We start from the raw sequence: 249,571 nt of genomic DNA on the forward strand, positions 1-249,571 counted from the left end.
GAGAGTGTATTTGCTTGCCAGTGTGTATGTATGCATGTACAGACTTGTTTCTGCTTGCTTTATTCTTGCAGCCTGTGTGTGTGTGTGTGTGTGTGTGTGTAGGGTGAGGACAGGAAGGGAAGCCCCGGTCTAAACGCTCTGCCCATATGGCAAATGTAATGAGGAGCCGTATTCAGAGGTACGTTCTCTGACCCTGCCACCCTCGCTATCCTCTTCTCTTCCTCCCCAGGGACACGTCCATGAATAATGCATGGATCAATTATTACTTCTAACATGTTGCTGTATTTCCTCCAGAGCACCGTGAACACAGGCGAGATTGCAGCAGGGTGCCCAGCAATCTGCTTTTATGTGGTCAGTTGGAAGACTTGCCATTAGAATTTAACCATCGGGGGGAAACGTTCTACTGAGCATTTATCACCCTCGACAGATTTGTGCTTTACTGTTGTGGTTTACCTTTATCGAAAGTTGCAGAGGTTTGCCGCAGGTGAGGGTCTGATACAACCATGACTCATAGCCTCTCTGATGCTCAAACTAGTTCTGGCGTGCTTGTGTTATTGGGTGTGTAAAATGCTGTCATATCACACGTATTTGTGACGTAATTTAGTGTAATTTTTTCTGCTGCCAGTATACTTAGAGTACGTATTTACTTTCGTTTTTACGTTGATCAGTGACTTTCTTGAGCTGAAATAGCTCTATGTCTGTCAGTGATGAGTGGCCTTTATTCACGAACAATTTTGTAGTTATTTCCATCAGATTCACAGTAGTACGCAAATAGTTTTGTTTTTACCCTCATTCTTGTACTGATGGATCAGAATGAGGGAGCGCGTGCTGCTCGCTGACAGTAATTTGCATAATACTTGCCGAAACCATGTCCATATAAGGACTTGCTGTACTACATCACCTGTCTCTCCCGCCCGCTCCCTCCCTCGCGCGCACTCTCGCTCAAGAGCATGCGCAGAAAGACCTTCGAACAAAGTGTGCCATTCTCAAAACCGGTTAAAGCGCAATGAAGAGTTTTATATTGGCCTACGTTTTGTCTTGTCATTTTTTTAGTAACTCAGAAATAATTAATACTTCAACAGAGTCACTTGACTTAGTTATTCCTTATCCAATAGCCTGTTTTTTTTAATGTCTTAAGAAATGGCTTGTTTTAAAGGCCACGTGCATTTTTTTTTTTGCATATGGTTTCAGTTGGTTTAAAATATTTTTGTAAATAATTAAAAAAAAACTTTGACATATGATTTGCAAAAGTTGAAATAACACAATTTAACTATTGTTGAGATTGTGACAATTAACCTGTGACCACAAGAAAACAATACAGAAAAAAATTACATTGTGTTTTCTAAAACTTCTAAGTTTTTAGTGTTCATCCTGCAGAGAAATGATCACTGTGCAACTATATTTTATGATTTATGCTGAACATTTGAAGTCTTCCCTCTTTCCTTGTTTAACCCACATGCTGTCATTCTCTCAGATAAGCAATGTGCCTTAGAAATATTTCTGAATATTCTTGCAGCAGGAGTTCTGATCTAGAATTAGTTTCTAAGATTACTTTTAGTTAAACAGCAGAGGGATCTGAATTGTGTTTCGGCCTCCCACGCTGAAATTCAGACCCTGTTCTGCATGTAATTTTCTCATATTAATCCATCAACTGCCAGCTAATCCTCAAATATATAGAAGCTTGTTTTAAGAGTTTGTTGGGTCTGTAAAGGCATTCAAGATAATTATCTCGGCTTGCTTGAAGGGTCTGGAAGATGATCTACGATTTTATAACGAGTCTGCATGCAAGAGCGAGAGTGGGCTGTGGTTTATATTTCACCCTGCGGTATTAATTTTGTTCCTCATCTGATTAGTGAGACTTCCTGTAATGCAGTGATATAATGCAGATGTTCGTAGGTGGCCAGTGAGAGGATTAGTCAAGGTCTGGTGACATAAAAGGGGAAAGTTTAATAAATACTGCATACAGTGAGTGTTTTTGTGTGTGAATGTGTTGTCTGTGTGCAGTGTGCCAATGCTAAGTGAAGGGAGCAGAGGTTGTCTGTCACTTGTCACCTGGCTGCTCACCTGTGAGTACCTGCAGCTGTCTGTGCCATCTGTTTTCTACATGAAATTATGCATGGTAATGTTCTAAACCAGGGGCAGTGAACACTTAAAAGCACACATTTTACACAACATAGTCCATCACACATCTTACAATAATACAAATATAACTGTTTATTCAATAATATGTAATAATAAGACACACCCCTCCCTCCTCCCAGCCCAGAGATGTATAATTGCTCTAGAAATGTACACAGGATGGCAAGTTGGAGGTCAGGAGAGGGTGCTAAGGAGATCCTGTGCTCTGTAACGGGGAGTCCTTTCCTAGTATTTCCAAAGTGGGATGCATGCAGTAGAGTCTTAGTACTCTCCCAGGTGTGTCGGCTTTCAGAGCAGTATGTCCGCCATGCTGGTTAAGGGCGCAGGGGATAGCCAGCTGACCCCAGCTGTTAGTCTATGGTCAGCCTTCTTCGAGTCTCCGTGTAGGTCTCCATGCTGTTTCATAGGGCAGGTGTGTGTAGCTCCGCCTCCAGCGGCTGTCAGCCTGTTCCTGCATTCGCTGTAAGATTGAGGGCGGGGCTTATGCAGGAAGCCATGTTCCGTTTGGCAGTTAGTGCCACACTCAGGCAAACCCTGGCTAGTGGAAGACTTTGCTTTTTGGAAGACGAGAAGATTGGGGACAAATGGACTGGCTTGTTTTCTTCTGCGTTTCATTTGGAAGACCTGATTAGAAAAGGTGCATTGGCTTTCTGGTTTCAGTTTGAGTAGGTTTTTTTTTTGTTTGTTTTTTTGTTTTTTGCTTAAAACTTGCAAATCATGTGTGGGTGAAGAGGTCTCGTCCAATTAGTTGGACAAAAAGTCCAATTAGTTAGTCCATTAATGACACAGCTTTAAGAAAGAAACATTTAAAAAGGAGAAAAGAACATATAAAAACAAGTTTGCACAAGGGAAAATATGGCAGAAAAAGAAAAACGAATCAAACAAAGGTTTGATTTTTAGGTTCATATACATATTTTCCACTAAATATAAAAGCAAATTTCAAGGAAGTACCCATCAGTTCTTCAAAATGACATTATCACTGTGGGTAAAATGGCCATCAGTTGCTTCCGTTAATATCACAATTTAATAAAAACAAATACAAAAAGAAACTCAAATCTGTACATGTCCACAGTCCTTATGGCTCACAGCAGTTTTGGCAAGACCAGGCAGTCCATCTCCCCAAAAGCACCCATTTACAGTACTTTCATCATTTTTTGATTGCATTTAATATTACTTTTTAATCATTCTTTGATTTATATACACATATTTTTTCTCTTTTACTCCTCTGAGATAGATAGTATGAAATCAATTTTTTCTTCACAAAAATACAGCATGAAATTTTTATAAGTGTTCCCTTGATCGTTTCACTCTTTTTGCATGCTTCAATTGAGGGCAAATGAAACAGAGGGTGGACTCAATGTGTCCTTGAGAACTTGCCCTGATTTAAAAGAGAGCGCGAGAGTCAGGAGAGATCTGAGACCATAATACTAGAAACTTCACAACAAAACCAGGTCTGGACCGAAGAAAAAGAGCGAGATCATGCAAGCAAGGCCCATTAGACAATACCAAAATTGGGTTTACGATCTGAATGTCACTTTATCTCCATGTTGTCTCCTCCTCTGCCGCTTTCTCGCCGACCGGATAAAGTCCCACACACACAAAAAAAACTTCTCAGTTCATCGTCTGCTAATGTCCTCGGGTTCCTCGGTTGCACAGGGAAATTATTGCTCACAGCGCTGGGCTATTGCTCTCCAGTTTGGCTTTTATTGAGTCAATCGATCGTTACTTCGCTCTATCTCTCTCTCTCTCTCTCTCTCTCTCCCTCTCTCTCTCTCGCTCACACACACACACACACAGAGCTGGAGGGAAGGTTAATAGCCACTGGACACACAGGAGAGGGTTTGGGGAGATTGCTCAGGAAATGGAGCGTGACTTTGGAGCACACATGAGGGGGCGTGTGCGCGCCGCATTCGTCCTTGTGTTCTCAACGTCTCCGTCAGGCCAGGTAACTACATCGCACGCGTGCGCATAAACGTTCCCCTCCCCCCATCCTCAAAGGACCCTGTTCCTCACTTTCCACTCAATCAGCAAGAATTCATTCAGTGTCTAATTCACAGAACAGGATCTTGCTCTCATCTTTAGCACCAAAGCACACACTCTCCTTCAAGAATCCAACTTAATGATCTTCTGGTTTTGCTCCTCATAATCTAATGCCTCTAAAGCTGTCTTCCTCTCCACCAGCTAACTTCAATCACTGAGCTACCCTCAGGACTTTAAGAGTGTCTCGCAGCCAGCGAAACCTCTTCATTTCAAATCTCGTCTCGCATAACCAAACTTTCTCCAGACTTTCTCATGCTACACATTACAATTCCTTTTAAAGGAATGTTCCAGGTTCAATACAAGTTAAAGTCAATCTACCGCACTTGTGGCATAATGGTGATTAACACAAAAATTCATTTCCTTCTGTCCCTCCTTTTTCAAAAAAAAAAAAAAAAAGCAGCAAAAATCTGGATTACATTGAGGTAATTCACTACAGTGAAAATGAAGATAGCAAATTAACTTAAACGCTAACATGCTAACTGTTTTAATAGAATACCCACAAGACATAAAAATGTGCATGTTAACATGATTTTATCATAATCTTTAAAAAAAACAAAGCCTTACTAACCCTTTTGGTATAAAGGTATATGACAATGAAACAGCTATAAATCCTTTAAAAATTAACCCTATTCATTTCCATTGTAAATTCATCACTGTAACCCGATTTTTTTTTTTTTTTTTAAAGAAAATTAGTATAAATACATTTCCATTGTAATCAACACAATACCTAAATGCTGTCAATTAAGCTTAACTTGTATTGAACCTGGAATATTCCTGTAACATTCAACTTGGCCACTTCAACTTTCATTGAGACACATACACGTACCATGCTTCAACATGCTAAAAACGTTCTGCAACATGCGCAAACCCTCACTGACATCCGCTATACGTTCTTCCAACTTTCTGTTGCATTTTCCTAAATATCTTTCCTTTGATTTAATAATCTTCCTTAAAGATTCATTCATTTTATTTTTTATTTTTTTATTTTTTTTTAATTTTTGCTGTCCAGGTGTTCAGGACACCAGCTCAAGAACATTGAGATGACCATGCAAACACACATATGAAACAACAAATTACCTTTTTCACAAAGATCAACAGCAAAACCAAACTTGTGAACCTTTCACATTCAGGTCGCACCTTCCATATTTGCACCAGTTGCTATTGGCCCACAAATGATTGATGTCATAATCACAGAGCAGGTCTCTTCCCTTCTGAAGGACAAAAGAGCACCATCTGTAAGATGGTTGACCAACTCTACTCAAACACACACATTGCAAACAATTTACAGAGTGTGGTGTGTGTGTGGACCGGTAAGATGCCTGTGGAATTACAAAGAGGTCCTGGATGTCACAGCACTTCCTCTTGGTTATGTGTCAATTATGAATCCTGGAGAAGGTCATCAGTCAACATCTCCAGGCAGATTAAAATGCCCAGACTCGACTGAACCATTAAAATGATCAACTGTGGTGTGTGAGCCAATGCATTTAAACATGTGTGCCCAGGCTGCCACACGCACACACAAATAAATAATGGAAGCAGATGTTCATTTCGCATCATTCTGTCTCTTTCACACTCTAATACACACGTATAAATGCGCACAAACACCGCGTCATTGATCGGCTCGCCACAATTTAAATTTGCATATTAAAATTTCTCAACCGAGCTGCTTGAATGAGCCGTACGTTCTCGGGAAAAGGAGTAAATAATTCAAGCAATCATGGCTGGACTCCATGTAATCCTCTGTATGAATTCCATCAAAGAACTATCAAACAACTGCCCCGAATAATCTGCACTCGTTTGCCAATGATACGGATGCTGCTCCGAGCCCACTGGCCATTAAACATTAATAGAGTTGTCACAAGAGAATTTAGTTGTTTTTTTCCTTTTTTTGGATCTTACAGCCTGCAGGTGTAGCCGCAATTAAACCAAAAACAGATGCGTTTGGGTTTGTGGATTCAATCTAAACTCATTATCACCGACATCAGGTTGTTTTTGAGAATATCACTGGAAGTAAATGGAACTACAGAGTTTTGTTTAATTTTAAAAGCTGCCCGATCACAAATTCTGGACGATACCATTAGTTTCCCTCTCAGCGGCCCAGAGGAAATCAATCTACACCTGCTGACCAGTAGAACTGGATCCTCCTTGAATGGTCCAATAAAATGAATTTTACTGTACTCCTTCTGATATAGTTCTGATTGGCACAGAGCAGCCGTTGGCAAAGTGATGGCAGGAAAAAATGAACCAGCGAGGGTCTCATCTGCTGGAATCATTATGATGATATTAGATAATAACATCTCTCTCTCTCTCTCTCTCTCTCTCTCTCTCTCTCTTGCTCTCGTTCTCACATCCAAACTCTTTGTTCAAACAAAAAAAGAAACCGTAGGGAAAGAAAAGTCAATTGAATTCTTCAGTTAGGATGGATATTGTTTGCATTTTTCGTATGTCACTGTGATAGAACTCAAGTAGGGCATGTGGGGACAGAAACATGTTTTGCAGGGGATTACAGGATCATATGGTGGGTCAGGTGTCATGCCGGGTCAGTGGAAATATATACGAGCTGGTTCGACTGAGAGAGGCAGGGATTCTCCTCTCATTGCTGAGAGCCAGGCGCTGCTGTCTGATCTCGCCCCATTTAAAAGCAAGCAGCCGCTCTTACAGCTCTTCCTGCCCCCATTGCATGAAGGAAAATGGAGTTCTCATTTTCAATGTAGTCCCTCACCCTCCCTGTGTGTGCCCCCTGTGCTATGAAGCATCAGCTCTGGGGGCCTCTTTCCTGCCGTTCTGGTGGGAGGGGGAGTCTGAAGTCTTTACGGTTTTGCGAGGAGGACTCTGCTCTGCTACAAGCTCATGCAGTGAAGGTTCCTTGTACATGGCCACTGAGGGAACGAGAAGAACAAAGACACACTGATGTTATTTAAAGCAACAACAGAGGAACTAAAATAAGTTATAGTTTCATGAATAGTGCAATAGTGAAAATGTAAAGCTTCAAGAGTCTGCAACTAAAAAACTCATGCTGGTTGACTTCTATGAATATTGGGAGGGCCATTAGCTGATTATTATCTGATCTAAACTATTACAAACTGGATATTAGCTGGTCTATGCTGGTGCATGCTGGTTATTAGCTGGTCCAGGCAGGTTATTAACTGCTTTAAAATGGTTATTGGCTGGTTTAATCTGGTGAAAACTGGTTATTAAGTGATGTAAGGTGGATATTATCTGGTCTAAACATGCAAGCTGTTTATTGTCTGGTCTAAGCAAGTACAAACTGGTCTATGCTAGTGTAAACTATTAGATGGCCCAAACAGGTTATTAACTGCTCTAAACTGGTTGTTAATCTGGTGCAAGATGGTTATTAGCTGATCTAAAATATTAATTAGCTGTTGCAAGCTGCTTATTAGTTGGTCTAAGCTGGTTATTATCTGGTCTAAGCTAGTGCAAACTGATTATTAGCTGGTCTACGCTCATGCAAGAAGGTTATTAACTGCTCTAAACTGGTTATTGGTTGGTTTCAGATGGTGCAAGCTGGTTATTAGATCATCTAAAATGGTTATTAGCTGGTGCAGACTGGGTGGTCTAAGATGGTCTTTAGCTAGTGTAAACTGTTTATTAGATGGTTGAAGCTGGTTACTAGCTGGTGGTTACTGTTGTAAACTTGTTAGTGGCTGGTTTAATCTGGTGCCAACTGGTTATTACCTGGTTTATGCTAGTGCAAGATGGTTATTAGGTGGTGTAAGCTGTTTTATTAGCTGGTGTAGTGTTTTTTAGCTAGTCCAAGGTGGCCATTAGCTGGTCTAAACCGGTTATTATCTGGTCTAAGTTAGTGCAAGTTTGATATTAGCTGGTCTATGCTAGAGCAAGCTGGATATTAGTCATTAGTCAGTGCAAGCAGGATATTGATTATTTTTATAGAAGGTTGATTATTTGTTGTTTGACCAGCCACCATGTTTAACCATCTTAGCTTGTTATTGATGGTCCAAAATGGTCTACTAGCATATCACCTGCTTAATGACAAGCTTAAACCCCTACTAGAATGTTCTTTAGCACTTTATGCTAGATTTTCCATCATGAAATGTCATTCTTTGCTAATCTATATTCTGCATCTGAATATGTCTCAAGTTTATTTAAAACCTGATCTGACCTTCGATGACTTTAGGTAGGAAGTGTGCAGCCGCTTTGGTCTTCTTTACACGGTTGCCCTTCATTACTTGGCCGTCACGGTTGATGCCAATGTACCACGAGCGTCCCGACTGGCTTTGGCGGTACAGCATGGAGGAGTACGTCACATAGTAGTTCTCAAACACACTCTCTTTGAATTTGCACTCGGGGTTGAAATGCTCCTGCCAAAGAATGAAAAACACAAATATGCTAATAAGCACAGAGATTTGAAATGCATGCACATACGTGTGTGAACGCAAAAGATGACAAAGTTAGCATGTTGCAAACAGAAATAACATAATGCCATATTTTTATAGAGAGGTAGGGGAAATCTCATCATGGAGTTTCTTTGAAAGCAATGTTCTCCAGAGAGCCGGAGGTAGATTATGCTACTCATCAACTGCGCATTCATTTGCATGACTGATGAACTTAACACTATCCCCAAAGGTACTCTGAGAGTAGGGAAGCGGTGAGCTCCACTCAACATACGTACCAGCATGCAAATGTAAACATGCTAACTTGAAAGCAGAACCCACATATCTACAGATACTCAAAATGTCACAACCTGAGATGAAGAAAAACACACTCCACTTTCAACCTAAAACTTTAATTTAGCTCGTTCCGAACATAACCTCACTGTTCCCATTTATCTCCCTTTTGCTAAGAGCCCTTCCCACTAATCCAAGATGCTGTAGCCGGGTGACTGTAACTAGGAGCGACATGTATACATCTCTCTTAGTCTTCGTCAGGGTCCTTGCCCTGTCAGAGAGCAGACCCAATCAGCAGGATTGATTTACTGAGGGTAGCCAAGCAGAAACAGCTGACTGAAGCCTTTCGGCAAGCCACCGGAGACTGAGAAATTCGGACTGAGTGAGTGAAAGAGAAACGGGGAAGATGCTGGGCTCTGGAAGGGGATGAAAGGGTTACAGGGAGTTTTTCTTCCCCAATATTAAGCAGCTTGAGTGAAAACTAGCAAATACAACCAAATTTCTGCCTGTCTGCTTTTAGTCTATGCAACACACAGGATTTGTCTTCATCAGCTCTCTTGTTCTTTTTCTTTCACTCATTTTATCCATCCCACCCTCCATCTCCCTCTCTCCTGGCCTATGCATCAAACTAAGCAGCTTTTGCCTCACGTATTTGATGTCCTCAGAATCTCACAGACGGAGGAAATCAATAGATGATCAGCCTCATGGAATACTAATAACAATCTAATCATGTGAATTGAGTCACCATGGCCACAGTGAAGGACATCGTCACCCCCAACCTCACATTTTCAAGTTCAATCTTCCAATATATGACCCCAAATGGGGCTTTCGCATTGGATAGTTATAGGAACTTAGTTAGAAAAACTAGCCACCAGGGGTGTACCCCGAGAACTAAATGTTCCCCTAGGGCCAGTAGGAACTCTGAAGTGGCGTAACTCGACCGACAGTGACATCATTTAAGCACAGCATTCAACAATGTCAGAAATTGGAGAACATAGGACACCGTGATCGGAGCTGTGTTTTTGTTTTGTGTCGTGGGATTCGTGATAACGGAGATGGAATGTAGACATATAAGTTATGCGATGGAAAGAGCAAAAAGGAGGGCTAAGAGACGAAATATCCTTCCACAATTTGCGGTGCTACATAACATCAAGGCTGAGAAAAGAACACAACGCCACAGACAAAGGTGACAGGTAAATGCCGTTAACATTAGCTTTCTGTATGTTTCTGTTTGTTCGTGGAGTTATTAGTGTGCGTTTACACAGCTTTTGTAAAAAAAAAAAAAAAAAAAAAGGTGCTGTTTCGTATGGAATGCGTTCGACCAATCAACATACATGTATATCACTTGTAGTTCCTACTGTTCTGGTTTAGACCCTACTCTGAAGTCGGAGCTAATTTGGTTCCACCAAAAGGTGTTCCTGTATGACTAAAATCATTCCCAGTTAGTGCGGTACAAACACGCCAAAAACTGGGTACTTCCGCCATTAGTTCTAGGAACTATGAAAAGGTTTCCCTGGTGCAAAGGTCCCAAAAGTCGACTTTTTTGACCTACTACACAACATGCATCACATCACAGTATGTGGTACTATATGAAAAACTTGATCTCTATCCTCTGACTCCATCTCCCAGGAGTTCAGGTCTTAAAGTTAACCTAAGTTAACTAAAGATTTTGGTTTTTAAACATTTTGATGCCAAAAACCTCCAAATATGATGGTCTCCTTAGGATGGACCCCCTTCCTAAAATATAAATTCAGCTATATATATTTTTACATATAAATATTCATTAATACAGTAGCAGAAAAATATTAATTGTGATATTTTAAAGACAACAAAATTAAATAATGGTTTCCAAAATAATCAATTGGCTTTTATATTTCCATAGATTAAGCACATTGTTATTATTAATATTCTTTAAAAATAGTTACTTTTTATTAAGCATATCTGAGATGAACACAAAGAGATATAAATATAAATCTATAATCGAAAATAATTCAAAATACATATGAAATCTATATGATTAGAAAGAAATTACTAAAAACTAGTGCTATCAATGCAATAATCACAACTAATCTCATGATTTCTGAGCAGTCTTTAGAAAGGAATAGTTTTTAATAGTAATATTATCAGATTTGGAAAAGAAATAAATTTATATAATATTTCATTTATATCTTATGCACATATTATCATTAACAGCCCTAAAGATACATTTTATAACATATTTTTTCATCTTAAATATTTTATGGTCTCCCTAGCACCTTCTGGCGCCCCCTGGACGTCCACGGACCCATAAGCCGCTGACCTAGATGACCAGCTCCTATCTGTGCGTGTGAGAGTTTGCATTGAGTAGCCGTGATTACGGGCTTAAATAAAAAGCTAATCCATTTGCTCTGACTCTTGAAGGAGTTAGACAGCCTCCTTCAGTTTGCGTGTCTGGTGGAAAGGGTTGGAATGACATGTGGAGAAAAAGGTAATATCCAGCCTGCGTGTGGAGAATCCCGACGACAATGCCAAGATCTTTATTATGCAGAGCAGCACTCTGACCTTCCCCTTGCCCCACCCCCTTTCATCCCCTTCTCCTCCTCCTCGCTGCCTCCCTCCATTTCTCTTCTTTTGCATGCAAGTGTCTGACTGAATCTGTTTCACTTGGTCATAAAAAAAAAAAAAGAAAATCTGAAAGCATGCTCCCTTCTCTGTAAATTCTCTGATGACGTCAGTTTGACGGCTTGGGTGGAACATCTTTAACCACTTCAAGCTAGAGATGGTGAGGCGGTGCCCTAAAATTAAGCTCCACCCTCATTTTTTTCCTCATTTAATATTCCATTTTACAATATGTCACAATACTAAAGTAAAGTCGGTCACATTTTCCACTTCACATGGACTTTAACAATGAGAAGTTTTTTTTTTTTGTTTGTTTGTTTGTTTTTTTACCACTCAGCTACATAGAAATGTATATGAATTATGGAATTTTAGGCATATACAGACACATGTATTATGACAATTTATTCTACTGTAAAAATATGAAATCGCTTTTATATTTTCTTATTATTTCTTCAGAATTTCTTAACTTTTCAAATGTGTGTACTTTAAGCTTATGACAAAGCAAACTATAAAAATTAAAATTCTGATGGTGACAGATTTGTTATACATATATTTAATTTACATATATTTTTGTCCAAAATATATTTTTAAATATATTTAGTATTATAAATTATTCTGAATGTCAAACTATATGATTTTGCATTACACCACTGACTCATAATAAAACCAAACGCATCCTTAATATGTGTTAAATGACTAAAATGGCAAATATATTAAAATATAATTAAGTTCGAAGAATGTTTTTGTAACTGTTTATATATATATATATATATATATATATATATATATATATACACATATATATGTATATATATGTGCATACATAATACAGAAATAAAATTTTTTTAAAAAAAAAGCAAAATACAAGGTTTGTGTAAATGAATTTGATCATTATTATTTAATATAATTCATTAAAATTATTAATGTGTGGATACCTAAATAAGAAGTTAGTACTTTATATGTAAATATTGTTTTCTTTAATTTGAAATTCAAATTCTATAAACACAGTCAATAATATGGCGTGACTAATTTATCGAATTCAGCAAAATATTTATTTTTCCGATTTAACTTTAATAATAAATACGTTAATAACGCGATATGTGAAGGCCAAGTATGGTAACCCATACTCAGAATTTGTCCTCTGCATTTAACCCATCCAAAGTTAAAGGATTAGTCCACTTTTAAATACACTTTTCCTGATAAATTTCCTCACCCCCATGTCATCCAAGATGTTCATGTCTTTCTTTCGTCAGTCGAAAAGAAATGAAGGTTTTTGAGGAAAACATTCCAGGATTTTTCTCCTTACAGTGGATTTCAATGGCTACCAACAGATTGAAGGTCAAAATTACAGTTTCAGTGCAGCTTCAAGGGCTTTAAACGATACCGGATGAGTAATAAGGGTCTTATCTAGCGAATCAATCGGTCATTTCCGAAAAAATACAACCGTTTATGCTTTATAAACAAAATATCGCCTGCCTTGAACGTACTTTCCGCTTCCGCATTCTTCATAACGCTTACGCTGAATGTTCTACGCCTTCCCTATTCTACTTACGGAACGAACGCGGCGCCAGTTTCGTTTTTTTCCATAACTTGAATAGGGAAGGCGTAGGACATTCAGCGTAAGCGTTATGAAGAATGCGGAAGCGGAAAGTACGTTCAAGGCGATATTTTGTTTATAAAGCATAAACGGTTGTATTTCTTTCGAAAATGACCGATCGATTCGCTAGATAAGACCCTTATTACTCATCTGGTATCGTTTAAAGCCCTTGAAGCTGCACTGAAACTGTAATTTTGACCTTCAACCTGTTGGTAGCCATTGAAATCCACTGTAAGGAGAATAATCCTGGAATGTTTTCCTCAAAAACCTTCATTTCTTTTCGACTGACGAAAGAAAGACATGAACATCTTGGATGACATGGGGGTGAGTAAATTTATCAGGAAAAGTGTATTTAAAAGTGGACTAATCCTTTAATGCACACACATTAGGAGTAGAGAGTAGGGAACACACATACACAGCAAACCGTGGACACACACACTCTGAGCAGTCGGCAGCCATTGTGCTGTGGCACCCGGCGAGCGATTTGGGGTTATATGCATTGCTTTGGTGCCTTCCTCAGTCAAACCTGCAACCTTCGGGTAACCAGTCTGTCTCTCTAATCATTAGGCCATGACTAATGTGACACCATATACAGTTTTGGACAGTCTATAGACTAATTTATGCAGACACATGGCAAGAAAGTGTTTAATGTACCAATGACAGTTAAACAGGGATTAATTAAGAAGGTTTGGTGTCACTTACATCATATGATATGAAAATTTACCATGAACTTATAAATTGAAGAAACCCTCTTCACCTTCTAATGTCCTTCAGACTCAGAGATATCATTGCTTTTTCTTGCTTAAAAAAACAAAACAAAAAACAATTTCTTCATGCAGGCTGTTCAAATATGTACCACATGTTATCCATTTCTTAAAACAATATATATTTCAGATAGCTACAGTACTGACTTGGAAATGTACTATAAAATGTTGCTTGATTTTTTTTAAGCTTAAAAATTATGAATAATTTTATTGTTTTCTTGAATTTATTAAAGTGTGAACTACAGATACTAGCAAACATGCAGACTCAACAAAACATGTATCCAACACACTCCTCAGCCACCATGGGACCTGATATGACGTCCCACTTCAAGACATTTTGCAAGCTTCTTCTCACAGCTCTTGGTTCAGAGAGCATGAAATTGACAGACGGAGGGTGTGGGATCCAACTACTGTGCTGTTTCTATCTCTCGTCGAAGTGGAGTTAATGACCTTGTTACTGCCACATGGCAAACTCAGAAACACTTTACTTGGGGGCAGTTTACAGCGCTCACTCAAGTGCTACAAAGAGCAATCTGCAATGTTCCACAAGGCCTGTCGCACCTTTAATGCCCATCACAACAATAACTAAAAGAGGATGAAAAATTTAACAGTGACGTAAAACTGCCAACGACAAGAAAAGCATACAATACGGCACTTTTTAAACTCGCTTTAATGCCCGTAAGAGACATACAACAAGCTTTTTGCAAAGTTTTGCAGTAGAGCAGCTTTGAAATTTTCTTGAAATTTTGAGACCAACGTGACCTCTGTGTCCATTAGATTCTCAGCAGGAAGTTCTGGAAACGTAACACAATGCTGGAGACACGGTTGAATAATTGATATCAATTATGCTATTTCAAAGACACATGCATTATTCAGTGAAACTTTGTATTAGTCCCAAATCCATGACTACAGCTATAGGCGTTACACCAAGACAGGAAGTAGACAGAGAAATATGCCCTTCATCTCAAGATCATGCGAAACACATGAAACAAGCATCTCGGCCACAAAGGAACACTGGGAAAGCAAAGTTACAACTATAGCTATAAATGAGTGCCATACTTCCTGCGAGTGGAGAAGGCCTATGGCACTGGCGGAGAACGGAAAAAGAAAGAGGGGAACTGGATAGCCAGCAGCTAATGAAATATACGCATGCTGTAAAAAAGTGTTGTATTTGCAAAATATTTGCTTTTAGTATCTAATTAAGTCAGAAAAGACAGGTACTTTTAAATGGACATCAATAAAACGCTGCAGGATGACGTAATTTTGTAGGCCAACCTGTAAGTTAGCATCACCCTGATTCCCTTGACAAAAAGCCAATAGGATTTTTCCATTGGCTTATTGCATAAAGTAAGGTCTGTGACCAACAAAAGTCAGTGATTCTTACACTTTTGATCATCATGATAATCTTCACAAATTAACACTTTTATGAATTTTAAAGCCTAAATACTATCAACAAAAATAAAAAGCTAAATGTAGGCTATAAACGAGCTACACCGCAGTCGCATTACTTCAACATCATCATCACTAAGCTTCCGACAACTCTTTCAGTCTTTATTTTTAAACATTTTCCCTGAAACTTTGCATTTGAATATTTTGCAAGAGCGCAATTATAAACATTATGAGGCTGTGAAAGCGGACTAGTGAGTAGATGAGTTTACCTGTTTGGCTGATGACGTTTAATGTCCTCGACAACGTCTGTAGTCCCATTTAGCCACTTGTTAACAACGACCTTTTTCAAGACAAGTAAAAGTTTAAAAAAAAAAAATCACAAGGGGGTATTAATACTATGTATTTTATGTTGCAGAATAAAACATGAAAATATCTTGAGCTTTTGTTAACAATGGACTTTATTTCAATCATTTATCCAAAAATCCATTCGAAAAACCCACTGATTTTGGGACGGTGGAACCGGAAGTACTAAAATGCAAACCCATTTTCAGGTTTTGGCTGACAAAATGACATCATCCCTGCAGCACTCTATAGAGAAAAAGTCTCAATCTGCTCCCTTGTTCAGTAGTCATGGCATTGATCAGGGTGTCGGCCATTTTAAGGGCTGTCTCAATCGCAAAATCCTTCCAGTTCACTGAAACCTTTGCTCCCTAAAAAGTCCCACAATGCACCACGATGCTCACTATGTTCCCTTAACGTAAGTTCTAAAGAGTGAAACATAATCACATGAGCCAACTCATTGCACATAATGACACGTGATAGATGTTTTTTAAAATACAAACCATTATTTAATTATAAGTCAGCATAAGCATACATCACTAGACATAATGAACATAATCTAGCTAACATAATTTTTTTATGGCTGAAATGATGCATCATATATATGGAACAAGCAAAGTATTTATCATAATGTACTTTAAATAACATTAAAAAAATAATGTCTGAAAGATATCAGTTCTGCTGTTGTTTATAAATACCAGTAGTGATGTTGTACAGTTGTCAAGTCGATGTCAGTGTCCAAATGTGTAGTGAGCCAGGGTCCTTACAGTCCTTACCAGTGGCCAAGTTTGTGTATACAATATAATGTTTCCCGACATAGGCAGTGTGGGAGTTGATTGAGACGCACCCGTAAATAGGTGCATTAACGGTATTCACCAGCAGGGGTTAACTGGACCATGCTAACCAAGCTAAATCATGACGTTTCCTCTCTGGATTTGATGCTGTCTGACCGAAAGTGGCCCCTACAGTGCTGTAATATCTGTCTGAATATGTGATGTGGAGCCAGTCTCGTCCATGATCATATCTCAACATAAAGCTCCTTAATGGGGCTTACGTTTCATGGGCAAGTGTTTGTGTATGTGTTTTTTTATACCCAATATGTTTTTGCCTCAGTTAATCCTTGCACTTCAATGCATGTGTGTACATATGTGTAATGTGTCTTCCCACTTATACATATATGTGTGGGAAGACACATTCACTGTTGTAAGTTTGTGTGTTCGGCAGATGTTCAGTGACATACAACATTACATACAGTGGGTACGGAAAGTATTCAGACCCCCTTAAATTTTTCACTCTTTGTTATATTGCAGCCATTTGCTAAAATCATTTAAGTTCATTTTTTTTCCTCATTAATGTACACACAGCACCCCATATTGACAGAAAAACACAGAATTGTTGACATTTTTGCAGATTTATTAAAAAAGAAAAACTGAAATATCACATGGTCCTAAGTATTCAGACCCTTTGCTGTGACACTCATATATTTAACTCAGCTGCTGTCCATTTCTTCTGATCATCCTTGAGATGGTTCTACACCTTCATTTGAGTCCAGCTGTGTTTGATTATACTGATTAGACTTGATTAGGAAAGCCACACACCTGTCTATATAAGACCTTACAGCTCACAGTGCATGTCAGAGCAAATGAGAATCATGAGGTCAAAGGAACTGCCTGAAGAGCTCAGAGACAGAATTGTGGCAAGGCACAGATCTGGCCAAGGTTACAAAAAATTTCTGCTGCACTTAAGGTTCCTAAGAGCACAGTGGCCTCCATAATAATTGAAGACGTTTGGGACGACCAGAATCCTTCCTAGAGCTGGCCGTCCGGCCAAACTGAGCTATCGGGGGAGAAGTGCCTTGGTGAGAGAGGTAAAGAAGAACCCAAAGATCACTTTGGCTAAGCTCCAGAGATGAAGTCGGGAGATGGGAGAAAGTTGTAGAAAGTCAACCATCACTGCAGCCCTCCACCAGCCGGGGCTTTATGGCAGAGTGGCCCGACAGAAGCCTCTCCTCAGTGCAAGACACATGAAAGCCCGCATGGAGTTTGCTAAGATGGTGAGAAATAAGATTCTCTGGTCTAATGAGACCAAGATAGAACTTTTTTGCCTTAATTCTAAGCGGTATGTGTGGAGAAAACCAGGCACTGCTCATCACCTGTCCAATACAGTCCCAACAGTGAAGCATGGTGGTGGCAGCATCATGCTGTGGGGGTGTTTTTCAGCTGCAGGGACAGGACGACTGGTTGCAATCGAGGGAAAGATGAATGCAGCCAAGTACAGGGATATCCTGGACGAAAACCTTCTCCAGAGTGCTCAGGACCTCAGACTGGGCCGAAGGAAGGTAATTCCAACAAGACAATGACCCTAAGCACACAGCTAAAATAACGAAGGAGTGGCTTCACAACAACTCCGTGACTGTTCTTGAATGGCCCAGCCAGAGCCCTGACTTAAACCCAATTGAGCATCTCTGGAGAGACCTAAAAATGGCTGTCCACCAACGTTTACCATCCAACCTGACAGAACTGGAGAGGATCTGCAAGGAGGAATGGCAGAGGATCCCCAAATAAAATCCAGGTGTGAAAAACTCCCAAAAAGACTCATGGCTGTATTAGATCAAAAGGGTGCTTCTACTAAATACTGAGCAAAGGGTCTGAATACTTGTGATATTTCAGTTTTTCTTTTTTAATAAATCTGTAAAAATGTCAACAATTCTGTGTTTTTCTGTCAATATGGGGTGCTGTGTGTACATTAATGAGGAAAAAAAATGAACTTAATTGATTTTAGCAAATGGCTGCAATATAACAAAGAGTGAAAAATTTAAGGGGGTCTGAATACTTTCCGTACCCACTGTAAGTCTATAAAGCTTGCAGGGCTACATTAGGAAACATCAATGGATGGATGAAACGAATGCAGGCAAGGTCAAAATCCATTTACGCTCTGCCTATGGTGACGTTTACTGATGGTTATGCAGCTGACGAGTTTGGGCGGGACTATTTCAGACCGCTGATGGCATTTGTGTTTGTTTTGAGTGATGAATGGAGGGTCCCTGTCAATAATAATTATGTTATGGATGGCATCTCCTGTTGTAATGAACGATCTGGAACAGGGCTGTCGATGGGGGGACAACCATGAAGTACTACTAACAAGCATGGGGCAAAGAAAATGGATCTCATTTTTATTCATATGTAAAGTGTGGAGCACATCAAAGTACTGACGGCATCTAAACACTTCAAATGCTTACGACTCTATTAAGGCTCAATGATTAATTGAATAGGTTGTTTATATTGTATTTATAATAAATGAGATTAATTAAATATGTTTAAAAACCATGACATTGATTTTTTCAACCCATTGACCTAATTTGACTTCATGTTTTCATTGTTGTGTGATGTTGAAAGATTGATCAGAACTGACGTGACACCAATGCATGTTCAATTTCCAGGCTATTTAGAATAGCATATTCTGCAGTATATAGCATGTATGCACAGTATATGCATTTTCTGAATGCACAGATTGCCTGGATGAACTAGATTTTTTTAAATGTACAGTATAAAAACCATCAAACGCAGCATGAGATAGTGTATCCCACTGTGCAGTGCACTTGACTTGACCTTTTCATTTCCAGTGTGATAAATGAAGACAAATCTGCTGTTAGTGACTCATTATTTGACTGCCACGGAGTACAGGCATTTTTTTTTTTTTTGCAGAAAACTGGATTAAAAATACAAAATATATCCATTTTAATACAAGACATGCAGTGTTTTATAATGTACTGAACTACAGTTTATTATCATGGAATGAAAGTGTTCATTCTCAGTATTTTGAAGTCTTTAAAGGGTTAGTTCACCCAAAAATGAAAATTCTGTCATTAATTACTCACCCTCATGTCGTTCTACACCTGTAAGACCTTCCTTCATCTTCAGAACACAAATTAAGGTATTTTTTGATGGAATTAGATGGCTCAGTGAGGCCTCTATTGCCAGCAAGTTAATTTACACTGTAAGTTCCCAGAAAGGTACTAAAAAAATTTTAAAACAGTTCGTGGGACTACAGTGGTTCTATCTTAATATTATAAAGCGACGAGAATACTTTTTGTGCAGCAAAAAAAAAACAAAATAACTTTTCAACAATATCTAGTGATGGCCAATTTCAAAGCACTGCTTCGAATCTTTTGTTTCAAACTGCCAAACTGCTGAAATCTCGTGACTTTGGTGCTCTGAATCACTGATTCGAAACAAAAGATTCGAAGCAGTGTTTTGAAATCGGATTTAATCAAAAATATCTTAATTTGTGTTCTGAAGATGAACGAAGGTCTTATGGGTGTAGAACGACATGAGGGTGATAGAACGATTTTTGGGTGAAATGACCCTTTAAGTGGCCTCCTCAGTCCCCTGACCTTAAAGAGATGAAAATTGTGTCATCTCTTAATCACCCTTATGATGTTCCAGTCCTGTATGAGTTTCTTTCTTCTTCTGAACACAAAAGAAGATATTTTAAAGAATGTTGGTAATCAAACAGTTGAAGATAGCCATTGACTTCCATAGCAGGAAAAAAAAAATACTATGGAAGTCAATGGCTACCGTCAACTGTCTGGTTACCAACATTCTTTTAAAATTTCTTCTTTTGTGTTCAACAGAAGAAACTCATACAGGTTTGGAACAACATGAGGGTGAGTAAATGATGACAATTTTTTATTTTAATTTTTGAGTGAACTAGCCCTTTGGGAAATTATAAACCTCAATGGACTAGGTGCACAAGATGGCGCCGGTGAGCTGCAGCGATGCGATGCGCATGGTTACTTCCGCTAGTGCCCTTCTGGTCATAGCGATGCTTGCATTTGGTGCTGGAAGAAACTTAAAAATGAAACTTGGCTAGATATTATAGATTTTTTTTTAATTAAAGAGAAGATGGTGGTCTATCAGAGATGAAAGAAATCTTTGTTATATTATTGTGTAACATTACCTCTGTGTGGAAATTCAATGAGATACATGGAGATACGCGATCTTTGATCTTTCTCCTGTTGATTATGCGGTTAAGGCTCAGCAGTGATCCACGGATCTCTTTATCCACACAAAACACTCAAGTATGTAATGTATCTCCTGATTTTGTTCTGACAGCTGGGGGACTAAATGGCTCAAAAACTGCTTTCTCTTTCTGCGTGGAACAACACTGGACCATCATGAAGATCTAATGTTTGCTATTGTCAACCGAAGCATCAATCCTCATCAGAGATAAATAAACGTGGGAATATGATATGGATGGAATTTTCAGTGTTTGTATATCCACTGTGTGTTTCTATTAATTACTGCATTTATTTAGTTCAAGTGAGACGAGTAAAGAGCATCTGTTGCATAAATGTGTCTCGTCTAAGCAACAGAAAACGTATTTTACTACGGGTAAAAAAAACTTAGGCTAACGTTACCTATATTAAACTGTTTGTGCTACAGTTAAAAATGTAAATTAATCGCAATCTTTTCACAGCCCTTCGTAAAGTGAAAATAAATGCTCAGAATTGATAAATATGGAAATAAATTTATCACAGGGCAAACGTGTGAATGTGCACAATGCATTTTATTCAGACAACTCTAATGGTAGTTGTATATTTACAGGCATATTGTAATTGTATATGCGTATGCACCATGAGTTTGTTAATCTATTCTAACCCATGCATGCATTTAAATGCCACTGGCTCATGTGATTGTAATATCTTAGTTGTTTTTAAGTGATATAACAGATTCTATAAACAACTATAAGAGATAATTTTCGGCTTTCCCCGGCACTCTGCACCGGCATAAAGCGAAACCGGAAGTGTATATGTGTACACTCACTGATCGAAAATCCAAAATGGCGCCCGGGCGCAACTAGTCCATTGTGATGAGTCATGCAGGTCTTCCAATGAAGCTCAACTTTGGGAAGAATTTAAGGAGGATTGGAAAGAAGTTGAACATGACACATGCGCCAAGTCTAGTGAGCCAATACCCAGGAGAATGGCTGCTGCAATAAAAAACAAGCCAGAACCAACAAAATATTACCAACTGATTACATTGTAGTCAATTTATGCTTTATTTCCTGTGAGCTTTTTGTTTTTATATGCCTTTTTGCATAATGCAATAAAACCCATATTTAATTATATGCTGGAGTTTGCCTTTCTCACCAAATAATTTTGTCATTTTAATACCTTAACCAAGTTTAGTGTACTCTTCTTCCCAGTATAACATACTCATCATATTTTGATTGTTTAATAGAACCAGAAGCATCATTAAAAGCAAATATTGTGCAAATATCCCCTCCGGACATCACTTTTGGCCACTACTGTATATGTTTTGAACACATTCACTCTGAAAGAAACCAGAAATTTTAGCTCTAAGTCAGAGGACATGGGAAGATTAGTATGTCTCTAAAATGTATATACAAGATATCATACATATTAGTGTCTATCAACACATTCAAATATACCAACGAATACTAATGAGATCACCTTGGGCAAAGACAGAGGCCACATAATAACAAGATTCTCAACTGAAGGGTACTAGGGTTCATAAGGGGCTTCTGAGAAATGGAGGCAGCTTAAAATGCCGCAGAGGGTTTATGGGGATGAACAGCTACAATCTGCAGTTCATTACCTGCAAGGGGGAAGGAGAAGATTACTGAATCACTTACACTTCTGTCTCTCTCTATCTCTCTCTCCCTCTCAGTCCCTCGTCAACTTGTGAGGGAATGCTGGGAATGAGGTGTGTTTGGAAGCAATTGCATGTGTTTTTAGTTTGGATTCATATCGGTATGTTTCTGGTTTCTCATTTACCTTTACAAACCACATTTCTCTCTTTGAGTCTGCAGTATGACAGGTGTGATTGCATCTCAGTGACGGAAGCATTCTGAATCTCAATACCATCTGTAGAGGAGAGAGTCTATAGAAACCATTTATCAAACTTGAGATAAAGGCAACACAACACACACTATACACATCTTGTCTGAGGTCACACAATCACACACACCCACACATGCACCTATTGTGCTCAGACAATGCTATTATACTGTAAGTTAACTGGTAGAAACTTTTTTTGAAGCGAGTAGTTTTAAATCGAAGCTTGTGTCGTCTGAATAATGGCTGATCATGGCAACAGGCCCATAACTATTTCTGTCAGGAACCTTACAACTGTGTCAGCGCCTCCCACTCCCCATATCTTTCCTGTGTTCTCTTTCTCACCCTCTCGCTCAGCCCAGGAGGGTTTTTCCAGAGCATACTGTCTATAAAATGGGTCAGGACGGGACCAGGCTCTATTTTTATCAGGAAACCATTTTCATAACTCCACAACAGGTATCTCACAGACCTCGATGCCCACACAACCCCCCTACTGTAGACCAAAAGCGTGGAGATTCCCTCAGTAGTCCATTCCCCATCGCTCTCCAGGGCTACACAAGTGCTGCCTGGATAGTTAAAGATGCAGAACAATGAAGGCTGCTGGAACGTTTTCAGCTTAGAGCTGATCACTGTACGGTTGGAAATCAATGGAATAGTTAAACCAGAAATGTAAACTCTGTGATCTTTTACCCATTCTCATGTTATTACAAACAATCTTTCTTTCTTTCATAGAAAAAAACAAAACAAAAAAAAAAAACAAGATAAGTTTCAAAGCAGCTTTCCATATGAAAATTGGTGGTGTTTTATAACGTCCAATAAAATCAACTAATATAACATCATATGGGTAAGATTATGCTTTTTTTTTTCTTACCATCCACCAAAGAGAAGCTCATGTAAAATACCCTCTTGTGTTCAGTGGAAGAAAGCAAATATAATATACACTATATTGCCAAAAATATTGGGACACCCCTCCAAATCAGTGAATTCAGGTGTTCCAATCACTTCCATGGCCAAAGGTGTATAAAATCAAGCACCTAGGCATGCAGACTACTTCTACAAACATTTGTGAAAGAATGGGTCACTCTTAGGAGCTCTGTGAATTCAACCGTGATAGGTTTGCCACCTGTGCAATAAGTCCATTCGTGAAATTTCCTCACTACTAAATACGGTCAACTGTTAGTGGTATCATAAAAAAGCGGAAGCAATTTGGAACAACAGCAACTCAGCCACAAAGTGGTAGGCCATGTAAAATCACTGAGCGGTGTCAGCGCATGCTGAGGTGCGCAGTGCGCAGAAGTCGCCAACTTTCTGCAGAGTCAATAGCTACAGACCTCCAAACTTAATGTGGCCTTCAGATTAGCTCAAGAACAGTGCATAGAGAGCTTCATGGAATGGGTTTCCATGGCCGAGCAGCTGCATCCAAGCCTTACATCACCAATGCAAATGCAATGCAAAGCGTCGGATGCAGTGGTGTAAAGCACGCCGTCACTGGACTCTAGAGCAGTGGAGACGTGTTCTCTGGAGTGACGAATCACGCTTCTCTGTCTGGCAATCCGATGGACAAGTCTGGGTTTGGCGGTTGCCAGGAGAACGGTACTTGCCTGACTGCATTGTGCCAAGTGTAAAGTTTGGTGGAGGGGGGATTATGGTGTGGGGTTGTTTTTCAGGGGTTGGGCTTGGCCCCTTAGTTCCAGTGAAAGGAACTCTTAACTCCCTCGGGTCGGCGGTCACGCCGGCGATACCACCTCGGTTTATTTCTTACCAGTGTGAAAGAGACTCAAAATACTCTGTCAATGTTGCACATACAATTAAGAGTTATACACCATTTTAATCTGTGGAATATCTTCTTTTATTTGTGTACACTCAGAGTAAAAACAAAATGTTGTGCTTTTGTAAAATAAAGAAAACTAACATGATGCGTGATCTCTCGTCTCCCTCTGAAGGAAGTCCAATCTGATAGTTCTCAGCAAATGAACTGTAACTTAGTGAATACTAATGACACAAAAATTAGACTTATGTCTAAAAAAAAGTTGAGATGTCAGGTTTTAAATCGTGTAAGTCAAATCGAAAACAAAAAATCTGTGTTTATGTAATCTGTATGAAAAGAGACACATGTCAGACCTCCGTGATTCAGCTCATTATCCACTAATGCGGCCACACCCACGGAGCAAGCGCTATTCAGATGCAAATTCAGAGGCAATACTTGTATGCATTGTCTCAATCGTGTATTTATTGTCTTGAAAAGTGTTTATCTGTATATTAAAGCCATGGTTAGCGACCTCTGGAAGACATGCCGTTAGTTCCTGGAATGTCCTGTTCTTCTTTAGATGAATTTGTGGACTAAATGTGCACAGAGTTCCCTCCGGCTGCAAGTATGAATAGGTTGTTTGCACATGACGTCACAGCAGCAGCGCGAATGAGTCTGGAGGGCAGGGAGTGATGTTTCTATATAGGAATCCTATCAAAAACTCAAAATTTGCATGTTTTGCGTTGTTTATGGTTGCTCAAATCAATAAAATCGAGAACCCAGAAGGCGTTTATATCGTTTACATAACTTATACCGTTTTTTATAACTTATTTCGTTTTTTAATTTTAAAAGTTGTCGCCTTTGCGTCTGCTGATACTTAACGTAAATGAATATGGATGCTTGATTACCTTTTTGACTTGGTTAAATATTCACATTCATGCTATCGTTTGCAGGGAGGAGAAGATATTTTATCCTATTTAATTATAATTTGGTATTTTCACTTCAGTTTTGTAGTATGTTCACAATGTTGATCTGGTTACCATGAGAACAGTGTCACGGGCTGCAGCTTCAGCCATCGTATGGTAGAAAATGTCTAAATAAAATAAATGTGTTCAACAAGCTGACAGAAGTCGATCAATTTATTTGTTGGAAGCGTGTAAATGTAACTAGTTTAAATGTTGTTTTTGTAAATATTCACTTTCCCATATGACCATGGAGGAGAATCGGAGGGTCACGTTCAGGACACAGACACGCTGTATTTTTGTATTTATTTCAACCAATGACAACCAAAATCAAACCCATAGAAGCTCGTGAACAGTTCTGAAGTGGCTGTGTGCAAGTTATAATCATTCACAAGCCGAGTGATCATACTCTACAACATAATGTTAATTATTACACAAAAACCAAATACAAAACTCAGCAAAGTATGTGATTATTTTGAGTGAAAGGCAGTGGGTTTATTTAGTGACATTAATACATTTGCTAGTCGTCTTCCCTCACCTTCTCAACCAAGGCGAAAATGTATTACCGTCCTTTTTTTCCACGAACGATATCGTGAGTTCCTATTACAATTCCCGATTCAGCATAAATGACCTACAATGGCGACATTTTTCACAATCACGACAGAAAATCAAAATACTGCTCTAACTTCACTAGTAGAAAGGCAGCGCGATATAAACAAACACAGACTAGAACTGAACACGGCGTGAGGGCAGCTTCACATCCTCTATATCTGTCTCCTCGATGGCAGGAAAGTCTTTTAATTCAGCGGAAAAGTCGCTCCTCTTCATAGCATAAGGATCGCGTCCAACATATGTTGTGATTTTCTGTTTATACCTTTCTAAACCAGCAAAGAAAGGACTTTTCCCAATCTCTTCCATTCTAATTTTCACTGCTTGCCCTCCACCGGAATTTCGCGCGTTACCAGAACCATGTGATTGCAAACAACCTATTGAAAACACAGTATCCAGCGCTCATAGTGATGACAATAAATATTGAATAAATATCACTCCTCTGTATAGAAAATTGACATAAACATGAGAATCCATCAATATTTCTCCAAATGTGCATGCTTTTAAGCTAAAAGGCTATATGAAATGCCATAGAGGTAACATAATTGTTCAGACACTTTGCATCACAGAAATACATTATATTTTAAAGTATATAATAGAATACCATTATTTTAAATTGTAATAATATTTCACAGTATTGCTGTTTTTTCTGTATGTTTGATATACACCATGATGAGCTTGAGACATGATCACAGAGGTTTTTGAGCCATTTTTTCACAGCTTACCTGACAGAAAGGCCTCATTATTATGCAAGTCATTACAGCTCATTATTATGCGATTCTTTTGTCTTGCAAACAATGCTTCAGAAAGCATCGGAGCACAATGAATCAGCGTATCAAATCTGCTGTTCAGAGCACTAAAGTCATGTGATTTCAGCCGTTGGCAGTTTGACACACGATCTGAATCATGATTCAATACACTGATTCATTTATGCTCCGAAGCTTCCTGAAGCAGTGTTTTGAAATCAGCCATCACTAAATAAGTCGTTATTTTGTTTTTTTGGCGCACCAAAAATATTCTTGTCACTTTATAATATTAATATTGAACCACTGTACTCACTTGAACTGATTTAGATGTTTTTAGTACATTAATGAATCTTGAGAGAGGAAATGTCATTGCTCCCTATGTAAGCCTCACGGAACCATCGTATTTCAACTAAAAAATCTTAATTTGTGTTCCGAAGATTAACGAAGGTTTTACGGGTGTGGAACGGCATGAGGGTGAGTAATAAATGACAGAATTTTCATTTTTGGGTGAACTAACCCTTTAAGGCCACCTAATATAAAGTGGGACCAAAAAAAATATGCATATATTATGATAAATTATAATAAATTAAATAACTTATAAATAAATCATATTATATATACATATTTACAGGTTTTATTTAGCCTGGAATGTTCCTTTTTTATTAAACCCAACAAATTAAACAAATTAAATCTTATCAATCTTAAATCTCATAAATCACTATCAATCTATCTCTAATTAAATTAGGGGATGCAAATAACTATCATGGACAATTTTCATCAGATATTGAAGATAAGGGCTTCCAAATGTTATTTTGGCAGTTAAAAGTATTAATATATAAAAAGTAAGGTTACATTACCATAAAACATCTGTTCCGTATGCGCCATCCAACGTAAAATACTAAATAGAAAAAGGAGATTACTTTGAGATAGGCATGAATAGTCTAACTCTCACAACATTTGTATTTTATAGACGTGCCATATTCAAAAGTAAATGACAATGGCATATTGTCATAATTGCAAATTTAGTGGATTTTAACCTTTTAAATCATGCAGCTGAATTGCCGCTTCCAGATTTGACGGTGCATTTTAAACCTTAATGGTCATTACAGGCTTTGCACCAAACACTGGATGAGGACATGAAGAATGTCTGCCCAAGGGGATGTATGAAATCCATTATATGGCAGAAGAGCACAATCCCTGAGGCAGCTCGTCTAATTTACGTGGGCTTATTACAATGAGATACTTATAGAGCTTGACAATATAGTGGCATATTATGAATGACCTTCTCTTTAGCTGCAGTGAGGAGAGGAGGGGAGGGGAACGGGAGCATGCGGAGGAGAAAAAAGCTCCGGGGAATGAGGTGTTTCCCCATTGGCTGTGTCCTCCGAGCCTCTGAGCCTCTCTCACACATTTGTCTGTTCCGTTACACGCGCTTTCTCTAAGCCGATGGTTATCATACACACACTTGCACTCGCATTTAAATCCTCACGTACGCTTAAACAATCTTATGTGCACACTGGTGATATAACAAAACCCAGTAATAATTTCCAGCATCCAGATGCCAGTTAAGCAGCATTGTAAACATAGATATCATTCCCAAATTAATCTGCTTACATAACCCCCCTGACATTGATTAAAATACACAATTTTACCCAGAATTCCATGTAATGTTCTCTGATTCGACTGCAAGCAAAAATAATGTTTGTTTGAGTGCCAAAGACTGGAATAGGGCACAGAGAGGACAAATTCAGATGGTTATGGTAGCACGGAAAGGACAAATCTATTAAGGACGAGTCCAAATGAAAGGAAATGGTGAAAATGACAAGGACAGGACAGACAGACCAGACCTAAGACATAAAAAGGGGAGGGGAGATGGACAGTTTTAGGATAGCAACACAGGGCAGGATGTCCCAAAGCTTGGAACGCATCGGTAAGCTACACAGGCACTGAATTAGAGTCAGTTGCCTTTGAACCAAATGCCGCTCTCCACTTCTGAGAAGAAAATCCCCTCATTTCTCAGTTCACAGAGAGGCAGGAGACAAAAGCTCTCTCATCCCCGCATTCTAATCGGCAGCTCTGGGATGCACACTCACACACACATATACACAGCTTAACAAACACACACTCAATATCTCTCTCTGAGAGCTGTCTCATCAAGCTCTCTGTTCTCTTTATCCTGCTCTAGCCGTGACACAGTCTAAATATCTGCTCCACCTTGCCTGCTAATGCTGCTGCTTTCCACTCTACTCCATATCAAGCACAATTTGGGTAATTGGTCACACTGCATGGGCTAATCCTTTGTTATTGTTTTTATTTTTATGGGAAAGACTGACCTTTGGGATGGCACAGCACATATGCCATAGGGTATCTGGTACATTTAAAAGAGGATTCGAAATTTTAGAACCACAAGAAATTCTCAAATCCTCTAAGAATATATAACTCTGTTTATGCTGTTGCTTTTCAAGTGAGGTTAATCTTTTTTAAATGTTTTGTGGCTAAATACACTACCGTTCAAAACTGTTCTGGTATTTTTTCTGGTATTAAAGTTTTTTGTTTTTTTTAAGAAAAACAAATGAACCCTTTTATTCAGTAAGGATGCATTAATAAACAGTTAAAAATGACAGTAAAGCCACTTATAATGTTAGAAAAGATTTCCATTTTAAATGAACACTGTTCTTTCAATTTATCTTCTATTTTATGAACTTTAGATTTATCAAAGAACCCTGAAAAATGTTATAATTTTCCACAAAAATAAATTACATATTAATATGTATTAAAATAGAAATAGAAATATTTCACAATATTACTGTTTTGTTGGTAAGCATAAGAGACTTCTTTTAAAATTTTGTTTTTTAAAAATCATACAGACCTCAAGCTTTTGAACGGTAGTCTATCTATACAGAACTGCATATTGAACCATTTTATTTGGTGTTGTGAAATTAGAGCTCCTAAATCTGAAAAAAAGGGGGGAAAAAAGATCACAGTCATGAAGATTTTGATGCCTGGGGTGTCCAATTCAGATACTGGAGGGTTGCCTCAAACCTGCTCCAACACACCAACCTGAATGTCTCTAGTCTTCCTAAAGATCTTGATTACCTGGTTTAGTTGTGTTTAATTAGTATTTGAGGTACACTCTGCAGGATAGTGGCCCTGCAGGAAGAGGATTGGACCCCCTTGATATAACCAGAAAGGTTCAGCACCATGGAGAGCAACCTAGAAATTCAGCACCATGGAGAGAGTCCAAAATCTTCAGCGCAAGGCCCACAATGGGTAACTTCACGCCATAAACAAAGCCTGACGTTTTCAGCACCAAAGAAAGAGTCTGCGTCGTCCTAATTACGCCATCTTCTTTCATACCAGTTTGTTTGGCCAAACTCTTTATTATGAGGAGATTAATTAAACTGTCTGCATAATTATTTATGTCTCTAAAAGCTGCACATCGTCAATTATCTGTGAATCATTATTGTGGAGACACATGGAGGGCACCGGCATAATTATTCTAATTATGATAATCATCAATCCTTAAAAGAGCATTTAGTCACTTACAGAAGTGTAGAGATATCCCTCGCTGTTCATGCCCAGGTAGAAACCAGTCTTCGCTCCCTGAATCGCCACTATCCGCAGACCCACAGGAATCAAGTTGAACTGTGCTGTGGGATGAAATCAAAAGAAATTCATACTCAGAGAAATAGATAAAATACTTGAAGAAGAATAGCAAACAGTGCCAGGTGTCAGAGAAAATGGAATACTCAAGTTGAAAACTGGTTGGCTGCTTTTTGATGTCAATCAAACTGCCTCGAGTCAAAAGTCTGGCTTTGCAAGACTAGGGACAACATGACATAGGATGAAACAGGATAACAGAGATGAAGATGAGAACGACACATAAGAGAGGATGTAAAACTGACAGGGATGGCAAAGATAATGGCATGAGGTGGGGGAAGGTATCCAGGAGGGACTATCTGTCCTACGTCTGTTGTCCTTGATAGAAAGATGGATTGTATTTGATATGGATAATACAAGGAACATCACACAGTTAATGCTTCTGAGAGATAGAAGAAGATAAAAACGTGCAAAATAAATGGCAATGAGAGGGAGGAAAAGACAGAGAGACATGCCCTCAGACTGAGGAACACTGGGTAAATATTTTCGCAATTAGTCTTCAGTGAGATTTCCTGCCTGAGTTTGACAGATATATGATAGTATGTAATTGCTGTCGGACATTATTGTAACGATTTAGCACCATCAAATTCACCTCACTGGGCGTGAAGTGTTTAGGATTCATGTCAGACCGCCCTGTCACAACGTTCATGGGATGCTGCAGTAGTATGGTTATTTAATATGTGCGACAGTCATTTCAATAGACAAGCGTGACATGTAAGCTAGTCCTTGACAACCCAGGCAGGAATGTGCTACACTAGCGCACACTGACAACTGCCATCCCAATAAAATACTTCTCAATCCATTACACACACACAACTCCGAGAGTCACGTAAGGCACATAGAGTCACATAAGGTACAAGAGCTCATGACACATCACATTTTCTCTCCTTACTGTCTATTTCTCTTCGTGAACAGCATGCTATGGTGACTCAACATAAAAAAAGATTGTACCATTGAGACCTCAGGTTGAACCTGTACAAAAGAATTAACTTCCAGAAATGGAATACCAAGTTCTTGGGTTAACTCCAGAATACATGCATATTCTGTACTGTTAAAAATAAATATTCTTCAATGGTTCTTTGCAGAAACTTAAGGTGCATCCACACTGATTTAATTGAATTAGTTCGCCATACTGAAATACAGGCAAATCATCTGACTTCCTCTGTCTGCACTCCAACTGGTAGCCATTGAATCTTTAAAAAAAAAAAAAAGAAAAAAAGGCAGTTGTGGCCTAATGGTTAGAGAGTCGAACTTGTAACCTGAAGGTCATGGGTTCAAGTCTCAGTACTTGCAGGAAATGTTGGTGGGGGGAGTGAATGAACTCTTCCACTCTCATTACACACAACTGAGGTGCCCTTGAGCAAGGCACCTAACCTCCAAACTCTGCTCAACTTGCATTGCCAACGTTTGCTTGTGAGCCTCAAAAAGGCAACTCTAATTAAAAATGAATGACTTCTGAGAAACCATTTAACCATTAATCTATATTACTTTATTCTACAACTAAAAATCAATCTTTTAAAATGCTACAAGTAAATGTGGGCACCACAACATGTACAGTATAAAAAATAGGTATTCATTTTGAGATTTGCTAAAGATTACACACTCTTAGGAAATAAGTTTCTAGAACAGGGGTGTACAAACCTACCTCTCGAGGGCCACTGTCCAGCAAAGTTTAGCTCCAACTTACCTCAACACATCCACCTGGAAGTTTGGAGAATGTCTAATAAGACCTTGATTAGGTGCTTCAGGAGTGTTTAGTTGGGGTTGGAGCTAAACTCTGCAGGACAGTGGCACCCCAGAAGCAGGTGTGCAATACTGACAAAAATAAATATCTTGATTTTTCTTATTTTGTTTATAACAATAATTAGACAATATTTAGCTTTTTTTTAAAGTTGCATCTGATGTGGCATTTAGATGTATTTACACAGACTGTTTAAACACATTTACACTGAAATTACAATTGTGTTAACACTCTGAGGTCTGAAAACGCGCCGGCGCGTTTTGCAGGTTTTTTTTTCACATTGCAGCAAAACAGACTTAAAATACTCCGTCATTTTTTGTCATAGAGACATAAGTAATATATCAATTGAAACTATAGAATGTCTTCTTTTATTTGTATACACTCAGAGTAAAAACACAATGTTGTGCTTTTTGTAAAATAAAGAAAACTAACATGATGCGCGATTTCTCCTCTCCCTCTGAACGAAGTCCAATCTGATAGTTCTCAGAAAATGAACTGTAACTTAGTGAATACTAATCACAGAAAAATTAAACTTATGTCTAAAAAACCGTTAAGATGTCAGGTTTGAAATCATGTAAGTCAAATTGAAAACAAACCTTCTGTGTTTATGTAATCTGTATGAAAACAGAGCCATGTCAGAAGTCCGTGATTCAGCTCATTATCTGCTAATGCGGCCACGCCCACGGAGCCAGCGCTATTCAGACGCAAATTCAGAGGCAATACATGCATTCATCGTCTCAATCGTGTATTATTGTCTTGAAAAGTGTTTATCTGGATGTAAAAGTCATGGTTAGGGAACTCTTTTTTTGTTTTTTTGTCATTTTTGGACAAACCACATAAATCAAAGTATAACATGACATCAAAAATATTGATTCTGATGTTTACATTCAATTTTGTGATTATAAATTCTTCCAAATCAGACCAAAATTTTTTTGTGTACACACAAAATAAATGAAAAATAGTCTCCCTATTTGATTGGCAAAAGACACAGGACTCTTCTATGTTTATTTTAAATCTCCTTAGCGTATCTTTAACAGGATAAATTTGATGTAAAATTTTAAATGAAACTTCTTTTATTTTATTATTAATACAGTATTTATAAATAGTAGTATTAGCCTTTTCCCAATTTAAATCACCCATGGTTGAATACCAAAAAAACTTTGCAGCAGGTGGAACTGAGCACGAAATTTGATTTCTAATATATTTATTGGTGTATTCTTTCTTTGTAATGTCTGTATCTCCAATAAAAATTCTACTAAATTCAGCACTAATATCTGTGAATGATATGTGTTTTAGAATTTGAAGTGAACCTGTAGGGATTGCATCAAATACAATTGCGTATTCTTTTGGTTTCTGAAGAAATTCTGAATATGACATAAGAAAACCATCTTTGTTCAGTAACTGTCCTACCAACAGAATTCCTCTATCAAACCATGGTTGACAAAACAGAGACTTCTTTTTATAAAGGATTTCTTTGTTATTCCAGATAAAGTATCTATGTGGACTAAAGTTATGTTTATAGATCAATATCCAAGATAGAAGGGCTTGTTTATGGTTAGGGAGCTCTAGAAGACATGCAGTTAGTTCCTGTTTTCTTTTCTTCTATAGATGAAGTTTAGATGAGTTTTTGTTTCTTTAGCGCCCTCCGGCTGCAGTATGAATTGGAAACTCCATTCATGGAATAGCCTCTTCTTCTTTTAGATGAATTTGTGGACTAAAAATGCACAGAGAGCGCCCTCCGACTTCAAGGATGAATTGAAAACACCAGCGCCATAGTAATGACAATGAATATTAAATATATATAACTCCTCTGTATAGAAAATTGACATAAGCATATGAGAATCCAATATTTCTCCAAATGTGCATGCTTTTAAACTAAAAGCCTATATTCAGACTCTTTGCATCACAGAAATACATTATATTTTAAAGTATAATATAAAACCATTACTTTATATTGTAATAATATTTTTCTGTATGTTTCATATATCATGATGAGCTTGAGACATCACAGAAGGTTTTTTTCACAGCCTACCTGACTGAAATGCCTCATTAATATGCAAGTCATTTCAGCTCATTACTATCCAATTCTTTTGTCTTCTCAGGTGAGAATGGCCCATTTTTCAGTGGTGATTCACGCCTCCATGCATACTGTGTTTCTTGGCAAAAAGTGTCTTACAAAAACTAAATCAATATATTGTTTTATATGAAGGAGTAGGCAGCATAATTTTTACATAATTTTGAAGCAAAAACTCTAGTTTACAACCTCCAATACCCTAAAGTATTATAAACACAGATTTACTATACTTTTTTTGGCCTTATTTCAGTGACTTAAGTTTTTTGTTTTTTCAGTAACCACGCATAAACATTATTCCTTCAAAAACACAAACATGTACATACATGTTCCTCACATATTATTGTAGCCTAGTTTGTGCTGAATACAGTGTAATGACACTTTTGTCATTTATATGTTTATGAACAACTGAAAAAAGCACAAATGTCAGGGCATGTCAAAACTTCTCCAGGCCCCAAATCAGCCTCAGACTCCAGAGGGTTAATAATCTTATGAGATTTTAAAAACAAAATATTGAATATTACATATTGAGATATTAGTTATTTTTAAAAAAATTAAATATGAAAATAAAACTGGAGGTAGATGTCAGAAAGTCCCTGTCTTAATGAGTGAGTCATTGAATCATTCATTCAAATGATTTGTTCAAAACAGCAAATTCATTCAGAAAGGAAGCAAGTGACTTCCTGCGTCCGAAATCAAAGGCTTCAGTACAGCAAAAGAGTAGTATGTCTGAATACATAGTATTTGAAAAATAGTAGGCGAAAAGTACCCGGTTGACCTACTTTGAGAAACTGGAGTCCGCATTTGATGGACACTTGTGAGGCCACGGTAGAGAATTTATTGCTGCATCCAAATTAAGACGCTGCATCCTTTGAAAGCAGCATTCGAAGGCCGAATGCATCACAGCAGTGCAACGAAAGCTGTCCCAATACAAAGTCGTCCTTTTCCTGTGCCGTGAAGGATAGAACGAGTGGATCCTTTGAAGCCAGGCCTATCCCAAGATTCATAGAGCACCAATGATGACTGGATATTTTTTTTTTAGAGAAAATGGTGGATTATGCTTTTAATACATCTTGATATAAAAGCATAGACTTTCAAAGCCTGCTATTGTTTGGTTTTTGCAACGTGAGTGCCATACTAAATAATGCTAGCTCGGACATCGTTAAAACAACTATTACCATATTATCAGAAAAGGTGAATAAGTGAATAATTTCCAGACATCTGATTAAAATACACAACATGGCCAAGAATATGTGAAAATCCTCTTCTAATTATCGGGTTTGGCCTTAATTCCAGTCAAGACAAATATTCATGCCATAGCATGTGATCTTCAATTCAGCTGAGTGTGAATCCCCAGACTTGTACCAGTGACCATGGGCTAAATGTTATACACCTGGCCTTAGGCCTGACATAGGGGACATATGGCAACACTGGCTCTCAGATTAATTACAACAGACAGACAGACAGAACATGTACGTGAGGAGACTGTAAGACAGAGGAAATTAATGACATGAACATCAAAAGTTCATTTTATGTCTGTCTAGCGGTCGCAGGTACGGACACACACAGACACAACTCAATAATTTCTACAACTGACCAACCAGAGGTCACACTGCGCCTGTCAGGTGTGAGTAACGAGTGAAAAAGAACACACACTTACAGAAGCAGCTGTTCTCGTCCCTTGTGCCGTCCATGGTGCCATCCGGCAGCATCTGCAGGTAGTAGCCATGCTGGCTGTACAGACGGGTGACGATGCCTTTTAGCTGTGGCTCTGCAGAGAGAAAACACAATCACAGACACACAATGTTAGTCTGGGGAGTAAACATCACAGTTTGCGGTCTGCGACTTCAGGTCCAGAAAGGTATTAAAGACATTGTTAAAACAGTTCATGTGACTACTGTGGTTCAACCGTAATGTTTTGAAGCAAGAATACTTTTTGTGAGGCAAAACAAAACAAAAAAAACGACTATATATAACAATTTGAACTACCGTCTTATGCAGTTGACGTAGTAAATGCAGGCTTCAGTGTTTATGCCCGAACGCCGGCTCAGTATTGGCCGACGCTGTACACGTGAGCAGCACGACCCATGCGTGTGATGCTGATGCAGGAGCCGGCCAATAATGAGTCAGTGTTCGGATGCAAAAAGTTATTTTTGTTTTGTTTTTGCGCACAAAGAGTATTATTGTCGATTCATAACATTAAGGTTGAACCACTGTAGTCACGTTGACTATTTTAACAATGTCTGCTACATTTCTGGACCTCAAAAGGTGCCTATGTGTGGTTTAGAAACTCAATCTTAAATCTTAATTTGTGCTCCGAAGATGAACGAAGATCTTACGAGTTTGGGACGACATGAGGGTAAGTAATTAATGACAGAAATTTGATTTTGAACTAACCCTTAACAACTGTGGTTACTCTGGTAGGACACCTTGAAGGGAACCAATTTCATACATCCACTAAAAATTACCTTGGGACCAGTTGGTTAAAAGTAATTGCAAAAATGTCCTGGAAAAGTTAGCTATGAGAAGATTAGCTTGCAGTTGCAGATACCATTTGGTTATCTAATGCAATGAAATTCCTACAGTTAATGTGGTTCACATGTCACAAAATACTTTTTTGGGTCACTGTTTGTACAAGTTAACTATATCTTTCATCTACAATGACTAATTCGGTGGCTCATAACTGGTTTTTGTTTCATTTTATATTGGACATCAAATTAAACAAAAAGGTCCTTAAAATCAATCATTATAACTTAACCTATTAATGTTATCAAGAGCTGCATAAGCCCGCTATGGGGAAGGATTAACAAGACATGAACATGACAAAAAAAAAGAAAAAAAAAAAGAGGCAAATTTGGTTACTAAATGTCTCTCGGCAGGACAAACCAACAATGTTTATTCTTTCTGCAAGTGAACTTTAATGTATTTTGGTTCATATTTTCTTTTACCTTTTGCAATTTTATGCATGGTTTTGAAGGGTTGTGTCAAGCAACCTGTCCATTTTGACATCTGCCTAACTTGACTAGCTGCTACCATGATGAATTCCTGCCAGAATATTTTGATTGGATGCTCAGCTTTTGATGTCAACAACAAAAGATACAGGAAGCATTTTATGCTTCTTTTTTAAAAGGTCACAAGTCTTTTTATTGTGCTGTGCTAATTATTAAGCACTTATACAGTAAGGGTTTTTGCACATGGCATTGTTTTTTCCCCCGCTGTCCGTGATACCAGTAGACCTGCAACCCATTTTTCAGCCACGACCCACCAGTTGAGAAGCACTGACTAATTTAGCATCAATATCCAGAGCACAGCTGTTCCTTATGCACATGAAGATGCCTCCAAATTACCTGAAGGGTCAGATAAGAATAGGCCACCTTTCACAGGCCTCACATATGGTGCAGATTATGCATTAGTCATGAACATTTAGTATGCATAACTCACTTGACATTTACACTTTCTCATGTAACTGCTTGAAGACAATGTTTGCTCTCTCATTCCCTGTGACCATTTTACCATGAACGTTTCACAGTCCATCCTATAGCATTGTATTCACTTTAGCCTCATCTTTATTTTTTAGAAAAGCTTTGGTCAATACAGAACTTTCGGAAATAAAATGCGCATGCTACTCTATAAAAGATTTATTCCCATTGCACGTTTATTTATGAGACTAGAGGAGAAGAACAGAAGCTGAATGTTTTATTAGCACAGTCCCTCCAGCCTACTTTGTTCATTTTTGAAACAAGAGAAAGGAAAGCTAAACATAAAATCGCTTGTAAACAGACTGAAGTTCCAAAAAATGTGTAGATGTAGTAAATGTAGTGATAAAATGTAGTAAGAACAGTTTTTGGGACAAGCGGATTCGTTCCCCACAGTGAAATTCAAATGAAAGAAATCTCTCAAGGAAGAAAAGTGATTATCTGGATGGGAATAGGCTGGCTTGTTATGAGTTTCCACTGCGAAGGATATTAGTTAAAGGTTTGTATTGTATAAATGTCAAGCCGGTGGGTCAAAAAGACAATCTGTCTCAAATTCACATGCTTCATCATGTCAGACTCAAAATGAACTGAGAACTGCTTTGTTGTAATTAATGGTTAATCGGGCGATCTAATCACAAGTTGATATGAAGAACTTTTTCCGCTACACGTCCTGCACATTGAGTGCGAGTTTATGAGTGCGTGTATGTGTGGCCTTTTACTTTTCTTTGCTGTCATGACACCTTTAGCAATGCAGAGGACTGTGGTGGAATCTGCTGAACTTTTCCCAAGACCCAGTAAAAGCTTGTATTGATTTCACCCACGCAAATCCTGATAAAAATTCCACTGACACAAAGAGGTTGCAAAGCTCAGGTTTGTGTGTATCTGATTGTGTGTTAGTTTTGCTGCTGCAGGTTTATCTCTAGTCTGAGATCAGCAAGAAGTGAGTGTTGGTAGGAATAGGACATTTTTCTGCTTTCAAGTACACATGAGAAGCTCCTACTTCCGAGGTGAGCAGTCGGGTGTATTGGGTGTTTCTTCGACTATAAGCACTTTGGACCCTGTAAACATAAAAACCTCTTAAAACACACTTTTAACACTTTCACTGTTTTAACTGTCAACTAAAATGACCAGTAGTCTAAATACATGCAAAAAACATGCAAGTTATAAACATTTCCACAACAGTGTCATTTTTTCACATTATGTACTGTACCACAGTCCTCTGCATTGCTAAAGGTGTTGTGACAGCAAATATTCTTTTAGTAAAAATGTCCTTTTAATTATTTTTTTTTATTTGCATAACCTGATTGTAAATGACAAAAAATATTCTGCTAAGTGATATTTAACTTAATTTTACTTCATCATGTCTCATATTGCATCTTAAGCTGCTCTTCACTGACACTGTCATCTCCTTAGTAACAAAGTGAAAGTTCACTATAGCTTTAAAAAAAAAAAAAAAAAAAAAAAAAAACCTTTATTTAGGGGCAACATTTTTTATTATGATGGAAATGTTGCCAAAAGTGAGGTTGAAATAATAAAAAAAGATACAAATAATTTTCACAAACTACAAATTAAAATGGTTAATTAATCTATTTGTTTAGATCATCATTTTTTCTTTTTTTAATTATTAATTTTGTTTTTCTGATGTATTTTTATATGATATAATAATCTACATATTAAAGGCATGTGTGACCTTCATAATGTGACCTTCATAAAACAAAAAGAAAAAAATCTGTTAAAGACTGTTAGTTTTATTAAATGACAACCCCTGGGGCATAAAAGTGCTTGAAATTTAATATATGTCACACATTTAAGTTGGGAACAAAAAATACAAAGCATGTTTTGTAGGTGTTTGACTTGAAGCGGCACTGTGCACACTGATCAGTGTATGACACCAAATTTCCGCAAGAGCAATAAGAGAGCAGACGGCTCTGTGTGTTTTCGAATTGCTCTCATAGTACTTTAATCTCATACACCGATCGGTCTGCACAATGCAGCTTAAGGTCAAATACACCTTTTCTGTTGTATCTGTGAATAACCAATCTAAATTATTTATGCACATTATCTAGCAGATAATTAATGATAAAGCAAGTCATTAGCTTTACATCAGACAATAAGTTCTGTCATAACAAATATTACTGAAATACACTGCAATAAAATGAATTTGCAATTTGCAAAACCATTTGGAACAAAATACTGCAGAGCTGCTTTCCACCCTCTTTTATGTGAACGCCCCTTTCAACATCACATCTTCACAATTCTAAGTTCGCTTGGTCATTTCCAACTCATTTCTTTCAGTCTCTTAGTCTTTCTCCCCATCTCTCCTTTAATAATTACCCATGTGGCATAATAATATGATGGATTACCCAACCAAAAAAAGGGGGAGCATGTGATTATTTGCCAGGCGAGGTGGGGGAAGGGATGCATTTCACATAATTTCATTAGAGAAGATGGCTCTATACGTATTGGACAGGCATAAAGTACACACAGCCTCATTTGACAGCTGAAGCATGACAGGGTTAATCAGAATCTCAGCTGTCCTCCATTGAAACGGCGACACTGATGATTCACTTTAGAGTATCAGCGTAACTGACAAGTTGCGAACATCATCCCACGCTACTGTTAAACAGCGGGAAACTGCGGCTATCACGGCTCTTCATCACCACATCCAAAAAACAGCATGACACAGCAAAGTGACTGAAAACACACATACACACACATGCCAACATGGTGTTTAACAGCATTTAATAAAGCATGACATTATGTACTCATTTAGTTCTGTGTAAAAACACAAGTAACTGGTGGGTTGCTCTCAGTATATAGTGATATATAGTGTATATAGTGTATTTGGATTTGTGTAGTCTCACCCCAGCTAACACATTGTAAAAAAGAATTGTGGGTTTAACCTAAAGGTTTAATCCACTTTTAAATAAACTTTTCCTGATAATTTACTCACCCCCATGTCATCCAAGATGTTCATGTCTTTATTTCCTTGGTCGAAAAGAAATTAAGGTTTTTGATGAAAACATTCCAGGATTATTCTCCATATAGCGGATTTCAATGCACACCAAACGGTTGAAGGTCAAAATTACAGTTTCAGTGCAGCTTCAAAGGGCTTTAAACGATACCAGATAAGGAATAATGGTCTTATCTAACGAAACGATCATTTTCGAAAAAAAATACAACTGTTTATGCTTTATAAACACAAAATATCGCCTTGAACATATTTCCGGTTTCGCATTCTTCAAAACGCTTAAGCTAAATGTCATACGCCTAAGGCCTTTATGCTCGTGACATCACTGTCGACCGTTATGACTGCGCTCACGCCCACTGAGTGGCACAAAGACTGAGTGGCAGCATTGGTTTTCAGCGTGAATGCCGCGAAAAACACACAAAACACATCCAAAACAGGAATGAGCTTTGTGATTGACTGTACAAATAGCTTTAACACAAAACATGAGGTATATATTTAAAGACTGCGGAAAGCTACAGAAAAAAGAAGCAAATGAATCACTGAAATTCACAGAAACAACTCGACTCCAGCAGAGAAACATGGATTTGCAGTTATCATTTTGTGTCGAATTATTGGATTTTGAGGTAAAATCATACCGTATATATTGTATTATTATATATTGTGTTGACAACTCATGAATTAAATATTTACCATTTTATATTCTGCATAATTGGGTGTTTTTAAATAAACAACACTGAGAAAAACTATAGGCTACTATAAAACTATATATGTTTTAGGGCTGGACAATATGATGATATAACATTGATATAAGTGATTACGCAGATTTAAACTTACCTATATTGTTGTTAGGATAAAATATTCACAGGCAGATTTTCTTTGTGTTGCCCTGGCATCGAAATCAGGCACATACAAAAATGTCAGGAAACACGATTCCTGGCTGCATGTCAATATCCATGGATTTCGTTTATTTGACAAGTTGTAAGAAACACTTTCGAGCCCAACATTTTGTGTAATCGTTTGTTTTCCTCACGTTTTCGCAATTTCCCCTATTAAATCCAGTCATGCAGCAGGTTCTTTTGCCACTCAGTCCAGCCGAGGGAGTGCGTTCTGGCGGGAAAGTGACGTCGATGCATACCCTCTATTCTACTTAGCGTTCGGAACGAACGCAGCGGCAGTTTCGTTTTTTTTTTTTTTCGTAAGTAGAATAGGAAAGACGTATGATATTTAGCATAAGCGTTTTGAAGAATGCGAAACCGAAAGTATGTTCAAGGCGATATTTTGTTCATGGAAGTTTTTTTTTTCTGAAATGTTTTAGTTGGTTTTAGTAGTTTAGTTAAATGTTACTACTTCTTTCAGAATGTTCAAACAACATTCAAAAGTAACATTCCCATAATATTTGCAAAATGATGGAAAGTTCCCTTAACGTTTGTCAAGAAAAAACATATATAAAACCCTCAAAAAACTGAATGTTCATAGAACATTAAGAAGTATAACTTAAAGGTGCTACATAGGATCTTTTCGTCGACTGAGAAACCAAAGACTGTTACTGAGTTTTTGAAATGAGCGCATGCGTAAGAACAACCCCCCTCCTTCACAGCTCATTTCCAGGGAACACCTCCTAAAACTCGTGCACGAGTATTGGAACACGAGTGTTTACCACTGGCATTCGCTGTGTCGTGTTAGTGGATTCATTATGTCGGACTCACTGCAGGTAACTCATAATCTGCAGTTGTTACTCCTGTCTCCTGACAAAAACATTGCATGCGGCGCCTGTGGAGTGTGGAAAGTTACTGGAGCGCGCAGCCGCGCACTTCTCTCACAAGGAACGTCATGGCAGTGATTGACAAGCCAGAGGGCCAATCCGCGCACGTCTCTCACAAGGAACCACACCCGTAAGACCTTCGTTAATCTTCAGAACACAAATTAAGATATTTTAGTTGAAATCCGATAGCTCAGAATTTTCATTTTTGGGTGAACTAACCCTTTAAGGCCCTACCTCATGCACAGATGATGTATATTAATATTATTCCTTTCAGTGCACCTAATAAATAGTCTTTTATCAGTTAGTAAAGACAGTTTCAAGTAATATTGCAAAAATGTATAAAACAAAACATCCTCTGTTGCACCTTTAATGGGAGCATTAGCAGAATGTTTTTAGAACATTATTATTTTTTGTTAGCTGGGATGACATTTACTCTCATATGATTGGCTAACCAGACCTCCTTGGTGTATACAGAGAATCGTATGTGTTTTTACATATTGAATTTTTAATTAAATGAGATTGAAAATGAGTGATACTAATAAAAAGGAAAAAAGAAGAGAAAAAAAGAATTGAAATGTGAAATGTGCTGGGAGCTGGATTATAGAGAACTGTATGAGAAAGAGATTCCCCTCTGTGTAAAAATCTTAAGAGAGAGAAAATGAGAAAAGAAAGAAAGCGACCGCTCTGGTTTCCCCCCAGAGTGCTGTTTATCCGGCGGTGGTGAGGTGTGTGTGGGGAGTGGTAGTGTGCAGTGTCCAGTTCCAGGCTGTTACAGATGGTAATTTTGTCAGAAATCACTGAGCTGCTGCCAACTCCACGCTGGAGATACAGCAAGTGACGGTTGGTGTGCTGTGCCGAATTCTGCCTGTGAGGACCAGCCACCAGCTTTTATTCTCTCTCACTTATTCAGACTCGCATGCACTGGATCAAATACTGTTTGCAAGGATTTAGCAAACCGACAGGAAGCTGCTACTGGAGAAATAAATGTTTGAATTCTGTTTATGTTGGATTTATTTTATCTGTCATTATTTGTCTTTCAGCTTCTAATCTCTACGCAGTAATTTCACAGTTCCAAAACCATACGATTTCCTTTCTTCCATGGAACAAAAAGGAGAAATTTTGAAAAATGCTCTTTTCCATTACAAAGGCAGTGTGTTAAAGGATTAGTTCACTTTCAAATGAAAATGACCTCTAGCTTTACTCACCCTCAACCCATCCTAGGTGTATATGACTTTCTTCTTTCTGATAAATACAATTGGAGATATATTAATAAATATCCTGATGCATCCAAGCTTTATAATGACAGTGAGCGATACCAACGAGTATGAGCTGAAGAAAGTGCTTCCATCTACATCCATCCATCCATCCATCATAAACGTACTTCACATGGCTCCAGGGTGTTAATCAAGTTTACACATTACATTTGTGTAAATAAATATCCATATTTAACAAGTTAAGTAAAATATCTAGCATCCACCAGACCACCTTCCGTATTCAGCTAACAAAGAGAGTGTAAACTGGCGTCACATCAGTTAAGCTTTTACTGTAAGTTGAATAGGGAAGGCGTAGGATGTAAAGTAAGCTTTTTGAACTGCAAGAGTTTTACGCTTTTTTTAAGTTGAATACGGAAAGAGGTCTGGCGAAAGATAGATATTAGATAGATAAAGCTCGGATGAATCAGGATATTTATTAATATATCTCTGATTGTGTTCATCAGAAAGAAGAAAGTCATATACGCCTTGGATGGCTTGAGGGTGAGTAAAGCTTAGGGTCATTTTCATTTGAAAGTGAACTAATTCTTTAATGCTTCCAGGGATGCAAATGCCCCATAAAAAAATAATTAAGGGCAACCATAAGTATTTCATATTCCAAGTCTTCTGAAGCTATATGATTCATTCATAAATATAGGACTGATACAAATCGCAACAGTTAACAGATCACTCAAGGGCAAATCAGTGAATAAAAGACTTCAATTTTGGTATAGCCTAATCCTCAAAAAACTGTTTATTGAATGTATCAAATAAGTATTGGAATATAGCACACGAGTCACTTCTTTTATACATTAAAGGTGTCCTTTTTTAAGCTTGAAATACTCAGCCCCAATTCATTTTAACAACAAAGAAAAGAAAACTGATACATTTCTTTAAAATTTCTGTTGGAAGTTCCATCGAAGAAAAATTCAAACGGGTTTAGATTTGGAACAACATGAATTTTTACTTTTAAGTGAACTATTTCTTTAAGTAGAAGGCAGTAAGTTTAAGTGCGTGTTCCATATGCTAGGCATTATATTGCATTTTGTGTAACAGACAGTGCACTTTATCCTGTTACACAATGCTGTGTTAATCTACTGCATTAGTGCATACATGTTCCCCATCAGGGATTTATCTTTGTCTGTTTATCCCTCCCTTTAATAGTATTATATGTTAGACACATTATACTGCTTTTAAACTGTAGTTCAAACTACCTCTTTGCTAAGAGTTACTAAAGTCTTAACTAAAGCGTTACTGACCTATCCCACTTTTTATGTAATTTTATGTACTGTATAGCCAATGTTTTGGATAGCTAAACAGTATTTTACATGAATTATCCAAAGTATGGTAACGTTGTAGAACTGCAGTTCATTTAGTGAATCGTTCAAAGAGACCTCACGAGTCACTTGAACTTGAGCGGTTCGAATCAACACTCACTGAACTGCTACAGAAGCATCACGTACATGTGGAAATAAAGTAAGTTTCGTGTACTTACAGTTTTGTGTTTCAGAAGTCCAGTAGTTGTAAGTTTTATAATTAAGAGCCCGAATCAACATGTGTCAAGTGTTGGTGTCATTTTCGAGAATCAAACTAACCACACCTCCACGTAGGCTACTTCCCTACGCCAGTAATATCGGGCGTTTGTTTTCTTTGGAGGGTAGTCTATACGATATTTTTAATGTAAGGAATTAAGATATTGTCTATTGAAAGAAATCTAGCATTTTGGAAAAATACATACCTATGTATTTGCTCTCGTATCATTTATGTATTTTACAGTTTCATCATTCCTTTGAAAGACGCCAGGCACGATTTTATGTCAATAAACGAGACGTTAATTTGACACTGTGTAATGTCGTATTTCTAAACGTCCCGGTTTTGTACAATACCTCGTTATTACTTTACTTGTCAAGAGCAGATCCATATTGATTTTCTTTGCATTCAAACGAACACTTCTAGAACATTCAGGTGAGTTACCTCGATACCTTAGCCTCCCATTAACATCATAACAACAAACCTCATAAACGCGGTATTTCACTCCTCTGAAGAGTCCAGAGCCATTCTTTTATTTTATGTGAACAATTCTTTTAATGGTTTTAATGTTATTGCTTGAGCTGTAAAATAAAACTTGCTGAAGCAGTCACAGGTGTCCATGAAGTTAAAGTCTTCTTTTTACTTTTACAAACTGCATCTGCAGCTCACAAGCTACACATCTTTCAGTTCATAAATAAATGCCTCAATATTGTTTTTATATAAAACGTACAAAATGTTTGTCTTATCAGTGGTTTTGTTCTATCTAATATCTCTCACTTTCTGCAGTTTTAGAAATATTTGGCTTGCCATCTGACACAGAAATGGCCTACAAGGAATAATCAGTGACAAAAGTGGGCACCGGCACAGACATCTTTGGTGACCTGCTGCAGCTCTGTAAGCTTTTTTAAAGACACATTTCCCAATGCTGGTCCTGGAGCACCCTAACACTGCACATTTTTCATAAGCTTATGATTAGAGCTTATTTATTTATAAAGATATCATAACTTTATATGAAACCTATATATTTACTGTTATATTATTTATTGATTCAGTACCTTATCTTATATGCAAGATTGAACAGAATGATGCTTTTTGGAGGTTACCAGGACTCTCTTGCAAAAGTGGAAATTTCTTGAGACTGCAAGATACCAAGGATATGACTAGTAGGCTATATAATGATTGAGGCAAGGAAAACCTTTTCATGCTTTTATTTATTTTATTTTCATGTCCTTTATCTGTTTAGGTTGAAACTTATCTTGCTGCCATTTCTTACTCCAATCACAAAAGGTCACAATAGGACAGCAAAAACTGGTTCTCCTCAGGCATTTGTTGACATTTCTGAAGGTATTTTTCAGTTGTTCAAAGTGTCATTTTTTATTGTAAAAGAAAGACTTTCTTTATTTGTTCATCCTGCAAAAAAAAAAAAAAAAAAAAAACCTAAATATATATATTTTGCCAATGCTGTTTTACCTTTCATTACAGGTTGGTACAAACATGCAGACCTTTGTGTCTAGTGTTAACACTTTACAACATTTCCTTCTCCGCATTAGGGACTGCAAATCGAGTATCCAGAATCTCTACATCATCGTGGACAAGAAGGCATTTAAAAGTGTCTTTGACATTGATGAACTCTTCAAAGCTCACTTTGTATTCAGCACATCATACAGTGAAGCACTTTACAGTTGCACCACAGCAGACATCAAGAATAAAGGAACTGAGAGGTACGTTTATGATGGTTATTGATTGGTCGGGAATGATAATTTAATGTTGCAGTGTTTAAAACTTAAACAATTTCATCATATCCTCTGTGCGAACAAGAGGAGAGTTTTTTACTCTCAATCATTGGTAATTAAAATAGCTTTTTCACTTGTTAAAACATTTGCTTTTGTCTTTTTTCTTGGGATATAAACTTTGAGGTTATCACACAGGCTGTGTGGATTATGACTAGTTTTATTTCTAGCTCAATATACTACATTGAATAGCTATTCCCTCTTATAGTGTTACATTTACACTGAGCCACAGGAAAAAAATAGAAAGATTTACACTATTCCTATTCCACACTTATTGGAGATCAAATTTAGCACCATGTTGGGTTTTTTTTTAACTCTATTTGGGAGTGAATTTAGTAACACTTTTAGAGGTCTCTATAGAGATTGTTACAATACAAACTCTGATAGAGTTAACACTCCTGGTTCTGCAGTTTGTGATTATCAAATGAGGCTTTACTGTTCTAAGCATTTGCCTGATTCACTGTCTCATCCATTTTAAATCGTTACTGTGTAACTTTTTCTTAAGAAAAACTGTCTTCTTCATGATTCTGCTTTTTGTAGTCTGTAAACATGGGAAGATTAAAGGATAAATAAAGGTGGAATTGATAGAATAGGAAAGTCATGTGAGAGGTGTGGCAAGGCAAGCTACTGCATTATGATCATGAAGATCATAAAAAAAAACATCCTTTTTTCATTTTTTATAGCATGCAAATTGCACAGGACTAGGAATGTGTATTTAAAAAGTGAATAGAGTCATTTATTTATTTTATTTGCTTTCTTTATGCAAGATTTTCCATATTCTAGCAGAGAAGTGTTGTAGATGTCACATTATCAATATTGTTTGTGCCATTTTTTTGACCTGCAAAAAAGTGCAATTTTTCTCTTTCTATCTCGACACCCAGCTTCCAGTGATCCCGTTTCACCCCTAGCTCTGTCTAATTTAATCTCATGCATCGATGACTTTTAATTAATATGATTGGCTAAGGAATTCTTGTACTGTTACATGGTATTTTTCTGACTTTCTAAGGTTGACAGACGCTAGGGAAATAAACAGTAAACATACATGCAACATACAAACCAACAATCCTCTCTAAACCAGCAATCCTCGCTATACAACCAGCCCCACTGGGAGAAGAATTAAGCAATGTTAATGATATTAGTGAAGCATTGATATTCCCTACACTAGCTACAGTGATACAAACACAGTACTGCTAATTATGTTCCTGCTGGTGCTTTTCGGCTTTGTCTCTTGCTAATCTTTTGCCCACTTGTGTTATCACACACACACACACTATAATGCAGACTTTTTTTGTAAGGAGGGGGATGTCCTCTTTAGCCGGCTTGCTGTATTGATATGGCTGTTTACTTAAAATGTGGCAGTGCTCAGTGCAGCTTCTCAACGTCAGACAGAAATTGCAATAAGCAAGACGAAGACTCCATGTGTTCATTCAATTATGTGTGTGTGGTTTGATCAGTCACACAGTAGCAGAGCCAGAAGTCGCACCCTATTTTCCTTCTGGTGTTCACTGGATCGATAGAGGTTAACTGTCAAGTGCCCTTTTGTGTAAGGGCATGGAATGTGTATTTGTGGGTGTTTTTGTGTGTATGTGTACGAGAGTTTCTGGGACAGAGTGTCTGGTACAGTGTGATGTGCTGCCTTATAGCTGTGAGATGCCGGCTTACCCCGTAATGATAAGAGAGTGCAGAGTAATTACAGGCGCTGCTTCAGTGAGCAGCCAAGGGCATCTGTGACTCCCCTCCCTGACTAAGGCCAAACTACCAGGGCTTCCCTCAACCTTTATTAGGACTCCCCACCAGTCCCCTCTCTCTCTCTGCTGTCTCTCGGTCTGCATCTCTCAGCATTTTTTCCGCTCTTATCTTTCTCATGTTTCTTCTTTTCTCCCTCTTTATTTCTTCCTCTTTCACCAGATCTTCCCTCTTGGCCTGTTCTCTTTCTTATTTTACTCCATTTCTTATATCTTCTATTGCAGGGGTTTTCAATGTCTTGAGCTGTAGGCCCCCTCACAAACTTCCTTTCAGTTTTCACAAGGGATGCCAAAGAATCATATGCCTATATGAGGATGGTAAACAATTGCAGTTGACCAAATTGACTTAGTTTAACTGTAATAAAATCTAAAAAAAGAAAAACGTCTGCTGTGGATATGCGCATTTAAATGCGATCAAATCATGTTATTTGAAATGCTTGTATGCACTGCAGTTTTCTATTTGCTTCTTTAATTCAGTTGGCTGCTGTTTAGGTTTGCTTTAGTTTTTAAGTGCACAAAAGCAAGCAATTTTTTGGCATGTTTTTCTTTCAAAAAATACCCAAATTTGTTTGATATTTCATTTCACTTTCTCCTTAGAAATGAAAGCTTTATTAGTTTTCCCCTTTTGAATGGGGATAAAGATGACTGAAACACAGAATTTGCACAAAAAATGAAAGTTAATTTAGCTGAAAACCAAAAATAAAGTTTATATATTGCTATTGTAGCATAATTTGGTCATGGTGAAGTGTGTCCACTCTGCTGAGATGTTGACCTGTTGTAGATTGTCCATGATGTTTGCACAAAATGTTGCAGCCTTCCAAATGTTTTTCAGCCTAAATAGAAAATTATTTTTTCTTGTTTTTATTTTCGGTGCATTAGTAATTTTAAGTTTTCTTTGAATTAGGGCTCTGTGATTAATCATAATTGATTTTTCATTTGCAATTTTGGCTTCCAACAATTATGAAAACAAGATAATCAACGTAAAAAGGGCGCCCATCCTTTCCTTCACATTTGTGTGCTTTCGTTCCTTCCTAAGCCAAACTTAACATCCAAATCAGCCAAATAAGTGAGTGTTGTAAAATGCAGTCGACTGTTGCTAAACTGCTTGATATTAAACAGTGTTATTAAAAGCACATTAAGCTGCTAAAAAGAGACAATGTTCCCTAGGCAGTTTACTGCATGCGCTCCGAATGCACAAGCAAAGTATCCTGTGGGCTTCGGATGTGCACCTAAACAGTCAAATAGCCTACACACAAATATGTTGAAATGCTGTTTTGGTAAGTATACTTGTAAACACAGTCAGTTATGTCTTAAATTAATGTAAACAGTTGAGAAAGAAAACATGTGTATAACAGTATATTGGATCCGTGCAGCTTTTAAAGTGACAGCAGCTTAATAAATCTGCTGCAGTCATTATTGTTAATCAAACAAAAAAAGACAATAAAATCATGAATACTTAATCATTGTATACAGGATTACTCTATATTTAATGTACAGTACAGTTCAAAAGTTTGGAACCACTAAGATTTTTAATGTTTTTAAAAGAAGTTTCGTCTGCTCACCAAGGCTACATTTATTTAATTAAAAATACAGTAAAAACAGTGATATTGTGAAATATTATTACAATTTAAAATAACTGTTTTCTATTTGAATATATTTCACAAAGTAATTTATTCCTGTGATGACAAAGCTGAATTTTCAGCATCATTACTCCAGTCTTCAGTGTCACATGATCCTTCAGAAATCATTCTAATATGCTGATCTGCTGCTCAAGAAACATTTAATGTGTACAATTGTACAAAATATTTGTGTACAATATTTTTTTTCAGGATTATTTGATGAATAGAAAGTTCAAAAGAACAGTGTTTATCTGAAATCTAATCTTTTGTAACATTATAAATGTCTTTACTGCCACTTTTGATTGATTTAATGCATCCTTGCTGAAGTATTCATTTCTTTAATTTCTTTTCAAAAAAATAAAAATAAAAATTCTTACTGACACCAAACTTTTGAACGGTAGTGTATAATGCTGCAGAAGCTTTGTATTTCAGATAAATGCTGTTCTTTTGAACTTTCTATTCATCAAGGAATCCTGAAAAAAAGTACACAACTGTTTTCAACATTGAAAATAATAATAAATGTTTATTGAGCAGCAAATCAGCATATTAGAATGATTTCTGAAGGATCATGTGACACTGAAGACTGGAGTAACGATGCTGAAAATTCAGCTTTGCATCACAGGAATAAATTACTTTGTCAAATATATTTAAATAGTACACAGTTATTTTAAATTGTAATACTATTTCACAATATTACTGTTTTTTACTGTATTTTTAATTAAATAAATGTAGCCTTGGTGAGCAGACGAAACTTCTTTTAAAAACATTAAAAATCTTAGTGGTTCCAAACTTTTGGACTGTACTGTATACATCAGTGTTTGTTTTTAACATTTGATTACTTTATTTAATTTCTGTTGTAGGCTATTACTAATCTGAATACCACTGTTAATACATCTTCCTGAAAAACCTAAAGCACTGTTTATTTCATTTGTATTTTTGTTCTGTTGAATTTTTTGTCAGTTTTGTTTGTAATTAGTTTATTTGTTCTTACTGTTTTGAGGACATTTCACTTACATTAACATAGTATTAGTTTTTGCTGAAGTATCGATAATTGTGAAATTTCACTTAAGTTAGTTAAATCTTGAAATAAGACTTTGATCATATCGCCCACCGATAAACATGTAAATAATCATGATTTCAATATTGACCAAAATAATTGTGATTATGATTTTTAGCCATAAAGTGCTACTTTGAACACATTTTAGAAACCCTATACTCAACCCTAAACATTAACTACCCATCAAATCATAGGAAAATAAGAATTCCCGAACCTTAATACTAAAATCTGATTGCTTGATCATAATGTTGTTCAAGGTCCAGCAAGATTATTGATCTAGAAACATTTTACTTTTTGAAATCCATGTGAAAATATATCCTTATGTTCTTCCCATCTTCATCATCTCTTTTCTTTCTTTAGTTCTTAAACCTTTGCTCTCAACCAAATCGGGTCTTTTTATTTCCATCTGTATGTTAGATTCACTGTGTGAAGTTTCAGCAAAAGTGAAAATGGCAGGAATAAGTAAACTAGGCACCAATGTGACTTGCTCTAGAATACATCCTCTAAGGCTTTTCAAAAACAATTACATTTCTAATGCCATGTTTCTATCACAAGACCCAACTGGGTGAACATTACTGAGTGTTTATGGATATTAATCTTTTGCAGGTCAATAATCCAGTCAGACTGTTCTGTCTTGTATGTTTGACATGACCTTGTCAGCATCATTGTGTGACCTCAAGGGACCCGTCCCCTGAGATGACAGCCGTGTCAGATTCAATCATCGTTTATTGTGAATTGACAAAGTGAGAGATTGAAAGTATAGATAAATGCTGACTAGCGAGCTTTAAAATACTGTAGAGCAAGCTGCTGAATGTAAAAAATCTGAATGAAAGGTGGTTTTACATGCTGGTTTGGTTTCTGTACTTGTGGTGGATGTTATATGTAACTATAAGCAATCTGACTCTCTGGGATGACAGCCCAAAAGTAATGGAGCCTTGCCCAATCATGACGTCAACACCAGGCACTTAAGTGCTCAGAAATTACTGAGGTAAATGTCTACCTTTTCTGTCTGCTCCTCCTTATCCTCTGCCCCTTCTACACAGACACACACACGCACACCCTCAACACACACTCCTTTTGTGTGTCTCCCTCTTGTTAGAGGTCAAACTCAATCTGTCCTTGTCAGGTTTAATCAAAGTATCCACAAATTCAATTTCAGCTGCTGTGTGAGAGAGGCTATTAAGGCATTCTTTGTCATTCGCAATGTCATTAGGCAGTGAGAAGAGAGGGCATGGGGGTGTTTCCGATTCTGAGGCATTTACTCATCGTTTTAGGGTAAATAAAGCTCAAGTGCTCTCTGTCAATACCTAAAGGTGCCAGAATTCCATTACATGATCTGTGAGACATGAACGGTAACATTAAGACTCTAAAAAACAATGCAACAGTCAGGTTCATTAACCCTTTGATGCATAACATGGGTCAAAAATGACCCGGCTGAGTTTTTATTTTCTATATCTTTGCAAGAAATTAATTTCATCATTCAGTATTCCAGGTATTCCTCAATTAACTTGTTTTTGATCATAACAAATCCTCATTTTAATTTTTTCTTTCTTACTTTTTTAATAAAAATCATTTTTGTATCACTACCCTTGGGTCAAAAATGACCCGTATTCATTTCCTATGTAATTTCAATAACGGTTGAGTGTTTCTTTGCTGAATCTTTAAAAGAAATGTATTTTATCATTCATTTATTCCAGGTATTCCTTAAATATCTTGTTTTTGATTGACAAAAATCATTATGTTCATTTTTTCTTTCTTACTTTATAAACAAACGCAGTTTTTGTTTGTCTACATCAATTTTACACACATGGGTCAAAAATGACCCGTATTCATTTCCTATGGTATTTCAGTCAAGACTGAGTGTTTATTTGCTGAATCTTTGAAATAAATTTATTTTGTCATTTATTTATTCCAGGTATTCCTTAAATATCTTGTTTTTGATTTTCTACAAATAATTATGTTTATTTTTTTCTTTCTTACTTTATAAACAAACACAGTTTCTACATCAATTTTACACACATGGGTCAAAAATGACCCATATAGAAATCTTTAATATTTGCACATTTTTGCAAGTAGGAACATATTTACTGCAGACAACTGTTCATCTGCCACACATTTCACATCTTAACAAGGCTACTTTTGGATATTTGATGGATGTACGTCTTATTATATTTAATATATTAGGCTATATATTTCATAATTTTTAATTTTTTTTGTCATAAATCAATGCAATTGGTCACCCTTTAAGTCTGTCAGTGTTCCTGAAAAGTAACAGTTTTGGACATATACAACATGGGTCTAAAGTGACCTGAATGAGTTATTTTCTATATTGCATATATTACAATAAATTAATTTCATCATTCATTATTCCATCTATTACTCAATAACCAAATCCTTATTTTAATTTTTCCTTTCTTTTTGAATGGAAAAATTGTTTTGTTTTTTTTGCGTGTGTCATTACCATTCGAAAGGCCAATGTATACTTCACTTTTGTATGATCAGCATACAGATTTTTGTAACTTTTTTATAATTTCCGCCGGATTTCTGTAACTGTGTATGTGCAACCTGCACATACACATTTAAATTGCGTTTGTGCGCAAAGTATACTTTCAGCTTTTTTTACAGTGATGTCATAATCCACCTCAGTTCTGTTGAGGACCACTAACACTCTAGATAAAGAAAATCAAAAGCACTGTTGATCGATTCACTTATTATATATTTTCACTGTTGGACAGAAACCTTGTTCAAAACTGTTACATTTCAGGAACACTGATAGATGTAAAAAGTGACCAGTAGCATTGGTTTATGACAAAAAATACAAATTCTGAAATATAATATATAGTCTATTATATGAAATATAATATGACTTTCATCCATCAAATATACAAAAGCAGCCATGTTGAGAGAGTTGAAATGTGTGGTGGATGAATAGTTGTCTGCAGTAAATATGTTCCTACTTGTGAAAATTTGCAAAGGTTTCTATATGGGTCATTTTTGACCCATGTGTGTAAAATTGATGTAGAAATACAAAAGCTGTGTTTGTTTATAAAAAAAGAAAGAAAAAATAAAAACAATGATTTGTTAAAATCAAAAACAAGATATTTAAGGAATACCTGGAATAAATAAATGATAAAAATACATTTCTTTCAAAGATTCAGTGAATAAACACTCAGTCATGACTGAAATACCATAGGAAATGAATACGGGTCATTTTTGACCCATGTGTATAAAATTGATGTAGACAAACAAAAACTGTGTTTGTTTATAAAGTAAGAAAGAAAAAATGAACATAATGATTTTTGTCAATCAAAAACAAGATATTTAAGGAATACCTGGGATAAATGAATGATAAAATACATTTCTTTTAAAGATTCAGCAAAGAAACACTCAACCGTTATTGAAATTATATAGGAAATGAATACGGGTCATTTTTGACCCATGTTATGCATTAGAAGGGGTTTTCATAGCTTGTGCATCAAAGGGTTAAAGGCATAATTCACCCAAAAATAAAAATTCTGTCATCAATTACTAACCCTCAAGTTGTTCCAAACCTGTATGAATTTCTTTCTTCTGCTGAACACAAGAAGATATTTAGAAGAATGTTGGTAACCAAACAGTTGATGGGCCCCATTGACTTCTGTAGTATTTTTTTTTTCCATTCTATGGAAGTCAAAGGGGGCCATCAACTGTTTGATTACCCATATTCTTCTAAATATCTTCTTTTGTGTTCAGCAGAAGAAAGAAATTCATACAGGTTTGGAACATCCTGAGGGCAAGAATGATTACAGACTTTTCATTTTTGGATGAACTATCTCTTTAAGTACACAGTCTTGTACCTTTTGATTTGAAGCAAAAAAGTATTTGAAAACCAGACAAAAATGCAAAGTATGTAATGTTATGATTCACCTCATTGCTGGTTGGTCTTGTTCATGGCTTGTAACGCTTAAACAAAGGAATTAATAGAAAAATTATTTCCAGAACCAGTGCTGCTGAAAAAGTGAATGGGCACTGTTGCATAGTGATGGGGAGTTGACTCCAAAAGAAGTAAGAAAATGTATCATGCTATAAGGATGTTTATTGCAACACAAGAGATAAGTACTTATTTTAAAAAAAAACTGCAGGAGTGTTCTTGTTCCTCAGTTTGGATTAGTTTTTCTTATCTCCTGGCCTTTTTAGGATTCTGTATTTAAATATAGAAAGATGATTCACTCCTATTACTTGTGAATGGGAGAAATTGCAATGCGCAATATGGTGGAATACATCCCGCCTTTTATCTAAAAGAGCCAATCGCATCATTGCATCACTGCAGCTGAGACTTGCGCTTAGGACTGCACATGCACATTGGCTGGTCCAGCCTGAAAAAATAAGCTTTTTTTAATGCTATTTGAGTATAAGAAACAACATTTATGGGACAGTTCATGTCAGATTTTGTTGCAGATTTGAAATATGTTTTTTAATTGTGAGTTCGGCAAGCTTTTTTTGAGATTTCAGGATTCCCCCATTCAAATAGATAGGACTTGGTCTTGGATGCCAGAAATAGCTGCCCGGAGGCGTTGTAAATGTTGTAACAGCGTTGTAACAGACTTCCCTTGAAAGGGACTTTGTCACTACTCATGTGCCTGTTGCATTATGTGTATTGTCATTCTGCAATCAGAATAAGTAATATAATTTGTAGTACTGTAATAAATATACTGTGATATTACAAATGTACCAACTTTATTTAAAACCTGAAGATTGTAGAGACTTGACAAAATCCTCTGAAATGAGGAAAAAGCATAGCTTACATTTTGTTTGTATGCACAAACTGTTTTTACAGTGTTGTTTCCTTCTTGAAACTGCTGCTTATACACTGTCTGGCTTGAAAAGTTACTTTTTCCACAAGGCTCCTTTGGTGACAACAGGCTGTTCCATAACCAAAAAGCTCCATAAAAATAAAGCATTCTTTATTCTCGTATATTACTAAGCTCTGCTCCCCCCACTAATTTTAGATTTTTGCCCCAAATACCAAATTCCACATTGCAAAGGTACATTTCTGTATTTCATCCCATTTTTTTAGCCTCATTTCCATTTTAGTGACTTTTTTTATATAGAACATCAATGATGAATATGATATGTGAATTTGCTCCACCATGAATTCACTCATACTAATCACAGGCTAGTGGCATTTATCTCAGTGCTGCCTTCTCTCTGATCTCTTTCAGACAAATTTAGTCCTAATCTGATCTCTTCCAAACTGATGGAACTTTTCTTCAATCCGTTAAGTCCAGCACTCCAACCCAGAGGCGGCACATATACGCAGCACTGAAATAAACCTTCAAAACAAAAGCATCAATCCCTTCAGCTTTAATTATCTTTTCATCTGGAATTAAATTCTTGATAGATTATGAAACCCTTCCCAATCTTTGGTTGTGTAACGGCATAAGCTGATGTTTGTATGTTTGGCGTCCTCGATATCAACAAAAGAGTCTGGGAAACTCGCTTGGCTGCTGTTGCAGCCGCAAAACTAATCGGATATTCATTTCATACAGATGGTAGTGAGCAGTGATTGCTGCAGCTGAGATTTGTCAGGATTGGTGCTCTCAGGACAGCTGAATGGGAAGATGTTTTTGATGTTGTTAGTGGTCGGTCGTTGTATATCTTACACTCAACAAAAAGTGTGTTTTACCCATATTTTGAATAACACATTGCATTGTGTTGTGTTTTAGGGTTAAATGAAATGTCTGTAGGAAATTACCAGTACCTTTTACATTTTTCTATGGATTTTTTTTTCTTCCATGTATGTCTAGACATATGTCAAGTGTTTCTTACAGTGTATGTCAGCACTCAGAGTCTAAAATATGATTTACTCGACATGACCCATCTGAGACCTGTCAAATAAAGAATGCAATTATTCAATTAATAGAGCTTGTAAGGGAAACTCAAACCTTTTAATTCATTTTGAAAGGCCGCTATAGCAGAGAATAGAACAGATTAATGCTGTTAGCTCAGAAAATGCCTCAGTTAATGTTAGCACAAATAAAACGTGTGTGGTAGAGGCCATTAGTTACCTGTGGGTTTTCTTTCCTGCCACATTATTAGACTCTTTCAAATGGTAAATCATATATCGTCCCACTGGCCCTGACAAATGTATCAGTAGTGTTAACCATTCAGTATTATGATGACTTGATGTCTTTCATTTCTGTCATATTTACTTTTCCAATATCTTGATTCACTTCTGCCTCTAGGATTGTCCAGAAGGAGCGGCAACCACACAGTAGATCTTTTGTCCATTTGTTGACTAACAAACTCAATAATGAACTACAACTTAATGCAATAATTATTTGAACAAGTGCTGTGTGTGAGCTCAGAGAGAGAGAACAAACGAAATTCTGTTTAATTGACTGTACCAGCAGTTTGATAATCAATACTGTTCCTACTGGTTACATCCCTTATTAGGTTTCTTGTACGTTATTTCTAAGAGAATATTATTTGAACATTTACACAGAATACAGTTAAAACTTAAATTATGTTAATATCTTATGTAAATGATGGAAGATGGAATATTATGAAACAAGACATGTATTGCAAACGAAATTATAGCAGGTGAATTTTTCTTTAGGTAAACAGCCTTTTTCTAGTAATATTGCATGTATTCTAATCATGAAAGGATGTAGCTGTAATATAGCTTAGAAAAGGTTCATATGCAATTTTGTTACACAATGTGTAAGTCTTGTGGCTGTACTTTCAGGGGTTTTGTTGCGTTCATCTATATGCAATGTCTTGCCCCATAGACTTCCATTGTAAGTGTGTTAATGTAAACACAACATTTGTTGTGACAAACTGAGGAATAAAATTGTTTTCTGTGGTAATCAATAGCATGTTCATAGAGCTTATGTGAGCTTGAACCCTCACATAAGCCCATTTTAAGTTACAGTTAATAGACCTTTTATATATTTTATATTATATAATGTATTTTGAGTGTATTCTTATATTTTAACAAACAAAAATGAACAAAACCTTCATGCAGTGAACGTACAGGCTGCCCATTTTAATTTAACATACAACTGTAAACCCGAATAAGTTGGCAAAACTAAAAAAAATCGAGGCAATCAGTTGCCTCAATTTTTGAGTTTTGAAATTCAAAGTTTAAGTTAGCAGAACTGCCAGAGTTTTATTTTGTACTACTCATACATTTTAATTGTTCTTAACTTGAAATTAACATTTAACTTAAAATTATCACGTAACCCCAGTGTTAACATTTTTATTAATGTAAAATTAGCAAGCTATAACAAGCTAATTCAGAAAATGTTAACTTGCTAAATTGCTAACATGTTAACATTAGGATGGTACAACATTAGTTGGAGTACAACAATATAAAGCATTTAACATAATTGCTGTCAAACCAAGCCGCATGCACCATTGTCACCATGATGGTAACTCTCCAAAACCCACATTAATAGAAACTCTTCTAAATTAGCAAAACATTTATCACTACTAAATCTCCCACTTAATATTAATCTTGCACAAAAAAAAAAATATATATAATACTTAATTTTAGCATTTACTCTCCCTTTCGAGTGCCATGGGCAAAGCATGCTGAGAAATAGACTTAAGAACTTAAGTTCATCTAAATTAAAAGAAATAAGTTAATAAAACTCAAAACTATTGAACAGTTTAGTTTACTTAAATCAGTTCTGTGAGCTTGAAAGAAAATGAAAGTGCTTAATACTCATAACAGTACATTTGACTTAGCTAATTTGTTTAATTTAAGTTTGTCCTACTCAAAGCAATTAATTATTTTGAGCGTTAGGGTTTACAGTGTACTCTTCCAGAACTTTTGCTTAATCATCAGTGATTTTCTCTCTTCCTCTGAATTCCCTATGCATGCCCTTCTGTCATTCTGACTTACTTTTTGTCTTTCCACCTATCTCTCCTTCTTTTTCTCCTTTCCTCCCTCTCCTCATCCTCTTCCATCTCTCCTTTACTTCCTTCCTCTCCGCATTACTATCTCTTCCCCCCTCTCTCACTTTCACTCACTCTTTCTTTCTGACCCCTGGCACTCTCAGTACTCGGATGAGAGGCTACCTAACACTGTGCAGTGTGATCAGGTGTTGTTGAGTAAGCAAGATAGACAGCCCATCTTCAGCGGTCAGCTTAATGCTGTCCTCCTCCAGTGCTACGTCCTCGTCCCCTGAGCGACTCCTTTAGACTGAACCCATCGAGCAGAACTGCTGCATTCCCCTTGCTACACATCTGCAGATCTTCTCTCTCTCTCTCTTTTTTTTTTTTTTACTTTTAATTATTTTTTTTTTGTTAGTAATTTTGAAGGTGAAAAATTAACTTTACTTTCAGCTACAGTAGCTGGTTACTAGCCACTCTGATGCTTTACCATCCATTTTAACTCTAATAGGCACCCAGTATTTAGTACAAATCACTAAATTAACACAACATTAACATACTCTTTAAAACAAAACATATAAATTGATTGCACCCTGAATATTTCCTAAGATCTAATCAGAATGTATACATGAACAAGTGAACTACATTGTGACAGCTTTTTTTTCCCCAAGCCACTCTGAGCCATCTTAAATGTTTCCCACCAGAATGGGTTGACAAGCTAAAATCAGCTAAAAAAAAATTAAATAAATAAGATTGGCCAGTGGCAGGTGTTATTTTCCCACCTTAATGATGTGAGAGCACTGGAACTCTAAGGCTATGTTTACACAGCAGCAGAAAATGGTTATCTGTCAGTTGTCACTTTTAGAGTGATTAAATATGGTTATATTCACAGTTTGTTTATTAACGACGGTGACAAACAACTTTCTTTAACCAAATTGACTCCAGTACAATTTCAGAACTGATTTTTGAGAGTGAGTTTGATTAGTCTGTGCTGTGATCTGAACTTCATTGGGCATCTAGCTGTCCGTCACACCATAGACTTTCAAGCTTTCCTGTAGCTCAGTGGATAGAGCGTGGCACTAGCAATGCCAAGGTCATGGGTTCGATCCCAGGGATTGCACATACTCAGATACAAATGTATAGTATAATGCAATGTAAGTCGCTTTGGATAAAAGCGTCTGCCAAATGCATAAATGTAAATGTAAATGTAGACTACGATATTCTCCTTGCTCCATATGCTTGCTATGTGAGGTTCTGGTAACTCACAATGATGGAGATATAAGCAGAATCTCATTCAAAGGTTTTGCTCCAGGCACTGTTATTCACTGTTGTCTTATTAAAAATAAAGCATTCAAAGCTTCTGTCAGATAATTAGGATTTGACAGGGGAACTTGTGCCTTATTTTGAAAGACATGATAATTGTGGTAAGAATATCTGGTGATAGGAAAGGTGCCATCTTTGATATTTACTTTAGTCACTGTCACCATGATTTCAGGTGTAGAAAATTGGCTTGACTTTGGTTATTCATTCATATAGACCGTATTCAGTCCACTTCTGTAAGCTCTTCTATGTTAAAGGAAAATTCGAGAGTATCCTATGTGAGGGGTTTTCTCGCTCCTTTACTGATAGTAATTGGTTCTCTCTCATGCTGTCTCTCTCCTTCTCTATAAGGAGATTTGTTGTTGAATAAAGCCAAACACTCCAGAGAACCCAAGTGCTCCATAAAACTGTAAAGGTGTAAAACAGCCTCTGCTATTAAGAGAGTAGTGTGTGTGTGTGTGTGTGTGTGTGTGTGTGGTTTACGTTTCTATACCATCTCCACCTTGCGTGAAATTGGGCACTGGGCAAACGGAGAGGGTGATCATTGATTAATCAGTATACGTTAATGAGCTGCATCGATCGAGAGACCAGTAGACTCAGCGCCGACCTCCGATGGTGTGAGACCGCGACGCCATTTTAGAGTAGCAAGGGAACCCATCCTAAGCCAGTGACTCAGAGAGACAGGTGTGCGTGAGACAGATGTTAAGGGTGTTGCGGGTACAGCAGAGGCTTGACATTGTTATGATGGATGTATACGGATCACTGACCTGACAATGCAGCAGTGATCCCATGATCCCACACTGCTGTGGCTAGGTGATGCCCACTAATTTGTCAATTTTTGGCTGCTTCAGTTCACCCTGAGCGATATGGATTGAATTTTGAAGCACAACTATGAAACGTCATAGCATGAGTCATTTAGAAGGACTTCCCTGCTGAAAAGACCAACATATGTTGTGTTTTGGATGTTGATGTGCTGCTTATTAATTATCTTAACCAGCAATATATCATTTGTCAATTAGCTTCACCAGCTAGTTGCTTTTTTTCTGCCAGCTGTTTTTAGATTCAACATCTACCAGCAGGGGCTAACAAGGCCATATTAACCATCCAGACCTTGACCTCTGGAGGTAGACCAGCACTAAATCATCACTAACTAGAATAAACTCGTCTAGACCAGCATCAGGATTAGACAGTATAATGAAAGACCCGCACTAGAAGATTATATTGCTAATGCAATGCAATGCAATATTATATGTAGTTGCCTGAGCCAGTTTTTGTGTGTGTTTGCATGTGCGAAAATATATTTGCATTTCAGTATGTCCCTAAACCACATTATGCTAACGGTGCTGGAGCGTAATGTGATAATGTTTTCAGTAGATATCAAAGGAATGTAAATATTACAGAATATGGTCCCAGGAGTAGGACGGGCTATCAGCGTTACTTCAGTACTATAAAAGTACATGCACACACTCTCTCTTTCACATTCATTTCTGTTAATACCCATATTTTTTTTCTGATGATTGCAGTGTGGCGAGTTTGATTTTCATTGGTGAGAGAGGCGGATAAAGAGGCAGATTAATATCCCTGACTATAATCATTTTCGTTTACATACAAAACACCCACTCTCTCTCACTCTCAAACACTCACACTCTCACTCACTGCCTTATCTCTTTATTCTTTCTCTCTTTTGTCTTGTTTTTACGTTGACAGTTCTTTTATTCAGTATGTAGTTTAGGCTATGGCATCGATTTAAAAATGTCATAAGCATTTAGTTCCCATCTTTACCCAAAAACATTACAAAACTCACAACCAATGGCAGTGTCACAGAACAGAGATGTCTTTGTTTCAATAAAAATACTAGTCAGAGTTGTGGACATTGGTGTTTTGAATTTTTGCCCTGTAGGTTGACATAACAATCGCAGAGATTCTGTCTCAGTATCAGTGCTGTAATCAGAGAGCATGCTGTTTTTTCTGTTTGGCCATTGGCAAGGTTACTGGAACTAAAACATGGCCGGAGTCCAACTTCCAATCTCATTGCACTACTGAGTAACAATCTTTTATGGAACACAATTGAAATTAGATATTAATATGCAGACATGCTTGCCCATGTGTGAACATAGAAGATATGAGGTAGTAATTAGCATCCTAAGGGCAGGTCTTAATGCAACCCAGAATAGCCTGTGCATATGGGACGCTTTGAAAGACTGTAAATCACACCTTATAAAGGGCTTGCCTCTTCCGGCTCTGTTCATGTCATAAAATAGTAGTCAAACCCCTTCTTCCCTTATAAAAGTCTGAATAAATCCCATAATGCTGCAACTTCATGAGCTTAATGTTTCTCTCCTTTATGTGACCTGTGAAACACTGCTTCACAGAGACAACTGTATTTCAGACCGGACTGTATTTCAGCGTTGTATCCTTACATTTGTACCACAGCCAGTTTGAGCTTGAGTGTGACTGTGAAGTGGCAACAGAGAAGCCAAGAAGAATGCCATTTGTTTGCAACTTTAGTTTAAAACTTTTTTTCATTCTGCTCTTTTGGTACTTCAAGAAAGCAGTTACCTTTCGTATTTTCAGTTGGTGGATTTGGTTTCACAAATTTAAAGTGGTTAAAATAGGAAGTTACAGATAAACCTACCTGGTCTTTTGTCTGTTCTTCCTCTTCGGCCGCCACATAATCGTACTTTTGATATGAGAACGAGAATTTGTTTCTGGCAAAGGGACTTGTTGCTCTTGGGGCACGGCTTGCGTTTGTTGGCTATCGGCCGGTTGGCCTGGTCGTCCTTGACTGCCCGTTTTTGTCTGATGAGAGAACTGGCAAGAGCTGCCATCTTCCCCCCCCCTCTCACCTTTGGGAGGGGGGTCTCTGTTTGCTTTAGAGACCCTCTCTGGATGCACTTGTCTTTTCACCAGCAACACAAAGAGATAAAACTCAGGGGTCAAGCCTCGCGTGGAGAGCCAAGAATTCAGGTAGGTTCCTCACGTGTCCGTGTGTTTCCCTCCAGTAAGGGAAGAGGTTAAGTTCTGGTCCACTCACAACCTGTCCATGGTTTGTCCTTCATTATGTTTGTTTCGATAAATACATATTGACACCGCAACAAATCCTTAAAACGTAAATCGACGTCGTCACATTTCCACAAAAAGATACAAAAAGAGGCTGACAAAGTCATCGTTGCGACATTGCCGACATATTTGCCCACCCCCCCCCCCTTCTCTCCTCTCCCTTCCCCTCCCCTTGTGTCTTGTTCCTGAAGACGAAAACACTGACAAAGCTAAAGTTTAGCACACAGAAACGATGAGCTTTCTCACCCACACACGGCTGGTCCTTGCAGAAAGTTCTTCACTCATCAGCAGCAGAATTATTCAGCTTAAATCAGGAACAGATCCTGTCAGAAATGGGCAGATGGTCAGCCTGCGGTCCCTATGGCTAACTTTAGTTGTGCTGTGGAAAAAAATAATCTGGAGCGGTAATCCAGCTCTCCCACGTCCAGAGGCACTTCTGCTTCAGCTGCTGGGACGGACAAAGCCCTGAGTCGCAGGACGGGAGCCGGCAAAAGAAGAATGGACTCTGAGAAATTTCCCTTCTGCCTCTTCTGGCACGCACTATCTCTCCCCACAGCCCTACATTACCCCCCCCCACCACCCCAAAGCCAGCGAGCGTGTGTGTATGTGGGTGTGTGCGCAAATCCAGCGGCTACCACCAGTAAAGGTGACATTCATGAGAGAACAAGTGAGGGAGGGAGAGCGAGAGCGATCGAGTGAGGGAAAAAGAGCGAGTGAGTGTAAAAGAGAGTGAGAGAAGAACAAGAATGATGAATGAGAACAATGGAGGAGAGAAAACAGAAAGATGAAGGGAGAGAAAAAGAGGAGGGTGAGAGAGAGTTAACACTACTGTTCTTCCTTCAGTCTGCCGTGTCTGTCCTTGATGGGTAGAGTGGAGGAGGGAGAGGGAGAGAGAGAGAGAGAGAGCTTGAGGTGCCAATGGTGACAGTTTTCAGTCACCTCAGGAAGAACATCGCAGTCGTGCGTTCTGAGTCAGTTATCACTGCCAAATTCACACACTCGCACACACATTTATCCCCCTCTCCCGTCTCTCTCTCTCTCTCTGATACACACATCCTCGTGTACACAATCACTTTTAGGGGATTAGGATTGTACCACTTTTATTGGTTTAGCGTTCAGATTCTTGCGGTCCTTGTGCTGGGAGTGCTTCACGTTTGCTTTAGGTGTAAGACTAACGCAAACAGAAAGACTTCCTCTGTCTTATCTTTTTCTCTTATCCTCTTTTTTTTCTCATTTACTTTATTGCTCTGGATTCTTCATCTAAAAGCTCTTTTTCCCTCCCTCAGTGTCCCCCCTCCTCCTTCTCATTCTTCTTTCTGACATCACTGCAGTTTTGCTTTATCTCAGTGTATTTTCCAGTCTCTTGGCACTCTGCAAATACAGCATGTGAAATGAGCGGGACCTGAGGGGCGGTTTGCTTAAAGAGACAGACAGGCACTGAGCATGTGTGTCAGGATGGGTGGCTGTCTCTCATTAATAGTGACACAGACAGGTAGAGACAAAAATAGTCTTTGCTCTGCCATGCCCTCGTCCACAAACAAACATGCTTGATTTTGTTGGTCCAGGAACAAGGATTCCTATTAATCATTTTAGGGTTATGGTTATGGCTGGGGTTAGGGACTATCTGATTGTAGCAGTAGTTTGTGCAAAGATGTAACCAAATATTTGAGATTTGGCTGACCAATAGTGGTTCAACGGATCACTAAACTCACGGTTCGCATCATATTATGGTTTTTGAGTCACGGATCGGATCATTTTTCGGATGAGCAAGAAAAAAAAATATTTGGGGGATGGGGGTAACTTTGCTTTTCATTTATTACTTAAAGCACACTTTAAGTAGTCTGATACCACACCAAAACTACTAGCCTAACTAATGAAGTTCAGATATTATTAAAGGTAAGTGAACAGTCAGTAAAAATTACACGAATTAAAGGCATTAAAATATAGCCTAACAAAGTTACAAATAAAGTATGGTCTAACTGTAGTATTCATTTCAGGTACAGAAACGTAATAATTAAATGAAAAATAACATTATGTTCATTGTATAAATTTAATATAGATTAATCTTTGTTAAAGCTGTGTTTTGTTGTTTAACATTAATGACAAAGACAACAGCAAGGCTGCTGTCACTTTAAGATAGAATGCACAAATCCACAATAATGATACACATTCTTTTACTGTTCTCTTTCTCGAGACATAACCGACTGTATTTACGAGAATACTTGCCGAGTCTGGTATTTTAACCTAATTTTATGTGTGTATATGTCCATCCAAGTGCAAGTAGACGCTAAAGAGGAATCCATTCAAAGTTTGTGCGCCTCTCTCTCTCTCTCTGTGTTTGCTTTCCGAATTAAAGTGTTAGTTCACCCAAAAATGAAAATTCTGTCTTTAATTACTCACCCTCATGTCGTTTCACACCCGTAAGACCTTCGTTCATCTTCGGAACACAAATAAAGATATTTTTTCATAAAATCTGATGGCTTAGTGAGGCCTGCATTGCCAGCAAGACAATTAACACTTTCAATGCCCAGAAAGCTACTAAAGAGATATTTAAAACAGTTCATGTGACTACAGTGGTTCAACCTTAATGTTATGAAGCGACGAGAATACTTTTTCAGAGCGGCAAAGTCACATGATTTCAGTAAACAAGGCTTTGTTACTTGATAAGTGTTTCGAAATTTCAGTGGTTCACCACTGAGGGGCGTGACTTTGGCAGTTTGATACGCTCTCCGAACCACTGAATCGAAACAAAAGATTCGTAAAGCTTCGAAGCTTCATGAAGCAGTGTTTTGAAATCACCCATCACTAGATATTGTCATAAAGAGGAAGAGGGCCATAAAAATTATTCTCGTCGCATTAAGGTTGAACCACTGTAGTCACTTGAACTGTTTTAAATACGTCTTTAGTAGATTTTATGAAAAATATCTTAATTTGTGTTCCGAAGATGAACGAAGGTCTTACATGAGAGTGAGTAATTAATGACAGAATTTTCATTTTTGGGTGAACTAACCCTTTAAATTCTCTTTTGTCTTTTCTAGCGCTGGAATGATTTAAAATCTGATGATTGTGTAAACTAGCAAGACAAAACACGTGCAAATTATAAACTTTCAGTCTATGGTGGTTAAACTTGAAATAATCTGCAAATCACATCCATGCTGAACTGGTCCGTACGGATCACGGATCAACAATGATCCGTTTAACCCCTACTGAACAAATGTGAATGTTTAAGAATCTGCCTATAAAAACCCCATCTTGATAACCATTAATCTAAAAATATCTCAATGTCTCAATCCAGGAATGTTGTCCCAAGACCAAAGATGTTGATCTAGTAGGGACACATCTGTCTTCAAAAAAAAGTGTCTTGTTCTCTAACAAAAATAAAGATTGCACACAGAAATATGTGAACGTATCATCATAAAGAACTAGAGATGATTCATGAGGAACAACCCCTGACCATGATCTCTAAGCCAAACTGCTCTGTGATTATCATTGATTGTATGGATATGCAGTGCTAAGAAGTTTAAATTGTGCCTGGTGTAATTGAATCTGTCTTGGCTGTTTATCTTGTAGAGATAGCAAGATGCTTCCACAACATAAAAATTTGCAGCTTTTCAGTGCAACCTCAATAAATCAGCTATTCAAGGGGCCAGTCAATCAATCAAATTTTATTTGGCAACCTCACAGAAATCTGCTGTGGAAGCATCTAGAAAGTACCGACTTGATTTACCTTCGGTTCAGAAATGACGTTGCCTCAACAGACAAGGTCACAATCCGTCAACTGCTGATTGTCAGAAGACAACCAAAGTTCCTGGTCCTTAACAAGGGGGATAAAATGGGGATGATTTAATTAGTATTTTCCAAAAAGCCTTGTAGCCACATCTCAGAGTCAGTAGCTCTCTAAAGGAGCCAGTGCAATCTCATCTCAGGACAGAGGAAACGTCAACTATTTTAAATTCCTATTTTACAAAGAATTGGCCATAAGCCAGTTGCCATTTGATTTGTCAGTGCAGATACATAAGCACAGCAGCCAAGTCAGATAATTTTACTGAAAAGTTAATGTATGGAACTTTCTAGAGTTGTGTTCCTCTGTTGCACAAAGATAGTTCACAGAATATTTGTGTTCCCATTACTTACTACTGATATAACAGGATATTGAATAAATGCTTGGATAGCAGGTTAGTTAAAAAAGTATCCTGCTAAAGTATGTGATTTTTTTATTTTTTTATTTGATTGCACATTTTCACTTCATGATCACCACATCATTTTCTAAGCAATTCACAATGAAATAATTGTGATTTTTATTTTGCTTGAAAGGATCTATTTAGTTAGAATACATTGTTCAACGAGTTTCAGAAAGTCAGTTCAAAAATCAGCCTCTGTCCCTATTCACTTTTATTGTATTGACAAGCAAAGGCTGCTTTTCACAAAAGCATCATGAGCTAAGTTGATCGTAGAGAACATCGGTTGCAGTGGTCTCCCGATCAACTTGTGCAAAATTTTAGGAAATGCAGCCCAGAACATTCTTCACCTTTTTTCTTCTTTTGTTTGCTTTTCTCCTAAAGGGATTAAGAAAATAATATTGTACCATCCTAGGAGTCCAGTAAATGTTTTTAGGTTTATTTTGCAGATTTAAGACTAGTTTCTGTCATGGCAGAGGGTGTGTTTAACCTTCCCCTGCTTTCCCAACCAATTACTTTCCACAAAGGTCTCCCTGACCTCCCTGACAAACACGGACAACCCTCCTCTCCTGTTTCCCCATGTGTCTGCAAGGCTCAGCCCAACCTAGCTGGCCCAGTTCTGTCTTTATGTCTCTCCCAGTACCTTGTCTCTCTTTCTGTCTGTCTCATCTCCTCTCTTGTTCTATCTTTCTCTCTCTACTCTATTCATCATTGCCCAAACTGATGACAGGAGGTATTCTTCCATAATCCCAACTTCCATTATGTAAGCATGCACAATATCTCTTGCAATGTTTTTCCAGTTTCAGAAATGATTTTTAGAATTTGCATGACCTCTGGGTCAGGATCTCATTAGAGAAGGAGGGTGGGGGATATGCTTTTCATTTTCAAAAGCAGGATATGCAATTATTATTTACACAGACAAGCTTGTAATGAGGCTTGAGTCCTAAATGTGCTTCACTGACTTAAATATTAGTGAGGTTTGTGTGGATTTTTGTAAGCAGGTGAGCACGTCTGAGCAATTCCATTCAAATTAATGTTTTAATGCGTGTCCACGTGTGACTTGTAAATCATACTCGTTCCTTGACTTTTTAGTTGATGGTGGTTTAAGTCTCAGTTCGGCGTATGTGAACACAAATTTGAAATTCATCCATCACATTTGACTGAACTCTTTCAAGAGGACTTGACTATAAGGAGCATTTTTTTTTTGAATGGGTGAAGATCTGTCTTGAAAACATATCTCTCTCACTTCTTGCGTGCATTGGCCCCCAGACCCCTAATTAGAGACTGATGATGAATTCATAGTCATTCAGTCACTGAAGGTGATGAATCACCAAAACGCTGTTGCATGCTGATTAACTTCAAAAATCATGCTGGACTTCCATTATTTCAAAAGTGTTCCTCAAGTGGACTGCAGAGAGGCCATGTATTGTCAATTTTGATTTCATAGTGACTGTAATATAGATGTTACAACATGAAGCATGTTTTTTAACGTAATTACAAAACATTTTTATGGTGTAACTATTGTATTTTGGTGATAATATGATACATTTTTGTAAGAGGTCAAGAAAACAGTATTACATTCTTCGTCCCACTCTTAAGGTTTCCACACAGAGATTCACAACTTCAGCTGCAATTTCAACCGATGGACCCGGGCCTAAGAACTGCTAACTGTGGCGGCCCTGACTACTGCCATTTTGTATTTATGTTATTATTATGTTATTGGTTACAGGGCTTGAATTTCAGCACGGGTATTGCGCATATTTTTACTCATTCCTGCAAGTTCACTCTTATAATGTGGCAAATTCCTTCAAATATTTATTCACGATAGCTTGTGGGTTGAATGAGCAACTCAAGCGTTTTTAATCCATTCAGAACTCTCGTGCTCTCTGATAGATGGTATGTGCTCACTTGTATAAAGCCACCTGTCAAACTGGTCTCTGCTTATTTTCACGGTTTATAAATGCAGCCTGATGTCTTAAGCGAACGTAAACAGTTGAGGAAGAGGGCAATCCGGGCGATGTCATCTTGTTCCCTCCGGATGAGGACCTCCACACATTGTTCAACATACTAAAGGTGTTTCTGGCTTTGCTGAGATGCTTCTTGATGTTGCTGCTTGCTCCTCCGTCGCGTCGAATGGTGCTGCCTAGGTAAATAAACTCCTCAGTTGTGGGTAGATATGTTCCTTCTACTTGGACTGGTGAGGGGTTGGGGGGTATTCAGTGTCATCATCTCTGTTTTCTTCTTACTGATCTTGAAGCCTATTTGCTGTGCATAGGTGCTAAGAAGACATCTTTTCTCCTGCGTGTGCTGGTGGGTATGTAAAAGCAGTGCTAGGCTGCCAGCAAAGTCAAGATCTTCCAGTGTTGAGAAGAGAGTCCATCTGATGATGTCTCTTGGTGGTTCTTTGTTTTTCTGTCGCATCACCCAGTCGATGGTCATGTTGAAGAGCATTGCTGACATTACACATCCTTGTCTGACTCCTGTCTTCACCTCGAAACTGCAATTGCTGTTAGAAGGATGATCTGTTGTGGCTGAGATTATTTCTCCTCCATGAGTTTCATCTTCATGGCTCTCCTGTTTTCGATGGCTTTCCAGGTGTCTGCTGTAATCCACTCTCTTCTATTCTTTAGTTTTGTTCCCAGGCATGCTTTATTGGTTTCAAAGTACACTGCTTTGACTTGCTCCCATTTGTTGTTGACTTCATCTGGGTCTGGCTGTTTGAAGTCCATATTGCCACCAGAGTAGGGCTGGACGATTATGGCCTAAAATCAAAACCTCGATTAATTGAACATTTTACCTCGATTACGATTAATGAACGATTATTTTATTTCTAATATTTTTTTTTTTTTTTTTTTTTTTTTTTTTTTTTTGCCCTCATAGTTCACTGACAAGGTTTGTACTGTAAATAGCCTATGATTGACTATTAAGGTGGGATATTTTTTTTCCTGTTGAAAGAGTGATCTGACATCATAGCTCACTATCAGCAGTTATTTTATCTATGGTTTTTAACATTTCCTACAGGTTTCTGCTCGTTGTAAATCAGATAAAGATAAATTAGCACAGTACCAGTAGTGATTGCGTGTGTGAATTAGTCATACCGTCTCTCTATTAATTGTGAAGCTGTGGGTTGTAAATAGTTCCTTCAAAAGTAGAAAAAATAGATGCTATAACTTTTGAGTTTCTAAGCTATTTTAGTGATAAATCACAGGACAGCGCTGATAACAAGTTTCTGCGTTCCTCTGTGTGCGCGCGATCTTCACGTTTTGCGCAGCTGTTTGTATGAGTGCTCGTGCCACATGCAGCTGCGCAAGCGCGGCATAGATATATGTATAATACATATATATATCTATGCGAGCGTGGTAGCTCGATATAATAATACACATCCGATCGCCTAATCGCTTAAATGTCCAAACCATAAAACAAATACAACTGACAAAGTTTAGTCAAGACGCAAGGCTCACCGCTCGCGCGCCATCACTATGTGTTGAACCGGCGTTCACCTCCGTGTTTTGCTTTTATGCCACTGACTGGACTGGGCGGAGTCACGTGGCTACACACGCAGTTATGTTTTTAAGGGGGAAGTATTAACAGGATTAAAAAACCGAAATAACCGACATGGGAAAATTACGTCGGTTAGAGGTTCTGAATTTCGGTTTCGATTACTTTTCGATTAATCGTCCAGCCCTACACCAGAGCCTGGAATCTGTTTTTCCGCTGTAAAATAAAGCGTTCTTCACTCTTGGATAGATTCTCACCTAGATTCTCCACATCAAACTGTTGGCGTTCTGCTCTTTTTTTTTTTTTTTTTTTTTTTTTTTTTGCCTAATTCTCCTCAGTTTCAGTGCTGCTATGACCAGATGGTGGTTGCTGCCAACATCAGCTCCCCTCTTCACTCTGACTTCCAGGAGCAATCGTCTCCACATTCCATTTATCATCAGGTGGTCTATCTGGTTCCTGTCTCTGCCATTTGGGGAGCACCAGGTCATTTGTTGTACAGAATTTGAACAGTCTTCTCATATGTGCCGCATCCTTCTCTTCTCATGGCCCTGTCATAGTTTTTGTTGTCATTACCAACCTTAGCATTGAAGTCCCGCATCACAATCTTCAAATCATGTTATGGTGTGTCTTCTAACTCAGCTTGTAATTGGTCATAAAAAATATCCTTTATTTCTTTATCACTGTCGTTTGTTGGAGCATAACACTGGGTGATAGTGGTATTGATATGCCTTCCTCTTGTTCTAATCTTCATGAAACTGCTGTTGATAGGCTTGTACTCCATCAAACATTTTTCTCTTCTTCTCTTCAGGATAATGTCTACTCCCTCATGATGTTGTTTGTCATCCCTTCCTGAGTACAGTACTCTCTCTCCTGTGTTGGTTTTGTGTCTGTCTGATCCTTTCCATCTACTCTCACTGACACCAAGGATGTGTAGATTGTAGCGTCTCATCTCTGATGTAGCTTCAGCCAGTTTTCTGGTTTCAAACATGGTTTGCACATTCCAGAATCCTATCCTGGTCTTGTATTTGGCATTCAGGTCTTCCATCCTCCCTTCAGTGGCTTCCTTTCGGCTTTCTTCACTGGCATTCTTTTGAGTATCTTTCGAGACTCTGAAAGCCCATCACACACAGACATTTTGATTCTCTTTGTTGCTGTTCCGCAACAAAGCTTTTTTTTAAAGAGACTGGGTTGTTAGCCCTGTGCCCAACCCCTAACCTGGAAAGTCAGTGGATCAATTTGAGGGTGAGTAAATGATGAGAAAATTTTCATTTTTGGGTGAACTATCCCTTTAAAACAAGCCTCTTTGTCTCAACTCATGAATATAAGAATTGTAACCCCATTTAAAAACATAAAGACATTGAATGAGCAAATAACATATACTCCCCCCTCAAATTAAAAAATTTGGCACCAAATTCTCTGTTATAAACCATAGATATCAGATCAGGCAGTGCTGACGTGGAAACCAGGAGAAACAACTCCCATGAACAAACAAGTTGAAAGCTTTTCAGTTCACAAATTACCAACATTCACCATGGATTTAATGTAGTAACTAATTACTTATTAACTAGTAACTGTAACTAGGGATGTCCAGATCCGATCACATGATCGGAAATCGGGCCCGATCACGTGATTTCAGACTCGATCGGAATCGGACGTTACCTCCCGATCAGGACTCGGATATATATGTATTAGGGGTGCAACGGTTCTCAGTAAAAAATCAAACCGTACGGTTCTCCACTTACGGTTCGGTACGCACTTGCACCGCGGTCCATCTCTATTGGTTAATATGGTTTGTTTAAAATAGCAACGTGGAAAACAGACAGACAGAGTTCAAATAATGTATGTTTCAATCGATCGATGCGCAAAACGTTACAACAACGATAATCAGAAAGCGTGGACAAAACAGTCACTCTTTGTAAACTGTTACCTGCGAGTGCCGTATGCTCTAATGTCCAGTCATTTACGCCGTCATCACCCGGGTGTTGATACAGGTGAGACCTGAACAGCACACGTTGCTATCTGTGTTTAAACTAACTCATTTAAGCCTTGCTGATTTAAACCTTCAAGAACAAGACGCGAAAGAGAACTCACACGCGCTGTGAGAAGATTTGTGTGCGCTCATCCGAAGCGCGCACACGCTTATTTCAGTCAGCGCGCAAATACTGAGTTCTCTTTCAAGTCTTGCGCTTCAGCGGACAAATTCATACAAAAATTATGTCAACATGCCCGTCTTAGGGAGTATCATAGGAAACATAGTCGGTTATGTCTTAAGTGAACGTATATTAGTCGAGAAAGACAGCGCATGTGTAAGAGTATATGTACTGGATCGTGCATGTCTTATAGGGAAAAAAAACTATTCCTGCTGCCTGTTTTTAATGTTAAATCAAACAACAAATAACAAAGAAATCACTCACTGCTCTTGACTGAATAGTTTTTGTAACTTCAATAATGATTAATCTTTATTTATTTTATACAATAAAGATAATATGCAGTGCTATTTTATATTTGATTACTTTATCCATTTTCTGTACTTGAAAACCACTATTTTCTGTTTCAAACTTTCACATAGCATCTTTTGGTTATAAAAACAATAAAAATTCAAATCTACATTTTGATTTTAAAAAGTTTATTATAAACACGTATTATTTTTCCCCCAAAATGCAATAAATCCATGACACTTTTTTAGTCTAAACTTTGCCAATATTTATCTTATATACAGGCATTGTACTAAAAATACATTCAGCCGTCGCTCCCAAAATGAATTCAACGGGTCATCTTGTTAATGTTATAAATTAATTGTCATTACCGATTAAAGAGTATCTGGCGCCACCGCACGGTTAAATAAACACATTTGCCGAGTACATTGGTATTAAAAACGGCTTTTTAAAAAAGCCTTCAATGTTTACAGTGGGTGGAATGGTGCGCTGTGATTGGTTGAGCGGATATATCACATTCTGCAGAAAAAGCAGACTGTTGTTTGTCGCGTTTTGGAAAGAAAGGGAGAAAACATGACAGAATAACAAGAGGGTTATCGCATTTTGCGCAAAATTAATAAATGACTTTTCAATACCGACCAGATACAATACTGATTTTGGCGGAAACACTTTTTTTGAAAATGGCGTTTATCGCGTTTTGGAACCAAACTCTTCAGATGTTGTTGCGAGGGGAATGGGAAATTCTGGTTTTGATTAAATGTTACAAGGGCACATGAATTTAAAACATGATTTCTGAAGAAAAATAATTTATGATGACCACTGCAGTATTCCATAAAATATAAGAATTGTCCATTTTGATTTCATGCTGACTTTAGGCTATATGAACCTCTCACAGATGTATTGGTGAAAGTAGCCCTTGAGCTGGTAGTTTGAGAGACTTGCTTTAAAGTGCACAGTGTAACTCATCCAACATATCTGTCTAACAGTTTCACTTTGTTCCTTTCTTCTTTTTTGTCTCAGAGCTGTATGATATCTCTTGATCTGTTTGTCTGTCTCAGTTGCGCTACTTTATTTGGGTACCTTAGATACTGAAACATCACAGAAATGTTGAGTTACAACACAGCACTGTGTTATCACACCACCTTCCCTCTATTTCTCTCTTACACACACAAACACTGACATTCAAAACACACACATCTCCACCCACGGGACTTAACTGGTTCTTCCTCTCTTCTATCTCCATCAGTATTTTGCTGAGGCTGTTTGGAGGGGATAAAAGATTTCTCTCTGTAGATGTACCCTGATAACAGAGATATCATATATGCTAAAGAAGGCGAAGAGCTAAGCCTTTTCCTCATCTATAAGATTAACAGTCAAATCGATCTTTTATATTTACTTTTTTCATTTTCTTCTTTTAAATTCCCCTAGGAAATTTAAATGGACAAAATATGAAAGTCTGAACAGGGCTCCACACTAATATTTGAGAGCAGTGGTACCGGTCCCACTAAGTTCTACATGTTAGCGCCAGCACCTGATTTGGTAGCGCTGAGGGGGGAGGGGGGATTGTTAATCATAAAGGCTATATACTCATAAAATTACTATTGTTTTGCATTAATAAGCGCACTTACTAATAATATTATGTTTATTTCTAGGAAATGCACATTTGAAGATAAAGCACTGAGCTTGAGCTGAGATGCAGATAAAATAACTTAACAACAACCTAATTTTTATGGGGGAAAATTTTTAACATTCTACTCTTATTAAGTGTACCATTGTTCGTCTATAGTATCATACTGAACTGACAGACAGCTTCAGTGATTATAAAAGGAGCTCTCTTTACTTGCTTTGGGTAAACAAACAAATAATGAATTTGGTCATCACATTAAAAATAACATTTAAACTTGATAATATTTAGAGCTTTGAAGTGCTGGAAAAAGTGTCAAGCACTTGAAAGTCCTTGAAAAGTGCTTGAATTTCACTCTCAAAAGATTGTATTCCCTGAAATGAATGATGTAAAAACCTTTCTGCCACAATACCATGGTTACAGTTAGGGATGTCCCGATCACGTTTTTTTGCCCTCGAGTCCGAGTCCGAGTCATTTGATTTTGAGTATCTACCAATACCGAGTCCCGATCCGATACTTCTATAATACATGGAAAAGAATAAAGAAGAGCGAAAAAACAGATCCAGGATCCAGGAACAGTGCTTTTCAGGTTTTTCAGGTATCTAACAGTGGTTTTCATTTTGCCACTTTCTTGGTAACGAAAACACCTTTTTACTCAAATTAATCAAAATGGAGTTATTGCGTTTTGGAACCAGACTCTTCATCTCTTCTTTTATCGTGTAAGAGAACGCAGTAACTACAGTTTTTATTTTTATTTTATTTTTATTTTTTTGCATGTGTTTGGGTGAAATTGAGTTATGAGCTAATCAGGTCTCTTAGACTATGCATTTTGTGACATACTGGTTTGGCTCGATGCTCAAGTTCATAGAAAATAATATTTGAAAATTAATGTCTTGAAAATAATCGATTGATTGATTTTGACTGACCCGTGGACCCTAGATAATTTGAGATTGTGATGCTTGGCTTAAAGTGTAGGCATGCAGGCTGCATAATGTTTTAGAAACCTTTAGTCATCACAGAACAATTTATAATTGTAACAGCAAGTGAAAGTTTTGTGGCATCTTCCCATGGTTGTCCAATAATTCATCATCAGTATGAAAGTGTCTTTTAAAAATATCTGTAATTTGTCATCAGAGAGCATCAGATGACAAAACAGACACTTGCTATATTGGGCATTATGACAGCTGTTATGTTTATGATACGTTTATTGCTTGTCTGTAGAAATGGTTCAATCAGACATCCAATAAATCAGTTTCCTCCTCTGTAGAAAGAGCTGAGGTTTCTCTTAAAGTCATTCTTCTACTCTCTCTTCTGTTTGCTCAGAGTGTGCTGTGATGAATAGGCCTTCTGGGTTGCTTCAATTGTAATATAAAGACTTATAATGGAAAACAGTGAGAATTTCTGTTTTGTGTTTCAACAATATAGACTTAGATCTTCACATTGAATTTAGTAGCATGTAAACTAGGTATCTTCTAAAAAAAAAAAAAAAAAAAAAAAAAAAAAAAAAAAGAAGAGCAAATTGTTTGGTTGGTTTACATATCAGTCAGGCAGTCTCTTCCTGTCTGCCGTTTCTTGGCCAGAGTATGTTGGAAGGTGAAGTTTGCTTAATTGATCCTAGCCAACAAAAAAAATTGATTCTTTGTCACTTGTCAGTCTCTTCAGAGTCTTTTCACATTAAGTCATCTGCATTCATTTATTTCTTTCTTCTTGCATTTTAATTAACCATTAAAGGATTAGTTCACTTTCAAATGAATATTAGCCCAAGCTTTACTCTCCCTCAAGCCATAATAGGTGTATTTGACTTTCTTCTTTCTGATGAACACAATCAAAGATATTTTGATAAATATCCTGATGCATCCGAGCTTTATAATGGAAGTGGACAGGGGTCACTATATGAGCTGAAGAAAGTGCTTCCGTCTACATCCATCCATCATAAACGTGTACTCCACACGGCTCCGGGGGGTTAATAAAGGCCTTCTGAAGTGAAGCGATGCATTTGTGTAAAAAAAAATAACCATATTTAAAAAGTTATAAAGTAAAATATCTAGCTTCCACCAGACCGCCTTCCGTATTCAAGTTACGAAGAAAGTGTAAACTAGCATTGCATCAGTTACACTTTTTCTGTAAATTGAATAGGGAAGGCGTCGGATGTAGCGTAAGCTTTTTGAACTTCAAGAGTTTTACACTTTCTTCGTACGTTGATTACAGAATGTGGTCTGGTGGAATCTAGATATTTTACTTCATAACTTGTTAAAAATTGATATATATTTTTTTTTACACAAATGCATCGTTTCGCTTCAGAAGGCCTTTATTAACCCCCGGAGCTGTGTGGTGTACAAGTTTATGATGGATGGATGTAGATGGAAGCACTTTCTTCAGCTCATATAGTGACCCCTGTTCACTGCCATTATAAAGCTCGGATGCGCCAAGATATTTAATAATATTTCTCCAATTGTTTTCATCAGAAAGAAGAGAGTCATATACACCTAGGATGGCTTGAGGGTGAGTAAACCTTGGGCTAATTTTCATTTGAAAGTGAACTAATCCTTTAAGAGTGAATGGTATTATTATACCTTGATATATCTTACAGGTTCCCCCTGAAACTATAGTGTTCCTGTTCTTGTGAAATGTGTTCCTATAGCTCAACTGGTAGAGCATGAGGCTAGCAATGCCAAGGTCACTGTTTCAATTCCCAGTTAACACTCATATTGATAAAATGTATACCTTGAATACACTGTAAGTCACTTTGGATAAAAACGTCTGCCAAATGCTTGAATGTAAATTAAGGTGAATGGAGACAGGCAGTTATATAAATGTGTTTCTTAGATCCCCCTCCCCCTAGAACACTAAGCTAGGGATAAAAAAAACATCTTTGTTTAAAAGCATTAACAACACACACACTCAAGCATGACACGAGCTGGATTGAAGAATGTGAAAGTGGCGGGGAATCCAGACTATTGTGAGTCTGGTCAGCATTATCATAGGAGATTAATCTTCACAATAGCGCGGCGCATCAGATTGTTCATGGGAGTGCGGATGTAATTTGTCGTGATTGTGCTGGGCCTTAGCTGTAATGTGGTTTTAGACGAGAAGTTCACATCTGTCTAATCGAGTACAAGCATGACTAAATGCCACTTGTAAACACTGCCATGGTGCTCAGCTATTAATAGACGTAGGATGTTCTCAAACAGTCTAAAACTATCCGCCATTTGCTGAATGTCAACCACCCCCAATTTATGCTTTATTTTTTGTTTAATTAAAACATTTCAAGGGCATTATGTAAAGGCATTAGCCTGGCAGAATGCAGAGCCATATTTAAGTGAGATTGTTCAGAAGCAAATGATGCCATAGCAATACAAGGTCTATACAGACAGTAAAAAGAAAGTTTTAATGGAAATTCTAAAGGACAAAGCATTATGATAGAGATACTGTGTGGAAAAAATATTCTGCACAGACTGTGACAAAACTGTACTTGTGTGGTTATTTTTTAAAGCTGATTCTAGTGAAAAAGCAGAATTTAAACTTTTTATTATAAGGCTTTTCACACTGCACTTAACCCCTAGTTATCTTCGTTCTACACACCACTTTTAACCCCGGGTAAAGGAACGCTTCACGCTTGTAACGTTTAAGCAGGGTTAGCACCAATTTTTACCCAGGGTTATGAAACCCTGCTTCGGATCAGGGTTAGCACCGGTTTTGAGGTGTTAACCCCTGCATTGCGGTGCCAAACTTGTACAATGTGAAACGATGCGGTGTTAAGGGCCCTGATATACTTACGGCAAAGTTTTTTTCATTATTCGTTTAGGGGTAAAATGAAGTTCGAAATACGTGAGCAGCGATATACTGTTATCGCACATCTGACGCCTCCCACACTTCTGAGCGACGTTTAGATGAATATGTAAATATGTGCGGTGCGCTTTCTTGTCAATAACAAAATAAACACATAACAAAATTGAGAAAACAACAAGCATTTTAATAAAGCATAAAAAAAGCATCTGATCATAACAATGTGGATGTTTGCACGAGCTCTGCAATACGGCACACTAGTAAAGTAATGTCATGTTTATTTATATAACACTTTATACTGTAGATTGCTTAAAATCAATCAGCTTTACCGTATTAAACATGAAAAACAGTGTGAGTGTCTCATTTCATCAGAAGTATAACCAGGGCCGGTTCTAGACATTTGGAGGCCTTAGGCAAAATTTATGTTGGAGGCCCCTGATAACTTTTCTTCCCTCTTTAATATTTTTATATTGTAATAATTTTACTGTTACTCTCCAAATTAATGTAGAAACAACTTAAAGCAACAACTTAAAAAAAAAATTAAATGAATAAATGTATCCCTAAATAAATGTATCCATATATATTAGACAGGTAGGAAATATATAGTAATTGAATAAATATATCAAACACTTTATGCAGTCTTCACTGCATAAATTATGAATTAAACATAAGCTTTATTAAAGCAATTGTCTCTATTGCCTTTGTTCTTTGATGAACATTAATCACAGCAACTGGTTTATTAGGCTGTTGTTACTTTAAGAGCTGCTGCTGCCGAACATGATGCGGATCTGACGTGCATCTCATTTTCTTACAACTCTTTAAGTTCATTTAAGACGTTACTTAACTCTTTTAAGACTACTCTTATGAAGATACCCGACAAAACAGGCATAATTCTGTGTGTTATTGTTTGTTCAAGAGTGAAAGGGAACTTGATATTGGTGCGCATCTTTCTGTCTTTTCTTTTCTGTAAGTCGTGTGTCAAAGGCAGTGCATGTAATTAAAAAAGTAATTAGTTATAGTTAGTTACTTCTCACAAATAGTAACGGAATTAATAACTGAGTTACATTATTATAAAAGTAACTAATCACCAGGGAAAGTAACTATTGTTTTACTCTTTAAAAAAAAAAAAAAAAAAAAGTCAAATAACTTGGATGCCCCCAATATTAAATATGTTAAATAAATGAAATGGACATGAAATTTCTCTTTACTGTACTATACGTGTTGGTAGCCATTAAAGAAAATGTATTTAGTTTAATATTTATGTTTAAATAGGCCTATTATAATGTTATTTTTAAATTTAATCTGTTTGATTATGAAAAGTGAACAGCATGAGTAAGATAGAATACATCATAAGATGCGCAATATATCGAGAGACATGGAGTGGGTCAGACATGATTTTGACCACTTCATTAAGTTATGTTTTGTAGAAAGCCTTTCTTTAAAGTGAATTTCGTTTTGTATAAATTGTATCTTAATTTTAATCAATGTTTAATCAACCAATTGCCTGGATTTACTAAATAAGAAGCAAATATAGCAGACAATATAATAATGACATGGAGGCACAGGCGCGATCACTTGCACGTGAACTGGAGCGCGTCTTATAGGCTAAATGAACCGAAACTCAGCGTATAGGCTGCTTGCCTCACAGACATGAGAAATATATCTATAGAAAGCTTGAAATGTCTACTTTTAAACAAAATAATTCAAAACTAAAAGAAATTGGCTCTCTGATGATCATCCTAATGAAATGTGCATTCTCTCTCTAGGCACGTCCACGGAGATGATGAGAGTCAGCAATGTCAACCTCATCTTCGCAGCCGACACTGATTCAGAAAACATTAGTTTATTAATAAACAATTAAAATGTCTCCTTCCCGTTTTTTGTCACTTTCATAACCATAACCTTTGCCGGCTTTTTATGGCAAGCTTTATTTAGCATTTTGCTTTGCATCATCCACAGGATGTGTTGGTTTTGGCGAGTAGCCTACATCGGACCCACTCTGACAAGGCAACATTAATTGGTTCGACATTAAGTGACAATTCAACTATATCCAATGAGCAAAGAAGCTAGTATTTTGCTCCCCTCTTGACTGGTGGACTAGCGTCCAGGGGATGTTGAGGTTATGGAGGCCCCTCCTCAAAACCCGAGGCCCTAGGCAATTGCCTGCTCTGCCTATAGGTAGCACCGGCCCTAAGTATAACTTATAAGTATAACTCGTGGATCACTACTGACCTCCACGTATTGAACAGGTGAAATGAAGCGGAAAAGATTTCCACGTGAAAGAAGGCGGGGCCTCCATGCACCCCTACTACGTAATCACCATGGACCAATGGTAGTAAAAAAGTGTTTACCAGCCTTACCAAGCTGTTTCGAACTCCAAACAAAGTTCATTTTGGCCTGATTTTGCCTAGATGCTTAGAAACAGACAACCAATCGCATGCCTCATATTCACATGCTTTAGACAGTCACGGAAATTCCTCGCATTGTAAATTCAACGTTTGAAAGGAAATATGTCAAATGCTGAGAGAAAACGCAACAATTTGAGTGAAGGTCATTCTTACTTTTATAGTCTGAAATGTCCATTCAGTATAAACTCGATAGTACAGCTGGCGATACGAGGATGCACATGGCTATGGCTTTTATGTAAACAGATTGCATGCTGCGTTCATCCAGTCAACGGCAAATATGCAAATAAGAACATTAATCCAGGGTTTAGGAATGTACAGTGTGAAACGTCATCTTACAAATACCCAGGATTAGTTGTTAACTCCTGGTAAATTGTGAAGTGTGACGTAAAGCAAGATAACCCAGGATTCCGTTTACCCGGGGTTTAGAATAACCCTGGGTTACCTATTTAAACTGTGAAAAGCCCTATAGTTGCACTCTTCTCATATGGTTGACTAATGATTCATCTTTTAAGTTCTGTAGCTGAAAAGTGAAAGATTTGGGAATCTTTAATGAGTTTTTAAAATGATCTGTGTTTGTGTTTTAAATCATTTTATCACTTTTAAATGCTCTTTTAATCATCCTGTTATATTCTTATTTGCTCATACAATATTGTGCATTCTTTGTATTAATTTTTTACATTCTTAATGATTTTAGTATTAGTACATTCTTTACTGTAGAGAACAGTGATGTCTCGTCATAAAGTTTCATTAATTTCTCATGGCACAGGGAGACTTTCTCTGCTGAAGTGTCTATTAGCCTCAAGGTTAGCTGATAAGTAGTTGGACACTGAAGTCTTTGTTTTGTGTTTTCTATAAAGTGGGTGTTTTGAGATTATGTTGAGTATTGTGAGCTCCGGAGCATCTCTGAAAGCACTTTTCTCATAATAAAGAAGCTTTGCATCATCACACTCTGTTTGAAAATTAGACATAAATACAGAGGAAATACAAGTTTTTTTTTCATGACAACAGACGGAAAGTTAAAAGAAGAGCCGTAATGAGGAAAGGACTTGTATGCCCAGTGTTGTGTAAATTCACAGGAAGCTCTAGCCTGAATCCCCAGAGTGAGGTTAGAAAACCTGATACTCATTTATTCTCTCTGGCATTCATTTATTCGCTCTTTTTCTTTGATTCTGCAGTCTCTCTCTCCATCTCTATCGCTCTCACTCCTGGCAGTTTTTTTTTACTCTGACTCAAGCATGAATAATTCAAAATGACTGGGCAAATTCACCTGGCGTCTCAATTATCACTTATGTTTTTCCTCTGGTGTCTTTTCTGCTTAACCACTGCTCTTGCTTTCTCTACCACTGCTTCTTGTGGGGTGATTCAGTCATCATTGTTCCCTGACCCCCTCATATCGTCCCAAGCTACCTCAGTCATCTATGAGTCAGTACAAGATAAGCAGTACTTCACTTTCTCGTCTATTTAAACTCTGACAGCTTCAGCGTCTGGTCTCTTTTCCCCAGTCATCCCACGCATCTCTGGACGCCCACACCAGCACTCTGCAGACACTCTGAAACTCAAAGGTGAAAAATAAACAGCCACAACACAGAATAAACTACAGATGTACAGTACCTGTTCAGAACAACGAAACAGAACATTGCTTGATATCTGAAAACAATAGTTTGACAATAATGTAATAGTAATATAAATAATATAAAAGTAATATTTACTTAAGGTTAAACACCAGGGGAAAAAAGTCAATTACTGGTAATTAGCATTTGTGCAGAGTAAGAGTTTTGCAATAGAATAGTTGCTACAGTGCCAGTGAAAATGTCACATTCAGTATTTATCGGTGCTGTGGAAGCTTCTTTGAAAATGTTGCTTTCCAAGCTGATACTAGTAATTTAAAAACAGTTAGGCTTCAAGCATCTAATACAATACAGCTAACTGCATTGCAGCTATTTAAGGGAGCAATATAATTTTGAAAATATAACTTTCGGATTATGTAATTTACCTTCGGAGGAGTTTTATCTGGCACAAACGCAAGGAGGATCTTAATGTAGTCAAAATGATGACACAGTTGCAAAATCTGTAGTTAACTGCAAAAACAATGCATGTTGAAAATGAAACCCGAGGTTTGTGATGCTTTTTTTTTGTTTCCAACAGATTTGTGGCAGCAATTCTTTTGGAACACTTTAAGTTTTACTTTGTAATGAGTTTTGGTTTTAGTATCGGCCAATCCCGATCAGATACCAGCACTGTTTTTTTTAATCAATGTAGAATTTCTCTACCTCTCTGTGGAAGTGATAATCACTCTTTTATCTGTTAAACAATCTAGACTACATTATAAAGGAAAAATAACAAATAAAAAATATATAATCATAATCTATGATAATAAATATATTATAAACTAGGTTAGTGGATAATCCAGTAACAAAAAGTTATTCTAGAAAAATCATGTGTGCATAATAATTTTATAAAAAACTAAACATTTGTTGAAATATGCAAATAAGGACATTAACCCACAGTTTAGGAATGTACAGTGTGAAACATCAGCTTATGAATACCCAGGATTAATTGTTACCCCCGGATAAATTATGAATAATGTGAAACCTGAAGCAAGATGACCCAGTATTCCGTTTACCCAGGGTTTAGAATGACCCAGGGTTAACTATTTCAAGTGTGAAAATCCGTAATGTGTTACTTTTCATTTCTTTAAAGGTGCCCTAGATTATGTTTTTAAAAGATGTAATATAAGTCTAAGGTGTCCCCTGAATGTGTCTGTGAAGTTTCAGCTCAAAATACCCCATAGATTTTTTTTAATAAATTTTTTTAACTGCCTATTTTGGGGCATCATTATAAACGCGCCGATTTTATGCTGCAGCCCCTTTAAATCCCGTGCTCTCTGCCCCCAGAGCTCGCGCTTGCCTTAAACAGTGCCTTAACAAAGTTTACACAGCTAATATAACCCTCAAAATGGATCTTTACAAAGTGTTCGTCATGCATGCGGCATGTATGCGTCGGATTATGTGAGTATTGTATACTGTTATATTGTTTACTTCTGATTTTGAATGAGTTTGATAGTGCTCCTTGGCTAACGGCTAATGCTACACTGTTGGAGAAATTTATAAAGAATGAATTGTGTTTATGCATTATACAGACTGCAAGTGTTTAAAAATGAAAATAGCGACGGCTCTCTTGTCTCCGTGAATACAGTAATAAACGATGGTAACTTTAACCACATTTAACAGTACATTAGCAACATGCTAACGAAACATTTAGAAAGACAGTTTACAAATATCACTAAAAATATCATGTTATCATGGATCATGTCAGTTATTATTGCTCATTCTGCCATTTTTCACTATTGTTCTTGCTTGCTCACCTAGTCTGATGATTTGGTTGTGCACATCCAGACGTTAATACTGGGGCTGGCATATGCAAATATTGGGGGCGTGCACCCCGACTGTTACGTAACAGTCGGTGTTATGTTGAGATTCACCTGTTCTTCTGAGGTCTTTTAAACAAATGAGATTTATATAAGAAGGAGGAAACAATGGAGTTTGAGACTCAATGCATGTCATTTCCATGTACTGAACTCTTTTATTTAACAATGCCAAGATAAATTCAATTTTTCATTCGAGGGCACCTTTAATTATTTCTGAAATTTACTAGCAATGTCTGAGTGAAAACAGTTTCAAAGTACATCTCTAGTGTGTATTTATGGTTACATTTGTAAGGATAGCATGGCAGAGAAATAAAACACCAATAGGGTTTTAATAGGGTTCAAATTAAACCCAATGCCTGGCATGCTGGGTCAAACAGATGCCGCCCAACATCAGATGGGTACAACATCCTATAATCTCTCATTCAGCTTCAGTGGGATTCTGTTGCTCGTGGTGCCTGGATTATGAGGCTCTCAAGTGTTGTAATGATTCACTTTTGATCCTGGGTGCAGAGGTGAAATGAATTCCAGACAGACTAACAGTCAGTTTGCAGACTTTGTGTGAACGTAATCTGTGTAAGTGTCTAGGCTGATCTGAGCTGTCTATTAAACTGTTTGCAGAAAGCCCTGCGTTTCATAAACAATATCCCTTCCATCTCCTTGTTAACAGGACTATTACATAACCTGCCATAAACGTAATGTGAATAGAGTGTCCAAGTGAGTCACAAAACAGTGAGGATCCTGCAAGGTCGCCATGACGGTACAGATCCGGTGCAGAATCATTTGCCAAGATCCTGGAATTTAATACTGTCGTTTACTCCGCAAGCGTAAAGGCTATTAAATAATTTCAAGTTTGAGAAATTAATCTTACGTTGCACAACATTTGACAGCTGCCTCATCGTTTTGCTCCTGTGGGCTCAGATTTCCAGTTTAGAAGGCAATTTACTTGTGACTTATATTATGGAAATCAAGGTATTTTACATGATAAGGTCCAATGCTTAAGTTCAAAGATTGGTACAGAAAGAAATATGCCAATTTTCTGTCAAAAGATCACTCAAGATTACAGAACAAAGGCAGAATGTCCATTTTCAGCTGGAGTTTCTCTTTAAGGCTAGATGCTTTCCTTAATTGCTCCTTTTGCCCTTCACGTGTTGTGCCTGATATCTGATCACCTCTCAGATCCATTAGAGAACACCCACCTCCCTCTGTCACAGTCTATGAAAGAAAGAACACCCCTCATACACATCAGGACAGCCACTGCCAAACAGACGTACCAGCAGGGCCTGTGAATATAGATTCTAATATGAGATATTCAGATTCGATTGAAAAAATGCAAATAAGTCCCCAGATACTTAGAGCTCCACAAGAGTGCGTGGGTGAGAGATAGCTGCCACACTGCGGTAACCGAGAGAGAGAAAGAGATTTTCTCAAGGGCTTTTACTGGATGATTCTCCATCCTCCCCCTGTCTAAGTCACTTCCTGTTACCTGTGTATGAAGCCCTTATAGACATGATGAGGTGATTCAGTCTGTCAACCCCCCACAATCTCCTGTCTCATCTGCTCAACACCAGCCAAAGTGTGTATAAATCATTACAACACTTCACATCCAAAGCCAGACATGGACACGTGCTGAGGACACATTTCTGTCTGTGTCCTCAAAGTACTCATTGGTTCGGCCTATGTGTGTATGAGACATGTCAGACTTTAAAACTGGTTATTTTTGCTCACTGATTAATTTGAAGTCCTGTTCATTTTCTTATAGAATGTTAGAGTCCTTTTAAATATAGTTTTTATCATATTTTAGGGATGTCCAGATCCGATCACGTGATCGGAAATCAGGCCCGATCACGTGGTTGCAGACTCGATCGGAATCGGCCGTTACCTCCCGATCAGGACTCGGATATATATGTATATATATTCTCATTATTTTTAACACATCTATAGTTATGCGGTGGCACAGAGTTAGGCCTGTTTCACACTGCAAGCATAAGCGGCGCGTGAGCAGTGCATATTTTTTCAGCATGCATGTTAACCAACGGATGCATTCACACAGGCAGCAGGAGCGTCGCGCAGCAATGCCGCGATCGTCTCGGCACCGAGTCTATCCCTGTGTCTCAATCATCTCAATCAGCTCCCTAGCTCCCTAGGTCGTGAATCAAGTAATGAAAGTGAATGTGGCTGATACCCTGATCAGTGCCCTGACTACTGAACCAGGGAGCTGATTGAGACACACGCTGCGCTGCTGACGCTCAATTAAAGTGAAAGCACACTTTTGATGGAGAAAATAAATATAATTTCACACAACAAAGTGTTCAAAATGCACAGAATAAGCATGTCTAATGTGTTTTAACAAGAATTTGAGTATGACACAAAAGAAAATTAAGAATCAAAAATTAGTACTGGAGATTTACCCATTTAAACTTGTTTTTATTTATTCAGTTTTGGTTAAAGTATGGTGTATTATAAAAATCTAAAGTAAACTAGCCAGAAAATATGATATATATAAAAATTATTTTAGTTATTACACAGAATCAGCATACCCGAATCAAACCAAATATATTTGTTTTTATAATAGACTTTTTATATTTACTGTTGCACTAAAGTGAAGTGAAGTGAAGAATTTATGTTATTTATTACTTGATTGTTCAAGCTACCTCACAGAAGTGCTCTGTTTGTTAACAGAGTTGTTGAATGTTAAAATAAGGTGAATTAAATAAAAAAATAAGGAACATCCTGGATCTGTTTTTTTGCTCTTCTTTATTCTTTTTTTATGTATTATAGAAGTATCGGATCGGGACTCGGTATCGGTAGATACTCAAAATCAAATGACTCGGACTCGGACTCGAGGGCAAAAAAAACCTGATCGGGACATCCCTATCATATTTAGTCAACCTTGTTTTGTTTTTATTTAGTCGAATAATGTCCATTTTAGTCTTGTTTTAGTTAATGAAAACCTATATCTTCTTCATGCTGCATAATGATTAAACTGGTAATAATGATTATTTTGCTCAAATTATAATTGCAATGTGGGTAACACTTTATAATAACTCACACTATGAAGCATTAGTTAAGCATTAGTTAAGCACTAGTAAATAGTCAATTCATCATTTATAAAACATTAATAGACATTAGTAAGCCATTTATAAATACAGCTATAAATGCTTTATTCTTGATTTATAAGCATATCTATAATGAGTTTAATAATTGTATTTTCATACTTTATTATTAATCAATTTATCATTTCTAAATTATGTATTACATTATTCACAAACCAAAATTTAGGAGTTGTCAGTGGTTCATAAGATCATTTAGGAAGTGTAAGTAAATGATTAATAAAATATTTAAATGTACATTTATGCATCTTATTATTTAGACATATAGTATTAGTTACTTAGTGTGTTAAATGCTTTATTAACACATATTCCTAGTGTCAAAACTACCTCGATACTAACTTTAAAACATTAGTGAACAGCAGTGCAGAAGATCACTGAACCTTTAAATAAATAGTCCTCACTTTAGATGAGCTCACAAAAATAGTAAACTGACCACTTCTAAATGTTTTATAATTACCCGAATTAATCATGAATTGCAGTAGGAATACATGTTAATAAAGCATTTATTAACACACTAACTACTACTATATGTCTAAATAATAAGATGTATAAATGAATGTTTAAATAGTTTATTAATCATTTACTTACACTTCCTAAACGATCTTATGAACCACTGACAACTCCTAAATATCTGGTTTGTAAATAATGTAATACTTAATTTAAAAATGATAAATTGATTATTAATAAATTATGAAAATACAATTATTAAACACATTATAGATATGCTTATAAATCAAGAATAAAGCATTTATAGCTGTATTTATAAACTACTTACTAATGTCTATTAATGCTTTATAAGTGATGAATTAACTATTTACTAATGCTTAACTAATGCTTCATAGCGTGCAGTTATTATAAAGTGTTACCGCAATGGGTAACGTGCTCTGGGTCTGTGTTCATCAATTTTGTTATATGGACTCCATTTCCCACAATTCCCCATCTAGGAACTGATCACACACTCTCACCTGTTTCTCATCAGTGACACTTTATAGACCTTATGCGCCAGAGAAACAAGTGCGCCGCCATCTTTATAATATTTTCTTTGAACATCCATTTTTGCGGTAGCTCTGTATATTTCTATGTCATTGCTGGAACATACAAACCGGAAGTCAAAAGAGAACAAGCGCAGCGCTGAAAAGGGGCGGGGCTACATAAGGTCTATAAGCTGCACTCAAACACACACACACATTGCTGAGTATTGTTTAGCCTTTTGTTCGCATTCCATTTGATCCTTGTTCTGCCTTGCCTAGCCTGTGTTTTTGACCCTGGACCGATTCCTTCTTTTATGATCATTTACTGCCTGCCTTGACCATTGCCTGTGTTTTTTGGATTACTCTTTGTCTTGCCTTTCCTGTTACTGTTTGCTGGTGTTTGACCTACTGCCTGTTCGACTAAGCTCTTTTTGTTAATCAAGCTTGCACGTGGATCCACAACTCTGCTGTCATGCTTCCGTTCGTTGCACAATGATTTTTGTCATTTGAGAAATTTAATTTTACATTTCATCAGAATTATTGCACTTTCACCTATAAGCACAAATCAAGAGAATGTCAACTCATATGCATGTTTTATTTTATTTTATCTATTTTCCTGATTTATTGTAGGCTATTTGTCATATAATTTAACATACTCCCTTGTCTACATTATGAAAATGGGTAAAACAAGAAACCTCTCTCAAAAATGAAAGAAGTAGAATTCCTAATAGTAATTCCAATAATTCCAAAAACATTATATTAATGTTTTTCTACTCAAACAGCAGCAAACAAGTCTTTGTATTGCCACACAGATGTTGCGTAAGTGCATTTATTCAGCAACCACAATCGCAAACAATATAGTCGAGATCCATGTTTGGATTTATTACAGTTCATCACTTGATCACAGATGTAGTCGCAGCAAACAGTGCAAGCGGCTCGTGAAGGAACACAGACTTGCTGAATGACACTTTTATTTAGTGGAATATCTCAATGGAGATCGCTAGACTCCAGCTTACATCTTGTCTTAGTCATGGGGAAAAAAGCTTGTCGACTAGCATTTATGAATATTATGAATAATGACTTACATTTCAGTCTTTTCATTAAACAAAGCTATTGTATGGCTCCAGAGGACCTGGCATATAGTGATGTTATGAAGCTTTATGGTGTTCCCCACACTCACCCAACATTTCACTTTCATTTTAGGTAGGAGAAGACTCTTTTCATGCTCCACAAAAGAAAAAGTCATCAGTTTGGAACAACATCTAAGTGATAATAGATTTTGGGTGAAATATAAATTTAACAAATACTATTAGAACTGTTGTTCATTTAAGTATAAATAATAAAGAACCTTTTCATAGTTCCTAGAACTATTAGCTGAAGTACCCGGATTTTGCCGTGTTCACACCGCAGAAACTAGGAACGATTTTAGTTCTAGGAACTCCTTTTGGGGGAAAACTAAATTAGCTCCTACTTCAGAGTAGGGTCTAAACCAGCTCTATAGGAACTACCAGTGACGTAAGTGTACATTGATTGGTCAAATGCATGTAAAACACTGGCACCCAGCATTTTTAAAAAGCTGTGTAAACATATTTACCTCACAAACATGGAAAACAGTGATACCAGCATTTACCTGTTGTCTACAGGGTTGTGTTCTTTTCTCCACCTCGATACTGAAAGTTGTCATTGGAGATTTCGTCTCTTAACCCCACTTTTTTCTCTTTCAGTCATGTAGATTATGCGTTTACATTCCATTCTCTATTATCACGAAACTCACACACACAACAAACAGCTCCGATCGCGGCATCCTCCATTCACTGTTTTTTAGCGTTTGTAAATGCCGCGCTTAAAGACGCCTCTGTCGGCCGCTTCGCAGTTTCTTCGCAGTTTTCCAGTGCGAATTCAACCAGGAACATGGCCTGGGGGAGAAATTAGTTCTCGGGGAACTATCCTAGTGGCTAGTTCCTAGAACTATCCGGTGTGAAAGCCCCTAATAAATCCAAGTTCCATGACAATTTCTAAAAATTTGTATGCACGTACAGTAGTTTTTTTAGACGTACTATGGTGGTATCATGGTATTTTGTGATGCTTTGGAGTATCATGCAGAAACCATAGTACAAGAATTTGGTTAACAATTGTTTTTCCAAAGTGTCATGAAATTACCCTGGTGCCACTAGTGCCACCATTTGTGTGTGTCTGTGTGTGTGTTTGTCTGTGTCTGTGTGTGAGTGCGCGCATGTTTTTGTGATTTATGAGGACACAAATTTGTATAATAGCATAGGTATTACACTGGTATTATGACGGAAACATGAAATATGAGGACATTTCATGAGTCCTCATATTTAAAATAGCTTTAAAAACATACTAAACAATGTAAGAATGCAGAATGTTTTCTGTGATGGGTAGGTTTAGGAGTAGGGGTAGTGTAGGGGGATAGAATGTATAGTTTGTACAGTATAAAAACCATTACGTCTATGGAATGTCCTCACTTTGATAGCAAAACAAACCTGTGTGTGTGTGTGTGTGTGTGGTAGTGTTAAAGAATTAAGTGTTATTGTTTACTATAGTGAGACTGGGTAATGCTATTAATGACACGGTTACCAATTTTGGTAATTGTAATGCTTTAAAGAGAAATTTTTATTTAACAAGAGATATCAAAGAAAGAAAATCTTTGGTACTTCCAAAACAGCTATTTTTGCCGTTGTTGGCTTAATATTTTCCTCTTCCTTCAACACAATCTCACGCAGCATACTCTAAAGCCTATATATAAGCTCTGCTGCCCACATTTATCTGTACCCAGTGGCACAGCTGTGTGAGTTCTCACACCAGTGCGGCAAGTGTACCCTCCAAAGGGAACACATCTTGCCAAACGCAATGTCTCAGAGCCATAGAGGAGAGACCACTGAACTAGAGTGATGGGAAATAGATTTTTCTGCTTCTGCCAGAATGGTGAATTCTTCATCTCATGCTGTGAAGCACTAAGGGAAAGTAGAGAAAGGGAAAGGATGGCTGAGGGACAAGTGCCATCTTAAAGAGAGCAAGTGGAAGAAAGGAAAAAAGAAAGAGACAGGAATATCCTGACAAATCATAATCCAGTTTCATCCAACGTTGCCCAAGCAATTTTACTTCAAAGCTTTAGAGGGCTGGCCAATTACTGCATATCCCTGCATTTCCTTTGGATGTGAGAGAAATATATAATTTAAGAAATTTTAATTAACATCTCTCATCTGCTTATGAAGGCAAGGAGGAGAATAAATGCCAGTCACTTCTGCCCAGCTTTAAGACACAGTATATCTCACACACACAAGTGCTCCTTCATTTTTAGGCCAATTACAGAGAGACTGAAGTCTCTGAATTCAAGCCAAACCCTTTCAGAAAAACGAATATAAGGCTGAGGGAACAGAAAAGGCGACAGTAGCAGAGTCCTAAATGAAAGATGAGGTAAGAGAGAGAAAACAAGAGAAGGAAAGAGAGAGTGTTGGGAGTGTTGTAACAACATTGGTTTGACCAATTATAAGTGAACTACAGGGGTGAATTCACTAAATTGCTAAATTTAAAATGTTTAAAATGACTTTGTTGGGTGTGGAGATAGAAGATGGAAATTAAGTAAATTTGATCACAAAAAAATAATAAACAAATTTGAATATCCAGCTCTTTGGGCCCTATCATACACCTGGCGCAGTGCGGGGCCAGGTGTGGCGCAAGTGTTTTTTGCTAGTTTCAGCCCGATGTAGTTATCATTTTCATGTCCTGCGCCACGTTGTTTAAGTAGCAAATGCATTTGTGCCCATTTGTGCACCCATGGGTGTGCTGGTCTGAAAACGAGGTGTGTTCAGGCGCATTGTTGACGCATTACTATTTTGAGACAACTGAAATAGACTGTGCGATTGACCAACTGAAACCTGGTCTAAAGTCAATGGCACAATATTTGTTTTCTTATTTAAAGAGCGCGATAGTAATGCGTGCCTATATTCGGGTGCACAACACCTGTACACTGCTTTTTACACACACTGGGACACGCAGCAGCTCACCAACATGCCAAATATAAAAAATAAAAGGATTACAATGTAAAAGATTATTATTGTGTGCATAAAGATAAAAATGCTTTGGAATCCGGCTTTTCCCGTAGATGGTCTGCTTACGTGCTTTAACCTTATGCACGAGCAGATCCGTTTCCTTGCTAGAGAAGCCTTTAGTTTTTCCACTTACAAATTCCTCCATGTAAATAGCAAATCCGCAATGGTTGCAATCCGCAACGAGTGCAACTGGCTTTTAAAGGGAATGGGAGATGAGACGTTGATTGGTTTATTGCACGTTATGCCAAAAACACACCCATTACTCATTAAGAGAATAGAGACAAGCCTTTTAGACCATGCGCCGGGCATGCCGACCATTTTTCCCGTCCTTAAAGTAGCAAAAGTGGATTCGGACACACCCTAAGCACACTTGCGCCATGCGCTTTAGACCATGCGCATAGATCGTTAAAATAGGGCCCTTTGTGTGTTACAAAAAATTCCAATATTGGAGGAATACACTGTTTGTAGTTGACATTTATTTAAACAGTGTAGTGGTGAGTTGTCTAAATGACTTTAATTTGTGGCATAAAAATATGGTAATGTCATATAAAAGTTTGTGACTCGTTTTACAAAAACAGAAAGCAGTTACAGACATTGAAACAATGTCACAACACGCACTGGTTTCCCCTATCCCACTCGATTATTGCGTTTATTTGCTCAGTAAATCCCCATCACCCTTCTTCCCTCCAATATGTACAGTAGCTGCAACATCCTTCATGTGTTGCCCCAGAAACTATTAATACTTTTACTCTGTTAATGAAGATAAATGCACAAGACTAACAATGCTCCAAAGAGAGAGGGAGAGAGACAGCATGATAGTTGCAAAAAAGAGAGGAGAGAAAGAGAGGGGCAAATTAGGGTGGATAGAAAACAAGGACGGAGTGAAAGATGGATGAATTACATTAGAAGCAAAAGGGGGAACACTGGCTGGCTCTGTGAAAAACACCTTGATAAACAGGCTGTGAACACCCCCACCCCTCAGCAAGGTGTCCTCCTAACGATTCCCATCCTGCACCTGCTGAGAGAACCTGAGTCATACTTACACACCACTGCAGCTGGTGCGCAGAGAGAAAACCGCACAGCATAGGGTTTTGCCTTGCTGTAAAACACCCACTATACCTGTTCAATAAAAACATGGCATTTTATTGTAATATTTTAAATTATTTATTTATTTTTTGTCAGAATGGTGTAACAGACTAAAGCTTGAATGAAGACTGTATGGGTTAAATGTTTAGTAAAGAGCACTGCTGCTTTTATTGAAAGCATTAGACTGGGCGTCTGGTTATCTGCTGGGTCACAATAAATATGCACCTGTTTTTGCTGCACAAAATAAATTAAAAATAATTTTGAAGGTGCATATTTCATGAGAAGGATCTGAACAGGCTACACTGTAAGTTATGTATTTATTTATTTAAAAAAAGTTATCAATTTACCGTTTTAGAAAACAAAAGTTATGGTTACCTCAAAGGGTTCACCCAAAAATGAAAATTTACTCACCCTCAAGCCATCCTAAGTGTATATGACTATCTTCTTTCAGATGAACACAATCAGAGATATGTTCAAAAATATCCTTGCTCTCCAAAGATTTATAATGGTAGTGAATCTAAGCCAAAAATAAATGCACCCATCCATCATAAATATAATTCATACGTTCCCAGGGGGTTAACAAAGGCCTTCTGAAGTGAGGCGATGGGTTTTTGTAAGAAAAATATCCATATTTAAAACTTTATCATTTAAAGGTGCCATTGAATGGAAAATTGAATTTACCTTGGCATAGTTGAATAACAAGAGTTCAGTACATGGAAATGACATACAGTGAGTCTCAAACACCATTGTTTCCTCCTTCTTATATAAATCTCATTTGTTTAAAAGACCTCCGAGGAACAGGTGAATCTCAACATAACACAGACTGTTACGTAACAGTCGGGATCATTAATATGTATGCCCCCAATATTTGCATATGCCAGCTCATGTTCAAGGCATTAGACAAGCCAGTATTAACGTCTGGATCTGTGCACAGCTGAATCATCAGACTAGGTAAGCAAGCAAAAACAATAGCGAAAAATGGCAGATGGAGCAATAATAACTGACATGATCCATGATATCATGATATTTTTAGTGATATTTGTAAATTGTCTTTCTAAATGTTTCGTTAGCATGTTGCTAATGTACTGTTAACTGTGGTTAAAGTTACCATCGTTTATTACTGTATTCACAGAGACAAGAGAGCTGTCGCTATTTTCATTTTTAAACACTTGCAGTCTGTATAATTCATAAACACAACTTCATTCTTTATAAATCTCTCCAACAGTGTGTAATGTTAGCTTTAGCCCGTTAGCCACGGAGCACTATCAAACTCGTTCAGAATCAAATGTAAACATCCAAATAAATACTATACTCACATGATCTGATGTACGCATACAGTATGCATGACGAACACTTTGTAAAGATCCATTTTGAGGGTTATATTAGCTGTGTGAACTTTGTTTATGCTGTTTAAGGCAAGCACGAGCTCCGGGGGCGGGGAGCATGAGGAATTAAAGGGGCTGCAGCCTGAATCGGTGCATTTCTAATTATGCCCCAAAATAGGCAGTTAAAAAAATTTATTAAAAAAAAAATCTATGGGGTATTTTGAGCTGAAACTTCACAGACACATTCAGGGGACACCTTAGACTTATATTACATCTTGTAAAAAAACGTTCGATGGCACCTTTAAAATTACTAGCTCCCGCCAGACAACCCTGTGCATACTGTGCAAGTCGAATTGTGCCAAATGAGTAACCCGAGATATATTTAAAAATATCCTGGCTCTCCAAAGAGCTCATTTGGCACAAGTCGACTTGCGCAGTATGCATACGGTCGTCTGGCGGGAGCTAGTTATTTTAGATTATAAAGTTTTAAATATGGATATTTTCCTTACAAAAACCCATTGCCTCACTTCAGAAGGCCTTTATTAACCCCTGGGGTCGTATGAATTACATTTATGATGCATGGATGCATTTATTTTTGGCTTAGAAACAGGCCCCCGATTCACTACCATTATAAATCTTTGGAGAGAAAGGATATTTTTTAATTAAATTTTTTACACCTTGGATGGCTTGCGGGTGAGTAAATCATGGGATAATTTTCATATTTGGGTGAACTATCCCTTTACGGCCATCAAATTTTTTTTTTCTTTTTTTTTTTTTTCTTTGTTTTTACATTTTCTGAAGCAAATGTGAGCAGTGTTTACCATAAGCCTACATTGCTGTGGGGGTTTGTTTTGTCCATACAATGAATGTCAAAGAGTCCAGTGTGGTTTTGGGCCCAACTGACTTTCACTGCATTATAAAAACAGTTCAAATATTGTGTTCTGCACAAGAGGAAAGTAAGAGAGGTTTGGGACTATCCTAGTCTGATTACTCAGAAAAGTAATTGAATGCCTCTTCTCAACAAGCCGCATGATTGTAGGTATCATGCACCAAATTGCTAACCCTAAGTATGAGCAATAGTAGTAGTACTTGCTTTGGCAAGAATCAATAAATAGTTTGCCTATAAACATGGTTTTTATAGAGTGACAGAAAAACTTATCTTGCATTATATCTATACATCTTGAGAGAAACTCGCATATATCAAGTGAGTGTCTGAGAGACTATCCGTTTTGACTGTTTATTCCATCCTGTCTGTGATTGATGGCCGTTCTGAATTCTCTTTGGGAATTTTTATCACTCTGCACCAAATATGTGGAGGCCATTTTAAACATCAGGCATGGTGTGATTGTAGAAAGAGAGAGGTGGAAGTAATTCCCCACACTGGAGACTAGGAGCACCAAAAACGGCATAGTGACAGTGAGTCAAGTTTTTTGAGTTTTGTTAATTCTAACTGAGCTGAATTTATTTAACTTTTAAAGCAAGGAAATGTTAATGATTTCATGAAATCTAAATTATTGTACAAGCCGAATTCCAGAAATGTTGGGATGTCTTTTACATTTGAATAAAATGAAAACTAAGACTTTCAAATCACATGAGCCAATATTTTATTCACAATAGAAAATAGATAACATAACAAATGTTTAAACTGAGAAATTTTACACTTTTATCGATGTGACGAGCAGGGCGGGGCGGGTCTCGTGTCTCTCACGGAGGAACTCCGGAAGCATAAAAGGAGGAGTTGACGACAGTGAAGGCTGAGAGAGGACCAGGCCTGGATTTTATGTTATGATTTGTTATGTTTCTGTCAGCATTTGTTTTGTATTTGTTTATTTTGTATTAATGTTTTTTTTAAACGTTCGCTGGTTCCCGCCTCCTTCTTCCCATATCTACGAACTGTGTTACAATCCACTAAATGAGCTCATTTCAAAATTGATGCCTGCTACAGGTCTCAAAAAAGTTGAGCACGGGGGCAACAAGAGGCTGAAAAAGCAAGAAATTTTGAAAAGATACAGCTGGGAGAACATATAGCAACTAATTATGTTAATTGATATCAGGTTTGTAACATGAGTAGCTATAAAAGAGATGTCTTAGAGAGGCAGAGTCTCTCAGAAGTAAAGATGGCAAGAGCTGTGAAAGAGTGCGTAAAAAGATTGTGGAATACTTTAAAAACTATTTTCCTCAACGTCAAATTACAAAGGCTTTGCAAATCTCATCATCTACAGTGCATAACATAAACAAAAGATTCAGAGAAACTGGAGAAATCTCTGTGCGTAAGGGACAAGGCCGAAGACCTTTATTGGATGCCCGTGGTCTTCAGGCCCTCAGACGACACTGCATCACTTATCGGCATGATTGTGTCAATGACATTACTAAATGGGCCCAGGAATACTTCCAGAAACCACTGTCGGTAAACACAATCCGCCGTGCCTTCTGCAGATGCCAACTAAAGCTCTGTCATGCAAAAAGGAAGCCATATGTGAACATGGTCCAGAAGCGCCGTCATGTCCTGTGGGCCAAGGCTCATTTAAAATGGAGTCCAAATTTGATATTCTTGTTGGAATTCATGGACGCCGTGTCCTCCGGGCTAAAGAGAAGGGAGACCTTCCAGCGTGTTATCAGCGTTCAGTTCAAAAGCCAGTATCTGTGATGGTATGGGGGTGCATAAGTGCATACGGTATGGGCAGCTTGCATGTTTTGGAAGGCACTATGAATGCTGAAAGGTATATAAAGGTTTTAGAGCAACATATGCTCCCCTCCATACGACATCTATTTCAGGGAAGGCCTTGTGTATTTCAACAGGACAATGCAAAATCACATACTGCAGCTATTACAACAGCATGGCTTCATCGTAGAAGAGTCTGGGTGCTGAATTGGCCTGTCTGCAGTCCAGATCTTTCACCTATAGAGAAAAATATGTCAAAGACGACCACAAACTCTTCAGCAGCTGGAAACCTATATCAGGCAAGAATGGGACCAAATTCCAACACCAAAACTCCAGAAACTCATAACCTCGATGTCCTGACATCTTCAAACTGTTTTGAAAAGAAGAGATGGTACACCATGGTAAACATGCCCCCATCCCAACTATTTTGAGACCTGTAGCAGGCATCAAATTTGAAAGAAGCTCATTTTGTGCATACAATTGTAAACTTTCTCATTTTAAACATTTATGTTATCTATGTTCTATTGTGAATAAAATAATGGCTCATGTGATTTGAAAGTCTTTTAGTTTTCATTTTATTAAAATTTAAAAAACGTCCCAACATTTTGGGAATTCGGGTTGTAATACATTTTAATTTGTAATTAGTAGTATTGCTGGAATTACACTACATAGCTAAAGTGATGAAACCAGACTTAAGGCCTGTACACACCGGGACGAATATTGCGCACGCTTATTGCCAGCATTTTTCGAGACGATTTTTGTGTTCATACCAAAGTGATTTTCACTGGCGATGCGCAGAGCACTTCCTGACAGTAGTGCAAACATATTTATGATATTAAAAAAGTTAAAAAAGATAAAAATACAGATATAAAATGGCATATATGGCATATACATGACATGAGGAGATGGTAGTCAGAAACGGTAGTGTAAATAAGTCACAATGACAGTAGTGCAAGTGAACGGTAGTGCAAATAAACATATTTATGAAATAGACATTCTCAACTATATTTCTTGAATGTAAAAGAAAAGAAAAAAAAAACAGTGAAAATACATAAATAATACACATCTATTGGTGTGGCCAAGAACTGGCAGAGCACCCATAGCATGCATCTCAATCAGCATCAATGTGATCTTTCCATGTTAACATATTATCGATCATTACACCTAAATACTTATAAGTTTAACTTGCCTGATTTTACTATTATGGATAAAACAGGCATTGTATGAGTATCCAATGTAGACCCAAATATAATCTTTTTTTTTTTTTTTTGAGTGTGTGGATTAAGTGATGTTGTGTAAGAGATGATTGTTGCAAACATGGAAAATACTGTGATGCAAGAAAAATTTCAGACATGTTCTGACAATAAAGTATCATAAAGTATCATATCAGCTCCCTAGTTCAGTAGCCAGGACACTGATCAGGGAGTCGGCCACATTCATTTACACGGTATACTGATACATGACCTAGGAAGCTAGGGAGCTGATTGAGGCTCATGGATAGTTTGTAGGGGTCTTTCTCATCTACTTACTTCCTCTTCATTGTTTTGGTATCAATGTGTGCTCGGTAAGACCATTTTGTGCTTGAGTGCCACCAAGTCGTGTTTTACTGTAACTTCAGCAGGTCCATGCACGTGAACAAAAGCGGCATTCTCATTGGTCGGCCAGTTTTTAACGCGGTGCATCAAACCAAAAAAAAGAAGAACCTGAGGCGTTTTATTTATTTATTTATTTTTTTTTAAATGATGCTTTTACACCTGCCGTTTTTTGTGTTGGTGTGCACATTCACATTGGTGCCCTTTGTTTAGTCACGAGGTGTTAAACGTTGGAGATAATCACGCGCAATATTCTTCCCGGTGTGTACAGGCCTTTAAGTTGAGGCAGAATTAGAGACTAAGCTGACTCTCTAGTGGTGTTTTGGGACTGTGGTGACACTTAATGTTTTGACAGCATGGTAACTGAAACATTGGTTGGTTACATAACCAGGACAGGCTGGTGGATCTGGAATGTCAGTGGGGACCACTCCCATCACATTCCAGGAAACCCTGTGTATTTAATCTGCTTATCCTCAGCAGATTTGTGCCATGTGCTTCTGTGTGTGTTTTTGTGTGAGTGCATCATGTTTGTCCTAGCCGTTCCTCCAAACTGTAAACATCCTCTATCCTGTCAATTCTCTCATCTCTTTGTTTTGCATCTTTAAATATTTCCAGTATGCACTGTGTATAGATCATTTAGCCCTGCTGTTAATTATTTTTTATAATTTTTAGTTGTGTTAATACCATTGACCTTACTCCAGAACAAGGTTATTATAGTTTTGCATTTTTCATTAGTTTTTATTTTTATTTCATTTTGACTTTTTGTTTTCAAATTCAGTTTAGTTTTAATTCGTTTTTAAAGTGGGTTTGCTAGTTTAGTTTAGTTTTTATTTTTTGAAAATGCTTAGTTTTAGTTTAGTTTTTATTAGTTTTAGTGTTAGTTTTAGTCTTTTTTTGTAATTTGGGTTATTTGTCAGGGGCAAGATTCAAAAAGGTCAGAAAAAGTATTGTGTAATAATAACTCAACAAAAACATCATACAATTTTAGAAAATATTCATTAAAAAATAAAACCAGTACATAAAATGTACATATGGGCACAAATATGTAAACAGTCTCAACACTCTGAAGTAAGTGCAAAATGTGTAAGTGACGTGTGCCAGTAAAAAACCTAAAGAGCCAACAGACTAAAGAAGACATACATGAACCGCATGTAGCCTATTCAACCCATTTTTAAGCCACAACAAGACATTTCTGTCAGATTGTCAGGGAGCTCAATCTGAGAAAAGAACATGACAAATAACAAAAAAAGTGGGTGTGTGTGACACCTTCACAAAATTGCCCAAAAAATCTACCAAAAATCTACACATCTTCTATACAGAATTCACACCCTATACAAATACCACAGCTGTACAATTTTCACACCCTATAACAGTTAATAAATTTACAAAAGCCTACTAGTCTGGATTGAAGCAGCAAACATTCAGTGTAAAGGCCAATTCACACCGCACCGACAAACACCAACAAACTCGTCTGTTCATGTTTAATCGGCGTTAGTTTGGTAGTCTGAGCATCCAACAAACGGCAACCAACTCTGACGTAATCTGACCTGACTACGAACCGTTGCCATGACGATGAGGCAAGTTCCCTGCAAAGACAGCTGTTTGATCGCGCCCGCGCCTCACGCACACACAACAAAGCAGCGGAAATGTGACATCGCAGCTTGTTCGTTATAAAAAATAAATACAGTTAAAAAAAAATGAAAACATACAAAAGGTACAATAGTCCATAGTGCAATCCTTGCCATTCAGCAAGAGCACGTTAAGAGAGGTAACGTTAACCACAATGAGCAACGCAGGTTTACCTTCAGTGACACTAAAACTCTATAAACTTGATTTTTTTCTCACAGTAATTTTCATTTTGGGTGAACTATGCAAACACATTTGGATTGAAGCAGCAAACATTCAATGTAAGAGTAAACAAATGACATTATTTAATATTTGAATCACAGCTTATATAGTGTTTTGACATCGACAACCCAAGTGCATTTTACCTCAAACTTGCGACTAGTTAACTTGCTATAGTAGCAATCGCTTCTCGCGTCGACATAACACGCTGACAAAGTTATATTCAGAATTAAAAATATTTTTATACCACTTTTTAATGTGTGTTTGTGTAAAGGTGTTCACGAGATACCAACCTTTAGCGAACTTGCTTTCAAAGTCGAACACTCGTTCTCATGGAGACGCGGCGTGCACGGAGGGGAGGGGCTGTGTGTGTGTGTGTGTGTGTGTGTGCGCGCGCGTGTATGTGAGAGACGCAGGGAAAGGAAATGCAGCTGAACGTTATTTGCTCTATGAAAGACATTGATAAAGACGAAAACTAAGGACATTTAATCTATAATTTTATTTTATTTTAGTTAGTTTTGCCAAACACACGTTACAGTTTTAGTTAGTTATCGTTTTTTTGTAATGCCTCGTTTTTATTTTATTTCAGTTAACGACAATGTTTTTTCCCACCTAGTTTTCGTTTTTTCGTTCGTTTTCGTTAACGATTATAACCTTGCTCCAGAACTGCTAGCTGCATTTAAAGCTGCAGTAGGTAACTTTTGTAAAAATTTATTTTTTACATATTTGTTAAACCTGTCATTATGTCCTGACAGTAGAATATGAGACAGATAATCTGTGAAAAAATCAAGCTCCTCTGGCTCCTCCCAGTGGTCCTATTGCCATTTGCAGAAATACACTGCTCCCGGTAAGAAACAACCAATCAGAGCCAGGAGGAGTGTCTTAGCAGTGTCAATTAAGCTCGCGTGCGCACTGATCACACCCCTCTCATGCACAGCGTGTACAGCCGTTCAAATTCAAGATTACCGGTGTGCCGCAGCTTTGCTTATCAAAAAATCCAAACTGCCAATTCCTCGAGTGGCACCTGCTCATAAAATAAAGACGGGTAAACGGAAAAAGACAGATGACGATGATAAAAAAGCCAAAAAGAAAGAATTAGATAGAGCCCGAAATAAAACGAGGGTAAATATCGGAGCGGCTTTTCCGAGGTGGAGGGAGCTACGTGTCCTGAAAGGATTAAAAACCGATGCAGAGTTAGCCACATTTTTGCTTGACAAGTAAGTATCCCTGCTTGATTTGTTTCATTTTTTAAGAACTACACAACTAAGATAATTTCAAAACAGGCCTGCCCGTCCCCTGCCTGATGCTCCGCGCACACCACGGCTTCCTCTTCTCCCCGCCCGTTGACTCCTCGAAGTCGCTGTGGGTGTGGATTCCTCGTCGGAGCCCATTGACTCGGTGTCAAAACTCTAGCTGCATAACATACAGATAAAATGTCACGCACTCTGCAAAGCAACTATTGAAACCTACTAATTCACTGGCTTGTCATGTTGCTGAAATAATGTACTAGCAAACCTTATTTAGCATTACATATCGATAGAATAATTACTTGCATACTGTAACGTTAGTTACCGTTATATTATCTTACTAGCTATTTATTACTTATAGAAATAGTGCAACGTCATATAGTTACATTACATGTATTGCAAAATACGTAATGTTTTGAGGACCAAGTTTGCGGTCAAAGTATGGGCAGGCCATAGTCATTGTAAATCATATTGTTGATGTTTCGTCCATACCAGTGAATGTGCCATAACTGTTTATCCGCCGTCATCGGTGGCCCTGCTTGCTTACTAGCCTGCGCGTTCACGGCAGGCTCCGTTGTGATGGGGGAGGAGCTGTGGAGGGAGGGCTATAGCGCAGCAGAGAGCAAGGGGGAGTGACCTGTGAGTTGTGCTTGTTCAAATTTTCAGGCTAAGTCAACGTTTTCTAAAAACTCCCTACTGCAGCTTTAAATGCACCAGAATAATTGATAAATAATTTTGGAATATGGTCACATTCTAGTTATGCGTGATGTGTCATGTAAGCCAACTGCCATAGCTAGATTATGCCAATATTCTGATTTTCTTGAAAACTGACATATGCCTATATATATATATATATATATATATATATATATATATATATATATATATATATATATATATATATATATATATATATATATATAAATGTATGTCCATGTAACACCTTGAATGGACACTATAACAATGTTTATTTTTATGTGTGCATGTTCATACACAAGTAATTCTGGGTGCTAAGTCAAGTTACACTGTAAAAAAACAAAAACTTGTAAACAGCTTTGGGGACCACTTTATTCTTTCTTTACCCGTAAAAGGTGCGTATTAAAGGATTAGTCCACTTTTAAATAAAAATTTCCTGATAATTTATTCACCCCCATGTCATCCAAAGATGTTCATGTCTTTCTTTCTTCAGTCGAAAAGAAATTAAGGTTTTTGATGAAAACAGTCCAGGATTTCTCTCCATATAATGAACTTCAATGGAGCCCAAACGGTTGAAGGTCAAAATTACAGTTAACAGCGATCCCAGATGAGAAATAAGGGTCTTATCTAGAGAAACCTTTGCTCATTTTCTAAAAAAAATTATACATTTTATACGTTTTAACCATAAATGCCCATCTTGAACTAGCTCTCTTCTTCTTCTCTATTAGAATTCCAGCAGTGTAGACACTTCTAAGTGTATTACTGCCCTCCACAGGTCAAAGTTAAAACTAAATTGTCATATACAATATTCTAGTGCAAGTATATAACAATTAGTTCAAACTTTAACCTGTGGAGGGCAGTAATACACTTAGCAGCATCTACACTGCCGGAATTCTAATAGAGAAGAAGAAGAAGAGAGCTAGTTAAAGATGAGCATTTATTGTTAAAACTTATGTCATTTTTTATTTTATTTTTTTTTAGAAAATGAGTGATAGTTCCTCTAGATAAGACCCTTATTCCTCGTCTGGGATCGCGTAGAACGTTTTGAAGCTGCAACGAAACTGTAATTTTGACTTCCAACCATGTGGGCTCCATTGAAGTTCACTATATGGAGAAAAATCCCTTAATTTCTTTTCGACTGAAGAAAGAAAGACATGAACATCTTGGATGGCATAGGGGTGAGTAAATTATCAGGACATTTTAATTTGAAAGTGATCTAATCCTTTAAGGGGCAGTCACACTACACTTCTCGTTCCACTGACCTTCATTTATACGTATATGAATGATGCAGACTGGGAACGCAAGCTCGTGAAGAAGTTTCGCATTTTGCCGCATTCCAAAGTTCAGGTTTGGTGGACTCTGATCAATTCGAATTCAAATCACGTGGAGGTGTTTGACTAACTGAAGACTGATATCAAAGCGTGACCTCTTGGCTAAATTAAAGTGAGTTAAAAGACTTTAAAGTGAATATTGAAATCATGATTACTTAACACGATTATTGGTGGGTGATATGGTTAAAGTCTTATTTTATGATACGTGTCAATTTCATAATTTCATAATTTCATAACTATTATCGAAAACTAATATTAGGTTAACTAATGTAAGTAAACAGTCAGCAATACAATAAGAACAAAGAAACAAATTACAAACAAAACTGACAAATAAATACAAAAGAACAAAAATACAAATTAAATAAACTGGTGCTTTAGGTTTTTCAGGAAGATGTAATAACAGTGGTATTCAGATAAGTAGAAGCCTAAAACAGAAAAGTAATCAAATGTAAAATAACACTGCTCTATAAATTAAATATAGACTAATCCTAATTACAACTACAAACGTTTTCCATTCAAGAGCAGTGAGCGATTTTATCTTTGTCTTTTGTTGTTTGATTGACATTAATGACAGACTGCAGTAGGTTTATTAGGCTGCTGTCACTTTAAGAGCTGCACGGATCCAAAATACTATTACACTTGTGTTTTCTTTCTCAACTGTTTACATTTACTTAATACATAATCGACTGGGTTTATGAGGATACTCGCCAAAACAGCATTTCAGCATTTTTGTGCGTAGGCTATTTGACCGTTTAGGTATCCAAAGCCCATAGTATACTTTGCTTATGCGTGTTCCATCCCATCTCTGAGCACATGGTCAAAAAGCTGCCTAGGGAGCAGTATCTCTTTTACGGCTTAATAACACTGTTTAATATCAAGCACATCCTGCGGTTTGGCAACAGTAGACTACATTTTACAACACTCACTTATTTGGCAGATTTGGATGATAACTTGTTTTCATAATCATTGGAAACCAAAATCGAAAATCAATTCTGATTAATCACACAGCCCTACATTGCACATCACCTAATTTCTCAGAGTCTGAAAATAGTTCTTTTGAAGATTCACTGTCTCTAAACCCCTTTCTGTGAGCCTGCTCTGCTCTGATTCTGCTCTGGCCCAGTCTGATGTGATTGGTCTACCGCTTCCAGCACTTTTCAGAAACAAAACACCTATTACCATATCTGAATTTCAGCTCCGGAGGCTTCCCCAGTGCTTAATCCACAGTGATACAAACAGTAACAATGGTGTTGTTTTTTCCCGTTATCAATTCCAGTGCGATTCCTCAACCTTTTGAAGTGCACGCAAAGTGGATTTGCAGTGCTGAAAACAGCGTCTTCACGACATGTCAGCAACATGAATCAGACTCTTCCAGGCCTCAGCTACAACTAGTGTTTGAGAGTCAAAGTAGATGTTATCAAAGAATATTAAAAAAGTCAAAGAATATAAAAAAGACGCAGCAGAGTGTGAGGTCATATAACGACCTTTGCAGAATCCGTAGTGAGTCTAGTGTGACCGTGGCTTTAGTTCCTTAGAGTAGGAACCTATGAAACTTTTAGAGATAAATAACAAGTTACAAATATGTTTCTTTGAGGATTCTGCCCCATGTGACAAAATATTGTACCCCTACAGGTACAAAATTTGTACATATTGAGGGTATTGAAAACAAGAAATGAGTGAAAGCACCTCATAGCATACATTTATTATGTGCTCTTGTCAAGGGCGATTAGTTGATTAATGTGTATAACTACTAAAACTATTTAATAATGACAGGAGTAAGCTTCTCCAGGATTTCCACAAGAGAATAGCAGTGAATACATGTTTACAAGGATGTTCCAATGGCTGTGGAACATGTAAACCTCTTTTTTGGGATAGAGGCTTTACTAGAATATGGGTAATCACAAAAATGATGTGCATGTAAACATGGTCAATATAAGAAGCAAGAGAAGGGAGTGTTAGAGGAGGTGGAAGAATGGAGTACAGGAGGTGCCGAATGGTATGCATCTGGCCCTGAGGTGGAGTGAGCAGGGCCTGGTTTGTGCTGATTGTGTGAAATAACATCCCACATCCACACATATTAGAAAGAGAGAGAGAGACAGAAAGAGAGGGGATGGGATGGGATGGATGGAAAAGCCAGTCCAGACCAGATCAAAGCTTCCAGAGCCATCAGGACCAGAGCGCAGACACACAGTCTCAACCATGTCCTTAAGGAGAGCAACTCCATCCCCAATCTTTCTCACACGCTCTCTCGCTCTCCACTTCCTTACTCTCCCTTCTCTCAGCCTCACTCCTGATAGTTTTACTCAAAGCGTGACTATCTCCCGCAAACAGAGCTTCCAATGGATTAGGACAGAGAGAGAGAGAGAGACAGAATAACAGAGAAAGTAAACGAGAGGTATAGATGTACAGGGCGCTTTGAAATGCAACATGCTGCTGCTGCCCTCTGGTGACTCTTATTTCAGCATCACAGCTGAGCGGCATCTGCATAAATCAACGAGATGGATGACACAACGTGTCGTTCATTTGATTTAGATTATTCTTTTTTTTAATGATTCATCAGTGACTCTAATCATCGGGACTCTTGGGGCCGACAGATTCTCTGATGGGTTCCGAATTGGTTGATTTAGCAGGTGTGACGGGCATCTGGTGCACTATCTAAGGAGATGGCACTGATGTGCAGTAATTAGAAAGCCTGTGATTTCTCCTGCGAGTTCCATCAGCATTTGTATTCCCTCACTTTATGCTGCTGCCACTGAGGTGGGAGAGAATGACAGGCCTCGGGGACACTAATCAGGAAACGAGGGAAAGTGACTTACTGGAATTTGTGTAAATCTGTGTGTGTGTGTGTGTGTGTGTGTGTGTGTGTTACCGACTGTCATAATAAAGTTGCACCTGTATGTAAAGGAGATTTGCTGAAAGGTGTTTTCTCTAATCAAAATGAATGTGATAATTAATTGCCGAATGAAAATGTTGTGAAACTGCAGTTCATTCCACACCCAGTCTTTCCTTACCAGAGCCTGAGGCTCCTAATTAAAACCTTGTTATTAAAAAAAAAGACATTCTGTCTCCTGCCAGCCCATTAGAAAGACCCTGCTGTCTGTCCAAACTCAGATTGAGGTCACATGTACTCCCTCAGTTCACAACAAATGAATTCTGTTTTAAAAAATCTGACTAGGTTTCCCAGCAGAGCCTCCCAAATGAAGATACAGCTGTTATATGGTGTGGTTGTCAGTAACAAAATTATTGACTCAAGAAAAGACTGCAGTATCATCATTTTTCTCTAATATTTCCAGCATGCTCTGCATTTCGATCATTTAGCTCTGCTGTTAATCGTTTTAAAGCTTGACCTGATTTGTGCCTAAACTGTTTAATCTCTGTCACATACTAAGACATATAGTTATTGCCCTCAGCTGCAAAGCCATCAGTTCCCCTTCAGAGCTGCTAAAGAGGGATTCTCACTGACTGCATTTACATGCTTAAGAATATCCCATTTATTTTCAGACTGTGTTTATATTCTGATTATGTACAGTATGTCATGTAAACCCATTAAACCATTTGGCATACCCGGACTATGCCAAAATCTTGGCTTCTCATATTCTGAATAAGACTGTTAATCAGAACATGTAAATAATTTATATATATATATTCCTTTTTTTGTATTTATTTTAGAATATCTACTGTAAACGAATGTTAATTTATATCTGTACACAGTAAAATCCCCAGAGTTAAATCAACTCTGCTCAGAGTACATATGGTCCCTCTCTAAATAGTGTTAAAGTAACACTGAACCAGAGTTAAAGTTAATGAGATAATTAAGCAATTAATGTGTCTGTGACCAAAGTCAGTTGTAGTTCTTGTGTTTCTCTTTTCTTCATTGATTCTGCTTGTTCACAGCAGGTGTTCATCACTAATGCTCACTCATCACTTAATTAATTGCTTAATTATCTCATTAACTTTCCCTCTGCTTCAGTGTTATTTTAACACTGTATAGAGAGGGACCATATGTACTCTGAGCAGAGTTGATTTAACTCTTGAGATTTTGCTGTGTAGGTGTTACAGTAGTTGTTACAGTAGTCGAGTTGGCAAAAGTTGAACTGAAGAGGAGTTTCAATTTGTGTTCATTTTAAATTTCAGATCTGATGCAGTAAACAGTCTTAGCATTAAATTGACAGTTACCAAATTCAACACAAAAGTGTAGCAGACCAAGAGCAACTCAGCTGTTTGAGAGTTGTGTATGTGCCATTGCATTGTGTTTTTGCCATTACATTGTTTCTAGCATTGACAGACTTTTCTTGTCCAGAGGGACATGAATATCTGAAACTGATGCAGAATCAGAGTTTCAATACTGTTTAAAAGACCATCTATTTAAGTGAAAGAAGAAAGAGACGAGAAAGTGTAAGCCCTACAGGGCTTCTCAGCTTGGATTTAAATCCTTTAACGAGATTTCTCTTATCTGGTTACTGTCTTGGTTATGGAAAGTGTTTGATCGTGCTTGTGTGTCTGTGAGTATGTGTGCCTATGCATTAGGATTCATAATGCATTAATGATTTGGTTCCGAGATGTGTGTGCAGCATACATTCCTCTGATTTAGATTTAGAGTTTAATTTATTTCATTCTCTCATGTGTTTTATTTTATTTAATATACTTTAATTATACTTTTACACAAATTGTTGTTTGTGTGTACATCTTATTTCTATGCGAGAACCTTATTTATTTACAACATATAATCACCAGGGTTTGTATATATCCACTGACCTGGGTTTTCACAGCCTCTGATAAATCCTCTCTCATATTTGTTATGGCAATTAAACTGCAAAGTGATAGAGGAGAGAGAGAGGGTGAGAGTGAGTGAGTGAGAAAAGGAAAGAAAAGGCAGAATGGGAAATGAGGTGAATGTCCCCACTGAGTGAATCTCCTTTTTCTCCCCTTTGAGAAAAAAGCCTCACCATTTGCAGGAAAAGATCCTAAGAGGCTTACAGCTGTCATTCAAGTGATATTGAGAGAAAAAGGGAATTAGACACAGAGAGAGGGGGAATGACGAGTTTGAAGACAGTGAAAAAAAGGGGGAAGAGAATTTGCGTGGGAGGGAAAGATCTGAGAAGTGGAGCACTCCGCAAGATCTGCGAAACAGCGCCACCCTCAGGTATAGTTAAATTCGAACTACTCGAACCTCACGTTTCAAACAAATATGGCTTGCCTTCTAAAGTGTAACGCAAAAGACGATATTTATCCAAATGTTCACACTGCTTTTTTTCATACAATGAAAGCATAGCTTCAGATGACCTCAAATAAAGTTCTTGGATTGTATGGACTTTTTATGTGATGCTTTAATGATGCTTTTTAATGATTTTTTTTTTTTCTTTTTGGAGCTTCACGGCCCCTGACCATCATCCACATTTGCAAAAGAGCAGAGGAAAAAAATAACAAATTTGGAATGACATGCTGGTGAGTAATGAAATTTATATTTTGTAGTGTACTGTTCCTTTAAATTATACAGAGATTGTTTGTTGTTTGACTCACTCTCCTCTTATAACCCCAAGCTATGGAGAACACACACACACACACACACACACACACACACACACACACACACACACTGAGCCCCCTATGGTGTGATGTGGAGCAAGACCTTCAATTGACTAAAAAATCAATCTAGCACATATATTAAATGTAATGAGTGAGGGAGGGCAGATAAACAACTTTCTCATTCATTATAAATGATTATATTTTTCATTTTCTGGGCTGTTGTTAAGCTAGTATATTTTGCCATCATTCTACCCCTCTTAAGTCTCTTTGAACTTTTTTTTTCTTTGGATATGAGGCCATAACTCTTTGAACATATAAGATGACAGTGCTTTTCTCTTATCTGTCATGCATATATGTATATAAGTATAACTTGCACCCTGTCTGGTGTCACATTCAAAGTCATAAAGAGCACTGAGTTCATAATTGGAATTCTAGTGATTTTGAGACATTTGAGAAATAGGATCTATGTCTTTGTTTGTATCTTGTGTAAACAAACAGTAGGCCTGTCTGTGGTGGTTTAAGCAGTTAACAAATGCTTGTGTGGGTGTAGAATTGATTCTAAAAGCATTTGGTATGACAATTGTATCTGTTTTGTGATAATGATGAGTAGTAATCCCAAATCAATTAAACTATGTTCTTCCCTCTGGCCATAAGATCATTTAAAGGCAAGCGATAAACAGGCAAAACAAGAAGAGAGGAGTTTTGTGTCAAACTGAAGGGGTTTACTTTGCGATGATAACCAGCTGGCTACATTATTTGCTTCTTATTAATAGCCCATTAGTGTTGCAAATGATTAGCTTTGCAACAAGACAATCACTTATTACAATATTTATTAATAATCTACAGTTGAAATCCGATGGCTCCGTGAGGCCTCCATAGGGAGCAATGACATTTCCTCTCTCAAGATCCATAAAGGTACTAAAAACATATTTAAATCAGTTCATGTGAGTACAGTGGTTCAATATTAATATTATAAAGCGACAAGAATATTTTTGGAGCGCCAAAAAAATAAAATAACGACTTATTTAGTGATGGCCGATTTCAAAACACTGCTTCAGGAAGATTCGGAGCATAAATGAATCAGTGTATCGAATCATGATTCAGATCGCGTGTCAAACTGCCAACGGCTGAAATCACGTGACTTTGGCGCTCAGAACAGCAGATTCGATACACTGATTCATTGTGCTCCGATGCTTCCTGAAGCAGCGTTTTGAATCGGCCATCACTAAATGAGTTGTTATTTTGTTTTTTTGGCGCACCAAAAATATTCTCGTCGCTTTATAATATTAATATTGAACCACTGTGCTCACATGAACCGATTTAAATATGTTTTTAGTACCTTTATGGATCTTGAGAGAGGAAGTGTCATTGCTCCCTATGGAGCCCTCACGGAGCCATCGGATTTCAACTAAAATATCTTAATTTGTGTTCCGAAGGTCTTACGGGTGTGGAACGGCATGAGGGTAAGTAATAAATTACAGAATTTTCATTTTTGGGTGAACTAACCCTTTAATTACGACTCCTAAAGTTCTAGCATCAATCAAATGTTTTAAGGTGCTTTGTCATAGCAACCGCTTTAAGTCGCAAGATGGCGACAATGAGTTATTCTAACATGCATTGATGTGAAAGAGGTCGAAATAGTGAAATATTGCGCTTAGTCTGTATAAAAGAGTATTTGACTGATCAGTGTCACAGTTGTCCACAGTTGTATTCCAGACAGCAATAACTATATTATTTTCTGGAATAACTGGTTATTCATTATTTGTTTATTAACAACTGATTAGTATTATGATTATTTATATTATTATATTTTATATTATCTCTCTCTTTTTTTTTTTCCCCACAGTCCAAAGAAAGTAATACAGGTTTAAAACGAGCATGAGTAAATAGATGTTCCTTCCGTTTGATAATTGAGACCATGTTTTTAAATATAATTTTATTAATATATAGTTAGATTCCTGTCAACTTTGATGAACCACATCAGTATTATGATAGCCTGTAATATTCACTAGAGGGCGACATTTAATCATATGCGTTCTAGTTTTGTTGTCCAAATGGGTCTCATATCGCCTCTGTTAGGACTAGTTTGTAATCCAAGCTAAGACAAACTTTTACAAGTACAGCATTTCAGCCTTCATCTGCAAAAAAAGTCACGCACACAGGTGCATTTCTAATAAATATTTGTAAATATTCTATCAGTTGTGTGTGTTGGAGCATGTACTGTATATATGTGTGGGGGTGGAGTGGGGAATGAAAGGAACAGACATTATAATTAGTTGATCTGGGTATTTATTATTGGTTTCAGCACTAGAGCCTGTAAGTCTTTTTTTCTGTGTGTGTGTGTAAATAAATAATAATTTAATTATACCCTGATTTATAAAGAATAAATCATATTTTTACTCTAGGCTATGGTAGATTGTCATTTAAAAATATGACAAATATGATATAACCATGATTTTTGATTAAGTGCAGCATAGTAATATCATAGACGTGTATCATGGTTTCTATCATGATATTTGTTAGTGTTTTAGAGAACCATGTACATACTATGGTGCATGAATTCAGTTATAATTCATTCCCATAGTATAGCCTATATCACTGATATTACATTACTATGGTATACTACAATACATTGTGGTACCACCTTTCTGAATTTCTCTCACACAGACCTAGATACCATTTGATCAAGTCCTGACCAGTAGTTTACTTGTAGCAACAGTGCATCTGTCACGTCACAGTGAGCTCATGATGCAAGATGAAAAGAGGACTGTTTCACTTTGACGTTTTTCCTTACGTCATGCCGATGCAGATCCTCAAGGCGGGAGAAATGTTTTACCATAGAGGCGCATTTGGAGGGTTCATGTGAATTCATGTCCCAATCACGTTGATTAATTAATTAGAGCTGGATGAGAGTACTTAAAGCAGCAGCACAGAATGTAAATTCAGTACAGACAAAGCGTCAGTATGTGAAAACGTGAACATAAGGGATGCTACAGCCACCGGAGGTAGTGCTAAGAATTGCAATCAATCTGCAGTAGCTGTTAAATGTGTGTGAGTGTGGCAAGCTGTTTAAACATTTATTCCTTAAAACATGTGTCTAACTCTGCTGCTGGAGGGCCACTGTCCTGCAGAGTGTAGCTTTAACCAGCTCTAAATCACCTGCCTGGAAGTTTCTCGTTATCCTGAAGACCTTGATTATCTGGTTCAGATTTGTTTAATTACAGTTGGCGTTAAACTCTGCAAGGACAGTGGCTCTCCAGGAACTGAGTTTGACACCCTGCCTTAAAACTTACTAGTGTCTGTTTTTGGTAACACTTTATTTTAAGGTGGCATAGTTACATTGTACTTACTCAAATAAGTACTGAGTAATATTAACATGTACTTACTATAGAGTTACAGTTAGGGTTAGGGTTTGATGTTTAGGGTTAGTTACCTGTAACTTAGCATAATTTACTGTTATTACATAGTACATGTAGTAACGTGTAATAAGTCACCTTAAAATAAAGTGTTACCCTGTTTTTACATTACTTGTACTTATTGCCTACTTACTAGTAAATAATCTAATAATGCCTTGTATCTTTCTTTTTCAGTTTAATTATTAATTAGAGACTAGTACTTGTTCATTTGCTACTAGTCACAATCCCAGAAGTGACAAGTAACCACTAGCAATCTTTGATATGTTTTACCTGTTTTACTTGAAAACAGGTACCAGTTTTTATCATGCAATAAAAAGGGGCTGAAAAAGAAAGATTTTTGTTGTTGTTGTTGTTGTTGCAATTTTACATTTTACAATTTTAAAAAAGTTTACATTCAGCAGCTGGAAATATTGACGTTACCTGTTGGGCAAAAAGATGACAAGAACAAATGTAACTTGTGGCATTATTTTACTCTAGCATTACTTGGCTTGCCCATCCATATCCCTTTGATCCCAATATATACATTATACCCACCTATTATCAAAATTCTTTCTAAACAACAAAACAAAGCATTTTCTTACGACAATCCATGAATTTTTTATGACAACATATCACGAAATATAATCATATCTGGGAAACAGTTGTCTGGCTATCACCAGACCAAGCTCAATTTAAAATTGAACATTGGTCTGGGGAGTCTGTATGTATTTTCTACTGCACACGAGGCGTGATCAACGACCATTATTCACGCAATTGGATAGTCCTTCAACCAATCAGATCAACGATCCGGGTGACGTACTTTGCAGAGCGACGCGAAAACTCCAGACAGGTTTAGTTTGTATTGGTTTGTAGCATTGATCAGCGGTTTGCAGAAGCAGCAATGGCATCGAGCGATTTTTGCAGGTTGTGCAAAAAAAAAAAAAAAAAAAAACATGAAAGTGAGTGGTATTTACACCCAATGGAGCGATGTGTTTGCTAAACTAGAGAAGTCATTCAGCATCGTCGAGAGGTTAAAAGGAATTGGATTGACGGTCGTGCTTGCCGTCGCTTCTCTATCGTCATCGTGTTATACCCGCCAATAGCGAGCAAGGTGGATAAGCCAGTCTGTGATTGGTTCCTGCAAAAGTGTAACAGAAGCAGTAGAAATGAATGTACGGGTTTCCAGACTGAGTTGCCGGGCGAAATCAAATCGCCGGCAGATCAGGCTGGGTTTAACCAGTCTAGGGAAACAGGTGAATTATAGCTCCAATTAGCATAAGGCTGCACATGACAATTTATAGGCTACTTCGATTTTACTCTAAACTCACTGTAAACCACTATTGACTTTGTAATAATTTAACATTGTAACATTATTAACATTGTAACATAAATTGTAATTTAACAATGTAACATTTCTCATGTAAAAATCCTTTATTCTTATAAAAATAGCCCAAATCACATGAAAATCACATACAAATCATATGCTGTTATATTTGTATGTTTATTAGCTTCATGTTTCGTGTAGAAACATTTCTCTGGGTTAGTATGGACAGAAAATAACACAGAAATTTGAAACTTTGTCCTCAGAAGAACCAGAGCGGGTTATAAACATGTAATATGAGTAATAACAGTGATCTCTGACATGAAAACACAGGGAGACTGCGCTGGAAGCCACTAATATGCTCACACGATCGCATAATTCAGTGGAAAATGAAAAACTAAATTTGGAAACACTTTTTGTAGAGAAAAAGGGCTTTAATGCAAAAAAATGTGGTGTTACATGACAGAATTAGCCTATGCAGCGCCCGCGTTCGTGGTGTTGCTCCTCTTAAAGCACCTTTTCTCTGTAGTTCAAGGGCACATTAAATATATCTATCTATCTATCTATCTATCTCTCTCTCTCTCTCTCTCTCTCTATATATATATATATATATATATATATATATATATATATATATATGTATATATATATATGTGTGTGTGTGTGTATTACAGTGTATAAATTCAGTATAGGCAGTTGTTGCTACCATTTTCAAAATGATAAGTTAATGATAAGTTAATCAGAAAAATAATACAACTGCTTTAAAAAAAAAAATACAACTTTATGAATACTGCTTGATGATCATGTTTAAAGAGTCTTTATAACAAAGTTAAAAAAGTAAGTTGAATACGGAAGGCGTAGGATGTAGTTTTGAACTGCAAGGCATTACACTTTTTTCATAAGTTGAATACAGAAGGCGGTCTGGTGGAAGCTAGATATTTTACTTTATAACCTGTAAATATGGATATTTTTCTTACACAAATGCAACGCTTCACTTCAGAAGGCATTTATTAACACCCCCGGAGCTGTGTGGAGTACGTTTATGATAGATGGATGCACTTTTTTAAACTTTGTACTCGTTGTTCCGTTCACTGCCATTGGATTGCGTCAGGATATTTATTAATACAGCTCCGATTGTGTTCATCAGAAAGAAGAAAGTCGTATACACCTAGGATGGCTTGAGGGTGAGTAAATATGGTGGTAATTTTCATTTTAAAGTGAACTAAACCTTTAAGACGGCATCAGTTAAGCAATAGACCATTTTAAAATGTTAAAGCATAACTAAGTAACTTTTTTTACCTTCATAAATAGTTTTCTAAGTCCTTACGATGGTTAATTGACTTGTAGTGGTGTGTTTGAGGCGTGCACAAACCCCCTCTGGCACGTCTACGCCAGAAAACAGCACTTGCAAGTTGAGCTTCGCCGACCCGACACAATCTCGCCTCATGTTCACATTCACGTGAGAGTGACAAAATGCTTTATGGTAATTCAAAATCAATGTATATATTATGACTTTATAAGACAATTCGAAAATTTCCCACCTCCATCGAGATTTCTTGTGCTGTATTTGCAAAACTACTGCACTGGTGAGCGTTGTAGTCGTTGTAGTCCAGAGCTGCGCTTGGAGTAATTACAACAGTGTGATTCACTGAAGGAAACTGTAGGGGGAGCTTCGCAAATCTTACTGAGTTCCGCTTTAAAGGTCCCGTTCTTCGTGATCCCATGTTTCAAACTTTAGTTAGTGTGTAATGTTGCTGTTAGAGTATAAATAAAATCTGTAAAATTTTAAAGCTCAAAGTTCAATGCCAAGCGAGATATTTTATTTAACAGAAGTCGCCTACATCGAACGGCCAGTTTGGACTACATCCCTCTACTTCCTTCTTTAATGACGTCACTAAAACAGTTTTTTGACTAACCTCCGCCCACAGGAATACACAAAAAAGGGGGCGTGGTCTTGTTGCACTCCCACAGAGAAGAGCAAGAGTTGCGTTTGTAGAGTGTGTTTGTCGCCAGGTCGTCGAAACGCTGTTATTTTCATCCCGCAGTCCAATCATCTTTGTTTGGCCTTCCCAGGGACGCTGTACTTAGAGATCAATGGTTACAATTTATGTTTAACTCGGTTCCCGAAAATTATAATTGTGGCATCCTTACTGCAATAGTTAATGTTGGACTGCAGTGCACATAATGGCCACAAGAGGGGACTATGTTTATGTATATGGTTGTTTTCCGTATGAGGTACTCTTCTGAATGAGTGCTAACGTTGTACATTTTCTGTCGCTGCTTAAAGAGTTCAGTCTCTCGGGAATTATTGTCTTTTGTGTTCATTCGGCACGACACCACAATAATCCACATGTAAAACTATGTGCAGCACACGTTATGGTAAGAGGCGTGACCTTTCCGGGCAAGATGCGCTAAACTGCTGTCGAATCACAACACAGGAACCGCTGGCACAATCAGAACTCGTTACGTATTTCTGAAGGAGGGACTTCATAGAACAAGGAAGTCATCAGCCCGTTTTTTTGACAGTGGAAACAGCGGTATACAGATAAGTAAATTATGTGAAAAATACTGTGTTTTTTTACACGCGAAACATGAACACATGTTATATTGCACACTATAAACACAATCAAAGCTTCAAAAAAACACGAAAAACGGGACCTTTAAATATAGGCCTACACAAATAAAAGCTGCATCTGTCTCTGAAAAAATCAAATAAAATCAGCAGCAATATGATGTTTTTGGTTGATTTGATGTTAATGAACTCTGAAACCAGAACAAATCTTTTTGGTTTGAATGATCTGAAAATGTTTTCGACCATGTCAAACCGCAACTTGCTTGAATGCATGTTCAAGGCTTACGTTATACATTCTTGCTATATGACTGAACATTTAAAGGGTTAGTTCACCCAAAAATGTCATTTATTACTCACCCTCATGCTGTTCTACACCCGTAAGACCTTCGTTCATCTTCGGAACGCAAATTAAAATATTTTTGTTGAAATCCGATGGCTCAGTGTGAAACTTGCCTACTGTTGGGATAGTGACTAGCAAAAGAACAAGGCCTAGTAATGAATAGTTACTAGTGAAACTGAATTTATTTTATATATATATATATATATGATATATATTTCGATATTATCGGTTATTTAGGAGACTAATTGACCCGTCGCTGGGAGTTTGATTGACAAGCGATCTAACCAATCAGAATGCTGAATCTGCCATTTTGTCAGAGAAAGCAGTTAGAAGATTAACCTCGGTGGAGTTAAACTCAAAAAATTGTGTGTATTAATTTCTTTCTGCGTTTGAAACAACATTCCTTCTCATGTTCATTCATGTTTATTTGATGCTAAAGTGAACTATTAAGAAGAGATGATTGGTTTACGAGCCTCTTTAGCTGAGGTGCTACAGCAATCTGTCACGACCATGGTCACAACACATTAAAGAGCCACAAAACGGTTTTTATTGTTTGAATTTCTTAAAAAAAAACTATACAGTTTGAAAGCTGGGACTTTGTTTAATATCATAAGTAACCTGCTTTGTCTTGTCTGTCGACGTGTTGTCAGTATCCTCTTTGCTCCGCGATGTATTTTTCACTGCATGTGGTGTGACAGCCCACGGCTTGTCGGACAAAGCAACAGTAACTAAGGGGGGCGGGTCTTTGCGAAGGGCCAATTAGAAACTACCTGAGAGTAGCTAGTTAGTTTAGAAGATTAAATGTTAAAACGGCTTGCCATAGCGTGTGCGTGTGTGAGGGAGAGAGAGGGAGAAAGAGAGAGAGAGGCGGACATCGGGATTCAGGACTCCCGAATCTTGACAGCTGTGCGTGAAGTACGGAATGGATACATGAGAGGCATATACATCGTCATTGTTCGCGAGTGGGAATAATAATAATTATTATCGCCATTATTAGATACCAGTGAGAGAAACGAAAAAGAATCATAATTGTTTGATCACTTGCTCACACAAGAAGAGGACTGGTTTGTGAGTGAGACAGACTGAGCAGATGAGAAGTCGTGCCACCGGATGGTTTTTATTATTTGGTGTCTTTTGATGCACGAACGGACTCTGAAATGGGTCGCCATGACGACAGAGAGCTGAGTTAGCCGCTAATGCGTTATACGCATTTGTTTCTGTTATTGTTTTATTTTATCATTTCCCTACCTCCTTTATAGTAATAAAATATGTGGTAACCTCGCTGTCAAAAGACACGGGTGTTGTCAGATTAAAAGAAAGAAAAAGGAGGAGGAGGTGTTAAGAGGTGTTTATTCCCCTTTCTCTTTTTTCGTTTCTTATTTTCCACTGCGCTCCTTCCTTTTATGTCTTCTTTTATTTCTTTCCGTTTTTCTTTTCTTGTTTTGGGGACACGGACTGACGCGAAGAAGGTAAATTGATGTGCGAGAGTCTGCGACACATTCATGACGAATTACCTCAGAAAAAAATACCGATGGCATAAACACCGGCTTCAGCACTGAAGTACGAATAATCACCGGGAAAGAACCGGAGACGCATCGACAACAACCCTTTCATCGCGGTAAGCGGATTTCTGATGTCTCTTGTTATATTACATACATGTATATTTGCACGACATTTGCGAGTAACTCGTCTCTATCTGTTTGGCGCACCGCTCACGAATGAGATATCTAATTAGAAGTATTGAATAGGTGCGCTTTGGTCAGGCAATACCGACTGTCATGGCCTGTTTATAAGAAATAGAGATTTTATGATTGACACCTTGGCCAATATCCGCATATCCTACTATTGTATTCTGGCATGTCTCGTCTGCTTCAAAGAAAAACGACGCGTTCATCAGATCTAGATCAAATGATCGCGACGCTGTCGCGTGGCCTTTACCGGCCATTTGCGCCTCTAATTGCATCCATCGCTCGTCCCTCTGGCAACGTAGGGATTGATTTATTTTTGCACTTGATAGATAATGGTAATGCGCCCTGAATGATGGCAAACATCCGCAACCCACAGACTTCCCATCGCCTGTTAAATGTTTAATGGCATTTACGTAAGTGTGAGATAGGAAGGAGCAAAGACAACCCACCTAACCCAACTGCACACTCACGACGCCCATGCACACATAGGTATGGAGGTGTATTAGGATGGCTTGGCTCCCATAGAGGGGCACATTTATATGCTGTGGTTGTTGGGCAGTGCTCTGTCAATGGCAGAATTCAGCGCAGACAAGGAGTCCTCTGTTCTCCTGAAGGCTGAGGATATGCCCGTTCCTCACTCCAAGTGCTGGTTGATCGGTCTAATGTCTTATATGACCTGGTGTAGATCGTTTAGTGGTTCTAAATCTGCCTGCTGTCCTTGTATGATGTAGCAGAGGTGAGTGTTGCTCAAAGCTTTCTGTTCTTTGCTGGAGTTCTGCTGCAGTCCCTCACGTGGATTGAGGAAAAACTAGTAGTTGATTTCAGAGCATGTGTCTGTGTGGAGCGTTCGGCCTTGAGCCTTCATGTGAGCTACTGTTCACATCCATCATACTGTTTTACACGAGATAAAAAGACAAAACCCCCTCTGGTTGGTGACCCACTCAAAAGAGGACAAAATATCTATGGAATTATAGCTGGCAAGAGCAAGTATTTAAGGGTGGATCCGATCTTTTGGAATTTATTCTGTCATTTGCAGAATTTTAGTAACATTTGCTAATTCAAAATGCCGTTGATCATTTTGACAGATAAAAATTAGCTAATAACTTCCCAGAAAGAAAAGAAAGTTTTAGACCAGGAAAATGTTAGTGATGATTTTGAAGGAAAACAAGTAATTCAATAAAATATTTATTATCATACTGTACATTTATTTCGCTGACCATTGTGTTTTTTGCATTTCAAGAGCAGAATACAAAGAACATGTCAAGAAGCCACAACAAAGCACTTGCTAAGACTAATGCAACCCTTGATATTACCGTCACATCAAAACACCATTTCAGTCATATTGACAGATAATGATAATTTGTTGCACAAGCTCTGCTTTAACTTTAGGGTCTTGCATTGTTTGCTCTATTGCTACAAGTGGACCATCATCCTTCTAAACACTCATCCCTCCATTTAATCATCTTTCTACTGTGCTCAACTGAATGCCCACAACAAACATGATTTTTAATGAGTCTTACAATATGTTGATAGATGGATGAAGCACAGCCGGAATGCCCTGAAGTCAAGGCAAATGGCCTTCGTTATTATGAGCAGAACAATGCAGAGTGCTATATACTGTAACTAGGGCTGGAGCACTTGTGATGTAAGAAGGATGGAAAAATGCTTGTGTTTCAGGCTGGCCCAGGCCTCAGATCAGGTAAATAATGAAGAAAAGTGCAGTGTTAGCTTGATGTAACCCCCTCCATGTGCCCTCTGTGCTGCCTGTCGTTAGTGTGTGTATGCCGTCTTGGGAAGCACTCACATGCACTGCAGCCTTATAAAACTTTAAAATCCTCTGAGCACTGGGCAAAGCTGAAAGAGATGGGTTTTAGACTTGGTCCCTTTAAAAGGGGGTTTGTGAATAAATCAGAAACATCCTTATTGTTTGGTGTTACTGTCTGGTTCATGATGGACAGTTGTAATTTTACTTATTCACTTATGCAAAAGAGAGATAATTATATTAAGAATTCATGATGATGGTAACAATGTTTCCCTTTTTTCGCTCCAAAGAACACCCAAGGTCAGCACTTTTTTTTTTTTTTTTTTTTTGTTCATTCACACATGCACAACAGTATTTGTCAGACAGTATTCTGTGTCCATGCGGAATTTATTCGAAAGCTTTCATCTCTCACAAAAGACTGACCTCTGCCTAGTCTTGTAAACTCAATGTCAGTGAAGTTGTGCTAAAGTACAGTTTTTATTCAACATTTATCTCTTTGTCCTAGGACACAGCATTTGAGCATGCAATTGTCCAGATAAGCATTTATGAATGTTTATGCATCGCAAAAGCGAGTGTTATTTACCATTGGTCTCCTTGAAGTGTCACACAACCCTTTCCACAACGTCTTTCAAAGCGGCCATGACCTGTGAGTTGGTAGCGGTTGATTTTCTGCAGCAGTGTCTGATTGCGGTACACGCTTTCTGAACTTCACTGTGTTGTAGTGAAGTTGCGGTTGTTGGATTGTGTGGCCTGATGTGCTCAGACATCTGTGTGCCATTATCTCTGTCCCAGCATGATCCACTCACTGTAGACAGCATCGCCACAAGCAATGAATCATCGGCTGAACCTGACAGCCTTCTCCCGTCTAGATCTATATTTCAGCCTCCACGCATGATATGTGGTGCCCGTTGCCCGAGAGAGTCCTGCCATTGTTCTGAGCTGTAAATGCACTAATAAAGCTTCCGTGCTACAGGAATCTCCTCTCATAACTTTACCTGGAGCGGAAAGGTGTGTACCTGCAAGAAGGGAGCATCTAGCGTACCTTTCAGAAGAGTGCTGAGTCAGCTTTCCTGTCTGTCCTATGTGACTGATGCAGAGACATTTTGTTAGAGAAGCTCTGGACTGACTTTACAGCTCTCTCAAATAATCCCTGTCCTTTAGAAGTCTGGAATCCACAGATAGACATGCTAAATGCCACATCTGAGTTCTATCTTGGATAGCAATGAAAAGGCCAGAGTGTCCACTCATCTTGAGTTTTGCTCAGGTCTGAAAGAACCTGTAATCCGTCAGTAAGATATTTTTTAGGATGGTGCTGAGCTTTAAAGTTGCCTAGAACATGGCGCTCCCTCGCTCTTCAGTGCACAGCCTGAATCTGAAAGGAACTGGGAGATGTAGAAAAAGGACCGGAGTAAAAGGAGAAACACACAAGTGAAGTCAGCGGTTCAGCCTGTGGTTTTCGGGGAATAACTGTTTTTTTAAATGACATGTTTAATGAATATTTTGGTGGGAAAACAGATTCATGTCACTTGGAAAAAAAGACTGATGCAGTTTTTCCCTGCTGTTCTGAAAACTGTATTTAATTATTCATTTGTTTGGAAACCCAAATCACAGCTGGGGCTACGTTGCAGCTTTAGAGGAGTGATGGAGGTTCATTAGTCGTGGAAAAACTCCAAACAAACCCAGCAGTGACAGGATCAGACAGTCGAATGGACGGTCATTTTCCACCCAGTATTCCTTGATTTAGTCAGAATTCGTTCCGTTAAGCTCTCAGGTTTAGTAAAGCTTCTGTGCACTTTAAGTGTGCTGCCTTCTTTCATTATCTTACCCTAATGGCATAAATCCAGCGTTACGAATTAATTACAGAATGTAAAATGTGTCCTATTTCAGGCACAGTAAGTTGCCCTGAAGGTGAGCATCTGGCTTTGTTGCAGTGTGTTTTTAGAGTGGAAACTGCACCAAAAAAATTATGTTGAATAGTAGGAGTTTGTCAAGGGTGTATGTTTAATGACTCATCCGCCGGTACAAGAAGACTCAAGTAAACGGTGACACTCTTGAACTGATATTGACATTCTGCAGGTTCATTTCAAGCCAATTATGGACGAGGTGATGATTGTAAAATTGCGTATTGATCTTGGGTTTTAGTGTGGACCCTCCCGCCCTTGAGTGTTAAACATAGTCGAGTGCTGCCCAGTGTAATCACATCAAGAAACCTCCCCAAGATTCCTCCTCACGCTTCCTCTCTTCATTCTGAATGTTGATTGTCTTGGTCTCTCTGCAACATGATCTGTTTCCCCTCACCCCATGTTTTCAATGGTCAAAAGTTCCCAGAAACTTGTGCACCAAGCTTCAAGAGATTTAAAGGGATAGTTCACCCAAAAATGAAAATTACTCCATAATTTACTCACCCTCAAGCCATCCTAGGTGTATATGACTTTGTTCTTTCAGCCAAACACAATCAGTGTTAAATTAAAAGTGCCCTAGAATTACTGTTATGTAACAGTCGGGATCATTAATATGTACGCCCCCAATATTTGCATATGCCAGCTCATGTTCAAGGCATTACACAAGGGCAGGATGTATGGATGTGCATAGCAGAATCATCAGACTAGGTAAGCAAGCAAGGACAACAGCGAAAAATGGCAGATGGAGCAATAATAACTGACATGATCCATGATAACATGATATTTTTAGTGATATTTGTAAATTGTCTTTCTAAATGTTTTGTTAGCATGTTGCTAATGTACTGTTAAATGTGGTTAAAGTTACCATCGTTTATTACTGTATTCACGGAGACAAGAGAGCCGTTGCTATTTTCATTTTTAAACACTTGCAGTCTGTATAATGCATAAACACAACTTCATTCTTTATAAATCTCTCCAACAGTGTGTAATGTTAGCTTTAGCCCATTAGCAAATGTAAACATCCAAATAAATACTATACTCACATGATCCAAAGCATGCATGCAGCATGCATGACGAACACTTTGTAAACATCCATTTGAGGGTTATATTAGCTGTGTGAACTTTGTTTATGCACTGTTTTATAGTCGAGAGCTCGGGGGGGCAGGGAGCGCGAGATTTAAAGGGGCCGCAGCCTGAATCCGTGCATAGTTAATGATGCCCCAAAATAGGCAGTTAAAAAAATTAATTAAAAAAATCTATGGGGTATTTTGAGCTGAAACTTCACAGACACATTCAGGGGGACACCTTAGACTTATATTACATCTTGTGAAAGAATGTTCTTGGGCACCTTTAAAAAATATCCTGGTTTGTTCAAGCTTTATAATAGGACTGATTGGAGGATGAGTTTTTGAAGTCCAAAAAGTGCATCCATCGATCATAAAATGGTCTCCATGCAGCTCTGGTGGGTTAATAAAGGCCTTCTGAAGTGAAATGATGCGTTTGTGTAAGACAAATATCCTTATTTAAAACCTTAAAAAGTAAAATAATGAGTTTCCGGCACGACAGCCATACGCATTCGACTTGCATCCAAAAAGTTTTAACTTTTTACACAAACACATTGATTCACTTCAGAAGGCCTTTATTAACCCCCCCGGAGCCGTGTGGAGTAAGTTTTTGCACTTTAAAAACTCATGCTCCAATCAGTCCCATTATATAAAGCTTGAATGAGTCAGGATACTTTTAATATAACTCTGATTGTGTTTGGCTGAAAGAAGAAAGTCAAATACACCTAGGAAGGCTAGGGGGTAAATTATTAGGTAACTTTAATTTTTGGGTGAACTAACCCTCTAAGAGACTTTTGATGGTTGGGATATGGCCCTACATTCAAGACAAACTCTGTCTGTAATAGGCTCAGGTTTGGTCTCACTCAAAAATGGAACTGTGATCCTTCAGTTCTATTTGTGTAGGTCCTGTGGCACTTTTAGGAGGTAATTAACTTTCACAAAAATGCGAAATATAGCCTGTTTTAAGAGTTCAGTTGTCCTCTTTTTCCTATATATCGCTATCAACATGAGTACTATGTGCAGCTGTCGCCTTTCTATGAGGATTAAAAGCTTGTAAAAAAATTAAGGCCAGTGTTCCTTTCATTGTTTTGTAATGCTGTTATTTTGTGTCAATCTCAATATGTTGGCTTTTCCATTTATGCTACAGATGGAGTGAACACAAGCTGCTCTGGCAACTATTTTTTTGAGAAACCCGGCAGTAATGACAGGTGCATTGGATGGTGTGCGAATATATAGTAGAGATCAGCTTACTTCTGATCATGTGTGTCATCACGCAGCATGCCTCCTGTGTTAATGTGAGAATGAAGAATATGGCATTATAAACCTGAATTAATAATGAATACTGACTATTGATTATCTTGCTGGTTGAGTCATTCATACTCAGAATGTATCATTTGATCAGTTACTGACTGAGAGCTCATCAACAACTTGTGCATTGACATTCAAATCCAGCAGAGAATGCTATGTTTTTTGGGGTTTTTTTTTGTTTTCTTTTTGCATGTGTTAAAATTTGCTGTGCAGTATTATTTATGCCTTCCCTCAGATTATATTATATGCTAAAATGATCCATTTAAACTGATTAGACAAATTTAATCTACAGAAGATCTCTCGAACATGTTCTGGTGTTGATGTGTTGAGCAATTTGAAATTTAACTGCATTACTTCTCGTTTGACCTTTAAGTTGGGCTATAGAACTAATGGCTCTATAAATTTGTATTCAATAAAGTGTTAATGTGCCTTGTAGACTTTGTTTTATTTTGAACAGGCAGCTAAAATTCCATGTGTAATTGTCCAGCACCTGAACATCGTTCAGTCGTGTGCAAGAATCATTAAAATGACCATTGTATAATGCGAGAAAGGTTAATGACAAGAGAAAAATTGCTACACACACAGCAATGTTTTATGTCTCACACCAGTGCATCTAAATGTTGCAGAAATTATAGCCCACTGTATACAAGTAATACAGAATGTTTGGTGGTAGAAACAACATGGAAAAAAAAAAAAGAGATTTCATAACTGCTCTCAAAGCTGGCCAGCACAGCCCGTAGATGTTTCAGCACCTTCTCCTCGTGGACAGCGACAGATTTAGAGCAGGCATGTTGATGGGCCAGCTCCAGAAATTAAATGAAGCTGCCTAGTTTCTCTTGCTGCCAAAATTGCATTTGATTGCTGCACAACAAGTCATCACTTAGAGTACAGCATTAATTTTTTTCTGGTCACATTTAAAGTTCATGAACAGTGTGGCTTAAAATCTGAAATATTTCTCGGCCTAAGATGATGTAGTTTTTGGCTCTTCACTTTGACCATAAAGAATAAGTCTAGACAGACTCTTGGCTTTTCAGTCCCTAATATCTTTGCTAGGAATTATGTCTCTATTTCTTGATTACATGACCAGAATCCGCCTTTTACCAAAGGAGGGTTTTTTTTCCCCCCATCCTTTTCTTCACTCTCTCTCACAACCCATTATTTTGAAAAGGAAAGACAGAATAGCTGAAGTCCCAAAAGGCTGATAGCATATCACCATGTTAGCAGAGGGATCACCCATGTACTTCAATCACTCTCATAGCTACTGCCATTAAACCAGGCGTACAGCATGGCTGACTGACAGCCCTGTCTCTGAGGGAAACAAATCGGGCCGGGCCAGCCTCTCGACCCCCAATCAATATGCCAGCCCAGCTGGGACCAGTGCCACCAATCACTCTGTCTGGAGAGGGACGGAGACAGACAGGACGCCCGAGAACTTGACTCGTGCTGTGTTTAGTGGTAACTGTGTTGAAAGACAACATGGCTGAGAAAATGTCCAAACATCCCCTGAGGACAGGAGTGTGATGTTAAAGGCAGAAAAGTACACCGTTACAGTTCACTGAGTGATGCTCATGTACAGTGAGCTGAATTTCTCTTTCCCTTTAAAATGTATCTCTATTGTACACCCATAAACTAAAAGGCTAAGCAACGAAAAAGACTGGATTGCATGTCAGTGGTTGCTGATTTTTTTTTCACCTTAAGCTTAAAAACACAGTGTTACTGTTAAAGTGCTCATCTCTCTCCCTCTGGCCTGCTACTTGTAGCGAGTGGTGATTTATAAAGCCATGGAGAGGCCTACGTCCCCCTCCAATGGGGAGCGTCAATGCGTAATTACTTTGGAAGATGGATGGGGCCCATCCAGGCTGTCCCAGACCCTGAGTTAAATCACAGCCCCCCCTTTCCTCAGGGTTCACATACACTCACAGGAACGGCCAACATCTCAGCAACGAGCGTGGCTCTGTTTCACCTGTTTCTATTGGTTCTCGCTCATACACCTTCTCCTCATGCGCCTTACATCCATCTAACAAGACCAGATGCCAGAGATCAGGTTCATTTCCCCTCTGAGGGCGAAAGAGAGAGGGAGAGAGAATTGAATTAAATGTGAAGTAGGTGCAGAAGATAGAGCCTATGGAAGTGATGCGTAGACATAATTTTGGACAAATTTAGCAATCCCCAGTTGACTGCGACAACCTCAAATGTGCAAAGAGTCAATTAATGATTATAAAGTACAACTTCCCTTACCAAAAACATACTTCAGAGAATATCATGCCATTGCCATTTGATTACCACATTCGTATATCATAGTATTTAAAGTCCCTGTGAAGCAATATTAAAATATGTGTTCTGAGTTTGTCTCACCACAGAAAAATGTTATTAACCACTTAGCCAAATTTGAATGATTAAAAAAATAATAATAATAAAACACCAGTAAAAACAAGTAAATGAATAAGTTCTCAAAAATAAGCAGTGTTCTCAGCTCTCAAACACTGGGAGAGTGTCCGCTGTCGGCACTGAAACCACACCTACTCGCGAGAAAGATGCCGTCTCTCTCAACTTACTTGTCTAATGAGTCAAACATACTGATGCATATAAACAAAAGAATCATGTTAGAGGGTTGCAAATTTAAGTAGAGTTACTGTGGACTACCTACTAATTATAACATAAGCACACAAGGCAATGTTCACACTCTCAGTTTTTGGGACTGACAACGGCATTTACTTACAGGTGTGAGTCTCGAAATGTCCCGTTCACACAGCATCTGGAACACTGTCTGTATGAACATGCAGCGAGAGTCAAGCCCATATTCTCTTACTAGTAACCATAACGACAGTGACCAACATAATATTAAAGATAGCAACATCCATAAAACTGAAAAGTCTCAACACTTTTGACATGACAAGAGACCAATTGAGCCACGAGTTTATCCATTCAAACTTCATTAACCAACAGCAACATCAATGTAAACGGGCTAGCCCGTTAAATGGTCTTTAACCATTGCACTCGTGTATCACGTACTTTGCGATGTCTCGCACATGACATAGCATTTGAATTTCAAAAAGAAACACAAAACTGATGGGAGCCGCTCTGGTGGAGAACAGTGACTGGATCTAACAACTCATATCTCCGTCGCTGTAAGTTAACGAAAGCGAAACCACACTCAAAACACCTTAGATAGGGCCCTATAAAATCTGTTTTATTTTTTCCCAAATTCCATTTTTTCCATTTTAATTTTTCTGGATTCCGTTTTTTTCCGTTTTATTTATTTTTTGACTCCATTTTAATGGTTAAATTAAATTTTAGTAATCAAAAAGCATGTCTAATTTATTGAAATAATGAATCTTGTCCAATTTACCAACAATTTAATAAAAGTTTAACAAAAAAATTACATTTTTTTAGGGCCCTACGTTTTATTCTTTCCCCTCAAATTTTATTTTTACCAAATTCTGTTTTCTGGATTCCATTTTATTGGTTTAATTCCATTTTAATAATCAAAAAGCATGTCTACTTAATTGAATTCTTAAAAACAACAATATTAATTAATTAAAAAAATGTATGATTTTTTTTTTTCTTCAGAAGTTCTGTTGTGTATTTAATTTTTTTCTGGCAATCAAATGAACGCATACCATTCAATTTATCTTTTAATCATGAAATTAAACTTTTTTGTCAAACAATGTGCTGCACAACAGAGCTTTACTGTTAAAATTAAAACATGGAAGAAACACTGAGATTAAATTTTTTTTTTTTATTATTTATTTTAAAAAAATAAATTAAGAGATTAAATTTATTTATTAAAATATACTTTAATAATTTATTATTAAATTAATTAATCTAAATTCTACTTTACAACAGTAATATGTTTCTGTCAAGTTAAATCGAATTTTTATTTTGACGGTTTGCCTAGAGCTTTGAGTTTCTCTGTATTTATTACGTAGTTTTCTCAAATGAAGCGGTTAAATGCTGATGAAGTGACTTTCAGAGCAGCTCTGGAGAAGAATTTGTGCGTTCATATAGTGAGGCGACAGAGGACGAAAACACTGCGAGTGTCGCACATGCTTCATCGTGCGTGCGCCCGCGCGATTATGTGTGAGGCGGTGTGAGGTAAATGAAACTGCGCTTCCGCATCATTCATTTCAGAGGCACACAGGCATGCAGGATTCATGTTTAAATAGTCTTTTTGCGGTTTAATATTCAGTCACTAGTCTATATCGCGATTTAATTTACGTGTACTGACCTGCTTTTAATTCATTCATCAAAAATTTGACAAATCCGTGACATTCCACGTTATATAGTAAATTCCGTTTTTATGACTGGATTCCGCGATTCCGTCCACGATTCCGTGATCGCGGAAATTATAGGGCCCTACTTAGAAGAGCGGCTCTTCTCACACAGCACGGAATTTCGGAGAATGCAGTTGCGAGTCCTGAAAATTTACAGGTGTGAGTTCTGTTATAGAATGCGGTTGTCACTCCTGTAAATAACCGTACTGCGTGTGAACGTAACCATATTAAAGACTCAAATACAGGACTGACAACCGTATTCTGCTGCTGTGTGAACATGGCCTTACACTGGTGGGCACATACTGCTGACTGTGGCACCAGATGTTGGCGCCGCGAGACGGGAGGATGAAGGCCGAGACGGGAGATAGTCGGTCCGGCCCCATATCATCAGTTGTTGGTGGGATGGGAGGATGAAGGCTGAGGCAGAAGATATTCAGTTCAGCCCCACTCACAAATGAAGGCAGATTATCAGTTAATAGTATAAATTAATCCACCTCTTCTTCATATCATCGTTTTTAGGAAATTTAAATAAGGAGACCAAGCTGTTTTGTATATTATCGCAGCCAGCTAATATGCATGTGCGTGATGAAGGCATAGTTAGCTAGCAAAATGTAGGCTGTAGTAACTAACGGTAGTGACAGTAACTCGTGATTGAGCGGGCGAGCCACTGATGCTAATACACTGTTGTTATTATAGTGTTGGGGGCGGGGCCATGCTCGGTGGCTCCAGTGCATCATCGAGCCACTGTTTTAGCCCCGCCCAAAAAATCCTGAACACAGAATTGGTGAAAAACTGTTTAAAGGTGCCCTAGATTATGTTTTTAAATTTGTAATATAAGTCTAAGGTGTCCCCTGAATGTGTCTGTGAAGTTTCAGCTCAAAATACCCCATAGATGTTTTTTTATTAATTTTTTTAACTGCCTATTTTGGGGCATCATTATAAATGCGCCGATTTTATGCTGCGGCCCCTTTAAATCCCGTGCTCTCCGCCCACAGAGCTCGCGCTTGCCTTAAACAGTGCCTTAACAAAGTTTACACAGCTAATATAACCCTCATAATGGATCTTTACAAAGTGTCTGTCATGCATGCGGCCATGCATGCGTCGGATTACGTGAGTATTGTATACTGTTATATTGTTTACTTCTGATTTTGAATGAGTTTGATAGTGCTCCGTGGCTAACGGGTAATGCTACACTGTTGGAGAGATTTATAAAGAATGAAGTTGTGTTTATGCATCATACAGACTGCAAGTGTTTAAAAATGAAAATAGCGACGGCTCTCTTGTCTCCGTGAATACAGTAATAAACGATGGTAACTTTAACCTCATTTAACAGTACATTAGCAACATGCTAATGAAACATTTAGAAAGACAGTTTACAAATATCACTAAAAATATCATGTTATCATGGATCATGTCAGTTATTATTGCTCCATCTGCCATTTTTCGCTATTGTTCTTGCTTGCTTACCTAGTCTGATGATTTGGTTGTGCACATCCAGACGTTAATACTGGCTGCCCTTGTCTAATGCCTTTTATAATGTTGGAAACGTGGGCTGGCATATGCAAATATTGGGGGCGTACACCCCGACTGTTATGTAACAGTCGGTGTTATGTTGAGGTTCGCCTGTTCTTCGGAGGTCTTTTAAACAAATGAGATTTATATAAGAAGGAGGAAACAATGGAGTTTGAGACTCACTGTATGTCATTTCCATGTACTGAACTCTTGTTATTTAACTATGCCAAGATAAATTCAATTTTTCATTCGAGGGCACCTTTAACAGTCTAACTCCACAATTCAGTACTACATAGTTCACAGTCTTTGTAATGTGTTTTAGCAATACATTTGTAACATTTATAATGTGTTTAGAAGCAATTCTCAGAATTGACTTTACAGGGACTTTAAACAGTACCATCCACCTTATTTTGTAATGTGGAAGTAAGCTTTTTTTTAGACTCATTTGCTGCTTTAGGTAAATAACTAGAAGAATAACAAAGTGCAGTAAATGGTAAAACAATTTTCACTTAAACCAGTGTCTTTATGAATATGGCAATGCATTAAAATAATATGATATGAAAATACCAGTTTGCAAAATCAAGCAGCATAACAGTCTGTTTATGTACAGGTAAAATAACTGGAAGTGGATGACACTGGATACCTCTCACATTCAATTTACATTCACATTTCTGTCTTTAGGAAAAAAATAGTATCAAATTTGGGGAACGGAAGTGTAAAAAATAATTTCCTCACAATTTGGGGGGTGGGGTGGTTCCTGGATTCTAGTTTGAAAACCCCTGCTGTAAGGTACCTCAAATCATTGTTGTATCTAAAAAATGTAGTACTCAGGTAGTGTTACAAGTAGTGTTACATTTTCATGGTTTGGCAGATGCTTCTATCCAGAGGGACGTGTACATTTGATCAGTATCTATGTATCTTTGGTATGACAGCACCATGTTCTACCTGTATAGCTTAAGGGACATCATACAAAAACACTATGGTTACATTTTGTAAACATCACCTCTTTAACTGCACATAGTCTTCAATTTTTAAACCTGCATATAAGCACTGTGCTCATTCATACGGAAGTGCACACAGATGCAAGCATGTGCCACTGGGGAATTTGGTCTTTTTAGCCAAAGCTCTGTCTTCTGAGCTCCTCGGTTAGGGCCAGTTAGCTTGGCTAGCAGTGAAGGTTTAATCCCTCCCTCAGAAAGCTGTGGGTGCCTCTAAACAGAAGAGAGTGGCCTCAGGAGACTGCAGCCTGGCTCTCCTCTCCCGTCTCACTCGCTTTCATGTGTGGGTTAACTTGCTGAGGTGGGAGGATCGGCGAGGGGTGTTGGCGAGAGCTGGAGCTGCTTTTTAAGCCGTGGATGTGTGTGGGGTCTGCTGGGGAATTTGGCATGACTGTCTGCATGTAGTTTGGCAGGCCTATACTGTACAGGGGCTGGATTTAATGATGCCAGAGACAGAATTTGATACAAAAGACAGAAAAAGAGGAAAATCTGTGTATCTTGGTGCATAGACAATCAACTCTGATGCAACCAGCATCCACAAAGAAAATGCTTTACTTGAAGCCTGAATGTATAATGTAGTATTATGCCTTATGGACCTTACTTGAGGTAGACAGCATTTAATTGAATGAAAATAAAATCGAGGCTGTGCAGTGGGTTGTGCTGTTGTCAATCACCACAAAATTTGAAAATACAATTATTATTAGGACAAAATAACTCTGGAAAACTTGAGTTAAAAAAGTAGATTTGTTCATAGCCTTGTTTTCATTCATTATATAATGAAAATGAATTAAATATGGTCTCTATCCTCAGTGGCGTGGACAGAGGGGGGGTGCCGGGGTGGCTTGAGCCCCTGCCCCTTTGATCGTGAAAGTGGCCTTTGCGATCACAGTGCCCCTGCGTTCCCATTTTTCCCACCTCCCGGAACGCGTTTTTTACTGATGAGCAAAGATGGCTGTGAAAATAAATCTGCATTGTTTATCCTTTTGATCATTCATTAGGGCTGTGATGGTGGCAAATTTTTACTACCACGGTGGTAAATCACCACATATATATATATATATATATATATATATATATATATATATATCAGAGGTTGCGTTAGACTTGCATTTCGCGTCATTTTGATGGACAGGATTGTAAAAAAATCTATCATAATCAATAATTACCCATTTAATAGCTTCTGATTTTGTCCACATTTTCATTTTTATTCACAAACTTACAGGATAAGCAAATAGGAATAGCTATGCATTTATTTATATTATGAAAAGAAAGTTAAAGACTGCGTCACTTCTCAGTTTTCATCTTGAACACTTGTAATGGATTGTGAGTGAATGCGATCATCCTTTCCTCTTTACTACACAGAACGAAATAAATATGAATGAAAATCAAAAAAATGTTGAAAGATACAGTAGCTTATCTGTATCACGTCAGTTCAAACAGTGTTGCAAACAATGTCACGTAACGTTATACCTCAGAAAAGCCATTCATTGACAATAAACTTAGTCAGCAAGAAAAATAACAAAACTTAATTAAGTAAGCATGCATAAGTAACTTTATTATTATAAAATTGACTTAAACTGGGTGCTCGTCTGTGTGTAATCAAGCGCATCGTTTTCATTTTATTCTGGAGACTGAACTCGCGCTCTGCTGCCACACTGGAGCGCACTCACCACCTAGTGCAATGAAAAGTACAAGTACAATGACACATTTTTGTGTTGGTTTTGATGTTTGTTTTGGATCATTGTCCTGATGGAAGATCCAACCACGGCCCATTATAAGATTTCTAGCAGAAGCGGTCAGGTTTTGATTTTTTATCTGTTAATATTTACTAGAATCCATGATACCATGTATCTGAACAAGACGTCCATGATCTCCAGCGGAAAAAAAATAGGTCCACAACATTAAAGATCCAGCAGTATATTTAACCATGGGCATGGGACGTACTTTTTATCCCTGTTTGCACCAAACCCATCTGGTGGGTTTCATCTGATCATAGAACCAGGTCCCTTTTGAAGTTCAGTCGTGTCTGACAACTGAATATGCTGGAGTTTGTTTTTGGATGAGCGAAGGATTTTTCTTGAAACCCTTCCAAACAACCTGTGGTGATGTAGGTGCTGTTTGATATTTTTTTCTTTTTAGGCTTTCTGACCCCAACACTCAACTAATCTCTGCAATTCTCCAGCTGTGATCCTTGGAGAGTCTTTGGCCACTCAAACTCCTCCTCACAGTGCTCTTCCAGACAGATTTGTAACATCTTTAGTTGAACTTCTTAATTATTGCCCTGATGGTGAAAATGGGAGTTTTCAATGATTTAGCTATTTTTTTACAGCTTACTTTCTATTTTGTGAAGCTCAACAATCTATCACATCAGAACTATATTATTTGGTTTTATTCATTGTGATGAATGATGAAGGGAATCTGGCCTTTTTATTTCTTCATATTTGCACTCTTGTGGAACAGGAAGTCATGGCTGGACAATTTCATGCTCCTAGTCACCCTGGTGTGCTAAAAAAAAATAAAAAAAATAAAAGTAAATATGAATGGGAATATACTTCGGAGATATTTTACTCATAAGATTTTCTAGAGGTTTCAATGATTGTGGCCGACATGCATTGGAGTAAAAAATGTATTTCATAATGAGATTTTCCCCCTATTTTCAATTGTTTTACTTTAATGAAAGGTTAGAATTTTGCACATTTTTTAATGAAAGATCAAAAGAATAAACAATGCAGATTTATTTTCACAGCTGTCTTTGCTCATGTTTACTAAGAGTGCCAATATTAGTGGAGGGCACTGTATATGTCCAAAATTATTTTTGCCAGGTGCTGAATATAGAGGGGGTTCCCTTCCATTTTTATTTTGTCATTTCTATTTATGTAAACTGTTAACGTATTTATTTTTTACACTTTTTATGAACTCTCAGACACATACATACGCAGTACTACGAAGGCAGAGGCTATTTCGGAGAATGAAAGAGACATCTATTCTCTCTCTCATATACACACACACACACGCTCACACACAACCCACACAACGAAACAGGACAGTTTGTCCTCATGTGGTGTAAAAAGGTGGGATTGAAACAAATTGGTGTAAAAGGACTTAATAAACTAAAAGGCAGTGCTGTGAATAAGCCGTGAGTCACGGCAGTCAGCTGTAGGGTAGGCGTTACAGACCAGACTGACTAATGGAAAACATACAGTTTTATTAACTTAACGTCCTCACTGACCTTTTTTAGCACATTAGGTAAAATTCAAAGGTGAAATTAAAATGAGTAAATCACCAAATGTATTAGTAGAACCCGTAAACGTAATCTGCTTTATATTTATCTGTATGTTTTTCCTCTAAAAAAAAAGAGGCTGGTTTCCATGGTGATATATTGATTGTCTGACCAAACAGAGGTTGAGATGTGAGTTGTTGTTGTGTTTTTTTATCTTTTGTTTTTCACACCTATCTATCTTCCCGCTGAGTCGTGTCCTGAGTCTCCATTCATTCATCAATAGCATCTCCTCCTGCTTCGTTAAAGCCTTCTTTAATGACTTTTATTTGATTATTCATGGGTTTGTTTAGTTGATTGTTTTTTTATCATGCTGTGACCTGAGGGGTGCATTTTGGGAAATAAACCCAAACAGGCTTTGTGTAGAATGGAATGCTAGCATACTGGTTACTTCACAGTAAATTCTAAATACTGTATTGAGTATTTATATTTATGTTTATATATATGCTGCTCTCATATACACACACATAATAAACTACAGTCAAGCTGCCCTTTTCAGTAAAAATCTATTGTAATAATTTGAATCCCGCTATTGGTGCCGTAACATAGGTGCATTGTGGGATACATTGTTACGCTAGTATGCTCTGAATACTTCACTGTTTGTAAATGTATTAGGTCATAATGAATGCATACTGCGCATACGGTATAGATAGTATGAGCACTATGGTAGTATGCAGTTTCGAACACAGCCTTATCCATCTTCGTTTATATATTCTTTCTGACCAGAAACTCGCTGTCTTGTTATTTAGGGTGTATGGAAACAGTTTAGTGTTATCGCAGTTAAGCTGGACTCTGCCAGACCCCTATGAATAGTTCTGTCTTGCACATACAAAAATACTCACGCACATACTTTTTCAAAACTACTTTAGCAGGATGAACAGAGGGAATTGTGGGATAAGGCTCTGAACTCACAGATGATGACAGTGCAATGTCTCCGAGTAATTATGGGGTCACCCTGAAATTAACACAGAAACATGAACTCCCATTCTAAAATGATTGTTCTCACGGACAGCTTAACCTCCAGCTCCAATGGCGCTGTCAAGAACAGATCAGCTAAGAATAGATTTAGCCGCAAATCATTCCAGACTTCCCTCAGTCAGGGTATTACAGTTTGGAGTGGATTAACTAGGAATAGATTAATAAAGAATATCATTAAAAAAGTTGAATTACCCCTTACTAGATATTACTGTAAGCCAGCATCGGGGAAGCTACTTTGAATCTAGCTTGCCAAGCTACATGCTGCTCATAATTTTAAAGGATCTAAACTAGAGTCAAGCTGCCTTTTTGAGAAAGGAGATACACTACACTACAAGCTGCTAATAAACAGTAGCTAACAACACTAAAGCTACTTAAGGGGGCAATGTCTTTATAAACATATAACTCATGATGATTATTTCTAACTTGATCAGCCACGTTTTGGCTCACAAACAAAGAGGGGTTTGAATAAATAAAAAAATATAATTGAGTTGAAAACATGATGAACTGCACAATTTAGCATCAAGTATTCTGCTATAATCAATTCACTCAATCAGTGACTTTTTAATCTGTTTTATTGATTTTTTTTTTTTTTTTTTTTTTTTTTATCTCTTCTATGTATTTTCCAGTATGGGAGAGGAGCACATTTGTTTATTTGCTTTAGCTCACTCAGCAGTAAAGCCACATGTGCAATACCATGTAATGTTAAAAACGGTAGACATTAAAAAGGTAGCATACAGTCCCGCTACACCATAAGTAACATGTTAAAGTACACAAAAAATCACAATTTAACTTAAAAATTTGATTTTGGATCATTTTTAACCAAAAAACGTTACAGACTGCAGCTTTAATCAAATTCTGAAAATTTGCATCTGCTCTGGAATGGTGTTCCTTCTCTGATGATGATGTCAGTTTGGGTTGAATGTCCTTATCCACTCCCCCCAAACCGCCAGTCTGCTGTGAGCGAGGGATGGAGAGGAGGTGAGCTAAAAAAACCCCTGCTTCTATTCAATATTCTGTTTCACTAGAAAACAGTGTTAATTTTGACAGCAAATTTTGATTTAGTTTTAGTCATAGTCTTTGGACTAAAATGCCATTTAGTTTTAGTCATATTTTAGTTATCGGAAATTGTTTTCGTTTTAGTCTAGTTTTAGTCGACTAAATATCATAAGATTTTAGTCGACTAAATCTACAGTAGAATTAGTCGACTAAAATCTAATTTAGTTAAATTGTAATGCATTATGCATTTCCAATAAAAATGCTTCCACAGATCCAATACACTGATATAGGTACATCTGATATTCCCCAAACTGTTTATGTTCACCCAACTGTACTTTGCTCCCCAAAGCGGACGGTTTTTGACTGTTCAAGTGCAAAAACATGCGAAAGAGCAAAATTCAGTACTTTTCAGGGATTGACACACTTATTATTGGAGGTAGGCTACTATTATAGTTTTCATTTAATTTTTTTTATTAGATTTAATTTTTATTTTTTCCTGCTTTCATTGTAATTCTAGTTAAAAGTTTTAGTAATTTTTTGTGTTTATGTCTTTTAGTTTTTGCTTTTAAATGTCTATAAGTTTTTATTTCTGTTTATTTTAATACCTCAGGTTAAGCTAGAGCTTAGAAACTAGATGAAATAAAATAAGTTTACATTTTTATATATGTATCTTTTATTTCAGTTAATGTTTATTTCAAGTAATGGAGATTTCTTTGGTTTTAGGTTTAGTTTACTATAATAACCCTTATACTTGTAAAATATATTGAATAATGTGTCAAATAATGTTCTTAGTCTTTACTTCCTGTGACAGAAGGTACAGTAGTTTACTATGAATTAAATAGAAATTAAATTAAATACAGTTTATTGTTTAAACAAAATAACAATAATGACCAGGAAAAAAATAATAATTATAAACCATCCCGAAATACACTCTTATTCTGAAATGTCTGCAGTCTGCACTGTAGCAGGCTGCTCATTAGGGTGATAAATATGCATTCTTACAACCGTCTAAAACATGCTACCATATAAACATCGTGTAGTAAACATTGTCATAATTCATCAACATTAGCTTATAAGCAATCACTTGGCATAAATATGCGCTATTCAATAATTGCACATCAGTCAGATGTGCTGCTGCGCGAGCCTGTAGAGTGCGCAACAGCGCCGCGTTTCCCGCAGTTAGATAAGCACATTACAATTCAAATGTGCGCATCTTCCACACAGGACAGCAGTTCTGACTGGATATCTTCCCAAATCGTCCCTCTCTTTCATTTTCATCTCGTTTTTCGGATGAGACGTTAAACCGAGGTCCTGACTCTCTGTGGTCATTAAAAATCCCAGGATGTCCTTCGAAAAGAGTAGGGGTGTAACCCCGACATCCTGGCCAAATTTGCCCATTGGCCTCTGTCCATCATGGCCTCCTAATTATCCCCATACACTGATTGGCTTCATCACTTTGTCTCCTCTCCACCAATAAGCTGGTGTGTGGTGGGCGTTCTGGCGCAATATGGCTGCCGTCGCATCATCCAGGTGGATGCTGCACATTGGTGGTGGTTGAGGAGATTCCCCCTTCAATATGTAAAGCGCTTTGAGTGCCCAGAAAAGCGCTATATAAATGTAAGGAATTATTATTATTATTATTGTTTTTATTCGTTGACGAAAATTAGAGTAGATTTTAGTCATAGTTTTAGTCATTCAAAACGCATTTTTATTTAGTCATCGTCTCGTTTTCGTCCGTGAAAAACTGTCGTGGACGAAAATTATGACGAAAATTATTCGTCAACGAAATTAACACTGCTTGAAAACGTCACAACGCTGAAGTAAAGTCGGTTGCAACTTCCGGTTCACTGGGACTTTAAGGCTAATTCACACTGCATTGACGTTGACGTTAGTCTGTGCTTATTTTCGCAGAATGAATATGTTCGGTTGTCATTTGTTGGATTATGGAATGTTTTAGAAGTGATGTACTGTGATTTGGTGATTTGTCTTTGCATTGTGAATTAGCCTTTATTTAGCTACTCCCCAACACTGCTGTTAGCAGTTCGTTTTACTTGAGAATTATGCTGGATATTTACTTACCGTACATTATGTTTGGACATATGTTTGGGTGCTTTTTTCTGAGTTATTTTTCCCATGTTGACATGACAGCTAACATTGCACAAATAATCCCATGTGTCTTCTTGTAGTGTGTTCTGAGCTTAGTTAACCGCCGACATACCCTGGTGGACTGGCTGAGTCTGACAGCCTGGCCAGAAGTCATGTCTACAGCGCCAGTGGCGGGACGTCAGGGTCTCATGGTGGCCCATTTGTTCAAATGCCACCGCTCCGATGTGCCTTTTCACACTTGGCTCTGACCATTCGTCCGGCTGAACGCACCCCCGCGTCTGTCCAGAGGGCCGTTACTCCATCAAACAAACCTCCTCTTTGCTGTGACAGCAGGACAGAAGGTGCTGTGGGCACTCGTTGCTGACACAAAGTTAGACAAGGCTGTGGGCACCGTGTGCACAGATGGACCTGGCCCAGCTCAGCGCCGTTCACGCCGAGTTTCCCAGCACAGATGAATTAATGCCAGATATCACATTCATGCAAGAGTAATGGCTCATTATTAAAAAATGCTCCAGAACAATCCATATGTGATTGAGATCACATGTGTGGTCATTGCTGCGCTTAAGGGCATTTAGACCCCTGCCTTGCCAGACAGGAGCCAGGCTGTGTTATTGGCTACTAATGTACAGGCCATGAGAGCTTCATGTCTTTATTAGAGACTTCATCTCAGCCCTTTAGTACTCTGACTCAAGGCCTCTCACTTTTCATTTTGAATGACTGTGACGTTTATCCCAGTGTCTGAGGTGGGTGACATGTTAAGGGCGCAATTTAGGCCCTACCGGTAGTGACGATAACTATGAAAGGCCAAAAAATGCAAATTTTGATATCATGTTATTAAAGTCCCCCTGGGGTGAAAATCAAGTTTTTAATGTTGTTTATATGTCTATGTGGTGTTTGTAATATGATTTAAGACAAACCATGTGCAAATTCATAAGTCAACACCATTGCTGAGTATTTTCTCTTTAAAGGGATCATTTTCACTCAAAAATGAAAATTTGATGTTTATCTGCATACCCCCAGGGCATCCAAGATGTAGGTGACTTTGTTTCTTCAGTAGAACACAAATTATGATTTTTAACTCCAACCGCTGCCGTCTGTCAGTCAAATAATGCAAGTGAATGGTAACACAATTTATAAGAGTCAAAAAAACATGCACAGACAAATCCAAATTAAACCCTGCGGCTCGTGGCGACACATTGATGTCCTGAGACACGAAACGATCGGTTTGTGCAAGAAAACGAACAGTATTTATATCATTTTTTACCTCTAAAACACCACTGTCCAACTGCGTTCAGCACTCGGTTAGTGAGGTCTGATCGCGCTGTGACAATGGCAGTGATGTCTCGTGCTTAAACTTCAATGAGCGCTAGACATCACTTCCGCTGTCATCACTTCTGCTGTCAGAGCAGAGTTTTAGAGGTAAAAAATTATGTAAATACTGTTCGTTTTCTTGCACAAACCGATCGTTTCGTGTCTTAGGACATCAATGTGTCGTCACGAGCCGCAGGGTTTAATTTGGATTTGTCTAAATAAGTTTTATTTACTCGTATAAATTGTGTTACCATTCACTCGCATTATACGACTGATAGACGGCAACGGTTGGAGTTAAAAATCATAATTTGTGTTCTACTGAAGAAACAAAGTCACCTACATCTTGGATGCCCTGGGGGTAAGCAGATAAACATAAAATTTTCATTTTTGGGTGAACTATCCCTTTAAAACTGCAGTGGTCTAAAAACATGGTTTGAAATCACTGGTGTTTGTGACATCACAAACTACCTTGTAACCAATCACGTCAACGTGCCAGCAGGCTTTGGCATATCATTAACTATGACCACTCTGAAGCAGGGGAGTCTCAAGAGAAGCCAGGCTATCCCGGCATATATTTCTGTTGATATGAAAAATCGGATAGATTTAGCAATATAGCGGGTGTATGATGTGTGTTACGATGTTATGATGAACTATATGCCTTTCTCCACTGACGTTCTGAGTTGTTCAAAGCTTTTCTAAGGATATTGATTTTTAGAAGGCAGCTGTGTAACATAAGCAACACATTATTAGCAACTGTTTGATAATGTAGTCAAGCAAAAGGCTAATCATATTTATTACTGTCATGTGTCCGACTTTGAAAAAAGTAATATGATTGTGCTGCTTTTAGGTCAGTAAGTTGACCGAGTGGATCTCTGAGCTGGAGCGAGTGAGTGGAGGTGGGGCTCATTAGCATATTCATAGATCTGCATATACGAAATGAAGCAAGCTTGTAGAGTTACATTCAAGCTATTTTAAGGCATGAAGATCAAAGATGGGTTTTTAGGGATACAATTTTTGACTACAGGGGGACTTTAATTCATGTCGGACGAGATCACAGACATGGCTAAAAAAATAAAATAATAAAGTTAAAAATGAATTTGACTGTTACCTATGATCTTGGTATCATGAATTATTATGGCCACAATAACTTATATAAAAAAATACTGATATCGTGACAGCTCTAGTCTAGAACTCAATATAATTCAACATTTGATAAAATCTGTGTAATTTGATGTGAAATACTTTTTTTATTTATTTTATTTTATTTGAGTTTATATTGAATACTTTTACTTAATGATCCTGCAGGGCCATTTAAAATGAACTAGTGAAGGCAAAAAGCTTGACACAGATTACACACTATGAGTCAACCACCCATAATATATTCAAAGAAATGGTGATAAACAGAACTATAAACTAAATATATCACCTTTTTTTCCACTACATGTGAAATGCAGCATGGGCAGTTCTGGGGATGTCAGAACTGAAAGAAATGAAAAGAATAATTTCTTTCAACCAGTTCATGAAAATGCACTATACTTCACATTGATACCCTTCCGTCTGTTATCATAAGCGAACTTGAACCGAGCAACATTTGGTAATGACCATTAGCTTGTTTAGTTTATGATGAATGTATTTGATATGGTGTGCTGACTGGTCGATTTGTGTCATAATAGCTAATGGAGCCTTTCACTATTTTACATGTAACTAAAAAAGCATTTTCTATATTCACCCCATGTCACTAATTGGCACTTGACTGTCCCCCTGCAGTTGTCAGAATCGTGCTGTTCCCTCCAGGGTATTGTTTGGTTTAGGCGGTGCCAGATCCTCGGCAGGAGATTGTAGATGATGTACAGCAGCGGCTGATGGCTCAGGGCAGGCGGTCACACCTGGAGGTGATAGTAACGACTTTAGACTGATGGAGAAGGTTGGAGCCGTTACAGGATCACGTAGTGAAGCGGTGCTAAATTGTGAAGACTGAGACAGCGGTTGTTATCCGATGCTGTTTGTAGATGACAGAGGTCGGACCTAGTTTGGATTTTACAGCTGGTAAATGGATAATGTTTAGATAACGGATTGAAAAGATAAATTGCTATTTAAATGGGAATGTTGATTATATTATAAGGAAGAACATCACATAAATAGATTTTGACATTTTATGAAGAAACCATGAGTAGTGCGTGCCCGAGGTAAAGTGATTTAATTTATTTTCAGTGGAGAATAGTGAATCTGTGAATGTATTTTGTTGAATTTTAAAGTTATGTCTGTTTGTTATGGGGGATTTCTGGACGCAATCATTCATTTAGATTTTTTTTTTTTTTTTTTTTTTTTTAGACCTTCAGAATTTGGGCATGTTGTTGCTGATGATTTTGTTATTTAATTCATTTAAATTGTAACAATTCATGAATATATCCAGATGTACATTTCAAACATCATTATTCATCATAACCTACAGGCCAGTCATTTAATCATTTTTTCATCATTTGCAATTATTGAAATAGCTTCAATTAAAAAATAGTTGTCTGTAAAATTCATAGAATTATAGTGTACAATAATTCAGTTGAATCTCTTTGACTTTGCGTTCCGTTGTTATGCTATTTTTCAACTAAATTGTAAAATTGTATACTATTATTAATTGTATACTATGTATTCAGCAAAATCATTTGGGATAAGTTTACTTTGCTCCACAAAGGGGGTCATTTTTCCCCAGTAGTGGGACAAGATGGCCTCCTTTCCTGATTTTCAATTTTGTAAATTAGCAAGTGGTTTGATTTATTTACCTTAATAATATGTTGGATAATACATCATCTTGTACATGTTAAAGTCATGTTACAGTTCATGTTACATTAAATACACAGTTCTTAAGGTGGTATCTTCCCACATCCTACCCTAATTGTAATGTTAGTCTTAGCAAGGATGAGTTTCATCCTGAAGTTTAATACTTGGCAAACAGCAGTAAAAGATCATTATGATGTCATGAGAGAAGAATTATTTTGGAGAGAGATGAATGAATCTCTATATCTCATTGCCTTGGATTAGTGACTTCGCCCTTTGAGCCAGTTCAGGGTCACTTTCATATCGACTGAGCAAATGCTAAAATTCTGCTTGCAATTCAAATCATCTGTACGTGCCCTCGCAGGTTTTTATCGAACTCACCTCAAGAGTTGCATTAATCTCTTGAATCTGCTGAACTAAAATGGATCGGAGCCCAAGCCCGCTGCTGAATGCATCAAGCATAAGGACCCGAGCAGAACGGGAAGTGTGCATCACAGTCACTTACTGTAGTGGACGGAGAATGAGTGGTGTGTTATTTCAGCGCACAAACACACAGCCCTCTCAATTAGGATCCTTTTGCATGTCCTTCTAGCAGTGAGTGCTTTATTGGCAGGTCCAGTAGGACTGCATTTCCTTCAAATGCACACTAAAAAATTCTGCTACTACTAAGGCATCCGTCAACAAGAAGCAGAAAGAGGGGCGTACGTTGTTTTACTCACAGACTTACTGCTGCCCCTGAGGGCCTAACCTAGCCCACACGCAGCCAATCAACAAGGGCTTTGCGTGGGCTTCTTACACTCAGCTAGGCCATTTCCCATACACAAACACCCAAGAAATTGTCTGTGAGTGATTTATGAACTGACCATATCTAGTTTTATCAATAAAGCTCTTCCTCAGAGAAACAGTGTTTGTGTAACACTTTTAGATCACCGATTGCATGCAGCCCCCATAGTATTAGGAAGTTCCCTGGTGTCCTTACAGGAAATGAAATATGTGCATGTCCTAACCAATTGATCGAGAGCATTTTAGTCTTTGGTGTTTTGCAGGGATAGACAACAATGAATGAAATATCAAAACATTTAGGTGTTACTGTAACGACGGCTTAATTGCCATCAATGCATGGCATTTGAACAGTTTGTCTCTCAGTATAATTTGCAGTAATCTAAAAAAAAATCATTGTACTGGGGTCCTATAATAGGGGACCCCATAATATACTTGTATAATATAGATACCATGTGGTGCTTTGCACAGTTTGTGCTGGAAATTGTTTTATTTTATAAAAATAAAATATAGAGAAAAAAATCCAGTACAAACTATGTGCAATGTTCCACAGAGTATCTGAATTAATATGAGATAGTAAAATGATTAACCTAATAAAAGCTGTGATGATAGTAATAAAAAAAAAATAGAAAAGTGTTTTTTTATCACAGTTTAAGACTGAGTATATCACATCACACTGTTGTCACTTTCTGACATGTCATGTCAATTGCCCGTTAGCACAATTTGACATACCATTTAATATCTGAAGGGTGCATTTTGTCATGTCAGAGATCTTGATCACATGACTGGAGACATTTTCACTAGCTTACTGAGCGTATATCATAACAAGGACCTGATCTTGATGAGCTCGGAAACCTTTTACCTGGGGAGCTGAGAGAGCATGCTGTCTTTTTCTTGCTGTCTTCATACATTCTTGATTTATTACCACACGCTGGTGGTGATGTAACAGCACCTCTGCAGGTTATACACGTATTTGTGTGGCTGTGTGTTTGAAGGTGGGGGGTCAACTAAAAACTGCATATTTATGAAGTTCAATTGCAGCCCCACCAGGCGAGGGTGAATCTTTGGCCTTAATTGTGTCTCATAAATATTGATAGATTAGGATATTTTGGTGTTCCAGCACACTCATCTACACACAAGCAAAAATAGGATCCTCTTAATACTGCAAATTCCTCAAATGTAGCTTACAGATATTATCTCTTCTGATGTTTGATCAGGTTTCTTTTGCTGGGAAGTTTTAAAATATTTAAATATATTCAAAATGTGTGTGGGGTGGGGGGGGGGTTGGAATTGGATTGGAAATCTCGCGTTTTCAATGTGATTTTCGTGGTGATATTAGTGACAGCAGCTGTTGATATTGCAACAAAGATGAAAGGTACAATATGTACAATACTGCAACAACTTTTTGATAAAATCGTCTGCCCACTGTGCACGGAAGACTTCTGCCAGTCACGTCAAATTACAGCACTGAATAACGCGTTTCTATGGACAAAAATGCATCTAAAAATAGTGGAGGAAACAGATTGAGCAGCTGCAGGAAAGGCACGTGATCAAAAGAATTCTTTATTTTAAGCTTCAAGCTAATGCATTAGCATAATGGCTTGACAGATGCATGTGCGTCCTCAGCGCAAAACATTATACATAAATGTTACAAATTCACATGAGCATTTCCATTTTGCATAAAAGCTCACCCTGACAGTCTGCGTTAAACTTCAAACTTTACTGAATGAGCGCCGGCGCGTCGGTGAGTGACGGGACGTGGGAGAGAGGGAGACAATTAATATTCAGAGCAAAAATATTAATTTTGCTGAAATATCTGTTGTTTAAAGTTACATTTAGATTTAAAAATCAACATGTCATTCAAGTTTTTTATGACAGTAGTAACTGTAAAGGGATAACAACATGTAATTGAATATAAATGTAAGATGTTTCTTATAGCCTATTTACAGGATAAAGAAATGACAGTAAGAGATGATTGTGCCCAGAGTGAATGTGTGTGTTCCTGCTGAACATTTATCTTACCTGTTGGTTAACACTGAGTTTGTGTTTAACTTTATTATCTTCATTACTATCTTCATTTTTAATGTAGAGAAGAGATTTAAACTATATTCACTATATACAGTGCTAAAGTTATTAGACATCTGATACCTAATGTTGTGGTTTGTGCCACAGGTCAGGGCAGCCTAAACTATCAGTATTGGTGCTAAAATCATTTTTAATATTTCTGTAGTGGTTAATCCACCAGTATGTGTAAGCTCTTTACTTACATAAGTATTTCTAAAGCTACAATATATTTATTGTTGTTATCCATGAATTTTTGATTTTACTGTTTTACAAGAAAGGCAGGAAAAAGTAAAACACTTCATAGTTTTGTTTTTTTTCAGATGCCCAATTAGTCAATAACAACACAGACTGTTATTAAGTTTTTGTCAATAAAATAAAAATAAATAAAATTAGGATTTTATACGATTAATCGAAAAAATAATCGGCCAACTAATCGATTATCAAAATAATCATTAGTTGCAGCCCTAATATATTTTGTTGACTTGTGTACTTAAATGATCCCAAATGTTTCCAAGAATGTTTAAATCCAGAGAAATAAACAATTTTAACCAGGACACGGACTGTGTCCGTGCGTCGCCTAACAACGACATCATACCCACGTTACCCTCGATTTCCGGTTTAATATTGTAGAAACCATGGAAACACCAAAGTCGCTTTAATATATTATGTGTTTTATTAGACAGGTGAGCAACTGTTCATTGACAGAAAACGAATCATTATTATATAACTCAACAGTAAGTCTTATTGTTTAAATCTTGATTTCTTGATTTACCTCGAGTACCATGTTTTACCATGCCTAACATCGATCTAGCTTACTGCAGTGTGCAACAAGTGTCTCATAGTAGCCGCTGAGTGAAAGCACAGAGTAGCAATAACGTTCAACACACAAATGTATCTAATTTCATAAAAAAACAGTGCTGTGTTACTCCACATATGCTTGACCGGAAGAAACGGAAGCAGTCGTGAGCGGCATAATAAAAGCTCCACTGCTATAGAGCCGTGTGTCGCGCTTGTCTTTCATTAGCAATCGCCCCAGCTGCCTCGTTCCGCTCCAATGGCTTTCAGCCACACCCTGCTTCATACTATGTAATGTTAATAAATCTTTAATAAATTAGCTCATCCATGAATATGATTTCTGCTCGAGTCCCGTCGGATTCTTTCCACCAGCTATAGACGTGAAGACAACACCTCCCATGATTCCGCAAAATCAAGGCGTCATCAAGCTACGCCTTGAATAAGCGACCTCTAGCGGCAAAACTTTTTTTTTTATAAGCGGCTTTTTTATATACACATGAGTGATGACTACCAATAGGAGTGGAGACAGTGAATTGCCTTCTGAAACAGTTGGATGTTGCACTCAAGTAGGAAAAACTCCTCGGAACCAACAAGACAGCAGCTTCTTAATAGCTTAATTGTAAGTTTCTTGGAAGAAAGAGTCTGTTAAGTGGCTACTTACAGTACACACTACTTCTTACATAAATGCATTTACTCCTTGCTGATGGTTTTAAGTGTCATCAGTGACTTTGGGGTTGTTCATATCCGATATCTACGTTTATCCATGAATTTTGAGCTGAAATCTTCGTTACATGTCTCAGGTGTCTCTGATCCTAAATCTTATGGTATTAGATGCTGTCACTGTATTTTGTAATAGAAACTGTTTTCATCGTTTAGTGCAGAAAGTGAGCTCTGGATTTTGACATATGAGGTCATGAGAATGTTTACGACATGTCTGGTGTTGTGTCGAACCCAGTGTTTCACAATCTTCCTCTTCCTTCACCTTTTCCCTAGTCAGGTTCTCCTGCAGTTGGTGATTTTCTACTCCAGGTGTTTTGTGTCCAGGTTTAGTGCTGCTAGGTTGATTAGCTGTGCTTTGGTTGCCATGGAGATGCCGAGTGCTTGAAGAACAGCATACTCTGGATAATTCTGTCTTTGCTCTTGACTCTTGATTTCTTTGTAAAATCTTCTATCTCCTGCGAGGATGATGCCCAGATGTTTCACTAAGATGGTTTCATGTTTTTCCTCAGCTGTTCAGATTGGTTGTGTGTTCTTTGTGGCTGTGCACACATTTACTTTAGCATACATTTACTTCTCTATAAAGTCTCCAAGCTTTGATCAGCAGAATGGAGCAGTTTGCTCAGGGCCTGTGAGGAGACATTTACTTCATTCTTGATTTTGTCAATGTAGATCCTGGGACAACGGTTGTCACTTTAAAGTGGTTATACAGCCCTCATGGTGTCCAAACTACACTCACAACTCCCACACAGATTGGCATTCTGCTGTTGAGAAGTCAGCCTACATCTTTACAAAGTTTTATTTTATTTATTTTTTTGAGTTGTGCCTGTTGGCAGTCAAACTTTTTTTCTGGTCCTTAAACCCCTTCTGACAGTCTCTTCAAAAAAAAAAAAAAAAAAAAACTTGCAGCTATCTTGTTTTTATTCTACAGATTTTTACAGAATTCAGACACTGCTTTGAAATTGTCAATTTTTCTTCTGGTTTGGATGTCAGTGTAAACAGACTTTTTTTAAGCCAGTAAAGCCATCTAAATGCAAAGCTGCATTGGGATAATGTGCCAATTGGGTTGTGCTTAAACCATTTATAAACTTAAAGGCCAGAACACACCAAGCTGACGCCGACGAACTAGTGGCGACGAAAGCAGACTGCGGGGTTGGCTCACGTTGGCAGCGTCTGTGTCCAAAGTTGCCCTGACACACCAAAGCGATGCTAAACAGCCGACGGCCAAGTAGCACGTCAGTTCTGCGCCTGCGTGAGATGAAATGCCTTTCCGATCCAGCAGGCGGCAGTATCTGAACAGCCAATCAGAATGATCAGATGGACCGACGAGCTCCAACGCCAATTTAACGTTGAATCGGCCGAAAAAAAGCCGACGAGGACCAACTTCAGCCGACGGTGTGGAACACACTGAGAAAACTTAGTCGGCCGACGAAGAAAAACTGCCCGACGGCCGACCGTCAGCTTGGTGTGTTCCTGCCTTTAGGCTACCTGATAAAAGAACACAGTCCTTTTATCAGGTAGCCTAAAGGACCTTATTGTTAATGTTGCTTTGACACCTATATGAAATAAGTTGAAGTACTAAAATGACTAAAACTAAAAAAAATAAAGCTAATTTAAAAAATAAAAATGTCAAAAGCACCCCTAAAAATATTAGTAAAACTTAAACTACAATTGAAAACTGAAAATATAAAAGCTAATTCTAAATATTAAAAAATACTATAATAATATTATACTGAAATAACACTGCTTGCGAATGGATGCTTCTAGTATGCATACGTTTTTAAGCCCAGATACATGCTGTCCACTGTAGATTATTCATTCTGGAAGCAGTTTCCAGGACCAATCGCGTATGATATCATCGTTCTTGAGTCACTGATTCCTGTTACCCTGTATGACTCCAGAATTAAGTGTCTCGTTATGGGTCGATTTTAAATTGGTCTGTCTCTGTACACCCAGTCCCTGTTCATAATGTCTTTTTATGCCAAAATGGCAGTAAACACTTCTCCTTGCATTCCTCGTAGATCATTATGTCATGTGGTTAATTCCCCCCTGTAGATGTATGTCTTTAGTTTAAGAGAGGGGGGAAGGTAATTGTGTCACAGACTGTCAGCGGCAGACAGTTATTACGCCCAAATACCCCCATCTACTCTAGCAAGATTGAAACTAGTACGGCTAAGTCAAGTGGAACGAAGGGGAGGCAGGAACCAAGAATCTAGAGCAACAGCACGTCGGGGGGAACTTAAAATGAACACACTTGGTGCTATCATCTCCTCCGAGGAAGTCAATTAAGCAGCACACTCGGTATTTCACACCCCCCGGTACCCGAGTGTGAATATGTGTCGCTGTTGTGCACCTCTCAACGATGTGACAAGCGTGCTGGAGAGAACGGCCCATGGTCCAGATATGCATCTGTAATTATGCGCCTTAGAGAATACTGCAGAAAAAGAAGAAGATATTTCAACCAAGATATTAAACAAACATTAAGAGAAAGATTATATGCAATGGAACAAATGATATTTAATTAGATTCATGTTTCACATGTTTATGGTTGATATGATTTTTAAACCTCAGGCAATACTGTAATTACCTTTTATTGTGTTTGATAGTATTGGTATGCATGTTTTACTGTCTGCAGTTAATGATATCTGTCTTTCTGCTTCTGTCTCTCTCTCTCCCTGTAGGGAACTAATGAGCAAATCGCAATAGAAGCTCATGTTGCACTAACATCAGGATGAAGTTCTTCACCGCTCAGTGTCAGCAGTCCTCTTCTGTGCTCCACTGAGGATACACACACCCTCGCTTCCGCAAAACTTTGAAATCACTGGAGGGGCCTGAAACTCTTCCCCCTTGTCCGTTTCACATATAGTTACCCATCGCTGGGGCACCACTCACCTCAACCGAAGCATGTCATTGGTGGGTGTGGCACGATTGCGGCGGGAGACGGCCCGCTCCTGCCCGCGCCGCATTTCTGACACTTGCCTGGTGTGGCTGCTGGGCTTGGCGCTGCGCCTGGCACTGTCCTCCTGCCAGCGGGCAGACCTCACCGCCGCCAAGCACCCTATGGTCACCACAGGCTACGGGAAGCTTCGGGGCGTACGCAAGGAGCTGAACAATGAGATTCTGGGCCCGGTTGAGCAGTACTTGGGCGTCCCCTACGCCACCCCGCCAGTGGGCGAGAGGCGCTTCCAGCCCCCGGAGGCACCAGGCTCCTGGCAGGAGATCCGTAACGCTACCCAGTTTGCACCAGTGTGCCCGCAGAACATCCACGGGGTGCTGCCAGAGATCATGCTTCCCGTATGGTTCACCGACAACCTGGATGCAGCCGCGGCGTATGTACAGAACCAGAGCGAGGACTGCCTTTACCTCAATGTCTACGTTCCCACAGAGGATGGTAAGTTTCATAGAAACATACATTGATCTGTGGAATGTTTCATTCATATTCATTCTCACTCACTATAAACATATTTTCACCCGCACAGAAACGTACATCCGCATACTTACCCTTTCTCAGTGTGATAGGGAAACTAATCAACTTGTGCGATTCTGTCCTTTTCCAGGACTTACTGTAGCAGTGTGTTACAGAGAGTTTATGGAACATAAAACAAAGGATTCAAACTCATTTACAATCATTATACTTCCAAATAAGACGCTCTTTTCACATAACCCGTTTTCTGGATAACCTTGGGATCCTTCTCTTTTTGTTCTCCTGTAAAAGCTAATCTGTTGCTCATGATCACATGCAGGGTTTAAGTTAGATTAGTTGAATTTAGCTCATACAAAATGGTAGTTGCCAGAGCTAAAGAGAGCAAGAACTCCTGTGAGCACAACGGATATTTAACATGCTCCAGTCAGTGATTGTTACTGAAACTGCACAGGCAACAATCTGAGCATGTGCTAAAGTCTCTGATAAATGGGCCTCACTGCAGTTTGTAAATGGGTTTTGCAGAGACTGCTGGGTAATGTCTCACTGTGCCAGCTCTCAAAATGGGTTGTCATAGACATGGGAGTGTGGCAGGCAATGTGTGTTTGTTCGAGAGATGAAAGCTCTTCAACGATGAAACCATATACACAGGAGGTCTCGTAATGCTAATAGCACTTTTGCGTTTTAGCAACTCCGTGTACTCTTTGAGTGTGTTAATGTGCCTGTCCATTACAGTGAGTCAGTAAATCAGTCTTCCTTAATTTGTAGATATACATTCACTAAGTGCTGTAGATTGCAGTTGGATGATGCATCCATTGCAGGAACGATTCTAGGATTTCAGTCTTCAAGCAGCTCAATTTGATGTGGCTCAGAGACTGATTGCAAGTTTGAATCTTGCTGTAGCTTTTTAAAATAAATTCAAATAGGTTGTCTAGTATACCTAAATCACACAATGACATGCTAATTATCTTTGAATTTTTTGAGATTTCACTGTAACAGAGACGTTTGATATGAAATATCTTGAAATATCTTTTGACAAGTTTGAGATTAGTTTACAGTATTTTTTTCTAAGGAGAAGCATAAGTCTCCATTTGCTCTCCATTTAAACTCATTGCTGTCTAGGACAAGAAATTGCGACATTAAAGTGCCCCTATTATGCTATTTTAAAGGTTCTTAATTTTGTTTGAGAGGTCTCCTATAACAGGTTTACAAGCATCAATGGTCAAAATACGCTTTCATTTTCTCATAATATACATTGCACATCACCACATTTTTCAATGATTCTCAAACGACTTCTCCGATGCTTCAGTCTCTCTAAATCCCCCCTTTCCGTGAGCCTGCTCTGCTCTGATTGACCAGACGACCCAGTATATTGTGATTGGTCTACCACTTACACCGCATGTGGAAACAAACACCCATTACCATAACCGATTCAGCTCTGGAGGCTTCCGGAGCTCAGCAATTGTACACACTATAAAGACCATATCAATCCTAGCGCGAGTCTGATGATGAAACATTGGAAGAACTAGTTATTCAACCCGAGCCTCCATTGCAAGAACGACTTGAGCAGGACATTTCTCAGTGATACACTACTCCGTTTGATGTTCATCATGAGATGTTGGAACTGTAATTCCTCTACATCAGTATTAACAAGTGTATGTCCATTAACAAACTGATGTGTATATTTCTAATTTATTGTGGTGCACATGTGGGAACTGTATCATTAACAGTATCAATAATAGTGCTAACGTTAGCCAAGCACTAACGTGAATGACTGATGTAACAAAGTTTGTAAAACAAATCATGCTCCATCCTTTATCATTACTCAGAGTAATAAGAATGACAGACAATCTGCATTAATGGACACAATTTTAGGTAATTGTGAGCCACAGCTGATTTGCAAATTATTTCAGTAAGACAGTGATAACGTTAGCCGGTTAGCTGGAGACCTAGCACAATATAAAAAACAAAACTACAAATTTATGAACACACAGTAGAAAATATATACATCAATAATTAATCATACTTACAGGCTGTGATTCTGAGGAGCAAGTTGGTCCAAATAAAGTGGCTATTGTCCTATCTTTAATGACATTTTGTAAATACCATTTAGACCTCATGGAGATTTGAGAAGCAATCGTGAAAATGTTATTCTGGTGATGTATCAATGTGGTAATTTTAACCACGGACTCTTTACATCCTCATCCTTTGGAAGTGTTTACAATGAGAATTTGCTTTTGCTGACCAAAAAACAGCATCTTCTCGACGTATACAACACGAACCAGCTACAGCGTTCGAGGGTGTGTCAAAGTAGACTTTGTTCATGGGCAGCCAATGAAGACCATAGGTGAGCATTATGTTACTTTGTGATGTATGGCCGTCACGGAAGTGGGATTCGAATTCCTAACGACTCGTTTAAGCTGTTCAGAGTCGATTCTTTCTTTTGAGAGACAATAACTGTATTTATCGTGGCTCCACAACTTTGCAGATCTTTTATATTCACAGACATTTACATTACACATTGCATGAAAGGTAATATTTGAAAAAGCATAATCGAGGCACTTTAAAATATTTCATTTGTGCTTATTCTTTTCATACCTTATTCCACATGTAAAAATCAAATATAAGAATGAATGAGATATATAATGAGTGATTCTAAATCTGAATCTATGAGAATCTTCACACATTAAATTTAGAAACATCCAAAAGTCCATGTGTTATTTGCACACATGAGTTGAAAGAAACGACTTCTGTGTACAGAAATATTTCTTCACTAATAAGAGATAAGAAGCAAATCTGGGGCCATATAACAAGAGAAGATCATAATTATTTTTCATAATTATGAAGATGAATTGCATTTACTCACAAGGGAATATGTAAGCGTTTGATTCATGCGTATACAGTTGTACACACACTGTGGAATATTCTCACAGACAGCAGTGCAGTGGATCTGCAGTATGCATGCAGACATATAACATTAGATGTTTTAAACGCTTTAGATGGGACATCTATGCCATATTTGCAGTGTTAAGATGGGTCTACAACATTAAAAGAAATTAGTTCACAACAACACAGAGAAACAGTGCCTCCACAGTAGGTGATTAATGCATCTGACAGTGTTGTGGAGGTGTACACACTCTCCACACTCATCGCTTCCCATGTTTATGTGTGCCAAGTGCCTCTGCGTTGCTAGTGAGTCTTATCAGAAAATCGCCCAGTACACACTCACTGACGGGGATTCCTACACAGTCACCGCACTGAGAATCATTCACAGGTTTGGGAGGGATTTAATGGATCTGGACTTGGCACCTTCACTGCATTTCAGTTTAACATTTGGTTGGTGTTTAGTGTGGGACATGTTAGTGGGGATGTGAGTGTAGTTTACAGCCAAAGGATTAGAAGAAACAGTAATTATCTCATCTATCTCTCCTTCTCACTCATTCACTCTCTTTCTCAGGCATTTTCAAACTTTCTGAAAAACCCACAAATATGATTATCCCTTTGGGTTCTCCTTCCTAAATCCTTTTATGCTGAGTGTTTCTGTCACGGAATGCTCTTAGACTTAGATAAGATCCAATTGCAGTTTTATTGGGAAATCCAAAATCAACGTCATATGCCAGGCAAAGGGTCAAAATACTTGCAAAATCCACTAAACAGGAAACAAGAAACCAGGCAGAGTGCACAGATGTGCAGAGTGACAACTACAAAAACTTGATGACAGATGACAGACATGGCATGGTATAACTAGACAGAAGCTAACAATGAAATGAGTTACAGCTGAATGCAATAATGATGAGTCCAGACAAAGGATTATGGGAGTTGAAGTTCATGGCTGAGGGAAGGAGAGTCAGGGAAGGAGTGCCCTCTAGTGGCCAACCTGGGTACTCCAGCAAGTGACTATGACATTACCCTCCCTCTAAGGAGCGGATTCCAGATGCTCCAAAGGCCAAAAAAAAAGAAAAGTCCAGGAGGAAGGTGGAGCGGAGGAGGATCAGGGGGAGGGATGGTGGGCCAGGTCCATGGAGGGGAAAGGGAACTGGAGACAAAGGCAAAGCAGAAGGCCAGGGTGTAACAGGCTGAGCAGGCGCCCAGGGTGGAGCAGACTGAGCAGGCCGCCAGGGCGGAGCAGACTGAGCAGGAAGGGCAGAAAACCATCTCTGTGATGCTAGAGACCACCACAGCAGCACAGATGGGCTTGAAGATCCCCACAACGGAGCAGATGACCACCACGGCAGCACAGATGGGCTTAATGACCCCCACGGCGGAGCAGACGACCACCACAGTTGAGTAGATGGGCTTGACAGAGGGGTTAGTGTTGGCCACAAGAGCCATGTAAAAACAATCAGATAGTTTAAGCGTGTCCACCATAGACATAAAGGGCCAGCAGAGTGTCTCTGGTTAATAGGAAGTTTGTATATGACCTCTTTGGTGGTGTTGAGACAGATAGACAGTTCATGTACATCCTTCTGACGTTGCATCGAGACAAATAGGAAGTTTACATACGACCTCTGTGGTCACATTGAAGCAAACAGGAAGTTGATGTACAACCTCTGTGATCATGTCGAGACAACCTCCTTGGTCACAGTCAGGCAGCCAAAAAACTCATGGACTGGAGCGGATTCCGGAGCAAACTCATGAGTTGGAGCAGCCTCTGGAGTAGACTCTTGGGCTAGAGCAGACTCATAGGCTGGAGCGGGCTCTGGAGCATACTCATGGGCTAGAGCGGGCTCTGGAGGGGACTCATGGGCTGGAGTGGACTCATGGGCTGGACCGGGCTCTGGAGTGGACTCATGGGCTGGAGCGGGCCCTGGAGCAGACCCATGGGCTGGAGCGGGCTCCTAAACAGACTCTACACAGTAAAATCCCCAGAGTTAAATCAACTCTGCTCAGAGTACATATGGTCCCTCTCTAAATAGTGTTAAAGTAACACTGAAGCAAAGTTAAAATTAATGAGATAATTAAGCAATTAATAAGGCTGTGACTGAAGTCAGTTGTAGTTCTTGTGTTTCTCTTTTCTTCAGTGATTCTGCTTGTTAACAGCAGCTGTTCATCACTAATGCACAATCATCACTTAATTAATTGTTTAATTATCTCATTAACTTTAACTCTGCTTCAGTGTTATTTTAACACTATTTAGAGAGGGACCATATGTACTCTGAGCAGAGTTGATTTAATTCTGGAGATTTTGCTGTGTAGGGCTGAAACAGACTCTTGGGCAGGAGCAGGCTCTGAAACAGATTCTTGGGCTGGAGCGAGTTCTGAAACAGAATCTTGAACTGAAGCAGGCTCAGGAGTGGATTCTTGGATTGTAGTGAGCTTAGGGGTTGATCTTTCATCAGTTATGGGAAATATCATGGACATCATACCCACCTCCTTAGCTGTTTGGAAACAACCCACAATAATTAGGTAAATTGGCAATAGGTGAGTGTGACGAGCAGGGCGGGCGAGAGCCGTGAGGGAACGGCGCGAGACCGGTGACGCAAGTGATAACGAGCATCACCAGTGGGGTGCACCGGCCTTGAGTCCCTCACGGAGGAGCTCCAGGAGCATAAAAGGAGGAGCGACGACAGTGAAGGACGAGAGAGGACCAGGCCTCGACTTTATTTTATGTTTTATTATGTTTGTGTGGCCGGCAGACGTCCGCAAGGGTTTTGTATTTGTTTATTTTGAATTACAGTTATGTTGAATGTTTGCCAGTTCCCACCTCCTTCTTCCCATATCTACGAACTGTGTTACAGTGAGGGTATCGTGATTGGGTATAAGGTGCATCTCAGTCTTTGCAAGCATAGACAGGTCATGGCTCAGCACTTTGTGACAAATATCATGAGAGAATTGTCAAACAATTCAGAAATCACATTTCTCAATGTAACATTGCAAAGAATTTAGGACTTTTACAATCTACCATACATAATATTGTGAAAAGATTCAGGGAATACAGAGAAATGTCAGGCCATTTAGGGCAAGGCAGGAAACCTCTGTTGAATGTGCATGACCTTCGAGCCCTCAGATGGCATTGCATGAGAAATCATCATGCTACTGTGTTAAATATAGCCACATGGGCTCAGGAGTACTTTGGAAAACTGTTGTCACTTAACACATTCTGCCGCTGTATCAACTAAATGCATTGAATCCCTGTTAAGCTATACATCAAATATATACAGAGATGCTGCAGAGTTTTCTGGGCCCGAGCTCATCTGAGATGGTCCAAAAGAGTGGAAATGTGTGCTGTGGTCAGATGGGTCCACATTTGGGAAAAACGGACATTGAGTCCTCAGTCCCAGAGACGAAAGGGACCAACCAGACTTGCATCAGCAACAGGTGCAAAAGCAAACATCAGTCATGGTATGGGGGAGCATCAGTGCACACGGCATGGGGGACTTGCATATGTGTGAAAATACCATTGACATGGACATGTATTGGGATTGTACAGACAGAGACTTATACTGCCAACAAGATGACATCTTTTCTGAGAAGCGAGACAATGCCAGCCCTCATTCTGCACATGCTACAACAGAGTGGTTTCATAGACACTCTACACCTTAGAGTGGGTGTGCTTGACTGCCTGCCTGCAGTCCAGATCTGTCTCCTATTGAAAATGTATGGCCTTCGTGAAAAGAAGAATCAGACAACGATGACCATGGACTGTTGAGCAGCAGTCTTGTATGAGGCAAGATTGGGCAAAAATTCCACTTGCAGAACTGCAACAATTAGCATCCTCAATTCCTGAACAATTAAAAAAAAAGTGTAATTAAAAGGAAAGGTGATGTGACACAGTGGTAAACATACCTCTGTCCAATTTTTTTTTTTTTTTTTTTTTTTTTTGAGTATATTGCAGCCATCAAAATCATTTTTTATATATAAAAAATGTATATATCTAAGTTTGTCCTTTTAAAACATTGGAAATCTTTTTTGTACTTTGTACTTTTGCCAGTTAAATACAGGTTAAAGAGAATTAACAAACAACAGATTCTTGATTTTATTGCATTTTACAAAATGTCCAAACATTTCTGGAAATAGGGTTATAAATTTATGAAACAAAATGTATACAATTTATTGAAGCTAATCAGAGGTTTCCAGTACATTGACAAGCATCTTCTCACCTCTAATCTTCTCCTGTATTACAACATAAAGGTGATCATTCTCTTTTTGAATTAGAAATTTAGCTAATTGAACAAATCAGCCACAGTTTGCTCAGTCATTTTATGTGATTAATTCTTAATTGGAAATGTTAATTCTATGTTACGTGCAGAGTTTAACTGGCAATATTGTTTCTTTTTTATTACAGTGTTTGCAAGGCTGCAATATATTGATATGGAAGGAATTCTCAATTAATGAATTGTCTGCTGTTAACATTGTTTATTTGCATATGCTGTTTGCGTTGTTTAGTTTGCCAATCTACTGTTATCCATCTCTTCAAATTTCTGCAATTTTAGGTGTATGTATAGACTTCATTCATTTTATTTTATTTTTATTTATTTTTTTTGCAGTGGATTTAAATAACTATCCTAAATATTTGTTAAAATGATCAACTTATTGTCCAAGTGTGATCTTTTTATTATTATTATTATTATTGATTAAAGTTTGAAACTCTTCCATCTCCTCTTACATTGTTAAAATGTTCTCAACACAAAATCTAACCAAAACCATTGCAGTTTTCTGCATTCTGATTTGCGATTGGTCTTCTTTCTTAAGTTTATTTGCATACTGAATTGTGTTTGGCCTTTTCTTCTTTTACACTGCAAAAACTGCACAGAAGTCACATTATGTGTGTCGATTCTAATGTGCAGCTGGAAGAAAACAAGACTGAGTGTCATGACAAAGCCAAAGTTTAAGGAGCTTTTGCAATGTAGCATTTCATTTACGCAGAACCAAAACATAAACCTAAATTCAAATAAAATGTAACTCTACTCATTCTCTGCTGTACAAGCACTGGTATTTCCTTCAGGCATGTGGCATTTGACTCTGAAAAAAAAGTTAATGTACGACTGTGCTTCAGAGGCAGAGGTGGGGCCGTTTCTCGGTCATGTCGGGGGAAATTTGATTTTATCCAGACGTGTTTCGTCAAGCAGATTGGAGTGTAACGCTCACTTCTCTTCATTCAGGGCTGCGCTCCAAATAAAAAATCCCTTTAATACAATCAATAAGGTGCGCAGCTAAACAAAAGGATGGTAACAGTCCAATAGTCAATTGAAGCTTGGCAGCATTATATAAATGTAGATTCGGTTAGTGGCACTGCAGGTTGGGAGAATGTTGCGTGTGGGGGGAGTAGTGATGTTGGCGAAGGTAAATAAATAAATAACCAGTTGGTCGACGCTGCGGAAGAACTATGGAGTCAACTGCTTTTGATGCAAGAACAAACCTCAAACAAATGCTGCTATTTCTGCCATCCTAGCAGCTCTTGATCAGGTGAAAATTGGATCAGGATTCTTCTGCAGGGGGAAAGAGAGATGGAGAAAAAAAATGGAGAGGCAGTAAGGGAGAGTGTGTATACATACACTCCTATGCCTATTGTCTTCTCATTCTCTTCTAATTGGCACAAATATATAAGATTTGCTCTATTGTTTATTTGAAAGGAGAGGTTTCTGCTGCTGTGGGTCTGATGGTGTGGCTGCGTGTGATAGAGATGCTGAATTATAGCCTGCGCTGATCAATATTCAATCAATGATGCTAGTGATTGATGACCCGGCCATGACACATGCATACACACTTTGGCCATGCTCCTCACACCCACTCACCATTCTAATGCAGAGTTTTGGAAAAAAAAAAAAGAGCCCAGAATGTACAAAATGTCTTTAAAGTATAGCCCAATAAAAGTGAGGAAATTGGCAGAATCACACAACAGTTTTCGAGAGACAAAGGTTCTGATATAATATATATATATATTATATATTATATATATATATATATATATATATATATACAGTTAGAGATTTGATCAGGTTTCAATTTGAAAACAATCTAGGAAAGATGGAAAAACTGCAAATTAGATCTCTTTAACTCAGTATTTTTTTTTCTCATTTTCTCAAATATTCAAGTAAAATAATGTGCACAGTCATACATTCAGTTGTTAAAAGGACATTTTTTTTGGTTATGGTTGATATTTATATAAAATATTTATAATATTTATTAACCGTAAATTTGCTTAATTCACCCACCGTTGACACCTTTTTAACAGTTAATCTTAGACCCTGCAACAGTCTTAAATCAAAAATTATTATAATAGTTAAATTGTAATTTGACTATTGAAACGATTCTAAAGTCGGCATGAAATCAAAATTGACCGTTCTCAGTCTGCAATTTAGAATATTGCAGTATTTATCATTTTTCCGTGCACATCATTATTTTTTTCATTAAATTCATGTGCCCTCATAATCTTTAATCAAATAACTTCCCCTCCCTCTTGCAGCGACATCTCTTCTCTTCTCTGCTGACGTGTTTACTGGCGTGAGGGCGGGACAACCTGTCACTCACATGACATCACAGCAATAGCAAACCACAACCGTCCAATCAATTTCCTGATGGACAAAATCAAGTATCGCCCTACATTTTTTCTTGTTCGAGGAGCCGTTTCACTCAGATATATGTCACAATAGGAAATAAAAGTCTATCGCAACTTCCGTTTCATGTCTATTTTAATGCTAACTTTCTCATCGAATTATTCCGAAACCAAACTATTGTACAGTAAAGACACAAAGCTAAAATTAACATATTCCATTCACATCAATTTTAATTTTATGCCATTACTGTACAATTGTCTCATTTGCTTCTATTTTTATTTTCTCTCAGTGACATTATTAAGGAAAAGATGGATTCTTGATTAGAAATTAATGAAACTGGTAACTTTCATCATGGTGGTTGTAAGAATTGAAATCCTGCCTTTTATATAAATGAGCCTAATGGCTTTTTGGTCAGTTTACTCTAGAATGCTTTAGAGTTATTTTAGAATGCTGAAAAATCCAGTTTTTAGCCTCATTTAAGCTAAATAGGCTATATTTATTGTTACATTGTTGTCAGATTTTATTGATGATTACTGAAACATAATCTTGACAAAATCTTTTGGAGATTTCGGTCTTTCTATATTGTACAGCTACTAGAAAATAGCTGCCTGGGGCTGTTATCAAGATGGCCGCCAGGTGAACTGATTTTGCCTTACAGGGACTTCTACTCCAAAGGGATTTTAGGAGAAACGTCTGAAACAAAGTTAATCCGTAACTGAGAGCTCCATTAAGAAGAGCAAAAATCTTTTGTGTTAAATGTGAATGTTTACATTTGCATGTTATGATAGCTGTGGATCGGCCTGCTTCACATCTGCAGTGAACTCTGAACTCATGCTGTTCACCAACAAACACCGTTTCACAACCATCCAGCTGTTCAGAAAAGCAGAACACACAGCTAAACACATCTGAATCCAGAACACTGCATTCATGCAGCTTCTGTGTGTGTGTGTGTGTGTGTGTGTGTGTGTGTGTGTGTGTATTCATACAATGTGACAGGATCAAATGTGTTTGTATTTGTCTAGTCAGTGGAATCTTTTGAACCCAAGCCTAGGGCAGATCAAATATCAGTTACATTGATTTGTTTGGCCGCAGCCGTGTTGTGTGTGGTGGTTTAAGAGCTGTGACACCGTCCACCTCCCCATAGTGCTGGAATACATGGTATACACATCTGCATCACAGCACAAACACCCATGTAAACCCAATCACAGGCATACATATGTGCCTAAAGCCACTTTGCCGCAATCATATCATGCAGGGTGACATGCACACACACATAGTGTAAACAGTCATTTCTTACTGGGACAAGGGTTGTAACCAATGCTGTGGATCATGACAATCCCCTGCAGGCAAATCTCCCATTTATACTGTTTCCCTCTCTCTTTCTCTCCCATATTTTTCTTTTCCCCTTAAGTACAGTACAGTTCAGCTGCATAAGAAAATGTGTATCGAATCACTCTAAACAACTAGGGGCAATTCCGTAGAAATTAATTGTGGCCACTGATACTGGCACTTATTTCTTATGCAGCACTTGTGCTCTGTTTGTGTTATTACACCACCTGAATGAGTTACGTAAATCTGGTAACAGGACAAATCAAAACCTGCATTTTTGCATTATGAAGTTTGCACTTTTCGATTCTGAGGTGTTGGTTGTGGAGAATGCAGCAGACTACAAGAATGGTGCCATGTTTGTGCAAAATGCTTTTTGGTTGACAAGAAGCTCTGAGTGGTTGGTAGGTGGTTGTGTACTGGCCCAAATCGACAGGAACCTCCAAGTGTCTTTGGGCAAATCTCAAATAAGTATGCTTGGTTCAACTTTCACCCCAAATTCAAAAGAAAAAAGAAAGAAAGAAAAAAAATGTAGGACCATTAGATTTTTTTCTTTTCTTTAAAGAACTAATCATATCTCTGTCCAAATTGTCATTAAAATCTCATTATATTCAAGGGTGATTTTCTTTAATTTTTTTATTATTATGAAACAGTTTGTCATTTGTCATTAAAGCAACAAAGGTATGTGTATAATACAAAATAAAAGGGTTAGTTCGCCCAAAAATAAAAATTCTGTCAATAAGTTCCCATCCATGTGTCATTCCAAACCCGCAAGACCTGTGTTCATCTTCGGAACACAAATTAAGATATTTTTTGATGAAATCCAAGTTTTGTTTTCCCCCATAAAAAGCAACATCATTCAAGGTCCAGAAAGGTATTAAATACATTGTTAAAATAGTCCATGTGACTACGGTGATTCAACCTCAATGGTGTTTTTGCGCACAAAAAGTATTCTCGTCACTTCATAACATTTAGGTTGAACCACTGTTGTCATGTTGACTATTTTAACAATGTCTCGAATGTGGTAATTTTGTTTGCATTCTATGGGAGATAAAAAACCTCTCGGATATAATCAAAAATATCTTAATTTGTGCTCCAAAGAAGAACGACGGTCTTGCAGGTTTGGAACGACATGAGGTTGAGTACTTAATGACATAAATTTCATTTTTGGGTGATCTAAGCCTGTAATGAATACATTTTTTCTGGTAATACTCAAGGCCGGTCTCATTTTTTGAAGGTCTCGGTCTTCTCTTGGTATCGACCACATTTGTACTCTATCTCGTTTCCTTATTGAATAAATCAGCTGCTTTGAATGAATCGATTGAATAAATGATTCTGTGGCTCACTTATTAATTGTTTTGCTGCCAACTACTAGCGGTTTTAGTTTTATATTTAAAAGTACAAATTTTATTTATTTTATATATATTTTATTTTATTTATTTTTAAAACATTAATCTCAGCATTATTTATGCATTTATAATTGTACCAATTCAGATGCAACTTCTGTGCCACCTCTTCAGTGCAAAGATGAATTTTGTTGTTAGTGATTTCATTTGATTGGTAACAGCTCTATATAGTGTTTTATTATTTATATTTATTTATTTATTGATTACATATAAGACATTTTTCAGCCTGTAAATGTGGATCTTTCAGATGATTTTGAGGGGTGCTAGTGTGGTCTTGGTCTTGACTCGTTCTCGCCCTGCCTTGGTCTTGTCTTGGTCTCAACACAGTCTGGTCTTGGTTTTGCTTTGTTCTCAGTTTTCGGTGGTCTTGACTACAACACTACAATCTGGTATAATCAGTACAATCTAGTCCTAATACAGCATTCATTTTAATATTGATTGCTTACCTAAAAATGTGCACACCCAAACCTGTATGAATTTCTTTCTCTTGCAGAATAAGATATTTTGACTAATGTTTCAATATTTTTGTCCATACATTGAAAGTCAATGATGTCCAAAAATATCTTCTTTTATGTTCTACAGATAAGTGTATATACATGCACACATACGTATGTAAGAATACACATATGTAAGTATATGTGATTGTGTATATGATTTATCTAGATAAATTATTTTTATTTAATAGCAGCATTACATTACAACCCTTTACAATGCGAGTAAATCACTCACATATGTGACCAAATTTCACGAGAGGCGACTAAAAAGTCTTTAATTAGCCAATGGCTAGTAAATTGTATGATTGCTTGCTTGTAATAGAGTTAGAGGAAAAAATATGTTTAGCACCGATATAATTTCAGTACCTGCTGAGCTTTACGCACTGTCTGAGAGCGTCCTCTGTCGCTTTCTCTCACACACGCGCACTCACTGTGAGTGAAAGAGGCGGCACATGTAGACCAGTGCTGCGTTGTCATGAAAGTTTATCATTTGCATGCGTATTTAAGCCTTGCTAATTTAAACATTCAGGCGAAAGTTAACTCGCACGTGCTGTGTGAGAAGTTTTGTGTGCGCAAACTTTACATCCAAAGCGCTTCCAGAAAGCCGTGTCTGACAGCACGTGATTACTGAATTGAGTTCTCTTTCACATCTTCTTGAACTGACAATTTCACACAAAATGATGTGTCTTAAGTTGGGGTGGGACAAAATATGGGACAAATGCGAAACGCGTTTGAGACTGATTTAAATCCGATCGCTCAAATCACTTCAGGAGGTGGTCTGAGAAGCATTCCAGTCAAAACTATCTATGCATCAGTCTAAATGCATCTGGTTGTTGAAACCACATTTGTAAATTTTACTTATCCCAAAAATACTAAAACTGAAATGTGTGAGAGTCAGATATGATAGCGCTACTGCATCACGCATCGCCGCAGATGAACAGCTAAGAACCTCTTCAGCAAACTGATGTGCAAACTGCCGCATATGAAAGTGAAAGTAAGTCGCAGACTCTTAAAGCACAATTACCTTCAATAAAAGTAATGAGACCTTACCAGTGCTGTTGCCGCTCTCTCTTATTGCGGTCTTTGATTTTTGAAATTAGCTGATGGTCAATAAAATGCACCACATATTTGTTGCTTTCGGTGACGTGAACTCCATTAAATCTGCATATAGCGCAGGAACTGAAGATCAGATTTATCTGTTTTGCGGATAAAGAGAGAAAACCTGCACTGAAACTTTTCACTGGCATTTTGTTTTCATAGATATCGTGAAGTATCATTATAGGATTGTCTAATATATCGATTATCGCAGAATAGCTGTATTGCGATATTATTGTTTTTGTGAGCCGTGTATCGTGATCATATCACATCGCAGGTACCCTGCAATTCCCACCCCAAGTCTTAAGTGAACGTAAACACGAGAAAGGTAACGCATGTGTAATAGTATCAGTATAATGGATCAGTGCATTAGCTCTTAAGGTGGACTCAGTATTATTTCAAATACAATGTTTGGAAGTTAGTCGGGCTGATACCAACAACAAACGTCTAACCAATCAGCATTAGGGGGGGCGTATGACGGTCGAGGAGAGAGAACGAGCAAGAGGGAGATCTGAAAATAAGAAAAAAAAAAACTGCAGAACGAGAGATGGAACACAATACAAAAGCTCAAAAGAATATCATTGGAATGAAGGTTTATGACTGGGCAAGTGCTTTAGGACCAGCGTTTATATTAGAAAAACTTTCCAGCATTGGAGAGAGCTTAGTGGGAAAGCCTAAAAACAGTCGCGGAGACAACTTTGATTCCTTCTCATGTAAGTAACACTGGGTTTTGATTGTCTGGAGCTGCTGTTCTGTTGGCGATTAACAACAAACTCTTTTTTTGTACTTACTCTTGTGTACTGTACATTCATTTTTTGTGCTTCCTTGCTGTTCATTCATTATCTGCGCTTTATTTTTTGTGAAGCATTATTTAGTGTGCATCAGCTGTGATAAACAGACATCCACTCGCATTGCATGTGTAATAGCGGCCAGGTAGTGAGAGTTTTGCAGTTAAACTACTGCACACTGATGACTGCTAGAGAATGCGGTGTTTAGCGTCATTGATAGTGCATTCGCCTTGTATGCCAGCAGCGATCGGGCCGGGGTTCGATACAGACTCGGAGCAGGGTGGTTAGGATTGGAGTGTGAGTTTTGGAGGCAGAGCAATGAAGAGAGGGGTGGGTTTGTTTGGGTTGATTTCAAATATCAACAAATTTGAGAAATAGTATACAGCACCTTTAAAGTGACAGCAGCCTAATATTCTTGCTGCTGCCTGTGTTTTTAATGTTAATCAAACAACAGACTCACTGCAAAAAATAACTCAATGCTCTTAACTGAATAACTTTTTTAACTTTATATTTCATTTATAAAGTGAAGACTATGTAGTGTTATTTTACATTTTATTACTTAATTCAATTTATGTACCTAATCTACCTAATTTTTGTTATTAACTTGTTAGATTGTTAGATCTATCTGAAAATATCTGAAAAGCACTGTTTATTTAACTTGCATCTTTGTTTTATTGTTGTTTATTTTTGCTATTGCTTGTAGTTTGGTTTGTTCACTTGACTTTAGTAGTGTTTGAAATGTATATTTTATATTTATATTTTATATTATATGTAGAAGTTGCTTTAAAATATATTTCAAGTAATAATACTGTAACTGGAGGAAATTTGATTTTTATTTGTCATGTTGATAATCTCAAATGCAAAAAAAATCTTATTGCTCCTAAAAATAGTCTTGACATTTTTATGCAAAATACTATAGCAAATAACAACCTACAATTTCCTCCTACTTTCATTATTATGACCTGGACATTTTACCCCTATGATATTCTTGCCCCTAGATATAGCTTGGTTCTCTCCTTCAGCCTGTTTTATTGTGCACTGGGCAAACATGTCTGATAACTTAGTATTGTAATAGCATCTCATCTCACTAAACCATATGATTTGAGGTATCAATTATGTCTGCAGCATAAAGCATACCTAACAACATGCCTAAGTTTAGTACTCAGCGTTAGGGCTTTGTTTTAAATTCAGCCCTAAGTATGAGCAAAAGTAGTAGTGATGTTTGCCGTAACACGCACCACTAACAACATGGCAGACCCTCCTTTACTGTGAAAGGTCTATTAGAACCAACAGCTCTACATAAACGCACACACCTCTTTTAACTCCAGCTGTGCTCTGTGTGAAAAGGCAGCTGTGTTCTCGTCTAGCCGACTGTGTTAGCCCCTGCCACAGTTCTACCTCCGCCAAACACCCAGAATCCTCCATTTTTATTACCGGTTGGACGAGCATTTACCATCCATACGCTTTATTAAAAGCTATATTTCAGAGCACAGCATGATGCAGCAGACGCAGACAGCACACCAGCGAGAGAAAGAGCGAACAAGAGATAGATAGAGCATGACAGGAGAGCGAGAGAGAGAGAAAGAGGAAGAGAAGGATGACACTTGTTTGAGTGGGAGCAGCTGGGAGATTGCTAGCAGTAACTGAAGGTTTATGTCATGGAGACATGGACAGTCTTCTTCTCACTTGCCCACAGGCGCTGAACGGCAAAGAAACACAGCTCCGCAAGCTCATACGCACACGCGTGCCCGATGACCTCATTTTCACAGAGCTCTTGGAGACGATTACAACGGTGATTCGTCCCTCTCCCGAAATTTCACTGAAAAACTGGCCATTACATCATGTCACTTGAGGCTGCGCTCACCTCCTTACTGGGTGACTTTTAAAAACAACATGAAATGGTATTCACAACCCATTTAGCTCCTGTAATGTGACATTTTTGAGTGCAACAGAATATTTAGCTGGAATGTCGATGTAAGGTGGGGCTTGATTGTATCCATCAGAATTTGATTGAATGCTGAAAAGTGGGCTATTATGTTACGGATAATATTTTCCATGCTTACACGGTCTTGTTTATCTTCAGGGTCTGTATCATTATACCTGGAGAAAGCTAGTCATTAGCAAGTGACAGTAAAAACATTTATAATGTTACAAAAGATTTCTATTTCAAATAAATGCTGTTCTCTTGAACTTTCTGTTTAGCTAAGAATTCTGGAAAAAAAGTACAATAGTTTCCACAAAAATATTAAGCAGCATGTTTTCAACATTGATAATAGTAAGAAATGTTACTTGAGCACCAAATCAGCATATTAGAATGATTTCTGAAGGATCATGTGACACCAGAGATGGAAACTCGAGTCTTGGACTTGGACTTGGACTTGGACTCGAGTCACACTTAAAGGTGCCATCGAATGAAAAATTTAATTTACCTCGGCATAGATGAATAGCAAGAGTTCAGTACATGGAAATGACATACAGTCAGTCTCAAACTCCATTGTTTCCTCCTTCTTATATAAATCTCATTTGTTTAAAAGACCTCCGAAAAACGGGCGAATCTCAACATAACACCGACTGTTACGTAACAGTCGGGATCATTAATATGTACGCCCCCAATATTTGCATATGCCAGCTCATGTTCAAGGGATTACACAAGGGCAAAACGTCTGGATCCGTGCACAGCTGAATCATCAGACTAGGTATGCAAGCAAGAACAATAGAGCAATCATAACTGACATGATCCATGATATCATGATATTTTTAGTGATATTCGTAAACTGTCTTTCTAAATGTTTCATTAGCATGTTGCAATGTACTGTTAAATGTGGTTAAAGTTACCATCGTTTCTTACTGTATTCAAGGAGACAAGAGCCGTCGCTATTTTCATTTTTAAAACCTTGCAGTCTGTATAATCCATAAACACATCTTCATTCTTTATAAATCTCTCCAACAGTGTGTAATGTTAGCTTTAGCCATGGAGCACAATCAAACTCATTCAGAATCAAATGTAAACATCCAAATAAATACTATACTCACAGGAATCGATGCATGCATGCAGCATGCATGACGAACACTTTGTAAAGATCCATTTTGAGGGTTATATTAGCTGTGTGAACTTTGTTTGTGCTGGTTAAGGCAGTCGAGAGCTCGGGGGCGGGGGAGCGAGAGATTTAAAGGGGCCGCACGCTGAATCGGTGCATATGTAATTATGGATCAAAATAGGCAGATAAAAAAATTAATTTAAAAAAAATTATGGGGTATTTTGAGCTGAAACTTCACAGACACATTCAGGGGACACCTTAGACTTATATTTCATCTTTTGAAAAGGGGTTCTAGGGCACCTTTAAGTCGCAAAAATAAACTACTTGCAACTTGACTTGGACTCATGAACTACTAACCCAAGACTTGACTCGAGACTTGACTTGGACTTAAAGACAGAGACTTGTGAAAAATACAAGTCTTTTGGCATGGCACTCCCGATTACATTCTCTATTTACTACCTCACATGATGGCACAAAACACCACATTTTACTATTCATTCATTCCCAAATATGTGCTGCTGCAGCAGTAAATATCACTAATCATCTCTAAACACACCAAGCCATCGAGCGTGTGACGCATCTGAAAGCACGCAAATTCATCACCCATTAGAAAACTTGTTAAATTAGCAATGAATAATAACAATATAGCCATGCCTTACCTTGCGATAAACTTTGTCATTTCATTTGAAAAGCAATCAATTAATCCAAAGGGAAGCTGCGGTGTTGCACAGCTGCAGAGGCTTGCTTGTGGTCCATTTTCAAGTACATGTCCTTTTTTTTTTTTTTTTTTTTTTTTTTTTTAATATGCATTTTGATAATGCATATAATATCCAGATTTACCATGTTAAATTGTATTTGGATTGGACGAACACTTCCATACGCATTTTATGACCCTGTCGGTCCGACTCATTTCCACAGATCAGTTTAAGTCGCAGTGTGTTATTATATTGCCTTATCACAAACGAGACACACAGATGGAAATGTTGTTTACTGTAACACTTGTCTATACATAGGTTTTGTTACCGCCGATGCTCACTGGAAGACTACAGGTGCATCCCAATTCGCGTACTTATGAGTAGTGCATTCACACTAAAAAAATTCCAAAAAGAGAAAGTACACTTTAAATACCCTGGATGATGCACTAAATTAACAGAAAAAATGAAGTGTGGAATGTTGGACACTTCATGCACTCAACTGTCGCAGCTTTAATTACGTAGTGGAGGGGAAGGGGCTGTCAGACTCCGATGTTAAATGACAAAATAACCTTATACAATTCACGCACTACATGGATGAGTACATAAGTACATAGTGTATAAGTGCATAGTGTATAGTGTGTCATTTGGGACGCAACTTCTATTTTCCAGCATTGCTTGAAATCTACAGCAAACTACGGCAACTCCTAGCTCAAAATACACAGCACTTTTTTCATTGCGGTGGTTATAAATGGTATAATTTTGTATAAAGTTACAAAGTGATAGAAATTATTTAAATAGTATTTTGTGTGCTTTATTTGTTTTGATATTTAAATACACTGTTAATTACAATAACAACTAGACGAAAAAATATATTGATAAAAATAGAACAAAGACTTGACTTGAGACTTGATTTGGACTTGACCGCAGGGACTTGTGTATATGTCTGTGTGACACTGAAGACTGTAGTAATGACTGCTGAAAATTTAGCTTTGCCATCAAAGGAATAAATTACATTTTAAGATTTTTTGGTGGGTGATCATTTAAGTCTTATTTAATCTACTTAAGTTATTCAGTCAAGATTAGTGAGTGATTTTCTTTTGTCATTCGTTTGATTATCATTAATGACAGACTGCAGCAGGTATATTAGGCTACTGTCACTTTAAGAGCTAATGCATGGATCCAACATACTGTTACACACACATTTTCTTTCTCAACTGTGTGCGTTTTTTATTCGTCCACATTCTGCACAACTTCCCATTCTTTTCTCCTCTTATCGCTAGTAAATCAAAGACTTATATCGCTTCTCTTGTGGCTTATCGACTAAAAATTACAACCAAAAGCTGCACAATGTGGCATCGTATATTATATTTTGAGTTGTGTTGCGGTAAAAATAGCAAAATGACAGTGTCAGAAGCTCAGTGAGTGCAACCATTTGACGTCATCGACATAGAACGCACTGTGCACCTAAACAAAATGGCGTCGCCCATTGTCCAAAATGGTCTAAATATGTCATGGACATATTTTTTAAATAACGTAAATCTTTCATGGGTTTTCAACTACATATTTCAGTAATAGAGATTATATATTGAGCCATACAAGTCTTAACACCAGGGGTTCCCTTTAAGATAAATCCCACTGCATTTAAGTGAATACTCTCCAAAAGGCATTTTGACATTTTTATGTACACATTTAGACGCAAATCCTAAGCCCATTTTCATATCTGCGTTTGACTCCAACTAGGAGTACACACACAGAAAGCCACCTAGGAAACAGTGTCTCTTTTGTGGCTTAATATGCTTTTAATATATATATTATGCTTTTAATAATAATATATAATAATATATATATATATATATATATATATATATATATATATATATATATATATATATATATATACATACAGTCCAAAAGTTTGGAACCACTAAGATTTTTAATGTTTTTAAAAGAAGTTTCGTCTGCTCACCAAGGCTACATTTATTTAATTAAAAATACAGTAAAAAACAATAATATTGTGAAATATTATTAAAATTTAAAATAACTGTGTACTATTTAAATATATTTGACAAAGTAATTTATTCCTGTGATGCAAAGCTGAATTTTCAGCATCGTTACTCCAGTCTTCAGTGTCACATGATCCTTCAGAAATCCTTCTAATATGCTGATTTGCTGCTCAATAAACATTTATGATTATTTTCAATGTTGAAAACAGTTGTGTACTTTTTTTTTCAGGATTCCTTGATGAATAGAAAGTTCAAAAGAACAGCATTTATCTGAAATACAAAGCTTCTGTAGCATTATACACTACCGTTCAAAAGTTTGGGGTCAGTAAGAATTTTTATTTTTATTTTTTTGAAAACAAAAAAAAAAGAAATGAATACTTTTATTCAGCAAGGATGCATTAAATCAATCAAAAGTGGCAGTAAAGACATTTATAATGTTACAAAAGATTAGATTTCAGATAAACACTGTTCTTTTGAACTTTCTATTCATCAAATAATCCTGAAAAAAAATGTTGTACACAAATATTTTGTACAATTGTACACATTAAATGTTTCTTGAGCAGCAGATCAGCATATTAGAATGATTTCTGAAGGATCATGTGACACTGAAGACTGGAGTAATGATGCTGAAAATTCAGCTTTGCCATCACAGGAATAAATTACATTTTAAAAATATTAAAATCAAAAACACTTATTTTAAATTGTAATAATATTTCACAATATTACTGTTTTTTACTGTATTTTTAATTAAATAAATGTAGCCTTGGTGAGCAGACGAAACTTCTTTTAAAAACATTAAAAAATCTTAGTGGTTCCAAACTTTTGGACTGTACTGTGTATATATATATATATATATATATATATATATATATATATATATATATATATATATATATATATATATATATATATATATATATTAACACGTCCCGCAGTTTAGCAACAGTAGACAGCATTTTACAACACTCAATTATTTGGGTGATTTGGATGTTAAGTTTGGGCTTTTAGGGAGTAATGAAAGTGCACCACTGTGAAGGAAAGGAAGGTGTGTTGGACAGAATGCGGCAGTGGCACAATAATCTTTTTACCTCGATTATTTTGTTTTCATAATCGTTGGAAGACAAAATTGAAAATCAAGTACGATTAATCGCACAGCCCTAATACACAGCTACTTTTAAATAGCCATCAATAGATCACTGCACTGATGACGTAATTTTGTAAGTTATCATTACTGTGGTTCCCTTGACAAAAAGCCAATAGGATTTTTCCATTGGCTTTTATATAATCGCAGAAAATAAGCTCCATGACCAAAAAAAGTTTATGATTCTTAAACATTTTTTCATCAAGATAATCTTCACAAATAGACACAACTTTTATGAATTTTAAAAACCAGAAGTAAAAAGCTAACATTTGGCTATAAACAAACTAAACCTTATTTGCATGACTTAAAGGTCATGCTTCGCTAAGCTTCCGACAGCTCTTTCAGTCTTTAAAATCTACAAGTTAGAGTTTGAATATTGAGTTTATAATGTGATGATGTAGAATAAAGGGTTAGTTCATCCAAAAAATGAAAATTCTATCATATATTACTCACCCTCATGTCGTTCTACACCCGTAAGACCTTCGTTCATCTTCGGAACACAAATTAGGATATTTTTGATGAAATCCAAAGGCTCGGTGAGGCCTCTATTGCCAGCAAGGTAATTAACACTTTCAGATGTCCAGAAAGGTACTAAAAACATATTTAAAACAGTTCATGTGAGTAAAGTGATTCAACCTTAATATTATAAAGTGACGAGAATACTGCCGGACACAACAGCCGCTGGAAACTGGACACAATAATTTCTAGGATGTCTGGTTAGGACACAGTGTTAGCGTTATTACAAAACAGAAAGAAAGAAACTGCTGTAGCTATTGTTTTATGGCTCATCTAGAGTCTTTAATGGAGGGGAGATATATATTGAGCACATGACTTCAGCCCTTCAAGGCAGATTGCTTTCATGTATTGTTTTTTCTTAGTCTGCTCCCCTTGCAGACAGTGAGAGGGAGACAGAGAGATAAAAAAGCAAAAAGAGAGACGGAGAGAATATACTGAAGACATCTCTACACGGCAAGCCTGTCAGGGAGGACAAACCTGCTGGTTACACTGGGATGGCTTACTGCCGGGTTTCCTGTCACACACTACTGTCAAAAAGTACCAAATACACACTCGCTCACACACAAACTTTCACAGAAAGAAAGTGTTTACTGCACAAACTGTTCGGCAGCTCAACACGCACACTCGAAACCCACTGCCATCTCTCAGACTGGGAGTAACGCCACATTCACGGAGCCTGGTTTTCCCTTCCGACTGTCACCGCACCAGACGCTCAACAGCCCACGTTCCACCCAAGACTCATCCCACGTAAATGATCTTTCCCTTAATTTTAAGTCTTCATTATCATGGTTTTCTGCTTTTCTTCCACACCGATGGTATATCCCATGTCTTCTCTTGCACTTAGAGGTGAATTCGGGCCTTCGTTTTAAAGCTGGTGCGTCGTCTTCAAAGGCCAGCAGGATTAGGTTTCTGGAAATGCCTGAGCTCTAATGGAGGCTGTAGACCATATAGACGGAAGCAGTAACCAGTAAAGTAGTGAAAGCTTGATCTCCAAATGCTTTAAGCATCGATAAAGTGCTGACGTTGCTGAGACTTAATCACACACACGCGCTCGCTCCATACTCCCATCAACCTGTCTCCTGCTCTCCAGCCTTTACTGGAAGAACTGACCTGAGATGGTGAATTGAACTGAAAATCACGTCAGCATTGATCGAGTCTCGAAGCTTAAGTGCAATTCAGGAGGAGATTCAGCTCAGATGAACACGTAAGAAGGCGCACACACTCGACAACATAAGGAATAAGCATATGTTTCGTTCATTTTAGAATGCATGATTAAAGGCGAAGTATGTCATTTCAGTTTTGTTAATAAGAGTTAATAATATAGATGAATCGAGGTGAATCACATTACAAACTTTGATTTGGAGCAAAAAAAGTATTTGAAAATCCTGCTTTAAATGGCTTTAATGAGGGAAACTACAGTCAAATGAAGCATTGCGAATTAAAAGCTATAGATAAATTCAAAGCTACTGATTAGAGCTGTCACAATATCAGATTTTTCACTACATGATTATTGTGGCCAAAAGAATTCACAGTCGCGATATCTAGAAATCATGAAAAAATAAATAATGCTATCAGTCAAATTCATCTTTATTTTTTTATCCTTCATTTTTGAAGAATCACACCTGCATACAAAAGGGACAATTACATTTAATGGGAACCATTTTGAAATAACTTCCATCTGTGAACTCATGTGGCTTCTTGTCACAGAATGAGGCAGAAATTGTGTTATTTTATAGTATTCTATACAATGATAATGGATGTCAATTAGCATTGCATTATAAATATACATTATCCGAGATGGCTTGATATACTGTCACAATGGTGTGTTAATTCTCTTCATGTTTAATCAGTCAAGATGTCTCTATCTGCATTTTATTCAGCTGCAGCCATATTAGGGATTTTCTGGAACGTCATAAATTATATTACTCCTATGAGTCTCACTTGTGAATGAAACAAATGACATGTGAGAGTTTAGCGTTCCTTAATGCTCACATCGCCCTATTTCAGGTAACAATGTATCAATGATTAACAACCTCCTAGCTTACAATAGGTCTGTCTATAAGGTTTATAAGCTATCTTGCTATCCCTGATTGGGATTCTTTTTTCTGGAACCTGACTGTTGTAATCTATTTGTTGAGCAAGTGTTGCTGTGTTGGACTGGTCTGGATACTTTAGCAAACTGCATCCGAATTCAGCAGTGTTAAAATATGTGCTACATTTGATAAAGCTTATTGAACTTTAAAAAAGTATATTCTATCAATATTTGTGCATACACTATGAATAGTAGTGTGAAATGAGTAATAGTATGAAAAATTACTGTCGTGTTGGCATTGTCATGTGAACTGCTTCATTAGCTAAGTCATTGTTCCTGACTATTTACAAATATAATGACTCTCCTGTGGCCTCACACTTCAGAATTTCAGCGCAACAAATGCGTCATCCAGGTATTTTTTGCTATTGATTTTATGAATACTGTGTATTTGGGCATACTACACATTTGAAATACTGCTTTTTGCATACTATACAGAATGGAAGGAGTTGTATTCAGACTTTAATAGGATATCAACCTACTAATGGCTTACTTTGTTGTCTCTGCACTTGGGATAAGAGAAAGTATTACTTTCATTGAAAACATTTTCACAAATAGAATTGTTAATATGTGTATATGTGGTTTAAGAAAAATCAGGCGGTGAGCATTTGAAAGGAGTGCTGTATGAGAATACAGTTGTGCTGTATATATGTTTGTTAGACAATCTGGGTGAGGATTACACGCACAGCAATGACAAATGGGATTTGTATGTGTGTGTGTGTGTATGTGTGTGTGTGGTCTATTGGTGTGGAGAGCCTGTGTAGCAGATAAACGGTAAATAAATGGAGACGATTTCTATCTCGTCTCTTACAGGCCCACCGCCAGTGCTGAGGAAGGGGGTAGGGGGTCATGCTGATAATACCCCTTAATGGCTGTCGCCACACAAACATTTAGCATTTAACCTGAGTTAGCGACAGATGCTAATGTGTCTCGCTGCACCAGATCCGGTCCTGAAGAAGCCAGTGAGAATACACTAATTAAACGAGAAGAAAAATAGAATTTAACTTGCATCATTTAGCACTTGACTTTCAAGGCAATATTAGCATTAGATACTGTGGTGGTAGGAGGGTGTGATTAGAATAGCATGTAACATGTATTAGTATTAATATGGTAATCTAACTTGCTACAAAGAATACCATGGTAAACATCTAAAAAAAAAAAAAAACACGGTATTACCATAGTAACATGTTAATGTATTATTATTTATATACTATTATTTATATTTTGATTAATTTAATACATAATATAATTTGTACTTAATATAATATGATTGATTTTATATGTTTTTATTTTTATTAGTGTATATATATGTATATAGTGCTTACATTTATTAGACCACCTGTCATAATAAAAAGAAACAAATATTTTAGGATTATTATATTTTTTAGATAATATATATTATATTATAGGATTATTGTATTTTTCAATTACTGAAAATTAGTTTTAGTTTTACTTAACAATAGCAGCACTGATGGTAACAAGTAGTATCATGTGGTGTTTTGCTGAAAAATAAGGATGGAGAAGAGTCAAGGTCAAATTTGTTGTCATTTTTCACATTTATTTTGTCATACAAATGTGTGGAACACTTTTTGTTTTTACCAGTTGCTCTGCAGTGCAAAATTGGTAAATATGATTTTGACTTCCAATTTCACTTTGTACCAGATGCTGATATTGTTTGGAAATTTGAATAGATGTTAATTTATAGCTGTACATTTTATAATTATAGAAAATGTTCATTTATAGCTATAAATGTATGTCCTTTGCAGATGCTATCTTAAGAAAATGACACAACTTGTTGGTTGGTTGGTTGGTTTGTTTGTAAGACCGGAAAAGAGAGATCACAGTTTCAGCAGTCTTATCCTGTGAGGGGGAGTTAGACTCCCACAGGACATTAAGACAGAGGACTCCTGAGGGCCATCGCACTAAACGCAGCTTTGCTACAGTGTTTCCACATGTCTCATCACTTTCTCTCTTTGGGCACAAAGAAAGATGGCTGGACATTTGTCATTGAAAGCCTGGCATGTAGCGAATGAGTGAGTGCGGAAGGGAAAACTGAGGAAGAAAAGAGACAACAACATCGCAGCTGCTAGTAGAGATGTTAGCAAGTGTCACACCACCATCAGTTTCTCTCTTTCTCTTTCTATTTCTATGAGTTTGTTGTCTGTTTTGTTCTTTTGCTTTGGCTGCTGTTTTTGATTCTTCTTTTAAATTGGGACACATGATCTCTTGCTAGTTTGTCATTTTTCTTGTTTTGCTGTTTTGGAATTTTTTGCTCTTTTTGTTTAAGCGCAGTAAAATCTTTTTGAATTTTGTCTTTTCTCTTTCCCCCCCTTTTTGTCTTAACCCCAGGTCCGCTCACAAAAAAACATGATGAGTCTTCGATGAACAGACCGAGGGACGAAGGTATTTTTCTTGCATGTTTTTCCCTTTTTGTCTTGTTTTTAAGACTCTTTTTGGGGGGGGCGGTTGTAATATGTGCCATTATTTCTTTTGATTATTTTGTCTTGTATGTTTTTGTATTTTGCTTTTAGCTCAAAAAGTCACAGACACACACATACATATGCTCAAGCATATATGCACTAATTCATACACTGCTGATGTGGTTATTTGTGCTGCATATATTTTTAATCTCTTCTTGAAACAAATGATTCTTACATCATGTTATTATAACAGGCTTTTATTTCAGGAATAATGTCCTGTCAACGGTTATTAAGATTGCATTATACATTTTGTGTCCTTTTTGATGAATGGCAAAGGATTAGCCAGAAATCAATAAACTACAAATCCCATCAGCCCCCTGTGATTTAGTGCAATTTCATTGGCTGACATGCATCCAGCTGAGAATGCAGTAGAGTAGCTAATGCAGTAAGTCTGTAAAAGACAACAGGCTGGATTTATTGCTTTCAGTAGCAGAGTGAAATTGATTCTAGATCCTGAATGTTCTAATAGTTTTTAAACTTACTTAATAATAAGCTTATATCTTAATATGCCCAAGATGATATAAATAAAAATGTCAAATAATTGCACTAATTTTATTGCTTAATTTTTGATAATAAGAAGGAAGTTGCAGACAAGCTCTTGTTGTGTATATGTGTGTTTACAGCATATACTGTGTGTCTGAACACATTTGTGTTTGTGTATGTGGGTGTCCTTGCAAATGTGTGTGTGCATGTCGATCATTCCATGTAACACTCTGTCACAAATTCCACAAAATGTGTGTTTCTATTGGGTTTAAAAATATATATATAAAAAATAAAGCTGGCAGCTGTGGTTGCCAAAAATTCACTTTAAAAATACAGTGACAAAATTTGGTGCCTGTATATTTTGCAGTTTATGACAGGCTCTATATCTTTTACCTATAGAAAGTACTTAAATCTGCTTTATATTTTAAAATAAAAGTAGAAGGTCACATGATGGCAATGAAAACTGGCTTTAATATGAAACATAAACATGTAGACATTATACATTATTAAAACAACTAAATACAGTAGAATATGTACATGCAAGGCCGGTGCAGGTAGTGCAGCCGCACTGGGGCCCGTGCAGCAGGGGGGCCGCACACATCGCAAGTGGGCCCCTGGGGAAGAAGTGACTCCACAGGATACTTGCGTTACTCACATTTCAAATGAAATGCGCTGGTATGAGATTCCAAATCACAAGTCATTCACACTTTACAGCTTACTGTTGACCATTTCGTAAATATAGCCCTAAATGTGCACATCAGCCTTTGCCTCGGTGTCAGCAGTTTTATTGAAAAAAGTCAGTAGCAAGCAAAAGTATTTAAAAAATATCATACATATTGACAATTAAAAATATTCCACAGAATGAATAGTCTTGTTTTATTTAAGGGAGGAAAGGGGGGGGTTTGGCAAAATTCCAAATGTGATCATCAGTGATTGTACTGTATATCAAGAACATGGAAACATTTGTGAGCATCAGTAACCAAACAGATCTCGCCCCCCATTGACTACCATAGTATTTTTTTTTTTCCTACTATGGAAGTAAATGGGGGGCGAAACCTGTTTGGTTTAGGGCTGCACAACGATTAATCGCGATTAATCGTTTGCAAAATAAAAGTCTGTGTTTACGTAATAAATGGGTGTGTTCTGTGTATAATAATTCTGTATATATAAATACACACACATATATATATATGCATGTATAAATAAATATATATATTTAAATATATTTTATATTATATGTAAATATAAATATTTTATATATAAATATAACATTTTTCGTGTGTGTATTTATATATACATAATTATTATACACAGAACACACACATTTATTATGTAAACACAGACTTTTATTTTGCAAACGATTAATCGTTGTGCAGCCCTAGTTTGGTTACTGACATTCATCCAAATATCTTTCTTTGTGTTCAGCAGAACAAAGAAATTCATACAGGTTTGGAACTACTTGAGGGTGATAAAATGATAACAGAATTTTCATTTTTGGGTGAATTATCCCTTTAAGCTTGGTTTATACTCGCTGCTCATCTGTGTGAAGACTGCGCAGTGTGCACGAGCGCCAAGAAAACTGATAACAGCGGCAACAAGCACTCACCATGAATTCAAAAACAACACATACCAGCGATATATCGCACTTATTTAACACAAATGAACAAATTGCTAATCAAATGGAGATTTCTCTTGCCTCTCAGAGAGGAATGATGTTGCCGCAACTCCTGGGGTAACTGGGCTAAAAATACCAAAAAAGTCACCACAGTGCTGAAACGCTCCATGCTTCTGGTAACCTTGCCCTCTGTGCTTTGCAAATACAATAGGTAACACATGCCGACTATAAAATCCAACGTGATTAATTTGGTTTTGGCTGCTGTGGCCGGGCGCACACAGCACAGCCTCAGTAGCACATGTGTTGGGAAGAGACGCACGCAAAGAGAACTGTTCAATTTATTATAAGAAACAGATAAGATACTGATTTTAGTTGGTCTAAATTAAGTTGGTTATGCACACAAATTCACTTATATAGGGTTCCCTTCTGGACACGAGCGCAATGTGTGTGTTTGTATGTGCTTCGTAACTGTGCAGCCCAGAGGACCCATCGTAATAGCCTGCACTAGGGGCCCGTCATTACTAAGTTACGCTACTGTGTACATGTAAAGTCTAAAAAAAGTTATTTCTTTTTATTTAAGTGGGAAGAACACAAATATTTTATAATTCAGTTCTTTAATTGTTAAATCAAAGAATATATAAATAAATTCTAAAAATGTATTGTCTTCTTAAAGGGATAGTTCATCCAATAATCATTTACTCACTGTCATGATGTTCCAGACCTGTATATGACTTTCATTTTTCTGAGGAACAAAAAAGAGTCCAATTCAAAGACCCAGACTGTAAGTTGATTCACTGACAATCTTGATATCTGCCCAAGTTCTGACATACTTATTTTTTCACAAGAGAGTTCATAGAAGTAACATCCATTTCGTAAGCATATCATACATCTGTAACACTTTAGAATACTGATCCTTCATTAATGAATAACTATACAGGAACACATAAGTAATGCATTATTAACAATCTAGTAACTATTATTAACTAACAAGAAACTCTGATTAATGAATTAGTAAGTAATTGTTCTCAGTTGAACATGGTAGTTCATTATTAGCTAATCAGTAACTAGTAACCAGAGAACTACTAAGAAGTACTACACTGTAAAAAATGAATGTGATGTTAACGGTAAAATATTGTAAAAACGCTACAGGAAAAAATTGTAAATATATTAACAGTAAGTTCCCGTATTATATACAGGGAAAAACTGTAAAAGCTCTAACCAGACATTTATGCAATTTTAACAGTAAAATGCTGTTTTTTTTACAATTTTAATTTTACAATTTTATAAGTAAAAAAAGACCAAATCAGTGTATAATTCACAGTCAAAATCTGTAAACTGATGTTCCCACAGTTCCCTGTGCGACACTCCACATTTGAAAGTATTTTGTTTAAATAATCATGTTTCTTAATAGTTTTTGTTATGAGTTATGTACATTAGGGTTTTATGTTACATCTTCTGTTGTTTAATGAATGTTTATTGCATTATTTAAGTGTTGTGGGTTCCCATGGTGTTTTGCATTTGCATGACTCTTTGCACCTTCTTTATATTAGTATATACTTCAGCTCATGGAAAAGCTACTTGTGATGAACTCTGATTCTTCATGTGGCTTTCTCTCTTACCACCTGCATTATTATGGTGGTTGTCAGTATATGTTAAAGGTACAAAACAGATTTTAGTAGTAGTGTGCATTGTTGAATTTATTGGTTTACATTAAAGGTCCCGTTCTTCGTGATCCCATGTTTCAAACTTTAGTTAGTGTGTAATGTTGTTGTTAGAGTATAAATAAAATCTGTAAAATTTTAAAGCTCAAAGTTCAATGCCAAGCGAGATATTTTATTCAACAGAAGTCGCCTACATCGAACGGCCAGTTTGGACTACATCCCTCTACTTCCTTCTTTAATGACGTCACTAAAACAGTTTTTTGACTAACCTCCGCCCACAGGAATACACAAAAAAAGGGGGCGTGGTCTTGTTGCACTCCCACGGAGAAGAGCAAGAGTTGCGTTTGTAGAGTGTTTGTCGCCATGTCGTCGAAACGCTGTTATTTTCATCCCGCAGTCCAATCACCTTTGTTTGGCCTTCCCAGGAACGCTGTACTTAGAGATCAATGGTTACAATTTATGTTTAACTCGGTTCCCAAAAATTATAATCCACATGTAAAACTATGTTTACAATAACACTGAGCGCATGCATCTCCACGTTATGGTAAGAGGCCTGACCTTTCCGGGCAAGGTGCGCTCAGAGCCATAGAGCTGCTGTCGAATCACAACACAGGAACCGCTGGCACAATCAGAACTCGTTACGTATTTCTGAAGGAGGGACTTCATAGAACAAGGAAGTCATCAGCCCGTTTTTATGACAGTGGAAACAGCGGTATACAGATAAGTAAATTATGTGAAAAATACTGTGTTTTTTTACACGCGAAACATGAACACATGTTATATTGCACACTATAAACAATCAAAGCTTCAAAAAAACCACGAAAAACGGGACCTTTAAAATTTAAATTACAGTTTGTTCTGTAAATGTGTTTACAGTTTTTCTGTATTTTTTACAAAATTATTCTGGCAACCACAGCTGCCAAAATTATTTTGTAAAAAACTACAGAATTTTTTTTTACAGTGTATACACAGGTTCATAATTAACATGAATGATGCATAATGTATAATTAATTCTTAAGAAAAGGTCATGGTAACCCACTAGTAATGACTGAAGTATTACCAAATCCTTCAGAAGGAATTACTAATTATTTGGATCAGTATTCTAAAGTGAGAAACATGATAACTCTCTAGTAACTACTGGAGACATTGTAAACTTTTGAGGTTTTTGTACATTTTTGTACAGTAATTCTTTCTGATTTATTTGGTAACACTTAAGTAATTACTAATGGGTTACCACGATCTTCACTTTAGAATACTGATCCAAATAATTAGTAATTCCTTTAGAAGGATGTAGTAACACTTGAGTAATTACTAGTGGGTTACCATGATCTTCACTTTAGAATACTGATCCAAATAAGAAGTAGTTTCTTTCGAATTATGTAGTAACACTTGAGTCATCACTATCCAATACTTTACAAAAACCTCAAAAGTTTACAATGACTCCAGTAGTTACTAGAGAGTTATAATGTTTCTCACTTCAGAATACTGATCCAAATAATTAGTAATTCCTTCTGAAGGATTTGATAATACTTGAGTCATTACTAGTGAGTTACCATGATCTTCACTTTAGATTTAATTATACATTATGCATTATTCACATTAATTATGAACCTGTATATAGTAGTTCTCTGGGAGGTATGAAAAAAATAGTAGTTACTGATTAGTTAATAGTGAACTACCACCTTCAACTGAGCACTATTACTTACTAATTCATTAATCAGAGTTACTTGTTAGTTAATAGTAACTTAGTTACTAGAGTGTTAATAATGCATTACTCATTTGTTCCTGTGTAGTTATTCATTAATGAAGGATCAGTATTCTAAAGTGTTACCCATAAGTCTTTTGACTCTTAGGGCCCTATTTTAACGATCTAAACACAAAGTGTAAAGCGCACGGCGCAGGTGCACTCAGAGCGTGTCCAAATCCACTTTTGCTATTTTAACGACGGAAAAACGCTCCTTGCGCCGGGGCCCATTTTGAAATGGGTTGTCCCTATTCTCTTAATGAGTAATAGGCGTAACGTTCAATAAACCAATCAGAGTGTCATCTCCCATTCCCTTTAAGAGCGAGATGCGCTCGCGCCATGGCGGATTGCTATTTACATGGCGGAATTTGTTGGTGGAAAAGCTGAACGCTTTTCAAGCGAAGAAACCGATCTGCTCATGCGCGAAGTTAAAGTCAGTTAATATATATGTGTGTGTATTGGCACGATTGTTCAATTAATTAGCCAATTTCGTTCATCATTATAAGTAGTAATAGGCTGAATTGAAAATAGGTAGCCTAATTCTAATACACGCAATGACTATTCATCATTACATTTTTATATTTATGTAGCCTACACAATAATATTCTTTTACACTGTAATCCTTTTGTTTTTAATATTTGGGATGTTTGTGTGATGCGCATCCCTGTGTGTAATAAGCAAAGTCAACGAGCAGTGTGGACGCGCCCAGAGGCGCAGTTTCTACCAACGCGCTCTAACAAAAACATATTGCGCCACTGACTTTAGACTTTAGAACAGGTTTGAGTTGGTCTATGGCGCAGTCTATTTTCAGCTCCTTAAAATAGCAATGCGCCGGCAATGCGCCTGAACACACCTCTTATGGGCGCACTAACTAGCGCAAATGCATTTACTAATTTAAGGACGTGGCGTTGAACGGGAAAACGTGAACGGTGCCGGACGCAAACTAGCAAACACACTTGCGCTGCGCCGGGTGTATTATAGGGCCCATAGTTTCCAATTAATCAGTTGATTCAGAAACCTTTCTGAATAAATTGTTCACATGTTCAGTTCCTTCTTTTGTGTTCCACTGAAGAAAGAAAGTCAAACTTGAACAACATAAGGGTAATTAAAAACTATTTTCATTTTGGGGGAAAAAAAAAAAATAATAATAATAATATATATATATATATATATATATATATATATATATATATATATATATATATATATATATATATATATATATAGTATAATATATTTGACTAATCACACACTTATTGTGAAATTAAGCATACACCATTTATCTTGTTTAACACAATCATTTTGTCATCATTTGCTATATCCAGCAAAGTAAACCATTACATTGAAGGGGGATTCTCACAAAACTGTATTTTCTGCAAGCTTTTTTCAAGGTAAATTCAGGTGTCTTTCCAAAAAAGGACATTTGGAGATTCCATAAGACACCAAATAACCAAATGATATAAGGAGTCCATGTAATTAATATATTCATGCACATCAAAGCACCCATTAATAAATAAATTACAGTTTGTTTTTTTGTTTCCCCCCCCCCCAGAATTCAAAGTGTGTAGTATGTGTACAGTGCAACAGCAAAGAGCTTGTTTACATTTTAGACAAGTCAAGTTGTGATACCGAAAAGGACCACATGGAGATGCCAAAAAAAAACAAAAACCCTAAATCAACTGCCTTGACCTGACTGCATATAGCTTCAGATCCATTCAGAATTACTAAACACAGCAACATTCACATGACAAATTAAGACATTATCCTGAATGTCTGTGGAAACAATGTGAATGTACTGAAATGTGTCTATGCATAAATCCAATGTGTGATCCATGCTTCGAGAGCACACATACAGTACATGGTTTGTTTACACATCAATATAACGGACAATATAACGCTTGCTTACTGTGCTATTCCTGTACATCACCGCAGTCGTCTTTACCTTGATTGCAATCCTCATCCATCAAAACTTTACTAGAGAGACACTGCTTTGCTCATAGTTTGTGTATCATCTGGCCATACAGCGGTGGATGTTTTGATGTTTGTTCTAAAGCGAATCACACACTGGACAGAATAATTCACTAAAAATGCTACATGAGTCTCTATTCTTTCTTCCATCTCTGATGTAATCAGTTTTCTTTACATTAGTGCTGTTTTGAACTGATTGTTTGAATAAATTTGCTTACTGGATCATTGGACTGAAACCTTTCCCTGAGTTATTGGCTTAAAATCTGATTGCAAACAGAGAAGCTAAATAGCGTCTCCAGGGTTAGAGGTGCTTGCACCATTGTAGATGCTTAGTGTGATCAACTCCTGAGATCATCTGTGTAACGTAAATTATGTTAATGACACAATTTCACATGCTTCAGTAATTTATTTGCTTTATTTTAATTAAATTATTTTAACACATTAAGGATTTTGAATTAATCGTCAATCGCATTCATTAACATGTTGACGTTGACAGCTCTAATACATACATATATATATATATATATATATATATATATATATATATATATATATATATATATATATATATATATATACATATCACATATGTATATATATATATATATATATATATACAGTATCACATATGTGATTACCCTCACATATGTGAGTACCCTCACATTTCAGCAACCATTTTATTAAATGTTCTCAAGGGAAGATATTATAGAAATGAAAATTGGATATACTTTAGAGTAGACAGTGTGCAGCTTGTATAGCAGTACAGATTTACTGTCCTCTGAGAATAACTCAACATACAGGTATTATTGTCTAAATAACTGGCAACAAAAGTGAGTATACCCTAAGTGAACATGTCAAAACTGTGTCCGAAGTGTCAATATTTTGTGTGAGCACCATCGTTATTTAGCACTGCCTTAATCCTCCTGGGCATGGAATTCACCAGAGCTTCACAGGTTGTTGCTGGGATCCTCTTCCACTTCTCCATAATGACATCACGGAGCTGCTGGATGTTAGACACATGGCGCTTCTCCACCTTCCGTTTGAGGATGCCCCACAGGTGCTCAATAGGGTTCAGGTCTGGAGACATACTTGGCCACTCCATCACCTTCACCTTCAGCTTCCTCAACAAGGCAGTTGTCATCTTGGCGGTGTGTTTGAGGTCATTGTCATGCAGTTCAGTCCAGTTTCTGAAGGGAGGGCATCATGTTCTGCTTCAGAATGTCACAGTACATTTTGTAATCCAGACCATGATGCTACCACCACCATGCTTGACTGTAGGCAAGACACAGTTTTCTTGGTACTCCTCACCAGGGCATCGCCACACATGCTGGACACCAAACAAGTTTATCTTAGTCTCATCAGACCACAGGACATGGTTCCAGTAATTCATGCTCTTGGACAGGTTGTCTTCAGCAAACTGTTTGCGGGCTTTCTTGTGAGCCAGCTTCAGAAGAGGCTTCCTTCTGGGACGACGGCCATGCAAACCGATTTGTTGCAGTGTGCAGCGTATGGTCTGAGCACTGACAAGCTGACCTTCTGCTTCTGCAACCTCTAAAGCAATGCTGGCAGAACTCATGCATCTGTTTTTTGAAGCCAGCTTCTGCACCTGACGCACAGCACAAGGACTCAACTTTGATCAACCCTTGCGAGGCCTGGTCCGACTGGAACCCGTCTTGAAAAACTTCTGTATGACCCTGGCCACTGTACTGTAACTCAGTTTGATGGTGTTACCGATCTTCTTATAGCCTAGGCCATCTTTGTGGAGAGCACCAATTCTAACTCTCAAATCCTCAGAGAGTTCTTTGCCATGAGGTGCCATGTTGAACATCCAGTGGTCAGTATGAGAGAATTGTACTCAAAGCACCACATTTTAACTGTTCTAATACAAGATCCACACATTTGTATGGTCCTGTCAAGCAGACAAAAACATGAACATGATGAATAGGACATGTGGCTTTGCGTGGTTAAACAACATACAGCTGTTATCACCTAGGGTGTATACTTTTGTTGCCAGCTATTTTGACAATAATGTTGAGTTATTTTCAGAGGACAGTAAATCTATATTGCTATACAAGCAGCACATTGACGACTCTAAAATATATCCAAGTTTCATTTCTATAGTATTGTCCCTTGAGAAGATCTACTAAAATGGTTGCTAAAATGTGAGGGGTGTACTCACTTTTGTGAGATACTGTATATATATATAGATATATAGCTTTTCACCAGTAATTAGTACTTACTACTTTCCAAAAAAACGTAATTTAAACCATATTTTTGTAAAATTCTAGCTGTTGTTTCATCAAATAAAACAATTAACAGGGTTTTACAGTATTGTTTTTTCATGCTGTTTCCATTTAAAATGACTATCATTCTTTACAGCATACATGTCTCTGCATGTGCAGGGCTTGCACTCATTGCGTTGAGTTCTCGGATTCCGGGCGTCTCTAATTGCAGAGGTTTAAATAGAGACACTGCCAGCTAATCCAATTTTGCGTCTCTGAACACGGGAGAGAAGAGGAGAGGAAATGCACAGCAGAGATGGAGGAAAGGAGGAGAACGACAGAGAGGAGAGATGAAAAAGAGGAGGAGAGGGGGGACACTCAGATCCCCAATTTAAGAGCATGGAGGGGGAGAGATCGCTAAAAAAACTGTCATGATAAAGATGAGTATATGATGAAATAAGATTCGTGGAGCTTTGAAAGTGAGAGAGGATGTGTGGGCGGGAGACAGGAACAAGAAGGGAGGGATAGTCATGGTGCAAAAGGTAGCGCGCTTGCTCACGACACACGAGAGCCGTTGGCTCACGGGGACCCGGGTTCGAATCCGTTGTGTCCTGATCCCCTTCCCATTCCACCGTCTCTCTGCTTTAATTTTCCTGTAAATAATGTCAAGAAAAGCCCAGACAGAAAAGAACAAAAGATGGAGAGTGAAGTCCCATAACGAGAGCAGAGAGACAAAGATGAAGGCAAAGAGTTGAGGAGAGGGGGAGAGAAGAAGGAAAAGCAGGAGATCAGAGAGAAATGGAGGGGGAGGTGCGGCATAGGAGAGGAAGAGAGAGATGCAGGCTTGGAGGAGGAGAGACAGAATAGCGTTCTTGTATTTTGAGGATGTTTTGAAGCGAATAGGATACTAAGGCCTCTGTTGAAAGGATCTGAGTGTTGTGCTTGCTCTCTCTCTCTCTCTATTTCGGACTCTTTCCATCCCATATTGAGGCTAACGCATTGCATACGGTCTCTCTCTCTCTTCCTGTGTCTCCCCATTCTTCCGTCGCTCACACACACACACACACACACACACACACACACACACACACACAAAGATTATACTCATGGATTCGTAAGCAGGGTTGTCCCAGATAAGATGTTTGTGGATTCTATGTGCTTCTCTGTGATGCATCGCACACACACAAAAAAAAATCTCAATACTGCAGCAAAAAAAAAAAAAAAAAAAGACTTGGAGAAATCTGCTTTTACAGCATCTGATTCTACACTTATTATTGTTGACATTGAAGGGATCGTTCACCAAAAAAATGAATATTCAGTCATTATTTGCTCTCCCTCATGTAGTTCAAAACTTGTTTTTTTTTATTCCTTTGAACAAAAGCAGATGTTTAGCTGAATGTACAAGCTGCTCCATATAATAAAAATGGATGAGGATCAGAGCCTGTTAAAGCTTCAAATAGGCTTCATAAAAACAGTCCACATGACCCGTCTTCTATATTCCAGGTCTTCTGAAATCATATGATGAGACCCAAACCTAAATTTAAATTTGCTAAAAACTTGCCCTTAGCATCTTGCTTGACAAGTCTTGGTCACCATTCACTTTCAATGTATAGCAAATAATTGCTTGGACATTCTGCTAAATGATTCCTTTTATGCTCCTCAGAAGAAAAAAAGTCATTCAGGCTAGGAATTACATGAGTGTGAGTGAACTATTTAATATTTACATATATGCATCAACTGCCAACTGCGCCTCTGGTGACCAGAGTTTGGTTCCTGGCTCGAGGTCCTTTGCTGATCCTGTTCCCCTCTCTCCACCCTGTGCTTTCCTATCCATCCTCTTTAGCAGGGGTCTCCGAACTCGGTCCTGGAGGGCCACTGTCCTGCAGAGTTTAGCTCCAACCCCAATTAAACACACCTGAACCAGCTAGGTCTAATTAGGATTACTAGAAACTTCCAGGTGGATGTTTTGAGGCAAGTTGGAGCTAAACAGTGGCCCTTCAGGACAGAGTTTGGAGACCCATGCTCCATACTGTCCTATCCAATAAAGGCATAAAAAACCCACCAAAAACATAACTTTTTTCCTGATTAACATTGACTTATGTGTTTTCACCAATTAAAAATTGGTAATATCATACCCACCCAGTCAAAAATTGTTCAGAAAAAGCTCATAGGTTTCTTTTTCACAGCTCAGTAAACTTAGAGTTCTCAGTTATGCTTCAAATACATACCACCTTTGTTTCTCCTAAATATCCTTTCGGGAAATAAAAATGAGACAATAGTTGACATAAACCAATAAAATTAATGTGAATAGCATCTATATTATTTAGTCTTCAAATAATTTGATGAGAAAAGTTCATATTGAAATCAATTGTAACTTTTGCATCTTGGAAGATCTGAGTTTAGTTGGAGACATCTTTAAGATTTCTTCTGAAACTTCAGAGGAAATACACTACCGTTCAGAACTTGGAAGTCGGTAAGATTTTTAAAAATGTTTTGTGTTGTTTTTTTTCAACAAATCTGCATTTATTCGATCAAAAATACTGTAAAACTGTAACTCTTTTCTATTTGAATATATTTTAAAATGTAATGTATTACTGCGATGCAAAGCTGAATTTTCAGCATCGTTACTCCAGTATTCAGTGTCACATGATCCTTCAGAAATCAGTCTAATATGCTGATTTGGTTCTCAAGAAACATTTCTTATTATGATTTTTTTTTTTGGATGAATAGAATGTTTATTGATGAATAGAACAGCAGTTATTTGAAAAATTAGTCTTTTTTAATCAATTTAATGCATCTTTACTGATTAAGAATAATAATTTCTTTCAAAAATAAATAAATAAAACCTCTTTCCTTTGGGCATCCATGTCGCCTCATAGTGACACAAAAAGCAGTTCCATCCTGATAAAGATTTCCCATCAGCTGATTGGCTGTTCACAGCACACTGCCATAACAGCACACCTGATCCACACAGTCCTATCTGATTGGTCGAATCATTGGTGTCATTGCTTCAATGGCACCAATGAAACACACACGTTTACCAAGTAACTCTTGCACTGAGGGTGTGAAACAACACACATGAAAGCCAGAAAAAAAAAATCTAGCAGTCTAATATTAGTCTTGTGTGTATCTGTGCATCTAAAACAGATACTCTGGGATAATTGAACTTGTTTATATTGGAAAATCAGTGGTCTCGGTATTCAAGAGACCCCAGCAATGTGTTTATACAAGTTGCCCATACTTGTGCACGCACGAGTATGTGAGTATGTTCATGCATGATCGTACATAGGTGTGTGTGCTGAGCAAACAGATGTGCTCATTGTATTATATCTGTGTGTGTTTATAAAGAGGTGTGTTTGTCTACAAGCAAAGGTGTTTGTGCAAAGATTAAGAAGAAAAAGTGTGTGTGTGTTTGTGTATGAGTGTGCAGTCGCTGTAATGCGTTTGTAACCCGAGATTCAGGTGGTGATGCAGGCAGGCGTGCAAATACGTGCGTAGAATTTGTTTCCGTGGCAACAGGCATGAGTGAGTCAGTGCTGGTGAGCTTCTATTAGACAGAGAGAGAGAGAGATGAGGCAGTTTCCATAGCGACTCAGCATCACAGCTGCCCGTGTGTGTGTGATTTTGTGTGTCCGTGAAAGGACCTTGGTCTGTGTAACTTTTATTTTATTCTCTTTTGTGTGCCATTTCCTTTTCACATCTCGATCTCTTCCTGTCTCTCTCTCTTTCTCTCACTGCCACTCCAGCAGTCTTTCCCTCTCTCTCTCTTAATCTGTCTCACTCGCGCTTTTATGATTTCTCCCATCTCTCTCACCCACACTCTTTCTTTCTCTCAGACCCCCCTCCTTCTCTCTCGGGGTAAACAGATGTCGTGGTAGTTATTTATGTTTCTGCATGGTCTGGTTTTCATATGAATTATCTACAGCGCTTGCACACCGCAGAAGCACTGGCTAACTGGACATCTCTGACTGCCCTCACACACTCCATACGCGCACACACACACACACACACACACACACAAGCATCTCCGAGAACATATGTATATATGCATGAGCATGTGCAGCTCAAACACACTGCAAGAGAAAAGTGAAAGGTAAAAAAACTGTGCCAGTAAGCAGCACATATAGATGTGAATCTAAAAGAGACAGAATAAACCAATCTGGAGACTTGAGATGGGGGAATTTAGAAGGGTCGAAGGACAGAGAAGGTACCAACGAAGCACGTAAGGGAGCGCAAAAGGTACCAATGCAGCATCTAGAGGGGGATCCAAGATGTGAGATGCTGGAATTGTTGAGAGAGTCAAAGCTCTGTCAGAGCCAGTCTGACCTATCAGAGCTTTTTATTCCAAATTTACAGAGAAGAGAGAGAGAGAGAGAACGCACACAGACTGTACTAACTGATACAGGGGATACATCAGAATATCAGAGCAACAGAGTTTTGGAAGAGAAACAGACAGACTATGCCAGCAGAGTGCAGAAATGATTAGCCAATCCGAGGCAGACCATGCCAAAAGATCCCGGAGTGTGAGAATACGATTGAGGATATATGTTTGGAAGCGTGTAATATACTATTTCTGCAATATACAGTGTTTGCATTTGTATACTCGGATGACATACTAAAGTTGTCATTATATGCAGTATACAACAGAACATATTGCACTGTTTACTGTGCTGCACTGTACTCAACTTGACCTTCTATTTTAAGAGTGACAAGTGAACTGGAAGCAATATCAACTACTATTTTTACCATCTCCTTCTTGACTCATTATTTCATCTGACCGTCAAACGGGAACACACCACTAATTCCACTAATACTGCTCTATGATTGCAGTATACAGTATACATCTAGTATTCAATTCCTAACTGACTAAAGAAAGCAACTGCACACTAAATAAAGCCTAAAATGCACCTTATTCATTTGCCAAATACAGATAATCAATAATTTCTGCTTAATGTTTTAAAACACTATAAAACATTTTTCCAACATTTTTTAAATGAATGTATTAATATATAGTTCTATATCTGTGATGCTATATACACTACCATTCAGAATGGATTCAATTGATGAAAAGTGACAGTAAAGATGTTTATCATGTTAGAAAAGATTTTTATTTCAAATAAATGTGGTTCTTTTGAAATTTCTATTAAAGTGTTAGTTCACCCAAAAATGAAAATTCTGTCATTTATTACTCACCCTCATGCCGTTCCACACCCGTAAGTCCTTCGTTAATCTTCGGAACACAAATTAAGATATTTTAGTTGAAATCCGATGGCTCCGTGAGGCCTTCATAGGGAGCAATGACATTTTGGTACTAAAAAACATATTTAAATCAGTTCATTTGAGTACAGTGGCTCAATATTAATAGTATAAAACACTATTAATATTTCAAAACACTGCTTCATGAAGCTTCGGAGCACAATGAATCAGTGTATCGAATCTGCTGTTCGGAGCGATCCGAAAAGTTCGGAGTTTGAGACGCGATCCGAATCGTGATTCGATACACTGATTCATAACGCTCCGATGCTTCATGAAGCAGTGTTTTGAAATCGGCCATCACTTTATAAGTCGTTATTTTGGTTTTTTTGGTGCACCAAAAATATTCTCGGCGCTTTATAATATTAATATTGAACCACTGTACTCACATGAACTGATTTAAATATGTTTTTAGTACCTTTATGGATCTTGAGAGAGGGACTGTCATTGCTCCCTATAGAGGCCTCACTGAGCCATCGGATTTCAACTAAAATATCTTAATTTGTGTTTCGAAGATGAACGAAGGTCTTACGGGTGTGGAACGGCATGAGGGTGAGTAATAAATGACAGAATTTTCAGTTTTTGGTGAACTAACCCTTTAATCAAAGAATCCTGAAAAAAATCATGCTTTCCACAGAAATATTAAGGAACTATTTTCAGCATTGATAATGAGAGGAATTGTTTCCTGAGCACCAAATCAGCATATTAGAATGATTTCTGAAGGATTGTGACATCATAAATGACACAAAAAACTGTATATTACAATATAAAAGTTATTTTAAACTTTAATAATATTTCACATTTTTACTGTTTTAATGTATTTTTGATTAAATAAATTAACCTTGGTGATGTCTTTCTAAAACTTAAAAACATCGTACCCCAAGCTTTTGAATGGTAGTGTATAAGAACTACATTAATTTAATTGTCAATTTAATGTGCATGGTTAAAAAATAACAAATATGTTTATCACAGTTTGCTCACTAAGCAAATCATTACTGTTTATTTCTCAATGAAGCTGCAGCATTTGTTTATGCTTTACACAGATATTAGGGATCGTCGGAAGAAGCCTGTGATGTTGTTTATCCATGGTGGTTCATACATGGAGGGGACAGGAAACATGTTTGATGCAAGCGTTCTTGCTGCCTATGGAAACGTGATTGTTGTCACTATGAACTACAGATTGGGCGTTCTGGGTAAGTACAATATTTTTTTGTTTTGTTTTATTATTTGTATTATTGCTGTTGTTGTTGTCATATGATAGTTATTAATTTATTTTTTTATGTAATTTAAAGGATAGTTCACCCAAAAAAATTAAATTCAGTCATCATTTACTGTTCCAAACTTGTATGATGGTCTTTCTTCTTTGGCACATTTTCGAGAATGGGCTGGCTGTTCTTCTTAAATGGCAAAAGGGACTGTCAAGCTCTAAAAATTAAATAAAAAGGCCCATAAAAATGTCAGTGTTTTTCTGAAAATCTCCATCATAACTGTCAAATCTCATTGAAATATTTTAAACATGGCACGTCAAGTCATGTTGCACCAGATTTAACATCAGTAAAGTCAAATGTCATTGGTTCTCATGCCAAAGCCTCTACAACATGTCTTGACATGCCAGTTTTGAATGCAAGTAAGTGCAAATAAGATTTGAGCACTATTGTGTTGCTTCAGAAGGCTTGTGGATGAATGATTCCTTTTAAATTTCCAGTGTAAACTGGGGTGTGAATCTCTAGGCACCTCACGATTCGATTCGATCATGATTCAGAGGGCTGTGATGCAATGATAAAATGATTATCGATGCATCTTTTTGTCTATAAAGATTCTTTTTTTCACACTGTGTGACTACTTGATACTTTTAAAGCAAAGTATTTGTAATGATCCATAATGAATCACTTCTAATATATATTTTTTAAGTGATTTGGCAAGTCAACTGAAGGTTACATTTGCCAGCATATCTCCCAGCATTGCAAAGAACCAACAGGAAAAGAAATTTTTGCCTGTAGCAGCATACTTGTAGTAAATTAATACAGACTTCAGCATATTCTGAATCACTAACATAAAATAATAGACTTCTAACAGACATTTTTCTGTTATGTGCAATAAGAAATATAACAATATTATATAATATTAATAATATAGCAATAACACAACTCCCCTTTTGGTTTCCGTCAACATTACATTATGAATTAACATTTAGAAAATCGATTTTTGACATTTGTGAATCGATTCAGAATCTTCTGCAATGCATCTAAGAATCAAATTTTTCCCCCAACCCTAGTGAAACCGTTTGTGCAGTTTATTTTTTAACATTTGTAATATTTAACTTGAATATAAACTTAATGTTTAAGTTCATATAATATTTAACTTCACATATTTGAATTTTTAAGTTCATTAAAACAAGTACAACACAAAACTCCATATGAACATGGCATTTTTTTTCTAAGAACCTAAGAATGTTGAAAAGGTTGTAGTGTAAAGAAAGGGGGAGATGTAGTGGCTGTTCGACTGTTTAGAGCTCAGTTACTGAATTTTAAATCTATTTTGTGAATGATATGGAACCATCAGAGAAGAATATTGATTTATTCTCTTCATTTTGAGTTATCAGAGTATTTTTGAGTCATTAGCATCTAGATGTGATGTTCTGCTCTACTTCAACTTTAACACATCAAGTGACCTCATTTGGAATAGAAGAATTACAGTAATTTAATCAGGAAGGGAAACGGCCGAAACTCTAGAAGTGGAGTACTGCTCTTTGTCAATTTAAAGATACTGAAAAGTGTTTTTTAGGATATGAGAATTACAATAACCCAATCGGGGAGATGTAGAAGCCTATATTCCACTTTCAGTGGCACTAAACTGTAAAAAAAAAAAAAAGACCCAATTATGTCTACATTTCCAAGCTGTTAGTAATGACGCTTAAGTTTCAAGCTTGTCTTAGGTATCATAACAAAGATTTTGTGAGGAATGTTTCACCCATGGTGTGAGAGACCTGTGTTTGCGCCGTTTCTGCACAGCATTCTGTGAGTCGAGATGACTTCCGTTTTCCATGAACGCATAATGAATGCAGAAGGCCAGGGTGAGTTTACCTTCAAGAATGACAGATTGAATATAAATCTAAACAGACTAAGAAGGTAAATGAAACAGTTCCCTGTGGAGATGAAGTGATCTGAGGGAATCACAGTCAAAGTTGTAAGTGGAGTAGTTTTGGCCTGTGTGTGTTCTCTAGTGTGTTTATTTAATACAATGATCAAAAGATTCTCATATCGGATGGGTGTGAATAGAGAAGAGAGTTTCCATGTTTAGGATATTTGTGTGCTATGAATAGCGTACTGTGCTGAATACGGTATACAATTTTTTTTTTTTTTTTTTAAGTATTAGATAAACTTTTCAACACTATGCAATATTTTGGTGACAAGATCTCAACTATGTTGCATGTTTAATTCGTCAAGAGGCATCAAGTATGATTGGAAATACTTTGTCTTTGGTGTTTATGTATTTGCTCTGAAAGGACTTAAAATGATTATTTTTCTTAATCAGAAAATGCATTATTTCAACCTTCATTGTAACCCAGTATATTCAAAATGCTTAATTCAAGAAGTAAAATAAAAGGCATGACTTTCACATTGGTTTTTGTCAAAATTAAACAGCAGTGTTGTTAACTAAAACTATTAAAGACGTGTTTGTTAATTGAAATAAAACTAATATTATATAATATATACATTTTAGATTTAAAAACTTTAAAAATGAAAAATTTTGTCTTGGCAAATAACTGAAATAAAGCATGTTTAGTTTGAAGTACTAAACTACTGAAAATATAAAAATGAAAAGTAATTCAAAATATGAATTACTTTAATAATATGTAAATTAGGGCTGCGATGGTAGGCATGACAACCGCGCCACCGCGGTGGTGGAGTGTCACCAGCGGTAGTGTGACGTCATATATAATATATATTTATATATCTCAGAGATCACGTTAACTGAAAATTTTCCGTCTTTGATGGAATTTGTTTAGCAGTGACGGAAAAAATCTGCAGCCCGTCCGTCATTTCGACAGATTATGTAGTTGTATGTAAACTTGTTGTAATTCCCACCCCTGTCCAGTAGGTGGTGAGTGCGCTCCAGTGTGGCGGCAGAGCGCGAGTTCAGTCTCCAGAATAAAATGAAAACGATGCGCTTGGTTACACACAGACGAGCACCAAGTTTAAAGGTCCCGTTTTTCGTGTTTTTTTGAAGCTTTGATTGTGTTTATAGTGTGCAATATAACATGTGTTCATGTTTCGCGTGTAAAAAAACACAGTATTTTTCACATAATTTACTTATCTGTATGCCGCTGTTTCCACTGTCATAAAAACGGGCTGATGACTTCCTTGTTCTATGAAGTCCCTCCTTCAGAAATACGTAACGAGTTCTGATTGTGCCAGCGGTTCCTGTGTTGTGATTCGACAGCTTTGAGCGCACCGTGCCCGGAAAGGTCACGCCTCTTACCATAACGTGGAGATGCACGCGCTCAGTGTTATTGTAAACATGTCTTTAATTTTACCCTATCAATTTGAGCCGGAATCAGACCCGGTGATTGGACTGCGGGATGAAAATAACAGCGTTTCGACGACACGGCGACAAACACACTCTACAAACGCAACTCTTGTGTATTCCTGTGGGCGGAGGTTAGTCAAAAAACTGTTTTAGTGACGTCATTAAAGAAGGAAGTAGAGGGATGTAGTCCAAACTGGCCGTTCGATGTAGGCGACTTCTGTTAAATAAAATATCTTGCTTGGCATTGAACTTTGAGCTTTAAAATTTTACAGATTTTATTTATACTCTAACAACAACATTACACACTAACTAAAGTTTGAAACATGGGATCACGAAGAACGGGACCTTTAAGTAAATTGTATAATGATAAAGTTACTTATGCATGCTTACTTACTTAAGATTTTTATTTTTCTTGCTGACTATAAGTTTATGGTCAACGAATGGCTTTTCTGAGGTATAGGTGACATTGTTTGCAACACTGACTGAACTGACGTGATACAGATTTCGGTAAGCTACTGTATCTTTCAACATATTTTTTTATTTTCATTCATGTTTATTTGACAAGTGTTAAAGATGAAAACTGAAAGTGACGCAGCTAGTCTTTGATCAACTTTCTTTTCATAGTATAAATAAATGCAAGCCTATGCCTATTTGCTTATCCTGTAAGTTCGTGAATAAAATCGTATCATTAAAATATAAAAATTAAAATGACGGGTAGGCCTAATATTGATTATGATGGATTTTTTTTTACGATCCTGTCTATCAAAATGACGGCGAAACGCAAGTCTAACGCAACCTCTAGTATATATATACTATATATACTATATAGGCCTATATATAAATAAAACAACCCCCCCCCCCCCCCCCTTTGGACCCCACCACCGCGACACCGGCGGTTGTTGGTGATTTACCACCGCGGTAGTAAAACTTTGCCACCGTCACAGCCCTAATGTAAATAAAACTAAAATAACACTGTTAAACACTAAGAATATTTAAGTATTATAAAACTTTTGTCAGTATTGGTGTCATATCTGTTTAGGTTTTGTTCATGTTTTCATGTCTTTTATTTTGTAGTTTTTAATAGTAGGGCTGTCCGAAATGGGGCACTATTTGAGCGTACAGCCATTTGTAGTGGTGTCCAAAACCATAGTGTAGGGCTGCATCCAAAATCGCATACTTCCCTACTATATAGTTGGTGAAAAACAGTATTTGACTAAAGAGGTATGTCTGAATTCACAATCATAAAAGAGTAGGCAGAATGTCCCCTGACGACCTATTACTTGGAGAGATTCTGAAGTGCACACAATAGAGACTTTTCTATCCCATGAGGCCACAGTAGAGGATTTGTGAATGGCGGTGACATGACGCAACTGACGCTGATAGGTCATGTGATAAGGGCAACATGGCGAATGTAGTGCGTCCAGATTACATTCATACTACACACATTCATACCATAAACATGCTTTTTTAGCACTCGCAAAGTACTTATTCAAAATAAGTACCTACTCAAAAGAGTATGCAATTTTGGATGCAGCCAACAACTCATTCAATCCCATAATGCACCCCAATAACGAGTGTACAACTAATGTACACACAACCCACACCTAGAGAATACCCATAATGCACTGTGAGGGTCGTATTGAATGACTTCCTGTGTCTCGCCATATGATGGTCATCCATCCATTTCCAAATGCTGGTCTAATGTGGCTTCAGTGTAACATCACACAGGTGTAAATTCCTTTTTTAATTGATTATTACTGTAACGAAGGCAGGACTCAGAGTAAGATCCAAATGCAAGCTTTTATTAAAAGGTGAGCGTGGTCGTACAGGCAGGGTCAAACAGGCACAAACAGGAACAGCAAGGGCTAGGCAGAATCGTGGTCAGGATACAGGCAGTAGATCAGGGCAGGCAGAAAACGTTCACAAAACCAGGAATCAATAAACAATCCAGAGGGCAGGCAGCGAAGAATCATAAACAGGAAATCCAGACAGGAACAGGAACCGGAACAAATAGGCAGGACAATATACACAGGGAAAACGCTAGGAAATGCCACACTGGGTAAACAAGACTTCGCCCTGAGCTGGTGTGTGTGTGAGTCTTATATAATCCAGGTAATGAGCTGCAGCTGGGTGTGGTAATCAGTGTGGTGTGCTAGGGTGGATGTGGCAACAGGTGATTGGTGGAGTGAGTGCATGTGATTGACAGGGGGGATGATGGGAAATGTAGTCCGGAGTGAACAGGAACATGACGGGAACAGATGGTGATCGTGACAGAATGTCCCCCTCTCGGAAGGCGCGTCCTCGCGCCGTAGATGGCACAACTGGGGAGGGGGGGTGGGTGCCCTGGAGACCTACAGGCAGGAGATACTGGATGTGCAGGCGGGTATGGAGGTCTCCAGGGCAGGTCCTAGGAACTCAAGCAGCCACGGTGGGTCAGGGGCCTCGGGAGGCCACGGCGGGTCAGGGGCCTCGGGAGGCCACGGCGGGTCAGGAGCCTCGGGCGGCCACGGCGGGTCAGGAGCCTCGGGCGGCCACGGCGGGTCAGGAGCCTCGGGCGGCCACGGCGGGTCAGGAGCCTCGGGCGGCCACGGCGGGTCAGGAGCCTCGGGCGGCCACGGCGGGTCAGGAGCCTCGGGCGGCCACGGCGGGTCAGGAGCCTCGGGCGGCCACGGCGGGTCAGGAGCCTCAGCAGGCCTCGGGGGATCAGGTGGCTTGGGTAACCTCGGCAGGTCAGGTGACTTGAGCAACCACGGCAGGTCAGGCGGGTCAGATGGCTCGAGCAGCCCCAGCAGGTCAGGTGGTCTGGGTAACCACGGTAGGTCAGGTGGTTTGGGTAACCACGGCAGGTCAGGTGGTTTGGGTAACCACGGCAGGTCAGGTGGTTTGGGTAACCACGGCAGGTCAGGTGGTTTGGGTAACCACGGCAGGTCAGGGTCTGTAAACGGCCCTAATTGTTCAAAGGCCAATGACGGCAGTGGCCGGGCTGGGTCCCCACCCACAAGCTCCCCACCCTCAGGTATACTGCCCCCCCCCAAAAAATTCTTGGGGAGATCAACGGAGGTCGTGGTGGGTTTGCAGGCAAGGAGCTCGGGTGGCACCGGCAGGGCAAGGAGCTCAGGTGGCGCCGGCAGGGCGAGAAGCGCAGGTGGCGCCGGCAGGGCGAGAAGCGCAGGTGGCGCCGGCAGGGCGAGAAGCGCAGGTGGCGCCGGCAGGGCGAGAAGCGCAGGCGGCGCCGGCAGGGCACGGAGCTTGGGTTCTGGAGCGGACTCAATGGCTGGAACAACCCCTATGTTTCACAGACACCGGAGGGGCGGCCATCTTGCCCGTGGGCACTGGCGAAACAGCCATCTTGTCCACCGCATCCAGAGAGCTTGAGTGCGTAGTAACCGGCGAGCTTGAGTGCGTAGCAACCGGCAGGCTTGAGAGCGGAGCGGCCGGCGGGCTTGAGAGCGGAGCGGCCGGCGAGCTTGAGAGCGGAGCGGCCGACGGGCTTGAGAGCGGAGCGACTGGCTGACTTGAGTGCAAAGTGGCCGGTGTGGGTTTCGGGATGCCAGCTGCTCGTGCCGAAGTCAACGGTGGGTCGTTCACACTAGACAGCAACCCTCTCCACTCCCGGACAGATTCACAAACGTGCCGTGTCTCTGGGTGATCAGCGGAGACATGACGTGGGTCTGGATGATCAGCGGAGACAGGACGTGGCTCTGGGCGATCAGCGGAGACAGGACGTGGCTCTGGGCGATCAGCGGGGACAGGACGTGGCTCTGGGCGATCAGCAGAGATGTGACGTTGCTCTGGGCGATCAGCGGAGACGTGACGTTGCTCTGGGCGATCAGCGGAGACGTGACGTTGCTCTGGGCGATCAGCGGAGACGTGACGTTGCTCTGGGCGATCAGCGGAGACGTGACGTTGCTCTGGGCGATCAGCGGAGACGTGACGTTGCTCTGGGCGATCAGCGGAGACGTGACGTTGCTCTGGGCGATCAGCGGAGACAGGACGTGACTCTCGAAGATCAACGGTGACCTGCCTTGGTTCATGAAGATCACTTGTGACTTGACTTGGTTCAGGATGATCAGTGCTGACTTGACTTGGTGTTGTTATAATGGTGGCCACCATTTTGTGAGTGTCCTCTTTAGTGGCAGCCATTACAGGAAAAGATGAGGTGTTGTGTTCCTCCGCGACACCCACTGTAAAGGGAGAGCGGCTCAACTGCAATGCCAGATCAATATAACTTTCCAACGTCCCCTCAGGCTGATGCAATGGCATGACGGAACTGAGCAGGTCAGATAGTCCACCACGGAAGAATATCATGAGGCACACCTCATTAAAACAAGTTAACGGTGCCAGTTCTATAAAGTCCATGACATACTCCTCAATGGTTCTCTCTCCTTGACGGAGACACATTAACCGAGCAGACGGATTCATGATAGCTGAGACTGGAACACTCACCAAGCTGCTGGATCTGAGGGTGGCCAGGTCTTCTGTAACGAAGGCAGGACTCAGAGTAAGATCCAAATGCAAGCTTTTATTAAAAGGTGAGCGTGGTCGTACAGGCAGGGTCAAACAGGCACAAACAGGAACAGCAAGGGCTAGGCAGAATCGTGGTCAGGATACAGGCAGTAGATCAGGGCAGGCAGAAAACGTTCACAAAACCAGGAATCAATAAACAATCCAGAGGGCAGGCAGCGAAGAATCATAAACAGGAAATCCAGACAGGAACAGGAACCGGAACAAATAGGCAGGACAATATACACAGGGAAAACGCTAGGAAATGCCACACTGGGTAAACAAGACTTCGCCCTGAGCTGGTGTGTGTGTGAGTCTTATATAATCCAGGTAATGAGCTGCAGCTGGGTGTGGTAATCAGTGTGGTGTGCTAGGGTGGATGTGGCAACAGGTGATTGGTGGAGTGAGTGCATGTGATTGACAGGGGGGATGATGGGAAATGTAGTCCGGAGTGAACAGGAACATGACGGGAACAGATGGTGATCGTGACAATTACATTGTTTAATTAAGGTTTATACATAGTTTCCATGACAGAGTTCAAGGTAAGTCTTTTCATTACTACTGGAGCTGCCAGTTTTTATAATTATTAAAATGCAAGCACAAACTATGCAAAAGCGGCAGCCCTCAATGGCGCACCCAGTGTCCAAATTCACTCTTGTTTTCATTCACTCCTTCAAGTGGACTGTATTAGTGGAATATTGTAGGGAATAGTGAATGTTGGGTATAGGGGGCGATTTCAAATAGCTTTGGTTCCTGTTTATGTCATGTAACTCCATGTGTTATGTTTTCATTGGTTTGTCTTGTCAGGTTATTCTCAGTTCTGTTATGTCATTGGTTCATCGTCTTGATTACTGTCAAGTGTATCTTGTTAGACATTATGCTTTGTGTATAGCCCCCATGTTTTCTTTGTCTCTTGTATAGCTTTGTTTGTGTGACCTGCTGTTTGGTGAGTTTGTGCAGTCTGTTTATGGTCATAGTCAAAGTCTAGTTCTCACATTCAAGTATTCATGTTTATGGTATGCTTTAGTCTATTTTTGTTTCATATTTATCATTTATCAGATAAACTACACGTGGATTCTACATTAGCCATTGGATTTGGTAAATGTTTCATGAGGTTTCGATTTTGTATGAATTTGTACAATGTTTTTTTGTGTGTGCGTGTGTATGTTTTTTACATTAAAAATGCCAAACAGAATGATTTCTGTTTTTAATCCGTTTAAACTGATGTACAAAAATGAAATCAAAATTGCTAACTCTAAAGCTGTTTTTGATAATGAAATTTTTAGCTCTATAGCAAATAAATAAAACTGCACTAAAATCAATGCGATATCCAGAGTTACTTAAATTTATATCTCTGCAAATTTTATAACTCTAAAATTTTTAGTCATATTTGTGTAAAAGTTTGAAAAAAATGTCAATAATAAAGGCTATCGTTACTTTTGCTTCATTCATCACATTGCAAATACAGCGCAGTGCACATTTTGGCAAGTGCACATCCAAAAAAATCCATGCATACAGAAAATGTGCATAATGCACACAGTATGCCACAGCATTAGTATGAGTATGTTGTATAGCCCACACTGCATAAAATGAACACATTAGAAACAAAATTACATGAACGCCGCCCTGAAAGGATGCAAAAAGTCTGATTATTGGCATGGGTGATGAATTTTGGTACATGGATGAATAAGAGTAACCTTTCAGTGTATTATCAGTCTTTCTCTTTATTCTGCTTTAAAGAGGTTTTTCTATAGCGGTGAAGAGGATTACGTGTTTGTGTCTTGCCATTCCAGCCCCATTGGATGATTGGATTGGATGAAGCATTTTCAAACAGGAAAAAAAATGCACAAAGGAAGTGAAAAAAACAGAGACAGAACAGTGTTCCACATCATAAAAGCAGGTTTAGCACAAAACCGGACCCTTTATCCAGCTTCCATACGCACAGACACTGTCAGAACTGTTTGAGCTATATGCACATGCACCTTTACACAGCGAATGAGAGATAAAAGGAAAAAGGGCCAGAGAAAGGGGAAGAGGTGGAAGGCAGAACGAGTGAAAAAGTGGAGACAGAAGGGAGATATGTGAACAAGCTAAAAATAACCATCAGAAGTGCCTTTTTAAATCTGCAGTGAAGCAGAGAATTCATTCAAACCCATGCTAATGCAGCACACAAACACACACACAGCACTTGTTTCTGGATTCTGACCTGCACGGAATTTTGTGTTTTTTCGAAGCTGAAGTACAAATATGTGATATTCCTCGCACGCACTCTGAGGAGGGGGTGGCAGGCCAGTGTGAGCTGCGAGTGCTAGTACACATGTGCTCTGTGTACTGCATCAGGCTAGCTGCATTAGCATTAGCGCTCTGCAAATGTGCAAGATTTCTCCAGATCTGAGGCACCCTCACCTTCCATCTCTGCCTCCACCCAGCTGCCCCTCTAAGCTGCTGATTTGTGTACCACAACCATCTGCTCAGACTAATTAACTAATTACCTAATTAATGAACTCTGGGGAAGAAAGAACGCGCTGTCAATGGGCCTTGCGCGTTCGCACCGTTTTCTTACCAGGGCCTAAGCATTTCCAGCGTTTCCCTGTTCGCATTACCCCCTCACCTCACTTGCTTTCTTTCTCTGCATCTTCCAGTTCTTCATCAAATCTGTCCTATTTGAAGAAACAGATTACCCTAATTAGGTTCCTTATTCCACACGAGTCTTTATTTCAGCAGTTTTTACACTTTCTGCCATTCGTCACCAGCTAGCACAGAATCCCCGAATTATGATTCACTCGTTGCCGTACACCTCTCGAGGTGTTTGCTTTGAGCTATTTATGTTTCTGAAATACGCCTTTCATTTTTTTGATGTGGACGCTAATCGTGTAATTATAAATTCAAAGGGAAACAATGAATGTTTGCAGTGTTGGTATCTGAGAAGTGGAGGAGATGATTTTTGCAAATGTAAATGCCACCTCAGATCTCAGAATGAAGAGGGCACATTTTCATATTTTTATACCCGCTGCAGGTGAGCAGCGCCAAGATTTAGCATGATTAACTTCACTTGTTTATTTCTATTTCAGAGTAAATGATTACAAAGACTAAAGAAGTGAGCCGTCGGTGCAGCTATTTGGCGGGAGTTCCAACACAATCTCATGGCAGTTATAACTCATGTTTTGATGAATTGTAGCTAATTTGTTTGAAATTGTATTATCCTATTTGTACGTTTTCATACAATCTACTTACGCCCTGCAGATGGTTATGTTTAGGGGTAAGCTTCATGCTTACTTTTTTTTAAATGTATATTTTCATAGAAATCAAACAATATTTGCGCATAGTTATGTTTTCTCAAGGTCAGATTGGGAGTTTGCATTCAAGCATATACAAGATCCAGTGGCTAATATTGTCAAAAGCTAAATCTCATCTCTTCGCCATCATTCTTCTTTCAGTAGCAGTACGTCCTCTGGTAAAACAGGCGGTTAGTTGTCTGTTGTCTGTTGTAAGGTGCAGCCATGCAGAACGCAGAATATTGTTTTTATGTTTGTGGGATATTGATGTAGTCTAACAGCAGGGCCCTACGAAGCACAGCTGATTAACTCTTTTACTATACTTCACCAACCAATATGCCTGTTTTAGATACAGATATTTCAGTGAGAGAAACACATTTTACTGTGAGGAATGGAGAGGACAAATGGGGTTCTGAGGTTCTGCTTGACAAGACAAAAATCGTAATTTAAGAATTCAATTAATTCACAAGCAGGAGTTTGAATTGAATTAGAATGACAAGAAGAGGAATTTAGTGAACACAGCAGTGGACTTCTGTCTAATGGGACACTTCTTTGGTGTTTTCATCTAGTTATTCTGCTTCATATTTTTTTGCTCCAAGGACAGATCAATTAAAGCATTCTGGGTAATTATTCATTCCTCCACAGTGATCCATAAAATTATTTATTGTAATTGGTTATTTACTAAATATATTGAAATATATTTATAATAATAATGCTAAAATGTAGCCTACTTATAGTAATAAGAAGAAGTATTGTTATTATTAGTGTTGTTAGAGTAAGATTAAAGGTAAAGTATGTGATTTTTTTTTTTTTGCTAATATACATTATCTTTAGTTTATTGATCATTGACTACTAATAGTATGCCATTCACTCCCCCAAAGGTGTACACATTGAGCCTCCAGGCACCATTAAGAATTGAGAGCGGTCCGCTCATATCAGTCAGTCTCTTTTCAGCTCAACCTATAGCGTGAGCTTAGGGCATAGCTACTGAAACATGCGGAGCCAGAGCGGGGTTGCAAAGTTTGCGGTTTTCCCATGGAATTGGGCTACTTTAACACTGTTGCCGCGGGTTGTTGTTCATGTCCGTGAGTTGAAGCAACCCCAAATAACATGATATTTAGCCCCTGGAATGCGAATTTTACCAGGAGAACCCCGCTAAAAAGCACAGATTTTACCCCCCGGAACACGATTTTTACCAGGGGACCCCCTGAATCATGTTTGGGCTAGTTTTGGGCTAGTTTTAGTAGCAATTGGGCAGGTTTTGTTGTGAAAACCTGCCAACCATGAGCCAGAGGATGTTTTGCTGAATCTAGACCTCAAAGAGGAACGTCAAAGCAAACAAGTTTTGTAACCAACTAGTCGACTAGTCTAAAGTAAGAAACCCCTTAAAGATGTGTGTATATATGATTCAATTGAAATAATAAATCAAACTGTCAAATCCCATAATTAATGCCGCTAAAAACATGTCATAAATATGCAGTACGCTTGCCTTGCGTTGTGACTTTTCTGAAGCTTTCTCCCTCAACAAAATATGTAACATGTCTCTTGCCATAGTTTTTGAAGTGAATTTTGTTGTGAGTTGTGAAAAAGTGAATGACGCAATGGGCATTTGCTTGTTTCAGCTATCACACCTACGTGCTTGTGCTGAATTTGGTTACGCATGGCTCCAGTAGAATTATTTGACATGTCACAGCTTACATAAAACTTTTCTGTTTTTTTCTAATTCAAAATACTCCCGCACCTCGCTTGTATTTCGAGTGGTCATTTCTATGCTCGTTGCGACTGACACGAAGAAAACGCATTGGGAGATCTGAAGTAAAATTAAGAGTACCTATTAAGCCCAGGATACACTGCACGATTTTTGGCTGTCCCAGACGAAAGATTGCCATCGTGAAACAATCGTGCTGATTTCTGTGATCGTGGTTCTTAATTGGTGGTCCTATGTCGTACAGTGAGAGAGCTTCAAAGACAGCTGGTTTCCTGGTCTCAGAAATTCAGCATGATCAACGCACAGTGTGTTTGCTGCTACGACCTACGTCTACTGGCCAGCCAATGAAAATGCGACATGAAATCAACGCGAAATGGCTCTAAAACTTAAAACTGCTTAAGCCAGTGGTCTCAAACTTAATTCCTGGAGGGCCACAGCTCTGCACAGTTTTGCTCCAACCCTAATCCAATACACCTGATCCAGCTAATCAAGGTCTTCAGGATTACTAGAAACTTCCAAACAGGTGTGAGTTGGAGCTGGTTGGAGCTAAACTGTGCAGAGCTGTGGCCCTCCAGGAATTAAGTTTGAGACCACTGGCTTAAGCTCTTTTCCCTTCTTCTTATGCCGCTTCCTTTTTTTCAGCACACATAAAAACTACAACTGCCAAAGTATGATTCAACATGGTCTTTTGTTTACCACTAGCACATGCTGATGACGTTTTATTCTTTTATAGAAACTTGCATCGTAGCCTACGAGTCAACATCGCACAGTCTACATGCATGTCTTACCCAAGTTTAATAGACCCATGTCGCACAGTGTGATAAAGTAACGATCTTATAGGATTGAAAAAATCGTGCAGTGTATCCCGGGCTTTAAGTATTATTTTTCGCCAGTGTTTTATTTTAATGTGTTATTTAAAATGCTTTTAAATATAAATGTAACAAAGTTCAGGGCTCAGGGAAGAAGGGGGAACCGGCGAACTGTAACGTACATTTTTATTGACAAAATAAATAAAATGAAAGTAAACGGCAGTGGCCGACTGCCACACATACATAAAATGCAACTTAAATGTTCCTGGCCTGGTCCTCTCTCGAGAAGCATCTCACTGCAGCCTGCGGTGGAGATCCACCCCTGCCCATATCCAGGTGTGATGTCAGAAGCCAGGCCCATGCTGCCCTGCAGCCAATTTTATTGGTCATGTCAATAACAGTATTATATTGCCTACACCAAACACTGATCCCTAAACCGACACATCACTGTAACCTTAACAAATGAAATTAGCTGCATTAGCTGGAAATTAGTTGGATTTTTTGTTAAAGGTGCCGTAGAACGTCTTTTTAAAAGATGTAATATAAGTCTAAGGTGTCCCCTGAATGTGTCTGTGAAGTTTCAGCTCAAAATACCCCATAGATTTTTTTTAATTCATTTTTTTAACTGCCTATTTTGGGGTATCATTAACTATGCACCGATTCAGCGCGGCCCCTTTAATTCTCGTGCTCCCCCGCCCACAGAGCTCGCGACTGCCTTAAACAGCATAAACAAAGTTTACACAGCTAATATAACCCTCAAAATGGATCTTTACAAAGTGTTCGTCATGCAGCATGTTTAATCGCGCAAGTATGGTATTTATTTGGATGTTTACATTTGATTCTGAATGAGTTTGAGGCTATGCTTCGTGGCTAAAGCTAACATTACACACTGTTGGAGAGATTTATAAAGAATGAAGTTGTGTTTATGAATTATACAGACTGCAAGTGTTTAAAAATGAAAATAACGACAGTCTTGTCTCCGTGAATACAGTAAGAAACGATGGTAACTTTAACCACATTTAACAGTACATTAGCAACATGCTAATGAAACATTTAGAAAGACAATTTACAAATATCCCTAAAAATATGTTATCATGAATCATGTCAGTTATTATTGCTACATCTGCCATTTTTTGCTATTCTTCTTGCTTGCTTACCTAGTCTGATGATTCAGCTGTGCACAGATCCAGACGTTACTGGCTGCCCTTGTCTAATGCCTCGATCATGGGCTGGCATATGCAAATATTGGGGGCGTACACCCCAACTGTTACGTTACAGTCAGTGTTATGTTGAGATTCGCCTGTTCTTCGGAGGTCTTTTAAACAAATGAGATTTACATAAGAAGGAGGAAACAATGGAGTTTGAAACTCACTGTATGTCATTTCCATGTACTGAACTCTTGTTATTCAACTATGCCAAGGTAAATTCAATTTTTAATTCTAGGGCACCTTTAAGTGTTTTGGGGGAAAATCGCACTTATTCTCATTAACTTTAAACATTGAGAAGACTTAACCCTAACACCCAATTCTTTATCATTTACTTATTATATTTGTCTTTTTTGAAATACCGCACTGAAACCCACCTAAAACCTACCTTTACGCCTGAAACACACCTAAAATCTACCTGAAACACTCAAAACCTAGCATTATACGCTTAAAAATTCTTTCAATCGGAAACCTACATACAACAAATAGGGGTTTCCAGGGCGACACGGGGATGGGGAGTCACCATAGATATACATATCTGTCATCACACGGGATAAACGAACGACTCAGATCGGGAGGTGAGGTAAACTAAAAGAGACTGCTGAGCTGAACTTACAGACCCAGCAAAGCAATGAATTAATCGTTACTGTTTCTCATTATTTGGCCTTGCATTGCAGTTTTTTTCTTATTCTAAATGCAATAAACGTTGTGTAAGTTGATGTGTTGGGGAATTTAGCTATTATCATGTAACATTTTAATTATATTCTGCTGAAATGAACGAAATGACTTGAAGAAAAGATTTTGATGAATGAGATTCAAAGATCCAAGTCAGTAAAAAACTTCCCATCATGGGCGTGGCTTCTGATGTCACACTTGGATGTGGGCGAAGTCTGTCTGTCTGTCTATCTACCTAGCTATATTTTCCCCTGCATCGCCCTCTCACCTCCTCTTTCCTCTTTTATTCTGGTATGCAACACACTCTCTCTTTCTCTCTCTCCGATCTGCCGTTCGCTGTAGTGGTGCATATGCATGAGTCCAGCCCCAAACTGCTGCTCTCAGCACCAAAGTCTGCAGGAGATTCAACTCAGCACTCAGCTCACAGTGAAACTTACAGAGCGAATCAGAGCGGTGCGCGGGGTTAGACGTTTGACTGATCATTTTGCTAAATTGTAATATGATATTTCGTTTCACATATGGACGCAACCCGTTGTTTGGGATAATCACTGCATTTTTGCAACATTCAACATTGTGTCTGCACACTTGCAAAACACATCCCTCTGAAAGAAGAAGTGGCTGGTTGCCAGGCAACAGAAAACAGCTCAACAGAAGGAGGTTAATTTGGAGAAGTCAAACCCACCGACCCTCAGCAACCAATTCCTGAACAACGTTTTTCCATCTATCAGCCTTTTATCCAATAGCTGTGCTGCACACATAGACTGTCAGTCATCTGATAGACCACAGTAGGGGTTCCCACTCATCCAAGTGCACAAATGTTTACATACTTACTAGGGATGCACCGATACCATTTTTTAAGAACCGAGTACGAGTACCGATATTTTTTTTCTGGCCGATACCGATGCCGATATATTTATTAATTTATTTTCTTGTTTTGGTGATGTGCCAGTTTTCCAAGTACAACACAGTGAGACTAATGAATGTAGGACAGCTTCTTTATTATTACTCCAATAAAAAAAGTAATATTTTTTATGTGCTTGTCACACACTTAAATCACAAATTTCACAATGTCCAATAACCTTCAAAGGGCATAATTACCAAAGTCATAATAATAATTTTTAAAAAATTAAAAAATCAAGTCTTTTTTAACCTGCCTTTCAAAAAGTGCTAAACAAATATTACAGAACAAATGTTTATAACATAACACTGTGAACCAATGTAAACACAACCTAGGGTGACCAGATTTCTCATGTGGAATACGGGACGAGTGCGCAATATGACCATGATATGAGAAATTTTATTTCACATTCATTTTACATCTTTTGTTGTTTTATTAACATTAATGACAGACAAATATTTAATTAGGCTACTCTCCCTTTAAGACCGAATCCAAGGATGTAATATACTGACATATACTATACTAATATACTATCCTGTTTTCAGCCACCTGTTTACGTCCACTTAAGCCATAACTGACTGTATACATGTGACTGTATATAAGTATATATATACTGACTGTATATAAGTACTCCACATGATGGATCATTCAGGCGCAAGGAGAACTGATCGCACGCTGTCTGAGAGAACTGGGATCGCATACAAGAAAGAGAGAGAGTGTGCGAGAGAGAGTGCTTCTGGTCTGTCATTCAGCGCAATTTGCATGCAGTTCGCAATGTGTCGTTTGTCATCATTCATTTTGAAGTATTTCCACACCCCTGAGGCTGATATTGTTTCTGCTGCTGCCGCCAGTGTCTCTGTGTGCAGAAAATTTACGTCACGTGAGGTATCGGTCTTTGGTATCGGGGGTATTTTTACGAGTACGAGTACAAGTACATGAGCTTGGTATCAGGTCTGATACCGATACTGATATCGGTATTGGTGCATCCCTAATACTTACCTCTGAACAGCAGGTATAGACAACACTGGCTATGTTCATAATAGCATACTTCTGTACTGCTATTACTATATCTGATTAGGGCTGAAACGATTAGTCGACATTATAAAAAATTGTCGACAAATATTTTTGTTGTCGAATAGTCTCTTGATCTCATATTTGAAGGGCCTACAATAACGCGGTGTAACCAGTGGGGCGCTGTAGCGCAATACTGTAATGCAGCCCTCCCGGATCCAATCCAATGAAAGAAGTCAGCGCTTTGGAGAGCATAGTGCAAACGAAGTCGAACTCGTGAAATGTGGGAGATTAACATAACATATAAACATAACAAACATAACGTTTAGCATAACTACAGAATACTGTCATGCAGGGCCACCAACTCTCATTCAGACTCACTGTTCTCACGCCACACGTTCATTTTCTCACACAGTGAAAGATGCATCGCAGAGCAAAGAGGACACAGACAACGCACCGACAGATCAGGTGATATAAAACTAAGTCTAAGCTTTTAAATTCAGTCAATATTACTACGGAATTCAAACAATACTTGTGGTGGTGACGCTATTTAACGTTGTGTGGCAGATCGCTGTAACACCTCGGTTCAAGCGGCATGTGAACCAATTCCTCTCTATTACAGCGCGAAATAAACATGAATGAACATCAAAAAGTACTTACTGAAATGAATCCATCTCTATTGTAATCACTTAATCGGAGTTTTAACCGCAGAAAGAAGTCAATAAAACTTGCAAACAAATATATCACACAAAATGTAACATTTACCTCAGGAAAGCCATTCAGTGACCATAAACTCGATAGTTTGTGTGTGTGTGTGTGTGTGTGTGTGTGTATATATATATGATATATAATATGTGTGTGTATGTATGTTGTTTCATTTTTCAAAAAAACCCCACATAATTACATTATATTTTTTTAACCTGAAGGATATTGGTCTATTCAGTTGGCTTGAAAATTATTAAAAATACACTTTTAAAAGCTGAAGTGATTTCCTTGTTTTATTTACTAGTTAAAGTACAGTATAACTCAATATTTTAACTAATTGCTAAAGTAGAATAATCGAACAAAGCTTACTGATTAATCAGTGCAATAATCGATGATTAGTCGATTAACCGTTCTAATAATCGATAGATTAATCGATTATCAAAATAATCGTTTGTTGCAGCCCTATATCTGATGCATATAGTATGTATATTTTGCACAGTATTCCATATTTCTGTATGCATGGAATTCCTCAATGACCTTCTACATTTGCCACAAAGTTCAGTATGTAACTGTATGGAATAGACAGTGTCCCACAGTGTATCATGCTTGACTCCTTATTTAATCAGACTTGACAAAAGTTAAATGTAAAACATTATTAACCAAAATACAGGGTTTGTACGATCATGAAAATCCTGGAAACGTCATGGAATGTTAAAATAGCAATTCATTTCATTTTGCAGCGGTGATCATTATAACCAATCACACACGTTTCTGTTGAGCTTATGAATGTGATGGCCAATCAGAGGTGTTCAGATTAGTCATGGCTGAAACGAAGAGTTTTGTTCAGTGCATGTGCTCTCCGACTGAATTTAGACTGAAACTCGCAAATTCTCCCATCATAAACAATAAAGTGCAGATTCAATGTAAGAGATTCATGTCGCAGTGTAGTCAGCTTCCGTGATTTTAACGGGAGTGTTTGTGAGAGTGCTTAAACTCGCACTAGACCCAAGTTCTGGACAGTTTCACGATCAGTCACATTCTCTACTCACTTTCTGTATAAAGTTTATTCTAGTTAATATAATTTATCCATCATGCTAAGATTATGTGAAGTTTTCATTTATTAATGTGTAAAGAGCATAAAAATAATTCTTAAATGGTTCTTAGATTGTTTTATATGTGTAGCCAGAATATGACGTGCAGTTTCCCCAAACTATCGACATTAATAATCATTATTACAATATCAAGAGCATTAATTGACAATAATGACCTGTAATGAGTTCCTGTTAATTTTATAATTTATGTGTAACATTAAACAGTCTGTGTAAATAAACATTTATGCTATTTCAGATGCAGCTTGTGTTCCACCTTTGTAGCATAAAGATGGCTTTTGTTAATGATGAAATTTTATTTGTAGCAGTCTATATAGTATTCTGATTGATTTAAGTAATTGGTTAAATTTAAGTATTTGACATAAAAGACAGCACAGGTAATCATAAAAATTGCACGTATGAAGGTAAAAAAAATGTCCCTGGAAATTAATGGAAAAGTTCATTCTGACCCTTGCATGGGGTAACGTCTGGCAGTTGCAGTTTATACTCAGGTGTAAATTGCAGAAATGAAAAAATAAGCTCAGCTGTTTTTGGGGAATTCAAATAGGGATGTTATCTTGTTGATGACTGATGGTTATCCAATGAGATTAATGGTAATTAAGAGGCAAAACTGTGTAAAATCTTCTTAGTTACCAAATTTTGTATTCCAAAGGTTTTATCTCTGGCACTGCCACCTTGTAAAGTTACAAGGTTATTTAAATAAATGTTTTTGTATTAAACCACATAGCTTGTCATGAATTAGTTAAGATATGTTGTTTTTTTTACTTTTGAACATGGATTTTTATTCTTATTTTACACACAAACGTTTCATGGAATGTGGTCATGAATATTTGCCTCAAAGGTCAAGGAAATTTATTGGTAGAAATGTGTACGAACCCTGAAAATAGCTACTGTTCATTTAAACATGCAGCGTGGCAAGGTCATGTGACAGCAATACAGCATACTACTGTTTGCTGTTGCAATATACTTTTTTTTTTTTTCATGTATTATATGTACTATACAGTACATACTGAGTAGGATGTGGTTAGGACTATGTGGGTGCCTGTGTTATTTTTGTATTATTTATATACCAGTATAGTTATTAATATTTTGAGTAAGCTTTTATTTGTATTTTTCAGTTTTTCATTTTCATTTTGTTTAATTTTTAGCCATCTTGTTATGTGCTTTTGTCATTTTTATTAGTTTTTTTATACTACTATTTAGGTTTAATTTATTTTGGTTAAGTTTTAGTTTTTTCTGGTTATGTTTGTTTTTCAGTTTTTATATATTTCCAGTTAAAAATGGTAATTTTAGTGCATTAAGTGCAGTTTTTCAGCCAAGACTGCATTTCTAATTTACGTTTAATTTATGTTTTCCATCTAATATTTATATTTTATTTTATTTCAGCTTTATTTCTATTAACATGTTTTTAATAAACCTGGCTAGTGCTAAGTTATGTTATAGCAACAGTTCCAAATGACATACTAACATACTAGTTACTGCATATGGAAGGTTAAGTTGAACATGTTGCATTGTGGGATACAATACCAGAAGTAGGTCACCTAGGTATCCAGTGCCTACAGAAATGTGCATACTGCACTAAGTATGCATACTCAGACATAGACACATTTCCGAATATAGCCACAGATTCACAACCTCACACTCACCTAATATGAAACTTTTATAAAAGGACCTCACGTCCACACTTCCCCCACTAATTTGCACTACAGTTGTATTTGTAATGCACTCAGTGACTTCACTCATCTTTAGGGACTCGCCTGTAGTGGCCTGATCTAGCAGTTTGATGAATACGTAATTTGTCTCGTTTTCTAGGGGTTGTCCTTGACTCGTGAGGCCAGTGCTTAGAATGTGAGTTAGCACACATCCAGTTAACCGCCCTATTAATATCATTTAGACAATGTTCACACCACAGCTAAATGTGGCACATATTTGTTTTTTTTCCCCCCAGATCTTTTCCCCCAGTTTTTTTTTCTTTCTTCCTTTTTGATGTGTGACCAACAAAAATCACCTGAATCTTCAAAGCTGAAATAAAACAGATATTTTGCTCAGATATAATGTTTGATATTTTGCAATATAACTTAAGTGTGAACAGTCAGGGTGGAATTTGTGCAAGGATGCAATACATTGATCAAAAATTGATCATAATGTTGCAAAAGATTTCTATTTCAAATAAATGCATGCTATCATGGTTTCCACTAAAATATTAAGAAGCACAACTGTTTTCAACATTGATCATAAGAAATGTTTATTGAGCACCAATTCAGCATATTAGAATGATCATGCGACACAAAAGACAAAAGAAATGTCTGCTAAAAACAATAGCATAATAAATTACATTTTAAAATATATTAAAATAGAAAACAGCTATTGTAAATTGTAATAATATTTCACAATATAAATGTTTAACTGTGTTTTTGAATCAAGCTTTTGAATGGTAGTGGTATTTCAAGGAAAGGAGCAAAAATATAGGCTAAATTATTTAAAATATAGTGATGCATAAATGCAAAATGGTGTATTTTGTCATTGAAACAATTGCAACAGTTTAGAATAATGATTCCTTCGGTCATGAATACATGCTACTATTTTATACAGCATGTACATGAATGTAGCAGAGGCAGTGGTATCCTTTAAAACAATGTCATTATCGTCCTGTGGGACTTTCAGGTGTCAAAAGCTTTTTTTAAACATCTGTAACAAACATTTTCAAAGAACTCTATTTCTGTGTATTCCTCCATCTACGACACACGGGGACAGCCTTTTATATGTAGAGGTGCCGAGTTTGTGATCTGTCATGTGTTGTTTGTGATATGATGTGCCGCATGTTGTCGCTTGTCGTCTTCCTCACATGCCTGACTCCTGAAAACAACATGGCACTTTGTCTTTTTCTCTACTCATCCCTCTTAGTTTCTTTGACATGCTCTCTTTCTCTAAAACACACACACAGACACACTCACCGACTCTTATATTGGGTCTGAGGGCATGTAGCTTTTATGTACAGGTCTATTTTTATCTCTTATGTCTTTTCCCCATTTCTTTTAATATTCCAGAGGAAGCCTGTCTTTCACAGTCTGAAGAGTGCTTTCTTACACATGTAAAATTTGAACATGTTTGACAATTTTGAAATTCCCTTTTTTTCTCTCCACATTTTAATGTTTTTAGTGCATCACCAGTTCAGTTAGAGTAGTAAAATAGACAGTCTTACATAAGCTCTTTAGTTCTCATTTACACTGTGACTCAAGAGCCTCATACGGCCCATTTTAATGAGCAGTAGCATGTATTATTTGTAGAGGTCCATAATGGTCATGTCTGTGGGCTTCCTAATTTAAAGTATGTATGTGTATGTGAGCACTTAAGCTTCTGCTACCCAGAGAACAACGGTCCAAATGTCTAAACTTGCTAATCGGCTAGACCCGTCATAAAGATGGGTTTGACAAGATGATAATAAAGCTTCTCTCACCAGCGATGATAACAGTTAATGTATCAAACCCACCCCAACACCCCTGAGGTTCACAGTACTGTGCGGTGCAGATGAAAATATGTTCTGCTAAAGCTTTCATAGCACTGTAATTTTAGACACATATGTTTTTGAGCAATTATAAATAGATTTATGACCTAGAATCTTTTAAATCATTTGTACATTCACCGTTCCCTGTAGGCTACTTCACCAGTGAGTGACTCATGTTCACCTAGCCAAGGATTCAGTCATTGAATCATTCAATTCTTTTAAAAATTCGAATGTACTGCTTACTGTATACTGCGCAGTACAATAAATAATACCTACTGTTTTTTTCTACTATTATACATCGATAAACATGCTCATTTTTACTAAAAATTGAGGGAAAGTGTCCTAAATCTTGACATTCAAATAATATGTTCTGCTAAATTCATAGTACTGTAATTGAAGAGGCATGCTGTGTTTTTGAGCTATTATAAATAGATTTATGAAATGGCAATGGGGTGATTTGAGTCTTTTGAATAAGTTGTGATTTGTTTGCTCATTTGTTCAGTCACAGTTTCAGTAGGCGACATCACAAGTTGGTCACCACTGAGTGGCCCAAAGGATTCAGTCTTTGAATAATTCACCTAAAAGGTTCTTTCAAAAATATTAATGTACATAATGTACATTAATGTACGTATACTGTGCAGTATATTGAACAGTGCCTACTATTTTTTTTCGTTATGCATTGATGAACATGCTCAATTTCACAAGAATTCTTCTTAAAACTTATGAGAATAAAGTGCTCTTAATCTTGACATTCAAATAATGAGTTTGAGCACATTGCATTGTGAGATACAGCTCATCTGTTAACACAGAGAATTCTCAGTAACATGCAAGGTACAGGACATTGTATAAGTATATCATAGTGTGCGATTCCAAACATAGCTTGTGTAATTCATGACCAGTTCAAGTCTGTTGTAAACATTAATAGGAATCATTCCAAATAGGAACAGGAAGTTCCAAATGAGCATGTCGAATTAAAGCTTTAGTCCTCTGCCTTATTTCATTCTTTCATTTTACCAATGCACTTTGCTCTTCTCAGGCTCAGAATGCTTGATCTTGATCAACATGTATTGATCATGGTCTTTTTATACCTTTGGTCCACAGGGTCTGTTATCTGACTCTCTCGCTCTCCACAGGTTTTTTGAGCACCGGAGATCAGTCTGCAAAAGGGAATTATGGGCTACTGGACCAGATTCAGGCTCTACGTTGGCTCAATGAGAACATCGGACACTTTGGAGGAGACCCAGAGAGAATCACCATATTTGGCTCCGGGGCTGGAGCCTCCTGCGTCAACCTTCTCATCCTGTCCCATCATTCTGAAGGTTTGAACCTCTATTGCTGTGATCATCATCAATAAAGTTCACCCAAAAAATTACTCATTATTTACTTATTTTAGGATGCTCATTTGTGCCTGGATCTGTTAATTTTTTTCAATAATGCATATAAAATGTAGTTCATACATACACTACCATTCAAAAGTTTGGGGTCGGTTGCTGTTTTTATCTTTTTCTTCTTTTGAAAGAAATAAATTCTTTTATTCAGTAAGGACTCATTAAATTGATCAAAAGTGACTGACATTTTATAACGACATTTATAACGTCTCAAAAGATCAGCATATTAGAATGATTTCTGAATGATCATGTGACACTAAAGACTGGAGTAATGATGCTGAAAATTCAGCTTTGCCATCACTGAAATAAATTATATTTTAAATGTATTTAAATTGAAAACCTTTCTCTTAAAGGATTAGTTCACTTTTAAATAAACTTTTCCTGATAATTTTTCTCACCCCCATGTCATCCAAGATGTCCATGTCTTTCATTCTTCAGTCGAAAAGACATTCAAGTTTTTGATGAAAACATTCCAGGATTATTCTCCTTATAGTAGACTTGAATGGGCACCAAACGGTCGAAGGTCAAAATTAGTTTCACTGCAGCTTCAAATTGTTCAAAACGATCCCAGATGAGAGATAAGGGTCTTATCTAGTGAAACCATCGCTCATTTTCTGAAAAAAATTGAAAATTATATAAGTTTTAACCAGAAATGCTCATCTTGAACTAGCTCTCTTCTTCTTCTCTATTTGAATTCCAGCAGTGTAGACGCTGCTAAGCGTAATACTGCCCTCCACAGGCCAAAGTTTGAACTAATTTTTATATGCAATATCCTAGTTCAATAGTATATAACAATTAGTTCAAACTTTGGCCTGTGGAGGGCAGTAATACACTTAGCAGTGTCTACACTGCTGGAATTCTAATAGAGAAGAAGAAGAAGAGAGCTTTATATAAGCTTTATATAAGGTTAAAACTTATATAATTTTTGATTTTTTTCAGAAAATGAGCACTGGTTTCACTAGATAAGACCCTTATTTATCATCTGGAATCATGTTGAACAATTTGAAGCTGCAGTGAATCTAATTTTGACTTTCAACTGTTTGGTGCCCATTCAAGTCTACTATAAAGAGAATAATCCTGCAATGTTTTCATCAAAAACTTTAATTTCTTTTCGACTGAAGAAAGAAAGACATGGACATCTTGGATGACATGGGGGTGAGTAAATTATCAGGAAAAGTTTATTTAAAAGTGGACTAATCCTTTAAATTGTAATATTTCACAATATTACTGTATTTTTTTCTTCAACTAAATGCAGTCGTGTTGAGCGAAAACATTAAAAATCTTACTGACCCCAAACTTTTGAATGGTAGTGTAGAAAGTCTTGAATATACCTCTTCTATGATTTATTTCAATATTAAATTTCAAGTGGTAGTTACATAACTTATCAATGGAGTGACAGAAAGCTCTCCGATTTCATTAAAAATATCTTCATTTGTGTTCCGAAGATGAACAAAAGTCTACAAAAGGTAAATATCTTAAAGTAAATAATGACAAAATTTTCATTTTTGGGTGATCTAACCCTTTAAAGTCTTTAAACCTTTTTATGCTATAAGTTTTTATAATATGCTATTCTATATTCTGATTTTTTTAATACACTGATATATTGTGCGGCTGTGTGAAAGTGAGACTGCACTGCCTTGCGGTGTGTGTGAGTTTGTGTGTGTGTGTGAGACTGATTTATACTGCTATCTCGAGATCACACGTGCATCTGCATTTGATGCCAGTTTATAATGAGTGCTGTGTGATAAAAATGGAGAGATGTGAGACAAATTTATAATGAGCAGCATGTACAACTATGTGTGTGTGTGTGATGCAGAAGTGTTGGACTGCAGCTGAGCTGATTCTTAATTGATTTCATAGGGAACTGGAGCTGGGGGGTCTTGCAATAGAGTATAGTGTGTGTGTGCGTGTGTGTGTGTGACTGGGGGGTGGGGGAAACATTTTAATAATTAATAACAGAATCTGCAGATGAAAACTGTGGGACACTTTACATAACGGTGCAGCAGGGTTCTGAAATCCAAGATGGTTTCCTCATGCTTATCCAGAGCGTTTTCGAACACTGCTGAGTTCACTTTGTCTCACTTTCACTCAAGTAATGAATCAGAGTTTCCTACCTGCCCTATTTACATCACATTAAAACAAGCCCCTGACTGCTGGTTCATGTAGTTATTGGTTCCACCTTGTTGAAGACCATGTTAGCATGTCGACTTATTTCTCTGACCATTAAAACTAGCTTCATATAGCACAGTAGCACAGTTCCAAAAGTCTGAGACCAAAATGTAAATCTGGACTTTAGTATGCATGACACATTGTGAAATCAAATATTTTGAAAGATTAAATAATTAAATACACATCGCATGGCATCTTCGTTCCTAATGCAGAGGCCAATTGTAATCTGATTAAAATTTATACATACTTGACAGCTACAGGTCTGTTAGTCTAAGAATCTATTCTCTTCTGAAGATAAAGGGATAGTTCACCCTAAAATGAAAATTAAGTCATTTTTTACCTCGCTTGCGCTCATCCATATAATGGCAGTGAATAGCGACCAGCATCAAGCTTTTAAAAAAGATGCAGAAGTATCACAGAATGGTCCCATGCAACACATGTCATATATTCCAAGTGTTCTGTGGGTATACAATAATGTTTGTTGAAAGTTTAATGCATTATTTAACGAAAGTCCTGACCTTGGCCTTTTGCACCGAAGTTTTTTCTGACTCACCCAGAAAAAGTGCACATGTTGTGAGAAATCAAGATTAATAAAAACATGTAATACAACTCCCAAAAAAGTATCCATGTACTTTCTTCACGGAGTTAAATATCTCCAAACCTGAACTCAGAATGGCAGTTGACAGATGTGAATGTGATAACTTCTTTTTGCGATAAACACAACATATATATTCACCTAAAAGAAGAACGTATGGAGATTGTATTTCATGTGGCATTTTTATTAATCTTGATTTCACTCAAAGTGCAAAAAATGTAACTGTACATTTATTATGATGGAAACAAGTTCCACTGGCCTGTGTGATGATAAAGATATTCAGTGGCTTTATCTTGCTCATGGTCATGGGACACTCAGTGTCCACATTGACTCACTCACATTATAGTCTGCTCTCTGACTTTTCTTAGTCATTGCTTATATCTAGCCCTGGTTTCAGGTTTGTTCCAGAGGGCCATTGCTCAGAGTGGCTCCGCCATATCCAGCTGGTCAGTGAACTACCGGCCCCTGACGTACACCAAGATCCTGGCCAAGAAGGTGGGCTGCAGCTACAGTGACACTGCAGAACTGGTGGACTGTCTGCGAAGGAAGAGCTTCAGGGAGCTGGTGGATCAGGATATCCAGCCTGCCCGTTACCACATCGCATTCGGACCAGTGGTGGACGGCGATGTGGTACCCGATGACCCTGAGATCCTCATGCAGCAGGTGTGATTTTGGACACTGCGAAGTCCCCGAGTTTAGAGTGATCCCAGAGTCTAATCATGACAGTTAATTAGCGAAAGTGGGTACTGTGGGTGACATTTGTGTAATGTCCTCAGGGGGAGTTCCTGAACTACGACATCCTACTGGGTGTGAACCAGGGTGAAGGACTGAAATTTGTAGATGACAGTGAGGGTGAGGATGGAATTTCAGCTGCTTCCTTTGACTACACCATATCCAACTTTGTGGACAACCTATATGGATACCCAGATGGTGAGTTTCACTAACACAAGCATACACACTTGCTGTAGTAGACCAGTGTTTGCAGTGCCATTGACGCCACTGGATCAACAGTGCAACAGCAAAAGAAATTATACTATTCATTCATTATTGTATGCATGCAGAATTAATTTTTTTTTATTCTAGAAATAAATTTAATAATTTGATGATTTAAGAGAAACTGCAAAGTAATAATAACCTATGCTCGTTTAACCCATCCAGTTAGTGCACACACATTAGGGGAAGTGAGTAGTGAACACACACACACCCAGAGCAGCCTTAGTGGGCAGCCATTTTTGGGAGCAATTGGGGGTTAGGTACTGGGCACCTCAGTCATTGAGACTCGAACCCGCAACCTCCTGGTTACCAGTCTGACTCTCTAACCATTAGGCCACGACTGCTCCCTAATTTTTGGAATATGATTACATAATCAGTTACTACCCAGCACTGAAAGTTAATTAGAGGATGGTATGCTAATTTAGCCGGCTCATCTGTTAGTTGTATACTATACTAAATGCAGGACTGTTTATTTGCTAATAAAATGTAAAATTTCAGTCAATAGATTTGCTCTGTGGTCCAAAGAAGATTCTGCAGGATGAAAACAATCTTGCACATGTCTTCAGCAAAAATGGGCATTGAGAACACATAATACATGCACATCAAATGTGCCATTCAGGACAGTCCCACAGATTTCTGCAGGAAATACTGACATACATGTATACACATTCTTTTAGCGGTTATTCAAGGTAATCAGTCTAATTTTACCCCTCACCTTGGGTGCCTCTGTCTCATAGTCTCCTATATTGGGTCAAGGTGCCCTGCTTTGTGGACAACCAACTCTGTCTTTCAACACCCAACATCCATCTTTTTCTCTCTTTGTCTCTCTCTGTCCCTTCTTAGGTAAAGACATATTGCGGGAGACTATAAAGTTCATGTACACAGATTGGGCTGACCGTGACAACGGTGACATGCGGCGCAAAACTCTACTTGCACTTTTCACCGATCACCAGTGGGTGGCGCCAGCAGTGGCCACAGCTAAGCTGCATGCCGAGTTCCAGTCCCCCGTTTATTTTTATACCTTCCACCACCACTGCCAGACGGAGGCACGACCCGAGTGGGCAGACGCAGCACACGGTGATGAGATCCCCTATGTGTTCGGTGTTCCCATGGTGGGTGCCACAGATCTATTTCCCTGCAACTTTTCCAAGAATGATGTCATGCTCAGTGCTGTAGTGATGACGTACTGGACCAACTTCGCCAAGACGGGGTGAGAGATGATCTGTTGAAAAATTGTTCATTCAATGAGACCAGAATACAAATGCCATTTTCTTCTTCTGTCCTTTAATTTTCCTCTGACTTTGTTTCAACTTTTTTTTCCAGTGATCCGAACATTCCAGTGCCACAGGATACCAAGTTCATCCATACTAAGCCCAATCGCTTTGAAGAAGTTATCTGGACCAAGTTCAGCTCTAAAGACAAGCAGTACCTCCACATCGGGTTGAAGCCTCGCATCCGGGACAATTACCGTGCCAACAAAGTTGCCTTCTGGCTTGAGCTGGTGCCTCACCTCCACACCCTGCATGAGGAGATCATCACCTCCATAACCACACGACTGCCGCCTGGTGGCCCGCACCGGACTGGCTGGAAGGGCACGGGCCAGAATCCAGGCACACGCTCTACTCGCCACCCCACGGTTTCGACTTATCCGCCTGACCCGGACCTTGAAGGTTCCGAACACCCTCCTGAACGCTTCCCGTTCCCGAGCGACACGAGGGACTATTCGACGGAGCTCAGTGTGACGGTAGCAGTGGGTGCGTCGCTGCTCTTCCTCAACGTTCTGGCCTTTGCTGCGTTGTACTACAAACGTGACAAACGGCACGAGCTGCTGCAACGGCGCCATCGCCGCCTCTCGCCCCAACGTGGGGCGGGGCCGGGTGTCGGCATTGTGGGGGCTCCGCCCCATAACGACCTGGCACTGAGCCAGGAGGAGGAGCTAATGTCCTTGCAGATGAAGCAGCAGAGGGTGGAGCTCGACCACGGCACGCCCCTTCCGCCACGTGGTCTCCACGGCGACCTGGAGCCCCTGAGACCACCCGTGTGCCCGCCAGACTACACTCTGGCACTACGGCGGGCCCCCGAGGACGTGCCACTCATGACGGCTAACACACTTTCCATGATCCCCAGCACCATCACTGGCATGCAGCCCCTCCATGCCTTCAACACTTACCCCCCTGCCCCTGCACCAAGTGCTGGGCACAGTAACAACGCCCTGCCCCACCAGCACTCCACCACACGAGTATAGTAACCCCTCGGAGGGGACCAGGCCCCCAAACGCATAGGAACACAGACCTCCGGTACTAAGAGTGGTGCTCTACATGGATACTGTCCATCCCACCACTCCTCTCCTTTTTAAGTCCACTCCCAGCACACACTATTTCTCTCGTTCTTTCTTGTTTTACTCTTCCTGCTCCTTTTGTTCTTGGATTGAGTAGCGGAGAAAGTTTTGGGTGGAGAAACGTCAGCCATTTTCCCCACTCAATACAGCAGCTATCCCCTCCCCTGTTTTATTTTTTCTCCTGATTTTTTTTTTTTTTTTCTCACGTTCCATTGACGTCTTTCTCTTTCTTTTTCTTTTCTTCTCCCCGACAGTCTTCTTCTGCTCTTCTGTAGCTGTTTCTAGTCCCCCAAAAAAGAACAGTTTTTCCTACTTCGGACTGTTTTATAAATCAAGAAAACATACGTGTAAAATATGTATTATTGATAACCTTATAAGGCTATGAATGAAAAAAAAGATTCTACTATCTAATTTTTACCAGCATTCTTGTGCCAAGTACTGTGATCATCGTCCAATCAGACGCAGTCTTGTGGACGGACGTGGAGAGAATCGCCTGAACTGGATTTATTCAAGGAATTTGCAGAATTGAGAAAAAAAAGTGCCAAATTTGTTTTTGTTTTCTTTGGTATCTTTCTCGTTTTTATATTTGTTTTTGCTTTTTGTTTTGCACTGTCACTGTTATTTGCCTATGGGGAGAAATGAACAACTAGATACAACTACTACAAATATCTATATAAAAAGTAAAGATATAGAATAATTAAATTATACCTTGATTGCGCTTTGGGAAATTTGCATGATTTATTTTTTATGAGGAAAATGGACATCTTGAAGAGAATTTGTTCCGCATTTTGAGATTCAAGACTCTTCATTATTTGTCTTTTTATTGTTGTTGTCTTTTCTGCAATAGTCTTCTCTCTCTTCCTTTCTCTGTCTCTCTCTTTTTTTCTTTTTTTTTTTCTTTTTTTTTTTTACATCAGCTATATTTTGTGCACTTCATTTGGAGATTCTTTTCCCTCTGTAGATACATGGTCGTATCCGGAAATGAAACTGATTCTTGACGATAATAAAGAGGATAAATAGTTCCCTTCTTTTTTCATTTATAATTACGGAAGCTGTACGACAAAGCTCATCTCAGAGAGAAGGACTGATCAGATCCACGATCCTCTCCTCTCCTCTCCTTTTTTATCCCTTTTTATCTCTCTCCGCTCGTATAGTCCTCTGTAGTAACCCGCGCATTACGCCACATTGAGTTAAGGAACATTCGCTGTCTCTCTTTCTCTCCGTTTCTCCATAAAGACTCAGACTCTGCTGAGTTGGACGTCCAGAGCGACGGGATCAACACCTGCGCCCGTCCCCGCACAGCTGGAGTCTCTCCGTCTCTCTCTTTTATCTAGAGCCCAAGAGAGCTCATGACGTGTCCTGAACATTCTTCCCCCTCACTGACACTGACCTTTGAGTGATTATCTCAGTTTGAGCTCACTTGTCATCAGGCGGACATCTTGTTATATGCCCTGTCACAAGTCCCCATAAGACCTTCTGATTCAACCTCTCACTTCACAATGCGTTTTTCCAAAATCTCTCTTTCAGGGTGCCGAGAACGATCCGGCCAAGAGGAAGTGGGAGACGTTTCGTTTGCATTCGCGTGTAAGTGCGTGTGTATGAGGAACGGGACAGATGTGGCCTCTAAATGAGCTCTGGATACTGACTCTAGAAGCTTCGTACATCAGGTTTGAGCCACGGTGGCGGTCAGAAACTAAATGCACTACCGTAACGCAGCCTGAAGAGGCATACTACACTACAGTGGACGAGGCATCACCCCTCACGCCACTTAAATATACTTTTATGATCCATAACGCAAGCGACTGTGCAAACCGATCTCATCTCCATCCATTTTTTGTTCTCTCGTCGTCTTGTTTTTGGAGTTTCTTGTCGGTGGGTGGATGAAAAACACACAAGACCACTTTCTGTCATGCCATGACGAAAAACACAAGATGCAAACTGTACATTTTTATAAGTGTAAGAGATGACATGGTCTTTGTAAATATTTTGTTTATTGTTGGGTTCACGGCCTATCGTATCCACTGTAAAAACAGGTGCAAGCTCATTCAGCCAATCACATCCCTCCACCCGCGATTCTGAAGACCCTTATTAGATTTTCATTTGAAGGTTTACAGATATTAAAGCTTCTTTTTGACAAAAGACATTAAATCGTAATGAATGTTGAGGGAAGCGGGAATGAAGCGAATCCACATTAGAGGATATATTGAGTCAAGAATGAGCGCATTTGATGAGAATAATTGCATTTGGAATTCAAATTTGCTGCAAGACCCGACAATGCGGCGGACAAAAGAATCGCTGGCTGCATCTGATTCTGTTTCGTTTGAAAAACAGAGGGTGGAACCGTTCAGGCCCTAATCAGAATATTTTGTTGGAGAGAGTTAAATGAGAAAGTTTATATGGAGAAGCTCGGTTTATTTCCTCATACGAGGCCGTAGGATGCAAATCGCTCGAGTCAGCCCTGTTTTTTTCTTTTCTTTTCGAGAGGCCTGCTGTTTGAGTCATTCTCCTGGGTGTTCTTCATTACGCTTCAGTGGACTAAATGACACTGTGGGGTGTTTGTTTTCTCTTACCTGGTTGTAAGTTCTTAGAAATTTAATGTTACCCAAACCATTGGAGATTTGTTGGAGTAAGGGTGGGATTTCACAGAGTTCTGGCTTATCTCTTTGTTGTGAATTTGAGCTGCATATATTTCAAAGTAGAGAATTTAAACAGTTCATATTTTTCTACAAAATAAAGGGAGAGAGATGATTCTACCGGCAACTGACAGACATATAAAGCACACTTTCACCAGACATACATGGTGATACTTTTTGTCTGGGTTGCCTATGTATTATAGAGGATTTAAAGAAAAAAAAAAACACAACTGTTGAGTATTAATGCTTGGTCGCCAAAAAAAAAAAAAAGACTTGCACCTGTTGAGTTTCATTTTGTTGAATTACAGCAACGTAAAAAAAAAAATTAAAAAAAAGGCTTGATGAGGGGACTGTATGACCGCAACGGGTCTAAAGAATGAAATTCATATTTCTATTTCCTATACAGGCTACTACACACTGTATGTTGTGTATCTGAACTGGACAACATTAAAAAGGTTATTAAACATACAGACAGGCCTGTCTCCTTCTTTGTATGTTGTGCTAAATTATGTCTACTTTTAAAAGTAATATGAACCATTTTAATTGCTTGTTTTATTTATGTATACTTACTGTACAGTTTCATTTAAACTTGTTGTTTTGTCCTCTAGGTGGAAGCATACTTCATACCACAGTATGCAGCCTCGCAGTGTTGTGTTCACATGGCAAACCCTGCTGAACCCTAAACAGACCTTTGGTCCTGCCGTTAAATGTACACATCTCACAGAGAGGGACGTGTCCTGCGGTATGCATACTCAGAAGTGACATTGCTTACTAAAAAAACAAACAAATAGCAGCACATTTCATGGATGTGTAGAAAAACTGAACATACAAAGATAATTAAATAAAAGTGTCTCATGTGTACTATAGTCCAGGTGGCCTTACATCCGGACAAGCTGTTCGCCAAACCGCTATGAGCCTTTGAGCCTGCAACGAGTCCACTCGTGGGCTCTGATCTGTTCCTCCGCAGGTTCTTCTGCCATGTTCGCCTTGTTGAATAAGTCAAGGTGTCACTACCGTTTTGCTTCACTCTGCACACGATGCATACTCTAGAAACATGACTGCAGGCTTTTGAATGCAGTAGATCATTTAAAGAGCGACACCCGGACAGTATAAGCTCTTTAAGATTGAGGAACGAGTCACAATCAAGCGTTTTTGTCCGGGTTTGTGTGTGTGTGCTTGACTGTTGTAAACAGTTCCTGAGCTCCTCCGAGCTCGAATCAGCTGTTTTGCCGTTGGCAGGCTGGTGCAGCTGAAAGCAGGAGTCTGACTTTCCCTCGCAGGAAACTGCTCTGCACCTGCAGAAGTTCTGGGAGAGAGGAGACCTCCTGCATCTGTGAGCTGGCAGGAGCTGAATCATCTGGAAGAACTGTGGACCTGGCCTGCTGTGGAAACAGAACGGACTCATTAGGGAAAATTGATCATCCCAAAAATGTACTGCAGCTCTAAAATGTGATTAAATCAGCCTTGTAAAATAGTCACAACACGTAAAACAAACCAAGACAGTTTTCTACTGGTAAAATCGACTACTGCTAATGGCTTTAGCTACTAAGCTAGTTACCCATCCCATTTCATGTATTGTACTCAAGTGTTATATTTTAAGCATGATTCATTATATTTAAGCGCTGTGTGAATGGTTCACTGATGATGATTGATATATACTGATGCGGCCTTTAATTCATTCTCATAGTTACACACAGCAATGAATCATATATTGGGTCTGTGTTTACTATGGTGCAAATCCCATTAGACTGAATTACTTATTTTAACTGCAATAAAATCACACACACACACACACACATACAATTATTTAGGCATCTCTATTGTCTATTCAACTGGCATTTTATTTATTTATTTATTATTGTAAGTGTTAAAAACCATTTAAAATTTTAAAATAATAATAATACTTTTATTCAATTTGTTTAGGGTGCATTAAATTGATCAAAGTATATATATATACACACACACACACACACACATATATAATATATGGGTCAATCCAAAGTATGTAAGGTAGTACAACTAGATCTCTTTTATTGAAACTAAAAGGTTTTAATTATATTTTGCTATATATAAAGGTATTTTAAAGGTGCCCTAGAACTTTTTTTAAAAAGATGTAATATAAGTCTAAGGTGTCCCCTGAATGTGTCTGTGTGCTCAAAATACCCCATAGATTTTTTTAAATTCATTTTTTTATTTTTTATTTTGGGGCATCATTATAAATGAGCCGATTCAGGGCTACTGGCCCTTTAATTCTCGTGCTCTCCGCCCCCGGAGCTCGCGCTTGCCTTAAACAGCATAAACAAAGTTTACACAGCTAATATAACCCTCAAATGGATCTTTATAAAGTGTTCGTCATGCGTCAGATTATGTGAGTATTGTATACTGTTATATTGTTTACATTTGATTTTTAATGAATTTGAGGCTGTGCTCCGTGGCTAATGGCTAATGCTACACTGTTGGAGAGATTTATAAAGAATGAAGTTGTGTTTATGCATTATACAGACTGCAAGTGTTTAATAATGAAAATAGCGACGGCTCTTGTCTCCGTGAATACAGTAAGAAACGATGGTAACTTTAACCACATTTAACAGTACATTAGCAACATGCTAACGAAACATTTAGAAAGACAATTTACAAACATCACTAAAAATATCATGATGTCATGGATCATGTCAGTTATTATCGCTCCATCTGCCATTTTTCGCTATTGTTCTTGCTTGCTTACTTAGTCTGTTGATTCACCTGTGCAGATCCATACGTTACTGGCTGCCCTTGTGTAATGCCTTTCATAATGTTGGAAACGTGGGCTGGCATATGCAAATATTGGGGCGTACACCCCGACTGTTACGTAACAGTCAGTGTTATGTTGAGATTCGCCTGTTCTTTGGAGGTCTTTTAAAAAAATGAGATTTATATAAGAAGGAGGAAACAATGGAGTTTGAGACTCACTGTATGTCATTTACATGTACTGAACTCTTGTTATTTGACTATGCCAAGATAAATTCAATTTTTCATTCGAGGGCACCTTTAAAGATTTTGAAGTGCCAAAAGTTCATTCGGTTTAACCGTCCAAAGGCCAATAGAGCCATTCCATTTGTGATTAAAATACACTATATTGCCAAAAGTATTGGGACACCCCTCCAAATCATTGAATTCAGATGTTCCAATCACTTCGATGGCCAAAGGTGTATAAAATCAAGCACCTAGGCATGCAGACTGCTTCTACAAACATTTGTGAAAGAATGGGTCGCTCTCCTGACCTCAACCCAATAGAACACCTTTCGGATGAATTAGAGCGGAGACTGCGAGCCACATCAGTGCCTGACCTCACAAATGCACTTCTAGAAGAATAGTCAAAAATCCCCATAAACATACTCCTAAACCTTTTGGGAAGCCTTCCCAGAAGAGTTGAGGCTGTTGTAGCTGCAAAGGGTGGGCCAACTCCATATTAAACCCTACGGATTAAGAATGGGATGTCATTAAAGTTAATGTGAACGTAAAGGCAGGCGTTCCAAAACTTTTGGCAATATAGTGTATCTTAAAATGTAATAAATGTATATATTTTTATTCTGCCTTGATTTTATAACATCATATATCAACATAGTGCAAACTGGTATTAAAATTATGTGTAGAAGTCGTGCTTTATTATGAGAAAGAATTTCCAGAAAAATTAATTTCATTGATGTCATTCGGCGTAACCAATATAAAGGGACCATTTTAGATCAAGTCATGTGGTCAATATCATGTGACAGGATGTGACATCATTCAGACACCTGCACAGGTCCACATGGTCATGAAGCAAAGTAACTAACTCTCTCTTAAAAATGAATGCTTTCAGTTGCTCATATGCACGTTTCCCGAAACATCAAGTCATTTGGTACAAACGCTATAAAACATGGAAAATGTTGTAATATTTAAAAAACTTGTAGTAAATATAAAATGTTTGATTGTCCTAACTTGCTAGCTAGCTAGATATCAGACTGTTAGCATTGTTTGAAAATATCGTCATTCGGTATAACCAAAAGGGTCATTTGGTAAAACCGAAATTTTGGTTAAACCGAATGATTTTTTTGGTGACAAATTTTGTCCATCTTGTGAAAAATAACAAAAGCAGTGTTAACTGATTATAAAAACCACATAATCTCATTGTTAACACTGAATAAAACTTCAAAATTAATTATATCTTCATTATTTATGTTTTTTTTTACACTTTTAAAAACCTTATTCAAAAAAATTTAACAATTTTTCCACAAAAAAATTAAGTAGCAAAGCAGTTTTCAACATTGATAGTAAGAAATGTTTCTTGAGTACCAGGTCAGCATTTTAGAATGATTTCTGATGGATCATGTCTAAGATTTTAAAAATCTTAATTATTCCAAACTTTTGCCTGAGCATTAATATATTGCTATCGCTGCAGTTTAGAGTCATGTCTAAAGCTGAGCTGTTCTTGAAATCATTTTGCACTTTCATGACAGAAGTAGGTTAAAATATGAAGTTCCCTAAAAGGTCAGTATCCTACTATTGCAACATCCTCCACTCACGACAGCTATTATGGCATGCCTGCAAACACACAGACATGCAGCTCCACAGCACAGCACTGCACTTCACCTCACAGTCACTGAACTATCAAGCTTTGGGGAAACAAAACGCACTTCCCAGAATCACGCCGCCACTTTGACTGCAGCCAACATGAGAGAGAGAGGAATTAAAGGGCAGCCTGACTAAACCTGCACGTTTACACAATTTCCTAGAATGCCAAATTAGTAAAGAGGTTCATGCTGGATGTTGATGTCAGAACTGTCAAGAAGAAACAAGACTTCTCTCTGACAGACATCAGCGGTTATTATACCTGTAAATCAAGACTGTGCAGGATCTGGCCGAGGCTGTGGATGTTACTGATGTTGTTATCCAGAGTGCTGGCCAGAGGAGAGTTGCTCACTGTTATCTTCGCTGTACTCAGGGCTTGAACCAGCAGAGACAGTCCAGTCTGGACTTCCACAGCCTGACTCTGAACCTGGACACATAGATTTACACCATCTGTCAATCAGTAGAAATGCTTTCACACTGCTTTGTAAAATACTTACAATAGAATACACTTGCTTTCAAGGGTTAGTTCACCCAAAAATGGAAATTCTGTCATTTATTACTCACCCTCATGCCGTTCCACACCTGTAAGACCTTCGTTAATCTTCGGAACACAAATTAAGATATTTTAGTTGAAATCCCGATGACTCAGTGAGGCCTCCATAGCCAGCAATGACATTTCCTCTCTCAAGATCCATAAATGTACTAAAAACATATTTAAATCGGTTCATGCGAGTACAGTGGCTCAATATTAATATTATAAAGTGACGAGAATATTTTTGGTGCGCCAAAAAAATAAAATAACGACTTATTTAGTGATGGCCGAATAAATGAACATAAATGAATCAGTGTATCGAATCATGATTCGGATCGCGTGTCAAACTGCCAAACTGCTGAAATCACGTGACTTTGACTTCAACACGCTGATTCATAACGCTCCGATGCTTCATGAAGCAGTGATTTGAAATCGGCCATTACTAAATAAGTCATTATTTTGTTTTTTTGGCGCACCAAAAATATTCTTGTCGCTTTATAATATTAATATTGAACCACTGTACTCACATGAACTGATTTAAATATGTTTTTAGTACCTTTATGGATCTGGAGAGAGGAAATGTCATTGATCCCAATGGAGGCCTCACGGAGCCATCGGATTTCAACTAAAATATCTTAATTTGTGTTCCGAAGATTAACGAAGGTCTTACGGGTGTGGAACGGCATGAGTGTAAGTAATAAATGACAGAATTTTCATTTTTGGGTGAACTAACCCTTTAATATTCTGTAAAATAGAGTTAAAGCACCTTTAACTGATCAATGAATGAGTTTGTGCAGAATGGATATTGATGTTTGTGTAATATGTTGTATTAATGTTGGTTTTATGCTGCTTTATCACAATAACATAAAAATTACAAAAAGTGAAAAATAAATATATAATATAATATAATATAATATAATATAATATAATATAATATAATGATGCTTTTACACCACTGTATTTGGTCATTTTAAACATAGACATTATGACTCACGTCTATATGTTCCCAAACAGCGAAGTCTACTCTAGTCAGAGGAACAAAGTAGGATTTCATCACTCCACAGCCTCCTCTGCAACCTCGCTGAGAGAACAAGAGACAGATGAAGTGATGTTTCTGAAAATAACATGTCATTCTGTGTGAATCACATAGAAACCTCACCATGATGACTTCAGAATCTCGAGCTTCTCGAACAAAGTGGTCCAGAACCCTCAGGTCGCAGATGGGTCTGAGGGGCGAGACCTGGTTTCCACCCAGCCACACAAACACTATCAAAACTGACACCAGACCTGAACAGACAAGAGAGGCACTGTTACTGCAACCAGACCAACTAGACCAGATGAAAAATGGACCCATATTCAAAGAAACTTCACTGTGCCTAATCTGAAATTTTATTGTTAATTTGTAACTGGTATTCATTCACATACAGTTACACAAGCACAATATTTAATGCTAAATGAGAGTTTTGTGATACATCAGACATTTAAAGTAATGGCAGCGGTGGGATTCGAACCCACGCCTCCAGAGAGACTGGAGCCTAAATCCAGCGCCTTAGACCGCTCGGCCACGCTACCCACGGAGGTGCAGCGACAACAAGTGGTTACACATGCAAAACACGTTTTACACAGTTCAGGTGAAATGCTACATTTACCAGGATTCATTAGTGTATTGTAGCACCTTATGACTAGTCTTCGTTTCTTTATCTCCAGGATAAAATCTTCTGAATAGTTATATGATTCATCATTCTCTGTCACTACTGTTAAAGGATTAGTCCACTTTTAAATACACTTTTCCTGATAAATTTACTCACCCCCATGTCATTCAAGATGTTCATGTCTTTCTTTCGTCAGTCGAAAAGAAATGAAGGTTTTTGAGGAAAACATTCCAGGATTTTTCTCCTTACAGTGGATTTCAATGGCTACCAACAGATTGAAGGTCAAAATTACAGTTTCAGTGCAGCTTCAAGGGCTTTAAACGATACCGGATGAGTAATAAGGGTCTTATCTAGCGAATCGATCGGTCATTTTCGAAAAAAATACAACCGTTTATGCTTTATAAACAAAATATCGCCTTGAACATACTTTCCGCTTCCGCATTCTTCATAACGCTTACGCTGAATGTTCTACGCCTTCCTTATTCTACTTACGGAACGAACGCGGCGCCAGTTTCGTTTTTTTCCGTAACTTGAATAAGGAAGGCGTAGGACATTCAGCGTAAGCGTTATGAAGAATGCGGAAGCGGAAAGTACGTTCAAGGCAATATTTTGTTTATAAAGCATAAACGGTTGTATTTTTTTCGAAAATGACCGATCGATTCGCTAGATAAGACCCTTATTACTCATCTGGTATCGTTTAAAGCCCTTGAAGCTGCACTGAAACTGTAATTTTGACCTTCAATCTGTTGGTAGCCATTGAAATCCACTGTAAGGACAATAATCCTGGAATGTTTTCCTCAAAAACCTTCATTTCTTTTCGACTGAAGAGAGAAAAACATGAACATCTTGGATGACATGGGGGTGAGTAAATTTATCAGGAAAAGTGTATTTAAAAGTGGACTAATCCTTTAATACTGGGGTCGCAGCTCTAAACAGCATGAGCTTTTTAAGCTTTATAGCTGCATGGGGAATGCTGTCCAGTGTAGTGTTGATGGGTTTTAATTAACCCCAGTAACTCGAATATTTAGAATCGGTAACGTATAGGGCTACTAAAAAGATTCATTCATTGAATTATTTCCTGGTTCCTGAAGGTTGCGTGGTTACAGTAGGTGGTGGCAACTGGCAAGTGAATAGGTGTGACCGATCTGTGTATGACAGCAAAGTACCGCGAGAGCAGAAGGAGCCGTATGTTTTCGAATCGCTCTCGCGGTACTTTGATGTCATAACGATCGGTTTGCGCAGCGCCGCATCAAGTTGAACACACCACATTACTTTGATGATCATATTCACTTAAAATGTCGCAGAGTCATCAGCAGGTTCAGTTCTTTCACAAACAAAAGATGCCTTGTTCGTTTAATTTATAGTTCAGACAGACTCAAAGCACCGACTCAGGGAATGGAATCCTTCAGTAGGTTCAACCAGTTAATTCACAGCCCCACTAGTTAGGCCTACATTATTATAAGTGTGGAAAACAATATTTGCTGCAGCTTAATATTTTTGTGGAAACACTGATACATTTTTTCAAGATTCTTTGTTGAATAGGAAGGTCAAAAGAACAGCACTGATATGAAACAGAAACTTTTTGTTGAATAAAAGTATTAATTTCTCTAATTTAAAATCTTACATAGCCTACCCCAAACTTTTGAATAACAGTATCACGTTTCCACACAAAAAAGCAAAAATATAAAATAAAATAGTTTATAGGCCTATTATAAACTAGCTATTAAATAGGCTAAAATAATACAACAGGACTAATACTTAAATGCAAAGAGAATTGTTTGACCGATATGGCAAGGATACAAACGTGAGTATTATTACGACATCACACAAATTTTATGTTTAATTTAGCTCCACCTTAGATTTAAAAAAAAAAAAAAAAAATCTTACCTGAAAACGCTTGCATCCGCAAGCTGCATTTTTAAGATGCATAATGTTCTTAAATCCGACTTTTATGTTCCTTTTTGCACAATCTGCAGATCGCAATGTGTGCAGATTTCAGCACAACACGTAGTGCACTATATATGACTCGTTCATGACCCTGTTCCTCGTGCGTCCTTGATAGTATTCCAGCGTGTGTTCTGTCTGCGCTGTTTGGCAGTCACTGTGTTGCTCAATATACTTTCAGTGTACAGTCCTGTGACGACAGTGGTCTCACGTTTGAGGGGACAAACTTGTTAAACTTTCCCAGAAGCACTAATATTTGGTGACTGTATAAATAAAATTATAAACAAATATTACATCATACGTCTTGTTGAAAGGGAAAAAGCTGCAGACCAGCTTAAACCAGCTCATTTGTACGATTATTTAATATGTTTTGTAGCCTACGTATCAAAACTGTTATAATCCAAGATTTATTCAAGAATGTTTCTTCTAACTGGAAGAATGTCAAGATTAGTTTTTTTTTTTTTTTTTTTTTTTTTTTTGACACCAGCACCATCTAGTGTACAAATAGGCTACTGAATTAAATCCAGCATCGTTTGGTCACAGCTGTAGAAATAGGTTATCCTGCTCAGGTTGCTCGCATGGATTATGGGTCAGGCCCTGGGGCCCTCCTTAACACTAGTGTCTTCTGAACACCTTATTGCAGCTTGGATGTTATATATTTGGGCCTTGTGTTGATTTTGGACTGAGGGACATGTGTTAAACTCCCAAGCCTGAGGCTCTGTAATAGTTAGGGATATAGAAAGCATCTGATTTGTCAGTGTTTTTGCTGACCTGGGATCAGGGGCCTTTGATCATTTACATTGGGCCACATGTGCTTCCAGAACAGGAAAAGACTCCATACTACTTCCATCTTGCACAGAAACCAGCAGCAAAGAAAGAAAGAATCATATAATTTATTCCCTTGAGTTCATTTACCATTGCCATGCAAAATTACCATTCATTTACCATGCAAAATTACAACTGCCAGCATAATATTAACCAAAGACAATTTACAGAAGGGAATACAATGGAGAATATGTGTTAGAGAAAGAGAGAGTTAAGGCTTTTTCAGCCTTATTTGCATATCCTTCCTCATTTGTGTCTCTCTGAGATTAGATTACAGCCTTAAGAAATGAAAGGAATATCCCACAAATTTGCTAATCTCACTCATATGGTATCAGTTTCCAGTGGTCAATCATTGAAGACTTTATGTGACCTGCAGTATGAATTAATCTGCACTTTCATAGCTGTATTTCCTTACAGTCCCATTTCTTTAAGAAGCCGTTTATGTTACTTTAAAGGGAAAATATGGATGGTTCGTAGTTAGTTATTTAGGCAGAATATATGGAATTGTTAGGTCATACAGAATAACAGCAAGATGTGGGCAGATGTTCTTGTATGGCCATAGGTTTCAAGGCCACTGTCCCTGCAAATGTGCACAGGCTAACAACTGTATCTTCCAAATTCATCTATTTTTCACATCTTTTACCATGCCATTTTTTTTTCTTTTTGTCCTTAGAATAATGACCAAAAGTTTGGACTGTCTAGAACTTACAAAATGCATTTTTATAATCCTAAATTGATAAACTGATCAACTGAGTATCTGATTTAAAAATCATAATGAGACTTTAATTTTGTTCATAACTCTTTCTCTTCCTGTGTTTCTCACAAAGTTATATTGATTTGAGTGTCTGTTACTGAAAATTATTCCTGCTAATCATATAAAATTGTGATCAAGTGGGGGTAATGATGAAACTCAACTAGAATTGTCCAGAGGTTTTATTGGTTTGTATCAGTCATGATATATTTAATCAACAAGGTTGGAAAAATGTGACATGTCAGCTATTTTGTTTTCACACACCATCTTATATCACCCATAAAGATCACCTGTTCATCCTTAAAAAAACACAAACTAGAACTTCAGGTGGTGTCAGTGAACTACGTAGCATTATGCAAACTGAGTTACTTTGTCACGATAACTCTGTGCATATAGAATGATTAATGTTTAGATAAAAGCAATAAAATAGTTGAAGCAGAGAGCTGACAGGAAAAAAATATTACACAATAGTTTCACACCAAATTTTCCTTAAGTATTCTCAAAAATATGATTAAAAATATTTCATAGACCTACACACTATACCATTCAAAAGTTAGGGGCTGGTATATATATATATATATATATATATATATATATATATATATATATATATATATATATATGTTATTCCTGTGATGGCAAAGCCAAATTTTCAGCATCATTACTCCAGTCTTCAGTGTCACATGGTTCTTCAGAAATCATTCTGATATGCTGATTTGCTGGTCAAGAAACATTCTTATTATTATCAAATAATATTATCAACAGTTGTGCTGCTTTTCTGGAAACCATGATACAATTTTTTTTTCCTGGATTCATTGAAGAATAGAAAGTTAAAAACAACATTTATTTGAATATATATATATATATATATATACACACACACATATCTATATATTATATATATATAATATATATATATATATATATATATATATATATATATATATATATATATACACACACACATATATATCAAATGTATTTACTGCCCTTTTGACCAGTTTAACGCATCCTTATTAATTTCTTTAAAAAAAAAAAATCTTGTATAATAATGCGAACCAAATGCGAACCATTCTGTAGATTGTTACATTTAGTTGTTATTTCAAATCATTTTCTATAAAGAAAACACAGAGAAGCTAGAGGAAAGTAGAAAGCAAGAAAAATGAAACCGCTATAAGCAGAAGGCAGGTCGGATCATTTAGAATGATGAAGGTAGGGAGGAAGAGGTGAAGGTGAGACGCAGTTATCATAGAACAGCTGGAAGTTCTTGTCTACGGCCATTCTGTTTGTCAGGTAGCTCTCCAGATCCAGCACTGAGAGCTCTTGGACTGTGTTCCCCTCCTTTGCATTCTTGGCGAGGGCCGCTTGGGTAGGGAAACGGATGCGCACGTTGTGTGGCGCGTTCCGGTCGTACTCGGTGCAGCAGTAGGCAGACCACACATCTTCGGGGATGGCAACACGGTCCTGGTTGTTGCGTCGGATCATGTTTCCGGTAGTGGTAACCCCAGTTACGATGTAGGCTGTGCCCCGGCAGAAGTTGTTGAGGCGCACGCGGATGCGCTCTTCGTGTTGGCGCCATGGACCGATGTTGAACTCGCGGATTTCGGGCACGACGTTGGTGAGCGTGTAGGTAGCCGCTCGGTCCTGGGGGTCTGACTGGTGCTGGTCTGGATTCAGATGGCCTCGCTCGTACAGAACCACGTCAGAGTAGTCATCCAAAACCGCCTGGCTGTCCTCAAACTTCATGTGCAAGTATCCGGTGGGGAACGGCAACATGTTCCCATTCCCATCAAGCTCTGCAAGCTGGGAAGTAGGTCACCACATCATTAAAATCATAAAAAGGACGCCATTTCTCTCACTCTTAAAAATGAAAAGGTGTCACTGGGAACATTTTAGTACTAAAATGTACATACCTAAATGGTACATGCTGCTAGTAAGCGATTGTAATCTGGATTACGTAATCAGATTCCAAAAATTAAATACTTGTAGTTTGAATATATTGTTTAAAAAATAAAAAAATACTCCTAATAAAATTACAGTTACTTTACATGAAAACTTAATATTCACAAAATGGCAGTAAATTATTCATAATTCATAGATTCTCTCTAATTCTTCTTTTTTATCTTTTACATTTTCCTTTCTAAAAAAGCCTATTGCTTATGTTTGGAAAATCTTCCAGTTTTGTGGAAGATTGCACACACAGACCAGCCACTGTCAGGTGGTTATAATTACACTGAAAATTAAGAGGCCACACAGGATAAACAAATCAAATATTTCATCTTTTTTTAGTAAGTATTTTATTTTGATTGTTTTTTGTATTTTTATATCATTATGGTACAAGATTATCCTATTCAAATCAATGTGATAAATGAGTTAAGTCAAAAGTAATTAAAAAGTAGTCCGATTATATTACCTAATGTGTAATTCAATAGATTACTTTACTAACTTTTTCAATTTTCATCAAGTTGTATTCTGTAATGGACTACAATTTGTAAGTGATCTACCCAGCACTGCATATTAGTAACTTTCAAAAGGGTGCTACCCCTGTGACAGCTTTGTTCACCTTTTTTTTCTGAGAGTGAATAGTTTCATACCTGAGGTTCATACATCCAGGGGTAGTCCACACGCCGATCGCCTTCTGTTTTCTTGAAGGTGTACGCAGAGTAAACTGGGATTCGGTTTTGGGAGTCGTACAGAGTCACGTATCTGGGTTTGTCAGCGTAGCGCTGGCAGATCTTCTTGAGCTTGTCACTTCTGAAGCCGCGTGGAGGGGTGCCCATATACAGTGAATCCTTGCATCTTTCAACATGGTTGAAGTCTTCAACCACAGTTGCAGTTCCCCAGTGTTCGGAGAGCAACATTGTAATGGCAAGGCCCAGAAAGATGACAGAGGGATGCATTTTAGTCAAAGGAATTTCTCGACTGTCTTACTTGAGTGTTTCTTTGATAGAATGAGCAAGTGAGAGGAAGTCGAAGCTGGTTCCTTTGAATAGCTTTGATTAGATAAGCAAAACAGAACTGGTGAGACTTTGCCTAAGAGAGAAGAGTGTAACAGCTTCATGCCTGTCTTCCAAGTGAAGTTGTACAGGATCTAGGATACAACATTGTAACATTTTGACCCAGTTTCATGTTGCTTTTTTTCTAGCTCAAGGAAAATAATATAAACTCAAAAAAATATAAATATCCTCTCACTTTTAACTGTTTTTTTCCCCAGCAAATGTCTTAATGTGTAAATATTTGTTTGAACACAAAAAGATTTCACAACTGAGACATAAACTATATACATTTCACAGACATTTGAAATGTAACAAACAGAAATAGAATCCCTGAACAAAAAAATCAAAAGTAGCTGTCAGTAAGCAGCAGTCAGTATCTGGTGTGGCACTAGCTGCTTTAAAGGGGACCTATAATGCCCCTTTTACAAGATGTAATATAAGTCTCTGGTGTCCCCAGAATGTGTCTGTGAAGTCTCAACTCAAAATACCCCACATATCATTTATTATAGCTTGTCAAATTTGCCCCTATTTGGGTGTGAGCAAAAACACGCCATTTTTGCGTGTGCCCCTTTAAATAAAAATGAGCTGCTGCTTCCGACCCGCTTTCCAAAAGAGGGCGGAGCTTTAACAGCCCGCGCCTCGGTTGCTCAACAACAACAAAGCTGGAGAATCTCACGCAGTCAAAATGACGATTGTCAGTAATGGTGTTCAGCCTTACATTGTTCAAACTGGTGTCGGACACTGATGGAAAGACTTAGGAAGAAGTTACAACTTTTAGAATGCAACTGGATGTTTTTGAACGGTTATTGGATTAATGTATGTAGTTGCTGTGGAGTTGATTCAACTCATCGACTAACATGTGCCATGATATTAATCTTTTGTGCAAATCCCGTTTTAATTAACCCGTTTGTGAAGCAGTCTGGTGTAAAATGATGGAATGGCAACAACACTCTACTACAACAACTCTTCCTCTTCTCTAAAGCAGCCCGACATGGCCTCGCCCCCTTTGTTGTGTGTTGTGGGCAGGGTTTATGTAAATTTTAGGGTTAGTGATGTCACTAACCCTGGAAGAAGCTTAGTCCTACCAGCCGTTTGTTGTAGTCCTTAAACAACGAATTCTTTTAAAAGAAAATATCTCCCTTTGCATTGAACTTTGAGCGTTGTAACTTTGCAGATGTTGTTTTTGTGCTCTAACAGCAACATTACACACTAACTAAAGCTGAAAAAGTGACCACCCCTTTAAGTACTATAGCAGTTCATCTCATCCTCATAAACTGAGCCAGATTTGACAGTTCTTGCTGTGAGATGTTCCCCCACTGTTCCACAGAGGCGGACTTAACCAATAAATGAGGTAAGCAATCATGGTGTCACGGTTCCTGTCTTTCCCGGACTCCAATTCCCATAATCCTCCCTGCCAGTCACCTGCACTCACTCCACACTAATCAGTAATCACCACACCCAGCTGCAGCACATTATCTGGACTATTTAAGACACTCATATCCACACACACATTGCGAAGTCTTGTATTGCCCTGGTGTACAATTCTGAGCATTGTTATCCTGCCTGCCTGCCTGCCTGCCTGCCTGCCTGCCCGCCTGCCCGCCTGCCCGCCTGCCGCCCGCCCGCCCGCCGCCCGCCGCCCTGTCCTGTCCTGTCCTGTCCTGTCCTGTGAGTGAGATCTGCCTGCCCCAATCTACTGCCTGTATCCTGACCAGGATTCTGCCTGTCCCTTGCTGTTCCTGTTTGCTCCTGTTTTGACCTTGCCTGTACGACTACACTCTTATTTAATAAAAGCTTGCTTTTGGATTCGAACCTATTTGATGATTCGTTACTCATGGGGTCCCATCTGATTTGGCAGAAACACATTTGGCGAATGCTCCAGTGTGTATTTGTGCTCTGAAGAGCGAGTTTCTATTTCCAGTGTGTTTTTGCAGCGCTGAGAGATGTAGCCAATCACAGACATGTCTGTTGATTTCTTGAACGCAATGGCCAATCAGAGGTGTTTAATTTAGTCAGAATCCACTCGTTGCTTGCAGTTTTTATTTTCAGTTCTGCACGCTCATGAATCCTCTCATTATAATAAACAAAGCATAGACACAATGTAAATAATAGATTCATTGTGCAATGAGAGCGTAACTGATTATAATGTAACTTTGTGAGATTGCGATTAACTGAAGTGAGTTTTTAGGGATTATAAGGGGAGAGCTCTTTGCATGCTTTCTTGGCTAAATATAATCCATTAATAATTTGAATATTATACGTAACAAAATGATTAAATGTTTAGTTTCAAATTATTCAACCTGTTGTAAATTAAATTAAATTAAATTTTAATCATTAACACAAGAAAAGAATAATATATTGTGTTAGGTATAGACTATTATACATTATTCGCTCAATTAATTGCTGAATTTGCACAATCCCATATACATGTTGGAAAGGAGTAAATAAACTCCAAAATATGAGACAGCGAATAAGGGTTATGAGAGTAAAAGAACACATAGTTGGTGTGTTCACCAAATCACTATGTCCACCCCTGCTCTTCCACCAAGGCATTTGCAAGTTCTTGAACATGTCTTGGGGTTACGTATGGTTACACATGGTTTGGCACTGAAAGGACAATTAGCTGACCTTCCTGTCTACCTGTCGCACTGCCTTTGTTTTTCACATTGCAGTTTATTGCTCTGGCCACATCTACAGTCCTCATGCTTCCCGGCAGCAGGATGTTGACGCAGGTGATCAGGCACCCTGGGCGTCTTTCTTCTAGTGTTTCTCAGAGTCAGTAGAAATGTCTCTTTAGTGTCCTAAGTTATGTGACTTTAAAGGGTTAGTTCACCCAAATATGAAAATTATCCCATAATTTACTCATCCTCAAGTCGTCCTATGACTTCAGATGAACACACTTGGATATATATTTAAAAATCTCCTTCCAAGCTTTACAATGGCAGTGAATGAAGTACTGACTGAAAATGTATTGACATAGACTGCATGTGTAATATGATAGTTTCAACCTTACATCTTAGTCTTGAGAGTATTTACATTAGACAGTAAATACTTGGATCCGCATTTGTATTAGATTGTCCTGATGGACTAGGGGTAGAATTTTTGTTTAGCGTGCCAGAGGTTCTAGGTTCTAATCCACCCTCGTATAATTTTTTTTCTCATTAAAACCAAAGATGTTCATCAGTGATCGTATATCAAGAGCAGGGACACGTTTATGTGCATTCTGTTTTGTGATTAGAATAGAGAGTCTCCGCAACAGTTAAGCGATAGATTGTGTGCACGAGCGCCAAGAGAACACTGTTGCGCCACTGATAACAGCGGACTCAGCATGATTTCAAAAACGCATCCCAGCACCAGATCGCCTATTATATAAGACAAATTGATAATCAACTAGAGATGTTTCTTTTGTATTAGATACATCCGTGCCGCGAGATGTTTCAAAAAAGTGGTGGGGACACGTCCCACCCGCAAATTATGCCTATGACGAGAGGCATCTAAGCTTACCCTACTCCTACATCCTACGTCATACATCGCATCATTATTCATGAGGCACAAGTCAACTTGCGCAGTATGCGTACGGTCGTCTGCCAGAAGCTAGTTATTTTAGATTATGGCCCCTACATCATTGCCAGGATACTTGTTTTTTTTTTGTGATAGCACGCAAAATTTTGTTACACTATTTACACTATTAAGAATTAAGAATCAATATTTAAACTTTTGAACAGGATCTTTTGTGCAAGTTCAGTTATTATTATGTCTTGTGGTTTTTATTTTTATGATATACACAAAAATCACATAAACTCACTAAATAACCAAGCACAACTCTAAGAAACAAAAATATAGAGGGGAAAAAATTATACAACTGGTTTGTAATGGTTTTCTAATGGTTTAAATTTCTTCAATGAACCATGTGGTCTTCTTCCACTTTTTCATTTAAACATTTTTAAAGATTTAGAGTAAATCCAAAATTATTTCTGAAAAACAAAAAACAATGGCTTTGTTTTGAGGCACTTATAATTATGAATATGAAATTTTCCCAAAATAAAAATATTGTTCAGTAGAAATTGAATGTATACATCTTCAATTAATATACAAAAACGTATCATTTTTAGAAAATGAAGAAATCAAATTAATTGTAAATTTAAGCCACTCTTATATTTATCAGACCAAACCTCTCTAAACAGTCAAAAAACAAATGTACTGTTGTTTCAATTTCAGAATCACAGAAAGTACAGCTATTGTGATCAATATTAAATCTATATCTAAGACATTCTAAGGATGGGTAAATATCATTAAAATTACTTCCTTAGCTTCAAAATACTAAAGTAATTTAGTATTATACTATAGTGTTTTTGAACTGTACTAGAGTAAAGTAGGCCTACTTGAATTAATTTGTTGTGGTAATTCTATAGTTGCTGTGGTAATGTAACAACTATAGTAATATAAACAAATGACTTTACCCAATACTGTACTAAGTTTTCTACAACTATAGGGTATGTTAAACTACATTAAACTACAGTTTACTGTAGCAAAAAACTAAAGTATACAACAGTATTTATTTCAGTTTATCAGTTCACTATAGTTAATACTACAGTATGCTGTAGCATTCATTAACAAAGTGTTGTAAATACAGTATACTACAATTTACTATAGTATGGTTCAAAAACACTATAGTATTTACTATAAATTACTACAGCACCTGTTATAGTAATTGTAAAAGTACTATTACCTCTTTTATTAACCACCAGCTTTCTTTGGAAGGAGTAATCATTAAAAAAGGGATAGACATGATGGTTCAGGCAAATAATGTGCAAAAACCTTATCACATATCCCCAGAACAATATATAGCCAGGTCCTCATTTCTGTAGAGCTAATCGTCTTTATGGTTGACTTGTATGGCTGTCTTATAAAATGTAAATCAGGTTCTTTTACAGTCCCCATCATGAGAGAACAAACAGTCCTCAATAGAGTGTGAAGAGGTGATGAAAGAAAAAGGAATACAGAGATAAGCCTGTCTGTATGGAGTCTGTGTCCTATGTGAACAAGGAATTAGGAAGAAATGGGGCTCTGTTCACCTCCTTTTATTTATCTGATATTACACAAGATATCTCATATTCATACCATTGTTTATCTTACATGCACACACAAAAGCAACTTTTTACTTTGAATAGAATCAGTAGACAGTGTACATATTAAAATGATCAAGCAATAGGAGTTTGATATCAGCTTTATTTGTTGTTTGATTTTGAAAATAATTATCCAGAACACCTAGAGCCTTTTATGTTGTAGACTCATGTTTTTTCATGTTTTTATATTGGTTATTGACAGACTGCAGGCACAGAGAGAAGATTAAGTGGTCGATTTTTATTTTAGAAGAGTTACAGTATTCAGATAAATTGCCTTAAACATGCTTACCAAGTGAGAAAAGATTAGTTGTTACAGTTTCATAAAGAAGTTAATGGACCTAATAAAACTCTCGAGGACCCAGATGATTATAGTCATTAAATCTCTCTCATTTTATCACTGTTTTCTGTCCTCTCGTGGATAAATATTGTTAATTTGAAACTGAAAACTTGATTCTACCAGTCAAGGCTAAAAGAAATGGATACAGATTTTACCCTTAAAATGAAAAAAAAAAAAAAAAGGACGAAAAGTAAAGTGTTATATCCAATAAGCATCTAAAAATGCATCTAAGGCAATATTTTTCAAGGCTTGATGCTTAGGTTTTCTAGAGGACACACTTAAGGTTCTTCAGTGGTTCTTTGCAACACCATATTTCTTCAAACTACATTATGGGTTCTTCATATCAGTGTATTGGTTTCTGGGTTCTTTAAAGCACAAACACTACCATCCAAAAGTTTGGGGTCAGAGTATCGGCAACATGAGATGTGGCGGTACACAAGAAAAAGTGATGGTACGCTACAGATTTAAATATAGAAGTGATAATACTGCGTACCGGTTTTTACTGTATTTTTGATGAAATAAATGCAGCCCTGCATGGTGCACATAATAGACTTCTTTCAAAAATCTTACTGACCCCAAATATTTGAATGGTATTGTACTGTAGATGCATCAGTGCTTTTCTAAAGAACTAAGAATGTTTTTCTGTGGAACCTAAAAAGTCTTTTTCTGTGCTATTAGGTTGTAAAACCGTTATTCTAATTCAAATTGGAACTTTAAGAGTGTATGGCAGAATATTTATTCAACAGAACACAATTCTAACAGTTGAAGACAAGACTATGAATTTAGATATCAATAGGATAGACATGTGAGATGAAGACTCCTAAGTCTGACCTTTCATAATGACATTGTTAGGCTCACAATTCTCAAAGAAAATCTGAAACCTCTTGTCCACAAAGGTGTTCCTCTTCAAAAAATCTTCCAGTTGCTGCACAGACATCTCTATGACCTCCGCTCCTTCTTTCTCGTTGAGGCCATGGGATGCGAACGCCGGGAATTTGGATCGTTCGTCAAACGGGGCATTGCGATCGTAGTCTACGCAGCAGTATGCCGACCACAGGTAGGTAGGAACGGCCACTCGGTCGATGTTGTATCTACGGATCATCCTACCAGATGTGGTGACCCCCGTGACTATGTATGCCGTACCTCGGCAGTAGTTGTTGAGTCGACGCCGGATGATGTGCTCGTGCCGTTTCCAGTGGCCAATGTTGAACTCGCGGACCTGCGGGACCACATTGGTGAGGGTGTATGTGGCCGCCTTGTCATCGGGGTGAGCCTGGTGCTCGTCGGGGTTCAAATGGCCTCGCTCGAATTCAACAGTGTCCGAGTAGTCTTCCAAAATGGCCTGGGTGTCTGAAAAACTACCGTGGACATTCTGAGGGAATGGCTGCATCTCACCAGAGTCTGCTGTTGTGGAGAGCTGTGTGATTAGAGAAACAAGTGATTACATATGTAGAAGAAAAATAATGTATTTAAAAATATCTACAACCAGCCTAAGATTGTTTGATTGGTGTTTGAAGTTTTGGTTACTTTTCATCGGGTCAGGTTGGGAGACCATCTTAAACTAGCTAAGAATCATCATATCCTACTGGTAAAAACAGCTAAATCAGCTGAAACCGTCTTAGCCAAGGTGTGAGTGAAACCAGTTTAAACCAGCTAAAACCAGCAACCATCTTGGGCTGGTTTAAATTGGTCTTACATCTTGGCTAAGATGGTATTCTACTGATTTAGCTGTTCGGCAGTCTGACCACCAGAATAGTGCCCAAAGCTCTTCTAAAACCAGCCAACAGACCAGGCTGGGAGCCCAGATAAGACTAGAAGAACCAGTTTAGGCTGGTTTGCGTTTATTTCAGCAGGGTGCTCAAAATCTACATTGTGCCTTTTTTATGCATTGAGACAACAAAGCTATTAATTGCAGCGATTAAAACTTGAACTAAAGAAGATTAGATTAAAACTAAAAGTTGGGAACCCAACTGCTGATTACCTGAGGCTCGTACATCCAAGGAACGTCAACCTTCTTGAAGCCGTCGGAGCGTTTGAAAGTGTACGCAGAATACACCGGGATGTGATCCACCACATCGTACAGAGTGACATACCGAGGCTTACCGTTATAACGCTGACAGATCTTTTTAAGTGACCGATTCTCCAGACCCCGTGGGGGGGTGCCCATATACATGAATTCACGGCATTCTTCTGAAAAATCTTTTTGCACTTCTGAGCGCACAGTCACGAGCAGAAAGTAGAGAAACACCTGAAAAACTGTCCGGTGATCCATTACATTGAAAAGAAACACCGCTCTCATTAGAAAGACACTTTGAATAACCCCTTAGAAAGTGTCCCGTCGTGCTCATTTTCCATACTGCAATGATAGTCAAATAACTGCTCGCCGCTCACCTGAATGACGCTCCATTCATGCAGTTGCACTTTCTCACCAGCGCGTGGCGCTGCTTCAAAGATCTTGCAACTATTTGCTATATTCATTTTTTCCTCCTGAGACCCAGAATTTTTTTTTCTTGAATTTAGTTTTTTTTTTCTTCACGCCATTACATTGTTTAGAGCATAAAAAACAAATGGAAGATTTTTTTTTTTTTTTTTTTTGAAAAATTATATTTTATTCATATGTTATACTATATCCTCTAGTGGACACCAGGACTATAAAATAAAATGACATGAAATTATATGTATAGGCAAAAACAATGGGATTTTTTTTTAATCACCAATCAATTTTTAGGCTTCAGGATTTTTTTTTAACCAAACTTTGTATAAAGATGATTCTCAACTATGAAAGATAGAACGGAATGAATCGATATACCATTTTACTTTATGCAATATATGGGTAAAATAGTCATACATGGGTTTTCCCATTCAATACAATGCATCTATACACTGTATCTAATTTGCTTATTAATGTGTTATTGGAGCAACATGCAATGGAAAAAGAAGTGTGATAATGGGAGTAATAATTGTCAACGTTTTCATAATAATATCTAATAATTAGTAGGAATATTGATATAATATTGACATAATTTCTTTCCCTATTCACTTGTTGTTTCTCCCAAAATGCCTGATAAAAATAATTTAAGTCCTGGTGTCCTCTGCAGTGGACATGTATGAAATCAATGTCCCTGTTTCGTAACAGAAAGTCATATTTTGATTATAAACCCTATAACATTTTCCTGAGATGTTGATTTACAATTTGAAAATTAATCCGATTTAAATGATAATTACAAAATATTATCATATTTCCATAAGAGTGCTAATTTTGATTTTCAGTCATATTTAAAGACCAAGGAGTTGTTGTTGTCATAGGGAAACCTCTAAAAATTTGGTATCTCTGCAAAGCCCTGAATGTGCTCTTTACAGAACATCCAAATATAAAACTGTGACATGTATATTGTCAAAGAAAATAACTAAAATATAATGTCCATATGGCAGCCTCAGAAATATGGTAAAAAAAAAAGAGAAAAAAAAAAAAAAGTAAGAGCAGTATAGTAAGCGGTTCCGAATTCAGCAGGTATTAAAAAAATCCCATACAGCAAAACAGCTTAAATTTAAAATCTATCATCACTTAAAAAATCTCCAATTAAAAGGCTTTAAAAACATCCCATATTTTTTAAATTAATTTATTTCCCTTTATATAATCCTCAACTTGTTGTTCTCAAATGTTGTATTTTTTTATCCTAATCGTAGTTTTGTAAATAAAAAAAACTTTTGCAAATAAAAA

At 37.9% G+C, this 249,571-nt stretch overlaps 5 protein-coding genes, 1 long non-coding RNA gene and 1 other non-coding gene across 10 annotated transcripts; 2 read left to right on the plus strand and 5 right to left on the minus strand.

Moving 5' to 3' along the window:
• Positions 1 to 2,733: 2,733 nt before the first annotated feature.
• fgf11b (fibroblast growth factor 11b) lies at positions 2,734 to 63,494 on the minus strand. 2 transcript variants are annotated; one of them, XM_048177946.1, is made up of 5 exons: positions 62,941 to 63,494; positions 35,568 to 35,678; positions 29,982 to 30,085; positions 8,321 to 8,519; positions 2,734 to 7,058 (listed from the first exon to the last, which is right to left on the minus strand). In XM_048177946.1, exons 1-5 carry the CDS (start codon positions 63,131 to 63,133, stop codon positions 6,925 to 6,927), a joined length of 741 nt encoding a protein of 246 aa, XP_048033903.1. In that variant the 5' UTR covers positions 63,134 to 63,494; the 3' UTR covers positions 2,734 to 6,924. The 2 variants fall into 2 exon arrangements, with proteins under 2 accessions (XP_048033903.1, XP_048033911.1); XM_048177954.1 differs by lacking the exon at positions 62,941 to 63,494 and adding an exon at positions 44,862 to 44,994.
• LOC125259964 lies at positions 44,733 to 111,657 on the plus strand. 2 transcript variants are annotated; one of them, XR_007182944.1, is made up of 6 exons: positions 44,733 to 44,842; positions 45,683 to 45,790; positions 46,140 to 46,240; positions 46,447 to 46,617; positions 110,029 to 110,104; positions 111,622 to 111,657. It is a non-coding gene; the product is annotated as an uncharacterized LOC125259964 (long non-coding RNA). The 2 variants fall into 2 exon arrangements; XR_007182938.1 differs by lacking the exon at positions 44,733 to 44,842 and adding an exon at positions 45,007 to 45,331.
• Positions 111,658 to 118,629: 6,972 nt separating this feature from the next.
• On the plus strand, positions 118,630 to 225,489 carry nlgn2b (neuroligin 2b). 2 transcript variants are annotated; one of them, XM_048178018.1, is made up of 9 exons: positions 118,630 to 119,431; positions 150,798 to 151,507; positions 177,975 to 178,028; positions 194,095 to 194,244; positions 218,118 to 218,303; positions 221,522 to 221,799; positions 221,913 to 222,066; positions 222,973 to 223,339; positions 223,453 to 225,489. In XM_048178018.1, the coding sequence occupies exons 2-9, from the start codon at positions 151,021 to 151,023 to the stop codon at positions 224,372 to 224,374; spliced, it is 2,598 nt and encodes an 865-aa protein (XP_048033975.1). In that variant the 5' UTR covers positions 118,630 to 119,431; positions 150,798 to 151,020; the 3' UTR covers positions 224,375 to 225,489. The 2 variants fall into 2 exon arrangements, with proteins under 2 accessions (XP_048033975.1, XP_048033983.1); XM_048178026.1 differs by having other exon boundaries at positions 118,633 to 119,431; positions 221,534 to 221,799.
• Positions 225,490 to 226,441: 952 nt separating this feature from the next.
• epob (erythropoietin b) lies at positions 226,442 to 235,948 on the minus strand. Its single transcript, XM_048178036.1, has 5 exons — positions 235,759 to 235,948; positions 233,379 to 233,506; positions 233,214 to 233,300; positions 231,950 to 232,114; positions 226,442 to 228,482 (listed from the first exon to the last, which is right to left on the minus strand). Exons 1-5 carry the CDS (start codon positions 235,772 to 235,774, stop codon positions 228,318 to 228,320), a joined length of 561 nt encoding a protein of 186 aa, XP_048033993.1. The 5' UTR covers positions 235,775 to 235,948; the 3' UTR covers positions 226,442 to 228,317.
• Positions 233,710 to 233,791, minus strand: trnal-uag. The gene has a single exon. It is a non-coding gene; the product is annotated as a tRNA-Leu (tRNA).
• A 2,355-nt stretch (positions 235,949 to 238,303) lies between the features above and the next one.
• Positions 238,304 to 240,339, minus strand: LOC125259991 (endonuclease domain-containing 1 protein). Its single transcript, XM_048178048.1, has 2 exons — positions 239,986 to 240,339; positions 238,304 to 239,194 (listed from the first exon to the last, which is right to left on the minus strand). The coding sequence occupies exons 1-2, from the start codon at positions 240,289 to 240,291 to the stop codon at positions 238,586 to 238,588; spliced, it is 915 nt and encodes a 304-aa protein (XP_048034005.1). The 5' UTR covers positions 240,292 to 240,339; the 3' UTR covers positions 238,304 to 238,585.
• Positions 240,340 to 245,731: 5,392 nt separating this feature from the next.
• On the minus strand, positions 245,732 to 248,273 carry zgc:172339 (uncharacterized protein LOC564384 homolog). The gene is made up of 2 exons (XM_048178063.1): positions 247,832 to 248,273; positions 245,732 to 247,267 (listed from the first exon to the last, which is right to left on the minus strand). The coding sequence occupies exons 1-2, from the start codon at positions 248,147 to 248,149 to the stop codon at positions 246,671 to 246,673; spliced, it is 915 nt and encodes a 304-aa protein (XP_048034020.1). The 5' UTR covers positions 248,150 to 248,273; the 3' UTR covers positions 245,732 to 246,670.
• Between the last annotated feature and the right edge of the window lie 1,298 nt (positions 248,274 to 249,571).

This window comes from Megalobrama amblycephala, linkage group LG2, assembly GCF_018812025.1.
Source record: "Megalobrama amblycephala isolate DHTTF-2021 linkage group LG2, ASM1881202v1, whole genome shotgun sequence".
Lineage (NCBI taxonomy): Eukaryota > Metazoa > Chordata > Actinopteri > Cypriniformes > Xenocyprididae > Megalobrama > Megalobrama amblycephala.

Excerpts from the sequence above, each read along its gene's own strand:
- fgf11b (XM_048177946.1), bottom strand. The coding sequence starts at position 63,133 with ATGGCAGCTCTTGCCAGTTCTCTCATCAGACAAAAACGGGCAGTCAAG. Across the intron at positions 35,679-62,940 it reads AAGAACAGACAAAAGACCAG|AGCCACAGCTAAAAGGCATC; the intron begins GTAGGTTTATCT and ends TTCTCTCTGCAG. Across the intron at positions 7,059-8,320 it reads CCTACCTAAAGTCATCGAAG|TGGCCATGTACAAGGAACCT; the intron begins GTCAGATCAGGT and ends TCGTTCCCTCAG.
- nlgn2b (XM_048178018.1), top strand. The coding sequence starts at position 151,021 with ATGTCATTGGTGGGTGTGGCACGATTGCGGCGGGAGACGGCCCGCTCC. Across the intron at positions 178,029-194,094 it reads GAACAGACCGAGGGACGAAG|ATATTAGGGATCGTCGGAAG; the intron begins GTATTTTTCTTG and ends TGCTTTACACAG. Across the intron at positions 194,245-218,117 it reads CTACAGATTGGGCGTTCTGG|GTTTTTTGAGCACCGGAGAT; the intron begins GTAAGTACAATA and ends CGCTCTCCACAG.
- epob (XM_048178036.1), bottom strand. Across the intron at positions 233,301-233,378 it reads GAGATTCTGAAGTCATCATG|CGAGGTTGCAGAGGAGGCTG; the intron begins GTGAGGTTTCTA and ends TTGTTCTCTCAG. Across the intron at positions 228,483-231,949 it reads TGCACAGTCTTGATTTACAG|CAGGCCAGGTCCACAGTTCT; the intron begins GTATAATAACCG and ends CTGTTTCCACAG.
- LOC125259991 (XM_048178048.1), bottom strand. The coding sequence starts at position 240,291 with ATGCATCCCTCTGTCATCTTTCTGGGCCTTGCCATTACAATGTTGCTC. Across the intron at positions 239,195-239,985 it reads CCTGGATGTATGAACCTCAG|CTTGCAGAGCTTGATGGGAA; the intron begins GTATGAAACTAT and ends CCTACTTCCCAG.
- zgc:172339 (XM_048178063.1), bottom strand. The coding sequence starts at position 248,149 with ATGAGAGCGGTGTTTCTTTTCAATGTAATGGATCACCGGACAGTTTTT. Across the intron at positions 247,268-247,831 it reads CTTGGATGTACGAGCCTCAG|CTCTCCACAACAGCAGACTC; the intron begins GTAATCAGCAGT and ends CTAATCACACAG.